We start from the raw sequence: 285,577 nt of genomic DNA, 5'->3' as shown, positions 1-285,577 counted from the left end.
ATTGTTCATATTTGGGATATTTTTTCCTAGGTTGTCCCTTTAGTCGCTCAGATCTTCGAATGGGCGGTGAGGAAGATTCGCTTCTGGCTCGTTTTCTACTCGGTTTTGGTTGAAGTTTTACTTTATCTGATATTTCCTTTTCTTCTTCATATTTTGTTGTTTGCGGTTGGGCCAAGATTATTGGGTCGTAATTAGAATTCTTTTTCAATTGGTTGATGTGTACCATTCTAATATTTCCATTAATGTTTACCAAATATCGTAAAATAATAAGTTTTTTGCTTTGTTTTTTGTTTTTTGTAATAGTAACCGGAATCCATCAAAATAATTCCTTAAAATGAATTATATATAGGGCTTTTTCTCCTTCTTTAAATTCTACCGCCTTTGTCATGTACGACGTTTTAAATACGTTAGGTTTACTTAATTGCTTTTTCATTGGTGGTTTTTTAAGAGGTGTCGCTTCCGTTTTGGGTTTCTTTGAATTCATTATAGTGGTGGGTACATAACTAAATATTCGTGAGGCTGGTGTGACTTTTGTTACAGTACACGGTGTTTTCCTATAATTTGTTAAAAATCTATTGATTTTCCTAGTTAGGGATACATGTTTTACTTTCTCATCAATCATAAATTTTTTGATGACTTCCTTTACTGTTCTAACAGCTCTTTCAGCTAACCCATTTGATTGTGGGTGGTATGGGGTTGATTTCGATACCTTTATACCTCTCACGTTTAGAACATTTTCAAAAGCAACCGAATTAAAGGGTGGACCATTATCGGTCACGATTTCCTGAGGCAATCGAAAACATGTAAAAGAGTTTTCTTGGTTTTCAATGATATCAGACGCCCGCGAAAGATTTAATAGTCGAACGTCTATATATTTTGAAAAAGCATCTACTATTATGAGTAAGGTACGGCTTTCTATTTAAAAGGGATCCAAATATACCCTTTAGAAAGACCTTTCTACGCTTGGCCATTTAGTTGCTACCACTTCTTTTGGCACTATTTGACGTAACTAGTATACTTTGCACGATTTTACAAATTCTGTTAAATCCTTGTCCATGGTTTTCCACCACACGTGCTGTCGTGCGTTCATTTTCATTTTCACTATACCCTCATGATTTTGGTGTAAATTTGTTAGCGTCAGACTTTTTAGGCTTTCCGGTACTACTATCCTATCGTTAAAACATAGAATGCCGTCTTCTAATCCTAAATGCGTTTTGAGTTTAAAGAATGGTTTTAAACTATAGTTCGGTTCATGCGTCCAGCCGCCTTTTACTCTTTCATATAATGTTTTAATCAAAGGCTCTTCCTGCTGATTGTAACGTATTCTAACATCATGTAATAGCCCATTTTCTTGAACTGCCTTTATTCCTAACTGAATATTTTCAACACTTGGTTCTTCCATTAACGGAAGCCTTGACATAGCATCTGCGTTGCTCAGCATTGTACCTGGTCTTCGTTCAATATTTTTTTATTTCTTTTTGTCAGATAACACAGAAGATTTTGTATTTTTCATACACACCACCACCACCATCACATCGACAGACAGCAATAGAACCGGACCAAAATATCGAACATCCTCCAAAAGCAATTCAATACAACCATCACAATACACCTGGACTACCTCGCCGCAATAGCCACACATCCACAGCCGAGTATGCCCGGGATAAGGCAAAAAACAGGGAGGAAATTCCTTGTTAACTGTTGTACTTTGTTATATTTTATAACTTTTGTTATATTTGTGAAATTGTAATTCGTCAACACACGCGGTGATGACTATACGGCGTCTAGCCGTCACACTTTAAATAAATAAAGTAAATATTGCTTAAATGCATCAGTTGTGCGGTCTAGGCTGTTTGACGTAGGAATCCAATCTAATTAAGCTTATTTGGCTACTATTAAAACTGCTTATGCGACTGTTAAATAAATTTTTTCAGCTTAGAAAAAGAGAGATTTTACTTACAAAATAATTAACAAAAATTAGTGCATCGAACTTGTACCATTGCTCTACCACATAGAATGCAATAGCACAAGTTAGTATCAACAGACGATAGCGTCACCACAGCCCAGGCAAAAACGCAACGCTGCAATGAGTCACGACTCAGCGTTTACTTGAAGGGTAAAAAGTGTCGTTCGATTGTTCATGTTCACCAGATACTGTTTGTTAGTCACACAATTTTGCGAAGATTTAAAAGAAGACGAAAATAGACAGGGACTGATGCAGACGTTTGAGTTTTAAGGTTTGTTGGGCACAATTCAGGCTACAGTGGTTATAATCCCAAGGGTGGCTGGCTGTGTCTCCAGACAAAGCGCTTGAGGGCTGACTAACTTTCACACTCCTTGGCCGTGTTCAGATGTGACTGCTCTGCAATCCAAGATCATAAAATCGTCACAGTCCGCACAGGGGCACGCCGCCGAGCCTATATCGGAAAAAGCAAAGAGGCATTGATCTGCAGTTTTCTCGTTCGATTCGCAAAGGCGAACCGTGCAACGCGAAGACGAACGCAATCCCAGCAGCAGACGTTATGATTTACAACGCCTGAACTTCTAACCCAACGCTGGAGATCCATCGATCGGCTCACTTTTACGACTCTTGCGTCTTTCTCCGTTTCCACGTTCGTTCCGTGTGTATGGGTGGTTGGATCGGGAGTTGAGAAGATGCCGACTGTCGGGAGTCTCGTCTTATCACGGATGTTTTGTTGGGGACCATGAAGGTGGGGTTAATTTCCATAAAGGACATTAAAATTGACCTAGTTGGACCGCACTTCGTTCAAGCTGAGATTGAAATGTCCGTGGACTTCAAGAATTTCAGTTCAAGGACCGATGAACAAGATTTGCGTAGATTTGCGCGGATTGCGCAAGAATGCATGTGAGGCGAGAAGGGCATTAGATGCATTACCACTTCGCACGATTAGTCTTGGTATGAACAATCATCACATTCTTGTGCGGATTAGTTAAGCTACAGCCATGAAATATTTTGGGGTCTTATGATGGGGGGGGGGGCACATTTCCGTGTGAAATGGCTGTAAAGTTCTCCAATTTCGACAGCTTTTTATGGCCTACAACTTTCTAGCCGTCACCTTTGCTTAGGTTCGTAATTTTTTTGAAATACTCGCGTTTTCAGTAAACTGCCAAGTGTTTCATGTTACACCGAATGCGAATCGGAGCACGACTAGGACTATGTTCTAGCCCTAATTTTATTTTCACCCATAATTGAGATTACCTTTTGATTTTATAATCGACCCTCGTGCAAGTAGATCAGTGCTTGTACGGTTCTTTGCGAAATCGGACCTCTTAGATTCTGGTACATAAAAAAGCCAAGAGTTATAAGGATCGATCCCTCAGTAAGCTGCCTCTAGGCTAATTGTATTCTTCATTCTACCCTCGGGCATTTGCTGATGCTAATTGGTTTGGAGTTGTAGCTCGATTTTTACAGCACAGAATTATACAAGAAACTCAGTCTACAGCCAAAGTTGTAATTGATCATGGACAAATATTCAATACCAACAATACGCCTAGGTCGTATTCTACACGAGTAAAAACACCTATGCCGGGGCATAGGAATGTTTTAGATGAAGAGGCCAATTAGATAATCAAATCAATCAATGTGAGTGTGACATTATGGTCACCTCTGAACTGTTGATTCGGTTTTATTACATTTTGAAGTTTGTCGAAATGTGAACGATTTCTAGTTTTCAGCTAGAGTTTGGAACCTTATTCGATCGGCGTAAAAAGTTCAATATTGCCGGCAGTTCACTATAGCTAGATGTTTTGGATTTTGAGAAGGGATTTTTGTTAGAACAAATCCTTCCTTTGGACTCATTAACGTAAACAACACATCTGCCAGCATATCATCTAAATACTTCTAATGATTGATGGGTTGTAGGGATTGCTTCTCCAGGTTGGGTCTGATCTCCCATGATTAGCTTGGGAAGGAAACTTATAAAAAAATGATTTTACCGACAGTCTGAATGTAAGCAGGAAAATATATTTGGAGTACCAACTAGTTACCAGTAGCTGGCCGTCTGATGAACACTTCAGACAATGAATCATCACATCACAATGAAGTTTGGCACTGGATTCGAAGAGTGGATCTGGACGCGGCTGCTAGTAGGTCTATCTGATCATAAACCGATGATAATGGAAAATTTCGATACAGTACCATTAAAACGAAACGGAGCAGCATTTGCTGTACAGAAGAAACCCTGATTTCCATTGAAGCAGATTAGAAGATCAAATTCTCCTAATTGACAGAAATGTAGTAAATGATTGAAAAATGGTCATATAGTAAATGTTGTTAGCATAATTTAGGAGATTTTGGGTCTTATATAAAGGGTCTTATATAAAGATTTTGGGTCTTATATATAATGCAACGGTACAGAAGCCACCAGAATGGCAAGCACTGCTAGAGAGTACAATCAGAGTCTTATGTGTTTTACAACGAAAAGCGGTTGTACACCAAAGGCGAAGCATATAAATATAAGATATTATTTTATAAGTGATGCTTTCAATCGATATGACAGCAAATCTTGGTTATGTCGATACTGAGGATCAAATAGCTGGTAAATTAGCTAAACTTGTGCAAAAAACCAAGATGGAACGGAATTTTCGATCAATGAGAATCTTATTAGTATCGGCTTAAGGAAGAGTATTGTGAATTTTAATCAAAGTAAGCCGCGAGTGTTCACCGAAGAGTTTCGTGTGAATCCAAGTTGACTGTTGAATGGAGTAGTTTGATGTTCTCAACTCATAGACATAGATACTTTTTCTGTTTGTAACTTCCAATTCCAAGAATGCATGGAGGACCCCTTTGGAGGATAGGTGATAGGAAATCGAAGCGTATAGGCCTGCAAATTAAAGATTCCTTTGTGTTGGATCACATTTCACAATTGAATTAACCTATGAGATCAGAGTTTGTGAGCTCCAGTGAAAAACAAGGAATGCAAGTCAACAGTTTAATTGAATGAAACATCTCAAATAGAATAAAAGTCTGGTTTTTCGATATCAAAACATTGACGAAGAGGATATTGTGAACATTTAAACTAGAAGAAAACAGTGTGCATATGAATGATATGAATATTGAATTAGAAATTCTGGGAGCTCTGTAGAAGTTATAATGTTTGTTTGTGGATAAATTGGACACTCCTAGGCAGATATGCGAGCTAGACTATTCTTTCGTATGAATGGCGAAACGTCTGATACACGAACGTCTGATGGCATTCCTGCCTCAGTGTTGAAAATGTGTCGTGGGTCACTTGCTCCAATTCTTCCTAAGCTCTTCACTTTACCGCTTTCTACTGATTGTTTCCCTTCATTCTGGAAATCATGTTTGATTTTTCCAGTTCATAAAAAAGGCTGCAGAACATCTATAACAAATTATCGCCAGAATAACAAAGGCATGTGCTACGACTAAAGCTCTTGAATTAGCTATTTAGCCTAGCCTTTTTCACAGCTCTATGTCGGTTATTAGTGTTCAACAACACGGTTTTATGCCGGGTCGTTCTACATCAACCAGCCTTATGTGTTTTGTTTCTTTTATTTTCCGTAACTTTGAAGCTATCAAGTAGATTCCATTTACACTGATTTTCGGTAAGCTTTTGTCTCCTCTTGGTGTGCTGATTTCTGATTGAAGTCTATTTTCTGATTTGTCAGAAAATATTATCAGACGGATCAATGATGATGTATCATTACCTCCCTACGAAACTCGGAATCGACTTCTTGGACTAGATTCCTTAAATCTGAGACGCCACATTGCTCAGGCTTGTTTCGTTGGCGCCATGCTTTGAGGGTCTACAGATCCTCCGGATCTGCTTTCCCTTGTCTGTTTATATGCTCCTTCTCGCTCCCTTCGTCCTAGCGATCCTTTATCTTTAGAAACGCGTCATTCTTTGTATTGTTTTAATGACCCACTCCTCTCTTGATGGTTTATGATGGTTTTTCAGATGGTTTAATCGATTCTATGTCCATTTCGATTGTAATACCTCCTTAAACTCCTTCCGGTCTCGTATATTATCTTCTCTTCATGTCTCGTAGTGTTTTTTTTTCTGTTCGCTCTTTCTCTCCTTCTATCCTTTATTCCTCTCCAGCTTTGAGCTTTCGGTAGTGTTTTTTTTCTGTTTTTTTGTAATATTCTGAAATTTATTAGCTGTTAGGTTAGGTTCACTCATCTTTGTTAAGCCAGATAGCAGACAAATTTAAATGAATAAATAAATAAATAAAATGCTACGTAGATTTTGGTTGACGAATACCGACGGCTAGTTAGTTTGAATGTGGATGCCTCCATCGTTGAGAAGCAATCCAGCTCAACTTCACCGCTAAACACATTGAATGAGAGAAGGAAACCTCGTCAAATATATTTTATTGTGATGTCTTCAGATAATATTGTCATAGTAGCCGTTGATATTGCGAGCACTTACCCGAGAGCTGAAAGGACGTGTATAATATCAACGGCTACTATGACAATATCATCTGAGAACATTACAATAAAAGGTATTTGATTTCCCTGTCATGTGAAGCCGTTTCAACCATTTCAACTAGCTTTGTTTGCCATTTCATCGAAGGAGCGTACAATAAAAATGGATGCTGTAGCCTTATCAACTGAAACACCCTGTATTCTGATTTAATACCAGGCCCTGCTGTGTGAAGGCCGGCGCAGCTATTGCCTAGACGATCGTACCATTCATTGCTCAATCATACAATTGTTGATTATTGAAATCTTTTTTTCGTATACAATAATAAATCATAGTTCTATACATTAAAGTAGTCCTGAAAACAGCACTAGGTAACACAGCGTCAGCCCATAGCATAATTTGAAGGAAGTTTTCACATCCAAGCAGTCGAGGCAACACTTGCATTTTTGATATATGTCGATTGAATGCTCAAGGAGACAATGATTTTTTCATTTTGTTTTTGGAATGAATGACGTAACACGATTGACTGCATTCAATGGATAACCAAATGAGAACATAAGACTTACCTTATATAATCCATCTAACTATGGACCGTCCAGGCTTCTTATTCTTCACAATGTCTTTCAAGCCTTCCCGCATCAGCAAGGGTCTCATCATATCAAGCCGAAATTTTCAGAATTCAGAATTGCTCAAACAATTCAGCTTCTCCAACAAAATATTCGAGTCCGCCACTATCGCTTTCTCTAGCGTGTGTAGACAAAATACTCTGAAGAATAGTGATAGTTCGTGTGATTGTTTACGATTAATCACACGAACTATCACTATTCTTCAGAGCACTTTGTCTACACACGCGATCCTAAGCCCATAACGTACTGGAGTATATTTTATGACCAATGCACGAGGCAACATGTAATCGATTTTTATACGAAAAATATGCCAGCCTACTATGAACTATGTTTTGCACGTTCACACCGAACCAATATCCCATGTTACTAGATTGGATCATATGATGGCCAAAAATGACACCTCAACGCATTCTGATGCCCAACCGGATGCTAAGAAAGAAAGAATACAATCCCAACTTACTTCTTTTTTCGCATCCTTCCCAACTTACTTCTTTTTTCGCGTAAACAACTTCGCGTTAACAAAGGAACCCAAACAGTATCAAAACACTTACTCACTCTTATTGAGTGAGGTTGAAACCAAAAGGAGCTATTAAAAGATGAGTTTAGAGTCATATTTTTTCATTATTTCAATCAATTAATTTTTTATCTACTGACAATACGGCTTCAAAGCGTCATTAATAAAAACGCGTTTGTCGTACGCGGTTTTCCCAGAGCGATCCATGGATGCGCGCGTTACTAGCATTCAATTCGGTTGGTGATCTGTTTGACCACAATATCTCCATTAATTGTTTCCGCTCCCGTCTTTTGTCTTCTTTATCCTAAAATCTGTTTTTCTTTTCCTCACTAGCCATCTCTGTCTGCTCCCTATATCCTCCTTGTGTGTCATGTATGTTTAGTTATAAGATAAATTGACTTTGTAAAGCCCTTGAGGCAAACAATTTGAATAAAGAATAATAATAATAATAATAATAAAACAAATAAAATAATTATTTGTCTGTCCAAAATAGTAACGACAGCCGGTGCAAAAACGTTTTCAACCGGAAAAAATTATTCTCAGGTCAATCACCGTGACCGGGCTCTATATTAACGCAGCTTATTTTGCTTATAACGCAAGCTTATCTCTTTCACACTTACTTTACATTATCTAATCTATCTTGCTTTCCAACTCTACAAATCACATCGCAAAAAAGCTGTTTGTTTACTTTTGGACTTGTCACAAAATTCTCAAACATTTTTCACCCTGTTTTCGTATACCTTCTCAATTTCCTAAAAAACATTTGTCGGCACACACACCATGAAAAGTGAGTGCCGAAAACGTTTCTCATCTATCGAGGCCGGGAGGCTACACATTTGCTCCCTCGGTGGATACGCTAAGTTTAACCAACAACCAATCGCGAGAACTTCGCGACATCAAGAGAGACTTCAGCTCAGCGTAAGAAAACGTGTGAGAGAAACGAGTTGCTCACTCTATAGTGTAACAGCGCCCAATCAAAGCCAAGAGCGCGGTGCAACACCAACGATCGTTGCTTCGTTGCATCACAGGGATTTCTATGCTTTTCCCCCTCCACACTCACGCAACATACATGCTGCATTTTTGCCGAACGGAAACGAGCAAAATGTGAGTGCTCTCACCTTCTTAAGCCGGCTGCTCTCTCGCCGATCATCGTTCGTAGCCCTTTCTCACCGATCACCACGATCGCAAGCGTCGAGCAGTGCAAGAAGAGTGCAATCCGCCCAAGACGCATTCAGTGTTGTGCTTTCTTGAGCTGTGCATGTGGTGCTTGGTGTCGTGTGGCATATCGATCAATTCTGTGAGATATTTCGCTATCATTCGTGGACGGAACAGTGTGTCGTGTAACGTTGTGTGTGTGTGTCCGCTTACGAATTTCGATTTCCATCAAAATGGACGGCGAAGGCCCTCCCGAGCTCGTAACATCGAACAGCTGCCGTAACGATAAGAAACTGGTGGCGTTCATAATTGAGCAGCGAATGAGACTGATCGAAGTGGTGATGCCAATGGTGATATTTTTTAGCAACGTAAAGGAAAACTTCCGAGCATTGTGGCTTTACAATAACTACGAGAGCAATATTCCTCCGAATGCGTCTAGACCTTTGACCACGGCGTATCGGAAAAGGCGTCACCTGGAGCGACTGAACATGTTAATCGCCTACAGCACTCCCGGCTCCCAGCTCAATGTGGGGGGATACCTGAAGCGAGCTCACATCTCATTCTTCAACAAGGAAGACTTCTACTGCTTGTACAACATATATCATGCAAAGAAGGCCAATCTGATCTTTGTAGAATCCAGTGCTTCCGTACCGCGTTTGTACAATAGCGCGCTAGTTCGAGGATCGGGGTTCGTTAATCCATACCCACTAAAAGAACGCTTAGTCGTGAGCTGCTTTAGTCTTGTGGAGTGTAGAGACTCAACTAACTATGGCCGTCATCTAAATGCTCGTCAGAACCTGGCCAGAGGAGATACGGCACTACGCGAGATGCCATTTGTGAGTTTACTTATACAAGACTTTTGGATGCGATGCCACCATTGCCTGATCTACGCACCGCTCGTACTCATTCCGTGCCAATCTTGCTCGCTGGCGTTGTTTTGTTCGGAGACCTGCCGTAAACGTGCTCACGACGAATACCATTCAATGGAATGCACCATTATGCCAATCCTTCTTGGGCAGTATTCATCCATGGAGATTCTCGCTCTGCGTCTTACTATTCGCATTTTTAACATATTGGATGGAATGATGGATGAGCTAGAACTTTACATTCGATCCTTGGCCAATAATATGGTTGTCGCGGAGTACAATACACCATACGGTTGCCAGCCCAATGCGAAGGTAGATTATGGGAAGGTCTACAGACTGACTACCAACCGGAGTAAATTGTGCAAAAAAAAGATAACCGACAATGGACTGAAAGCCGTCTCGCTGGCTAGGATGCTCGTGCGTGAACATGGACTTCCAAACAGCTTTGTGGAACTGCTAGCCGAACTGACTGTGCGCCATTTGCACATCCTCCGTTCAAACGCTTTGGTCCTGCATTGCTCCGTGGACGAACCATCGAAGAACGAGTACAGCTCGAGTTCGGTGCCATACGCGCTAGTTCTGGTTACGACGGGCAGCATGTTCAATCATTCGTGTGACGCGAACGTGGAGTATTGTCTTTCGCCGGACGGTGCAATTATGTTTGTAGCTAATCGTTCCATTCCAAGAGGCACACAGATGCACATCAACTATCGGTAAGTTACGACGACAATCTTGCTCATACGGGGATGTACTGTTATACGTCTATCGATCTTCTTCACAGCATTGATCCCACGGATACCAGATATGCCTTTGAATGCTACTGCCTGAAGTGTACATGGGGACGTGCGCGTCATGGGTCATCCTCGGAACACGTGGTATAATCATGAAGCATAATACTGATTGTATAGTTGTAGAGAGACTCAGAAACGAGATTTATTTATTTTTACGTGAGTCGAAGCTAGAACTTAAAGATTCAGGAAAGTTATGATCGGATATGTTGATAGTGGGACTGGATTGTATTAAACTAAAATTTGATTGGCATAGTATATTTTGATTCCTTATAACATTTAATTTTAAGAATATTTTGTAAGTTTTTGATGAACCGGAGTGTTTGAAAAATTGCAAAATTGCAAGCAACAATACTTTGTCTTAGCCACAGTATAATTACACAGTCATTTGACTAAAGGTTCCTCTAAAAACGATTACGATGCGTCTTGGCTGTGGTTTTGTATAACAATGAACGTCTTGTTAAGAATCTGTCACTTTTGCCTTTTAACGGGTACTTTTACACTTGTGGTGCGTTTATCGGACGCAGGTTATTCCGCCTCGGAGTTCGAAGACTTATTGACATTCCTTCTTTTTCGTTTCGCATTCTCATGCTCTAAATTGCTAACCTATGTCCTAAGCTTCTAAACTATCACTGCGTCAATTCGCGGATACTTGTTCAACTTCGTGATCTTCGAACCGAGAGCACAGTGAAGGCTACCAAAGAGCATCGAACTCAACATGAACACCACAAATCTCTTTGGTCCCAACATATGGATGATCAGGAAGCGCCTCACCATCTCAAACAACATTCATTAGCTTTCCTGAAAATTCATTTATTTGCAATGCATACTTTATTTCATTATCTTTGAGAGAATGCAGGAGAAATAGAGATATTCACTCTTATTAACTAGATTTCGAAAACATAATACGATGTGAGGAATATAGATAGGTTCTAAGAAATGCATAATGGTAATCCTCGATTCGGACGAAATGTGTTGCAAAATTCTGAAATAAATATATTATTAGCTTTGAAAATACTATTTTATGTTGTGTATTATTGTATTACTGATGAACATATCCATGAGATAGCCAAATTATTCTAAGTATTCCAACGTTGGATTCTACAACACAAGACATGACATCTCTTGAGACTCTTGCGTTTCAAAATTGGTGGATACGATCAGAGCTTTTCATGATCCCACACAAGTGAGATCCCCCTTCACACAAATACTTCATTCTAGATCCCCCTTCAGAGTCCGTGCATCCGATGCGGTCAACGCAAAGGCATAAAATACCAAAGTTCGCACAGAGACAAGCGCAACTCGTCGGCATTGCATCTGAAGTTTTCTTGTTCGACGGACGAAGGCGAACAAAGAACTGCATCGAGGGCAATCCAACGGCAGACAATATGATTTACAACGCGAGTTAAAACTTTTCTTTCTGAATAGATAGAAAGAGTCTTTTACAGTTCGGTGTCTTGAAATTAACTATTTTATTGAATTCAGCCGATTCCGTTATCGGCCCATAAACGGCCCAGCAGCGATCGCCGCATCAGCATAACTCGTCGCGTTGGATACAACACGACACTCCCAATGCTGATTTAGCGATTACCGACGCTCGTTGCTAACTCGCCCCCCCTCAGATGTGAACGTCCACGATTCACTGTGTTTGTTTAGGAAATGTGACGTAGTCGGGTGTCTGATTTGGTGACGAATTATGTACTGTGACTACCGTTTGCGTGTTTTTGCACCTCTTTGTAAACCAGTAAAGCAATGCTACTCCCAGTATAATGAGAGGAAAGATGATACCTCCGAAAATGTTTATCGTTGGCCAGGTTATTTGAAAAGAGTTGTTTTGTAAGCGAATGTGCTCCAATTCTTTACGTGTCTCGATGTGCAGATTATGTAAATCTTCCAGACTTATGTTCGAAATTTCCAGCTGTCTTTTAATAAACACTCCGTCGAGTGGATATAAGTTCAACGTTCCAACTAGATCGGTGAGTTTGGATGAGTATCTCACGTCGTTTATGTAAATATCGCATGTGTTGAAGCTTATTACGAACGATCCCTGAAGTGTTCTGTTGCTTATACCACAGTTGGAGACGAGTGTAAATTTCTCTACAGAGTTAATCAATATGGCGTGATTATTAATCTGTAATATTTCAGTTTTGGCTGGACTCTTCGTAAAGTTACATTCTGCTTCTCGACCTTCCATTAATCTTGGAATGCAATCTGATTCATCCAACTCTATTTCATTGATTTTATAGATTTTCGGGGTTAGAGTGCTAACACGGTATCTGATTGCTTCGTGAGTTATGAATCTGTCATACTGGAGGTGAATCTTGCCGTCGTGGTACAGGATTGGATAAATTTTTATCTTACGGAACGTTCTTGGGTCGAGTTTGGGTGTTTTTATGAGCAGCATTATTTCTTGGCGGTTGGTGGCGATAGAGGCGTCGGCGTAGGAAAGCGCTTCTAGAGTTGTGTCGAACGGAATGTTTTCTGCTGCCAGGTTTTTTTCCAAACAATTGATTTCATATTTTGACAATATTTTTTCGTTTAAAATATTCGCTTTCGTCATAACTATACTATCAACTATTTCCTGCAGTGTGTCTATCATCTTTTTTAGGTGGAGATAAATATTGATGGAATGAATTTCTAATGATTCTGATCTGAATTGAGTTATTACGTTACGAGTTTTTTCTGTTATTTCTTTAATCTGGTTGTTAATATTCCTATTGATTGTAACTTGTGCATTATTGTCATCGATGAGATTATTAATTGTTTTGTTAATAACACGAAGATCGTTTGCATCTGGTGTTCCTGCAATAAACTTCCAAATTGTTCCTATGGAATCCCAACGTTTGAATCTTTTAGTGGGAAGCATTCTTTTCAATATGGTATTCAGTTCTTCGAATTGGTTTTGGATAATACTGGAAAATTGATTATTGCTCATTTTTTCGAAATCGTCCTTAATTGCTTGAATATAACCCTTATACGCAGTTAAATTGTAATGGTGTATGTAAATATGGCTATCTATCCTTATTCTTGCCCAACCTTCGTCCATTGCAACTATAGGTTGGTTGTCTACCTTCAGAATAGAGATCCTCGGCTCAGCTAGGGTACATACTACAAATAGAAAACTGTAAGAAGAGAACAATGATGTTAGAATGACGGTATTGTTAGCTATCTTATTTTTATATCGTTTTTATGAATTTTTCGTGAATCATTTGTGTTTATAGTGCTTTTGTTTACTTTGTTAATCTTGATTTTCTTGTATCTCGGCTTGTGTTTTAATCTGGCTCTGGTTTTTTCATAAACTGTCATATCCTCTTTTATATTTATTTCCTTTTTTCTCTTATTGTAATATGAAATATCTTTCTCCTGTTTCTTTGTTAAATTTTTGTAAACATTTTCACAAATATCTGATGAACGGACAGACGGTAAAATTATCTCATAAGGAGTATATTTAGTAGTCGAATGAATGGATGAATTATATTTGTGAAGTGAAAGCTCGATTAGATCAGAAATAGTTAAATTGTTGTTCTCAAATTTCGTTATTCGATAAATTTCTAATATGGTAGAATGGAACCTTTCTATTACTCCATTCATTTCACTTCGACCTGTAGCTGTTAAATATATTTGGATTTGGTGAGTTTTATAAAAATCTATTAGATCTTGTGTACCAAAAGATTTTTCGCCGTCCATTACTAATATTTTAGGAGGATGGTATTTTGTAATTATTTCTTTAACTGCCGGAACAATATCTAAGGCGGCTCGCGATTGAATTTCTTTAATTTGAGCGAATTTTGAAAATTTATCGATGTAAGTTAAAAAATAATGTTTTTCGAGAAACATTATATCAATGTGTGCAATTTGGAAAGGGTGTACGGGGATTGGAGTTTGTTGTTGAGGATACCGGATAGGGTTTCGGTCATATTTGTTTTCATTGCAGATACAGCAATTGGAAACAATTTTTTTTATCTTGGCTAGCAGCTTTGGAAAATAGTATTTACGTAAAATTTGCGACTTATTTTCCTGGGCTCCACGATGTGCCCTATTGTGCTCTGCCGTGATTATTTCTCGTTGTTGATCTTCGTCTGTAATGTCTTCCAGAAGATTTTGAGTAAATCGAATCTTAAGGAGCTTCTGACTTCCAAAATACTTCCTATAAACCTCTTGAAATTTTCCCATTATGTCTTCACTCGTGAAAAGTCCGTTTACTTTTGATATTGTGAAATGATCCTTTAGAATCTGTAAAAGAGATGATTCGGTTATTATTTCGGAGTAAATTGTTGTACGTTTAAAATTTTGGAATGGATATTCAATTACTGTGTTTGGTTTCCCTTTTTTCAACACGATCTGGTTGTGAAAAGCATTAAGTGGTGCTTCTGTAGAGATAATGTAAAAATCGTCACTAGTTTGTGATGAATGTTGCGTACCAGTCATAGAGAAAACTATTCTGCTGAGGGCATTTGCTACAACATTGCCTTTGCCTGGTTTATACAAAATCTCGTGGTCATGCTCCTCTAAATATGCTTTCCAACGTTTTAATTTTGCGTTAGTATTTTTTTGGGAGAGGGCAAAAGTAAGTGGTTGATGATCAGTTAATATTTTGAGTTTAGCTCCATACAAATAATTGCGGAAAGTTTGTAGTGACCAGAAAATTGCAAGCATTTCTTTCTCAGGGGTGGAATATTTCTCTTCAGTTTTAGATAGTGTTCTTGATGCGAAGTGAATTGGTTTATCTTTGCCTAATTCACCTTGAGAAAGAACGGATCCAATTGCATAATCTGAAGCATCGGTTGTCAAAATAAATGGTTTGTTAAAATCTGGATAGATGAGAATATCGCTCGATGATAGTATTTGCTTCATTTTATTGAAACATTCGATTTCTTGTTGATTTAATGTAATTTTCTTTTTGGATGTGTCAGATCCCTTTCCCCTTAAAATGTTTGTCAAAGGTTTAGCAATTTTGGCAAAGTCTTTGACAAATCGTCGATAGTAGCCCATTAATCCTAGGAAGGCACGCAAATCTTTAATGGTTTTGGGCACAGGGTATTTATTTATAACTTCTATTTTTTTATGGTTGGGTTTTATTCCCTCTGTGCAAATAATGAAACCAAGAAATTCAACTTCTTGGCGAAGGAATTCTGATTTGTCTAATTGAATTTTTAGTCCTGCATTATTTAATGTTGTCAAAATTGTGTCCAAATTTTTCAAATGATTTTCTAAATCATCGCCAAAAACTATTACGTCGTCTATATAAACGTAACATATTTTTCCAATAAAATTTCGAAGTACATCATCGATAGCCCTTTGAAATATAGCCGGTGCGTTTTTTAAACCAAACGGCATCCTAGTAAATTCGTATTTACCGTTATTAATAGCAAAAGCCGTTTTTTCAATATCTGATGCTTTCATCTTAATTTGATGGAATCCCGAAGCTAAATCTAAAGTCGAGAAATATTTTTTTCCTTTTAATTGGTCTATCACATAATTTATCTCGGGCATTGGATATTTTTCGGAGATGGTTTTAGCATTTAACATTCGATAATCGATAACCATTCTAAATTTCTTTTGTCCTGATGCATCCGGTTTTTTTGGCACAATCCATACCGGTGAAGTCCAAGCTGAGCGAGACGGTCTGATTATTCCATCCGCTAATAGCTTGTCAACTTGCTTATTTACTTCGTCAGCATATGCTGCAGGATATGGATACACTCTTTGATGGATAGGTGTATCGTCTGAAGTGTGTATTGCACATTCCACTTTGGTTGTACATGTTAGTTTACTGTCTGGTTTGTAAAATGCATCTCTGTTTTTATCTAAAACCTGGTTTAGTTTTTCTAGCTCTAATTTGGATAGATGAGATGTTCGGATCAAATTGTGGGATGACCGATTATGTGGAGAATAGTATGAGATTGGGATGACGAATCTTTTAGAGTTTCTACTCAATGTGATTTGGTCATTTTCTAGATCAATTTTAGCTTTCAATGTTTTCAACATGCTATTTCCAATGATTCCATAAAAAAAATTGTGAAATTTGTGTAACAAAAAGCGATCTTCAAAATCAATTTTGGGATGGAAAAAATTTATATTAATTGCACTAGTAGGAGCAAATGTACTATTTGCACAACTTATTTGACCTACTGAAAATTCGTACGGTTTACTGATTTCATATGCACGTGCCAATTGTGGATGTATTAAATTAATATTAGCACCTGTGTCTATTAAAAACGGAAAGTTTCCAATGGTAGTTTTAAGATAAATAAAAGGAAGGCTGGGAACTACCAACTCATCTTCCACTCTAAAAAATGGTTCTGACCATCGCGACTTGATCCCTCCAACGGATCATGCTCGTGTTGCAAATTTATGTTTTGTAATTTGTCAACAAGATTGTTTTGCTCTGTGAGCTCAAATTCATTTATTGTTTGTCCGTGACAATACCTTGCGTCGTTGGCATTTTTATTCATTTGATGAGCATATAATGGGTGAGCTTGCCTCTTTACCCACGCTTCTTGACTTGATGGTGGTCTTGGTCTTTTTTCGCCATATGTGGGTCTGTTACCATAGTCAATATGACGTGAATTTATACTTCTATCTACCTCCATTGGCTCGGGCTGTTGCCTCTGTGGGGTATATTGCTGATTAGGCAGGTAATGGGAATTGTATCGTGGAGCTGGACGAGGCGCTGCTCTAGGAGGGGGTACTGGTTGATAAACAATTTTTCTGGGTGCTACCCTAGGGGGTTGAGGCTCGAAGCCTAAATCTCTTGGCTTGGGAATATTAAGAGAATTTTGATTTCCATATTGATTTTTAAAAGGTGCTGATCGAACGTCCATATTAAAGTAATCAATGCAAAATTGATATGCTTTGCTAAGGGTCTTCGGGTCAGCAGTTTTTAATAAAGTGGATAATGGTTTTTCTAAACCTCTAATAAACGAATCCAAAGCTTTCTCTCTGAAATAGTTTATGTGGACATTTGCATGCAGAGAGTACTTACTGTCAGTTTGAACTTGTGCTATTATAGCGGCTAACAATTGGTTAACCCTGCTATAATATCCGGCGAGGCTTTCCGAATTACCCTTACGAATACACGTCAATTCATAATCCAGGGTCTTCACGTCACGCTTATCTTTATAGTAAAGCATTAGGATAGATTTTATCTGATGCCAACTACATGTTGCATTATTTGCATTTAACACATCGGAAGCTTCTCCACGGACTTTCCTTCTGATTGTTCGTTCGATCAGATGGAACTGCACAGAGTCGTCAGGAAGATCTCTATACATGATAAAAACATCTTCCACATCCGAAATCCAATTCATCAACTCATTTGGGTTTCCATCAAAAATAGGAACATCCCTCAAAAAGTCAGGGGTTTTTCCCATCTCCACGAAAGATCGTAGAACCATTTCAGTGTTGGGATTGGTCATTTTTGTGTTTTAAATGCTCACTTCACTTAACACTTGTCACGATCACGATTCACCACTAACAAATTACAGCAGAAGCTATTTAATTAAACACCAAAATTTCACTGATTTCGGATTTTTTAGGTTTTTACTTACAGTATGGTTGAGTTAATTTCCATGGGCATCTGACTTCTTTTTCTTCGGGGGAAAATTGGGCAGCTACAGCAAGATGTTCCTTTTTATCCTTCTGATGACTGGGGGCTCGCTGGCAGCAATCGGGAATTAACCACGGTGTCCCAAAGTTCGCTTCGTTATTATGATGGCTCCTTCAACCACGAGATTAGCCACAATTTTTAAATGGCTAACTTTATAGGATTTTTTTTTTAATTTATACACTTCCCGCTGATTTTTTGTCAGGTCCCTATTCGGGCGCCAGTTAAAACTTTTCTTTCTGAATAGATAGAAAGAGTCTTTTACAGTTCGGTGTCTTGAAATTAACTATTTTATTGAATTCAGCCGATTCCGTTATCGGCCCATAAACGGCCCAGCAGCGATCGCCGCATCAGCATAACTCGTCGCGTTGGATACAACACGACACTCCCAATGCTGATTTAGCGATTACCGACGCTCGTTGCTAACTCGCGCAAGTGACGAGCCCAACGTTGGCGATCCATCGTGCCTCTCACTTTTACAACTCCACATTCGTTCCGTGTTAATGGGTGGTGAGTTGGGTGTTTGGGTGGGGTGGATACGTATTTGTGCGCAAGTCTATAGTCAGAGTCTCATCATGTGATCGTTGTTATCTTAATGACCACAAAGCTACGCTCAATTATCAGAAGGGATATAAAAATTTGCATTTTTCCAATTTATAACTGACCCTGTTTGACCGCGGAGGGCTGTACTGATTGAAAAGCTTCATTCATAAGAAAAGATCGATTAACGGTTGTTCCGTTCAAATGCTACTCTTTCAATGAAAAAAAATCAATAAACTTCAGAAAATCGCTAGTACACTCGTTTTCAACGTCATCAAGAAGTAAGGAAAGTTGCGATTTGAATACTTTGAACAGGATGTGTCGGTGTGATGACTAACAAAATTGATCAAACCGGATATTGCTAAGATCGACATGAAGAATGAAGAACGGAAAGGTGATGAGTGTATTGTAAATTTAAAATTAGAAGGCGAACATGATAGAAGTGCGTATTCAACCGCACCCACACTAACCACACCGGAAGAATGTGCTTCCGGAAAACTCCAGTACCGAGCAGTAGCGGGTAAAGGTATTGGGACACGAAATGGCAGTTACGACCCATCTCATTTGATATAAGAGGGAAACAACAGGACTTCCTTCGCAAATGAAGCCCTCCTTTCCGACCAGGCCCCGAGCGGCCGCTCCTTCCGGTTGATCCGCCACTGCTACCGAGGCGATGTCCCTCAATAACCATGCAGCAAATCATCAGCCGCATAACCCAACAAATAAGTTTTCCAGAGGAAGTTATAGAATGATGATTAGTTTCCATCATGCGGAATACCTGCACCCTTCGACTAGAGAAGCATGAAAACATTTCAAGAAGCGCACGCAATGAAACTGACAGATTTATTTAAGAAATTCAATACTATTGGTGTAGAGTGAATCACAGAGTACATACAATGCCTCAAACGGAAATCCGGACACCTTAAAGTCGATCAATTTCTGGTCTTTGAGGACGATTTCGTAGCCCTAGGCTGGACAATCATTATTCACTTTTCACCTCACTTTCACTCTTTTTAAACAACTTTCAATTACCAACGGACAAAAAACTGATTGAAAATCAGTTGTGAAATGGCTAAAACAGAGAAAATAGTGCAGAAAGTGCTTTTTTGCAAACCAAACAGCCGCTTTTATATAAAAATTGATGGATTTTACTCTTTTTCTTTCAAATAAATCTGTATGGCCATTCTATTGACCATGCTCAAGTATGATGGTCCATTTGGATGACTAATGGCTCCAACGGCTACTATCATACAGTGGAACTGTAGGAGTTTACTTGGCAAGCTAAACTCCTTTAAAGCATTAGTTGGCGAACACAACTGCGATGTGTTTGCCCTCTGTAAAACTTGACTATCCGATGACATTAAACTAACCTTCCCGGGATATAATTTAATCTGTAAAGATCGCATTACCAGGGATGTGAGGGTTCTGATTGGTGTTCGCCAAAGTCACACTTTCACCTGGGTATCTACCCCTAGACAAGAAAGAATAGAAACTGTCACAATAAAGGTGAAACTGGGCAATCTAACCGTGACAATTGCGTCCATGTATGTATGTATGTCCATGTCCATGTGTCGATAATGAAAAAGAAAAAACTGAAGTTCAAAGAGGATCTTGGAAATTTAGCAGCGGTCTTGCCTGGACCGCTTTTGATCCTGGGAGACTTTAACTCCCATGGAATTGACTGGGGGTGCGATAAGGATGTAATTCGAGCGCCCATCATCCGAGATATTTGGTTTTTCCTCTGGTTGGCGACAGATTTGGTTTTTCGATTCTAAACTAATGAGAGGCAACTAGGATGCAGACACCTCAAAGTAGGGCGAGTGCACTGGACCTGTCTCTATGTCCATCAGTCCTGGATTTTAGTTGGAAGGTGATCCAGCACCCTATTGGCAGTGACCACTTGCCGATAAAGATTTCATACATCAAGGGAGGATCTCCAGTGGAAGAATTTCCCCTTAAATGTGACTTAACCAGAAATATCGACTAGACGAGATACGGCGAATTAGTAGCCGCTTCGCTTTTTCTGGACTTGGAAGATCTCCTGTAAAGGCGCTCCCACCAAACAGGGACATTTAAAATACCTCCAATTGCCAAGCGGCTTTTACCAAGAAGTGGGTACCACCGGATAATCAACATCGTTACACCAACATCATAAACAAGACCACAGAAAGAATGCACAAAAACCTCTTTCTTCTCTTTTCCCCATCCAAAGGTATGTCCATCAAGCCGAACCACTCTCCATGCACCTATTTACACCCTTCCACTCATCCTTAAGTTAGAAAGAGTGTGCTGTGATGAGGATGATCTGGCCATCGCACATCTGACGTCACTTAGTTATGTTCACAATCGATCTACGCTTCGTGTCTCTTTCAAACATTTAACACGTTCTGTTACACAATTCGTTTACGGGTTTTTCAGCAATACGTATTAATATCTCTCCAGCTGTGTAACAAAGTTCATTCAATCATTTCCGTTGAACTTTCTTGTAAAAACAACAACATTTATTCACGCTGCACCAACGTCATCGCCGCTCCTGACCTCCATCAGAGTGCACTGACTTCAACGATCAAGGACGCTTACCTTCACAGCTGTGACCACCTTACACCCTTTTTTGAACCCATGGCCCGTGTTTGTAATGCTTGTACTGCTGATATCACGGAGGCTTTCATTAGTTGCTGTCTTTGCAATTCACCATTCCATCGGATCTGCCTATCAATTCCTGAAGATTTACTCGCCATCGCATCTCTGATTTCAAACAACGTCATTGAAGCTGTATTGGTTGCAACAAAATACTTATAAACCCGCGCACCAAGTTGTTAAAGAACGTTGCAATGCATTCCGGTTTCCAGGCGGCGATCACCGCCGTAGCTGAGAGCTTCAAAGCCGCCATCGAACCTCTTGCCATAGAAACGAGAGTTGACTTTTCGCTTATGCACCAATTCAGTTCCAAAACACCACGTGGTAGCCAGCAAAAGTTCGTCGCTTAAACCCAGCCAAAAGATTGTTTTCCGAGGTAGCAAGTGACACTCACACATCAGCGCCAATTGCTCATTCCTGATCCATTACTTCCACCAATACATTACTTTCCAAAACAACTCCCATAGGCCAAAGGACAGTAAGAGGATATTCTATGCTCCCCATCCGCCCTCGTTGATCGCTGGCACAAATAAGGATAATTCTTGTTCCTTCGCGGTACAAATAGTTCCTGCCCCACCAACAGTACAAAGATATGTCCTATACATCACTCGACTTTCACCAGACACCACCGAGGATCAAATAGTGCAAAGGGTTAATCAACAGATGGCCTCTCAGCATATTGCCTAGAACGCAAGGATACGAATATATCGGCTCTATCCTTTATATCCTTTAAAGTCGTATAAAGCCGTGTGCTCTCTGAGATAAGGCCCTCGCGCCTGACACCTATCCGCTTGATTTATCTGGGCGCGTATTTATCGACCATCGATCTCGCAAATCTGGTGCAAATTTTCGTATTCAATCTCCGGCGCCACCCTCATCACACGCATCACCTCACTCTTGTTAAACAAAACAATTTGTCCTGCGATGTCACCACGAACTACGCCAAACCCGTAACTATGGCCACTGATAGTGCATCAATTACACACTAAGAGACTGACAACACAACAAACTCGGACTCCGAACCATATATTGAAACCAGCGCTTCCACTACGTTTACCACCAGCGCATCAAACGTGACACAAGCTTCCGATAGCAGATTGACATGCATTTACGCAGTTAATAACACGAACATCGCTCATGCTCACGCAGTACATTATCCTATTGTACTTGATCGTTTTGCACCTGTACATGATCCTATTGACACTGCCACTAGAATGCCGCAGGATACCCACGTGTTCCTGGATGCTACTTACGTACCTCACAACAATGCAGTGGCCGACGCCGTCTCTCCATCGCTTCTATGTTATTTTCAGAATGTTTGCGGCCTGCGCACAAAGTGCCTCGACCTACGCTATGCAGCTGCTGAATCGGCCTATGACATAATAATATTCACCGAAACATGGCTAGATGAAGAGATTATCCGTGTGACCTCCTGCTCGACGGAGCTTCCTTTAACGTGACGGTGGTTTACTCATCACTTGTTATTCTCAGCTTCTCTCACGAGATATAGCAACTTACTAGTCCACACTGGAGATAATTTGTGTGTGTGTTAGTGCGGGTGTCTCTCACATCTTTATCGGTGCGATCTACATTCATCCGTATCTCAGCCAAAACAGCTCTACACTCCGTGCACTGTCAGACTGTGTTAGTGACGTCGTGGATCGCATGTCTCGTGGGGATAGTATGCTGTGATGCGGTGATTTTAACCAGTCACTGATACCATGACTGACAGGCTGCATGCGTTAAAGACGAGAAAAGAACCCTTTTCTGCGTCTTTATCGACGCTCTATCTCGCCTTTGCCTTTACGTCGGTAGACTCCAACTCAAATTCTACTCCAACCCCCGATCCTTTTGGCGTTATGTTAATGATTACCGTGGAAGCAGCTCCTTGCCTTCGCACATGACACTGCATTCATTCACAGCTTTTTCTACTTCGCAGATTTGCTCTCTATTTGCCAAACATTTATCGAGTACTTTTGCTGATACTATATGCAATCGCGATCTAATTCTGTTTCAGCAACTTTGGGTTGCATGGATCGCGGTCTACAGGTCGACGTAGTTTACACAAATATTTTGGCGGCTTTTGATACGGTAAAACATCATTTATTGTTAGAAAAACTAAGAAAACTTGGGTTCGCCACCAATATTTGGAAATGGATTGAATCTTTTCTTGTGGGACGTATTTATAAGGTTAAAATTGATTCATGTACGTCTTTCCCCTTCCTCAGTACGTCGGGTCGGTCGTCGGTCCCCCAAGGTAATGTCCTTGGCCCTTTCCTATTCCTACTCTTTATAAACGACGTTTCCTACATCCTTCCCCCTTCCGGTCACTCTATGTAAGCAGACGATTTGAAGAAGTTTCTACCGGTTGCTGGTCTAAACGACTGCTTGTCGTTTAATCATACCTCGATTCCTTCTCTCACTGTTGTTTCGTCAATTTCTTAGATCTTTGTCCCCATAAAGTTCTGTTATTTCCTACACCCGTGCCTGTCAATCCATCCGTTGTAACTTTTTTCTAAACTCCGTCCAGTTAAACCACGTCCATGTTATCCGTGTCCTGGGTGTGATCCTCGACTCAAAATTATTCTTTATTCCCCATATCTAAGCCATTGTCGCAAGGTCGTTAAAAGGTTTGGGCCTAATCTGTAGACCAACATCTGAAATTCACTACCCAATGTGCCTTAAAGCGTTTTTTTGTAGTTTGGTACGCACTCACCTCGAATTTGCTGCTACTGCAGATTTTCCTAGACGCACTTGTTATAGAGCCAACGACCCTTTTCTTGCCTTTCTTTATCGCCTCGACAGCCTGTTCCATCTCTATGACTTCCATTGCTCCCTAGTCTCCTTCTGCTCCCGCTCACTAATCTGATTGCTAATCAAGCACCTTCCTCTCCCTTCCACAGGATAAGTTAAGTAAGATTAGGTTTTCAGACTTGAGGTAACTTTGACCAATAAGACCAATTAATAAAAAATAACAAATATGCGGACTTTATCTCGGTGGTACCTTCCTACCCATTCAAACTGGAAGACTAAGACTTGGGACTTGGGTTATGTGATATTTGATTTGATTACGAACTGAGAAACGGCTGTGAATTCTCTGAACATTATTTTCAAATGACGTGCGTTAAGTAATACAGGAAAACTAAAAGCTGGTGATTTAAAACTTTATAAATGTGTTTAGCTTGCATCTTACGAGAACACATTCTAGCTGTTGAAGCTTTTTAGTGTTATTATTTTCGTTACTAATACTATGATATGTAGCATTATAGCATATGAGTATTGGTGGACCAAATATTTAATTGTCCAATCTGACACCAGACGCGGTGAAACGCCTTAGACAGTCCTAACACTGCACAATCGATATGCGACCATCTCTGCAAGCATACTGTTACCATAACACTCGCTTCATCGTGAGTTTCTCTTCCGCTTCCTTTAGATTACACATCTGCTGTACTTCACGCGCAGTGGCGGATTTAGCACCGAGATCCTAAGCGGTAAAGAAGTTAGACTGACCAGAGGAAGTTATTTGTCAGTTCGGCACCCCCCGTTCAAGCATCCCCACGGCCGCTCAGTCTGCTTACCGATAAACCCGTCACTGTTACCACGGTTAACATGATGAAGTTGGTCAGTTTTATTGGTCGAAGGGGAAGAGCACAAAAGAGAAAGGGAAGATAATCACATGTTTACAACAGTGGCAGGGTTAGCCTATTAGTGGAGTGGGTGCTCGCTTGAGGTGTCGGTTTGGGCCTCCGACCAAGAAACCAGGCACATCCTAGTTCTGAGCAGTGTTATCATTGACTCGAGCAGCGCTTAGAAAGGTGCCTCGATCCCCATGCATCATGACCTTCGACAAACTTCCCTCACAGCCCAACACATTCTCATCCTTCCCCCATGGTCTTCCAGAGTTTTGCACGTTGCAGATTTATCCGTGCCACGGTTTATGAGCTTCCAATCGATTACGTATTCCACCAACCATTCACACGGAACGAACGAGGAAACGGAGAGAGATGAAAAAGTCGTAAAAATGTACAGAACCATGGACCGCAAGTGTTGAGCTCAACGTTCCGTCCTGGAAAGCATAGCCACTGAATGCGCGATGATCATTACAATATTAATTCTCCCTCGCACATTTGAAGGCTGTGCTCCAAATTCTCTTTGCTTACCGACAAGTTTCAAGTGTGCCGCTTTTGCTGATTGGTGTGCAACCAATACTTTAGTTACTCTAACTTCAAGCGCTTTGTCTCAAGGTCACAACCACCCCTAACACCACATCCAAGCCACACACTACCACACTTCAGCGAATCAGACTTATGCACTACAATACTTAAAACTCTTCTTCTTCTTTGGCTTTACAACAGCATAACGTCTCGGTCTGCCTTTTCTGGCTTTCTGTGACTTGATTTCATTCGTAGCTTAATAGTCAGTCCTGCGTACGGGTAGACTGTCTATATGCGTTTTGAACCCCGATTCTGCCGTGTGAAGATCAGCACCACTATCGCCTGGGATGTAGCTCACACCAGAACACATGACCTCAGTAGGCAGCGATAAGTTTCGTACTCATTTTTCCACATGGACATTTCGATCGAGAACTAAGCGTGACAATCGCTCTTCAGAAAAAAAAATCGCTGAAGGTCTTGCTGAGCGCTGGTAAGATCATTTTCATTCACACAGCTTAATTGCTCCATTACAGTGACGTGTTTGTGTGTCTTCGATGTGGGTGTCGGCGAATGCACAAAGACACTGTAAATAGTGCGTTTCTAATCATCAAAACATTGAGATGCGAATAATAGAATAATCGGTTGTAATGACAAAGGTCAAGAGGAGAAATTCTGCTACTTGTATGAGCGCCTAGATCAAGATCTTATGGGCATTTTCCTTTTAATCCTGCAAAAGAAAGCTGACCCGACACGACGCATAGTTGTAGCCGAGGACGTTTGACAGGTCAACATTTATTTTATTCTTGCGTCCCCGCTCTTACTCGGTTACAAGATAAATGAAAGCTTAAAACGAAGGAAATCGGTGATTTTCAAACGTCCTCAGCTGCAACTGTGCATCGTCTCGGGTTAGCTTAAGACGATTGTAATGCAATGTGGAGCAAATATTTATATCATACACGAGAATGCTAGATTTCGTTCGTTCCCCGGAATTTCCGCTCATTTGACATGACGTGGATGTGTAACAAAGGCTTTGATCGCACTGGCCCGTTTTTATAAATCACCAAGTTTGGTATACATCAACACGCTGTCGGTGGTGGTGTTCTGATTGTGGTACTGTGATTATATCGTGGTCTATGTGCCAATTCTCTTCAAATTATCAAGACTTTAAACACTTCAACTGTCATCTTTCACTCAATGCATTGATGGGAAGAACGAAAACCAGTTCTTATTAGTTATATGAACCTGTATTAGCTTGATGAAAACACACGCTCTAGAGTTATCTACTGAAGCAACTAGAAACCGAGTTGTGCAGACCAGTTCTTCACACAAAATGATTCGTACCTTAGTTTTGTGCTGTGCTGTTGTGTTGGTTGGTGCGCATGATTTAACAAATTTATTTGTTATGGTTTTGGTACTTACGATCCAAGGGGTGGCTGTGACTCCAGACGTAACGTTTGAGGAACTGTCAGGAGGTTGAGCATTTGCAAACGTTAACCCTGTTGGAATCAGCCGGGGAACGCGCTGCTAATGCCGCGAAAATGGATCATAAAATCGTCACAGCCGGCATACAGATACGAGGACCATGTCGGAGAAGCAGAAACGAATTGATCTGCAATGATTGTGAAATTCTACTGAGCGAACATCCAGCAGCGGACAACATGATTTACAGCGTCCGAGAGTCAAGCTCAACGTTGGAAATTCATCGTTCTGCTGATTTTTACGACTCTTGCGTCCTTCTCCGTTGGCAAGTTCGTTCCGTCCGAGTGGATGTTGGGTGAGATACGGATTTCAATGGTAGCCGACAAACGACTATGGTCTCATCATGTTGTTGGATGTTTTCGTGATGACCATTGAGGTTAGCTCACTTTTCATGGTACGCTCCGATTCGGTGCAGTAATCAAAGGAACGACATACGAATGCTTCCGTGTATCAACTGCCATGAGCTTCCTTCTTAAGAGCACTTTTTTTCTTGGGAGCTCAAAGTCAGGCTCCATCTCTTTTATGCTTTTTTTCCAATTCTTACATGATAGATCATATTTAGAAGTAAAAGTTGGGTGCATGCGTTAACTCTTAAATAACCAGCGAAGCAGTTCGACCAATCAAATCGATACAGCGATAATTGGTTCTATAGCCATAACTGGACTATAAAACCGATTATCGCTGCATCGATTTGTTTGGTCGAATGGCTTCGCTGGTAATTTAAGAGTTGCTATTGATGAGCTCAAACAGAATTATTGCTTGGAAGACACAATAACCATAAGGGTCGGGTGTTATTATTATTATTTATTAAAATTGGTGTGCCTCGAGGGCTTTACAAAGTGAAATGTAATTAAAACCTAATATACAAAACGTTTGCTACGTTTGCTTTGGTAATGGGGTAGCCCTTAGGTAGGGGGCTTGAGCGCAGGGCCAGTCACCCTGCCTCAAGTAACCTATCTACAACAGAAATCAGAGAAAATTATGCGATACCCGAACTTCACGATAATAGACCCCCGCACCGTCTACAAAATAATTTAGACGACGGCGCTAAGCCGTGAGCGGTATCGAGGATTGTTGCAGCAGGTCGAGACCGCAAAACGGTTGAAGCGCCTGATAAGTAAGTAAGAATACAAAACATACAATAAGCAATACAAGGAACACGCAGAAGTGGGAATGTGCGAATGCACAATAGAACTTTAGGATGCGGTTGACAAGAGACGGGAAAAGAAACAATGGTGATCAAACAGATCAGCTACCGAATTAAATGCCAATTACGCGTGAGTCCATGGTTCGCTCAAAGAAAACCGCGTACGACGCAAAGGGATAAACAAGTGTTGACGTTTGTCCTCCAGCAACACCTCAGGGTCCATAACCAAGGAAACCCGTGGAAGTGTTGAGTCATAGAGCTAATAATAAACAACAAAGGACTCAGGACGCTCCCTTGAGGAACTCCAGATTTGCTGATGAACGGGTCTGAGAGAACCCCCTCAACCCTTACCCTGAATGAACGGTCATCCAGATAGAAACAGAGCCAGAGGAGGAGGAATCCACCAAAACCCAAACGCTCGAGCTATATCATTCCTCGACAAATTATTTGTAGGGGACGTCCGACAACCCTTCTTAAACACAGGGATCATCCAAGCTGATCTCCAAAGTGAGGGAAAGACTCCTGCAACAAACGACCCAGTTAATAGGCGAATCAGTACAGGAGCAATCGCCTCCTTGTCATCAAAAAGTGTATGTTGACAAAATACAACGTCAACGTCAAGTGCGATGACAGCCGACCGCGGAAGTACGCAGCCACTTAAGGATGAGCCACGAGCGCAGCCGAAGAGAAAAAAAAACCTAGCCAGAGAGAGTCGGAGAAAGAGAGCGAAGGGAAAGGGCGAATGACCGCGTTACACACGGCAGTAACAACCATAAAGCGAGAGAAGGAAGACGTTTAGTTTTTTATCTGCTAAAAGTGTAACTAAAAATTACAAAAAGAATACACTTATTCACGGATGTAGAAAAGGCGTCTAGTTCATTTTATTCTCGCGGATTGTTGCCTGTTGCATTTGCAACATTATAAAAAACTAAACATTCACGAGTGAAAGATTTTCATCGCGCGGAGAAAGTGCCTGAGTTCTGCAAGACGAGACGCTTCGCCACGAGCAACATAAAAATTCCTGAGGAAATTCGGAAGTTGCTGAAAGCTGTGTTGCCAGGCTTAGTCCCAACAACTATCACGGTCGGAAGAGTGAGATTCCTGAGGAAATTCGGAACGTCTTACCGCCAGTTGTAGCCTCGAGAAGCACGACAAAATGGAGTCTTCCGCGTTGGAAAACCAACAGACCTGCACGGTGTGCAGCGCTGTTACGGACGAGAAAATGTTTAAGTGTGATGCGTGTGACGACTGGTTTCATTTGGGGTGTGTGAACGAGGATGAAACAGTCTATGATCGCGAATGGCTCTGCCAAGTTTGCCAACCGAAACCAAGGGAGCCGCATGCTTCATCTCCCATAGATCGAAGCCAGGTTGAGGGAAATCACCCGTCGCTGAAAGAAATCAGCCGTATGTTCGAAGAGATGAGGGTTTTCATGAATCAACGTGTGTGGAATACCGATTACAAGACCCTCGAAACGTGTTTCAAATGCCACCAGGCAAGCAAGGGCATCATGGTAAAATGGGAGCAGTGTGAGCGTAAATTACATGTGACGTGTATTGTCGACAATGAAACCACCTTAGGAAGCGGATGGAAGTGTCCAGAATGTACGACCTCGACAGCCCCGATGAAGCCCAACATGTTCGATATCATAGTGAATAGGCTAACGGACGTGGAACGCAAGATAGAGATGCAGCAGAATGGTACAAATCAGCGCGGAGCGTCCAAACTTCCGCATCCTTCATCGACGGTAATCGACAATGCTCATTTCACCAGCGTAGGAGAGTTAACCCAGAGCCAGGTCTCAGCAAGACATGTCGTTAGCGGAAAGCTACCCATTTTCTCCGGTAATCCCGACGAGTGGGATATGTTTTTCTCCTCGTTCGAAGAGTCGACGCGTCTTTGCGGGTACAGCGATGGGGAAAATATGCAACGTCTAAGAGAATGCCTCAGAGGTCACGCGCTGAAGTCTGTGAAGCGACGGCTTTTCTATGGAAATAATCTTGCTGAGGTTATTGAGACGTTGAAAACGATGTATGGGCGCCCAGAGCTCGTGATTGGAACGCTACTCGACAATATCCGTCGCATGCCAGCACCTAAAGTCGAAAAGTTAGAAACGTTAGTTGATTACGGAATTGAGGTAGAGGAAATCTGTTCAACGGTTCGGTCAAGCGGCGTTGAAAGAGCCTATGATGGTCCCCTTCTCGAAGAGTTAGTAGAGCGCCTCCCTGCGGTTCACAGGTAAAAAACGGTGCGCTAAGAGTGTGTCCAAGATCGGCTCTACGAGAGGACAGACGGAATGTGAAGTACGTCAACGTGCACGGAACGAACCAAACCGCAACGCAGTTGCGTCGAAAAACCGTAGCGCCTAATCCAAACACCGTTAACTCGAACGATGCACTTGTGATGATCACTGCAACCGGCTGACGGAATGTGATGAATTTCTACGGATGAGTGCCGAAAACCGATGGAAATACGTCACCGACAACAACCTATGCAGAAGCTGCCTGCGGCGACATCAAGCCTACTGCCGATTACAACAGGCTTGTAGCAAAGCAGGCTGCGGGAAAAACCACCACACACTTCTTCATAGCTACCACACCGAAGAACGCCACGGCAGGTACGAAGTTAACAACTCTCATTCTACAGATGCTCATCGCGACGTGCTGCTTCGTTATGTTCCGGTAACACTACACGCTAAGGGACGACAAGTAAACGTGATTGCACTACTAGATGAAGGCTCATCGGTGAGCCTCATGGAACACGCCCTAATTAAGGAACTCGGAATAAGTGGAATTCCGAAACCGCTCTGTCTTAGCTGGACTGGGGGTCAACACCGCGACGAGGCGCAGTCAGTGGAAGTCAGTGTCAACATTTCCGGTATTCGAGAAAATGATCGCCGTTACGAGGTACCTGCAATCCGTACGGTTCGTTGCTTAGGGTTGCCCAGTCAACGTTTGTCGATGGATCAGTTTGCGGCCAAATATCAGCATCTATCATCGCTGCCCATACCGTCGTTCGAAGCTACAGCTCCCCGGATCTTACTAGGTATGGATAATTACCATTTAACACGTCCTCTTAAAACCGTAGAAGGATATCTTAACGAACCGGTTGCTACAAAAACGCGTCTTGGATGGGTGGTGTCTGGACGATGTGACGCAAATGGCCAACGATATGCTGGATGCGAATCGGTAACATCACACGGCGTACAGCTTTGCGAATGCCGAGACATCGAGGTAAGAATAGATAGAGCCCTGAAAGGATGTTTTGCATTAGAAGAGCCTCGATGCATGCTTAGTGACGTTACTAGGTCGAAAGAAGATGAACGGGCCTTTGAATCGTTGCGCGCTACTACGCAATACGTCGGTGACAGGTATACCACTGGATTATTGTGGCGGTATAAAGACATGGTACTGCCCAAGAACTGGACCTTAGCGCTGAGACGAATGGAGTGCCTCGAGCGGAGGATGGGTCGTGACGAGCAACTCAGAGTGGTCATGAACAACAAGCTGACGGAGTACTTGGCGAAGGGCTACATTCGACTACTCACTGCTGAAGAAAAACAGTCGAATCATCCGAGGGCGTGGTATCTGCCTATATTCCCTGTATTCAACCCGAAAAAACCCAACAAAGTCCGAATTGTTTGGGATGCCGCCGCTTCATTTCGTGGACATTCCTTAAACTCAGCACTGTCGACTGGGCCGGACCTGCTCTCCCCGTTGTCCAGTGTCCTGCAACGGTTTCGAGAAGGAAAGGTAGCTGTTGCAGCAGACATATCGGAAATGTATCACCAGGTTCGCATTCTAGAAGAAGATCAACAGAGTCAACGTTTTCTGTGGAAGTGGAAGCGCGATCAAGAGGAACCGGAGGAATATGTCATGTTACGAATGACGTTTGGAGCCTCCTGTTCACCCAGTTGTGCTCAGTTCGTTAAGAACATCAACGCAGATCGGTTCCGAGATCAATACCCACAAGCCGTAACGTGCATAAAGGAGGACCACTATGTTGATGACATGTTGGCAAGCGTTGAAGACGTTGGAGATGCTATAAAACTAGCCCAAGAAGTCAAATTCATCCACCTTCAAGGAGGATTCCCTTTGCACAACTGGATGTCTAATTCGGTTGAGGTACTACAGGCGGTTGAAGGTAGTCAACGACACCAAAAGGAGTTTACGTTAGAAGCCGATTTAACCACAAACAAGGTGCTGGGCATGTGGTGGGACTCACAGAGTGACGCCTTCTGCTTCAAAATACCAGCAACACTTCACCATTTCCTAGATAGCAACGCGATGCCTACCAAACGTCAGTTGTTAAGCCTTCTCATGTCGATCTACGATCCGCTGGGACTAATTTCCGGATTCCTGTTTTTCCTCAAAATAATATTACAAGAAGTATGGCGAGCGGGAGTAGATTGGGATCAAGAGATTCCGCAGGCGCAGCACGAAAAGTGGAGAAGATGGATAAAGTGTCTACCTGAACTAGAGAATATTTCAATCCCAAGATGCTACCGGCGAAAGATTGATTTAAAACAATGTAACCTCCAGCTTCATGTCTTTGTAGATGCCGGAACCGATGGGTTCGCTGCAGTTGCTTACTTCCGCTACGAACACGAGGGGAGCATTGAAGTCAGCCTCGTAGGAGGGAAAACGAGAGTGGCTCCGCTCAAATACACGTCTGTCCCTCGATTAGAACTCCAAGCGGCTGTACTGGGAACTCGCTTGGCGCGCGCGGTAAAGAAAGCACATCGACAGACAGTGCACAGTACTCGGATCTGGACTGACTCAAAGGACGTAATCTGTTGGCTGCGATCTGATCATAGACGGTACAGCACCTTCGTGGCACATCGGGTAGGAGAGATTTTAGAAGAGACCGACGTGAACGAGTGGCATTGGATATCGACACACTTAAACGTAGCGGATGAAGCCACTAAATGGTCTAACTTCAACACGCATCTCACAGCAAGCCAGTGGTTTACCGGACCAGGGTTTCTGTCGTCACCAGAAGATAGCTGGATTAACGAGCCTTTGCCGGAAATGAGCACCCAAGAAGAAATCCGTAAGAGCCTCAATACGCATGTCACCAGCTGCGAACTCATCGACTTTGAGAGGTTTTCGAGGTGGAATCGGTTGTTAAGGTCGGTTGGGTATGTATGCCGTTTCATTCATAACACCCGGCGGCCTTTGATCCGTCAAACCGGTCCATTAGCCGCTTGGGAAAAGCAACAAGCTGAACGAATCATCATCAGACAAGTGCAACGACACGCATACCCCGAAGAATACTGTCTGTTGGCAGGTCAACCTACGGATGCCAGTCATAAAACACAATTGCCCCGTAACAGCCAGATTGTAAAGCGTAGCCCATATATGGATCCAGAAGGGATACTGCGAGTACAGGGTAGGATCGATGCCTGCAGCTATGTGAGCCTCGACACCAAGAGGCCAATCATCCTACTAAAGGCTGGAAAAGTGACTGATTTAATAGTGGATGACTACCACCGACGGTACAGACACCAAAACTTCCAAACAGTAATGAATGAAGTCCGTCAAAAATACGATATACCAGCTCTACGGAGTGCGTGTCATAGGGTGCGAGCCAGCTGCCAATTCTGCAGAGTAAGGAAGGCGACTGTAAGTGAACCCATGATGGGAGACCTTCCTGAGGCGCGACTATCTCCTTTCACGCGAGCCTTCAGCTACACTGGGATAGACTACTTTGGACCATTTGTGGTAGTCGATGGACGAAAGACGCAAAAGCGATGGGGCGTCTTATTTACCTGCATGACTGTGCGTGCGATCCACATCGAAACAGTTCCATCTCTATCCACCAGCGCTTGCATAATCGCAATACGAAACTTTATAGGGCGCCGCGGAACGCCGGTGGAAATCTTCTCGGACCGAGGTACAAATTTCATTGGAGCGAGTCGGGAACTTCGGGAAGCGCTAAAAGAAGTAAACACCGATGAGATGATCGACGCAATGAACTTACCAGATACGCGATGGAGCTTTAACCCGCCAGCGGCACCGCACTTTGGAGGAGCATGGGAACGCTTGATCCGCACAGTCAAACAAACCCTCCAAAATATCCAGTTTACGAGACACCCTACAGACGCTGTATTGAATAGTTGGCTGATAGAGGTCGAGCAAATAGTAAACGCTCGTCCGTTGACAGATGTTCCAGTTGATAGCGAGGAAGATGCACCACTAACTCCGAATCACTTCCTTCTAGGTTCCTCATCAGGAGTGAAACCATTCGTACCACCTGACGACACAACGGCCACGCTACGAAACAACTGGAAGACATCGTAGGTTTATGCCAACCTGTTTTGGAAAAAATGGGTAGCTTCCTACCTTCCCACTCTGACCCGACGGACGAAATGGTTTCAGCCCTGCAAACCGCTACAGGAGGGAGACGTAGTTGTAATCGTCGACGAAAATCTTCCGCGGGGATGCTGGCCCAAGGGACGTGTAATTCGCGCGATTCAATCCAAGGACGGTGCGGTAAGACGAGTTCACGTTCGTTTAGCTACTGGAAAAACATGCGAGCGACCGGCAGTCAAGGTAGCAACTATCGACGTTGAACCACGAGGTAGTGTTTTGAGAGGCCAAAACACTGGGGCCCAGTGTTGACAAAATACAACGTCAACGTCAAGTGCGATGACAGCCGACCGCGGAAGTACGCAGCCACTTAAGGATGAGCCACGAGCGCAGCCGAAGAGAAAAAAAACCTAGTCAGAGAGAGCCGGAGAAAGAGAGCGAAGGGAAAGGGCGAATGACCGCGTTACACACGGCAGTAACAACCATAAAGCGAGAGAAGGAAGACGTTTAGTTTTTTATCTGCTAAAAGTGTAACTAAAAATTACAAAAAGCATACACTTATTCACGGATGTAGAAAAGGCGTCTAGTTCATTTTATTCTCGCGGATTGTTGCCTGTTGCATTTGCAACAGTGTAAGAAGACCGAAATATTGTAGAGGAAAAGAAAGAACGCTCAGGTGAAAGCTGGGAAAAAGTCAGTTCAAACTGAAAGCTTAAACAGTCTCAATCAAAGATACAATGTAGGAAACGATTTGTATCAAAAATGGGAAGGCTAAAAAAGAAACGTGACTCGCATAAAGTCGTTTAGCAGTTATCGCGAAACACGGACTTAACTTTTCATCTCAAAACCAAATATATATTATTCTTATGGTGTGAAAACATGTTTTTTTATTAACTATCAACAAAAGACAACAAAGACACTTCGGATCCATAAGTTCGATACTGCCACGTTAAAAATGTAAAATATATCTGGTTTAAAAATACCGAACCTTAGAAACTGGCAACTCTAACTATTTTGCTAAGAGCAACGCCAATGGATTTTGGTTTGTTTAATAGTTATTATGACAGTTTCTGATGATAAAATTCACTAAGAACGCACATAATAACTTTGTATTCGAATTTATAGTAAAATATTGCACTTTTCCATCGTAAAAGTGCATTTATCCGTACAGCCATAATTGGTACAACATCAAAGTACCAATTCTCGCCCCATGCGACAGATGCTCACCGTATGAAAGTCACTTTTGGTCAAAGTGAATGTGTTGAATATAAATTTATAGTAGCCACCAAGATCCGGTCGAGCTACCACCAAAACGGATGTGATGTGCTGGTCTATTCAATTTCAATTTCCAATTTCCATACTGCCGTAAAAAAGAGGCAGGTTTTATCGTCTTTAACAGTGTGCTCCAATTCAAATCGGCCATGATACGACGGAGGAACAACAATATCAAGGAGGAAATGCCTTGTTATATTTCATAAACTGTTATTTTTGTGAATTTATGATTCGCAGTTATCACGTGCGATGGTGACAGTTCGGCGTCTGACCGTAGTAATCAATAAATAAATAAAATAATACCTCCTCCAGCTCTAGTCCAAGCAGGCCTTTTAGTATGATGACCAGCCAGAGCTGAACAATGCCATGAGAGCGAGGAAGAGGACTGGGAGGACAGAGCAAGTATTTTCGTTCTATTTGCCAAAAGTTCGTGTCGGAAGCTTCTGGTAATGCCTCCAATCAATGCAAATTTTGACTTCGATACATGTCCTTTTCGAAACATTTTCGAATCAAAAATAGAATTGCAAGATTCAGAACCGATAATGGTGGAGCATAAATACTCTATCAATTTTTATAAGTGACTCAGAATCTCAGTTATTGAGACCCAGTACACGTCAGCAGAAAGTTCCGGAAAGCTATAAGGATTACGTGATTGACAGTAGAAAGGCATCAAGTGTAGCATCGTCGAATGAAAGCAGTGATGTCAGGTATGCTACTCCGGAAGACGAACCAGATAAGGTTGGTGCTTGTCAACGAGAATAATCCAACGAGCAACAGAAGAGTTATGCAGACGCGATGGCTTCAGTGGATGCTAGCTATGGCTCGGGTCGATCGATGCTAATGAAACATGGACGTTAGTGGATTTGCCACCACAACGCAAGGTGATTGGGTGCAAATGAGTGTACAAAAACAAAACGGATGCAGAAGGGATGCTGTGTGAGTACAAAGCCCGATTGGTTGCGCCAGAGTTAATCCAGCAGTATGGAACGCGAAGTATTTGCGCCAATAGTTAAGCAAACAACCTTTCGCTCTTTAATGCTAGCAGCTGCCAATAGGAGCATGGCAGAGCAGCAGTGCGACGTCAAAACCGCATTCTTGTATGCTGAGCTGGATGAGGTGATTTACATGCAACCTCCCTGTGGTGTGAAAGCTGATCAAAAAGTCTGTAAACTGAACAAGGGACTTTACAGACTGAAGCAGCCGGCAAGATCGTGGAATCAGAAAATGGATACCGAGATGGAACGTCAAGGTTTTCACAGCTTCTTGGCGAACACCTGTTTGTATCGAAGGTACCCTCAAGGATATTGGTTTTACGTGCTTGTCTATGTTGATGACCTGATCATGGCAGCTAGAAGATCCTGGAATGATCTCATCTTTACTCACTCAAACACTCCGGCTCCCACCGCCCGTAGAGACGCCCCCGCACGTGATTTTTCATCACTAGCCCACACACTCGCAGCAGTATAATTAAATGATACAATTAAATGGACCTTGCTCGACACTCGTTAGCGGCCCGATACAAAATCATCGAACGTCTAATCCGACCTTACACCAGACCACACTTGACTCCTTTCTTCACGGATAGACGGAGCTTCCCTGCGCAAAAACCTACCTGTTTTTTTCCTGCTGCCAAGAATTGTAGTGCTGCTCGTTCATCTGCCACTGTGTATTACCAAAACGTGCGGGGACTGCGCACGAAGGCCGATGACTTCCGGCTTTCTTTGTTGGACTCCGATTTCGATATAGTTGTCCTAACGGAAACTTGGCTCGATCCTGGCTTGTCCTCGTCCTTGTTTTTTGACGACAGCTTCCGTGTATATTGCTGTGATCGAAATATTGACAACAGTACATGTTCTCGTGGTGGCGGTGTGCTGATTGCCTGCTCTCACTCTCTAACGTCACAGGAGCACAGATAGGCTCATTCATCTCTAGAGTTTGTATGCGTAGCCGTTCTACTAGGCAACACGCGGCTCTCTATCTCCCGCCCAGGCTTGCCGCAAATGCTTGCACGCTCCGCAACTTCGAAGACTTCATCTCCTTGCTGTGCTCGGTTATGCGCCCTGATGACGGTATCCTATTGCTAGGGGATTTTCCAGCTTAATGGGCACCTCAGCAACAACGGGCAGCTTTTAGACTTGGTATTCGCGAATGGGATCGTTGCCTCAACCACTTTATCGCCAATAGTGTGCTACGCGCCGCTGTTAGCTATTGATGCACATCATCCTGCGCTTGAGATGGACCTCTCGGTACCCTGTTTGGACTCAACTGCTCCTGCGCCAACACCTCGGCTCGACTACGCGCAGATTGATTAAAACAGGCTTTTAGCGATGATTTCCTCTTTTGCTGCTGACCTCGAGTGTTCAAGTTTCGGTTCTCTTGTCCTCGCTGTTGACGAATTCACACGGTTTTTGTTACATGCACTAAACGAATGTACGCCGCTTAAGCGCCCTAAACGAGGTCCTCCCAGGAGCGACGGTACACTGCGAAGGCTTAAAACGGCCGATAGGCTGCTGCCTATCGTAAATATCGTGCGCGTAGATGTAGCGTTTCGAGAAGCAATTACAATGTAGCACACTCTCTCTATCGACGCTATATTAAGAACCGCTATTTAGCCTACGTAAAACGCATAGGTTCGAACTCACGCAGTAACCACGTAATAGTGTCCCGCATTCCTTGCTACTCCAGATGTTGGGTACGCCCGTCCAATTGCTGATTTGGATGCGTTCGTATCTCGCCGGCCGATCGTACCGCGTGAAAATGGGACCTCATTTGTCGCGCTGTATTCCTGCTTCTTTAGAGGTGCCTCAAGGGAGCAACCTCGGATCGCTGCTGTTCGTCATTTTCATCAATGACGTAACTAGGGCGCTCCCCGCTGGAAGCCACCTACTGTCTGCTAATGATGCGAAGCTATTCCTGTCGATCCAAGACCAGTCCGACCAACTCCGTCTTCAAGCTACACTCTGTTCATTCCAATCCTGGTGTTCAGAGAAAGGTCTTGAATTGTTTGTTGAGAAGTGTGTTTGTCATGACGTTCACGAGAAAGCGCTGTCCTCTGGTGTACGACTACACATTATGTTAGAGTGCGCAACCTCTTCTATTGCCACTGTCACTTTGACAGTTTCTTTTACGTCACATGTCACATTACGTTTTTCTCTGTTGGCAATCGTGCCTGGTATTATCTTGTATCCTTTCTCTTTTTTCCGTTTTCTTTGTAGCGACAAGTCGCACAATTTTTGCTTTTAATAAAAATACAATTTTAGGTTATGGGCCCAGCACGTTGCTGATCTATTGGGAAGTGAAATAATTGTAGTGTTATGATGGAGCAGGAAAAGAGCGATCGCCATTTTCTCCCGTTGTTTGATGGCACCAATTATTCTGCATGGAAGTATTGGATGACGATACTCCTGGAGGAGCATGAGCTCCTGGAGTGCATCTTTACTTATGCGGAGGATGTGAAGGATGAGGAAGGAGATAACGAGGCGATAACCCGGGAAAAGCAGCGGAACCGCGAGGCGCGGGCAAAACAAGATCGGCGTTGCAAATCATTGCTTGTGTCCAGAATTCATGATTCGCAGTTGGAGTATATTCACGAAAAGAAAACACCAAAGGATGTGTGGGACACGCTCCAGCGTGTGTTCGAGCGACGAAGCATTGCAAGCCGGATGCATTTGAAGCGGCAAATGCTTACACTTCGTTTTGAGGATGGAACGCTTCAGCAACATTTTCTGACCTTCGATCGACTGGTGCGGGAATATCGAGCTACTGGTGCTGTGCTAGAAGAGCTTGATGTGATTTGCCATTTGCTAGTGACGCTTGGATCATCATTTTCGACCGTGGTGACAGCATTAGAAACGATGCCCGAGGAGAATCTTTCCATCGAGTTCGTCAAGTGTAGGTTGCTTGACGAGGAAACGAAGAGGAAGGGTGTTGATCTGAGTGCACCGAAAAATGAAGCTGCGTTTTCAGGCACGAGGCATCATCGGCAGTCCAAAAGTAAGGTTAAGTGTTTTGGATGCAAGGTGGTTGGTCACAAGATATCTGAATGCCCGAACAAGCGGAAAAGTGACACTAATACATCGAAAGCACACTTAGGCATATCAAGCGTTAGTTTTGTCGGTGTTAATGCAGGATGCGTGAACAAAATGAAGTGTTACATCGATTCAGGTTGTTCCGACCATTTAGTAAACAACAAGGCGTTTTTCGACGAATTATGGCAGCTGGAGCATCCAATTGAAATCGCGATTGCAAAAGATGAGGTTACGATTCGTGCGGAATACTCGGGAAATGTGAAGATTATAAGCAATGTGCGCGGTAAGCAAATCGAGTGCGTAGTGCGAAACGTTTTGTATGTGCCGGATTTGCGTTGTAATCTTTTCTCGGTAATGCGTGTCGATGCTGCTGGCATGAAAGTAATTTACGAAAATGGAGAAGTGCTAATTCGACGTGGTGCCGAAATTGTCGCGTGTGGTTCACGAATCGGAAAGCTGTACCAACTTGATTTTTCGTGTGTAAAGCGTGACGGAAATGCGATGTTAACGACGGGTCGAGTGTCCAAGGAGCTGGAATTGTGGCATGCGTGGCGTAGGCCAGGCATGTGGCCTGGAATGTGCGCGGTATCGAACAATTGATTCGGGAACAGATGGTTTCTGGATTAAACGTGAAATGCACCGATAAAAGTGTCGTGATTTGCGAGTCTTGTTTGGCCGGGAAACAAACAAGGAATCCGTTTCCGTCGCGAAGTGAAAAACGATCGTCGCGAGTGTTAGAACTCATCCATTCGGATGTATGCGACGGTTCAACATGGAGAAATGCCAACCTTGTTCGACATCGATTGAGAATCGGTTGAAGCTGCTGAAAGGTGAAGAGGAGAAGCGCACAACTAAGCCTTACCGTGAGTTGGTAGGCTGTCTTATGTATGCAGCTCAGACAACCAGACCTGATTTGGCTGCGGCAGTCAATTACTTCAGCCAATATCAATGTTGCCCAACGGATGAACATTGGACGCATCTCAAAAGAATCCTTCGCTACATAAAAGGATCTTTAGATGTGGTCCTCGTGTATCGCAAAGGTGAAGGAAGGGCGCTGGAGGTATATTCCGACGCGGATTGGGCCAATGACCCCAACGACAGGCGATCAGTTAGTGGAAGTATTTTCAAATCGTTTGGGTCTACTGTGGCCTGGATTACGCGGAAGCAGCAAACTGTAGCACTATCTTCAACGGAAGCTGAACTGACGGCTTTGTGTGTTGCTGTTCGTCATGGAGTGTGGATGTTGCGTCTGCTTGGTGACCTTGGATGTAAGGTGGATCATCCTGTAACTTATTTCGAGGATAACCAGTCAACAATAAGCATCGTGGAAGACTCCAAAGGGCTCGGACGACTGAAGCATGTTGATGTTAAGCTGTTCTTTCTGAAGGATTTGGTAAAGGAAAAGCAGATCATTCTCGAGTATATCCCTACGGCAAATCAACAGGCGGATATGCTGACTAAAGGGCTACTTATCGCAGCGTTCAAGCGGAATTGCTCGGCCATCGGATTGGCAAGTTGCAGCGGTTGAGTGGGGGTGTTAGAGTGCGCAACCTCTTCTATTGCCACTGTCACTTTGACAGTTTGTATTACGTCACATGTCACATTACGTTTTTCTCTGTTGGCAATCGTGCCTGGTATTATCTTGAACCCTTCCTTTTTTTCCGATTTCTTTGTAACGACAAGTCGCAAAATTTTTGCTCTTAATAAAAATAAAATTTTACATTAAACTGTTCTGCTATTGTCCGCAAAAGCTGTGTTCGGGATTTAGGAGTACTCCTCGATGAGAAGCTGAGCTTCCACGAACAGCTCGAACACGTCGTCACCAAGGGCAACCAGGCTGATAGGCTTGTTTGAGCAACTTACTCGTGACTTCACGGACCCGGTCTCCATCAAGACGCTCTACTGCTCCTTGGTTCGATCGGTGCTGGAGTATGCATCCATTGTATGGTGGCCATCTGCTGCTCGGCCCCTAGCCCGTTTGGAATCCGTCCAGCGCAAATTCACCCGGTTCGCATTGCGCTTCTGGAGGGTCCAAGTGGACTACGACGCTCGCTGTGCGCTTTTGGGTATCGAGGCGCTGAACCAGCGACTGAATTAGCCGAATAGGTACCCGTTTTGGTACCTTTGGTCCCTTTCTCCGTATGTGCCGTGAATATAATTGTATCAGTAATCGTCACCGACCGGACATGTCGCGCGCTGCGCTTTTAAATTGTATTCGAACCGTCCGTTCTTATAACTGTTAAGCGTTTTAGCAATTAGGCATCAAGAGGGCCCTGCGTGGTCCGTTGAATTATAATGAAAATAAACAATAAACAATCTTTACTCGCTGGACTACCGTGCTTTGTTGAGGTAAATTATGTCGAGGATGTTTGTTTCTGTTTAGGAATCGGAATAGAAGAGGACAAACGTGGACATTTTTTCCTGAGCCAGAGGAAGTACATAAGCGATGTGATGAAGACTACTGGTTTGGTCGATGCGAAGCTGTCCCTCATTCCTCTTGACCCTGGATAAGTGAAACGTGAAGCAGAGGTGCTCCCGAGCAAATACGACTGCCAGAAGATGATAGGTAAACTATTATAGACAGTGATTAATACGAGACAAGAAATAGCAGCAGCCATTTCGATCTAAAGCCGGAAAAGGATTTGTCCCACACAGAGAGATTGCAACGAGGTGAAGAGGGTTGGTACCTAAATGGAACAATTGAGTTTCGTTTGCGACTAAGTAAGATAGCGACATGCGACGGAATGATCAGAAATTGCGACTCTGATTGGGCGGAAAAACAAGCAATGTTACGTTCGCAAGGTGACTCGTGGCACAGTGAGTAAAATGTAGAACTGTGTGCCACATCAATCACAGAAGCAAAACTTATAGCAATATCAGAAGCAATTTAGGAAGAGATTTGTCTTAGATTACTTGTTAAAAAGTTAAAACGCTAAACGAACAGGAAGTGTTAATGTATGAAGATAATCAGCGTAGTCTCAAATTGTTAGCCCGAAAAAGATTGAGCACATTTGCACAATATACCACACTTTACGAAAGATCAGATCATACATGCTGAAGTGAGTTGCGATTAATATCCGTCAAAAGAAATGGTAGCTGCCCTCTTAAAAACCGATCGAATCAAGAGGAACATGAACATTCAGTTGTTCTTCGACATGCGAGACTACAGGTTAGAGCTGACGAGTGATGGATTTTCTGATGAGATCCAGAGCATTGTGCGTAGCAATATGAGAGCTACTAGAAGTAACGTCACTCAGAGAACGGCGTAACACGAACGATCGTTGCTTCAAATCGGCTTGCGACAGTTCGTCTACGCTTCTTGGACTGCAAAGCTCACGCAACATGCATGTTGCACTTTTGCTGAATGGAATGTTGGTTTCGCCTTCTTAAGACAACTACACTCTCGTCGATCATCGTTCTCACTCTCTCGCCGATCGCGACGTTCGCAAGTATCGAGTAGCGCACGAAGAATGCAATCCGCGTCAGGCGCACTATTCAGTCTTCAACTTTCTAGCGCTGCACAAGTGTTGTTTGGTGTCGTGTTTGAAATCCATCCGTTTTGTGATCATTAGTGCATTTTACGCGATCATTAGTGCATTTGTGATTCATCGACGGGAAAGTGGTTCGTCAAAGTGCTGCCGTTTGAGTGTGTCTCAGTCGAAATGGAAGTCGAAGGCCCACCCGAGATAGTAGCATCGAGAAGTTGCCGGAACGATAAAAAGCTGGTGGCGTTCATTATCGAGCAGAATATGAGATTGAACCACTCGAATGCGCCAATCGTCACGTTTTGGAGCAACGAGAAGGATAACTACCATGCGCTGTGGCTCTACGAATTGCTGAATACTCTCTATTCGTCGCAATGTTTAAACACCCCCAAACTGCAAATGTATCAACTTAAGCAGTTGAACATCATGATCGCCTACAGCACACCCGGCTCTAAGCAACTCACGGAGGCATACCTGAAGCGAGCTCGCATCGCATACGCCCGCGAGGAAGACTTCTATTGCTTGTACAACATTTCTCATGCAGAGGAGGTCAGCACAACTCATTTCACATCCGACGACTCCGTACAGGCCATGTACTACAGAGCGCGTGTTCGAAGAAATGGATCCATTGATCCGACCCCGCATAATGGCCGCACGTTCGAGAACTGTTTAAATGAAGTGGATTGCAAAGATTCAGTTAACTATGGACGTCATCTAGTTGGTCGACAGACTTTCGGCAGCGGAAACACGGTTCTAAGCGAAGTACCGTTTGTGAGTTTACTTATAAAGGACTTGTGGATGCGATGCCACCATTGCCTGATCTACGCACCGCTCGTTCTCATTCCGTGTCAATACTGCTCATTGGCGCTGTTTTGTTCAGATACCTGCCGTAACCGTGCCCACGAAGAATACCATTCGATGGAGTGTGCCATTATGCCGATCCTTCTTGCCCAGTGTACACCCATCCAGTTTCTCGCCCTGCGTCTTACAATCCGTGTTTATAAAATGTTCCCCGGTACGTCGGATGCACTCGATGCGTACATTCGAAAACTATCTGAAGACATCAAGGCAAATGAGTATAGCACGCCTAGTGCGAAGCCAGATTATCGGAAGATCTACAGACTTGCTACCAACCGGAAGCATTTGTCCAGAAAAACACTGACCTCCGATGGACTGAAAGCAGTCTCGCTGGCTAGGATGCTCGTGCGTGAACATGGTCTTCCAAACAGCTTTGTGAAACTGCTTGCCGAGCTGACTGTGCGCCATTTGCACATCCACCGTGTCAACGCTCTGGTCCTGCATTGCTCCATGGACGATCCATCGAAGGACGAGTACAGCTCGAGTTCGGTGCCATACGCACTAGTTCTGGTTACGACGGGCAGCATGTTCAATCATTCGTGCGACGCGAACGTGGAGTATTAGCTGTCACCTGACGGTGCAATTATGTTTGTAGCTAATCGTTACATTCCAAGAGGCACACAGATGCTCATCAACTATCGGTAAGTTATGACGACAATCTTGCTCATGCGGGGAGGTACTGTTATACGTCTATCGATCTTCTTCACAGTATCGATCCCACGGATACCAGATATGCCTTTGAATGCTACTGCCAGAAGTGTACAACGAAACGTATACTCGATCAACCATCAACACTAATGGAAGTTCCGGAAAGATTGTAAAGTGTTCGATCACCTGTCATCTACTTTGGAAAACAGGGAATGATTTAAAAGGTATTACAATCCTTATAACTCATCTTCATCGAGAATGTTAACAGCTCCGGTGAGATAAATCTCTAACAGTGACTTATTGGCATGCCTCTTACAGGGTGTTTATTGATAATTAGTTCCAATTATAAGAAGAATTGTACCAATTTTTGAATCATTTCAAGATACATCGAACATTGCAAACCTTTGTAGAGGTCACCTCTGACCCATCATCTTTATCAATGTTTCGCATACAATGTAAGACAGATACTGTGTTTTAGTAATTCAATCAATAAGGCACACACATCAATATCTGTTTTTTCTTTATTGGCCAGGGTTAAATCGAATTATCATAAAAACATTAATTTAATGCTTTTAAAATACTTTTGTACGCATTTCTTATACGTTTGGTTGACTAATACTCATAATTCAACGTATTCGGAATTGAAGAAGCTTCAAGCTAATGGCCAGATTATGAGAAAGACACGGCTCTCAAGCCTCATCGCCTCTAAAACATAAAATCCATTTGTGATCTTTCTCTATGATGCTGGCTGGCTGTTAAAGTAATGAAAGACGTGGTCTTCAGTGTGGAATATCTGTGAGAACAGGGCTGTTTGGTAAATTAAGCGTATTGTAACTAAATAAGTAAATAAAAAGCATACACGACAAGACTAAACTCAAGATAGATCAACTTAAATAATATCTAAGCTATTACATGCCTTAGCTCCAAAACCTATCGAATTCTCCATCGCTTTTAAATCTGTCTAGGTCTGAAAAATTAACCAATTAAAGTAAATATTGTTTAAATGCATCAGTTGTGAAGTCCAGGCTGTTTGACGTAGGAATCCCATCTAATTAAGCTTATAAGGCTACTATCAAAACTATTTATGCGACTGTTACTTATACACATATTTTTCAGCTTAGAAAAAGAGAGATTTTACTTACAAAAATACTTTACAAAAAATTGGAGCATCGAGCACCGACAAATTAGTATCAACAGACGATAGCGTCACCACAGCTCAAACAAAAACGCAACACTGCGATGAGTCACGACTCAGCGTTTACTTGAAGGGTAAAAAGTGTCGTTCGATTGTTCATGTTCACCAGATACTGTTTGTTAGTCACACAATTTTGCGAAGATTTAATAGAAGACGAAAATAAATGGGGACAGATGCAGACGTTTGAGTTTTAAGGTTTGTTGTTTACAATCAGGGCCACAGTGCTTATAATCCCAAGGGTGGCTGGCTGCGACTCCAGACAAAGCGCTTGAGGGTTGACTAACTTTCACACTCCTTGGCCGTGTTCAGATGTGACTGCTCTGCAATCCAAGATCATACAATCGTCACAGTCCGCACAGAGGCACGCCACCGTGCCGATATCGAAAAAGCAAAGAGGCATTGATCTGCAGTTTTCTCGTTCGATTCGCAAAGCCGAACCAAGCAATGCAAAGCCGAGCGCAATCCCAGCAGCAGACGTTATGATTTACAACGCCTGAACTTCAAGCCCAACGCTGGAGATCCATCGATCGGCTCACTTTTACGACTCTTGCGTCTCTCTCCGTTTCCACGTTCGTTCCGTGTGTATGGGTGGTTGGATCGGGAGTTGAGAAGATGCCAACTGTCGGGAGCCTCGTTTTATCATGGATGTTTTGTTGGGGACCATGAAGGTGGGGTTAATTTCCATAAGGGACATTAAAAGTGACCTCGTTGGACCGCACTTCGTTCAAGCTGAGATTGAAATGTCCGTGGACTTCAAGCATTGCGGTTCAATGACCGATGAACAATAGTAGATTTGCGCGGATTTCGCAAGAATGCATGTGAGGCGAGAAGGGCATTAGATGCATTACCACTTCGCACGATTAGTCTTGGTATGAACAATCATCACATTCTTGTGCGGATTAGTTAAGCCACAGCCATGAAATATTGTGGGGTCTTATGATGGGGGGGGGGGAGGGTCGGGGGAGGGGCACATTTCCGTGCGTAATGGCTGTAAAGTTCTCCAATTTCGAAAGCTCCTTATGGCCTACACATTTTTAGCTGTCACCTTTGCTTAGGTTCGTTATTTTTTTTGAAAACCACGCGTTTTCAGTGAACTGCCAAGGGTGTATTACACCGAAAGCGAATCGGAGCACGACATAGGACTATGTTCTAGCCCGAATTTTATTTTCACCCATATTTGAGCATATCTTTTGGTTTTCCTGTCGACCGTCGTGCAAGTAGATCAGTGCTTGTACGGTTCTTTGCGAAATCTGAACTCTGAGATTCTGGTACATAAAAAAGCCAAGAGTTATAAGGATCGATCCTTCAGTAAGCTGCCTCTAGGCTAATTGTATTCTTTTTTCTACCCTCAGGTACTTGCTGATGCTAATTGTTTTGGAGTTGTAGCTCGATTTGTTACAGCGCCTGAGTGATCTCTCGCGTTTTGAAAGAGACGGTAAGACTGACGTAGGCTGTTTATGGTTATCTACGGAAAGTACATATCATACTTCGGATTAACCACAACATTGCACTATTCTGCGCTATAAAAAAGGCCGTGTGTTTATGTATTGAGATAAGAGGAAAAGTAAATTTCGGGAAATAGGAAAATATTTGGAAATAATAAAACAGGAAATATTTTTAACCGAAAAGAGTATGACAGAGACAGGAGAGCTAATAATAAAGAATAGTATCATCAAAAACCGGGGCTGTCCGGTGGCCGAGGCAACAGTGGCGCCGGTCTTACGTAGGGCGCCGTACGTAGGGCTGACTACTTTACTACGGGTAATTTGAAGTCCCAGAAAGCTAGAAATGGCAGGCTGAGACCTCTCGAGGTAGCAGTGCCACCGAAGAAGAAGATTATTAAAAGCCAAAAATAGAAATTGCAATATTCAAAATCAAACATGCATGACGAAAACAGAGTGTAAATCGCAAAAATTTATATTAAAAAAAATGCGAGATAGAAAGGAGTTAACAAATGTCATTTACGGGAGTTAGGGCAAAGGTGAACGGAAATGCGTGAGAGAGAAAGGAGGAGATAAAATATTATTATGAGACTGAAACTAACACAAAACTAGTATTTGGAATTGTTGGTCCTCTTTTTTACCAAAGCAAAATACGCAAAATATAGAAAACATAGGTGCTGATCACGACATTGTCAACGTTCTTTCCTTCGGATCGTTCTTTTCGGAAGAATTTGGAAAAAATTCATTTTGTTTAATCCTGAATCATATTATAAAATATTATTCTATTCGATAAAATAAAATTATTAAGTTCATACAATCGAAAACATCGAAAAAGGTCCAGCATGTCAACAACAACATTTGGATCCAAAAGCGTTTATAACTCTCTTAAAATGCTTTTTGGAAAATGCACGGTAAAGGTGACAAATTTTAGGTAACAAAGGTAAGTTATCTTTAAATATCATACTTTTGAGAGATATTTAGTAATTGAGACTTGATTGATACATTTAATATGGAAATAAATACTTCCCAAAATGTTCCCAGTTTGTACTCTAAACTTTGTATCATTTCTTTTGTAACCAACAGCATTTTGAGGAAGTGTAGCTTTTTAGTAAAACTTTGTTGTAGCATCTGAAAACAGTGCATGTACGACTACATGTCGTTACATCCGAAATAGAACAAACCTTACACTTGTTTTAGTGATGGCTAGTCAATAGTACAACATCTTGAAATTTCTACCTCCTTAGTTAGAAAGCTTGGACAATCATATTCGTACGCAGCACTGTCAACGTCGCTTGATGTACAATCAAATCAAGGAAGCCAGAAATGCAGATAAAGACCTCTCTTAAAGAGATAAAGACAGTCGCACTGCTTCTCTGTTCCAATAAAGACAAAGAATTACTGGATTACTGAACTGAAAGCTCAGCCTACCTGGCGAACAATGCTCGTTAACTGGGCTGACGTTTCCAGGGTGGCAATCATCCAAATCAAACCACGGATTACATAGATATCACTTTAATTTGTGTATTTCAGTAGTGAATTTTATGTTTAGATCTAGGATAATCTCTTTCAGTTCAATTTGGGGGAGTATATTCTAATAATTGATGACTTCCCAAAGGAAGGTGGATCACACGATTTACTTGCCTAAAAGTAAGGCGTAGAATGTACCACTGTAGCTCATTTTCATAAATACTACAAAAAGATTTACTTGCTAAACCCGACCACTTTAAGAAACATGGAGTCGAAAACAGGAAGACTATGAGGGTCTAGATGATGAAATGATTTTAAGCAGGGTGGAATGTATTTGTTCAATTCTTAATCTTACTATAAAAGTCTGACCGCATCGGCTCGGGAAATTCCACCATTTATATGATCTAACTCATGTATCACATGTGCTTTTCTTGAAGTCTTCCTGTAGATTTCCTAATACTATCGTGTTCGAGTGGTAGCTGACCAGTTTCGCACAGAACTGCGATATTGAGACTCGTGATAAAAGTTCGTGTTTTTTCATAGCGCAAAATTATGCAACCAACCCAGTCATTAGAGCCGAAGTTGTAATAAATCATGGACAAAAATTCAATACTAACAATACGCCTAGGCCGTTCTACATGAGGAAATACACGGACCAGAGCCAATTGGCGAATAGGCCAATTAGACAAAGTCAAAATCAATCAATGTGAGTGTGACCTCTGAACCGTTGATTCGGTTTTATTAGATTTTGGAGTTTGTCGATCTGTGAACGATTTCTAGTTTTCAGCAAGAGTTTGGAACCTTATTCGATCGGCGTAAAAAGTTCAATATGGCCGGCAGTTCACTATAGCTAAATGTTTTGGATTATGAGAAGGGATTTTTGTTTGAACAAATCCTTCCTTTGGACTCATTGACGCAAACAACACATCTGCCAGCATATCATCTAAATAATTCTAATGATTGATGGGGTGTTAATTCGAAGAGTGGATCTGGACGCGGCTGCTAGTAGGTCTATCTGATCATAAACCGATGATAATGGAAAATTTCGATACAGTACCATTAAAACGAAACGGAGCAGCATTTGCTGTAAAGAAGAAACCCTGATTTCCATTGAAGCAGATTAGAAGATCAAATTCTCCTAATTAACAGAAATGTAGTAAATGATTGAAGAATGGTCATATAGTAAATGTTGTTAGCATAATTTAAGAGATTTTGGGTCTTATATAAAGGGTCTTATATAAAGATTTTGGGTCTTATATATAATGCAACGGTACAGAAGCCACCAGAATGGCAAGCACTGCTAGAGAGTACAATCAGAGTCTTATGTGTGAAACGACTATTCTACAAATTAAAAACTATTTATTATTTGATTTATAACGGTTAACTTTATTCCACACAATCTACACTTCTTTTCTCCTTGAGAGCCAACACCAGAATTCCCGCGTCGTTTTTCGCCATCCTCTTTTTTGCATCCTTTCGTCGATTCTCTTATTTTACTCTCTTTCTCTCTCAGCCGTCTGTTTAATGAGCCGCCTAACCTTTAGCCGCCCTAATTTAGCCGCCTCTATGGGCATCTGTATCATATGCCTAGGAGCTAAATCGAAGCGGCCAAGGTCGCTACATCTGTTTTACAACGAAAAGCGGTTGTACACCAAAGGCGAAGCATATTGAATGAAACATCTCAAATAGAATAAAAGTCTGGTTTTTCGATATCAAAACATTGACGAAGAGGATATTGTGAACATTTAAACTAGAAGAAAACAGTGTGCCTATGAATGATATGAACATTGTGTAGGGGTATGGCCTACTCCGGGAATTCGGTTGGGACAGGAAAGGGAAGATGATAAAATCCGAGGTGGTGGTAGTGGGTTAATATCGAGAAGAGGACAACAGAGACCGTTGGACTATGCCGAACTGGTCAACTATCGGGGGGAGGGATTGGTCCGAGCTGTTGGTCACGCCGAACTAGCTACGTCCCAGGGCTGGAAGGGAATGGTGCGGATCGTCGGTCAATGCCAACTGATCTCGTACCAGATGGGAAGGAAAGGGGGGAAGTCAAGGGAGAGTAAGAAAGGAAGGCAACGGAAAGCTAGGCCAACTGGAGAACACTGCAGAGTGTCGGAATGTCGCTACCCGCCAAGGACTCCAAACCGATTCTGAAGCTGAGTTGTCTAGGAAGATGGAAATGATTCGTTCTTCAAGGTCCGTTACAGCTCTTTAACCTTTCTTGCCTTTATTGGTCTTTTTCGGGGGGGTACAGCCAAGCACACGATGTGTCGTTGTAGCGATGTGTAGTAGTTTACAATTATAATCGTTTCTCCGTGCATCTGTTTGCATACCCCCCAGGCGCAAATATGTTCAATCAGTCAGACATACTAAACACATTGAATTAGAAATTCTGGGAGCTCTGTAGAAGTTATAATGTTTGTTTGTGGATAAATGGGCGTCTGATACACGAACGTCCGATGGCATTCCTGCCTACCAGGCCCTGCTGTGTGAAGGCCGGCGCAGCTATTGCCTAGATGATCGTACCATTCATTGCTCAATCATACAATTGTTGATTGTAGAATCATAGTTCTATACATTAAAGCAGTCCTAAAAAAAGCAGCACTAGGTAACACAGCGTCAGCCCATAGCATAATTTGAAGGAAGTTTTCACATCCAAGCAGTCGAGGCAACCCTTGCATTTTTATATACGTCGAATGAATGCTCAAGGAGACAATGATTTTTTCATTTTGTTTTTGGAATGAATGACGTAACATGATTGATTGCATTCAATGGATAACCAAATGAGAACACAAGACTTACCTTACATAACCCATCTAACTATGGACTGTCCAGGCTTCTTATTCTTCACAATGTCTTTCAAGCCTTCCCGCATCCGCAAGGGTCTCATCATATCAAGCCGAAATTTTCAGAATTCAGAATAGCTCAAACAATTCAGCTTCTCCAACGAAATATTTGGGTCCACCTCTATCACTTTCTCTAGCGTGTGTAGACAAAATACTCTGAAGAATAGTGATAGTTCGTGTGATTGTTTACGATTAATCACACGAACTATCGCTATTCTTCAGAGCACTTTGTCTACACACGCGATCCTAAGCCCATAACGTACTGGAGTATATTTTATGACCAATGCACGAGGCAACATGTAATCGATTTTTATACGAAAAATGTGATAGCCTACTATGAACTATGTTTTGCACGTTCACACCGAACCAATATCCAATGTTACTAGATTGGATCATATGATGGCCAAAACTGACACCTCAACGCATTCTGATGCCCAACCGGATGCTAAGAAAGAAAGAATACAAAACGCATCCTTCCCAACTTACTTCTTTTTTCGCGTAAACAACTTCACGTTAACAAAGGAACCCAAACAGTATCAAAACACTTACTCACTCTTATTGAGTGAGGTTGAAACCAAAAGGAGCTATTAAAAGATGAGTTTAGAGTCATATTTTTTCATTATTTCTAAAGAGAGAGTCAAACATTCAAATCCTTAAAGCCACTCTTGCACTCTGTTTCAACTCTTTGAAACGAATGACTATTCCCATCTCTATTGCGCAATTTCCTTACCAGTAATCAAAAACACTGCCCTCAAAAGTATGTCGATCACTACAATGAACGAAAGGCGCTTGTTAAAGGTGACATTTTATGATTAGCTGAGAATGATGAGGCCGGGCTCTATATTAACGCACATAATTGGCTGACTAAAGCTTGTCTCTTTCACACTTACTTTACATTATCTAATCTATCTTGCTTTCCAACTCTACAAATCACGTCGCAAAAAAGCTGTTTGATTACTTTTGGACTTGTCACAAAATTCTCAAACATTTTTCACCCTGTTTTCGTATACCTTCTAAATTTCCTAAAAAACATTTGTCGGCACACACACCCTGAAAAGTGAGTGCCGAAAACGTTTCTCAGCTATCGAGGCCGGGAAGCTACACATTTGCTCCCTCGGTGGAGACGCTAAGTTTAACCAACGACCAACCGCTAGATCTTCGCGACGTCAAAAGAGACTTCAGCTCAGTGTTTGAAAGCGAGTGAAAGAAATGAGTTGCTCACTCAATAGTGCAACAGCGACCAATCAAAGCCAAGAGCGCGGTGCAACACCAACGATCGTTGCTTCGTTGCATCACAGGGATTTCTATGCTTTTCCCCCTCCACACTCACGCAACATACATGCTGCATTTTTGCCGAACGGAAACGAGTAAAATGTGAGTGCTCTAACTTTCTTAAGCCGGCTGCTCTCTCGCCGATCATCGTTCGTAGCCCTTTCTCACCGATCGTCACGATCGCAAGTGTCGAGCAGTGCAAGAAAAGTGCAATCCGCGCAATCCGCATTCAGTGTTGGGCTTTCTTGTGCTGTGCATGTGGTGCTTGGTGTCGTGTGGCATATCGATCAATTCTGTGAGATATTTCGCTATCATTCGTGGACGGAACAGTGTGTCGTGTAACGTTGTGTGTGTGTTCGCTTACGAATTTCGATTTTCATCAAAATGGACGGCGAAGGCCCTCCCGAGCTTGTAACATCGAACAGCTGCCGTAACGATAAGAAGCTGGTGGCGTTCATAATTGAGCGCCGAATGAGACTAATCGAAGTGGTGATGCCAATGGTGATGTTTTTTAGCAACGTGAAGGAAAACTTTCGTGCATTGTGGTTTTACAATAACCACGAGAGCAATATTCCTCCGAATTCGTCTAGACCTATGACCATGGCGTATCGGAAAAGGCGTCACCAGGAGCGACTGAACATGTTAATCGCCTACAGCACTCCCGGCTCCCAGCTCAATGTGGGGGGATACCTGAAGCGAGCTCACATCTCATTCTTCAACAAGGAAGACTTCTACTGCTTGTACAACATATATCATGCAAAGAAGGCCAATCTGATCTTTGTAGAATCCAGTGCTTCCGTACCGCGTTTGTACAATAGCGCGCTAGTTCGAGGATCGGGGTTCGTTAATCCATACCCACTAAAAGAACGCTTAGTCGTGAGCTGCTTTAGTCTTGTGGAGTGTAGAGACTCAACTAACTATGGCCGTCATCTAAATGCTCGTCAGAACCTGGCCAGAGGAGATACGGCACTACGCGAGATGCCATTTGTGAGTTTACTTATAAAGGACTTGTGGATGCGATGCCACCATTGCCTGATCTACGCACCGCTCGTTCTCATCCCGTGTCAATACTGCTCACTGGCGCTGTTTTGTTCAGATACCTGTCGTAACCGTGCCCACGAAGAATACCATTCGATGGAGTGTGCCATTATGCCGATCCTTCTTGCCCAGTGTACACCCATCCAGTTTCTCGCCCTGCGTCTTACAATCCGTGTTTATAAAATGTTCCCCGGTACGTCGGATGCACTCGATGCGTACATTCGAAAACTATCTGAAGACATCAAGGCAAATGAGTACAGCACGCCTAGTGCGAAGCCAGATTATCGGAAGATTTACAGACTTGCTACCAACCGGAAGCATTTGTCCAGAAAAACACTGACCTCCGATGGACTGAGAGCAGTCTCGCTGGCTAGGATGCTCGTGCGTGAACATGGACTCCCAAACAGCTTTGTGGAATTGCTTGCCGAACTGACTGTGCGCCATTTGCACATCCTCCGTTCAAACGCTTTGGTCCTGCATTGCTCCGTGGACGAACCATCGAAGGACGAGTACAGCTCGAGTTCGGTGCCATACGCGCTAGTTCTGGTTACGACGGGCAGCATGTTCAACCATTCGTGCGACGCGAACGTGGAGTATTCGCTGTCACCTGACGGTGCAATTATGTTTGTGGCTAATCGTTACATTCCAAGAGGCACACAGATGCTCATCAACTATCGGTAAGTTACGACGACAATCTTGCTCATGCGGGGAGGTACTGTTATACGTCTATCGATCTTCTTCACAGTATCGATCCCACGGATACCAGATATGCCTTTGAATGCTACTGCGAGAAGTGTACAACGAAACGTATACTGGATCAACCATCAACACTCACGGAAGTTCGGGAAAGATTGTAAAGTGTTCGATCACCTATCATCTACTTCGGAAAACAAAGAATGATTTCAAAGGTTTTAAAGACCTCACAACTCATCTTCGCGAAGGATGTTAACAGCTCCGGTGAGATAAATCTCTAACAGTGACTTATTGGCATGCCTTTTACAGGTTGTTTATTGATAATTAGTACCAATTACAAGAATAATTGTACTAATTTTTGAATCTTTTCAAGATACATCGAACATTTCAAGCTTCAACATCATTTACGAACAATTTCAACATGATTTACGTATCCTGCGATTCACATAAATCGTCTGATTTGCCTACAATGTGAGACAGATACTGTGTTTTACTAATTCAATCAATAAGGCACAAACATCAATATCTGTTTTTTCTTCATCGGCCAGGGTTAAATTGAAAAATCATAAAAAACATTAATTTAATGCTGTTCAAAATACTTCTGTACGCATTTCTTATACGTCAGTTTGACTAATATTCATAATTCAACGTATTCGGAATTAAATAAGCTTCAAGCTAATGGCCAGATTATGAGAAAGACACGGCTCTCAAGCCTCATCGCCTCTAAAACATACAATCCATTTGTGATCTTTCTCTATGATGCTGGCTGGCTGTGAAAGTGATGAAAGACGTGGTCTTCAGTGTGGAATATCTGTGAGAACAGGGCTGTTTGGTAAATTAAGCGTATTGTAACCAAATAAGTAAATAAAAAGCATACACGACAAGACTAAACTCAAGTTAGATCAACTTAAATAATATCTAAGCTATTACATGCCTTAGCTCCAAAACCTATCGAATTCTCCATCACTTTTAAATCTGTCTAGGTCTGAAAAATTAACCAATTAAAGTAAATATCGTTTAAATGCATCAGTTGTGCGGTCTAGGCTGTTTGACGTAGGAATCCAATCTAATTAAGCTTATTAGGCTACTATCAAAACTATTTGTGCGACTGTTACTTATACACATATTTTTCAGCTTAGAAAAGGAGAGATTTTACTTACAAAAAAATGAATAAAAAATTAGAGCATTGAGCATCGACAAATTAGTATCAACAGACGATAGCATCGCTACAACTCAGACAAAAACGCAACGCTACTTGAACTACCGTTTACTTGAAGGGTAAAAAGTGTCGTTCGATTGTTCATGTTCACCAGATACTGTTTGTTAGTCACACAATTTAGCGAAGATTTAATAAAAGTCGAGAATAGACGGGGGCAGATGCAGACGTTTGAGTTTTAAGGTTTGTTGTTTACAATTCAGGCTACAGTGCTCATAATCCCAAGGGTGGCTGGCTGTGACTCCAGACAAAGCGCTTGAGGGCTGACTAACTTTCACACTCCTTGGCCGCGTTCAGATGTGACTGCACTGCAATCCAAGATCATAAAATCACCACAGTCCGCACAGAGACACGCCACCGTGCCGATATCGAAAAAGCAAAGAGGCAATATCTGCAGTTTTCTCGTTCGATTCGCAAAGCCGAACCAAGCAATGCAAAGCCGAGCGCAATCCCAGCAGCAGACGTTATGATTTACAACGCCTGAACTTCAAGCCCAACGCTGGAGATCCATCGATCGGCTCACTTTTACGACTCTTGCGTCTTTCTCCGTTTCCACGTTCGTTCCGTGTAAATGGGTGGCTGGATCGGGAGTTGAGAAGATGCCGACTGTCGGGAGTCTCGTTTTATCACGGATGTTTTGTTGGGGACCATGAAGGTGGGGTTAATTTCCATAAGGGACATTAAAAGTGACCTCGTTGGACCGCACTTCGTTCAAGCTGAGATTGAAATGTCCGTGGACTTCAAGCATTGCGGTTCAATGACCGATGAACAATAGTAGAGTTGCGCGGATTTCGCAAGAATGCATGTGGAGCGAGAAGGGCATTAGATGCATTACCACTTCGCACGATTAGTCTTGGTATGAACAATCATCACATTCTTGTGCGGATTAGTTAAGCCACAGCCATGAAATATTGTGGGTCTTATGATGGGGGAGGGGGGAGCACATTTCCGTGTGAAATGGCTGTAAAGTTCTCCAATTTCGACAGCTTCTTATAGCCTACAACTTTGTAGCCGTCACCTTTGCTGTGGTTCGTTTTTTTTTTGAAATCCACGCGTTTTCAGTGAACTGCCAAGGGTGTGTTACACCGAAAGCGAATCGGAGCACGGCCTAGGACTATGTTCTAGCCCTAATTTTATGTTCACCCATTATTGAGCATACCTTTTGATTTTCCTATCGACCGTCGTGCAAGTAGCTCAGTGCTTATACAGTTCTTTGCGAAATCGGACCTCTGAGATTCTGGTACATTAAAAACCAAGAGTTATAAGGATCGATCCCTCAGTAAGCTGCCTCTAGGCTAATTGTATTCTTCATTCTACCCTCGGGTACTTGCTGGTGCTAATTGGTTTGGAGTTGTAGCTCGATTTGTTACAGCGCATGAGTGATATCTCGCGTTTGGAAAGATACGATAAGACTGACCTAGGCTCTTTATGGTTATCTACGGAAAATACATATCGGATCGATACTTATCATACTTCGGATTAACCATAACATTGCACTATTCTGCGCTATAAAAAAAGGCCAAATTTCATTCTATGTGTGTTTATGGATTGAGATAAGAGGAAAAGTTAATTTTAGTAAACAGGAAAATATTTGGAAATAATAAAACAGGAAATATTTTTAACCGAAAAGAGTATGACAGAGACAGGAGAGCTAATAATAAAGAACAGTATCACCAAAAACCGGGGCTGTCCGGTGGCCGAGGCAACAGCGGCGCCGGTGTTACGTAGGGCCCCGTACATAGGGCTGACTACTTTACTACGGGTAATTTGAAGTCCCAGAAAGCTAGAAATGGCAGGCTGAGACCTCTCGAGGTTGCAGTGCCACCGAAGAAGAAGGTTATTAAAAGCCAAAAATAGAAATTGCAATATTCAAAATCAAACATGCATGACGAAAACAGAGTGTAAATCGCAAAAATTTATATTAAAAAAATGCGAGTTAGAAAGGGGATAACAAATGTCATGTACGGGAGTTGGGGCGAAGGGGAACGGAAATGCGTGAGAGAGAAAGGAGGAGATAAAATGTTATTCTGAGGCTGAAACTAACACAAAACTAGTATTTGGAATTGTTGAAGTCCTCTTTTTTACTTAAGCAAAATACGCAAAATATAGAAAGCATAGGTGCTGATCACGACATTGTCAACGTTCTTTCCTTCGGATCGTTCTTTTCGGAAGAATTTGGAAAATAATTGCATTTTGTTTAATTCTGGATCATATTATAAAACATTATTCTATTCGATAAAATAAAATTAATATAAAAATAACTTCATATAATCGAGAATATAATAAAAAGGTACAGCGTGTCTACAGGAAAAGTTGGATCCAATAGCGTTTATAACTCTTTGCAAATGCTGTTTGGAAAATGCACGGTAAAGGTGACAAATTTTAGGTTATAAAGGTAAGTTATCTTTAAATGTCATACTGTTTGAGAAATATTTAGTAATTGAGACTTAATTGGTACATTTAGTATGGAAATAAATATTTCAAAATGTTCCCAGTTTGTACACTAAACTTTAAATCGTTTCTATTGCAACCAACAGCATTTTGAGGAAGTGTAGCTTTTTAGTAAAACTTTGTTGTAGCATCTGAAAACAGTGCATGTAACATCCGAAATAGAACAAACCTTACCCTGGTTTTAGTGATGGCTAGCCAATAGTACAACATCTTGAAATTTCTACCTCCTAAGTTAGAAAGCTTGGACAATCATATTCGTACGAAACACCGTCAACGTCGCTAGGTGTACAATCAAGTGAAGAAAGCCAGAAATGCAGATAAAGACCTCTCTTGAGACAGTCGCATCGCTAGCTTCCTTCTCTGTTCCAATAAAGACAAAGAATTACTGGATTACTGAACTGAAAGCTCAGCCTACCTGGCGAACAATGCTCGTTAACTGGGCAGACGTTTCCAGGGTGGCAATCATCCAAATCAAACCACGGATTACATAGATATCACTTTAATTGATGTATTTCAGTAGTGAAAGTAATTTTATGTTTAGATCTAGGATAATTTCTTTCAGTTCAATTTGGGGGAAAATATTCGAATAATTGATGACTTCCCAAAGGAAGGTGGATCACACGATTTACTTGCCTAAAAGTAAGGCGTAGAATGTACCACTGTGGCTCATTTTCATAAATACCACAAAAAGATTTACTTGCTAAACCCGGCCACTTTAAGGACCATGGAGTTGAAAACAGGAAGACTATGAGGGAACAGTCGTTTCCCTTAGCAGAGGAAGCCTATTACAAAATAATCCAACATCCTGGAGAAAATGCCATTGTCACGTTGAATGTTTTGCGTGTTAAAGGAGGATCTCCCAATAGGTTATGAGCCCAAAACCATAAGTTTGTTTACTGGTAGTAGCTTAGGCTCATAAAGACTGTTTTTTCAAGGTTAAAGAGTCTAACTAGTCTAACAAACTTATGAAAAATGAATTATCATCTAGCGAATCTATAAAATGTCTAAATTTATTAATGATGAAATGACTTTAAGGAGTACATAGAATGCCAGAGTGCTTTCACCGCTGATAGCGAACGGACGTATATCAGATAGCTCCAGTGAAACAAGAAATATTAACAGAGTGATTACAGTCAAACAAAGCCAAAGCTTTTGCTCGGACTACCATGGGCCGGGCCAAAGGATCTTCAACCAAGAGGCTTGCTTCCATGCCCCTTAGTTCGTTCCATAAATCTGTGGTTAGCCATCCCTCAAAATCGGTTAAAACAGCGGATACAAATCCGTTTGGTATTCTGGAATCCATCGCCGATGATGAAATTGAGGTGAACACGCATACGCAACACGTTAAAACGGTTAAATCAACGAAACAACCACCAACAATAACCGTGGCGAGCACCAACGTTGCAGATGTGCACAAAAAAATAATTCCGTCAGGTGTTGTGAGATATACCACCAACGTTACATTCAAAGGAATAGTAGTGCGAACGGATTCCATCGACAATCACAAAAAACTACTGAGCCACTTTAAAAAGATAGGTCTCAGTTTCCACTCTTATCAGCTCGAAGAAGATAAGACAACGAAAATATTCCTGCTCGGGCTGCTAGACATGCCCATCAAGAATTTACAAAAAATTCTGTTAGAAGAGAAATTAACTCCGGTGGCAATAAAGAAGTTGGCCATGAAGCAGAAGCGTTACGATGAGCAAGCTGCGTACTTGCTACACTTCAGTAAAGGGACGGTGGAACTCAAAGTGCTCCGTACGATTACTGCACTTGACCACCAGAAAGTGAGCTGGAAATATTACTCAAATAAAAACGGCGTAATGCAATGCAAAAATTGCCAGAACTTCGGTCACGGCGGTGACAATTGTTTTAGACAGCCTAAGTGCATCAAATGCGGTGAAACACATACATCTTCGACATGCCCGTTAGCGAAAGAATGTGAGGACGGTATAATACCGACGCACAAGTTAAAGTGTGCGAACTGTGGCGGTAACCACACAGCCAACTACACGGGCTGCCCTAACAGAAAAAAGTTCGAAGCTACGCAGACAAGCCGACGCACTACCACATCTCAAACAAGGCAGGTAACGCTCTCGCATAATAACTTTCCTCTCCTGAATAACCCAAACTCTTCCCAGTCCCAGTACCAAAGAACAGAAAAAACATATAATCCAAACACACGCATTCCCCAGTCGGCATCATACGCAGATGTTACCAATACTGGTCAAAAAGATCTCTTCGGACCAGATGAGCTGGCGCTAATAATTACAGAAACGTTTTCTAATCTTCGAAATTGTTCCTCCAAAGAAGACCAAATCATGGTTGTATTTAAAATAGTTCAAAAATTCTGTTTCCCATGAAATGGCTAATACAACCAATATGAAAATTTCATACTGGAATGCAAATAGCATTTCAACTAAAAAACTAGACCTATTTAATTTTCTTGACGTTCACTCAATAGATGTTATGGCAATCACAGAAACATTTCTAAAACCTGGTCAGCGTTTTAGCATGCCAAACTACCTAGTTTATAGGTTGGATCGTTTGGACGGCGCCCAAAAGTCGGAGCACTATTACTAGTAAAAAGTAGCATAAATAATGAGCTGTTGCCTGGTTTTAACCTGGATATAATTGAAGCCATTGGAGTAAAAATATTTGTGAATAGCACTCCTATAACTATAATTTCCGCATACCATCCTGGAGGAAATACTAATATAGATAGCTTCAAAAAAGACATTAAAAAGCTAACTAGTAGAGCCAATAATTATTTCATTTGTGGAGATCTTAACGCAAGGCACAGAATGTGGAACTGTGCATCTGCTAACAAAGCTGGAAAATCCCTATTTGAGGAAATTCAAAAAGGTCAATTTTCTATATGCTTTCCTAATTCTCCTACTTATATTCCATCAAACTCTAACTTCATGCCGTCTACATTAGATGTAGTTTTAACAAACAACAATTTAAACATTTCTGATCCGATCACTCTCTCGGAACTAACTTCCGATCATTTACCGGTTTATTTTCAAATCGAAAACACATCCCCTGCTTAATAAACCGGATAAACAAATATATGACTATTCCAAAGCCAATTGGCATTTGTACAAAACAGTTTTGAAAAATAGTATTAACACAAATGAATTGGATCAAAGTATAATGGATCAAACTTCGCAAATTGACGAGTTAATAACTAAAGTTACAGATGCGATTCACGCAGCCCATAATATTGCTGTCCCACGCACAACACCGGGAAAATATAATATTATAATATCTGATAATGTTTTGTCACTCATCAAAATTCGCAATAAACTCAGGAAAAAATGGCAACGACATAGGCATAATTCAACGTTCAAATTGACTTATCTCTGGCTTAAAGCGACCATTCAATCCAAATTGAACATAGTTCGAAACGATGCTTGGTCAAACAATCTTGAAGCAATTAATAACGCACCAAATAATAATAACAATAATAGCAGAATGTGGCAATTAGTTAAAACATTGAAAAATGAACCCAATACTATCCAACCACTTAAAAAGGATGGGCATCTTCTTTTGACCTCAAAAGAGAAATGCGAGGCCATTAAATTACACTTTGAAAATGCACATAAAATAACCAGCCGATTTGTAAGTCCATTAGAAAATAAAGTAAGGACAGCAATGGACAATTTTCTTCGTACTCACCCAATTCCAGAATTCAACCCTACAGATTTCATAAAACCTAGCGATATTATCAAAACAATCAAAAACTTGAAAAGTAAAAAATCAACCGGACTAGACCAAATAAATAACAAAATGCTAAAACATCTTCCCAAAAACATAGTCGTTACCATAAATTTTATAATGAACAGTTCACTTAAGCTGGGGTATTTCCCGAACAGTTGGAAAACGGCAAAAGTAGTTCCCATACCTAAAATAGGAAAAGATCTCAGTATTGCCTTAAATTATCGACCAATAAGTTTATTTAGCTGCCTAGGAAAACTATGTGAAAAAATCATTTCTACGAAACTACGAACACATGTCGAAAGACTTAACATAATACCAAAAGCTCAATACGGATTTCAACCTGCTTTATCTACAACCCATCAACTAGATAGACTGAAAACTAACATAGTAAATAATAGAAGTTTAAAAAAATCTACAGGTCTCGTACTGCTCGACACTGAAAAGGCTTTTGATACCATTTGGTTCAACGGATTGACTGCCAAACTTATAAAACTCCAGTTTCCCAACTATTTAATCCACATAATAAGAAGTTTCATTACAAATAGGAAAAATAAAGTATTCATTCACTCCGCCAGTTCACAATCATACACCCCCTGTGCCGGGGTTCCACAGGGAAGCGTTATTTCTCCACTTTTATTTAATATATACATTTCGGATATTCCAAAAATGAAAAATTGTCAGCAATATCTCTATGCCGACGACGTCGCCATAGCAGCATCCGGAAAAAGATCCAATACAATAATTAACACTTTGAATTCCGCTCTTAAAGCATACACTATTTACTGTCAAAAATGGAAAATAAAAATCAACAATAGTAAAACTGAAGCCATCTTTTTCACTCGATTTACGTGTACAAAAAAATACCCAACAGACAAGTACAGGTATCAAATACAAACATCCCCTGGAAACAATCTGTGAGATATCTTGGAATGACTTTTGACAAAAGAATAACTTTCAAAGCACATATTGATTCCACAATTATAAAATGCACAAAAGTTTTTCGTAGCTTGTATAGCTTACTAAACAGAAAATCCAGGTTAAATCTAGACAATAAGCTCCTGTTATATGCTACGGTAACACGGCCTAATATTACCTATGCTTCTCCAGTATGGGATTCCTGCGCCAAAACACACAAACTTAGACTACAAAGAATTCAAAACAAGTGTCTGAAAAATATTTTAAATGTGCCACCTTGGTTCAGAACTAAAACACTGCATAGAATTTGTCAAATTCCTACCATTGCTGAATTTAACAGTAAATTAGTTTATAATTACAAAGTAAGATGTCGAAACAACAATCTAAATATACATCATGCGTAATTTTTTTTTCCTCTTCCAATCCTATTCATGATTCCAGAACTTCCATGAACCACTAACAATCCCAATTTTCTTAATCCCAAAACTTCCCTTTAGTTATTAAGAGCGTTAAAGCGATTTGAATGTTTAATGAATCATTATTTTGAAGTAAGAATTAGTCTGTAAAATTATTTAATAAGTAGGATTAAGTTTAAAAAATTTTTTTTCTTTCGTATTATGAAGTAGGTTTTATCGAAATTTTTCCTACTCCCAAATTTAAATCTGCACTTTGATCAAATAGCATTTAAACTGGCAAATCCAAACTATGTTTTAAAATTAGTGAGGAAAAATTTAAATTATTGAACCCACTATCAACAATATCTCAACAACTATTGTAAACAAATTTAAATTGAAATACATGAAGAATATACTACTACTACTACTAGTACATAGAATGATGTACTGAATGAAATGATAATGTGTACATAGAAAGCATTCACTCCTCATCAACTACAACATTACTCAATAACTTGATACAGCCAATATTCGTTAACTGGATTGCTTTTTAACCCCTTTTAACCAATTTTTTAAACAATTAAATGCTGCTAATATGCCCGGGATATGGCAAATGACTAGGAGGAAATGCCTTGTTAATTTTCTTTCATTGTTTGTTTTTCATGAATTTAATTCACAGTCACCACATGCGGTGGTGACAATACGGCATCAGACCGTAATAATTAATTAATAAATTAAAATAAAAATAAATGCTGCTAATATTTTCAGCGAAAAAATGCTCCAGCCAATTAAATGTATCTAGGCAACCCATGCATTTTTCTGTGTCTCGATTAAATGTTCACTCGTCGAGGCTGCAAAATGATTTTTTTCATTTTGTTTTTGGAATGGATGACGTAACACGATTGATTGCATTCAATGGATAACCAAATGAGAACACAAGACTTACCTTACATAACCCATCTTACTATAGACTGTCCAGGCTTCTTATTCTTCACAATGTCTTTCAAGCCTTCCCGCATCCGCAAGGGTCTCATCATACCAAGCCGAAATTTTCAGAATTTATAGCTCAAACAATTGAGCTTCTCCAACGAAATATTCGAGTCCGCCTCTATCACTTTCTCTAACAATCGTAAACAATCACACGAACTACCACTTTTCTTCAGAGCACTTTGTCTACACACGGGATCTTGAGCCCATAACGTACTGGAGTATATTTTATGACCAATGCACGAGGCAACATGTAATCGGTTTTTATACGAAAAATGTGATAGCCTACTATGAACTATGTTTTGCACGTTCACACCGAACCAATATCCCATGTTACTAGATTGGATCATATGATGGCCAAAAATGACACCTCAATGCATTCTGATACCCAACCGGATGCTAAGAAAGAAAGAATACAAAAAGCATCCTTCCCAACTTACTTCTTTTTTCGCGTAAACAACTTCGCATTAACAAAAGGAACCCAAACAGTATCAAAACACTTATTGAGTGAGGTTGAAACCAAAAGGAGCAATTTAAAGATGAGTTTAGAGTCATATTTTTTCATTATTTCAATCAATTATTTTTTTATCTACTAACAATACGGCTTCAAGGCGTCATTAATAAAAACAAATAAAATAATTATTTTTCTGTCCAAAAAAGTGACGACAGCCGGTGCAAGAAAGTATTCAGTCGGAAAAAAATTATTCTCAGGTCAATCACCGTGACCGGGCTCTATATTAACGCAGCTTAGTTTGCTTATAACGCAAGCTTATCTCTTTCACACTTACTTTACATTATCTAATCTATCTTGCTTTCCAACTCTACAAATCACATCGCAAAAAAGCTGTTTGTTTACTTTTTGACCTGTCTAAAAATTGTCACTCATTTTTCACCCTGTTTTCAGTTTCCTGAAAAATATTTGTCGGCACACACACCATGAAAAGTGAGTGCCGAAAACGTTTCTCATCTATCGAGGCCGGGAAGCTACACATTTGCTCCCTCGGTGGAGACGCTAAGTTTAACCAACGACCAACCGCTAGATCTTCGCGGCACGAGAGACTTAAGCTCAGCGTAAGAAAACGAGTGAGAGAAACGAGTTGCTCTCTCAATAGTGCAACAGCGACCAATCAAAGCCAAGAGCGCGATGCAACACCAACGATCGTTGCTTCGTTGCATCACAGGGATTTCTATGCTTTTCTCCCTCCACACTCACGCAACATACATGCTGCATTTTTGCCGAACGGAAACGAGTAAAATGTGAGTGCTCTAACTTTCTTAAGCCGGCTGCTCTCTCGCCGATCATCGTTCGTAGCCCTTTCTCACCGATCGCCACGATCGCAAGTGTCGAGCAGTGCAAGAAAAGTGCAATCCGCATTCAGTGTTGGGCTTTCTTGTGCTGTGTATGTGGTGCTTGGTGTCGTGTGGCATATCGATCAATTCTGTGCGATATTTCGCTATCATTCGGGGACGGAACAGTGTGTCGTGTAACGTTGTGTGTGTGTCCGCTTACTAATTTCGATTTCCATCAAAATGGACGGCGAAGGCCCTCCCGAGCTCGTAACATCGAACAGCTGCCGTAACGATAAGAAGCTGGTGGCGTTCATAATTGAGCGCCGAATGAGACTAATCGAAGTGGTGATGCCAATGGTGATGTTTTTAAGCAACGTGAAGGAAAACTTTCGTGCATTGTGGTTTTACAATAACTACGAGTGCAATATTCCTCCGAATGCGTCTAGACCTTTGACCACGGCGTATCGGAAAAGGCGACACCAGGAGCGACTGAACATGTTAATCGCCTACAGCACTCCCGGCTCCCAGCTCAACGTGGGGGGATACCTGAAGCGAGCTCACATCTCATTCTTCAACAAGGAAGACTTCTACTGCTTGTACAACATATATCATGCAAAGAAGGCCAATCTGACCTTTGTAGAATCCAGTTCTTCCGTACCACGTTTGTACAATAGCGCGCTAGTTCGAGGATCGGGGTCCATTTATCCATCCCCACTAAAAGAACGCTTAGTCGTGAGCTGCTTTAGTCTTGTGGAGTGTAGAGACTCAACTAACTATGGCCGTCATCTAAATGCTCGTCAGAACCTGGCCAGAGGAGATACGGCACTACGCGAGATGCCATTTGTGAGTTTACTTATAAAGGACTTGTGGATGCGATGCCACCATTGCCTGATCTACGCACCGCTCGTGCTCATCCCGTGCCAATCTTGCTCGCTGGCGTTGTTTTGTTCAGAGACCTGTCGTGATCTTGCCCACGAAGAATACCATTCAATGGAGTGTGCCATTATGCCGATCCTTCTTGGGCAGTATACACCCATCCAGTTTCTCGCTCTGCGTCTTACAATCCGTGTTTATAAAATGTTCCTCGGTACGTCGGATGCACTCGATGCGTACATTCGTAACCTATCCGATGACGTCAACGCAAATGAGTATAGCACGCCTAGTGCGAAGCCAGATTATCGGAAGATCTACGGACTGACAACCAACCGGAAGCATTTGTCCAGAAAAACACTGACCAACGATGGACTGAGAGCAGTCTCGCTGGCTAGGATGCTCGTGCGAAAACATTGTCTTCCAAACAGCTTTGTGAAACTGCTTGCCGAACTGACTGTGCGCCATTTGCACATCCTCCGTTCAAACGCTTTGGTCCTGCATTGCTCCGTGGACGAACCATCGAAGGACGAGTACAGCTCGAGTTCGGTGCCATACGCGCTAGTTCTGGTTACGACGGGCAGCATGTTCAACCATTCGTGCGACGCGAACGTGGAGTATTCGCTGTCACCTGACGGTGCAATTATGTTTGTAGCTAAACGTTGCATTCCAAGAGGCACACAGATGCACATCAACTATCGGTAAGTTACGACGACAATTTACGGGATGCGGAGAAGCATCACTTTACTTTATTATTTCTTCTTCACAGTATCGATCCCACGGATACCAGATATGCCTTTGAATGCTACTGCCTGAAGTGTACATGGGGACGTGCGCGTCATGGGTCAACCTCGGAACATATGGTGTAATCATGAAGCATAACAATGAATGCATAAATGTAGAGAGATTCAGAAATGTATCTATTTATTTTTACGTGAGTCGAAGTTGGAACTTAAAGATTTATCAAATTTATAATCTGATATGTTTATTACGCGATCGCGATTGTCATAGAATATTTTGATTCCTTATAACATCAAATTTTAGAATATCTTGTATGTTTTGGGTGAAGCGGAGTGTTTTGAAAAATCGCTAAATTGGTTAAGTAACATTTTTTTGTCTTCAAACAGTTTAGTTACACAGTCATTTAACTAAAGGTTCCTCTAAAATTGATTACGATGCGTCTTTGCTGTGGTTTCGTTTAACAATGAACGTCTTTTTAAGAATCTCTTTGGTCCTAACATATGGATGATCAGGAAGTGACACGCCATCTCACATTGCTTCGTTCAAGTAGAGGAAAACGTAAGAAAAAAATGTTAAAGCGTTCCCACAAGCGTTTTGGCCATATCTGGTTCAAATTTACAGATAACAGAAAATATCATTAACTTTCCAGAAAATTCACTTATTTTTCAATACATACGCCATTCCATGATCTTTGAGAGAATGCAGGAGAAATTGAGATATTCATTCTTATTAACTAGACTAACTAAAACATAATACGATGTGAGGAATAGAGATCGGTTCTAAGAAATGCATAATGGTAATCCTCGATTCGGACGAAATGTATTGCAAAATTCTGAAATAAATATATTATTAGCTTTGAAAATAATATTTTATGTTGGGTATTATTGTATTACTGATGAACATATCCATGAGATATCCAAATTATTCTAAGTATTCCAACGTTGGATTCTATAGCACAAGACATGACATCTCTTGAGACTCTTGCGTTTCAAAATTGGTGGATACGATCAGAGCTTTTCATGATCCTATGAGCCCACACAAGTGAGATCTCCCTTCACACAAATACCCCATTCCAGATCCCCCTTCGGAGCCCGTGCATCCGATGCGGTCAAAGCAAAGGCATAAAATACCAAAGTTCGCACAGAGACACGCGCAACTCGTCGGCATTGCATCTGAAGTTTTCTTGTTCGACGGACGAAGGCGAACAAAGAACTGCATCGAGGGCAATCCAGCGGAAGACAATATGATTTACAACGCGCAAGTGACGGGCCGAACGTTGGCGATCCATCGTGCCTCTCACTTTTACAACTCCACATTCGTTCCGTGTGAATGGGTGGTGAGTTGGGAGTTTGGGTGGGGGGATACGTATTTGTGCGCCAGTCGATAGTCGAAGTCTCATTCCACCAAGCTCGTCTCGGGGTCTCGGACTACAAAGCTATGCCTAATTATGAGAAGGGATATAAAAATTTGCATTTTTCCAATTTATAACTGACCCTGTTTGACCGCTAAGGGCTGTACTGATTAAAAAGCTTCATTGCGAGTATTACCGCCTGTAAGCATGTAAGAAAGGAAGGGCATTAAAAGAGAGAGATGGTTGTAGATACGTGTTGATCGCAAATAATTCGTGGGTTGTGGTAATCTGTTGATGCGCCGATGATTCGCTTCCTGCTTGCCTCATATCCTACTGGTCGCATCTTACGTCTTCATCCTGTTCTGTGTTCTGTAGTAGCAGTCTTGTTTTAGCAATTCGTTCACCCAGGGTCTTTAATATTGTTCTTCTCCTTGGTTTTGGAGCATATTTTAGCTAACGATTTCGACATCTATGTTCCAATCTGGACGAATATAAGATAATGAGAGCATGGAACAAATGCGTACTAACAGGACTGCTAGGAACGACCGCAAGAATCCGATAGCGGATTTTTAATTTATCCGATATAGATAAGAAAGGCCTTTAGCATACGCGCATATTCTCTACTATTTAGCATATTTCTCTACTCAACAACGACTGTTAGGGGAGCCGTTTAGGATGCGCTACGTCTCGTAAGAATCCGTACAAATGCCTGAGTAAACTTTTCCACTCAATTTGCCTGCAGCAAAGAATGAAACTGGGACTGTAATTGCACTTACACATTACGCACACACCTTTGTACGCACTGTGGTTGTTCGTGTTAGACTAAGTAGTATTTTAAGAGAAATATAGAATTAGTCTAAGTTGACCGCTAGAGCCGGATAGACGTTATCCACCGCTAATCGTAACTTACATACGCCTCTACTCTATTCTAAACTGACGAAACCATCCTAGCCACGTTCGAAGGCGTTCCTATGCTCAGAGGGATTGTTGGTCCAGTATGCGTGGAAGAACGATAACAGAGCCGTTACAATGACTAACTTTTCGAACTGAGCGGTAATCTCACTACCGTGCAGAGAATAAGACTCGCCAGGCACCGGTGGAGTAATCATGTCATGAGAATAGCGTCGAACGATCCGTAAAGTCCTTTTTGGAACGGACAGAACACACGGACAGAAGTGGCATTGTAGACTCAAACTGAGATGAGGGGGCCTTGATGCGTCCGACACAACGACCGAGCTAATGGATTGACTGATGACAGCACTAAACCGTGAACAGTATCGAAGATTGTTGCAGATGTCCATTAATTTCTAAACTTGGACACTTCTGTTTGATAATTGTTTGAACTGCTTTATCTTCTACACATTTTTCCATGTTTGCATTGCAAACAAGGGTTTCAAGTAGTAGTGGTCAGAACAAAAGGTCGCCACAGAACTGGTTCAAATTTCAAAAGGAACGGACCGCGAACCTTAAATACAAGAGAACCCTTCTTCAAAATGTTGATCCACTTTTTTAACCCAACCCCTGTGTAATCGAGTTTGAAGCAGTGAATGGTGCAATGGTTTATAATTTTCATTTCATGGTAAAGGTTTAGGTATTACACATTTTTCGCTGTGATTTCTTGCGATAGTGTACTTGCACTTCAACATGTAGATGTTTGGCCGGAATTCGAACAATTCGAACAATTCTTGTTGTTGTGTCGAACAACAACAAGATTCCAGAATATCTGTACATCTGAATTATTTCGAAGCCCGCTTTTAAGTCAATGAACAGGTGGTCCGTGAGGATCTGATGCTCCCGACATTTCTGAAGGATCTGCCGTTAAGTGAAGATTTGGTCGGTAGTAGATTCCCCTACAACAGATCCAACTTAGCAGCGTTCGGGACAGGATCTTGAAGGCCGCCTGTCGCCCGCTTCCACTCGTGCGGTAGTTCTGCCTAGTCCCAAATCCTTGCTATCGGCCGATGCATGATAGCGGTAAGCCTCTCCGGCCCCATCTTAAATATTTCTGTTGCCAGCCTATCGCTGCTAGCTGACTTGTTTCATTTCAGCAGCCATGCCATCTGGTTACGTGTCAAGCGGCCAATTGTTTGCTAGGCGTTGCTGATGACGGCTTGCTCCACTATACGCCAGCAGTCCTTGATGGGCAGTCGCGTTGGTAGTGTTGCTTTCTGGCAGGGTTTCCCACAGCGCGATCGCAAAGTCCTTCGCCACATCAGCCTGCCGCAGCCGATCTGTGTTGAGCCTTGGGGTTGGACGATAGCACACCATATCATAATATTGATCATAATATATATAGTTATATTATATTATTATTACAACCTAACTAAACCATAACCAGGCTACGGTTTGTGCAGTTTCGTAGGATGATGGTCCCCAAGCGCCAAATCATTCGACTTCATTCGTCTCTTCTATTGTCGTTAGTGTATTTTGATTATAAAAGCTAAGCCGAAAATGTAATAATGTAGTGTCTGTAGTTTTGTGTTTGTGCACTGGTACTTATTTTAATTTCACTTAAAACACAATTAAAACGAACATTAAAACAAACGTAAAATACGAGGCCGCGCGCGAGCCACGTCTGTCCCGGAACCGTGATGAGCAGAGAGTCTTCCAGGATCCGCATGATCCTTACTCACGAACTTCTACGCTCTTAAAGCGCATCCCCGATCGTTGCTAGAGCGAGACAGCCATATCCGCTACACATCGGATGCTGTCAGTTCCCAGACGGCATAGAGCGCACGGTTAGGCTACGTTCTAATCAGGATGCAACATGTAGTTTTAAGAGAGCGTTGTTGTTGAATTGTTGTGCTTGAGTGTTTTTGGACCAAGTAGAGTCGATGTTATGGTCAAGCTGTAGAACAGATCGTTGTTTGGTGTTGGGATTCTGGTTGAGATCTGGGATGATGAAGACATGCGTTGCTGGAACACGATGTTGACACTACATACACTGCAAAATAGAGAGAGTATTTCTTCATTAGGCATCGATATGTCCGGTCCGAAGGCTCGATAGGACAATTAGCTCCCGATTAGAGTTAGATATCTGTCCATAGATCGTTCGAGAGTTTTAAAAGTCGAAGAAAGCAGTTCTGGGACGGCAACTAGCAACATTTTCTTGTCCAGATATACAGGAGAAGGTATTTTTTGTCCTAAGGAGAAGTTTGTTTTCATATGTTGGTCTTGGAACCCAGCGGTAGGTAAGGTCTGGGAGCAGGGAGGGGTCTTCGAAGTGTTGGAATATGTGGATTGTTGGAAGATTATGTGTCGAGTGCACTAAGGAAACATGCGCTGGTGAAGAAGATAACGATAGGGTTGTCGGAACTCTATTTTAAGGATATGTACGACTATTGTTGATTTTGAAGAAAATTCGGTTAATGTGTTTTTAAAGTTTTCGGATGCATATGGATTGGGTTACCAAGGTATGGACTATGCACATGGATAATATTCGTAACGTTAGTGATGACCAATATCGTATAAAGATATTATAAAAAAACGGATGTGCTATAAATTCACATAAAACATTCTTTATTTATAATAATATCTCAGTTCATAAAAATCAATTCTTCAAATTCAACAAATGACTTCTGTCACTAGAGGAGCTACAAACTGCAGATTTAACAGTTGTACTACCGATGGAAGCGTAACGATGTTTAAAACTTAAATTCCGTACAACAAATTTCATTTAACAGTCTTTCTGAGATTCGTCATTAAATGTTTTCATTAAGATATGTAATGAGATTGTTCAAAGTAATAATCGTGAGCAATAGAAATAAGAAGTACATCCTTACAGCAACGGCAATAATAATAAGGGGCTGGGGGGACTAGGGGTTACAATACTTCCAGTACTGTGCACTTTCCGACGTGGGTTTGTGCAGTATTTGAAAGCTGCGCAGAAACAGCTCCTGGCAGGAGCATATCTCCTTGCCGGGGTACTGTTGCCCAATATCGTTCAAGTAACGTCGCAGCTTTGGCAACAGTTCCGCCGCCTTCTGTGCGTCATGGAGCGCCAGTTCCGCGTGTATCGCTTGCGCATCAATCATGCCGTGTCGACTACAATCGATGCTAGGAAGCTCGGGATACAGAGGATAATCGTTAACGCATGCTTCACATCGACAGTGGAATCTGTACTGACTTTCCAGGCTGTACTGCCGTTCCTTGCGAGGCATCAGACTGTGATGCATGCTGGAAAATAGTGTGGGAAATCAATATGTTAATCTGTTATTGCAATCAACCTGCACCACCGCTGCTGTTCGCTGCTTACCCATAATTATCGTACAGTTGGCCACCTTTAGGAATGGGACGATTCACTACCACGGCGCACTGTCCGTCGTGTAAGGTGACGCGAGTCACATTAGGTGCACAGGAATGGTTCAGCATGCTCAACAGCGGAAAGCATGCCGATGCATGGTTCTCCAACTCGTACAGCTCCTGCGCCGGCTGATACTCCATGTAATGCAGCGAGTGCATATTTACGGGGGACGTTTGCAGGTGGCGCAGAAACAGATAATCCAGCAGTTCTGCCATTTCAAAATCGGGTCCACAAACTTTGCCCAGCTCGGTGCGCTCGATCAAGAGTTTGTGAATGATGGTGGTGAAAAATACGCGTGCCATTCGATCCTTCGGACCGCGCATATTGGCGTTGGTTTCCAGCACATGCACCGTGTCGTAGATGTCGCGCGGCGTTGCTTGCGTCCAATCCATGGTAAATGCATTTATCTCCTTCTCGTTCAGCGCACGCAGATGCTCGCCCATCGCTTGCAGATTGTGGTCAAAGGCGGCAATCGCTGTCGTCACGACTCGCAGCGATAGGACGGGAAGCTTCGTAAAGATTCGCCACATGTCGCGTATTACCGGACACTCGTATCGATGGTATTGCCGGTACGCTTTGGTCATGCACTCGTTCGAACAATACATTGCGACGGTGCAACTTTCGCACGGTATAAGCGTAAAGATGCTTTCCTTGAGGCAGAAATCACACCGAATGCAGCGGTACACGTCACGAAGCAAACAGCAAAACGGTTGCTCTATGATCACCACATCTCCGGCGTTCAAGTTGCGATTAGTTACCACGTACCGGCCAAACTTTTCACTTTCAAACAGCTCTAAACATTCGGCCACCTGAGGTGCCGTCTCGTGGGCTCGGTAGCTTAGTTGCGGTGCAGCAACGTTCGGTTTGGCATCGTCCTTACACGGCCGGGCTTTCGCTGCCATTAAAGCTTTTTTGGCATCTTCCTCCCGCTTTACCAGCTTGTTTGCCAATCGTTCGGGGTAGTTGGATTCACGAGCCAGACGGATGTTTTCCAAACATTCCTCGTATCGGTGCAGCTCGTAACAGATCGTCGAACGGTTCGCATACGCGATCGCCCTATCCTCTGTTCCCTTTTGCGAGAAGGCAATGCTTTCGTTGTAGCATTTTAGCGCCTCGATATAGCGCTTCACCTTCGGGTGAAACATTTCATTGCCCCTGGCACGTAAGCTACGTGCCTTGGCGTTATCCTTTCGGTCGGCGCGCAAATTCAGCCGATCGTGAAAGGGGCTGTCTTTGAGAAACAGATCCACCTTGTCCGTCATGCTCACCCCATCATCCGCCAGTTCCTTTTGCCATATATCTTCGAACAGCTCCCAGGCACCGAATTTTTCTTCCAGCGATTCGCACATCACGCACAACGGAACAGAACTGTGTCGAAAGTTTTGGTGCATTAGGAATGGGAACCGTATTTCAAACGTATATCTTACCTGTGGAACGACGCAGAACGAAGCCGCTTAAGTTTTACGAACGCAACGTAACGAGGACAAGGTTTTGGCTAAATATATTTGACCATTTATGGAAGAGAATCAACTCTTCTTCTTCTTCTGTCGAGGTGTTTCACGATTCGGCACAAAAGTCCAGCTTCCTGGGCCCTCCTGCGCTACTTCGTGAATTTGTGTACACAAAAACCTCTAAATATGTGGACCGACTGCTAAAGTCATATGTCCCTTTTTTACTGCTTCCTGCGTTATTTCTATAGTGTGTTTTGAGATTTTAACGTTGGTGTTGATTGCTCTTATTTTTGTGCTTGACATTTCGTGTGTTCGAGTTTGTTATAGGTCTGTTTATAATTGCTACTGCTGTTCTTTACGCGTTTTACGTTTCTTCCTTCCCGGTGCGCATAATCAGTCACATCGTGGTCCGAAGGCGGTTGTTTTTACCGTCAGAACGACTGCCTTCGGGGGTCAAAACACAAACATCTTGTGGGGTTATTAGACGACGGATTTTTCATCGGTGATTTTCTGTCAAAACGCGTTTGACAGATAAATGCCGGTCTGAAAAAATGAATTCGACGTGCTCAATTCAGATTTCGATCGCGTTGGTTTTTTTTCTGTCAAAGTGAGGATTGTTAACATTTTGGAAACGTTGTTTTGCCTTGCAATTTTTATTGAATATTTTTGTCCAGTTTAGTTCATGTGATTTAAAATGAATATTGAAGACGATGTTTTGCTAATGCTAGGAGCGTTAGTTGCTACACAAAGCGAAAGAAAGCCGCGATCGAAATGGGTAAAAACCATGTATTCGAAATGAAAATCCCTATCGCATACCAACATGATGGAAGAGCTGAGGCTGGCGCAGACGGATTGCCTAAATTACGCCAGAATGGATGAGTAATCATATATGTGGCTTTTGGAGAAGATCACACCGCTGATAGTGAAGGAAGACACGATTATGAGACCAGCTGTGTCACCACATGAGCGGTTCAGTGCTACACTGAGATTTATCATCAGCGGCAGCTCCTACCAGTGCCTCCGTTTTCAAACAGCAATTTCGCTTTCCTTTCGGCCCGCAATTCCATAACCAACGGAACAGCGCGCGGTGACTGAAGAGAATAGAACAAGCACGAAAACAACGCCAGACTGTATTGTTCTGTATATTTTCTTTAAAACATTTGAACAATCATGCTTAGAAAGTGATGTTGGACCAGTTTGAACCGAAAAATCTCTAACCGAATGTTCGTCTGACCAAAGCTCTGTCGGTCACGAAAAAGTATCCCTACCTGTTATGGTCCAACCTGGCTCGGTAGATCTGTCACGGGAACTCACCGGTGACATGCAACGGTCACCGGTTGATGTGTTAGTGCGATCTACCGAGAGGTCAGCGAACGAGCGTGAGCGTCCACTCAGAGATCAGATTCGTCCTAGCGTCCGAGCGGTGATCTCTCCCCGATTGACTGTATGTGCTGTGTCGGTGCGTTTGATGCAAAAGTGGCGTGAATTGTATCCGTGTAAAAATACGATGTATAAATATAAGTTCTGTTAAAAACAAAACATAAAACTATCAAAATGGCATCGTCTGTCGGTGCCCGGCATGGTACGATACGTGTAAATGATAAATATTTCATTTCAGAATAACGTACAATTTAAATGTAAAATAATTCGGATGGTGGGAATAAAAATCTGTGCAGCATATTGTGTTATTACACGGACATGGGGTTTTTTTTCTGTCAAACGCCCTATTTGACAGAAAATCACCAACCAAAAAATCCGCCGTCTAATAACCCTATTAGGGCCAATTTTATGTCGTTTAAAAAAAATGCTTGAAAAAAAGCCAAATTGTGTGGACTTTCTTTCTTGGCTTCATCATCATCATTTTTTTTCATGTATGTATTTTCCTCGGTTTTTGGCTGGTTTCGATCATTCTCTGGAGTTGGTATGAAGGCACTGTTTTAACTATGGCACTATCCCAAGCACCTCAAATTGCTTAAACGACTGCTAAACGGGGTCATTTAGACTAAAACTTAAGTCTAAACGGAATGTAAATTGACCACGTTTAGCAGGGGTTAAAAGTCTGAGCTTTTAGGTTTGGGAAAAAGATAAGAGCTTACAAGCTCATCACAGAAGCAAAAAGCTACTCAACAATGCTTTCGTCATTTTTACGCTTTCGACACCCCTCGCATGCTTGCTCTCTATTCTCTTAACTTTGGACTTTGCTCAAGAACCTTTAAAGTGTGTGGAAGGGGTGAGATACTTTTTTGCTCTATCTATGGCTTTAATTGTGAATTTGTTCCAGAGACACCCGTCCGCTAACTCGAAGCGATACAACTAGGTCTGTGATGCCGTGTGATACGTCCAATGACAGGAGCGTACAAAATAGTGCGAAACAAAACGTTTGAGAGTGTTCAGAACTCTATTCGTACCGTTAAAAGAGATTTGTGCATATTTTAGATCTCTTCCTCAAAACCTCCGTTCTTATGGGAATTGTGAAAAAGTTGTTTTTTCATGCGTTTGGGATCGGAAACTATTCTGCTATTTCATTGCCCTTTCCCCCCATTGGCAGATACACCTGTTTACAGCTTCAGTCGAACTGGAACCGTTTGCTTCGACTCACGAGCTGCCTGCTTCGATTTGCGTGCCATTACCATCGAAAGAGCGACACTATGGTCGAATCGCATGCCGTTACTATGGAATCACGTGCCGGTAGCTATGGTTTTGGAAATATTAGCACATTGTAAAGTTGCTGTTTTTTTCTTCGAAAAAATGACTATGACCTATTGCTACAATTCAAGGATACTTTTAAATACTAAAGGAATAGAAAGCAATATTTTAAACTATTTTACACGTGTTTTACATAATGTTTCATAGCAAAAATTAACGATTAATACCAACTATTTCCAGGAACTCAACGAAAAATTCACACATTGAAAAAGAAAAATGGAAACAAATAGCTTCAAGATTATTCAAAGTTTTCTTCGCCATTCGAACCGCTAGTTCATTTCCGCTAGTTTAATGTATAGATCACCAATGAACTCTGAAAAGCTACTCCTGTTTATCGCTACTTTTTGATGTTGGTATTGTACGACACGATTCCATACTTCCACAGGTTAATGCCCTTTTTACTTGTATGGCCTTTTCAGGATCTATATGATTTCTAAAATTGCAAATTGTTTTGATGGCGTTGAACCTTTTTGTTGCTTTACTTTTTTGATTCTACAAATGTTGATGAAATTTTAATTGGTTGTCAATTGTGACTCACAAGAACCTGTGTTCTTTGGTTTTCTGTATATTACGTCCTGCTGTTTGTATGTTCACATAGAAATTGTTTTTTGGGAAAGTCATGTATGTACATTTTCGAGGGTTGATTTCAAGATTCAGTTCTGTTGTTATGCGTGTAGCGGATAAAACACGTCCAGTCTCGATGAGTGCAGTAACAGAAGAGAGTATATATTCTCAAATTGTAGTTCGTATCGTACAATCATATCTTCGTGCTTTGCTATAAAACAAGTGTTAAATCCTTAATTCAGTTCTTGACTTGCGTTGGCTATTCTCAATACTCCTCCTCAACGCAAGTTTATCAACCCTATCATGTTTATAAGCTTTTGCATTCTAATCCTAGCCAATGGTTTAGTTAAAAGACTCGCGATCATTTCTTCCGATGTGCAATACACGCACCTTATTTCTCATTTCTTAATTTGATCTTTTGTGAAATAATAACGAGTAGCAATATGCTTTGTTCTATTACTCAACCTTTCACCCGCCAGCAATTTTAAACAGCTCTGATTATCTTCGTTAATTACAACTGACTGTTCATCATTTAAATCCTTCAGAAGTAGTTTCTACCATATTGCTTCTTGTATTCCTTCTGATAATGCTACAAATTCTGCCTCAGCTGTTGATAACGTCACGCATGATTGTTTTCACTCAATCGCAAACGATAGGCCAATGTTCCCCTTAAGTATCTGACTACTCGCTTTAGCTCACACCAATCACTCTGTGGCAAGGTGTATGTATTTAGAAGGTGAATTTTTATCGATTTGACAGGGCGACATTTTAGTCGAGTTATGTCAGAGTTTGTTTACAAAAACATATGGTATGGGGCTACCAACATGAACAAACAGCCTCGATTCTCAGTCCCTTGAGCAATTTCGCTAATTTATGGGTCATCTTTGCATATTAAGAGTTGTCCCACAGAAGATTGACGATATTTGGTTGCATTTTTCGTCAAAAAATCGCAAGCGATACCACCACCGGCGCCTCCTCCGATGCTGCTCTCACTCTTCTCAATACCCTTCCCCTTGATCACCACGGAACTGTTATGTCAGGTCGAGAAATGTCAATTTGCTCTAAACAACTCTACCTTCTATATCTACATACCTTGTCCCAAACAAAGATTTGACAGTTCGAAAATGGTCAGGGCTATTGCACACGCAATGCGTGTTTTGTCAATCGTAGGGGGGATGTTTGTTTACATTTTGCATTTGGATTGTTATCGTGCAGGGAAGTGATCGTTTATTTTCCTCAACGTTTTTATGATTTTTGACTAATGAAGCGCCTATATTGGTTGCTGTTTTAAATTATTTCAGTTATATTCTACGATACGTCAATGATACGTCGCATACATTTAGTGAAAACGTGTTTGGGCTGCGCGTAGATACTTTGCTGCTTTGCTGCGGACCGGTTCAACTCCCGGTCGGATGTTTGTTACCGGAGGATGCAGAGGTGGCTGTTTATAGCAACAGTGGCCGCACCGTAACCAGCGCTAGCATCTATGACGATGCGCCTTAACAGCCGGCAATTCTATCAGTATGCGTTTCATACTGGTGTTCTTGTGGTACAATGTGCAATTGATTTTTTTTCCGCCGCCGGAAGTAGCAGCATCCCGTTAAATGTTTGCTGCCGGATTATGGAGCAGAATATGTTACCTCCTGGATGTTGCTAACCTTTGGCTAAACCGGAGAAGAGCCCCTGTTCTTGTATGATTGTGTACACCATTGTATGATTGTGCACTTGCACGCAGACAATATTTTTGTTGATAAATCCCGTGATAAATTATGTGTGATTAATCAGTAATAAAAGATGTGATCGTACACCTAACGCGGTCGTGTTTTAAACATCTTTTAATGTGAGACATCCGAAACCGTTTTGGTAATTAGGCTCTAGTGGATCCGGGTGTGTTGTATTCTTTAACTTTTTAACGGATGTAACGTTATGCAATCACCGGAAAGGATCGGCGGAAGGCTATCATACAGAAAATTACGTACGATATTCATATATCTGTCCTGCTTTACAAGCCGTCTACCATGCTGATCGATTTCCTTGCAAGCTGGGCAGGTCATTCTATTTTAACATTACAGGATCGCAGTCTAACACATGGCGGTAGGTACCGGCTGCGTTAAGGTAAAAGGTTCGTGCCCTCGTCTCTGATTCTACTGGAATTTCGAACCGTTTAGCAGTTCGTACGTTAATTAAACGGACCGGCTAGCTTACTGGCTCAACAACTGGCGCCTAACAGTGGACCTTGTGCTTGCTGATCATTATTTCAAAGTTGAATAAGACGGACAGCCTGTCTTTATTCAACAGACTCCTAATAATTTCTTTCCATCCATCCGAAGAAAAAGTAAAAATTTTATCAAAAATTGAATATACAAGTCGTTTCTGAATTCTGAAAAATATTTTTTTCATGCTCACCTTCCTTATCGAGTTACCAAATTCCGTACCTAGGCACGACCTCTTGGAATAAAGACAAACGATGCCACTTCATACATTTATCAGATTTTTTTCAATATCCACCAATGCAGTGTAGTCATGAAAACTGATGAGACTCTATAATGAAATGAAATGATAAAATAAGGTTTTATTCGAACACAAAAGTGTTACCAAACTGAAATGAAACTTTGGATTGGTCTATTGAATTGAACTTTGTTTTTTCTAGTTCTCGGATTAAATTGAAAGTCTATCTATTTACCACGGTTTAATGTAATGGTTGCTTGTTTAAAAAAGAAGCAAACAATTGAACTTCAATTGAATGCAGACGTATAACATTAAATAGAAGCGCATAAATGATCCCTGCTGTATTTCTTTAATTTTTCGAACCTCACTAGCATTTATTCCCAATCTGCTCGTTAAAGGATCTTGCTACACGTGCCGGCTTCTATTAAATTCCGGCACTATGTTAAATCGTTCAATGCTTTTTTTTGGTTTATTGCACAAAAAACTACTCGAGTGCTCAATACATTAACATTATTCCAATGCGTTGATGATCTACATTCATATGCCAACTGTTGTTCATAGAGTCAAAAATATCACCCAGTATGTAAAATAAATTGTAAGATATTTAAGTAACAAAACTTGTTTTTATATTCATGTACAACGGCCCCGCCGTAATGCTACAAAACGATAATCTTATCTAGTAAAAATAAAATTAGCAATACTTCACTGGCAACTCATGGTTTCATAATATAGCAGAGGTTAATTATGTCAAACCCGATGTTGGTTTAATTTTCATTTTACAGATACAATTTCTTTATTACTTAATTAATCCTGATTTAGATACCGAATCACAATACAGGGCTCATGCTGTTCCTAAGTTACATCAACGCTCTCACCATCATCCCATCCCTCCAATGGGATGTACAGCCGAAAGTGACGCCAGTTGTGTCCGACCAAATACCAAGTTATAAATTTTTATTAAAGCATGAAACATCGGCCTGAATAACTAAATCATTTACATTTTATGAAACATTACGTTTCATAAATGTTTAAAGCAAAAGAAAAACTATTCCAAGTAATTTTTGTTCCAATTTTTGTGAAACCAAATCTACACATATGTACGCTCCAAAAAGTGGAATGCGAATGGTCTGATGTTTCTAACATATGAAATGTCATGAAAGATTTTTATCCAAAGCCTTCTCAGTCGTGTTTATTCGTCGCGTATCATTCAGCCACGTGTTTACTGAGAATTTTCTGAAAGTATTTTCATACTAAATGTTAATGGCTAATCCAACCTTTTCTTCTTGCGGCAAAAGGCGCTTCCGGGTGATGTGAAACATATTCATTAACAAATTCTACTTTTTCAAACATTTACTCTTAGTTGTGTTATTATAAATCCGACTCTATGGTTGGCTCCTATAGGTTGGTGGCATTTCGTGATGGGAATCGAGGTTGTTCATTAAAGACTATGTTTTCAGCAAGTATTAAGGAATTCAGTCAGTAATTTAAAATTTATACTGTCGAAGTGTCTATTTCAAAATTGCACGATAATAGTTCTACCGATTTTAATTTAATTTTTAGTACACCTATGGTAAGAATGAGAATAATGTTTGCTGTAGTTATTATGCCGCTAAATGTTCCATATGTTTGCTTTGCTTCTCTATGTACCACGTTACCAGACGAGATACTGGGGAACTTTTTTTTGCATTCTATACATGATTCTCAGGGCAAGAACGAGTGTCCTGAATACAGCAGAAACATTGATATTCTTCCTGTCTATGTATTTGAGACTTTTCTGTATTGTCTCTTATTTTTTGAGAAATGCATTCAACCCTCTCCATTAGTATATACAAATGCTAGTTATAATTACTTGGACGCAGAAAGGCAATGGAGTGGTTAATACTACCATGCAAATACCAAAAACCCTCTAGTTCATTATTATTTCGGCATTCGGCCAGGTTGTAGTATCCATCTCTAAATATTTAAATATTATTTACATGAACTGGTAAGCGGTTGAATACATGGTTTCAACATTGAACATATGCCTTGAAAATGCAATATAACGTATATTTCGGAACAAAGAAGTATGTTGATGTAAGTTATGCTTCGTTCAAATGTCAACTGTTTATTTACTGACTGGTTTTTCACAGAATCATTCACAAAATGTCGTACCATGCACGCGAAGCTTGTCTTTACGGGTTGTTGTAATTATAAATATTGAATTCTATCCTGATTTAGTTATTCTTAATATAAATTAATTTTTAAATAGAGCTCATGTCTACGATACGTTTCATCTGACTAATCAAACTAAACAAGCATCTGTTTTTGGGAATAAAACAAAAGCTTGATGTTTTAGCTAAATGTGATAGTGACGTATCGTGCTTTTTTGGCATGCTATTATGCTATTGGTGCGGTCCGGGGGTGTGCAAGACTGACTATCATCCAGTTACCGGTAAAACAAATCATAGAAAGCTATAGAAGGCCAAATAGACGAGTTAGAAATTATGAATTTGGGTTTAAGTTTTTACGATCGACGATTTTGTTTTCATTTTTTTAAATTTATAATATTACATTCATTTTTATTCAACATTCATTCCAGTTTTTTATAAGGCCTTCCTTATATATTTTCAAAATTGGATTTCGCATGGAAGATGCTCAAAAAGTTGGAAAAATATGGAATAATTTATAAAATTATCTTATCAATATACTTCGGGGGAGAGCCGTGGAGAAATCTAAGAATAATGTCTTAAGAGGTGTTGTAAGAAACGTGTGCACTGCTTGATTGTTCTTTTTTGAGGGATCTTTATTCATATTCTAGACCCATAGCATGCATTATATTAATTCATTCGATCGTGACCGCCTTCGGGAATGGCATGCGGGTTGCCTATAAGGCGCAAATAATCGGTTTACATGAATAGCTCAAATCAAGATTCTATTGTGAAAATAACACAATACACTTTTATAGTCTTCTTCTTTGGCACTACAACCTCGAGAGGTCTCGGCCTACCATTTCTGGCTTTCTGTGACTTAATTTTACCCGTAGAAAAGATTTAAAAATGTCAAATGATCTCTACGCTTATGTATTCATCCAAAAAAAATCTTTGGTCTCCATCAATTTTATTTTTGATACATTTTAATAGTGCAAAAAAGGAATAATTAAACTGTGTGTAGAATTGTGACGTAAGTATAACAGGTGTATTTAAAAATAAAATATTTTATGATTTTTCAAAACTTTTTATTGATTTATTTTAGAACAAACAGGTGTTAGTATAACTCTGGTGAGGCCATATCTGAACCACTTATCTGTCCCTTGTAAATAATATTTACATGTTTGGAGATGGATACTACAACCGAAATAATAACCTAACACATAATTGTGTATTTGCATGGTAATTTAACCACCCCATTGTCTTTCTCATCTCAAGCGTGTATAACTTATATTTGTACACAGGCAAATAAATAAAAGCTTCTCATGCATAAAAAAATAAATAATAGCTTATGAAGATGGTTGAAAGCGTTTCTCAAAAAAAAAAAAAAAATGAGACAAATTCAAAACTGGTGCACACAGATATGCTTGATGAATATCAACTTTTCTGCTGCATTCACGAAATTTTTGTCTCCTTGATGTCCTGAAGTACATGATTACCAAATGAAAAAAATGCATTTTAATTTTTCAAAATTGTATCGATTCAACTTAAATTGTTAGTAAAATAAATATTTCAAATAACCTTACGTGTGTGTTTTATTTATTTATTTTTTCATTTGATTGTAATATAGTCTTCAATAGCGGAGCATAAGGTAGCACAGTATGATCCGACTTATAGATCACCTATCGGCATAAAAACTACTATAAATCTTATTCTCATACCTACCATATACGCAGAAAAAATTAAATTCAAATGGTTTTGGCAAAGTGTAGCAATAAACAATGCGAGATTATTGATTTTGAATTAAATTTATTGTTTCTTTAACAAGATTTACATTTTATAGAGACTCATTTAAAAAATTCGTCTCATAGCCATAATGAATTGCAACCAAGCTATACCCAAGAATTAAGTTTTGTGTTTGTACACTGGTACTTATTTCTTTTATTTCACTTAAAACACAATTAAAACGAACATTAAAACAAACGTAAAATACGAGGCCGCGCGCGAGCCACGTCTGTCCCGGAACCGTGATGAGCAGAGAGTCCCCCAGGATCCGCATGATCCTTACTCACGAACTTCTACGCTCTTAAAGCGCATCCCCGATCGTTGCTAGAGCGAGACAGCCATATCCGCTACACATCGAATGCTGTCAGTTCCCAGACGGCATAGAGCGCACGGTTAGGCTACGTTCTAATCAGGATGCAACATTAAGAATAACAGAGCTACAACACACCTAGCAGTAAATGTTTGAAAAAGTAGAATTTGTTAATGAATATGTTTCACATCACCCGGAAGCGCCTTTTGACGCAAGAAGAAAAGGTTGGATTAGCCATTAACATTTAGTATGAAAATACTTTCAGAAAATTCTCAGTAAACACGTGGCTGAATGATACGCGACGAATAAACACGACTGAGAAGGCTTTGGATAAAAATCTTTCATGACATTTCATATGTTAGAAACATCAGACCATTCGCATTCCACTTTTTGGAGCGTACATATGTGTAGATTTGGTTTCACAAAAATTGGAACAAAAATTACTTGGAATAGTTTTTCTTTTGCTTTAAACATTTATGAAACGTAATGTTTCATAAAATGTAAATGATTTAGTTATTCAGGCCGATGTTTCATGCTTTAATAAAAATTTATAACTTGGTATTTGGTCGGACACAACTGGCGTCACTTTCGGCTGTACATCCCATTGGAGGGATGGGATGATGGTGAGAGCGTTGATGTAACTTAGGAACAGCATGAGCCCTGTATTGTGATTCGGTATCTAAATCAGGATTAATTAAGTAATAAAGAAATTGTATCTGTAAAATGAAAATTAAACCAACATCGGGTTTGACATAATTAACCTCTGCTATATTATGAAACCATGAGTTGCCAGTGAAGTATTGCTAATTTTATTTTTACTAGATAAGATTATCGTTTTGTAGCATTACGGCGGGGCCGTTGTACATGAATATAAAAACAAGTTTTGTTACTTAAATATCTTACAATTTATTTTACATACTGGGTGATATTTTTGACTCTATGAACAACAGTTGGCATATGAATGTAGATCATCAACGCATTGGAATAATGTTAATGTATTGAGCACTCGAGTAGTTTTTTGTGCAATAAACCAAAAAAAAGCATTGAACGATTTAACATAGTGCCGGAATTTAATAGAAGCCGGCACGTGTAGCAAGATCCTTTAACGAGCAGATTGGGAATAAATGCTAGTGAGGTTCGAAAAATTAAAGAAATACAGCAGGGATCATTTATGCGCTTCTATTTAATGTTATACGTCTGCATTCAATTGAAGTTCAATTGTTTGCTTCTTTTTTAAACAAGCAACCATTACATTAAACCGTGGTAAATAGATAGACTTTCAATTTAATCCGAGAACTAGAAAAAACAAAGTTCAATTCAATAGACCAATCCAAAGTTTCATTTCAGTTTGGTAACACTTTTGTGTTCGAATAAAACCTTATTTTATCATTTCATTTCATTATAGAGTCTCATCAGTTTTCATGACTACACTGCATTGGTGGATATTGAAAAAAATCTGATAAATGTATGAAGTGGCATCGTTTGTCTTTATTCCAAGAGGTCGTGCCTAGGTACGGAATTTGGTAACTCGATAAGGAAGGTGAGCATGAAAAAAATATTTTTCAGAATTCAGAAACGACTTGTATATTCAATTTTTGATAAAATTTTTACTTTTTCTTCGGATGGATGGAAAGAAATTATTAGGAGTCTGTTGAATAAAGACAGGCTGTCCGTCTTATTCAACTTTGAAATAATGATCAGCAAGCACAAGGTCCACTGTTAGGCGCCAGTTGTTGAGCCAGTAAGCTAGCCGGTCCGTTTAATTAACGTACGAACTGCTAAACGGTTCGAAATTCCAGTAGAATCAGAGACGAGGGCACGAACCTTTTACCTTAACGCAGCCGGTACCTACCGCCATGTGTTAGACTGCGATCCTGTAATGTTAAAATAGAATGACCTGCCCAGCTTGCAAGGAAATCGATCAGCATGGTAGACGGCTTGTAAAGCAGGACAGATATATGAATATCGTACGTAATTTTCTGTATGATAGCCTTCCGCCGATCCTTTCCGGTGATTGCATAACGTTACATCCGTTAAAAAGTTAAAGAATACAACACACCCGGATCCACTAGAGCCTAATTACCAAAACGGTTTCGGATGTCTCACATTAAAAGATGTTTAAAACACGACCGCGTTAGGTGTACGATCACATCTTTTATTACTGATTAATCACACATAATTTATCACGGGATTTATCAACAAAAATATTGTCTGCGTGCAAGTGCACAATCATACAATGGTGTACACAATCATACAAGAACAGGGGCTCTTCTCCGGTTTAGCCAAAGGTTAGCAACATCCAGGAGGTAACATATTCTGCTCCATAATCCGGCAGCAAACATTTAACGGGATGCTGCTACTTCCGGCGGCGGAAAAAAAATCAATTGCACATTGTACCACAAGAACACCAGTATGAAACGCATACTGATAGAATTGCCGGCTGTTAAGGCGCATCGTCATAGATGCTAGCGCTGGTTACGGTGCGGCCACTGTTGCTATAAACAGCCACCTCTGCATCCTCCGGTAACAAACATCCGACCGGGAGTTGAACCGGTCCGCAGCAAAGCAGCAAAGTGTCCACGCGCAGCCCAAACTCGTTTTCACCAAATGTATGCGACGTATCATTAACGTATCGTAGAATATAACTGAAACAATTTAAAACAGCAACCAATATAGGCTCTTCATTAGTCTTAAATCATAAAAAAGGTCGAGGAAAATAAACGATCACTTCCCTGCACAGTAACAATCCAAATGCAAAATGTAAACAAACATCCCCCCTCCGATTGACAAAACACGCATCGCGTGTGCAATAGCCCTGACCATTTTCGAACTGTCAAATCTTTGTTTGGGACAAGGTATCCCAAGGGGAAATTCTCGAGGATAAATATCCCCCTCTCTTTCTATTTATACACCTCTTCCGTTCGCACTCATGGATGATTTGTCACACACTCGAGTTTGGTTCATGATGACCTTAATGTTTACATTTTGCTCTCCTTTTATTATTATACCCATCTCGTTTACGCCTATAGATTCACCTTGTTTGGGTGAATATGTGTATGGGCATGTGTGCACTCGTACAGGGTTTGTCTCGTTACTTTACGATACGAACGGTATATATTATACCGTCATTATTGTTTTTACAGTTCGTTTGAGTATTTTCATTCAATCCCAGAGTGTTTTTAGTTCTTCAATTTCTTTCACATGGTTTTCGATATGATTTTATTGTCAAGACGGTAGGTTTTGTCGAAAAAATGTATATAACAAATTGAAACACTTTGTACAAAATATGCCGTTCGCATCGCAAAGTGAATAGGCGAGCCCTGTATCTTTGATCGCTGATTTTTGGTCGGGCTGCTCATGGAGAAGGGGTAAGAGTTCATGCGTGATTTGATTAGAAGAGAGGGAGAGGTTAACGAAGCCGATCGTCTTCGTTCTATTCACTGTGTGATTGTTGATCCAAATCTCTTTTCCGCCAATAAATGTTGCGGAAAATTTTATTAGGTTTCAAGTCGTGCGATTTGTTTTGAGCAATTTGTGCAGGAAATGTTTTCGTCAATAAGAAAGGATGCTGCGGATCTTTCGATCGTCATAGGGATCGGCTCAGGATATGCCTTCAAATACCGTTACTACATTAACCTTCACGACGACCATGTCCCGGACAAAAATGGGGACGACACTGGAGCTTTTCTTTGCCTGGTTCAGCTGCGCAATATGTACGTGATGCATTTCGCTCGTTCATGTTTTTGTTAGTAAGTAAAAGCCGTAATTCTATAACCTATATAATCACCTCTTCTGTATTAACATTTAAAGTAACCATTTTATATTTACATCTTGTATTTCTAGCACCTAACACTATCGCACTGAGCGGCCGGGATGGGCCTCCGGCTCGAAGGGAACAATCGACACCAACAGGAGATTGACTACACTGTGTCAACCATCCTGTCCAGTGCAACCAGGCAACACAACATTCCTCTTCAGCAACAGCACCATCATAATCCGTGCTAGAAGCAACCATTGCTGTCGGGAGACTAAAAGATGCAAAATTGATCTTAAATAAAAGCAAACAAATTTGTGTAGAATGATGATTGATTAAACTTACTGTTAATGGAAGGCACTTTATACACAGAAGGACGGTAGGAAGAACTGAACGGAAAAAGAACACCCAATGCTGATTGCTGGCAAGCCGCCGGTAACGTAATGACCAATTTGGAACCCGTGATCGAGCAGAGTCAGTGTTCAAGGCCAAGCACGATTCCGGCATATAGCCGATATGCCATTATATAGCCGATAGCCGATATATAGCACGATATGCATTCTCCGATACCCATGGCCAGGTTCTCCTACGAGGTACAGCGTGTGTTCACCCGCTAACTGTAAATGCACAATCCGTTGATATCCTCCTCACCGCATAGTTGTCGTGAACCTTTTCCCGCTCCGTCTTCCGTGCCAACACCTCCCAACGTTCACCATGGCGCTGCAGAACTAAAAGGCAAAAAAAAACTATAAGCCAGATATCTGGGATAAAAGCATATAATTATATTTACCTGAAAAGATGCACTCATCGACTTTGTAGAGCAAACAGATTTTTTAATCTGAAAAATAAGAAAAGTTCAACCGATACAACCCATTCCAGAGTCTAGTACGACTGTAGCACTGCTTCTTTTTTTCTTCTTAACCACACCATGATCTGCTACGCGCAAGCGTACCACGCTCCAATTTATATTACGTGTATTTCATTCCTGCTCTGAGCAAGTCTGGTGGTTCAGTCTTCAGGCTGAGGTATACATGCACACGGCATTCTGTTTCTAATCTTACTCTTACTCACCCGTTTCAGCACACCGAAAAAGTTTCACACGCACAGATCACAGCTGATAAACAACACACTCGACGCCCACCCCCTCCTCCAACCTTGCAGCGAAAGTTCCGTTGTTACACACAAACATACCACCACACAACGCGAAGAGTCTACGGACATGAAGAGAAGCAAAGCAAAATCAGGAGAGAAAAGAGCAAATACAAGAATAGAGGAACTCCCGAACACACATGACGAGACACAACAAGACACAATACATTGACAAAAACTTATCCTCGAAAATTTGTTTACATTTTGCATGGCTATCCTCGAAAATTTTAACGAAGCATAAAGTTTTCGAGGATAGTGAAGTTTTGTTTGTTTACATTCGATGAACATGGTTCCGGTTCATTTTATGAGCAGAGGGTTCATTCAAAATGTAAACAAACAGAATCAAAACAAAAACAAATTATCCTCGAAATAATTTGGAATCTCGTAAATCGTTTCGAGGATATTTCGTTAACGAATGTATTTACCAAAACATTTACGAAAACAGGGGGAACAGACAACTTGGGATGTAGATCAAGGTATGTAGATATAGAAGGTAGAGTTGTTTAGAGCAAATTGACATTTCTCGACCTGACATAACAGTTCCGAGGTGATCGAGGGGAAGGGTATTGAGAAGAGTGATGGCAGCGTCGGAGGAGGCGCCGGTGGTGGTATCGCTTGCGATTTTTTGACGAAAAATGCAACCAAATATCGTCAATCTTCTGTGGAACAACATTTGATATGCGAAGATGACCCATAAATTAGCGAAATTGCTCAAGGGATTGAGAATCGAGGCTGTTTGTTCATGTTTGTTGCCCATACCATATGTTTTTGTAAACAAACTCTGACATAACTCGACTAAAATGTCGCCCTGTCAAATCGATAAAAATCCACCTTCTAAATACATACACCTTGATGTAGATATAGAAGGTAGAGTTGTTTAGAGCAAATTGACATTTCTCGACCTGACATAACAGTTCCGTGGTGATCAAGGGGAAGGGTATTGAGAAGAGTGACGGCAGCGTCGGAGGAGGCGCCGGTGGTGGTATCGCTTGCGATTTTTTGACGAAAAATGCAACCAAATATCGTCAATCGTCTGTGGGACAACACTTAATATGCGAAGATGACCCATAAATTAGCGAAATTGCTCAAAGGACTGAGAATCGAGGCTGTTTGTTCATGTTGGTAGCCCCATACCATATGTTTTTGTAAACAAACTCTGACATAACTCGACTAAAATGTCGCCCTGTCAAATCGATAAAAATCCACCTTCTAAATACATACACCTTGGTTTGGGACTCTATTTTACCTTTTTACCAAGGTGTATGTATTTAGAAGGTGAATTTTTATCGATTTGACAGGGCGACATTTTAGTCGAGTTATGTCAGAGTTTGTTTACAAAAACATATGGTATGGGCTACAAACATGAACAAACAGCCTCGATTCTCAGACCCTTGAGCAATTTCGCTAATTTATGGGTCATCTTCGCATATTAAGTGTTGTCCCACAGAAGATTGACGATATTTGGTTGCATTTTTCGTCAAAAAATCGCAAGCGATACCACCACCGGCGCTTCCTCCGACGCTGCCATCACTCTTCTCAATACCCTTCCCCTCGATCACCACGGAATTGTTATGTCAGGTGGAGAAATGTCAATTTGCTCTAAACAACTCTACCTTCTATATCCATATACCTTGCTTTTTACCACTCTGTGTGGGTCTAGTTATTTTGTGACTCAGTATAGATACTGCCGCAGATATATCAGGTCTAGTATTTATCGCAATATATAACAATTTGCTTATCAGCTTCTGATACTCCTTATTGTCCGTAAGCTCTTTTCACTCTTCTTCTCTCTTTATGTAACCTGGATCGATCGGTATGCTAGAGGATTTTGCATTGGATAACCCACTTGACTCAATTACTTCTTTAATATAATTGTGTTGATTGATGAAATAATCTCCTCGCTCATCCTTTTCAACTTCAATTCCAGGGAAGAATCTAATATCCCCTAATACGTTAACTTCAAATGATTTCTGCAACCCAGCAAGTAATGATTCGATCATTTCAATATTCTCTCCGGCGACTATCAAATCGTCTACGTATACTAAGACATAGCACCAATCTTTTGAACATCGTTTCTTATACAAACAAGCATCTTGTGTATCCCTGACGCTTTAGTTCCTCATCGAGTTTATGGTTCCACGATCTTGCAGCTTGCTTTAATCCGTACAATCCCTTTTTCAACTTACAGACTTTGTTTTCTTCTACTTTCACACCATGTGGGACTTTCATATAGATTTCCTCATCTAGATTACCGTACAGAAACGCGGTTTTTATATCGAACTGCTTAACCACCATTCCTCTCTTTGCCGCAATCCCCATCAGTACACGGAAAGTTGTCTGTTTCACTACTGGAGCAAACACCTCATCATAATCAGTGCCAAACTGCTGACTGTATCCTTGCGCAACAACACGAGCTTTGTATCGCAACAAATTTCCGTCCGCATATTTCTTCGTCTTGAAGATCCATTTGCTGCCTATCGCCTTTCGCCCGTGAGGCAGGTCTACCAACGACCATGTATCGTTTGCTTCGATCGACTTCAGCTCCTCATCCATCGCATGCTTCCAGACTTCTGCATTTTCTGACGACATTGCTTCGGCATAGTTCTTCGGATCGTTCCCAGAAGTTTGGTGCGAGGAAACTGTCAGCGCCCCGTCAGATTCGCTTTCTGGTGTCGTATACTCCGAATCACTGGAAACATTCTCTGCTTCATTTGCCAATCTGGATGATGGAACAAACTTGCGATTAATTACATAATCATTGTACCTGCTTGGAAGCTTAAGCTTCCTTCCGCTGCGCCGTGGGGTATCGTTACTCTGATCACACTCACTCGGGATATCTTCCGCTGTACTATGGGATGCGTCGTCTGGTGGTGAAAGATCAATCGGATTATTACATGCGTTATTTGGCTCCTTCTGTCCTTCAACAAAAACTATTTCAAGAAACTCAACTGGTTTTGTTGCTTTCTTTCCGAACCCTTCACATCGGCCTTCTTCAACGACAATAGCATCACGACTTATTATTACTTCGTTGGTAACAGTGTTGAATACTCTAAATCCTTTCGTGTTCTGTGCATATCCGAGAAAAATGCATCGATGAGATCGGATCGAGTTTTGTTCGTTTTTGCTTTGGCTTATGAACCATTACTGTTGAGCCAAATATCTTAAGATGTCCCAAATATGGTCTCTTACCTGACCATGCTTCTTCTGGAGTGATATTTTCCAGTGTTCTTGTAGGCCTCCGATTAATCAAATAAACAGCAGTGTTAACTGCTTCCGCCCAAAATCTCTTTGGTAACTTTGCATCGTTAAGCATGCTTCTCACCTTTTCAACGATGGTCCGGTTCATCCGCTCGGCGATTCCATTTTTTTCTGGAGTATATGTACATGTCGTTTGATGACATATTCCATCACGTTCAAAACTCGCTTTCATACTAGCGTTTACATATTCACGGCCGTTGTCACTCCTGAGTATTTTTATCTTTAGACCGGTCTGGCGCTGTACCATCGCTTTAAACTTCTCATATATTTCCTTTGCTTCATCTTTAAACTTGAGCATGTACACAAATACTTTACGTGTTGCGTCGTCTATAAAAGTCATGAAGTATCTGGAACCACCAATTGACACAGCTTCAAATGGACCGCATAGATCTGAGTGAATCAACTCTAATCTCGTTTTGGCCCTTTCCTTACTTGTAGGAAACGAATCTCGTGCATGTTTGCCTTCGATGCACGCTACACAGGTATACATTTGACTATGCTTATTTTGAATTCCATCTCCCATGCCTTTTAATCTCTGAATGCTTTGGAAATTCAAATGTCCCAATCGTCTGTGCCATATTTCGTTGCTTAGAAAGGTTCTGGATTTTTTAACATTTAAACGGTATAATCCATTTTCAGCAACACCCGATGCGAAAACTTCTCCATTTTCGTCAAGCACGTCACATTTACGATCTGTAAACATAACCTTAAAGCCATTTTCGCAAATCTTACTTATGGACAGTAAATTTGTGGCTATGTCTGGCACTTCTAAGACGTTCAGTAGGTCAACATGTACTGGTACAGGGTACAGGTTCTTGGCAATTTAAATTAACCGTGCCCTTCGCAGTAGCTTTCATACTGGAATTGTTTGCCGTGCAAATCTCATGGTTTATGGTTTACTTCTCCAAGAATTCAACACTCGACTTTGCCATGTGGAAACTTGCGCCTGAGTCGAAATACCATTCACTTTCATGCACATCACCCATAGCTAATACAGAAATCATCGCACGTCCTTTACGGGTTTTACTGTGCTTCTGTTTGTCAGGACAATTAATCGCAAAATGACCTAGCTTTTGCCACTTGTAGCAGGTAACCTCTGTTGTGCTTTTCTTTGATGCAGCTCCCTTTCTACGCAGGTTAGGGTTACCTCTACTAAAGAAAGCTTCTTCATCATTGTTGCACGTGGTTTTCACTTCTTGCAAAATTTTCATTTTTATCGCATCTGCCTTCATGGCCATACCGGATGCTTCCAATCCCATTACCATAGGTGCATAGTACTTGGGTAATCCCATCAGCAGGATTGACGAAACCCAAATATTACTCACTTTAAAGCTAATTTCTTTAAGCTTATGACACGTGGACATAATTGCATCAACATATGCTTCGGTCGAAGAAAACTGGTCTAATTTGAACGAAACAAGCTCTTGCAATAAAGAGATACGTCTGAACACTCCATCATCGGTAAATGCAGCTTTAAGCTTTTCCCAAGCCTCCTTAGCTGTAGTGGCATCCATCACAAGGCTGTAGTTGTGCTTTTCTAAGCTAAGCGCGATGGTGGGCAATGCCCGCATGTCCATATCTTTCTCTGCCGGTTTATCGGTTGTAGCCGCCACAGCGTCCCAACATCGATCTCTACACAACATCATCTTCATCGCGAAGGCCCATGAAACGTAGTTCTCTCGTCCCTTTAGCTTTTCAATACCTACGTTCATTGTAGCGATGTTGTTGGTCCCGAACGCGTGGCCGCTTGGCACCGTTGCTCCTGCACTCCTCTCTCCGCTCGATCGTCCGGAATTCACTTCCTCTGTGCTCATCTCTCTCGGTAGCTCGCCATCCCCCTGGGGGAGCCCGTTCGACACTGTTCTCTTATTTGTTTCGCCATCAACGGATATTTCTAAGCTTCTGGTTTTTGAGAAAGCTGCTAATCCAAGCAATAACATCGTTAGGTATCGTCAGAGAATGCATTATTGCTGTAAGCTCATTCGACAATACACTATTGTACGCGTTTTTAACGTCTATAAAAACCACACCAGTGTATTTTTTTTTCCAATTATTTTTTGTTATGGTGTTGATTAGCAATCTATTTTTGCGAAAACCAAAACTGTACTCCGGAAGAAGTAAATGTTTTTCCAGGTAGTCTGGTAGGACTAAAATTTGTAACTTCGTTTAAATTTTTCCGATTTTTCCGATTGCGATTATTTTGATTCTTTTTAATCTTTGAGGTACCTTTCCCTCTCGGTACATTGCGTTGATTTCTTCTATGATTTTCAAGGCCATCTCATCATTTAGGATTTTGAGCCATCAACCCCTGGTGTAGTATTATTTTTTGATTTTAGAATTTTGTGCCATTTGCCAGGATTCCAAAACGTAAAATCAACCACTGGCCAGATCTTCACGATGCGGCAATTCTTGGAGAAGATGGCGGAGCAGCCATCAACATCGAGCTTGTTGAACGTCAGAACGTATCGAGGGGCCAACATCGATTCCGATAACCTTTTTATTGGCTTAGTGATTCGTTGCAGAATCGCCCGTCCCCGCGTCAATGGGGGCGAAGTTAACACGCAGGCTCGACTCAACACGGACTCCCTAAAGGACAGTCACGTCCAACAGGCATTCAAATCCGCTTTGGGTGAGGCTCTACTACCAGAAAACGAATATGAAACTACGAGCGAACGGTGGAACGCCCCAAAAACAAAAATAATAAGCTGTGCCAATTCCACACTCCCACCACGTCGGGGCAACACCAGATCTGGCTGGTTCGACGAAGCATGTAGACAAGTGACAGAACGTAAAAACTGCGCACACCGAGTAATGCAGCAGCGGCATAGAACGCGGGCATGCGCAGAGGAATACTTACGGCTCAGGAGAGAAGAGAAAAGAGTTCACCGCACCAAAAAACAACTTTGGGAAGAGCAGCTGGTGCGGGAACTTCAAGAAATCAGAGTGCGTTACGGACCAGGAAGAAAGTTTTACCAGGAGATAGCAGGTCGCTGAAATAACTGTAGACCTAAGGTGACCTGCTGTCGGAATAAGGATGGGGATCTGGTCAGTTACCAGCCAGAGGTCCTCTCGCGATGAATTGCTTTGATGACTTGCTAAATGATCAGTTGAACGAACAGCTAGAGGCTCCACTAGCAGATGATATCATGCTACTGCCACCTAGCATAGATGAAACACGAATGGCCATCCATCGGCTCAAGAACAACAAGGCACCAGGCACCGACGGAATAGTAGCCGAACTGATCAAAAACGGTGGTGTAGCACTCGAACAGGAAATTCATCAAATTATTACTAAGGTATGGGATAGCGAATCGATGCCTTGTGATTGGAATCTTGCTATCATCTATCCCATATACAAGAAGGGATATAGGCTAGAGTGCAGCAACTACAGGGGTATTACGGTGTTGAATACCGCCTACAAGATTTTCTCCCTTATCTTACAAGATCGACTAGACCCATTCGTCGAAGAGATAGTCGGAATCTATCAGAGAGGATTCCGAAACGGAAAATCAACCACTGACCAGATCTTCACGATGCGGCAAATCTTGGAGAAGATGGCGGAGCAACAGCTCCACTCCTACCATCTCTTCATTGATTTCAAAGCCGCCTATGACAGCATAGCCAGGGTAAAACTGTACGACGCAATGAGCTCTTTTGGAATCCCGGACAAGCTTACCAGGCTTGTACGAATGACAATGGCCAACATCACATGCCAGGTGAAGGTGGATGGAAAACTCTCAGGGCCCTTTGCTACCACCAAGGGCCTGCGCCAGGGAGATGGAAACTTCTGGGAAACATCTTCTATAAGTCAATCCAGATCCTGGCATACGCTGATGACATAGACATCAAAAGTCAAAAGTCAGCACCGACAACAACATTGATGTTGAGTTACGCGCACGGGTGCTGGCTGCCAACCGGTCATACTACAGCCTGAGGAAACATCTCCACTCTAAATACCTGTCGCGACGGACGACGCTGGGACTGTACAGAACATTTAAAGTCCCAGTACTCACACACGTCTCTGAGACATGGACTCTGTCCAAAACTGACGAAGCCCTCTTTGTCGCATTCGAGGGGAAGATGCTCTGAAGGATTTTTGGCCCCGTATGTGTGGAAGGACAATGGAGGAGCCGCTACAATGTCGAGCTCTACGAGCGGTACGATGATCTTACCATCGTTACCAGCTCCGTTGGGCTGGTCAGGTCATGCGAATGACACCGGACGACTCAGCCCGTAAAGTCCTTTTAGGTCGTCCACACGGACAGAGGAGGCGTGGTAGGCCCAAATTGAGATGGAGTGATGGCGTTGATGCGTCCGCCAGAATGGCCGGGATAACGGATTGGCAGACGACGGCGCTGAACCGTGAGCGGTATCGAGGATTGTTGCAGCAGGCAAAGACCGCAACGCGGTTGTAGCGCCTGATAAGTAAGTAAGTAAGTAAATGCTTTTTAAATTCGATATGATTTTCTAGGGTTTAGTTCGTGTTGAATTTTTTCCAACTTTCGTTTTTCTTTTCCCACCCTATTTTAAGTTCCTCCTTCCACCACGATTTTGGGGCTAAGTTGCAAATTCTTGTGTTAATTTTAATTATCTTTTGATGTCTTTAGCAATACTGGCCGTGGTGGTGTGTTCTGTGACTTTTAATTGACGGATTTGTTCCTCTACTAGAGCTTGTTGTTAAGTATTTTGTTGTTGGTCGGGATTATGGGTTCTTGGATAAAGGTGTAAATTAATATATGCCCACTGTTACCTATGTGTTGATCACAAACTATTCTACGCGTTTCTGGTACTATGTCTGGTAACACAATTGTTAGGTCGATTGCGGTATCCCTTTTGTTTGGATCACTGCTTATAAAAGTTGATTCTTCGTTGAGTTAATGATCATGTCTGAGGAGTTTATTTCATTCGTTGTTTTGGAACCTTTTGTTTGGAACCGTTATCATTGAAATGATTACCCCATATTCTGTGGCAGGCATTGAAGTCTCCTACTGAAATGATTTAATGATGTCTTATTGCTAGATCTATTTATTTTTTGTTGTTGTTTTTTCTTCAATTTTTTTTTATTTACGATGGTTTTTGCTCGTCGGTTTTTTTTTAGAGTGAAAGATGGTCCTTTCATCTATTGAGAGCGATCTTGATGTGACTGTAGTCCCGTCCTGTGTTTTGATTATCTTTTGATAATTTTTTATAATTGGTTTTAATGTGTCGTTTGTTTTGGATGTTGTTGGTTCTTCTGTTTCCATTACTGTCTGTTGGAGTGTTGTGTTCTGTATTGTTATTTGTTCTATTTTGTCTGTTCTTGTTTTTTTCTGTGTTGTTGTCTGTGTGTTTTGTTCGTTGTTTGTTGCGTTATTTTGTGTTGTCTTTGCTTATGTCATCTCCGATGAAGTGATTTTTTTAGGTGGCGTAGGACACTGTCTACGTCTGATGGCTCTTGCTTCTTTATATGTGAATCAGTTAATCGTCTTTATCTTCTGTATCTCCGTCTCTTCTATGTATATAGGGCAGTCCTTGTTCAATGTATTGTGATTGTCACCACACAATACGCACTTAGTGATAACACATACCTCCTCGTGCGCCGGTAAACTGCAGTTGGCACATGTACGTTCACCTTCACACCATTTTTTTTTGTGTGACCGATTTTTAAGCACGTGGCACAGCGCATTGGTTTGCGGATGTAAAGATTGACGAGCAGGGGGTAGAAACCCAAAACCACTGATCGTGGCACTCTTGTTGTGTTGAACGTAAGTATCGCCGTTTTGGTGTTTCTTAGCACATTTTTCACTTTTCTTTTCATTATGTTCACTTCCGTCACTTTTTGATCTTTAAGTCCCGAAAGGATTTCCTCTTCCGACATAAATTCGATGTCTGGGCAACGAATTACACCTTTTGTGGTATTCAGTGTTGGGTGTTCGTACACTTTCACTTCGATGTTTCCGTTAGTGTCTTGGATTTTTTAAATTCTTTCCGCTCTTTCTGCTAGATATACGTTTTTCACTTTAATTAACAATTTTCCACCTCGTACTCGGCTCACTTGCTCTGGTTTGCATCCGAGAGCGTTTTCAAAAAATTTTAGCAATAAGAAAGGGTTCCATTTTTTAGGTCCTTGCCCTCTGTTACAGACTCCATTATGAGTACATTCTCTTCTTCAACCACATGGTTTCTAAGGCTGGCGGTCATGTTTGCTGATTTTCACCTAAGTCGGTCAGAATGTCGAAATGGTTTTCAACGGGCATACCCCCGCCAGGGTCTTTGACCCTCATCTTACTTAAAAACACTTCTCCCTTTTGCGTCCTATTTTTTCACTAGTATCAAATGAAGAACTTTCTCGCTTAGTAACAAGGATATGGAACGTGTTCACTTTCGGTTGCGATATATGCGTCAGCGTTTCTAACGGTGCAATTGAAAAAAAAAACCGTGATAACTCTTCAGTGTCCAACTGTCGAATCGTGCGACGGTTTGTTATTGTTTATCTCAAAATGTCAACCGAAGGTGCGAGGGATTCAAAATGTCGGTTACGGTGCAAATGGTTACTTATGCTAAATATTGTATTGGCAGGGATTTATTGCAGATAACTACATTTAACGTTACTCAGAGCGGGGCTACATCTTATTCTATTGAAATGAGAATAAGCTCAATAGGGTATGTCTAAAATGAATAAATACTCCACACAACCATTCACAATTATGTAGTTACATGTATAGCACAAAAAAAAACATGTTCGTAAATAACATAAAACTAGCGTGATGCAGTCCGGTGTTCATTGCAGAGCATATTGAACTGTGTCATTTTCTGCAAACGCACAGCAAAGCAACCAGAGACCCAAAATATACCGCCGTTGCCATGGCGTTCTGGTCGTCAACAAACAACATCGGTACAGCAACCGCCGAATTGTGCTGGTTTCAAAATAAGAATTCCCCCCAGTCGTGCGGTACGCGTATTGCTAAAGTTTTGGTGTCAGTGCCTTACTGACCTGCCGAAGTTCGTCCGGTGCTAAGAGTCGCGAGTATCTAGGTTACAACGGTTCCCGGTGCATCGTTTGGTGTGGTAGTCTTTCTGGCAAAGAAAATGACCGTGACAAACATTTTAATCATACTTAATCTTGGGTGTGAAATGTTGTACGTGATCGATCAGCGTCTGAAAGCACAATCCATACCGTTGGATAAATCTGCACAAGGTAAGGAGCACAATTTGGTCACCGATGGTTCGTTCTTTCCGTGGTCGATAGGCTCGGGAGAGTGTTTTAATCAATAATTCAGATAAAAGCTATCCTCAAAGTCAGAACAATCGATGGCATGTTGTTAAGGACTTATTATAACTTTATTTCACACCATAAGTAGCTCACTTAATTGAAGTGATTTATTTTTCTGCAGTTTCGTGCTGCAAAGGTACAATTATACCTTTTTCTTCTTAACATTACATTTTGCATTCCTAGTGTTATACATAGTCTAACAATCAATCGATTTGGTTGGAACACGCTGCATTACCAAAGATGAGACGCATGCCCCGGGCGGGTCAGGTGCCTAGTGCACTACCGGTTCCAATGGCATGCCGCGTATGGCGGTAAAGTCTAGCTTGCTGTCGACACTCTCATCCAGCTGACCGATGATGGCAATATTGTCGCCACGGATAATGTGTAACCCCAATACGACTTGCTCGATACCGGCGGTCATCGAATATACACGCTCGTGTGATTCGTCCAGGATTACGTTTACGGTCTGGTCGAAGCCCTTCAGCGTGCCGACAAAGTTGCGCCCATCGGCGGTAATTATCGATACCGTATTGTTGACGTACGATTCCAGCCCCGACATCGTGTAATCTCTACAACGCGGAAGCGTGATTTTAACCACTGTTAGAAGCGCTTTGATCACCGAAAAGGCATACACTTACCGATAATACAGCAAAAGATGGGATTTTGTTGATGCGTAAGATTGTAAACAAAAGTACAGTTTGTGTTTGATTTCACGGGCTGCTACAACATCAGCTGTCAGCTTGTCATAAGTGTCAAAGCATTTGTCGATGAAATATTTCAGTCAGAAAACGTTTCAATTCGCTATTTGAATACCCATGTAACAAAATTCACAGAACGATCAAACAGAATAGCTAAAATAAATCGGCTTTAAACATTTTATCACTCTGACCTGCGATGATTACTTCAGCTGAATAAAAAATAAAGAACGGCTTTAATGAATAAAAAAAACCACACTTACTCTACACACACTTTCAAGAAAAATATATTACGTAATTTCAATTCCTAACTTCTATTTTACAGTACTGCGTGAGATTACCGAGGTACTTTTAGACCCCAAGTTTCTACATTACATAGCCACGGCATACCAACAAAGCATGCTGACTGTTCAACAGTGTCGTGTTCTGCTCACCGATATTGCATGCTGCTCACTGATGCGATTGGACATTAGCTCCATGGACAAACTGTGGGATCTGATGGTTATGATATTCAAATGGCAAATGTTCATCACCAACAAGAACGCTCAAATGTTGTTGGATCTCACTTTTCGCCATTTAGACGGGATAGGTCGTTTGATTCCCGAAATGCGCAAGCAAATACTGATTGACAATGTGAAGAAATCGCTCCTGGAGCTGTGGGAACCGCTGTGCGAAGACGAGCAGACTATCGTGCATCGGAAAGTGTACAAATGGCTGAAGCCCTACAATACCAAAATATCCATCCTCATACGTATGGGATTGCAGAAGTCTAACGGGGAGTTTGAGGCAGATCCAAAAAATAATTTATTTTATAATTACTATATCAACAACATCGGAGAAAACATATACTCCCGGACAGCGAATCTGGCCGCACTAAAGGCACAAAATGATGCTGTTGGTAGTAGCTCAAACTCGGATATGATAACGGCAGGCCACGAAATCGATACACTGGTACAGCAATTGAATATTCAACATGAGCCAATGGACGAGGTTACGGGCAAGGAAACGACAAACACTCTACCAGTGCCTCACACGAGCTCGGTACACGGTGGGTTGAGCGAGATAGTAATTGCAGAAGATGTCAACCATGGTGATACTAGCAATCATGCATCGACCAATGCCAATGGAAAAGAAACAAATCCTGAAAAAGAAGCCACATCTGATGAACTCGGTTCAACCAACAACACAAAGGAAAGCAATCTTGAGAAGCTAATGAAGAAAATAAAGCTTGAAAAGGAAGATTTCGCAGTGCCGGAAAGCGTTCCAATAGATGCAAATGAAGAGTTGCTGAAAATGTTTGACGAAAATTTGCAATTGTGAAGCCAGCTAGGTTTAGTTTTGTAGTTTGTAGAAGTAACACAGTTTGTTTCATCAACCTTACTCAATGATCTAGTCCTTTCATGTGATGGTTTTTTTATGTAGCGATAGAATATCTTAAATATTACTGTACACCGTTTGATTAACAAATAAAATATAACGTTCGCAAAAATATAATACATAGAGTAACTGTACCAGTTTTCGGCACGTTAGTGCAGCTGATAAGAAAAAAATACAAATACAATTATTAAACTCAATAATTTTGATTGAAGGTATTATTATTTTGGTTGTAAAACTATCAAAGAATGTTTCAGCATACATGATTTATTGATATAAATCAGTTTTTAATAAATATTAGCAAAAATGCAAACATTGGTTTTGCTCCTATTTTGGGCAGAATGCTCCTATTTTGGGCAGGCTGTGTTCCTATTTTGGGCATCGCGAATACACGATTTGAAACACTAGAAAAGGTGTAATTAGTTAAAGAAAAATATTTTAAACAATTTTCTACTCTTACTTTGCTAAAATTCTTGATAGAAAGTAGTTAAATAATTAGTTTTATGTTGCCCATTTTGGATATGCAACTTGACGTCTCTCGAAAATCGCTCTGAAATTGCACTGGATTGAGCTGTCAAAAATCAACATTTTTCATGTACCTATTTTGGGCAGCCTTTAAAGTGAAAAAATAATCATTTATTGGATTTTTAAATTCTCAATGCGCATTGAATAAATTTTAAACTAATTTTATTGTTCAGAAAAATCGAAACCCCAATTTTTTCAAGCTCTAGTTTGCTAAATCTCAGAACTGCCGAACTATCGGCACAAAGCCAAATTGACGAAATGTTTTGAGCTCGGCACAAATAATTCGAAATTTCGGAAAATATTGATCTAAATGCGTCAAAACTTCGTATTTAAAGAATAAACAATGATTTATTCCTTTAAAAGTAGTTGAAAGACCATTTCTTTTGCGATTTTTCTATTAATTTTGCTATTTTTGCCGACCTGCCGAAAATAGGTACACTGCCGAAAACTGGAGCACTTACCCTATTTGTTTCATTTTTTCTATTGATTTTGTCATGACGTGCAAAAGAACTTATTTATATACGACGGACAAGCGATCATCTGGACGCAATATAATTTCAACTTGAGATCGCAGATACGTACATTCGCTCGATGTGAATACGTTTTCTAGCAATATCCATCGATATTAAGTTTCTATTTTCTAGAACCTACGAGATTGTGTGTACTGAAATATTTCAAACATATTTGTGAAACAGTTCGGCACAGGAGACGCTGCATAAGCGTTTGATTGGTTTTGTTGCCTGGGCTTTCATTGCACGAAGAACCGCCAACTTCGATTTACGACAGTTTGACAATCGTTGACGGTGTAGTAGTGGTGAGGAAGAATCTTCGCGAACACAGGCTATAGTTGTGTTGGTGCTGCGAAATCCAATATGGCTTCCCTGAAAACACAGAAGTAAATACATCTTTTACGACGTCGACGGAAAAGCAAGTTGAAAAACGCGTGTGCACTGTTCCTAGAAATAAATCTGAAGCTCTCGAGTGGAAATAAACGTACGTTCATAAAAGAAGAGCACATAACAAAATGTCTCTCTTCGGTATGATGGGCGATTTGGAGGAGGATCCTATTTTTGGGTAAGCATCTGTTGGAGACCTTTGTTACCTGCCCCCGTTTTGAGGGCCATGAATGCAACAACTGCAAAGGCTCACTGGTTGAGCATTCTATCATTTGAGGCGGCTTTTAACCCACGCATTCCATTTCCCCTTTCCGAACAGCCATCATATGCGCTCGATGCGCCAGATGAGCAGCATGCTGAACTCACTGTTTTCCGACCCTTTCGGTGGCATGATGGGCGGAGGTGGAATGGAAGCGATTACAGGTGGTCCCGCGTTCGGGATGCGCCACAACGCAATGATGCCCTTCATGCCACCGACGATGAACAGGCTGTTGAGTGTAGGCGGGCCAGCCGATGGTGCTTCATTCAGCAGCAGCAGCGTAATCTCGATGACATCCGGACCGAACGGGCCGCAAGTGTACCAAGCCACCTCCAGCACACGCACCGGACCGGGCGGCATTAAGGAGACGCGCAAAACGGTACAGGATAGCCGCACCGGCACGAAGAAGATGGCAATCGGGCATCACATCGGTGATCGGGCGCACATCATCGAGCGGGAACAGAACGTTTCCACTGGCGTGCAGGAAGAGCGCCAGGACTTTATCAATCTGGATGACGAAGAGGCCGAGGATTTCGATCGCGAGTTCCAGACGAAGGCACGCAGCGTCATGGGCGGCATGCACGGTGGTGGACGTGGACGTTCGGCACAGTTGGCTCTACCGTCGACCCAACCAGCGTAAGTATGAAACGGTGTGCACCGATGTTGTCGTTAGTGCCAGATGATCCACTCCTTAAAATGCTCGCATTCGATGTACAGCGCCTACGAAGCATATGACGATAGCATGCAAATACGCGCTCCCATGGTTCTCTGCACGCGTGTATCATAGTGCTCTGCTCGAGTCTTGCATCATCTGCCTCTGCGAGCTCGAAACTGTGTACAGCATAGCATACGTTAATTGATTAGGAATTGATTGCGCCGTCCGGGAAACATCGATAAGAATCGTACTTTCTGCGAAACACTTTGATGTTTTCTGCCGTGTTACATGCTGATCCACCTGTTCACTTGTAATCATCGCGTTTTTCGATACTTAAAATGAGATAAGGAGCTAGCTAACTCGTGCATATCAAATACGTTCATGTGGTTCAGCGGTAGATCTATTCCCTTCGAAATTCCCTTTCGATGATTATCAAATGGCTATTCATATTTTAAGTTCGAAACATCTAGCAACCCAAGAACTTCGAGATGTTTCGGTGAAGCAAGAATGGGAAAGATGTATCGATTTTTATGTTCCGTCTTGGTGAAGAACATGTTCATTACAATGTGTAGAAGCCTTGTGTGGTGTTTCGTGTGGTCATCACCCTACTTGGCAGGCCAACTAATTCGTTGGAAAGTCTGCTGACTTCCTTTTTCTTAACGTGGACATCTTACGGTAGACCCCATCGTGTGCCCTCTCGTAGTGTGTAGTGTTCCGTATGTTTAGAACGATAGTAACACTGTAACACGCTGCCCATTTCGCGTGCCTCGCGATGGTTTCTCACCTTCAACCCACAGTCAATCACAGCGCATACTGTCGATTACCGAAGTGCCGGACAATGGGTGTGAATCGTGCGGCAATCCCAGCGATACACCGCTCTGTGCCGCCTGCACCAATAATCGGGATCACAGCAACCAGGACAATCACGAACGGCAACAGCCGCACCACCAGCAGGCGCATCGCCGTCGTCACCAACAGCAACAGGAAACGGCAGCCACAAAGCCGGCACGCAACAATAGACACGGCCAGTCTTCTTTGGCTAACGGTGGCCCAATCTCGTCCCGGCGAGCGATCCGATCGCCGGCCTCATCACCGCTGAGCGTGTCCGCTTCGTCGGTCAGTGGCACCAATCATCACATTTCTACAAGGTATTGCAAGAAGATGAGGGAGCAAGGATCATCTCAAACCGAACTAACCCCTCCCATCTATGTGTGTGTGCGCGTGTGCATATTTCGGCTATGGCTACTAACAATCTTTTCCACACATCATCACGATGCGCTAATAATGCACTTTGTGTGTAGTGTTTGTGTGCTTAAGCAGTATCCGTTGTGTTTAGTAGTCCATACGCTCGTTCGGCTACCAATAGAACAGTAGAAATGCTTTACCGACAATGGCCACTCCTCTGCAGAAAAGGTCTCCTCCAGGGGCCAGAGTAGAGAGGACGAATCGTAGTAGTGGTGGAATATTTACATTTAGATTAACACTTAAAAAATCTCATTTATGTTACCGTTTCGTATTAACTGCCCTTTCATTGAACTCGTTGCAGCGTACATCCACATCCGTACAATACGTCCGGCAGAAAATCACGACCGCTGAAGGGACCTTCTTCCTCAACTCACAACCAGCACTACCAGTAATGGCGTAATTCTATACCGTGGTTCGTTCACTATATTCAGCACAGCACACAGAGAGAGAGAGACGGAGAGAGGGAAGGTTTCGAGCAGGTTGGCCATTTGGCTTTCATGTACGGTCAACCTTTACGAAGGTGCGCGTATGTAAGGTAGTAGTGTTGCCGTACGAGGGTGTCTGAACGTGCTTTACCTTTGTTTTTGTGTTGTTTAAAAGACTCTTGAAACCTAAATTAACAGCATTATGCAAAAAAAAAAGGAAACCCATTTCAAGAGCACAATATTTGACATGAGATATGAAATAAGGGTAGTTTGAATTTTGGACAGGGAAACAGGATTGGATGAAGCACACGACAGCAAGCGTTGAAATCGTAAATGAATGTATCCCCCTTTGGTAGAGTACCGCTAGGTTTTTTTTATTATCTTTAAAATCAATCTTTAAGTGAAAATATTAGCAATGCCTTAATTATTCAACATGAAGGTTGCTAAAAACTGGGTATAAAACTATGAGTTGTGTTGATTTGCTAGAACGCTAGCAAACGCACCAGTGCGTGTATTGCCAGATGTGCAAATGCAAACAGGCGAACCACGGCAACATCAACCGAGGAGTCACGGGTACTAAGAAAGTGCTGGCGATATTCATGTAAGGGAAGAGTGAGTTGGATTATCTACCCCGGTGCGTTAACGACGATCCAAGTTTTGTTTTGTTCTGTTAGGAAATAGTTTTGTTTTCTTTTTGTGTTGTCCACTTATTCCGCCTTAATAATAAACCAAATTTCAATCTTGTTTAAGTCAATCAAAGAATTCCGCTATCCTTTGCGGGGCAGAGGCTTAGCTGCGAAGGAGTGGTGTAGTAAAGGAGTGTGTGGTGGTGTGGTTGGAAAGATCCATGGATCACGATCGATCACGACTGTGGCCCGGCGAGATGCTCCTTACCATTCTCACTTGACATAGAGAGTAAGACATATTTGTGCTTAAAAACTAAATATAAAGAAAGTTTTATGTGTGTGTGCGTGTGTGTGGGAAGCAAGAACAACGCTCTGGTCATTTATGATTTGCCGGAAAACAAAGCACACATACACATACCATATTACCACTATTTAAGATCAGTTTGTTCTCTTGCTTCCAATTTTCGCCCAACCACACGCGGGGCAGGGCAACAAACTACTGTTTGCGAGAGGTGGAAGATGCTCTTGATAAGTAAGATAAGAAATATATAAAATAATGAACAACTTCAAATCGAAAAAAACACACACACTAATTTGAAAAATAAATATTTGCCAACGATGTGTAATTTGTTGTGTTGAAGCGTTTTGCTTTTAACGATAATCGACAAGAGATCCGGTTGGATCGGCGAGAACGGTACCGGCCATTAGGGTTGTCAAAAGGCAACGGATTCGATGCAGCTACCGGTACAGTTCACACTAGTGATGGGCAAAATGTTGGTTGGGTCGGAATCGATTCCGGAGAGCAATTCCGGAACTGGATCCGGAATCGAAACCAGGTAGGACAATTTTCCTACCGACAGCTATCCAGACTTAAATCTTAAATACTTTTAGTCGAAGAAATAAAGAGGTTTAAAACAATGAATCGGTCCGAGATGGTAGTGCTCACAAAACGGGAGAGGCATTGAGTAATAGAAGAAAGTTTGTGAAAAACCCCTTATCGGTTAATCTTCATTTATTTCATGAACAACAATTTGTTGCAGCGCGCGCGCGCGCACTATAACGTTACGGTAACCGAATCGAGTCTCCGAACTAAACACTGTTCCCTCTGTTCTGTTACAACAAATGCAAACAACGTACCACACGTTACAAACAGCGATAACACATGCAGCAGCAGGAGGGGAGGGGTGGGGTGGGTTTTTTTTACTGACAGGATAAATGCTCATCTCTCTTTACATCAGCCATTCAAAAGATTCGCGTTCCGATGGGAAAAGAAGGGAGTGGAAGTGTAACTTCTGCTTAAGGCTTGTCTCCCAAAACTTGAGCCACTATCGCCAAAAATGCATGTGTTTCACACGTGCGTTCACCTAACATTTAACATTTCGTTTTCGTTACCGAGAGACAGTACCCCCCCAAAATGCATACCGCGCTGGCCTTCCATTGTCCTTCCGATAGAAAATGCAATAAGTGTAGTTATACTTTGGTTCTGGGACGAAAAGCAAGAAAGCGTCGTAATAAGGTGTATCGCCTATCTTCATCCTCCCACCAGCAGGCTGGCGAACCGGAACTGAAGGTCTCTTTGGCGTTCGTTTCAGTAGAACTGTTTCAGCTGTTCGTAGGTGATGAAGAAGATAATGTTCCACGGGCCCATACGCACCCAGGTCGGGATGAAACCTTTGTACAGCGCCCGGAAGCCTTCGTTTCGCACCGTCTGTACCGCACAGTCCAGACTGCCGGTGTAGTAGAGCCGTGGTGCGGCGCTTGCTGCGGCTGCAGTGGTGGTGGCGGTAGTGGTGGCGGCAGTGGTTGCCGCCGGAGACATGCTATGCTGAAGCTGGTGCACCCGCCGTTGATTCATGAGACGAGTCTGGAAAGGGCAGAGAGAGAAAGAGATAGAGAGTCTGCTGTTAGAAGGGGAATCGTTTGTTACACGCTGTCAACCGATACTTACCCTTATCACATCGATTGGAGTTGAAGCAATCGCACTTCCTAAGCTCGCTATAAAACTAGATCTACGGGAGTGGGTGTGAATGAAAACGAATGCGTGAAAGGTTTAAAACTGCACCGAACTACTCCCTGAACTGTATGCGCATACTTACATGAAATGATTTGCAACCTGATCACCGAACGTTTCCATCAGATGTAGCTTGCAGAAGTCGTACACTGGTAGCTCGACGGCCGCGATCACCGCGGCCCGCTGTGCCGTTGGACCTACGCCCCGCCACAGGCCCCGCACCCCTTCGTGCACGTAAATTTCGCGGAAGCATCGCAATAGGCCCACATCGCTGGTACCTCGACCGTGCACCTGCATCCGCACCTTCAGTACGTCCGTCGGATTCGCTATCGCACTCGAAATGGCACCGGCCATCGTGGCGCAGGCGGCATTGCACCAGAGATTTTCGTTGCCTGCTTTATCGTGCAGCAGGCCCCGATCGGTCGCTACCTTCTTGAGTGTGTAGTACGTACCGAACTTGATGGTGCCGTATGTTGCCTGCCGTAGTACTGCGGGCCATATGCTGGAAAGGTGGGAGAAGCAAGGTGGAAGAGCGGTCAGCTACTACGCTGCTTTTGGGCACAGCCTTGGTGGATTCAGCCGCCCGATACAGGTTTGTCCATGACTGTGTCAGACCGTTGTAAATAAATGGCGGTGGTCATAATTGAGCCTTTTATGTGTAAAACCCTGTGTCCTTTAACCTCGTACAGTCCTTGTATTCTGACTTTCTTAGTTCTGTTCGTGGCTGTCCTCGTCGATTTACGCCTCTGCTTCAATGCTTCAAGCTCTAATAAAATCTAATATTACTTTGTCTTCTTTTGTTTCTCTTTCTTACACTCCTTTTCTATCTCTTTCTTTAACGTCTTCCTTATTCGGAGGCCTGAGAATGTCGTTTTAATTTTAAGTACATGTTTAAGGGTATCTGATTTATCTTTAAGGCTGTAGTATAATATGTTTCGTATCCTTGTTCGTTCGATAATTCATTTTTTACCTTAGAGAAAACTCATAGTGCAAACAAATCTCCAATCTATGTTTTTTGACTATTTTGACCGTTCGTTGATACTGTAAATCAATTTTTAAATTTGTCCTTTTCCTTTTTGTAGCATAGCAAAGTTTTAGTATTTTTTAAACTGTAATATGAGTTCTTCAGATGCCAGTATGATTCTTACATACCGGTATGATTCTTACACTCTACATCTCCTATGCAACAGTTTACCGATGACCGTTTATGAACTCCATATTTCCATCTATTTTCTGATTCAAGGAGCGCTGATTAGCCCTGACCTTTAAGCTCGCACAAATATTACTATTAAATAATGCTACTACACGTTAAGAAAACCAAAACACTTAATTCCATTAAAATAACACAGAAAACCTGCAACCACAAATTCTTACCCGGAGTAAAGCGCTTTCACACCTTCTTGGCGGGAAATTTTCACGAACGCATCCGTCATACCGCGGTACCGCATCTCGCTGTGTGATCGATCAGTCTTTTGGCCTTGAATTTGTAAACGAGTTTTAGTTGTGTCGATGGGAAACGTTCCTGAAACACGGATGGGAAGAAAACGGATGAAACACGGCACATGCGGCGGCGCTAAGGTAATGGGGGGGTAAGGGACCCCAAAGGGGGTAGGCGGTAGGGTCAATGTTTTCTGTTCATTCCAGTGACGCACGGACCCGGTGGTTGGTTATATAATGCAAAACGTGCAGTGCCCTCCCTTCCGACCCTTAATTTTATCAAGATCAACCCATCCGATCGATCGGGTGGTTCATCTCAACCGGACTACTTACCAAATTCGGCCATTATCGATGCCATGCCGCCGTACACGAACGGTCTCCAGTCGCGTATATCACTCATCTTCGGGCCCGGATCCTTGTTTGCCGCCGTTCTTCACTTTCCGCGTTCCGCGGCTGTGCGCGGGGAACCTTCGCTCCACTGCCGAACGCAGCAACCTTTGTAAACACCAGTAGCCTCCTGAAGGGCACGTAGTATAGCTGCTTTTTTGTACGTCACGGTGAAAAACAGATCTTGCCCGGTGACCGCCGGTGAAGTGTGCGTATTGCGTGTGCTTGTGTGTGGAGCACAACAGATCGCCGTAGCAGAGATTGAATCACACGACCAAGACGCTGGAACTGCCGCTGCTGCTGCTGCTGCTGCTACACTCTAGTCTTGATGCTGCGGAACGACTTTCCGGCGAATTTTACGAACGTACAGTGCGCGAAACATTATGAAAAGTTCAGGTTGCCGGGGCAGACGAAGGTAAGGGCTCGCTTTTTATCCTTGCAGGGCGAAGGACATTTTGCACAAACACACCGAGTGGAAGCCGCAACGAAAATTGCACACACTGGCACCGATTTGCACAGGTTGGTCAATGTTGTTCGAAGTGTCAAACCGAGGCAAACGTTGATCGTTTTTATACATTCCTATTTGCTTATTTTTTTTTGAAAAGGGCCAGAAAAAAGTAAAGTGGGAGTTTTCAACTACAATAATTATCTAATGAAGCTCCAAATTAAACCATCCAAGTATTTTTACTTGCTTGCATTCAAAACAAAAATTAAATGGTGACCAGTAGACATGGACTGACCTGCGCTACGCGTGTGCACGTGTTTGTCAAACGTCAAATTTTAAATTGCATGCCGAATAGCCGTTGGAAATAGCGTTTGTGAAATAGCGCGCATAGCAGCTGCTAACAGTAAATCAAATGTTATTAATTTATAAACCAGCACAACCACTCTTTTTCGTCTCAAAAGTAATTTGGACACCTGTGCAAGCAAAACCAACCTTTATTTTTTAATTCCAAATATTACTATGTTTGTTTGAAAGTATGTTTAAATCATCAATATCCACCATGTCTTTGGTAGGGGTTTTCGGCATTTTCGGCTTCCAAAATATACAAACAATTTTGTTTATGTATTTAGTAACTTTATTTCAGTAAGCAACGCTCCAGCGGTAGTGTATGATATATATTGAGGATGTGTTGTAGTACAGTACTCGGGTGTGCTCGTAAGGGTAGCGACAGGGCGTGAAGTTTACAGACACGTTTTAAGTGAAAACGACCAAATATACATAGAGGTGAGTAAATTTGAGATTTTCCTGCTGTCTGTATGCTCAGTTCAGCATCAGCTACATTTTGCACCTATTCATAATCATCATGCACCCAGTAGATACGCTTAACAGTTACGTTATATTTGGCTATTGCAATTAGACACACTCTCGCACACCGTTGTTCAATGACTTCTTAGCCGTTTCATCGACTGAAGGCAGCTGTTTTACAAAACAACATTTTCCAACAACTTTGTTTTTTTTTTTATTTACGATACACTGGGGCCGGCGACGTGGGCACCGTCGGTGTAAGTACACACATCCCTGACTACGGCGTGTTCCTAATTTCCTATCACAGTACATATGTTGGATTAAAAACTTAAGGTTACGCTGCATAACCATGGACTCTACATATGACAAAACAATAAACGCTATCCCTATCTTTCCCTTAACTCCGGACAATGGTCAGACTATTAGGACCAAGTAAGTTTTTGGCCAACGTGAGCTCTTCTTGCGCATCAGTTTCCTCCTGAGGCGCAAGCGATCGATCGTCGGGAGGTGTTTGTGCAAACTACAAAAATCTAATACAGCAGACCAGTTTTCTTACAAACACAGGACAGACAAGGCGCCAAAGGAACTTGAACTAATTACTAGGAACCAAAAACAAAAAAACAATCTCTAAACTTACTAAAACTATGTACAATGACTATCAACAACGTGCCCGTTGTTGTGCATGCTTTCGTCCTTTTTTCGACCGCTCTCTCCCTACTAAATGAGCATTATGACAGATCGTTTTTTATAAGTAAATCCTGCAGCCATTTCGAACTGTGCAGAATTCTTGTTCAATCTTTGACCGCCGATCCCTTCGCATAAGTACCACACAAACGCATAATATTGGCTAGTTTAGAAATCTTCAAACAGTTGCATCTCGATTTTGTCCAACGATCTGACCGATTTCCAGTCCGTCTCGGGATAATCATCGAAGTTGCTGGTGTCGTCCTCCTTCGAGCTAAACACGTACGTCGGAACGATTGGTGGCTGCAAACGAGAGCAACGCGAGAAGGATTAAGAATTAGAGAGATCATTACATTGACAACAACTAAACAGTGCTTACCTTCAGCTGCTTTCGTATCACGACATTCCAGTCCAAATGCTTAAACCACCGGTGTCTTTTAACGTCTTCTGCTCCGTTCTAAAATGTATAGGAAAAACAAAAATCAAATTCAGCAAATTTTTCCACTGCCCGAGACATCCACCATACCCACCTTCATGTTGCCCAAGCGTTTGGTACGATCCAGCACCAACAGCTTCTTGACGAGATCCTTGGCGATTGGATCGACGTGGCGCGACCATTCAATTTTGCCGCTGAGAATTTTCTCATAAATACCGAACGGATTGTCGTCGTAGAATGGAGGATATCCCACGATCATCTCATAGATAAGTACACCTGCAAAACCAAATGAGAGAAATAGTTGTAAAGGAGCATTGCAGTTTTCGAATGGAAGCCCCGACTTCTCCGTAAACATCTGTCTATCATCGTCTCCTCGACGTCGACGTCGGAATTGTTTATCGTACAAGTATTCTTTCCCATGTTTTACGAGCGATCGTCTCACGGTCGATTCGCTTCACTCACCTAACGCCCACCAGTCGACGGCTTTGTTGTGGCCCTTGGATTGAATGATTTCCGGCGCAAGGTACTCGGGCGTACCGCAAAGCGTCCAGGTGCGATCCTTCAACTTTTTCGCGAACCCAAAGTCGGTAATCTTCATGTGGCCTTCCCGGTCGAGCAGCAAATTTTCCGGCTTCAGATCCCGGTACACGATCGACAGCGAGTGAAGATACTCGAGCGCGAGCACAATCTCGCAGGCGTAAAAGTTGGCGGTACCACTGTCGAAACGTCCTGCGTTCCGCAGGTAGGAAAACAGCTCACCACCGCTCACGAACTCGAACAGCATGTACAGGCAGCAGTCGTCCTTGGAGTTCCATCGCCTGGCGGGAAGCGAAGAAAAGAAACGCTGTTAGTATTGTTTTCTTTTTGGAGATAGCGGGTACCCAACAGCAAGCACACTTACATGTTCACAATGAAAGGATGGTCGATTTCCTGCAGAATGTTCTTCTCATTTTTCACATGCTCTATTTGCTTCAATCGTATGACGTCCGCCATGGCCAGTATCTTCATGGCCCAGTACTTGTTGGTGATCTTGTCCCGACATAGGCACACTCGACCGAAAGTGCCCGTTCCTATAGGGGATAAAAATGAAAGAAAATGGAAAGAATTTAGTTGCTTTCTTTGCAGTTGCTAAACAAAAAGAATTGCCCCAAAGAATCGAAGCATAGAAAATCGTTATTAGTTATTCGAGCTCTGACTCAGTCATTTCCACGTATTCAGTATAAGTAGTTCAATTTTAGCAAGATTGTTTTGACAATCGTTGGTGCGTTTGTGGAAACAGGGCACTTTGAAAAGGATTTTATCAAGATCATTGTTATCAAAGAAATAACTGCCAATTTAAAAAAGACAACGTGTCATGTTTAATTGCCGCGAGGTGACGCTTCTGACGTTTAATCATTTAAGGTACAAGTTGACACTACCTGGCGACGCTACCTGAGCCCTAAGCGACTAAGCTTAGGCGTAGAACTATAATTATTATCAAAACTTATTCCTACGATTCCGACCAATTAACAATTTCTGCTTATACAGCAAAAACTGTCTAAAGTATGACTCACTGAGACAGCAGCAAAGTTGATATCCATTAAGTAGACGTGTACCTAGCCTGTAAGATCACGCATCCACGCGATCTTAGCGCACGCAAATGTGAACTCTACAAATTCTATCATAACGCCAGTCCAGGTTGTTCTATAGGAATAACTTAACTGTGTTTCTCTATGTATCTATCAGTATGGTTTTTTTTTCTTTTTATACATAAAGAACGGCCTGGCCGTATTGCTATCTATCAGCATGGTAATATTAAAAAAAATAATAATTTAAAATTTACATAAAAACTAGAGCGATATAAGTCTCAGGTCTTATGTCGTATCTTCTAGACAAATGGACGATTTTGGATCATATTTCTTTTCTCTTGGTGAAAATTTGTTTAATTTTCGGATTTTTCCTTTACGATGTGAGTCTCAATTGAAGGATTAGAAAAAAAATCACTAATGTAAAAAGGGTTCAATTAAATCTTTTTTAAATTATTTTCAATATTTTTGAAGTAGACTTATATAGCAATAAAGTCAGGCCGTTTTAACCGAAAAACAAGAAGGATAGCAGACTAACAAACCTTAGATAAATAATTTAAGATAGGTAAAGAATATATAACTAAAGAATTATAAGTTATTTGTTTCGGGGTCTTCACACGACAGAACCGGGGTTCAAATCCTATCCAGAGCCCGCCTCCCTTCACGCAGGACTATCCAGCTAAAGGTGAAATCAAGTCACGAAAAGCCAGAAATGGCAGTTCCAAACCTCTCAAGGTTGTAGTTCCAAACAAGAAGATATTTGTTCTAAAAGAAAAGATTAGGAATGAGTATTGATACATCAAACGTATTTCATTCCATGATCAGTTCCAAATGTTTAGCTAACAGAAAAAAGTCAATGCAGATTCATCCAGATCCGTCCAGGCCCAGGCTCCACAATAAAAATCCTTGACAATCCGGGAAGGGACATACAAACAACTGTAGGGAAAGCATAGTCGTTTCTCTTATCAAACGGACCTTCTGTACAAAGTGTACCCGAAGGGAAAGAAACTTGGTGCGTTCCTAGACAATATTGACATAATGCTTGTAAAAAAAAACTCAACAAAAACCCCACCGGTAGTCCACGTGTGAGTAAAGCAAATGAATCTTTAAAGTACACAAGATGACGCAAAGCTTGGCACACTCGTGAAAGTGAATCCTTGTGTTGGAAAAGTTCCTGCTGGTGGATGAGAAATGTTCCGGTTTCCGTGTCTGGGAATGGATCGAACGCATCATCATCATAATTTAAGAGTTCAAAGATCGAAGCACCTTCAATCGGTTCGTTGGCCACAGACTCGCTCCCGGCCAGACGACCAGCTCCCGCTTTCGCTTCCCGCCGCTAGTGCACCATCCTAACAAACTCAGCCGCGAGTGATTGACAGATGGATTGATGGATTAATGGGTTATTGGTGTGTTTGACCACGATGCCCTGCTACGATTCCTGCCCGTCTGGCCTACCCGTGTCAGAATTAGGTGTGTGGTAGGACGGTGTTGTGCACCGGCTTCGTTCTGATTTCCGATTTGCCTTTACCGTATCCATTTACCGACTAGACCCGGTGTACCCGAGCCGGTGTCGGTGATCTTCCATTTCGGAACCTTGAAAAAATGTCCCGTGCCAAAACACGGTTTTCCACGCTCGGCGGCTATCGACAGAGGGTAAAAAAGCGGCAATGGCGGAAAGGTCGTCGGAGGGAGAAGATTTAAAATTTCTAATTAGGTTCTAATTAAAACACACCACGACTCAACCCACACGCCATCACATTACGTGGCGTTGTTGGAGGGCAAACGGATCGATGTTGATTTTATTGGCCGTACGTTACGCGGGGGAAGGGCGAACCCGGGGATGGTTGTAAACATGACCTTCAAAAATGCATTCCCGCCAGTTCGGACATTTTTCTTGGTGTACAAAAAAGGCAAAGACCTTCATTCCTGTGGCCTTTAGACAGTGGGCTAGAGGTTCTGGAGAGGTTTTGCGACGTCCGACGTTGCTTTGTCATCAAGCGATAGAAAACACCGAAAAACGTGCCTATTAGTGGACACGGTCCCCATTGTCCAAAGGCATTCCATAGATAGTGCCCATGCTATTTTTGGCCCCTTTTTCGCTATACTCGAGTTCCTGCATGCAATCGCAGGCAGTCGTGGCGCAATAAGGAAAAAAAAGCAGACACACACTCACACAATTCGCAGTCAATTTCGCAGCATGATGATGCAAACGGGGGATCACTTTTTTCCGGCAACAAGCTTCAGGCCGAGACAGTGTGGCGGCTAATTGGTGAAGCTGGTGCACGCATAGCGCGAAAGGCACGCAGAAGGCTCCCCGATGTGGTGGCGCAAGCAATATAAACTGGTTTGGTTCTACCGACAGGAGAAACAGACCGGTTGTCGGAAACAACCGATTTTGGGGAATCGTTTCGGGAACGCGGGATGCGCGTACATGCCCGTCAGGTGTCCGTAATGTCCGGACACATGGTCTTTTTTACACCTCGCGGGCAACTTTCGCTTTCGCTCAGAAGGGAGTGCTGTCGTACTGTTGTCGGGTATTTGGTCGACCGTTGCTTTTGTTTTGATTTTGTTTGCCCTCCGTGCCGGAACCCCACACGGACCCGGATGATTAATGATACGAGGGAAGACATCTTACTTCCCGGTTCCCAGTTTCGGCGTTCTTTTGATGCGTTATCTACACCGATGCCGTTGGCCGTGTTTTGGGAGAGTGCCCTTCGCTGTTAACATCAGGATGGAATTTAAGCAATTTCTAGCGCGTGGAAAGATTGCTTCCGTTTGACGTCGGGTAATGAATTGTGCGACTTAATCGCATCTGCAGTCTAATATTGTGATTAGAGGCTTAAAAAGAGTGTGCTCGTGGGGACATGTGATGTTCATTTTGTAGTTAAACTTGGCTAAACCTGACATTAATTTTCAGAAAACTGAGATTAGAAATCGAACCAAATACAAGGCAAAAAATTTATCTATGTAGTAAACTCAAAATTACTTTTACACACATGGAAAATATTACCACATTTTCTTCTTCTTCTTCCTTGACACTGCATCCCCGAGAGGTGTCTCGGCCTGCCTTTTCTGACCTTCTGTGACTTGATTTTACGCTTAGGAAAGTAGTCAAGCCCAGCGTACAGCGAGGCGGTCTGGATGGGATTTGAACCCCGATCCTGTCGTGTGAAGGTCGGTGCCGTTATGGCTTCAGCCACCGGAACGTCCCAACCAGATCTTATTCCAGAATTCTTGAGGATCATTGTCGATGTGTTAAGTTTGAATCTACTCTAAGGATTTTTAATGGTTTCAGGCAAATTTTTGAACCTATTCAATGTTTTCCATATTCTGAGTAAAGAAAGTTAAACCTAATTTTGAAATACTGAGGTCGCCGTTGATACAAAAAAGGGACCGGTAATATTTGGAGACAAATTTGGAGTACACACGTTGCAAGAGCTACTCTTTCACTTTACGATAATGATATGTGATAGAGTGATTCTTGGAAACTTTTACTCAAAATGTACTTATGTCACCAGTTGTCACCGTTACTTACTAGCAAAGAAATAAAGTGGCACTTCATTTGTAGATGAAACATTTTAGAAGGAAGTGACTTTATTAAAATAACCACGAACTTTCCACCGAAATTGTTTCGTTGTTGCTTGAAACTAAATTAATAGTGGATCATGGACGGTATAGTCTAGTCATTTGACAAACAAGTTGCAACAGACGGTAATAAACATAGGGCATTGTTTATTCAGAATATAAAGCCAATTTATGGGTAGAAACTCAATGACTTTCTCAGACTTACTCAATCTCTTGCGTACGCTAACCACATATTTTATAAAAACATATCCAAACTCCAGCTTTTACTGACAAATTTTTCCAGAAGAAAAACCAGAGAGCTTTAACTGACAAATTTTTCGAAATTATTTGAAGTTTCAGTATCATTGTTACTCGCACAAGGGAGCACAAAATTAACACACAACATGTCCCTGTAAGTGATGAGTCTGGTGCAGATTGCGCTCAAGCTTCATTTTTTAATGCTGTCGTTTCGCCTTTTAGTCCATTCAATTCCCTTAATAAAAGAACCTGAAAAAGCGCTTCTTGCGACAAGTTCTAAGAGCAAAATCGAACAGATTCACGAAGATTTAGTTGCCCTACAAGTGCATGCTAATGCTCCATAGGCATTAAATTCCCTGAGACCTACAACATGTTAAGTTCCATTTAAACAACAGATTATTATTATTATTATACCGAATGATCCTGGCCTGATGGTAGTTCCCGTCATTTTCAGGAATAATTTTGACCATTTCGAACCAATAATCCAAGGGTCCGTCTGTGGGGTCCGTTTTTGGTGTTCTTAACGAGCCCACTGAACAGACGAGCAGCCATTGATCTGTTTGACTCAACGTTCGATTAGGCGTTCAGGATTTTGCTATTTTGGGTCCCTTCTCATTATGCAATCCTCCACAATATGAATTGCCTTCTTACTGGTCAAAATAAACTTGCTGGCTCTTCGTAGACCGGGCACTGAATGCTCCTCTACAGTGTATACGTAACACTGGCTCAGACGAAAGTGTGTGACGGATCTGACGATGTGGATTACTTTTTGTGCGTGGACTTTAAAGCCACTGGACCCATGCATTCATCTTGTGATTTGTCAGAGTTATACGGGTATGTAGTAGTCAAATCCCATCCAAATCTTGCTCTAGAACTCGGGGCTGACTATAGTAGCCACTAGTAAAATTAAGTTACAAAAACCTGCAATTATAGGAGCTTAAGCGGTTGTAATACTAAAGTAGAAGTAAAATAAGCAGTTAAATCATATCTGAAAGACTCTATAAGCTTCAAATAATGTGCAAATAACACTCCCACAAAGCACCTTCACTGCTGCTTTAGTCACCAGCAGCCCCTTCTTCTACAGCTTTACAAAATTGAATTTGAAGCAAAACTGATGGGAAAATACAAAATTAGGTCACTAGGTAAGCGCTTGCAGAAACACCACCACCAGCGGGCAACCAGGAAAAACATTGCATGAATTGCAAATGCATATTTAATATTCCTTCTGCGGTGAAGGTCATCATCATTTCGGCCTCGAACGAAACCGTTCATCCTTTCTCCTTTCCAATCTCAGCTCACCAAACACCGACCAGGCAAACGTTTCTAAACGATCGAATCTACTCGATCGCTCGACTTCTTCTTTCGCCAGTTAACGCGAGACCGCAATTTAGCCAAGCATTCCCAACAGCACACGTTGGCACACGATAATGGCGTACAATCAACACCGATGGGCTTCATCTTCATCATCATAATCATCGCAAGCGAGTGATTGCGGGCGATTTTTTTGAATGATTGTTGATTGTTGTGGGTAAGAAGATATCGTTGCAACACTGCCAAACGATCGGCAGCGGCAATGTTGTTGTGAAATGTGATCTTAGAAGCGGGATGGTTTTACCTTATTCCCAGTGTAAATGGGGATCGGGAATGTTTCCTGTACTGATAACTCACGATCCCCTCTAACCGGACCGACTCGTATCGAACCGGTATGAAATTGCAATGATTGAATACTCTCCACTGATGGATGGATTGCCCATCTTTCCCTACCATTGTAATGCTCCTCGTGGAGGCAATCTCCTTCCCACAAGATTGGTGACAACTATTACTCATCTATCAGCATGATCGTTTTGTCCAGCGATCCCACATCCCACAGCAAATGAGGTGCATACGTAAGCCCGTGGTTAATGTGTTGCCTATCACGTTAGTAATGGACCTGCCATACAATGCCGCCGGGTTAAGCGAGAAGAAGTTGTTTACACGCGAGAAAGTGAGAAGAGGAACGACCGGAGACGATGCCCCGGGGGAAACCAATGCAACGGACGATGAAACTGATGACGGTAAACAGTTGTGAGGTTGCATGTATCTTCGGCACAACAAAAAGCGTTTTCCATTTCCCATTCGTTTCCAGGTAGGTAGCGGAGCAAAGGGTCAAGAAAAACGGGGAGCTGTGTCTACGACCACCATGGCCATGGTCACTGGAAGTAAACGGCGTGTACCTCCGGCCATCTATCGAAAGGGGTTTTTCGTGTTTTCTCCTACTGGTTTGTGTTCATTTTGTTTTTCTCTCACTCTCTACTGACTCGCCTCAGCGATTGACGATCGATGTCGCCGTCTTTCACGGCTGATGGAACGGAAGAACCTCCCCACCACCTCCTATTTTTCTATCCCTTTATTTTTGTTTTGCTTCTTGTTCCGACCGGATAGGGTAAGTTTTTCCACTTCCCAATCGTAATGCTGTTATCGTGCTCGTGGTCCGTTTGTAGCGTGCAGGCCCCCGGTATCGCATAATAATAATAATAATATGCTACAGGAGCAATTTAATTAGAAGCATGATAATATTGACATCGAGCTGACGAGAGGGTGGGGGGCAATGGGGTCTGCGGAGGAGGAGAAGGGGCAGGAAGAAAAGTTACGCGCATAAAACGCGTAATGTGGTTCGTTTGAAAGAGACGTTAGGAAAGACACCTGTTGCATCTACCCATTTCCAGGGATGAACAACCCCATGACAACTAATAATCTTAATACCCTTCATTTCCTCCACTCTTTCATATATTCCTAACAATAAACCTGTGTATTTAATTAAGATGGCACAGTCGAATGAGCTTGTATCTTAAAAATGAATTATTTACTTAATTTTCCATCAGCATGTTTTTCCTAACATAATTTTGTTTATTAGTGTTATATTAACTTTCAATAGAAATAATGATTTCTAAAACTTAACAAAATTAACTTATTGCATATTTATGTTTGTATCACAAAACAAAAATAAGATTTTAACTATTTTTTTTATTCATGAAGGACGGCCTGGTCATATTGCTTTATGGACTTTATTGATAGCGAGTGAAAGATGAAATTAATTTTTATTCATTAGTAGCGTCCTGACCGAATTGCTTAAAATTAAGTTACAAAATAGAGTACAATTCATGTTGGATTGGCTTGGCCAAACCGTAAGATAAATATTTCAAATTATTCATCTTTAAAAAGAGTTCTTTAAGCACTTGTTCTAGGCTCTCTTCTTGGCATAAGGTCTTGTCGGCTATATAATAGCTTATAAGGGCTACATTTTGCGATATCACGTAGCTGGATAGATAGTACTTGCTATGTGCAATTCTATGGAGGAATGACCCAGAAGGGATTCGCCTACCGTACGAAGACATTCGTCGCTATCGCCTAGGGATCCGGACCACCTCTTGAGTTATGTCTGGTAATAATCCCTAACACTTTTTCCAATAAGCAGTAGAAGTACTTATTCATGATAGTAGAAGTAGTACGATTGTGAATAATTTTGAATTCACATAGCAAACAGATTGAATGCTTAAGAGAAGGTTTTGTCTAAATGATCTCTGATTGTACAGGGATTTTTAATTATGAAGGATCTCGTCTTAATGCTTGATGCAAAAAATTAATATCAAATCACTTCAAATTAACTTATTAGTCTTAAGGCAAATCACTATAAAGTGATCATTTACCAATCGGCTTTTAAAAAAGCCGTTTTCTTGATTGTTAAACTAATCGTATTTAAAATTAAATACATCCACTAACACACAAAACAGACACATGCTCACCCGTTTAAGATTGCCGATCACTGCATCTTCCAACAGGTGCGTGAGTGGCAACGGAGTGGTAAACGTTTTGCTAATTAACAAGTCACTCACGAATGTGAAAATCAGACGTTTTATGATTCATTTTCCCACCACACCCCTGTGCGAGGTAGGCAACTGTTAACATAATAAGATGCTTAATGTGATCGTACCTTGCGCAATACTGCAAACCAAAACGTGTGATAGCGATCATTTTACGATGCTTTAAAGCGATCACGTTTTGTTCGATACCCAGCCGGTCGGTAGTCGGGTGCTGCATCGGGTGCCGTGTCTATTCAATTGCAGATTTCCGACTGGTACACATCGCACCCGACCACCGTTTACCAGCAATTAGTGAGATAAGCGATAAGTGGTGGATGGAGGGGAGAAAAATACATATTCCCTACTATTTTGTACACAGCTTCTTCGCAAAAAAACCAGTCGCTTCCAGCTGGTGTTTCCCAGGTGGAGTGTGGACTTCATTTAACCTCTAGTGAAACCTCTCTTACTCCTTAGCGGAATGGCTTGCGAAAAGTGAAGTTCAAAGATGGCTCATGAATCATGCAAACCGACGATGGTTTCCCAGGTTCCGGAAGATTCGCCAGTGTGTGTGTGTGTGTGTGTGTGTGTGTGTGTGAACATGTTTGACCGTGAGGCAATCGATGACCACGGCACGATTTGGATGGACCAACTCTCCTTAAAGTTGACTTTTTCTTCATTGTCCGCGCGGGACGACACACACCGACCATTGGACAGTGCAAATCCACGCCAATGGAAGAGCAAAAGTAAAAGCTCATTTTTCAACGCATGCAATTGTTGGCGATGCATCTGGCGTCCGGTCCGAGCGATCATCGCTGCACACTCTTCACTTTCTTCGGTGACTTTCGTTCCGATGGCCAAACAGGGAAAGAAGACTCCAGGCAGGCAGCGGCATTTGACTTCGAATGTCGTCGATTAAACTGTTGAAGAAGATGACGTTTTCCTTTGCTTTTACACGTTTCGTTTCGTTCGCGATTACGGTCCTCTTTAGTGATGCTTTGCGGCTTTTTCGGGTTGCCATTTACAGCGTGTTTCGATAGCGAGAGTAGCAAATAAAAGTGCCCACTTCTTTACCTTCCTGCAACTCACCACAAACGCCCCAAAAACTATAATAGGCTTACTCGAGCGACTGGCTAAAAATGAACCACTTTATCTTCCTGTTTGCCGATTTCCGACCGAACAAGCGAATAAGGATATGATCGATAAGCGGTTTGCCATCCGGGCCGCCGGCATGCAATCAAAATCGGTCCATCTTTTTAGTGCAATTATCGGCCATCGCTGTCTGCATCGGATGATTACAACATGCCGAAATAATAAGCCCGGCCGTTGGTCAATCCTGTTGTAGCACACGGCACAAGATATAAAAGGAGAGAAGGTAAAGGCGCAGTGATTTACAGTTGCATCAGTTCGAAATGTGGTGTGTTGCAAATGAATTTATGTCCAAGTGCTGTTGTTCGGTAGTGTCTGTGTTTTGTGTCGCTAAGATTAAGCCGTTATTGTCGTGTTTTTTTTTTCTGCCAACGCTTTCCGCCTCCCCAGGGCGTAATAATTGTACGATACGGTTGATGTGCTTTCAGCACGGTGGCGAACTAGTGGCATAATGGAGTACGCGAGCGTTAATAAGTCGGTTCCGAGTGAACCAAGTCACGTACGAAATCAATAAACAAAAAGTTGAAAAATAAACGTCTTTGAGCTTAACAGCAAGAGGGTTAATAACAGCGTTTGAAATTGGTTTAGCTAAAACAAAGAGCGAGCCGTAATTGGCCACTCGCAATGTTGGTGTTTTATTAAATTTTGCAATCATTTTAAAAGTTGGTCGATGGCTTCTAATGACTATATTTATCCATGTGCGGTCATTCTTTAGAATATGCTTTATATCGCTCTCTAGCGAAGTGGGAGCTTACTGAGTTGGCTTCTAAGAAAATCTGCAGTCAAAGGAAGGAATAAAGAAAATCATACTAATGACTTACTCTACCATCATCTGTCTAGATTATGCATAACTTAAATAGCCCTTAGCCGAATATTCCGATTCTGGGAGTTCCATGATCAAGGGTCTATCTAGACTGAAGCCCAAACGTTAATTAGTTGCGTTATATCAAAAATCTACTATCTTCCAAGAGTGTTTGCCCTACTAGCACTCCTAGAACTTATCGGAGAACAAACATCAGGCATCAGACATCGACGGAGTAATGTTAAGTAACGTCGTAAAGTTTAAGTAAGTGAATTCTCTAACTTATTCAGCGAAAATTAGGGCAAGTGTGCAAATGAAATAAATAATCCATTTTGTAACTTACTTAAAAGTGTTTTTAAAAGAGGGATTATTAAATATGTGTTAATAGTGCCCTCCAGTACGGAGCAAGACAGCTACCAAGATGAAATAGAAAAAAGTAATGAAAAATGGAGAATCTGATCGTTCGTGTCACTAGTACTGATGAATTACAGGTAAATGTGGTTTACCATTTCCTTTTATTTATGTCCATAAAAATTTGTTCCCTTACGAGCATAAACGACGCAAAAAAATTTGAGCTGAAAACTGGCGATAGGAATTGACTCCTCGAGCTTCAAGTATTTGGCGACTTCGTGTTCTTGACCTTATTTTTCTGGTTGCCATTTCTGGCTTTCGGTGAATTGATTTTAGCCGTAGCTGGATAGTCAGTGCTACATTTGAGGAAGCGATCTGGATGGGATTATAACCACGTTCTGTCGTGTATAGACCGGTATCGCTATTGCCTCGTCCACCGGACCGCGTCAAGCTTAGGTCTAAGAAGCCAGAACTGGCAGACATGACCTAAGAGAACCTAGGTGTAGCATTATAAGATTATATTCAATGTTGCTGCTCAGCATAAAATAGAAGGGTCATAACAATAAGAATAATGGAATAGTATACATGAGATTCAGCACACTGCATCTAGTCACAGGTACGAACAATTATGTGAACTCACTTGGCCCTAATTGAACTTAAACTGCAAAAAATGCTGGGTGACTCTCTCATATAAAGGGTGGAGTTATTAAACTACTCGAACATTATTTTTGTCTTTGCCACTACGTCCTTGAGAGGTATTGCTGTTTTTTCGAAAAAAAAAACCGAACGAATCTGTTGTCCCTTATCGATTCAATTGTCCTTCATATCATTTTTTACGGTCTGTTAAAAAGTTATAATAAACAACTACAAATCCATAATCAGGTTTACGAGGTTCTTTGGAGTACATAATACCATGGTGCATGAAAAAACCCTTAAAAGTCATTACCCTTTTACTGCATGAATCATGTGCAAACGAACCCCTATCACCCTATCAAAGGCCAAACTGAAAAAAGGATACTTCATTTTCATTTAACGAGTTCGGAAGTCGGAAAACGTACGATGCAGGAAGGAAGCGGACGATCATCGTAGTAACACGGACCGCCTATCGCCGTAAACTGATATGTAGCAACACATCGCTCCGTGTCACCAAATCACGATCGGAACGTGCCCGGCTCGGTTGACGACAGGGACAAGGACCTGTCCGTTGACCGGACCGTGATTGACACGTTGTATTCTGTACGAACCGGCATAATGTACCAGAATGGACGGCATAGTAGGTGCCCGCACGAGATAAAGTGTGGTAAGGAGGGCAAACGCTCTACGCTGGTTCTGGTCCTACTTTTCACATTGAATTTCACAGCTTTCGTGTTTTGCTGGGCGTATGAAATTAATAGGAAGTGAGCGAGTGAAGGAACGAACACATATACCTGCTGTCAACGTGAAATGTCTTCATCGTTACAAAGAACGAGTACGATAGCGTGTCTTGGATGGGAAGGCGGACGATGTATGTTATTATTCATGAAGGGTTAAGTTAGCAGCCGATGTAAACATTAAGGCAAAAGACGGCGTTTTTTTCGCTGAGGCATCACATCTCCAAAGACTGTTTTGTATCTTTTATGTTAATTTTAAACTCACTTTAAAGTAGTAACGTAACGTCTGGCCCTTGGAAGCTATTCACTCAATTGGCAAGTACTGAAATAGCACTTTTATTTATCGATTAAAGAAAAGTCACCGGAATGAGTCGCTTGTTTTTGGGGTCTGTGCTGAAGTATATGCACAATAAGCTGCTAAAAATATAGATAGAAAATGACATCGTTGCATGGTTCGGGGCGGACGTGATGAAGATTAGTGCCACGATCGAAATCGAGATGTACCGAATCCCACACAAAAATCGCAGACAGCACCAGCAGCCAAAAGAGACAAGCACAACGCTACGATATCCCACTAAAAACACAACGAAAACTGTTTGCGAAGAGCATTCGGTTGGACACGCGGATTGAATTGAAATCTCAGCTGCAGCTGACACGGAAGGAGGAAGCGAAGCGCGAGGGTGTGTTTGTGGGTGTGGTGGGACGAAAGGTGTTTGTTGGTGAGAGGACATATTCCGAAAACCCGGTCGGCTTGGATGAAAATGCGGAACAGAGTGGATTTGGAAAAGTGGGAAACTTATTTTTGGAACCAAACTGAGATGAGGATGCAAATTGGGCTAAGCTCACTGTTGAATGATGAATGCGAATGCGGAGAGAGAGACTGAGTGTATACATCCCGAGAAGATTTTTTTTTGTTTTAAATCTTGTTTATAAAACTGTTACAGTAAATCTTGTTCTGAGATGTCTTAGCATTATTTGACATAGCTTTGCAGCAGCAAATGCTCTTCAAAGTGCAGCTGATAATCATGTCATCACGCACTAAAAATGAACTTCCCAGCGAGCAGAGTCACAGACCACGTTTCTCACTTTCAAAATGCACATGAGTCCGTAGGATAGGATGGCCGCCAGGTAACCCAGAAGAAGGAAGGCAAACTTTGCTTTCTTCGAGTGTGCTTTATTTTGTTTTTAATGATGTGTGCCCACAGGCCATCGTAATTATCTACGGTGAGCGCTTCATCAGACGCGACGCTGCCGCTGCTGCTTCCGTGGCCTAAGGCCGTATCTGGGAGGTGTGCGAGTTCCTGGCTTAAAAAAGGAACCTGATCCCCACCAAAAACCAAACCAAGCCCATCTGTCAATGCATTTGATGTGCCGTTCGGAGAGAAGATTTTCTAGCTTTTTTCCTAAACAGTGTAAGGTGTGTTTGCTTAGCCATTAAAAAGGGTCATCAGACTTTTTTAGCTCGCTAACCGCTTGCGGATGAGGACCGGTGTTACCGGGATGATGGATTGAGGTGGGTTTTGGTGGGAAGTGCTGGGGGTGTTTTTCACTTTAAGGTGCTAGGATGCTAGGAACTATCCAAGCAAAAAAACTGGTCAGGGTTATTTTTTCCACAGAAACTGTTTACTAAGCTCCAAAAATGGATTATTTCAACTTGTACCAAAATATTTTTTAAATAGTTTTAAATAAACCGTTGAAATTGTTGAATTTCATCCTTTGACTCTAAGTTAAACTTCCTCTCTAAGTTAAACTTCTCTTGCTTAACTCTATGATTGCATATTGGGCATTCGGCGAGATGAAACCTAAAAAATCCAAATAGACTAAGGACGGAACTTTGACATAATAATTTTACGAATTTAGAGGTTAAAAATAAGAAAATTATAGGTTTTTGTTTTTTTTTACTTTTTTGTTGAAAATATGTTAGATGTAGCAGTTGATACAATCAAGTCATTTTTGATAAAAAAGTGATAAAATGTCACAATTCCAGTCAAAAATTCTTAATTGTCTAATAGTTTAATTTTCAACCAATACATTGTATGAGCTACTGTTTGTCTCACTAGTTAGATCAAGAAATTGTACCAAAATGGAAAAAATAAAACTTCAATGCTTTTCAGAGCTGGAATTAAATTAATTTTTAAGCTTCTGGACGAAATGTGTTTGCAATTGTTCTCAACATGAGTTTTTTTATAATGTGACTATTTTGCTACAAGACGCTCAATTGCCCCTCGTTGTAAGGACTGACTATTCAACTACATTACAACTACATCTAAGCGATCGTTACACCGAAGAGAGAAACAGAGATGCTTAATCTTATGAAATAAAAGTTCATAGCAGTTCAAATTGCATTGATCAAACATTCTTTAAACTCTCGTCCGATATGCATCAGTACAAGATTAAAAGCTCATCAAAGCCTCTACAGAGCGAGAGTCCGAAGCAAGCAAGTAAGTAACACACCCAAAAACATACATTCATTCGTTCGTTTTACCAATTCGTTTTCCATTTCTTCCTTCTGAACCTTTAATCAACTCTTGCTGCTGTGTGCCCGAAATAAAAACAAAACACTGATACACAATTCGTCGCACAAGGCGATGATGAAAAGCAGTGGTAACGATCGGCCCCATCACACTCGTCGACGACATAATCGCCTACGGTCGATTGAATTTCACTTGCCCGCAGGCAAACCGTGCCGGATAAACCCTGAAAACCGTGAAACCGTGATTGGTGGCAGACAGAAGGGAAGGAAGGAAGGAAGGAAACAAAGAAGGCAATCACTTTCGGTTTCTTTGATTACCGTCTCCCTGCCAATGTCCACACCGGCTCGTCCTTAACTCACCGAACCCAGCCACCATATGTCAGGTCGTGTATTTAAACGGAATCGTAACCGTCAAACCAAAAAAAAAACAACCCCCGGCCGTTCAGCGGAGGCTCGTCCATCAAACCGGGGCATGTTTGTGTTGCGAGAGCCGCGAAAAGCCGGTTCCCTGGGCACTGAGAGAGTGCGTGTGAAATATCTCCCTCTGCCGTTTGGTTCCATCCCTTGCTGCCTCGCTGCAAGATGCGCCGCCGCGTGAACACGACCTCCAGTGGAGCTGGCGAGTGACGAGACGTACACGCACGCACGGACACGATTTATGGCACAGGTTCCGTCGCCGGGTTTGAACCCGTTTTCGCGATGCAGTTCAGTTCAGCCGGCATCCTCCTCCCCTCCCCATTTCCCATCCTGCTCTTATCTGTCATTGGCGCAAGTGCGTGAGGTAAGTCGCTTAACGGTCACCATTCGCCAACGGTTTGCACATCACTTGCCCATGATTTTTGCTCTGTTTCGTTTTTAACCTTCATCGCGTACGGGGGCCGTACTTTTTTTACGATTGTGAAAGTATCGGCCCCATGTACAACGTGTACGCGTACACACACGCACAGAAAATGCAATGCTGTGCTTATATCTCATTACGATAGCATTTTATTGAGCATTTTCGGCCGAGAGACCGCTGGGAATGCCGATGCCTGCCGAGTGAGCGTAAGAAAAGGGGCCAAATTTTCGAGCGGAAGCTTTCGGTTGGAGCTTGCCTAAAATCAATCTAAAAGCCGCGTGGCACGGATTTTAAGAGAAGGTGAGTGAGCGAGTGTGAGTTTTAGGCTTTTGTTTGTTTATCTTTCTGCTTTCGCGATTTCTATTGTAAAAGCGGACCAGGGGAAGTGTTGTTCGGGAAGGCTGGCGGGAATCGAAGTGTTGGCAGATTTGATACAATTAAGTAGCTTGCCAGTGAATGGAAAGCATTTCGAAGCACAATGCTTAGAGTTTAAGAGTACATTTTTAAATGAAATACGAAATTATTTACTTTGCATATGGGATTGAAAAAATAGATTAACTTTGGAATGCAATCAAAAATGAAAATGCCACAGATAACTCAATTCCACTCGTCATTCTACGTTCAATGTAATTCATTCATATACTTCATTCTAAAAAAATACTGTTACCAAGTTCCGAGTAGCCTTCTTTAGAAACTGCTTTCGATAAAGAGGAGGTTATCCCCTATTGAGGTTTCCCAGAATAAATTAATAAGTAACTGCTGAGGTCAGTTGGAAGTGTTTATAATCGGCTACAAGTCCATCGACACTTTTCATAATAATTGTTTGGCAAGGGCCTTCTGTTCTTCATATTTAGTTAATGTCTCATGGATGGCCCTCATACATGGGCGGCAAAATTTGAACAGAAATTACCATCTTGTTTGGGTATTTCATAGTTTTTTATAGTTTTGGCAGATGCCTTGAAAGCCAGAAACCAAATCTCATTACTGTAGGTCGCGAATAGAAAAAGGCTAACATTTTGTCATTAATTACTGATGTGTTCTACGGCTATAGAAAACTGAAGGGTTTCTGGAATCAATTTTCTAAGGCGATTTCGTCTCCGCCAGCCGTACAACAATTAATAGGATAATTGGGTTGATCGAAATAGCATAGGGTAATTGAATTAAAAATCATAGAAAGTAGGACTTTTATTCCTTCATTTCTAATCTGGTGGAAAGACTTCACGATTTTGGCCTGCCAAAGAAGGCCTGCACAATATCCAAATAATAATACATCTCATAGAGCTCATCGACAACACCTTTCTTGTCCTTCCACAATTATGGGACAAAAATCCAAAATATGAGAGTCTTCCTATTTATCGTGACAAACAAGCTTTAAACATTTCTGGCCAGAGTCCATGTCTCAGAGGCTTATGTCAGTCCGATATCCGGGTCTAGTTTTGTCTTTTACTACAGGTATTATAAGTTTCCAAGCTTCATGCTATACCCGTTTGTAAGCCAGCCCCGTAGTACGTATCTCAATTCTATATAATAATCCCCAAAATAGTTGAACTTATGGACGATTTCAAATCAAACTCAACATAAACTTCAAAGCATTTTAAATAATTACCAAGGCTTTCAGAACGCTCTCACTACCTCAACACCCAACATTAAGCTACCATCTTCAGCACAACATCAACACCTATTGGAAGCAACCTGAGACGCACCTGATCGGCCAATGACACTTCCCATTTCCAGTTTTAAATCATACGGCCCCTTTTGTAATTCTCGTTATGTACTTACGAATCGGCGCACGGTGACTTACTCGCTATGGCAAAACAGCATCGCAGAGCCCCCGAGCCGTCCCTACAGATTCCTACCGGTAAACTGGGCCCATCATCCAGCGTCACGCGCGCCACCATTCCAATCCAAAGCAGACTCAAAACTTTTGCCTGCCTTTGTGAAACGCTGCGTGCGTGTTGTGTGGTGCAAAAATAGCTTTTATCAATTATCAATAATTATCCGTAAATGATGTCTAGCTCGGCGTGTGTCACTGGGCCGAGGAGCTACTCGCTAGGGCCGCGGCGTTCGATGCCCATATTAACCGGTCCGAAAAGCATCCTTCCAAGTGTTGATGCACCGGTGCCTTACGGAAAGTGTGTTACTTGCTAATGGCGCGATGTGTTGGTATGAAAGCAATGTTTGTCACCCGATACAGCCAACAGAAAGGTGTTTGGAAACTTTTTGCCAATTTTAGTAGTACGGCCACCGTACTCGCACCAGCACCGGGAATGTATCGTGTGAATTATGAAATATTTTTTGAAGTACGGATAATACACTTGATCTCAGTTTTCTCTTAACCTTTGACCGCTAGCTTAACATCTTCATTTTAATAACAAACATTTCAACGCCATCTTAAACCCTTATCACGCAGATTCATCTGACAGATCATCATAAAAAACATGATTTTTTTTACCATCGGATAGACTTTTCCATAAAACTCCAGGGAAAGAAATGAGTAGCATGACCCTCGGGTCAGCTTGGTTCGTTTCCCACCCAGTGCTGGAACAAAACACCGAAAAAACAACAACGAAGTTAAAACAATCTTCCATATCTAATTAACCCCCGGATCGGAAGCGCATCAACGGTGCGAGTGGAAGAAAATGAAGCTCGTTCGCTCGGTCTCATTTACAAGGGTGGTCTGTAGGCGTCCGCAAACTAAACATAGGAACCTTTCGCTTACGCCCCGGTTATCGTTTTCATCGGTGTGTCTTGATCGATCGCATCCGATCTTTCCGAAACTCGGCCCCGGGAACCCTTAACCGGAAGACCGGGAAGTAAGTCGAAAAATAAACGGAAAGATGTATTGAATGAGTGTGAGTGTGTGTGTGTGAATGTTTCCCCGTTTTTTTGAGGTCACTTTGGGAAATTTGTTCAACCTTTGCAGCCAGAGTGTTGGAGTTTCTCATTTTCTCTTGCGTGATGATGATCTCATATAAACTGAGATTTGCTTACATACACAATAAATGGTTGCACGCTTCTAAACGTCCACCGTGAGCCGGTGGTATTGTTGCCATTTTTGCATCGTTTCCAGCGTACCTTTTCTATTTGCAGAAAGCATCCCAGCGTTCGCGAGAAGATTGGAAGCGCGCAATCATCTTGCCCCGTGTGGCCCGTGACTTACCTGAAAGAAGAAGACGAAGCCGAAAGAACGGACGCAAGAGATTAATGTTAATGGTTCATTGAAATTTTTATTTAATTAAATCGCTACGAATCGCGAGCAGCGTTAATCACTCTCCTTCTCTATCACGCCCGACCAGCTCGCCGATTATCTCTTCTAGCGTACATTCTTTGCCAGTATGGATGGCAAATAAGCGTTTTCAGTTGGCAATCAATTGCTTGTACGCTTCTTTCTATCCATCACACAAAATTTCTTACATTTCCAAACGAAAGATACAGGAAAAACGCGAGCAATCTTTGTTGTGGTCGAATGTGACTCTCATTTCGCAAATGACGCCGCAAGCGGACGTCGGAAATCTGCGCACAATGGCACGAATCGTTGGAAGCTGGTCCCTTTGCCAGCTTTTATTGTCTGTTAAAGTAACACATTAATTGGAGCATAACCGATCGGGAATGGTACACAAACATAACGACCACCAACCAACCTACCAGCCCACCAAGCTGGTCTTCGATTTTTGGCCCAAGGAATAGCATGGCCGAGAGGAAGGCAGCAGGGATGCTGACTTCTTAGGGGAATGTTTTCCTGGAAGGATATGCCCGTTCATTGCTCGGTTGTGCTCTTGCTCCGGAAAGGTGTGTCAGAACAATTCGGAGAAATCTCAGCGAGTATTGCGTCGTTCCTTGAGTGCTTTTGAGTGCTTCACCTCTAGTTGGGGCAAGGTTTCGTGTTATCTTGCCTTGCCCACCACACACGTGTTGGGCGCGTGTTGATGCCTGCCAACTCGGTGCCGGGGAGAAAACCTTGGAAAACTGTACAAAAACAATGCTCTCAGGGTTGGCACAGGAATTGCTATTATTTTATCACTTGTAATTAGATATTCGGGATATCGTTTCGGTTTTGCATCTGATCCAGCATTCCACACAAATTGAAGAAGTCCACCAGGGTGGTGCGTCCTTGCGCGGAAAGATGTTGCAGATATTACACACTTTATGTTGAGTGTTGTACGAAACGGAGCGCAAAAAAGGGGCGGGGGGGGATAACATAACGAACCCACGCACGCAAATACCGGCCGATTCAAATATTCTTTTGACACAACAAACCACATACGCTTTTCACACTGCTTTTGATTGTTGTGCAAGCAAACATAGCAACGGCCGTGCGGTTGATATGGAAACCCTATGCCAGGTCATTTGCTGTTTATGCCTGAGATGCTGAGTTTTACCACGAACCGCACCACCACCCAGGATTGATGTGCCCATCCAGCCCAACCCATGTGCGTGTGCGTTTGAGTGTGCATTTGAGAATGCGTCTAAAAATAATATACCACTGAGGTTTTTTTCTCTCATTCATTCCAAACACCACACACCAACGCACGGCCCTCAAGCCCTTGGACCTTTTTTCTTGGACCTAACCCTTGAAGGGGTAGCGAGCTAAGCGGATGGAGGGGTGAGGGCCTTGACCCGATATCGTTTTTCCGAAAATTGCTTTGATTGCCACCTCGCTTTTGAGAACCACTATTTTAAACGGGGTCGAATTTTAGAAAACTCAAATCGACACGAAATCGCCACACTGTGCAGGTATGTGAATTCAAAATTCCATTATGCATATCAAATGAAGCAAAATGGATATCCAGCTCGTAGTAATGCTCTAACCTCTAACAACAAGTGTTTCGGGGGAATCATGCACTTGAACGTAAACATTGTAATGACCTACGGGTAGTACAGGGGGGTTCGATTCTTCCTGCGGAGGCATCATATTACATTCGATCGGAAAATTTATACATCCCACTAATTTCTACCATCATTTGTGTGTATTGATTGAACTGTGTTATTTGGTGTAATAAATAACGGTCGATTTTTTTATGTTCCAGTTCATCGGTCCAACGCAAACCAGTTCGGACATGAACCATTACATAAACGTAACTGATTTAACCTTACTAATACGTAATAAAACGTAATAAAAATTGGAAAACGCCTGGCAACTCTATTTTAGTCAAGAATATTTGTTAGCATAACTAAGAGGCCATTTGTAAGCTCAACATTTTATGTCAGACATGAAGATTCTTTTAAACTCGTTATCAGACTAGAAATAATGTTGTAGCGATCAAGCAGTCCTTATCATTGCTATCATGCCAGACAGAGTATAAAGTGAACCATAACTTCACGAGGACTACATTAGGTCCTGGTGCATGAACAAAAAATGCACCAGAAATTAGGCTAGGGATGGTTGTCGTTCCAGCAGCTAGTTTCATACGATACTTGTGCTCCTTAGAATTTTACAAGGTAATCCACAGTTTTTTGACAATGCTTGACAATTTTTTGGTTTTGTCCCGAATTTTTTTGAAGGTTTCTAAGAGCATCCCATTTTTTGTTGAAATTAAAATACTTTTTGTGTCAATACGGCGTCAAGCCGTCTAACTAGAAATATAAATAAATAAATAAATAATAAAATATTTTTTACACAACTGTTTTATAATTAGAGAACATTATTTTAACCTTTTTATTCTAATATAAGCAAATTCTACCAATATATTCGTTCTAAGTTATTTTACATTCCATTCGGGCTGGTCCCTCGCGATGAGGACTGACGATCCAGCCACATGGTATTGGGAAGTCTAGTAAGCATTTGCATTGTCGACTTGCCTAAGCATTTCGTTTAGCCAATAAGAAGAAGAAGCATTAGATATTTACAAAAAAGAAATTTAAAAAAATATATAAATATATTTGTGTTTGTGTTTCAAAATATTCAAAAGTAATAAACAGGCGTCTGATTCGATTCTTGTCAAATTACTAGAACGCGATAGTTATCTTGTTCCTCAAGTATAAAATTGTAAGTGTAGTGAAGAATATTAAGAAGAATTATAAAATAATTGGGAAACGGTCAACAAACTGTGAGACAAAAACACAAATAGATGGGAAACTGTAAAAAAAACTCCGTAATACCCTGTGTCCTAAACAACAAATCCTTTCCTTATTCACGAGGATATTGGTAGAGCATTAGCAATAACTATATCTCTCATCAAATCCACACTAATTGCTGCTGGGGAATAGACATCTAGTAACTAAAGCCACCTTGGCGTTACTGACTAAAAACTGACCAAAGAAGAAGACATAAATAGGAAACACATCACACTCAAGCGGAAGGCGCCTTGCAAGATTCTTCCTCTCTGCAAGATCTTCCATTTAGGATACTTTAAAATTGGAAAGGATGTCCTTAAATATTTTTCGCAAAACATGTACAAATATCTCACAAATTCTCTAACAAGTTTAAAAATTCTTAATAAATATATTATTTATGAAATGACGTTGTGCCACTTTTAATCAATTGCACTTAACGCATTATCCAGAATGGCTCATTAAAATTGGTGTGTCGTCGTTGTCATTTTATCTTCATTGAAACATCTGATGATGCCTTGCAAAGGCTGTGAGTGAGTCAAGAATTACCATAGATAAAGGAATTCTCTCCTGAGGACACTAGCTCTCAAGTCAGCTACAATCTATCCGTCGTTGGTCGTTGGAACCAAGCTGTCGAATGGTGTAAATTGATTGGTGGTTTGCGTTTATGCTATCCTCAGCCACGCAGTGCCAAACACACCCTTTTTCTAGTGGAAATTTCAACCTACCACAATGGAGCGCCAGTACCCTTTGGAAACTTGTCACTAGTAGGATGGGTACAGCTCATCCCACCCCAACAACCGCACGGGCTCCATCGACAATCAATCTTAATTTGACAACGGTTCACCATTCGTTCACCTGTCAGCGACGACCGTTCGTCCGCCGGATGTGGCATTAACCTCACACCCATCATGTGTTACGGATTGCCGACCACTGGGAAGTGGAGGGCCTGTGTATCATGGTGATGGGGAGGATTAAAAAAAAGGATACCGTACCTTTCCGTGTTAAATGGTACCGGCGTTGACTAATGCACTCAGTAGGCCCCCTCAGTGTTTTTATCCGTGCGAGGACCAATTCATTTAGCAAAAAGGCTCATTGATTGCAATCGATAAAACCGATCAGCAGTGTGTGTGTCGACAAAACGACCAACTCGACAAAACGTGAACAAACGTTTACAATCTGCATTCGAAAAACTTTTTTTCTTCCTCAACCTCATTAAGATCCACATTCAGAGTGTATCCGTCGAACGCGTAAATTGAATCGACAGCGCAAATGGAAAATTACATTTTCCCCAGTTCCAATCCCGTATTACTACCCATCAGTCAGTCCATCCCGGCCATATTACCTTTTCGCGGGGAAGGTATTGTGAAGAATATCAGTCTTGGTTCGTATTGCTTCCCCAATGAATAAATCCAGCCAGCCAGCAAGGCGAAGTATCGCATTACTTTGCCAACACGAAGCGCGAAGACGTTGTGCTCACTTTTGCCCGTGTCGTTGGTGCTGGGCAATGAAGCGCTACCAATCCTCGGCGGCGTATCAGATAAATCCGTTTTCCGTGGAATTTCTGCATTTACCGTGTAGCCGTAATAACATTCCCGAAGCATTACTCTCTGCCTCGCCATTTCGTCCGCCTACAGCCAGCTGGCGATAGTTGTCGTTCTGAGAACTATTCCCTGCCGTAGCTCGAACCGGTGTTATAGCACGACGAGAAGCACATTATGCTGTGGTACGGTTTTCAATCGTTGATTAATTAGTAAAGATGTACTTCTCTACTTCAAGTAGTTGCTCTGCGAGCTACCGTCTTCGCCAAGGTGCATTTGCACCAGTAATTAGTAAATGCAATTAGTGTCTTGCAACACCACGGAATCGCTTAAAAATAGTTCGGTTTTGTTTGTTTGTAATCATTTTAAACTCCTCACTAATCCGTAAGTAATCGGCGATGGGTGCAGACAATCGCTACTGAATTGTCCGCAAAGTGCGTCCGTTTTATTTATCAGTTTTTCATCTTCATACGAGATGTGTCATAATTTAACCCGCGATAATGAGTACGTGACTGAGAATCGGCCTCATTAGTGCCGGTTGGCAATGTGTTCCAACACACCGCCGTTTCTGCAACCCATTCTTTCAAACTTGCCCGTTTGCAAACACACACGGTAAGGTATGTTTGCGCTGACGATAAAAGCATACCGAATACCGGTGGGGCGAGCTTTCGAAAGCCGAAAAGAATGGTAGCAACTTTGGAACGTGAGAATTGGAACGGTTCGAGGTTTACTGGTGTGATCCCATTGGAAAGTTGTTTGATAGACGATGAAGCTGTTGCTGCTGTGGAATTCTTATCTTTGCTTCCATATCAAACTGAAAGCCGAAAGCTAGAGGGAGCGAGAGATGGACCAGTTATCAAGCATTTGTGTTGTCCATAGAACTCTCAAGGGTAGATCGATACGTGACGGAAATAAAGCAACACCTTGGTTTGAATATATCTTGGAACTGTCTTGTAAACTAGCTACAAGGCACCGTGCACGAGAAGCTTTCGGATCGAAGGATCACATGGCCATCGAACTGGAAAATGATTTCTCAGGCACGCTTCGTTGCATCGAAGGGAACTGCGTGCTACTTGAGACGGTAGGGCGAACCTTGGAGGCTGTCAAAAAACATCCGCCAGGTAAACAGAAACCCGGTAATGCGCTTAGTGTGGATGAGTTACACTGATTTTTTTGCACATTTCACACGATAACTTTTTTAAACGCAAAGTGTTGCGTGCGTGAAATGTTTGTCTTCCACCGGGTGTGAAGTGAAAATATTGACAATTTTGCTTTCCCATTTTTTTTCTTTATGTTTGTATAACAGGTTTGTCCATTTACAGGAAGGGTGAATATTTGCTATGAAAAAGTCAATGTTTATGTTCATTTTTTTATGTAGTTCAATGAAATCGAGTTGAAAGTAAAATATCATGTACACCAAGTTGTCACAGCCAAAGTCATCAAACCCAGTCCGATGGCTCAAAGATATTTTTGGAGCTCTTTAAAAAAACGATGGGAAAAAAACAAAAAAAAAAACTTCGGAATATCCTGTATAAAATATGGAATAACTGTAGCTAAACAGACTATAAGTGATCCTGCAGATATGTCCTTATTATGTAGCAGAAGCCTACCAAAGTATCGAGCAAGTGGTACTAAACCTCGTACTTGAGATTAACGAACGGTTATACAAAATTATGGTGACACAACAAATACTGATTTACGCAACAGGTAGGTTCAAATAGGTGATTGCAACTTTTAAATCGTCTAAAACTTCACCTATCTGGAACCAAAAGTCAGCACCGATAATAACGTTGATATTAAATTACGAGTAAGAGTCCTGGCTGTGACTTTATAGAACCTTTACAGCCTCAGTGCTCACATTTGCCTCTGAGTCATGAATGTAAGAGGCGTGTGAGGTCTCAGACATCCAAAGCCTCTATAAATAAACGGACTGCACTGGTGGACTGGTCATGTCGTGTGAAAGACATTGGACGACCTAGCTCAGCAAAGTCTTTTTATACCGTCCACTTGGACTCAGGGGGCGTGGTAGGACCAAATTGCGATGGTGTGGTGATGTCGATGCGTCCTCCAGAACGGGGACCTATCGGGACCTTCTCCTTTCCGGACGCAGTACCCTAAGTCAACCTCTAGAGGCAGTTGTAAAGCCAAAGAAGATAAAATATACGATATGGGACGGCCAATATGGTGGCCAAACCGCAGAAATTCTAATGGCAGGACCAGGTATTTAATTCGACCCAAGACCGTCTCTACAAACGCAGGACTGGCTATTCCAGCACCTTTCAAAGATGTAATTAAGAGAGAAGCAGTAGGATATTTAAAACTCAGTAATTAGAAGCAAATGAGGATTGCGGAGTTCTGGTGTGAGTGTATGATCTTTTAAACCAAGTAACGGCATTCAAAGCTAATAAACTAACGGAGCAGTATCATCAGATATTAATCAACAAACCCTTGTGCAGTTACAAGAATAGGATACGCATCATCTGGGCAATATGGTATAGCTAGCCACGATCACACAGAAGAGTTTTAACGATCCCGAGTTCGACCTGAGAACAGTCGGTGGTACTAGCCTCTTATACTAGTAACATCCTTATCAAACACACATTGCACCGAACTGTCATCTCCTCATATAATCTGCACTCCAGTCGCACCTGTATTTATGCTCGTTTTCCGATTGGAATCAAATTATAACTTTCAACAACAGTCACACCGAATCGAAATTAAACGAACCATTCGAAGCAACAACTTTCCCCCGACAAATCGGCATCAACTACCGGTACCGAAAGCGCTGTAGCCGTGGTCTGCGGTTTTACGTCACATGGCGAATCCTTGCGTCACACACTATAAACGCAAGTGTTCGAACAGTTCCGGACGGAAGTAGGAGATGGTAGAATAGTTTTAAACGACAGTTGTGCTAATAATGACTACGGATGACGAAGTTACGAACGGAAACTCGAAACCACCGACCGGCAGCAGCTCTCGTAAACAAACACCGGCAAAGTTCAGCGTGCTCTAGCCATCTCATCGCTTCTGTGTCGCTCAACTGCTGGCTCCATTTAATTAGCTACACGTCTGCTGTTACCACGGATGAAATTTGATTTGCAAACACACGTGCATAATTTGGCGAAAAGCCTAAATATGGTCTTTGGGTGAAAAATCGTTAATAATAACGAATTTTTATACTCGATCGCGGCTGGTCTCTAACAAGCTCATCAAACGTGATAGCAAACACGTTAAGTACATCACATTCAATGCATTCCCGTGTTCCTTACACTTGATTTCGCCCTTTCTTGACACATAAAGCAACGTCACGTTCGCCAGTTTATCGCTCCATCGATCAGCTGCATTAGCGCACGAAACGCAACAAAAAACCTAACGGCCACTTCAAGGGGGGGCCTGCTAAACGGGCGCCAAGAAACGGCAGACAGGGCAGAGATGGAAATGCAATGAAGGAAATGCTAAATGCAGAATGCAGTCCGAGAGTGCATCGGCGCGCCAAGTGCGAAACATGACATTAACTTTCATCGCTCATTGCCACACTGCCACATTGGTCGTGTTGTTGGCCGACCACGTCTCTTCGCGGGGGTGGTGGGGGATAGGACAGTAGGCAGTAGGGATGTCGTCGGTCTGTCCGTGAAAGAGTGTTTCTAATTTTAGATCTTTCACTTAATTCCTGCCACACCCCCTTACCCACTGCATCCCTCACTAAGGGGGGGATATTCTCGGCCGGTGGATCAGCGTGGGAGCCGCCCAAGAAAATTGGTCGAAATAAACTCCCACGCATGCATGTTCACAGACACAGCAGCACGACCACTTATATTCACAGTCAGTGGCACACTTGCATGCAGATCGAGGCACAGGTGCATATACATCACAAGTGGTCACACACACCGGCCGTCAGTCACTGCCACCGACGACGAGTGCCGCCACTCTAAATAAGGCCGATGTGGCAGCTGTTGCAAGCGTCTGTCGCGTCACAATCGTCGCGTCGCGGTAGCCCTTGCCAGTGCGACACTTTGTAATCAGAAACAAATGTTCGGGCTACAGCAAACGAAACTGTAGAAGATGATGATGCTGATGCAGTTGAGCTACAGCAAAACGGTACGCGCCCGGCAATGGTTGTCGTCTTCATGCACCATTGCGTCCGGTGACATCCTCCGCACCCGACACAATTCCACCAAGTCGGTTCCTTCTCACCCTTAGGGACCTAATTTTCTTCCGAAAGCTTACGATAACACGCCTAGGCCTAAGCCGCGGAAGGTGCGCAAGGTGCGATCGTTCCGGAGTGTGCTGCACGAGCGAACGTCAATGTTTTTCATCGTTTGCACTGATCCGGATAGTGCGGAACCGTTCCGCCACTCGAGCCAAACCAATTAACACTGTACTCTCGAAGGCGCACATACAGTACATCTAACCGACCCGCATCAAACGGGTTCTTTCTTCTGACCACGACTGACACGAAGCAAACTAGAACCTCCCAGGAACTCACCGAAAGTTCTCGGCTTCAACTGTTTATCCAAATCGCACGTTGTATTACATTATATTTATCCGCTAATTAGCCCTCAACCTGCGCCTTTCGGTAACGGTGACGTTCATACAAAATGCTGCCGAATAAAAAGCAAGATTGTCCAATTTCCAACCTAATTTACAACATTTTCCAACCATATCGTGAACAGGCGGAACAACCCCGCTCGCACCACACCCCACTCGGACCGCTGCTTCCCATGACGACCAACCGGAAAAAAGCGGTATGCGTGCAAAAGAAATCAATGATTTCATTCGAACTAATTTAAATATTAATGAGAGGCATCGCATATGCGAGTGAAGAAGGAGTTTCGTACGTAAAATATCGTTTCACAGCGTTTTGGCAGGGACTCAAACAAAACAAATTTTCTGCAACATTTACACACATCCCCAGATGAACTGGGGGGATTCCGTGGAGGGATGGGTTGGTCGACTATTTGGAGACGCTTGAATGTGGTATGATTAAATGATTATTGCATTTTAATTCTGTTCATCCTGTTCAGATGGTTACCGAGGGTGAGAGATTCCGAAAAGTAGGTCAAGGGAATGTGGTACGGAGTCTCAGTATAGAGCAGCCAATGGACATGGGTGACAGTTTTTTAAACAGCAAAGATAAATATAAATTCTATAAATATGAGATACATGTGTTAGACTATAATATTCTACTTCCGGCTACTACTCGCCAAGATAAGATAAAATTGAAGAAACAGCTGACCTCCAAGAATCATAACTTCAACTTTTTTGGGGCGATGCTTCCAACCGCAAGCAGTATCTTATCGTTTGGCACTACGCTGATCGTGACAGCACCATTTTCACCACCGAATGGCCAGGCCCTCGCTTTATAGTTCTCATTCCCACATTCCCACTTACCATCGGAAGCACTGACGTCAATCGGTGCTGGAGCAAAACTGCACGTACCGCGATCGAAAACAAGCTGATGAAGTGATCGATCGGACCGATCGGTGGCCCGACAATGACACTCTAATTGGGGAGCCGTACCATCGCATCGCTCTAAACAAGGTGCACAAATATTGTACCACACCGTGACCACAGTAAACAATTCGCGGGTGACACTACGCACTAGATCTAATGCGAGCGATGCGTTAGTGGACTCTTACCCTTAGCGTTCTCGCGTGTGAATTTAGCGTACACTTGCGTGGTCGTAGATGCAAATTGACCTACGGACGCGTAGGACACACCCTCCAAACACCATAAACAACTGTCGCCTAGAGTAATGCTAAAAAGGACGTGGACGTGCGACCGAATCGAGATTGAAAGCAACGTGCTATCAAAGTCAAAGTTCGCTCGTCTCCTCCTACCGGGAGGACCGGGACGAAAACTGTGGCTCCAGGCCACAGGCCTCCTACTCCAGCTGTTCCTGGTGGAGTGATTTCGAAATCGCGCGCACGTCGACGCGGTCCACGGTCGTGGCCAGTTTGACATGTGTTTACCACCGACGAGTGCGCGCGCGATTCGTCGTGCGTCAGTTTGCGCTATTTTCGCACCGAAATACTCGCCGCAGCTCCTCCGGTAGGTCCTCGCCGGTTTCCACAATCCAGGCTGACCTGACCACCAGTTAGGGGAAGCAAACCATTAACAGTTGATGATGTCGTATCCTCCCATTCGCTCCCTCTCGATCCGCTCCGCTTCCCGATCGTCACCCGGCGTGGGTATTGATACGTGTTGAAGTGTACCTCACACAACAACGGGGTAACAACAATCGGAATCAATATTTTGCCGCTTTGCGATCGAAAATTGCTTTCAATAGCACAACAGAATAGAGAGAAACTGAGAATGGGAATGAAGGGGGGGGGGGGGGTATTTTTTATTCCCTTATTGCTCTTCTGTGGCCAACCGGGTCTTTCATCTCTTTCGTTGCCCAAGTTTCCCGATTTTTCCTCCCCGATCGTACGTCTCTCAACGTGGTCCAGGGTGGCGTCAGCGTCAAAGTGCGCAACCATTTGCGACATGTGATTTCCACTATGCATGGCACACGGACGCAGGGGAGCGGGAGGCCAAACCCATTCCGGATACCGATACCTCCCATTGGGGTCATTGCTGTTCGATTACGGGCTAAATTTAGAACTGCACGGAACACGTGTATGCGTGTGTTGGGCCTCGAGAACGAGCGCATATTAAACACTATCAATTCCCGCTGATGGTCTGCGAATTTGCCCTCGAGAGAAACGAGTCAGATCGGACACACACGAGATTCTGCATCTCAGGACACAGAGTCATGCTACCGGTGCTGCCAACCAAGGAGGAGGATATTTCTTTTCTCGCCACATGCATAACACAACTAGCAATAATGTTTTGCCATCCGGGCAAAAAAATGCTTTTGTGCTGTAATCAAAGGAGTAAACACTTTGGCCTTTGATTGTCCGTTTAAGCAATGGAAATGGGCAGAGCAATGGGTGTAATAATATCTTGATAAACACATTTGAATGATCGCGTATTTTGTGATCTGAAATCCGTTTGATCGCCGTTTCTTTATCGATCGTCTGTGATCAAAAGAGATCTTGTTTGAAAACTTGCTTTGAATGGAAGTGTTTTATTGTTGTTGAGTACTAGCTTTAGTACTTCTGAGACACTTAAAACTAATTTATCTAAACTCTGCTTATCCAACTGCCAAGCAACAAGTTCCTCTCTATTTATCAGGAAAACTTTAGCTAATTTATAACTCAACCTTGTAGCTCCATTTTGAATCCTCATTTTTAATGAAGTTGGCAGATGAAGACTTCATGCTTTTATCTACCAGCGAGATAAGAAGAGTACCCGTCCTTGCCGTGAAAGTATCATGCCCACGATGAATGAATGGAATGGTGGATGGGTAGGGAGGAAGGTACAAAAACAAAATAAATCTTAACGCTGGCGACCGGAATCGCTTTTAATCTGCTGCCAGAGGATTAGGGTCTCGCCACCTTCCTTCTCGTCTGTTATCAGTTGAGGAGAAGAGAGCGCAACAACAACAAAAAAAGGCTGCTTCACCTAAGTCGGGTAGATTAATGTGTCTCTGTACGATTTATGTTGGAGGTAAACACACATTCAAGCTTCGCGCCGAAAATCAGATTTCATTTAAAGCATAATCCTAGACGAAGCCTAACGAAGCCAGGCGCAGAATTTGTACCCGTAACAATTGGTGCAAATTTACCTTTCCTTAACTCAGAAAACTTTCATCCGCAACATCTTATAGCGTTCAGTGAAAGAAAAAAAAATGTTTAGAGAAAACTTTATCAACGCGCCCTCTTGCCAACGCCCGGCATCGGCAAAGGACAATAACCCTTTTCTCACAAGTCACAAACCCTTTGCGAAAGCGATTCAAAATCAAATTTTGCTATTATATTTCGCAACAGAACCCACTTTTAATTAGTTTTCCATTCCGAGTTCCGAGTTTCGGTCGCTCGCTCTTCCTGCTACAGGGCCTCGAGAACGCCAGGATTCATACGCTCGATGCTAATGGTGGTCGACGCCGATGAGCCTTGGAGCTCGCACAGCTTTAAAATAAAGTCTCCCCATTTGTCCCATCCAACTTCCTTTTACGGTGCCTTGATGCCTGCTGTGCCCGTGTAGCACTCGTGTGGTTCTGTTAATTTTGCAACCTTTATCACACGGCAGAATAAATAACTTTCGATCGGTTTGGACGATTTATGCGGCAGGAGGTGATGATGCCCTGGGAAAAACTTTTGAAGGTTAATTACATTCAATAGCAGATGTTTCGAGTTCTTTTTCTGGGTACTCTCTGAGCTATTGCACACAAATTTAAGGCGCTTAACAGATGCTTTTAAAATCGGCTTTCAACCGGAAAACTTTAGGCTGTGTTGAAGGTGTAAAGTGTTGTAAACACAGTTTGCTATTTTAACTTGCCTTTTTGTGATGGGGTTTACTGTTTCGTTGGCTCCGTTTTTTGGTTTGGGTTGGGTAGGGTAAGTTTGGAGCAAGTATAGAAAAATATTAAACAAAATTAAAGAGGGAAAATCCTCTCAAAAAATATAAACCGAAAACCCAACTTACACTAAACAAATTGTTCACATTTAACTCAATTCTATTTGTAGCAACAAAACGTTGGCGGCAATGGCAATCATTTGCCAAATCTCGTCAACAACCAGTGCAATCACCGTTTTCGGTGCCCCAAAGGAACAAGACCGCTGTGTTGAGCCCGTTCCGTGCGGCGTGTTGTCGGAAGACCTGTTTGAAATGTGAACAATTCCGAAGACAGCTATTAATCCTACTTAAATCGCTGAGTCCATCGTTCGTTGCCCCCTTTTCGCAAAACGGCCGAACCAAGTCCACCCTTATCCACACGTTGTCCACACGGGACCATACTTTTTGCGGTCGGTCGCGGTTGAATGTCAGAGCAACAAAAGCAACAAAACCCACCACTGACTTGGCATGATCACGAGTGCCAATCGTGGCAAATCATAACACCTCCTGCTCTCTCGCTCTCTCCATCCTATCAAGAATCGCCACTGCGCCAGGTTGGACAATGTTGGGGAAAGAAAATCCGGCACGAAAACAGCTTGCCAGACACCCCAGTCGCCCTTGCCATCACCACACCGTCGGATCGGGTGTTTGGATCACTTCAAAGCGCTTCACAATTACACTACGCACGATCAACAAATAAACGGCTAGATTTTTAAAGGTTTGTTGGCCTCCCACAAGACAAAAGCCACTACACACACTGGCCATTGATTGTGCCAACAACAACAGCACCAAAAAAAAAGCGCGTTGTTTGGTTAAGGTTCCTGGTGAAGACGGGCAAGCAAAAACCAAAAAAAAAAAGAGAAGAAAAACACCCGCAAGAGGAAACATTTTTCCGCCTCCGGGATACATTCAGCTGTTAAATCGTTTATTGTCGTCGTCGGTCGGGTCTGGTTGGGTCCGTTTGCCAGGCGAGTTTGCGTGTGCCGTTTAAGACGTGACCTTACGCAGCCAATCTCGGCCAACAGCAGAAAGATGAACTCGCCGAACTGCGGCCCGAAAGCCAAAAGGAAGTAGATTGTTCTTTATCGACTCCAATATATCATGGTCTTTGTTGGTAACGTCGACAGTGCGTTCTGCCGGTCTTACGCCAACCGAAGGGTCAAGGTGGTAAAACAGAATACCGGGTAGGAGACTTTATAAATTAGACGATAGCAGTATGCAAATGGCCCATGTTTAGGTAGTTGCCGGCTAATCTTTCTTAAACGCTAGACACCCTGCCGCTTTTAATTACAGCCAAAATAATCGTCTTTGGAAATGAGGCAAGCAAGATCAAAAGGGGAGAGAAAAGATTTAACCTTCTTTCGAATCGAGAGCTTTTGATGTGGCAAAGCGCGATTACATTACTTCCTGGAAAGGAATCCAATTTCTAGAACGTGATCTTGGTAAGCCTTTTAATGAAGGCTCATTTCACGTTCTCGTGGGAAGGATAAAAAAGGGAACCCAATCATTCGTGAGATTGATTTAATTCTTAAGTCGCTGATAGAAAATGACGATTGTCAAACATCTTTTAATGTTGCTTTTTTAAATCATAAATATAGTTCATACACGCAGATCAGCATAATTAATGCTAATAAACAAAGAATAAGCAATTTCAATCAACATAATGTTCGTCTGATACACCCAAAACGTCAAATAGCGTCGTCATTTAGCGGGCTTTAAATCAAATGTCGCACCAACGTACATAAAACAATGTCGTCCGGCGTCCTATCTAAATCCGTCACTGGCCAGCTGGCACGCAAAGTACTATGGCTCGTGCTCGTTGTGCTAAACCACAGCAACCCAACTTCCGTACACACATAATTCAATCACCATCCCCGGTTGCGGTTGCTGTCTTCATGATTTGTTTCGACCGGACACCGACGGGTGTGTATTAAAATGAATTAAATTTTTTACGCCCAACCATAACGGTTGCTTGTCCTGCGAACCCTCCACCAGGACCAGATGCGAAATATTCGCACGATGTCAAGAATGTTTCGTTTGTTTTGATTTTGGGCGCTGCCCGCCGTAAGCTTGACCGTGAAATCGCAAAGTACGATCCTGATGGAGACGCCTAGTGGCGCTTAACGCTGAACGCTGAATGTGCGAGAGTAGAATATTTTTCCGGGCCTAAGGTCCGATGGTGGTAGCGGTGGTATGACTCGGCGCGCAAATGAAGCGTATGTGTCAACTCTTTCTCTTCCTAATGCACTGGCACGATCCGTAAATGTATCATCACTTGCCAAACGCGGCACCAGGCGTAACCGCCGGGTTGCTGCATCGGGATTGTTTACAAACCTGTACAGGGGGGGGGATTACTAGCAAGTATTATTATTATTATTCTTCGTATTATTATGATTGCTACCAGTGCAGATGCTACTATTATTATTTTAAACCAAGCTGAACAGTGGTCGGTTTGGTCTGCGAGCGTAAATGTTTATCGAGCGAGCGGACCCCGAGCCAGTGGAGTGCTGTGGGGATGTTGTGCAGTTTAGGATAGAACCGGTTCGATGGTCAGTGAAAGTAAATAACCGTTTCCCACCGCGAGTATTTTTTGGAACAACAAACACCAGCAACTGCTTGCCAGTGTGTCCAGCAGTGACGCTGACGACTTGATGACAACGATTAAAAATAGAGAGAGCCTAGGTTAAGGCTAACCTGGCAAAAGTGTACCAGTGTATTCCTAGCATTCCTGGTAGGAAAAGTCCCAAAGGGAAATTGTGCGAAAGAAAAAGGAATAATTTGACGCTAAAACAGTTTCGTGTTGCCAGTGTGCACCCATCACAATATGCGTCGTCCGTCAGTGATTTGGTAAGCATTAATAGGACGCTAAGCCTGTGTCGATAAAATGTTTGCCGCAAGAAACAACTGTTAACCTGTTCGTGTGTTAAGGTAAAGCGCCATAAAGTGTAACAATACTGTCGGTTGTTGCTCAACAAAACTCATCATACTCGTCACAAAAGTAAAACCCCTCGTACGTGGCTTGTAAAACACACCCAACACCCATAACCAACACCCGCGTGGCAATTAAAACGGTTGTCCCTACGGTTTGGTGGGGCTTTGATATCTTTATGCCCTGTCTTACATCCGGTGAAATAATCAGTGAAACATGTCACGCGAATAAAGTTAATCTCGTGAAATAGGTTAACGCGAAACGCGGGATTAGAGTCATCCTTGGGACATCTGCAATCCTTGTGACATACGGCCGGGACATCTCGGGGTGGCCGGGTGACATTTACTACGAATCACACGCGTTGCGCGATCACTCTCGATCGTTTCGTGCCTGTCTCAACCAACACAACCCGTGGGGGTAGTGTTTCTCTGTGCCTTCCCGCGCTTCTCACGCCTCAACAGATTGAGTGACAAAATGTCTATTAATATTGGTGAAGTCTGCAAAACACTATTCCCCGCGCTAGCCTCCATCATCATCACGGGGGCAGAAAACGGGGAGGAATACTACGTATGTTTTCACCGTCTGACCGGGTTGGGAATGATGAATATGCTCCAACTGCATACGCATGAATGCACACGGATCGCTCGCAGATCGCGCGCGAAATGGATGGATTTGGCTGGACTTTGGCCAACACTTTGGCCCAACAACCGTCACCGTTTGTGAGGAAGACAAATGTGTTTGTTAACACAGGCGCACCTTCAAATGTGTCGGCAATTGTGGTGCAAACAAGTAACAGTTATCCTTGGGGGTAGGAAAGTGGCTAAGATATTATAAATGTGATCATAAAAACAATTAAAACTAAAACAAGATAAAAAAATTGGTTTGAGTAAATGAGTTATCTACACATTTATAACTATAAACTGTTTTAAGAATTTTTCATATGCTAATTCCGACAACCGATCCCGATGATTTGGAGCAACTTTGTCTAATTGAACACGTATTCGTGCTAGGATTATTAGCTCTAATTTTTGGTTTATAGCTGCTTCAAATATTAAAAAATCCTCTCATTACTAGCGAAATGTGCATACGTCTAATAGAGGACTAATTCTACCCAGTCTGTCCTGAAAACAGTGTTGTCCGACATTTAAATTAGGCAGCTTAAATTATCGCTGTGAAGCTTTTACCTTAGTGTTTCAGCATCCGACTAAAAGGGGATAAAAATTCTACTCTAAATATATAATATATTGAACAAAAACTCGCCATCAATGTACGAAATGTCAAAGCTGCTCATGATCACTTAGGATTCCAAAAAGTCTTCTTGACGATAAACGCCAAGAGCCTGATCAGGCCCAACGGAAGCTGACGAGCCCAACTGGCCTGAGCAGTTACAATTAGACTGGCATAACATCTATCGGAGGACCTTACCAAATTCATTTTCTGGTAAAGACAGAGAAGCAAATAATTGCCAAGGCCTAGAAAGTATAGTGTTTTGAAGACAGTCAGACAGAAGGTACCATCTAGTTGCGAAAGGTCAACTGGGGACCAGAAGATAATATTTTTACAATTTTTATACATCTTTGCACTGCTAGAGAAAGATACAAACGTCTTAGAGAGGACAGATTTCAGCCAATCAACAGTTTTGTACTACTCTTGCCCTTGATAAATGCAGCAGAAACTGATGAGGACATTCGGTCGTGACTTTATCGACTTAAATCTATGACGTTAGTGTCCAAGTATCCGTCCAAAAGGTGATAAATATCCTACACAATATAGATATGATATTGAGCATAATTCTCCGTCAATGTCCGAATTGTCAATGCTGCTCATGACCACTCAGAATGTCAAAACGTCTGACGATAAGCACGAAGAGACCGCCAACTGGCATGAGCAGCCACCAGTAGAATGTTCTGGAACAACATCTATCGAAGGAAAGATTTATTTCTTTAAATACATGCGTTACAGAAAATTGGTCAAACTATTACATTCCATCCTGCTGTAAAAAGCTGATTGTCGTTTTCGATCAACTTTCTCTGCAGTGTCCGTTACCCATATAACCACCCCATATACCTTGGGAAGAACTGTTTGATTGATTTGTTTACCTTCAATCAAACCTCTCATATAAAAAAGGAAACCGAAATAACACTAATTGACAGGGTTGATTGTAGTAGTGCGGTAGTGCCTTTTAAAAAATAGAAGCCTAGATACGGACGTACTATTTGCCAACGTGTCAATGTTTAGTGGAAGCAATCAAATAAATTTACTTCGCTTCACATGCGCCCACCAATAGGATGCAGGTCAATGTCACAAATCGTTTGTGAGTGGGGTTGGATGATTGATGGAACTGGAATGATGAACTAGAGTATGGAGAGAAATGGTTCGTTCGCATGCAATCATGAGCAAAGTTTGCACAGGTTTTCAATAAACATGCACACATAATTTACCTGTATTTTGTAAAGAAAAATGATACGAATAGTGGTCAACAGTACTGTTCCCATGTTTTATATGACATGTTTGAACAGTTTTATCTAATATCTACATAAGTAAACATAACATTGCTTTCGCAGGGATGATGATGATGATGAATGATGGCATACCCAGGACATCATTACACCAAAAACCTTCACTCTATCCTTAATTGCACTACTTTTGCTACCGGAAACAGGTTAAAATATACCTTTTCCACTACCTCAAATGCTTGCGATTTCATGATAATCGGGGCCTCTAATGATCGCCAAGCAAAAAAAAAAGCACAACCTACAATAATCCTGCCAGGCTGTAATGGTCAGTAGCGTGACGGAAATCGAGGGTGGAAGGGGGGTCAAAAAGACCCGTAAGCAATCAGCCACCCGTCATGATGTCCCCAATTTTGAGGTTCGACCGAAGGAAGCCATCAGGAAGTGCGCATTACGACGGCAGGATCATTGTGGGGTAAAGCAGACAGGCAGTGGGTGCCATAATTGCTCAGCACAATTACAACCTAACGAATCGAGCCAAGAAAATCTATCCGATAAACCAACCCGAAAAAAACGTTTTGCAGCAAAATCTGAGACCAGATTGATTGCCCCTCCAGTGCGTCAACAGCACATTACAAGCAGTATTTACACAACAGCCCTGCTGTCCCTGTTTGCTCTAGTAACGAACTGGGAAAAGGCTCAAGGCGGAGCTACCTTTTTTCCTGCAACTGTTGTTTCAATTAGTCCTTTTTCTAATTGACCTTTGATAAAAATGTATCCCCGAGCAACGAATATTGTTCCCTAATTAGAAGGATTCACTTCACCTTGACGTTCATTTTCACTGTCCATTGCTTCCCGTTCTTTATAATCATTGGACACAAATAATGCACCACTGCAGCTGCTCTCATTAAGAGTATGCGCTCCAGTCCCGCTCCGGTTCTTGGCGCCATAACCTCAACCGGCACAGCACTAAAACTGAATGAACTTTGCAACTTGCGTGCCGTGGTCATATTCTGTGCTCAAGTGTCATCAATCTAAATGCACTCTAATAGCGTAACCTGCAATGGATGCAATAAAGCTTCATTTGTGACCGACCATCAGGCAAACCCGGGCGACACTGGGGACGGTCCCCATGAAGGAATGGGTATCCTGCTCCTTTTGTCGAACGTCATCATCAGCCGAGTGTGAGAGCTGGGGGAGTTAAGTCACAACGTCATTGGAGAGCGCCCATCGGTATTGGTGGACATGTAAGGTGGAAAATAATTTTAAACAAGACTTAACCATTTAGAAAAGAATAACACTTTCCGCCTTTCCCGGCTACGTCAATGACCGGCCACGATGGACGACGCATGTGTGTCTGGGTTCCATTGTGCCTCACCAATCCTCAGGACCCTTGTACCTTCCCCTCATCGTATGCCATCGCTCCTATGCAAAGTACGTATTAGGACTGTGCATTTTGTAACACGCTGCCGGACCGCTTTTTCCACACGCCGACGAAGAGACGGCCCACTGGTAGGTGCAGTGAAATTAGAAATAAATCAAACAGCCGGTCGCCAGCGACAGCGACTAAATCTAAAGCAAACAAAACGCCGCAAACCACAACCTCGGCTGGGATTGGGTCCTTGGGTCGGCACGCAATGGAAGCCGGTTGTGTTTCCCTGCCGAAAAAGGGACGGACGGCAACTTAAAAACAATAACCGCATATAAATGACAGCTTGAATTAGCATAACGGACGGAGACGGAGACGGCGAGTGGCCAGTATCCGGCGCCGGAAGTGGACGTAAATAGTCGGGAGTTGAGTTTCCACGTCGCACGCACGCCCAAGACATTGCGACGTCTCCCGATTCCTGTTCCGATGTTTCGGTGACGACATTTCGCGATGCCAATTGCATCGATGTGTCCACCGGTTGGTCAAGTGGATAGAAAGTAAAACCTCCACTGCCGTCATCGGCGCGATGGTATAGAATTGTTCCTCGGTATTGATGCCACTTTTAGAAGAACAGTTAATTTAGATCAGCACATTCTAATTGTACTTTTGCGAAAATAGTTTGCGTATTTCGGAACAAACCAAAGCGACACTGGCACAATGAAAGTCACGCTCGTATTAGACTTTTTCACCAATTCTCGACCTGAAATAGCAATAGGTAACTACAAACAGTACCACTCGAAAAAGATACTTTTCTTCCCATTTTTCGCATTCACAATTGTACACCCTTCAGGAAGACTTCCTCCATGATCGTTACAAATGAAGAGCGAATATCGGATAATGACCGCACATCGGATCATTAGTTCGATGTTCATCTTCGCCGCTTCTCACATCTCGAAAGCACTCCAGATCGCCGGCCCAATCCCAACGATCGTTCGATCGATCGATGACTAAGCGTTGACGAAACAAACGAGTAGCAGACGCCAAGTACCGGCAAACCGGCCGGCCATTCCTACAGTGAACCACTCCCGCGTTACATAACCGTTTGCCCCACCGGGGAATGGGTGGTGGTGGTTTTCCCGGATCGTTCTAGTTACGCGCGAACGGTTCCACGATTCGCCACCTCCGTGCCGTTCATTTCGTTCTGCTGGAGTGCTCTTGAATTTCAAGTGTGCCGTCGAATTGCTACGGCCAAAGTGCGAATATGGCGGACACAGTGAGAAGCGAGGTGAGTGTGTGTATTGTTTATTTATACTATCGCATCAAGACGATTAGCAACCGTTTTCGGTGCTGGCGGCTTGGGCAGTCAGTATTGGCCGCGCGTCGCTACACATCCTCTTCGCCTGGGCCACTTTACAGCACTTGCACTACTGAGGTACAGGGAAAAACAGAGAACGACAATTATCGAGCGACTAGTCCGCGAAAGTATCATTAAAATATAATTAAACACTTCGCGACGTATATGCCCATCGGGAACCGCGGTGCCATCCTCTCCGTAATGCAACGGAAGTATGTAAGCACTAGCACATATGGTAAAACACACTCATGATCCTACTTTTGTGCCGATGATTGATCACGTACGATCGATCGATCGAGGCCGGTTAACGAGAGCTCTACACGGACGTCAGAACCTAACCGATCTACCGAGTCAGTCAGTCAATCACAGGCGCTGACATTTTCAATCCTACCGCCTGCCCGTAGCTAGAAAAGCGGAAGGAAGAACGTCATGTACGCGCCGAGGCATGGAACACAGCACACCGCCACCGGCACCAGGGTTTAAGGAATATATTTTTGGTGCACTTTGATGGTTGGTGGTGGTTCGAATCAAAACACATAAAACCACACATCTAATGCGTTCCAGCTGCGCACGATGAGTGAAAGTATGCCATCATCGCCGCCGGTTCAAGTGTTCCGGCGGCCGCGCTTAACCTGCCCCCAGTGTGAATAATGTGCAATGAGAGGAATCGCGCTACTGAGTCAGGCTCGCAGATTACGGTGAGTGGACAGTCGTCCCATCGTTCATCACGGTTATGCCGGTCGGTTCAAAACATGGAACCACCCCACCGAAACGTATGCCAACAGGTGTTTTCTGGTGATGCGAACCCTCTCCACTATGTGCCATGTGTCGCACATAAACACGAAACTCTGAACACGGCGAGCAGTGGACAAACGGTGAAAGAGGAAGTTTATTTTCAATCTGTCCACCACGAGAATGTAACATCAACGGTCCGTGACCGTACGGAAGGACAGCTTCTGCACGGGAGAACACACAGACGGCGACAAATTCAACTCCAGGATGGAGGACGAAAATGGGACCCAAGATTCAACCCACCCATGCAAGTGGGGTGCTTTTCGGGGATGAAGGGCATTTTTTCTCTCCCTTTCTCTCTCTTTCTCTTTCTCTCTCTCTCTCTCGTTGTTGTTAGTTTGTCAACAACATAAGAATCGTATAATCCACAATTTTTTTGTAGAAGCGTATCTGTTGCGAGTGTTTATTTTGTCCACCGAGTGTGGTAGGCAAGGACACGGCACAGCTCTGATTTGTGACGCTGCTCATGTTTGCCACCCTTTGGGGATGAAGAGAGCGGATCGAGATGAGGTTGTGTGCAGATGGTGGCAGATGGTTTTGTAATTGCTTTTTTTTGTTCGCCCAAAGAAGTATCATTCTTTTTATATTTCAAAAAGTTCAGAAAGAATACTTCTTAAGTCCGTTATATATTGTTTATGATACAATGGAGACAGTTCTTTTTCTTCTTGGCCTAACGACCCCTTAGGTCATGCCTGCCATATTTGGCTTACTATAGACTTATTGATACCGCATAGTTGGATAGGCAAGTCCTCACAACGGGGAGATGGTCCGGATGGGATTTGAACTCCGGTTCTGCCGGGTCGGCTCCTAAAGCCATGATGAAGACTCCCGTGTCCATATTAGCAGGTAACTAGCAAACAATTAATGACCTGTTCTCAATAAAATGGATCGCATTATGAAACTTCGCCGTAATTACCATTTCGAAAACAAGCGTTTCATTCAAGGTTTTGTCCCTCGCTGTGTGGACAGGAGATTGAACTTGTTCTGATACGATTTACCAGGAAACGCTCTAGCCGTTCATTGATTTGTATTCTAAGAACACCATACCCACCACGAACAGTGTTTGCCGCTTTCTTTGCGTGGGCACGGGGAAGGAATCCGTTTTTCTCATTAGCGTCCGAATTAATTGGATATCATTGTCAACGGCGTTACCGTGTCGTTGGGCCGTTGTTACGGAAGGTGCTGAGTAGCCGACTGTTCCGGACCGGGGAGCGCCACGCGTTTGATGGACACCACTAACAGCAAGTGTCACGAGACAATGTGATAGCGTGTGCAAGTGGAACATTACATGACAATCTCGCGCAGACAGGGACTCCCGAAACAGATGTCCCTAGTGGGACACCAGCAGAGTGAAAGTGAACTCACATTGACGTGGTGGATGTATCATGCTACAAACTACACCGTTGGCGTTGTCTTGCCGTTTGTCAGATTGGTTCTCATCAAACGCCCGCCAAACAGTGGTTGACACCTACCATGATGGATGGTGATGGACGTGAGAGCACAGTGCGGCCGGCCCTATCGCCATCGGTTAAAAGCATTTTAAAGTGATGAACCTCGGAAAACTAGCAACGTACGGGGCGATTGCATCGGCATTAGTGATCTTTTGGCAGTGGTTCCGAAACCTTGTTAGCCGGAACGGGCTACAAAGTAATTTTTGCCTGGGTGGTCCCTTGACGCAATGGTCGCTAGAAATCAAAAATGCCCTCCTTTTGGACTAATTTCTGGAGATTCGGTCGATCGGTTGGCTAGGTGCCCAGATTCGTTCGCTGTTTTTGTTAAGCTCAGAAGCTGCTGCTATCCATCATGACCCGTTTGGAAGTTTATGCCAACGTTATCGTAACGCTAACTATAGAGCAGAGTTTATGAGTTGATCGGTTTCGATCGGTACACCGCAGCGTCTTGTAAATAATGTCTGTACGGTAGTTGCTGTACGCTCCAGGGAATTCCGAATTCTGACCGTCTGTTTAAATTAACTATTTGATCGTTCCGGAATTCCACACAGACAAAGTGTCCTTGCTGATCTTTACCACAGAACCGCTCGGAACCTTGGCCCGATCGTGGAAAATCGAAAAAAAAATGGAAAACCATGCAATCCTACTGGGCATTCTCATCGGCAAACAGCACGTCATACGAACACCTTGTAACAAGCCGGTCGTCCGAGCGTGTTCCCCGGTGAAGGTTTCCAACCTCCCGGTGGGAAATTTACGCAGGGACACGGGTTGGCCTGAAATCCCGCAGACTGATCAGCGTCACAATAAATAAAAATGTTTTACGATCATGTCTCCCACCGTCCTCGCTGGGGTGCTGGGCTGGCACGTATGAGCTATAGTGTCCGCTCTGGTGGACATTGCCGTAGTACTGCGTGATTTTCCCGATTCATTCTGAGCTTGATTGTTGGAAGATCGGAAGAGATAGAGTGTGAGCGAGAGAGTGAGACGAGCATTCCAACATCATCGCTCCAACAACCCAATGTTCGATCCGGTGGCCGTGTGTCTACTGCCACCACGCCGCCACACCAGCACCCTGCTACCCAGGTTTTGATATTTTGTTATTATGACAGCGTTCCTTCTCGTTCGCACGGAAATGAAAACAATTTTCTCGCCCGTTGTACGAGGCAAAGGCAAAAAAACGACCCCCACACGAACATGATACAATAACAGCTTCTTTGCGTATTGGAGAATTTTTCCGAGCAAAAGAGATGTGCCGTATGAGTGCATACGAGAGCGCTGAATTATGGTTTAGAAATTGATGGTCGGGGCCGTGTCGGGTCCGGCTGATCTGAGAGGAACCGAACGAAGAATCATCACGATTTATTTTTACGATCATTCCCATTTGTTCCCGAGGGGGCTGGATTAAAGCCAACCACCACGCCACTTGATGCAGCAGCGGTTATCTTAAGGAGATTGGTGATTCAAAATGGAGTCATCTGACTACGACCACTTGCCGACTCTCGCATGGTGGTCGATGATGATGAAGGAAGTCGTGGCTACTGCTCAAAACAAATCGATGGGCTACCCATCCATTACCGGCATGAAGCATTCCAGGCTGTACAAACAGGCAAGACATTCCACTGCTTAATCAATCAGGACTTACCTATCGTTTTCAGTATTTGAAAATCATCCAAAGCATAGTCCTCCGGTTGTTTGCGGCGAACAGCTGCGCCGATATTATTATTCTTATCAGATAGATCGCCACCATCATCATCGCTATCGCCGCCGCACCGATTATCATCACCATCGTCAGCGTCAGCAGCAGGACCTCTGGCTGGCTGCTGCCGGTTGCCGGAACCATTCTGACGATGCTGCTGTGGCTGTTTTGTCACCGAACTTAGCTCGTCCGGATCGTCCTCGTCTCCGTCGGCGGAGGAGGTGGACGCTTGTTTGCGGGTGTTTCTTGGCGGACTGTGGCGTAACGCTTGCTCACTATCGGAGTTCTCGTCTTCCTCCTCTTCCTCGTCCTCCTCGTCGTCGTCGTCCTCGACAGATTTTCCTTTCTCGCCAACGGCTAGCCTGTAAGCAGAAGTAAACATCAATATCCTGCTGAGCTAAAGCTCTTAAGAGTGGATTTAAATCATTCACGAAAACGTACCTCAACCGAACACTCTCTCCCTGGCGGCGTTCTCCCCGGACGCTGTCCTCCTCTTGCTCGTCGTTCTCGTCCTCCTCCTTATCCTCCTCTAGATCACGCTCTTCCTCCTCCTCCTCCTCCTCCTCCTCCTCCTCCTCCTCCTCGTCCTCTTCGCCGCTGAAATCGGACTCGAGGGGATCGGTCGATTCGCCACCGGAATTGGCACTTCCCGTCGATTTGACGCTGTCATTAATGCTAAGCTTTTTAATGCCCGTACCGCAGCTGTTGAGCGTTACCGACACCGTGGTCGATGTCTCCGAGGGGCGCAGCGTGTACCCGGTGAGTCGGGGCGAGGAGGACATTTTTCCTTCACTGATCTACTTTTAGACGGGGCTTTTATCGGTAATGCAACACGTGTGAGGAAAAACGGACCGCAACAAACTACGTCAGCCAAAAAATCCCGGGAATTTCCTGAGCGTGCGAATTTCTCCGAAAGAGTGGGAAAAACCTTTTTCAATTCTAACAGAACTCACTTCTTCAGGTCTCGTGTGTGTTAAAGGACACAGATGGAGCGAGGAAAAGAAACGACTGAAATGAGAGAAAGAAAATATATAAAGATCGTCAACAGATTGCCGAAACATGATCGTTCTATCACCCCTGATAAAGATCACCTAGATGATGCTTGAACGAGAGATGCAAACGCAAACGAACAACAAGTTCGATAAATCACCTAAATGAAGACGGTAATTACCGTTTCGTGCGGGTCTGCAAATAGTCGCGTCTTTCTATAAAAAGAGCAGCGTAGCCAAATTGTCACATTTTGCGCATTTAGAACAAAAGGTGAAGATTACGGTCTAATTCTATTTATAGAACCCAAGTCAGCTTTTTTTGATTCCATATCAAATTTAAACCATCACCACAAGTGATCTACTGATCCAGCATTCATGATGCCGTGCCGCGACGCTTTTGTTCGCCTTATCGCCTTACCACAATCGAGTGGCGCTAGATTGGTGACTTGCAACAGACATGAAAGATGAGAACTGAGCCTTCTTCACTCTTCACGACGGCGCACTGATTTATAGCTGTCAGTGAAAATATTCAGATAAAACCAACCACCCTCAGATATCAGCTGGCCAGCCAGCAGTGCATGTGATGATCGTGCAAAACAAATATTCATGCTATTTCAGTGTGCCGAGAGTTGTCATCGTCAAACAGGTCACCGGCATTCGCTTTCACTGGGGTGTGGGGCAGTACACGAAGAAAGTCGAGTAGAGGAAGATCACCCTTTACGGAGGGGGGAATTGATTAAGCGAGTCCTGTAAGCGTAAAATTCTTACATTGACCGCTGTCCGTCGTAAATTAGCGGACAATTATTGGACCTGTACGTAGCGGACAAAGTTCAACCCCTATATGCTACATTAAATTACAACTGATTACAAGCGGAATGGACACCCGGCATTAGGTACCGGGTTGGTTTAATGATGCACTAAATTTATAATCTATTTTGATGAGCCAACAAACACGGTGCTTGGGACTTGAGCTATAATAGAGTGAAAATATGTAATACCGCTGCTTTGCGAAATTATTAGCGCACTTAATCAAAGCTGCTGTAAAACAATCTCAACTTCAACTGTATGCTTTCTGATGCTTGTCTTGTTCGTGATACAGCTATTCACCTCAAAAAGAACATGTTGGTGAAGTAATTACTAAAGCCAGCAAGATTTGTGGGGCATTTTGGGACTTCATTCGTGTATGGGCAATGATGGATGTCTAACATTGGGATTGGATCGCTAGGCCAAAGAAGTTATATGAGCGGCTGGCTGTTGGGGTCTACGGAAGATCCAGACTTGCTTTCCTTTGTATATCTCTATATGTTTTTCAGGATATCCTGTAGTTGCTCTAACATTGGAAACGCTCGATACCCTATATTATCATAATGAACCCTGTATATCTTATTACTCATGGTTTAACCAGTGTTATGATCTCATTGATTTTATTTCTTCTTCATCTTCCAAATGCTTTTTAAAAGTTTATTTAGTTTTTCCTAATTTTGTATATACTAGCCTTAAGCTACCGGATATTACGAAGTTTTTGTTTACACTTTCCCATGGTTTCCAAAGATTTAGAGTTTCCTCCTGAAGATTCCCCAGTTATTTTTGTATTTTTCCCACAGTTTTTTGATTATACAAATATTTTTTGTTTTATTTTTTCATGTATTTTTGCAACACCTATTGTTGCCAAAAAGTGTGCTAATTAAAAATATTTAAAACATGTTTTAAAATATTGAAAGGACGTCTCATTTCATATATGTCAACTAAACAAAATTTCAACCTTTTAACAATTTTTCTTATATATGTTGAGAAGAAATGTGTGTTGAAATTTATGTATAAATTTATTATGAATTCAATGATATTTGGAAAATTATCAGGAATCTGTGGGACGAAATCACCAATATCTAAGGGAAGCGTCGACAAACCGCGAATCAAAGCCAAAAATATCTGAGAAAGCGTAAAATAATGACAAAACGAAACTTAAATAATCGTATAAGTCGTCTAAAAAGTTCGCGACAAAAACAAAAATTAAAAGGATTTTGTCTAAAAATCTCGGGACAAAACCGAAAATACTTGCGAGCAAGTAAAAAAAATCTAGAAGGTACCATGCATCATTACTCTTCCAGATAGTCGTAAAGGACAATGTTCATTGACCATTAATTAATTGATGGCACTTTCATTCATTCAATCAACAAAAAGCGTTAGCAACCAACCATCATTCATCAGCACAGCCAAAGAGGCCGCCAAGTATTCCACCAAAGCATTCTTCACACCTGATAAGAAGCATCGTAAATCCTTACCACTGGTCGTAATCTTACCTCCCGCTTGTTGAAGTACTAAAGAACGTTGATGATACCAGGGAGCGGGAAGTCCCTAGCACTGGTTTTTTTTTCTCACGCCGTTGAGTGGAAAATTTATTTCCCTTCTCAAATCTGAAGAAGCTGTTTAACGACGCCACGCACTGGCTTTTCCCAAATTTTCAACCTGATTAGGCTACGCTTCGATTTCACTTCACAAAAACACTCTATAGCACAGACAGCCACACTCACACACACACAAATTCGTCGTTTTCCGTCACTAAGCAACGGGCACGCACAGGGCACAGAAACACACACACACACTCACACTACTCTTCTCTAGTCACCGCGCACGTGGATGGCTGATGATTGCTTTGTAAAGATGCAAAAATATGTTCACATTTTCACTTTATCTGTTCACTTTCCACATGTCATTTGCCAAAATTGTATGCACTGTATTTTCCGTTCGATTCGGTTCGGGCCCTATCGTCGATGTGGCGAGCCCGTGCCTAACCTATAGCTACCAGGTGGGTTTTTGGGGGGCTGTTTTTTGTTTTGTTTTCTGGAACCTTGCAATTACTGGTACGCAACAGACCGGCGGTAGAAAGTAAGCCAAGCCGAAAGAAGAGCAAAACAAACGCCTCGAAACAAACGGCAGAGACGCGTGCTCAAAGGCACATGCCAAAGGAGACACAAGTTTCCAATGCAGACAGGGGAGAGAGGGAAAAAAATCACTGCACTTCCGTCGTACGATTTTCCGAACTTCCGAACAAATAATTCCCCTGGAAACTGGAGGATGAGGATTTTGGCGATTTGATTTGAATTTTGGGTGTTTACCCACTTAGACGTTGTTTACTTTCTCTGGCGAAAATTTTCGATTCGTATCTCGCTTAATCGAAACTGAAGGGAATCACTACTATACGCTATCAATCGCGCAACGGATCAGTACTTTCGCACACAAATCTGTGTCTCGTTAATCAGTTTATGTTTTAATGCGTTGCGAACGTTGAGCAATTATTTTTCAGTTGTCACTAGTTGGCACACTTTTTGATCTTGTTTTTTTGTTGAGTTTTAGAACGGTCAGCTTAATTAACCGTTGGCCATTAATGTCGTTCGATTTTAACATCACACCATTCGCCGTTAAAAATGCGACCGGCGTGTATTGCTGCTACTGCCGTCGATACCGAACTCCGAGGTGCGTGTTCACTTCACGACCGTTCACGATAAGCTCTCTCTTTCGACTGAAGCATTCGAATCGCTCGCACTGGTTTTGCGCGCGCGGAGCAACGATTTAAAAACACTTGCTGCTGGTACAGGGTTTTCCTAGTTCGAAAGCAAACGCGAGAGCAATGTAGCAGTATTTGTTTGATTTTTTTCTCTTTGGTCAAACATTACCGACCACTGCTTTGAAGAATGGCAACATAAAATAACTTCGTACCGTTGAGGCCACGACAAATGGATGACGATGTCAATGCGTAAATTAAAAAATCTTCCAAATTAAATTAATTATTCCAAAAAGATTCTAGCACCAGGTTCCTCTACTCGCGTTGTTTCGAACACATCACGTTTTCACTCGCCCTTCAACCGCAAACTTCCATGGAAACACATAGCAACTAACAACCAGACGAATACTTACCGGGATTTCGACTCGAGAAGCTGAAATATTTTTAACGTTAAGTTTTCCACAATCATCCCTCTTTTAAACGAAAGCTTTTTAACATAGCGCATCATGTAGCGTGGACTTTCGACCAGTTTGCACTTAAATAAAAACGACAAGCTAGTTTACTACTGCAGTAACTAATACCTACTAAACTAATAATATCGCTGTGCGACGTCTTAAACTGAAAATAATCAAAATTAATACTGATACCCGACATAACTGTTTGCCACAGTTTGCATGAAAAAAGTTGCGCAGTTCGCATGGATTTAGTATCGATTTTGATTTGCTCTTTCTATCACTCTCGTGCTCTCTCTCTCTCTCTCTCTCTCTCTCTCTCTCTCTCTTTCTCGCTCTCTCATGCTCTCAACAAAAATGCATTGCATTTTTGGCTAAAGTCTGAATAGATGCCCCCCCCCCCCCTCACGGCACTCATTTTTCGCTACTGACTTACCTTAAATTTAGGTAAAAGTTAAGCAAAAATGTTAGAAATCGTTGTAATAATTATTTATAATAATTAAAAACAATAAATAAATAATAAATAAATAAATACATACAGTAAAAACTCTGAAAAATATACCTTTTTGGATAACTCAGTAGCGAAAAATGAGTGCCGTGAGTGGGAGGGGCATCTATCAGACTTTAGCCGCATTTTTTAGATAACACGCTTACACCTATTTTGTTGCTTGGGTAATGCATTAAGCGATCTGAATGTCAAATTCATCTGTCAAGCACGAAAGCGTCATCAACTCCTTGGCAACACTGCACGGAGCATAATCGAAAACAGAAGAATCCACTGCCGGCTACATTATCTCCTGTTTGTGCATTTGCCACGATCCTTATCCAGTTCCACTACTAATCTCACTAACCTGCTTCGATATGTCCAACAAGAACAAGAAGCAATCAGAAAATGCTCCAGCCAAGGAGGAAGAGGTAAGGTAACGGCGAGCCACGGACATGTTGCTCTCGGGAAAACGGGACACGTCACAGATTTCTGAGATGCAAAACTAACCATCTGTTTACTGTGTTGAAATGCATCCCACAATTTGCACAGGTCGTTCAGATCAACAAATGGGACGGAACTGCGGTAAAGCACGCGCTGGACGATTCGGTTAAAAATGCACTGATGGAGCACAGCAACATGAAGGAGCATTTCGCTATCATTGACGGGCGACTGTTTATCTGTGCGCAGGCGGTTGCGATCGCCCTGGTGGCACTCGGCTATGACTATCAGTATTCGTTTCCCGCTTCGAAGCCGGTGCTGATCGTGTGCGTGTGCTGCTACTTTTTCCTGATGGGTGTGCTGACCATCTACACGACCTATGTGGAGAAGGGCATCTTTGTGGTAGGCAACCAGAAGGACGGCAATGGCAACGTCAAACGATGGCAAGCCAGCTCGGACATGAAGAAGTATGACGATAAGTATGAGCTGACGGTGCAGCTGCGGGATTCGCGCGGAGTTCGGGAGGCTACGGTCACCAAGTCCGTGGCCAACTTTATCGACGTAAACGGCGTCGTGCTGGATGATCTGGTGGCCAGTGAGGTTAACCGTATTGTGAATTCTTTGAACGCAGATCGCAAGGATAAGTAAGCGGGCAGACGTATGTGCGCCAAGAGAAGGGAATGATTATATGATTAAAAAGTAATAAAATACGAGCCGTTAAACATTCGGTTTAATACATTATTTAATTCAGTTGAGTGAAGTGTCGCGAGCTCATGAAAATCGTAGAAAGCAATAATATCTATAGTAAAGGGACTAAGGGCAATAAAGAAAGGGAACTCACAAATTCTTCTTCCTTCGCGCACGTCCATGACCGTCCGTATCTACATTTTCCTGCGCAAAAAAATAAGTTATAAAAAATGTTAGTTGTAATTTTCAGATCAATCAACTTTGAAGCTGATTTTTACTTTTTGGCGACGGTTATCTGCTGTCCCTCGGCGACCGGACACTTCAGCACCACCACCGACTGCAGGTTCTGTAGTAATTGTTCCGCATTTGGACTATCCGAGCTCTGCAGCAAGCTGGCGAAAGGGAAAAAGCACGTCGCATATTTCACATCTTCATTGGCCAGACTACCCATGTTCTGAATCAATCGGTACAGCAAATCCAACAGCTTCTTTTTGCCCGCTTTTCCCTCTAGTCGTGACGAAAGCGATGTGTTTTCCTCTACCGCGAGGACGTACATCAGTACGGCCATTACTTGCGCTACGCACTTTCCCGTCTGGGCTTGCTCTTCATTCGGTTTCCACGTTTCCACACAAGTGGCGTTCAAGTGTAGCACATAGTCGGACGGTTCCAGTGTGAATGGGTCGCGATACTTTTCCAACTCGGACGGTGTTTCGATTCGCTTCAGGAAACCGTCGGTGTCCTCGAGGAAAAGTAGCACGGCGTGCCAGAACAGTCGCAAAATTACGTGAAACATTCGTGTAACCTTCGGACCGCGGAAAAGCAACTGCAAATCGTCTACGATTTCGCACTCGAACTGGTGGTAGCGCTGAAGCGACTGTTCCCGGCATTCCTCGCTACAGTACATCACAGCGGTACAGTCGCGGCAAGGTAGCAGGTTGTGTGCGTTGCTCTCGCCACAGTAATCACACCGTTCGTAGGCGAATTCTGACTCTAGCACCAGCACGTACGGCTTTTCCACAAGTACCTTTTCGCCCACATCCAACCCACGGTTTGTGCAAATTCCTTTCCCGTCCTTGCAAAGCTCTAGACATGATTTAATCGCACAATGCCGTGTCGTGCTCTGATCCACCGTGGCACTTTCACCGCCATCGGCTTCCATCATCAGTTGCTTGCAGCGTTCTTCTCGTTGCAGCAGCTTTGGCATCATATCCGCCGGGTAGTTATGACGCCGGGCCAGTGCAATATTTTGCAAACACTCACGGTACTGCTTGCTGTTGAAGTAAACGGCGGACCGGTTCGCGTAACCTAGCCCCAAATCTTTGGATCCATCCGGGGCCATGCAGATGCTCTGATTGTACAGCTGCAGCGCTTTTCCCGGGTCGTTCGGATCCTTCTTGTACGCCGCATTTCCTTGCTCGCGGAGACCGGCCGCCTTGCTGTTGCTCTTCGCAATCTTCCCTTTGGGGAAGGGCCAATATTTGCGCTCGAAAAGCGTTCTCGCTGCTTCCAGATTATCGAATGCCAGATTGCGCCGCGATATAGTCCAGGATGTAGCCAGTCCAACGGACGGACAGTCCAGTTTTTCTATCACTTCTGGCCGAAGCATTTCGATTCCTGTTTTCGGCGCCGTTGTAAACACACACAGCCGGTTTGACAGCGCTGCTACGATCGAGCATGCCGCAAACGTCTGGTCGGAAACAACCACAAACAAAGCAAACGTCTGAATCGCGTGCGCTCCAAGGGTTAGCGGCTTTTGACAGCTGACACTGTTCGGGAGTTTGTTTGTAAACAAGCAAGTTCCAGCACATCGCAGGAGCAACGCATCCGAAAACAGCAACGGGAGATGGCTGATCTGCGCCTATTCTCACGCACGTTCATTACCGAATTTATTGAGCTGTACAAAAGCTATCCCTGTCTGTGGCAGGTGAATGCGAAGGAATACACGGACCGCACGAAAAGGAAGGCCGCTTATGATGCGCTGGTCACGAAGTACCGTGAGGTCGACAAAGCGGCAAGCAAGGATGAGGTGAAGCGGAAAATATATGGTCTGCGATCGAGCTACCGGCGCGAGTTGATCAAACTGAAGAAGTCCATCCGATCGGGAGCCACCCTGGACGATGTGTACAAGCCGTCGCTGTGGTACTTTTATTTGTTCGACTTTTTAAACGAGCAGGACACCATCATGAAGGAGCCCACGAGTACAACGGACGAGTGCCAGGATGTGTTGAAGGAAGAAGTAATAGTGCGTATATTGACATGGCGGATTACGTGCTGGGAACTCGATCTCACCATACCATTCGCTTGATTCGTTTTAGGAATACGACGAAGAATTTGATCTTATCGAGCATTATGATGATGGGCTCGATGTCGATGAGGATCATCATGAGCTGGACGATGTTAGTTCCGACACTGATAATGACGACGACACGATCGATCCCACTAACTGTGACACATTGTCCGAGTATACGTCTGTTTCACGCCGGTCATCCACTGCACCCAGCACGTCACAAACATACTTTACGTCTAAAAAACGAAAGCTAACACCAGCGAGACCTGATGCAAACCAGAAAGAAGATCAAGCTCGGATCGAAATTGCTGCAGTGCACACCAAGGAGCAGCCCAATGCTACTGCCACGACGATAAACAGCAGCCATCAGGAAGATCAATTCGATGTGTATGGCAAACTCATAGCGCATAAGCTGCGTTCATTCGACAAGCTACAGGTTACCTTCTCGCAGCGGCTCATCAATGAGATTCTGTACGAAGCCGAAATGGGTTTCCTGACTCGAAACTGTAAGGTGGTCGATATGGGCAGCCATGGGCAGGACGAGTAGAGCTTTTTTTTTACTATATTACGATATTACGTCGGGGAAATTACGAAAAGGATGTAATCGCAATTAGCACAACAGTGTTCTGCGATGAGCGGTATTAGTATCAGTCGCATTTTCTTTTACTTTGAATAGGGTTAGACATAAATATGATTTATTATCCGTTTATGTAAGGAATTCTCACAATAACCGGACAGACACTATTCCGTTACACTTACAAATGGAGAAATTTAAAATAAACCGCCAGAGAGCTTAGAGTTTCGTGCAGTTTAATATGGTACACAATTAAATTGATACAAGTTTCTGCTTCTTTACACAAGTTTGATGGCAATGGCTTGCCGGATCCAAAAGAATAAAATCCGTTAAGTGCTAAAATCATACGTCCCTGCCGCTGCGTTAAATAACGTCGTGTTAATCTGTAAGTCATGGAAAAGATGCTGTTAAACCTTCAACTAATTACGAGAATATTTTAACCTTTTTAAGTGGAAACACATTGCGTTCGCTTGTAGGGTGGAATGTAGTGTTCCCCGTCCCTAACACGAAACCTTTCAAAATTGCGGGAATGTGACTTAAGTCTGTAATTGTAATCAATATTTGCTTTCGATCGCGCTTCTTCCAACCTCAATCAAACCCCTTCTTTCTGAGTAACATTTAAAAAACGCTTATCACTAGAATAACACTTTCCAGCTCGGTTCGTTGCTTGCGATAAACACAATGCACTCTAATACTCCTGGCTTTGTCCGGTGGTTCCAGCGGTCCCGGCCGATTTGGACCCGGTTTTGCGTGGCAGCAGCACCGAATGGATGTTCGGCATGACGCCTCCTTGGGAAATGGTGGTTCCCTGCAACAGTTTGCTCAGCTCCTCATCATTCCGGACGGCCAGCTGAATGTGGCGCGGGGTGAGCCGAGATTTGTGGTTGTCCCGTGCTGCATTTCCGGCCAGTTCAAGCACTTCCGCTGCCAAATACTCGAGCACCGCCGTCATATAGACCGAGGAGCCGACACCGATGCGGGTCGCGTACTGCCCCTTTCGCAGCGAGGACGCTACGCGGGCGACACTGAACGTAAGCCCGGCACGGGATGATTTGGATGCTGTCGAAATGGACACAGAAGAAACCACGATTCAGGGCAAAACCGAAGAAAGGCGTCTTTCGCTATAACCACAAACTTACTTTTCTTCATGTTGGATGGATTCACGGTTAAATTGCACGAGATTAGGACTGGACGAATTAAGGACACGGTAGTAATGCTGAACCGATTCAAGCGGCAACAATGGCGAACTGCAGCGTCTCCTTCGATTGACTGAAATGCGCGCCGTTTTCCAAACGTCTGCTGTCACCCATACATTCACACAGGCAACACGCATGTTAAGCACCCAGTACAGGGATGCAATCTTCAGATGAAAGATATTGCGTAATATCGGCCGGAGGTTAGTTCGAGTTTTAGCAAACGTTGTTAGTGGAATGTAATAGTTATCGGTCATCTATTTTTTTTTCGATTGGCAACCGATTGTTCGGACCTGTCGAAATTGACCGATTAAGAAATTGGCTATCTATCGAACACTCCAAAGTGAGCGATTTGAATCCCGCGCCGTCTCGCGAATACTCGCAAGATAAGAAGGAAATCATTGTGCAAACAAATTATTTGCTTAATCCACGCTCGGTCTGAAGCCACTTGAGCGATAATGAGCTGCCAATTGGCCACAGAAACGATGCAGTCCGATCATTCCGTGTTGCAGTGTCCGAGACGCTAGGCTTTACTTGTGAACAGGTGTACCGTCCATCGATCGAGGGTTCGAAAGTGATGGGAAAAGACGGTACAGAATCTCGTACTGCCGTTCCGTACGATCGGCTGGCAGAAGATGCAGGCTCAACAGGTAGTACGGCGCGATCTTACGGCTTCCAGCACACTGGCCGGAAAGAACTCGAGCAGTAAATGTAAACAACCGGTCGGAATTGTTTTTACCCCGTTCGTTTCACCTCTTTCGCACGACAGCTGATTTTGTGGAAACGCAGCAAAACAACAACGACGCAGGTAGAATTGGAAGGGGCCGCGTCGAGATAAGGCGAAATCTTGCCGTGAACGGTTCCTCCTATCAGCACAACAGCATGGGTGGGGAAGAGCCGGAAGCAACCAGCGCAGAACACGAACAACTGTTTGCTGACTATCGGGACGAAGAGCGTAAAGATTCTGTCCAGGAGGAGACACCTGCCACGGACGAAGGAATGGATCGGAGCAGGAGAAACGGTAATCGAAATGTGAATAATCGTGCGATCGACCGAGGTGTCTCGTTTAGCCGGAAGTTAATACTGGCTAACGTACTGATCAATGGGCTAATGTTTGGCGTGGCAGGATACATAACGTACCACTGTTTCAATAAGGCAATGGTGCTGTTTTCCTGGCATCCAACGTTCATGTCAATCGGGGTAAGTCTGTCAGCATGATGATATGTCCGTCCGGTATGTTTTAATCACCTCATTACCGTACCTTTCTAGTACCTGATCCTGATGTCCCAAGCGGTGCTAACGATGTCTGGAGCGAACTATTTCACACACCGGTGTCACCATCGGACGAAAGTTTTCCTTCACTGGCTGCTACAGGCGGTGGCCGGCATACTGATAACGATCGCGTCCGTGTGCATATTTCTTAACAAAGTGCGGCTCGGAAAGCCACACTTTCAGACGCTGCACGGTATCTTCGGACTTGTTACGGTGTGCTTTACGCTGGCGTCGATTGGCGGCGGTGTTACTACGAAGTACGCTTTCCAGCTGCGCCACTACATCCGTCCGATGTATAGCAAGCTGGCACACGGTATCGCGGGAACCGCTGCGTACTTGCTGGGCATAACGACAATTTCGTTGGGTGTGTATTCGCGCTGGTTTCAGGAGGATAACGATGCAAACGTGCGTCTAACGCTGGTGATTGCGATTGGTACGGTCGCACTGTACGTAATCGTCGCACCGATCTCCAATTTGGTGCAACGAATTAAAACTACTATCCGGACTACGCTTTAACACGACTAATAGTCACATAGAAGTTAGCAAATCAAGGATTTTCTTTCATTCGTTGAACACAGAGCGTAATAAAATAAAAAAAGCCCTTATTTACATTTTATTCATTTTTTTGGTGCGTTTGTGTTGACTGTGACGTTACAATTTCCTCGTCCGAACCACCGATGATCAGCAGTAATCCTGCCAAAACGAGCAAAGTCCCGAGCCACCACAGCAATGTGCTCTGCTCGTTGAAAAGCAGCATGCCCAGAACGGCCTGTAACAATAGGAAATCGTTCAACATACTGATGGGTCCCTATGCATCTACGCATCTCACCGAAGCAACATAATTCGTGGCAGCGCTGGCCAATGAAGCGCGAAGCGTCGATCCGGACCCTGCGTGCAGGGCTTTGACGAAGAATCTCCAAACGCAACCGTTGAGCAGTATCATAATTAGGACACATAAAGCCTGCACAAAGAGTTCACCTCCCGGCCACTAAGAATGGAAAGACAGGTTTTGTGAAATTAGTAACTAACTAGCACAGCAAGCAAATACAACTACGATTAATCGTTAGGTACATCGTTTTGAACTTTTATTCTATTATCGAGTGTGATCAGATAAAATTATCCTTAGAATAAATTAAGCTTTGTTACACGTTTTACAATGGACACACAATTAATTACGTCGATGAAGGATGTGGGACGAGAGAAGATGAGGGGGGTAGGTTAAAATTTTTCCTAAATCTAAAAATTATTTTTATCTTAAAATCTCTCTCGTTATCCTTCTACTAGCTTTCTTCCATTACACACTACATATCTTATACGATACATTGATTCATCTTTCGCTTGCCGTCTGCTTACATTACAATTTATCGTACTTTTAAGATCTATTGCACAACACTGAATGATCCAGTGCGGGTACTGTCTGGTAGTTCATTTGGGCTAGAGCTTAGTGTTTGTGGTGGTTTTGCCTTTGCCTTTTGACAAATTGTTCATATAAAATTTCATAATTTTCTAAAAAATGCCACTGCGGTTCGGACACTTGCGGTGGCTCCGTGTTTTGGTATTTACGTTTTGAGAATATCGTCTATTAGCTGCAGGATGCCAATTTTAAACTTTCGCTTCTGTTCCATCGTCATCGCCTGAATGTCGGGTACGAGACTTTGGAAAAAGTTATGATCCGCTTCGCTCGCTATAACCGGTGTGTTCGGGATGATGGTGAATTGCGGTGGTACTTGCGTTTGTAGCTGTGGTTGGGACATCGTTTGCTGCTGATGCTGTTGCTGCTGCTGATGATGGGGAATGGTTTGGGACGTTAGCGGTGTTGAGTAGCAGGGCATGGGGATGTTTGCTGTTTGAATCGTAAAAAACTGGCGCTGGGCAAGCAGGTCGCGCTTCGCATCCGTTCCTGAAGTTTGTAACGGACTTCCGCCGGTCGGACTCATGGAACCAACGCTGGTTTGTGTGTTAGACAGGCGGGCTTGTTTGAGCGGAGGTGCCGCTATGATTTCATACTCCGTCGTGCTGGCTGGATTTGTGTCGTGCTGCTCGAGCATTTCCTGCTCCTGATGCTGCTGCTGGTGGTGGTCTGTAACCGACCGTTGTTCTTGCCCGATCGGTACGATCTTTATGGAACTCAGAATACTGTCCTTAATTTGCTGGCTATGTTCCTCCTCCGGTACGTCGATCGTTTCAATTTCGTTCGGTTCGTTGTCATCGTCTTCCTCCTCCTCGTCGTGCTTGCTCAACGATTCGCTCTCTGCTTTCGCCCACAACGTTTCATCCGGTTCGTAGGTACTGCTTTCCTCTCGTGCCTTCAAATGGGGCAGTACGAACTGCATGTGGCTGTACAGGTAGTACGGTTTGCGTCGTGCGTTCGCTGTTTGATCGCTGCTGTCACGGACCGATTTCTGGTAGCGGGTCATGCAACATCGTAAGTTGCGCCAGCGCTTCTTGCAGGTGTCTGTACTCTCGCCGACGCTATTTGATACTTCCAGCCAGGCCCTGTCCTGCAGTGACTGCTGCTTGTAGTCCGGGTTCCCGCTATCGAACAAGCACGGATGTTTTTTCACTTCTCCCACAAACACGATATTGAACGCCTGATCTTCGGGGGTGATTTTGGTCGGACCCATCGTGCACGTACGCTGTGGCACCACACTTCAAGCTTCTTGTTCCCGAATAGGCTTGTTGGCCACCGCCGTATGTTTATTGTGGTTGTCTTTTAGCACCAGGAATAGCTGCGCTTCCCAATCCCGGAATGCCAAACAACGGAGGCGTCCTTTCTAGCCAGCAAGCCTCTGTGTTTTTTTTTTCGCCACCCCTCACCCACTTGTGTTTGGTCACCTTAGCATCTGTCAAAACAGATCCAGCATAAACAAGCGATTTGACAGCAGCGGACTAGGCGCTAGAAAGCTTCGCTCTGGTGTTTTTCATCATAGCCGATTGAAATATGCAATTATGAGGGCAAAATTATAACTTTAATGTTCGCTTAAACCTTTTCATACACAGAGCAACAGAATCGAAAAGACATTAATCGCGATTGTTTGTTTACTTACGTTGGAAAGTCCAGCCCAACCCACGAGTCGGCCACTGTTTGAGGTCAACTTTCCGAACAAGCTCGCAAACGACGCACATAATCCAGCTATTACGGCAAAATAGGGTTTTTCATGCTCCATACCGTTCCAGTTTTGCACAGCACCATCGAATGAAAATTTGTAGAAAAACAAACAATTATGCGACTGTTTTGATCAACCGAACACGGAGTACTGAAGAGTGATTGACATTTGTTGAGTTTACTTTGTCACCCCGGCTGGATTATTGTTGTGTTAAAATGATTTCCTTTACTTTACATACGAAATTAAGTTTCGATTGCAAATAAATTAAGAATTCTTTACTTGTTTTCGGAAATCACGACGAAAACGCATTTTGTACCCATAATTTTCGTGAATTTTATAGCAAAGAAAATTTCACATATGGTATTCTTGCTCAAGCAAGCAAGTTGACAGTTGAAAAATTCGGTTGAATATTTCGAATTTCTATGTGTGCGTGTTGCTGTTAATCATCCGTTACAAAGAACAGCGTACGCGTTGGCAAAGCAAATTAGCTGTGGCTAGAAAGAGATGTACGATAAAGCGTAAGTGCATGTGTGCGTGAGGATTGACCAAAGCACACACACACACACTCCACGCAGCACACTTGCCCCGTATTCGTCAGCAGCAGCGCCATCATCAGCGTTTTTCCGAACAGAGCGAGTTACAGAAAAGAAGTATCGCGAAAAGACGTCGTCGTCGTCGTCGTCGCTTTCGCTAGACAGATTTTCCTCCTTTTTCCCGGACGCATCGCGGGTGCGTGACCAGCGAACGTGTTCGTGTACGCGACCCTCAAAGTTGGAACGCCTAATTTCGGCAGTGCAGTGCGCAGTGTGGCAGTTGCTTTGCAGAAAAGTTTCGATCCGTGATCAGCAGCAGCAGAACGGGGCGTGTGTGAGTGTGTAGTGTGGCGTTGTTATGTGCAACACATCGTCGCCTACATTGCCCAGTTATCCTTTTGTTTCGCAAAGGGGCTGACCATCTCACTATTATCGTCATCACCAGCATCATCGTCAGCTAGCTAGCTGTCGTCGTCGTTGTGTGTGTGTGTGCTGATTATTGTGCTCTGGAGCATCTTCTCGTTGGGTGAGAGTTTTATTCGCACCCCCAAAGCGAGACCACCACCCCCGTGTGTGCGCGACGATTTGTGAGTCAAGGTGAAATTTGTGTGTGTGTGAGTGTTTGTGAGAAAGAAAAAGAAAAGAATCCTTAGTGCAAACTACCTACCAACCCTCAGCTTCGCAAGCTCGTGCATTTAATGTGGTGAGGTGTATTTAATCCTCTTTGTGTGCAGTGCGAAAATTGTGCAAAAGCAGTGTCTAGAGGGTTTTGGTCGTGTGCGTGCTTTTGTACACACTTACACTCGCACAGTCACGTACCCATACACACACGCAACGCTCGTACGCTGCATCCGAAAGGAACAACGGTACGGAGGAGCTCGCGAGAAAGGACCCCGGAGAGGACACACAGAGTCATCGCACCCATCTTTAGGGAAAATCTATCTCTGATTGTTGAACCATCATCCCGTGACTTCTTCTTCGCGAGGAAAGCAACACATTTTCTGGACGAACTCATTGTGTAAGTATTTCGCTTTTTCGTTACGACAAAACGCAACATTTCCAACTGTCCCACCCGCGTCACCAAAACATCTTTAGCAACGAAAATAATCGATCAGTGACCGAGGCAAGCCGTGAAATGAAAATGAAGCTGATTTGTTACCCCCCCCCCTCCCCCTCTCATCGTCAAAATGAATGCCGTCGCAGCCGCCGTTTTGACGAAATGAAGCCTCCCAACGTACGCATTTACGGCCGAAAAAAAAGTATTACCGTAGCAACGAACAAAGATGGCAGGCAAGCAAGGTGGCTGGCTACCTGTCTGTGGTCAGCTATGCTGTGCTATGAGTGCTGTGCTGTGTCCTTTGATGTTTAGAATCTACGAAACTTTCTTGCCCCCTTTTTTAGAACTACTTTGTGTGTTTGATGAGAAAAACAATAGTACGATTGTGAAAGAAGTTAATCGTTCCGTTTTTGCTACCACTTCAACCACTCTTATCAATGAAGCGAATAGATGCTATCACCATATTCTAATCAGGGAGTTTAGATCCATTTACGTTGGTAAATTCCTCACATTATGTGCAAGTGTGTGAGTGCGCGTGGCATTGTGTGCGATTTTTTTTCGTTCGCTATGTGTTTTTTTTTCCTTCCTCTTGGGCGAACTATCAATCAGGGGCAAATGGTTGACGGATAACGACACCTGTGTGTATGAGTGCGTGTACGATAGTGTGGGTGATTACGGTGTGTTTGCAGTGTTTTCGTTTTACGCGCACGGTACACACCAAAACGGGGTATCCCTACCATTTCTACTATTGTTTCGCTTATGCCTACAAGCACACACATACACGGCCACAAAAACACTCACCGGACGTGAACGCGTAAACTAGTCGTGTGTGTGTGTAACTGTAGTTAGACTGTCAAAGTTTAGCCCTCTATTGTGTGTTGGAAGGAAAGGGAGGAAAAAGTGAATCGATTTTTCTCGACTGGACTGACCAAATCCACCAAATGATGTGTTGTATGAGCTTGTCCTTGGGGGAGGACACTCGAAAAAGGTGCCGTACGCAGCACCATCGTACCACGGCTATATTAACACAGAAATTATCGTAAATTGCGTTGCATAATTCAAAACGGCTTTAATCGATGCATGCACATACGCGTTCCTTTATGCAATATTAAGTAGCCTCTGGTTGGGACGATCGCCATGGGAGATATGAACGATGAAGCGACGACAGTGTACCAAACCTATTAACAGCTGTTGATCGATGGTATGACGTTGATGCTAGTCGACAAGCGCAAGACGGTGGCGACTTGTACGTGTAAGGGCGAGGGTGCAAAAAGTGGCTAGCCAGTTGGTCAAGTGCATGCGGTTTGTTGTTTTATGCATTGCAGTTTTTGTGGTGTAAGAAGGTTAAAAATATACGCGCAAAGTAATGGGGTAGAAGAAGATGGCAGCAGGTCTCTCGTGATGACACATCGATGCGAGTAGGAACTACCCGGTCACGGTGGTGACCGAATGCTCCAAATGGCACATGACTATGACGTGTACATGCGATTTTTTCTAGTTTTTTTTGTTAAATTTTCTTTTCATTTTAGAACACCTTTTAAGAAGGTTAAACACGAATGCACAGGTTATGCTGACACTGTGAATTTTCAGATTTTCATTCATGGTGATGATGGCAAACTCCAGCCTTTGGGAGTACAAACACCCTTGTTTCTCACGGGAGCAGTTCTTTGAGAGACTCCACACTTGAGCGTGAGCAACAGTACCAGGAAAAGGAGCATGCGTATCCCTGCATTCCCATTATACATACGGAAAGCTTTTTTGTTGCTATGACGCAATTGCATGAGAAGCAAAGACTGTACACGGCTTGAAGAAGGAATGGTCATCCTCATCAACGCAGACATGTTAGGAAACCGGAAAAGGCAACCAAATTCCAATGAGAACTGTCCGTTTTTGAGATGCGTGTGCTTTGAACGAGACTGGTTTGGGGCTGTAGTAGTATAGGTGGTAGTAGAAGTAGCTGCTGATAGTACGAATTTACTCCCCTTGAAAGTTTGAATCCTCGATGCTTGTGTTTGACCTTGCCGCAGGCGTAGCCAAGTGTGCGGTGGCTGTTCGGACAGATAAAGCCGCGCTGACATCATTCGCTTTGTCGATTTGGAAGGCATCCATTCGATCGAGTTCTTCGTGGTTGCGTCCCACGCACTGTCGAACTGTCGAACGAACGCTTCATGGGCGCGTGGGTGATGGCAGTGGCGCTTGCGGGGTGGTACGGACGTATATGGTGTTGTTGGGGCTTTTAATGAAGTCATTTTTGTGTGCCTTGCGGGAGAGCTCTCCTAAACGGAGCAGGTGTTTTATTCATTAGCAAAAGCGATGGGTAGAGAACTAATACATAATGGCTGATGTTGGTGTAAGGTGCACGATGAGAAAATGAATCTAGGTTTAGGTGTACGGAAGAGAGATTACTTGTCAAATATCAGGAAAGTCTGATCTACCGTATCTGACTCCTTGGAGTTTATCTATCCGTAGTCCTGCGTATTGGCCGATTCGTGATTCAAACAATCACTCCTTACGTAGAATTTACTTTCCAGTTGAGAGTACAATCAAGTAAAGGAACCCAACAAAAGGCTAGCCATTACCTCTTTGAAGGTTGATCTAAACGTAAAAGATGTAGATTAATGCTATCAAACTTTGGTGAAGAAAGTTCAATCATCGAACACATGGCGATTTCTTTAATGGTTAAGCTTGAGCTGCTGGGTCAACTGGATCCTGTATCGATATGTCATGAAGTTTCTTTTGATAAACATTTGTACGGTCTCTTATAATGACGTATCGTCATCACATGATATGCAGATTAAAATTTTCCGATTCCTTCCAACAGTTGTTAATGTTGTTAAGATTAACTCTGCATACTAAAACAATCACCACCTCAGCTTGAAGTGTACTAATCAGTAGGAAAATTTACATCGGCATCAGTTCATTTGCAGTGATAGCTGTGTAAAGAATTGTTTCCCAATCATTATAAAATGCCACCGGTACTGTGGTAAAATGCAGTGCCGGAGATGCTAATATCATTGTTTTGCCACTAATACACACACACACACACACACACACACACACACACACACACACACACACACACACACACACACACACACACACACACACACACACACACACACACACACACACACACACACACACACACACACACACACACACACACACACACACACACACACACACACACCTGGTGTTTTCCGCGGTGACCTTTTGTCGCTACTCGCCGTCAATTTTTTCTCGCATTTTCCACGTTCAAACGAGCTCTCGTTGCTGGCAGCAAAATGAAGAGCAAACGAACAATTCCATGCTTGCATGTACAAAAAAAGAGCCATTTGATGTTGTTTACCACTTACGAGTAAGATTTTGTTTCCCATGTGTCTGCGGGAGGATTAAACATTTAGAATATGTGTGTTTCTGTTGTTTTGGGGAATGTAGGAGTTGCGTATGTAGAAAACAAGTGATATTGTACGGTTTCCATTTCTTTCTGGACAAACGAGAGACAGAAACAGAGAGCTTCTATCGTGAAATCACGAGAAGAATGTGTCTCGAATTATGGTAGGTGAGAAAACCCGAAGCTGGAAGGTGAGCGTGAGCAAACCACACTGGAAGAAAGGTGAGCACATGATGTGCGTACTGGCCGCGGTTGAGAAAGCGCGAGCTTTCCTTTGCACCTAGGCTCCATTTCTCATTACGTTTTCACACGTTGCCGAGTGCAGTACGAAGGAATAGCCTTCCCCGGCTTGAACGGTGGACAACAAACCGACGACAACGACGACGACAACGACTACGACAAACGACCCACACTGAAAAAGAAGGAGGAAACCCCAACAACCAAACCAAAGTAAAGAAGAGTAGTTAAAAAGAGCTAGCAGACAGTCGTTGGCGTTGTTACGTACCCGGTGCGCGGATCCGCTTGCCAATACTATCGGCCGACCTTCTCGTAACCAAAATCAGCCCAAGTCCGGCCGCCCATCCAGTGCTTCACCCTGCTTCACCTCCCTAAGCCCCCTTTTTAGTGGGGGACCGAATACCCGGTTTTAGCGAATCGTATGCGAAGTTGAAAGTTTTCCGGCACGTTGCGTTTTTTCGGTGTTTTCGAAGTTCGACGGGTGCGTGTGTGTGTGTTTTTTTTTTACCAACTGTGGGGCTAATTTTTCCTTCGTCGCCGATGCGCGTGCGATTCGGTTCAACCCTGGTGGATTGTGTCATTTGGTGGTGTTCTGAATTGTTTCCAATTCCAATCAATAAAGTAGGCTCTGGTGGAAAATTGGTTCGGGCCGCGGTTGACAACCGAATTTCAGCCGCTTTCCTTCGTTACTGGTGGAAAAGCTTAGTGCAAAAGTAGGCAGAAAAGGTGACAGTGGTGGTGTGTGGTGCAATCATCAGCTTCAGCAGAGTTGTGGCAGTGTTGGAGGGTTGCAACAGAAGCATTCAAGGGGGTGTACAGAGGAAGTGTCCGCTGAAGAGAAGTTTTGTGCTTTGTAAAGGTAGGAGAGATTGCACACGTCCAAGTATGTCTTGCTAACCTAATAGTGCTGTGCAGAAGTGGATAAAAAGATGCAGATTTTAAATGGGGTAGCATCCATAGCCCAGTGTTTTTTGCAACATCATTCTTTTTCTATGCAATTCCCAAATGGATGTACTGTGTCTGGTTGGTCGGCGCTGGAGTTTGAGTCCAAAGACGCAAATCATTGATTTTATTTTTCGCTCAGCCTGTAACGTGTAGCTTCCAGCTGTGTGTTCCATATGCAACGTTCATCCCCTTCGGTCGTACGTAGTGCGCATGTGTATGGTGTGTGAGAAACATTGTTATGTTGTGTTTGTGTGTGTGTGTGTGTTTGTGCGCTTGCCAATTGCGCTATCGCCTATGACTCATGGAGAATTCTGAAGTGCACTACTCAATGTGAGGAGGAGGATGTCGAATATACTAAGAGGGATGCGGAGTAAGGGTGGCTTATTTGAGGAAGCATGGAAAGACTTAAAAGCGTATGTCTATTGCAGCATTGACAATGTTTACTGTAATATGAAATAAGTTTATTTGATTCCTAGAGCCTTGTCCGAAAGACGTTTGTGACAATCATAAGACTGTGAGAAAAAAGACTCATTATGATGAGACACTGTCGGAGAGATTTTTGTGTCTTTTTCAGAATTGTTACGTAATTTTGTTAAGGTGATAAAAAATGTTATTTTAATATTATTTTAAATATCCTATAACCTTGAATTGTAAAGCAAAGAGAACCTTCCTAACTACACTGCTTTGCATTCAAAGAACACATAAAAGGATGTTTATCCGGAACCGGCCGGTGTTGTTTTTCCTTCGTGAGGTGCATTTCTCCTAGAAGAAATTTTCGCTCACCTTTCTCAAGCTATGCTCTTTTATGTCGCGTTGCCGAAGAGCGAAAATTAACGAACCATGAGCGGAGCCGCTAACTGAAAACGAATTGGAATGGAAAATCTATCCAAATTTTCCTACATACTGTGAATAACAACAGAAATCAGACGCCAGAGGATTTCTTTCGTCACCGAGCGAATATTTTACCAATCTTAGCGAAAAAAGGCCGTAAAGAAACTTTGAAACCAAGTCACTAAACACAGCGGAACAACAAACCTGTGAACAAGCAGTTCCGTTGCCGTCTGCTGGTTACATTGATTTGGTTCTTGTACTATGCATCCGGCCGCGTATCTGTTTTAGAAGAGGAGCAAGTCTAGAACAATGTGGCAGACCGGGAGCCCCTCCAGTTCGATTCTTTGCAGGTTTTCCTCTTTATATGGATTCGCGGCGAAAAACGGTGGATAAGAGAGAAAAATGTTAGAAGAAAAACCATACACGCCGTACATTTGAATCCTAAACATTAAACGGGGCCAGGTGGAAAACGGTGAACGGTGTGCCCGCTTTGCGTAGGTTAATGACCGCTCGGTTAGCAGGCGTGGTGTAGAGATCAACCACGGTACCGTGTGGGGGGAGGGGAAGAAGAGGGAGCATGGGGCGGAATGGTAGCATTAATGTTGCGCCTTGGGGCCCGTAGGTCTTCCTATTGTAGACACAGCCACAAAGCCAGCCAGACTTAATGGTTTGCGTAATGGTCTCCACGCACAAAGCCACACACCAACCCAATAACGTGCGCACGTGGTTGTGCCGTTTTGGCGTCGTTTTCCAGCAGCTGTCAACGCGGATGGTTTAGGTTTGTTGGGTTGATCTATGGTTTAAGTGTGTCCAGTCTTTGCCAGCAGTTTCTCTGCTTCCTATTTTTGCTACATGCTTATTTATGGAAAGGTACGTTATATGCAAATCCTTTTTTAGTTTGGACTTTGCTACAGAATAAATTCTGCGAAATCACTGCAGTTAAATGGTCATGGTCATAAATTTACTTTAAAAGAGTGTAGTAGTTTAGGAATGTTTATTCAATTTAAGATATTTTTTACAGAGACAAAGTAAAATTTAACAAAGTACTTAGGGTAGTCCGACATTCCATCTGGTACTTCTTCCCATACGCGGAACTTACCATCCAGCTACAGGTGTAAAATCCAGTCAAGGAACACTAAAATAACCCTATGGCTGTTGTTCGAAAGAAAACGTTAGGTAGCATTAGCAATTAAAGTTGTAGATAGCCAATAGATTTTTCAACACAACACGAAGAAGCAACATTTACCTTTTACCTGTTGACATAAATTTTCAACGTTTCATTTTCAGGGGTCATCGTCTTGTTTGGTTTCTTAATTATTCAAAATACACCCAACAGATGTCCAAGCGAAGGTAACAAGTCAAATTTATGTCAGCCTAATTACTTGCACCAGTTTCGGACTTTCGCCAATCTGCGCACAAACGGTGATCAGCATGGGGTCGCTTGTTGGGGCTTTGCTGTCTTTTCATGGCCTAAAAATGTCTTTCCCCCTTCAGTGACCCCACAAAAATGTGGTCAACGAAACATAGGTTGGGCGATTTTTGTCCCTCTCGCTCCCTGCTTTCTTTCACCTGATCTATCCTTTTCTGGAGTATGCTTGTGCTTCCAGTTGCCCTAGCTATTTTTCTAAAGACGACTATGCGCTAGTGGATGTCAGAATAATCGGAATCGTGACCAATTGATGCGGGGGCTTTGTGGTCTGCAAACGTCTTTCTGGAGCGCACCTCTGGAGCGACGATGTTGACCTCCCAATTTAGGTCGAGACACATATAAACCACCAGCGCCTCGGTAGCCTCGGGGAGAGATGAATGAGTCGCACATTTTTGTATTATTTATTCCAAGCAAACGCAAACGCCCCGCCAAGGGAGTTTTTGTTGGTAGGGGTAGGTTCAGCGAATCAAGATCATAATCATCATCGCGAAACATCACCACGCTTTCCAAACCCGATACCACACGAGGCGTCAGTTCTTTCACCTCCTCTTTGTTGCGTGTGATGCCGAGGGAAGTTTGTTTTAGTCCGCAGCATTCCTTCGCGGTCCCGCGACCGATGACTGTCATTATTTTATCATTCTCGCCCGACATGGCTGGGCGCTGGGTTGCTGCCAGCATCTGCCAAAGCATGATAGCAAAAACGCACACCCGGTATGCCAAGGGCGCTATGATCGCAACACGCGGCGTCATACATCCAAAACGTGCACTCACTCGCGCACCCTTTCTGTGTCTGGTGTGGTGACCTTTTTGTTTACTAATAATAATTGTACCCACGCGGAGATGATAAGGGAGGGAGCCAGTGAGCAAGAATCAAAATGGTCGTCGGCGCACGGGGGAAACCTTTATGTTTATGTCGCTGGGCGTAAAATCTCCTTTTTCAAAACCGACAGTAGGCCAACAATTGAGAGAAACATACGCCTCAATTGTTTCGCTTCCCATCATCATCATCGTCGTCGAGCACATTTGGGGGCTGGTTGGCAATACAAAATTAAACAGTGTTCTTGGTGGCGTTTGTTGCCGGCTGACGAGAGGTGGCAGAAAATTGAGTTGTATTTTTAGTTTTCACGTTCACATCTCTCCCTCCCGTGTGAGGTCAACCTAATGAACGTGTTTTTGTTTTGGGGTGTCCGAAAGCTAGATTAGACTACTGTTTGCGTGGTGGAAAAGCCAGATGCACTTTGCCAAAATTGTAATCAAGGTTTCGTCGGAAATAGACGAAGAAATAGGTTGTGAGGAGTTTTTTTTTTGTAGAAAGGGTGGAAGAATCATAATGACCGGTAAAATTGTTGGTAATTTTTCACCTCAGAATGTGATGTCTGGTTTCTTTGACTATTACGTTTCTTAACTGAACATTCAAGTTCCAATCGATTCCATCGTTCAATTTAATTTAAAAGTCTATACTGAAACACCTGTACAAATTTGCTTTATTACCAATAGTTTCCTTGCTTTCTTCTTTGGCACTACAAACTCTCGAAAGTTTTCTGTGCCTTAATTTTACCCGTAGCAAGGTATTCAGCCCTGCATACAAGGAGACAGTCTGGATGGTAATTGAATCTCGTTCTCGACCAATATTTTTAGAATTTTTTTGTAGAAATTGCAGGATGCAGGGTCATTTCGGAAATAGAGTTTTGCACCTTTTCAACTTCTGCCTCCAATCACCCTGGAGGTCCAATACTCCTCACTCTCGGTGTTTTATTTTTTCTCCACGAGGATCGATGGTTGGCTCATGCCGTGGCGGGATGATTGCACTTTGATCGCACACTGGTTGAACTTGAACTAAGAATTGCTCAGATTGTAGGCACGCATTCCCGTCTTGCCCACCCCGGTTTCATTTGCAAATCCCAAACTAAAGCAACAAGTAGGAGAGAGAAAGAAACAAAGTAAAAAGGCTGATAAGACCTCTATCGCACAATGTCTGTAGCATTGCCTTTAGCCGTAGGGGAGAGGAGGGATTAAATTGCAATAGTGAAACATTCTCGTGCCACGCCATCAGTGAGTGAGTGTTGTGTTGTGTGCCGTTACGTTCCGATTCTGTCCGCCGCTTGATAAGAAAAGCGAACCCGAGACACGGTGCTCTAGTGCCGAAGAATACGTTCTTTCGAGAATGGAACAAACTGAGCGTGATCATTGTGACGGTTGCTTGGCGCAAGATTTAAATTCCCATCCGTGGGGTCGGGTGGTTGGAATGCGTTGAACAAAAAGCTGAGTCGCGTGCGCAGGCTGGCCCTGGGTAGGCTCGCAATACAGCGCGCGCTTTTGTATTGCTCTGGTGGTACGTTTACGCACGCAAAGGGGATTGTCTGGACGATTGTGTTGTCGTCAACGTCGCGGTGAGATATTAATCATTGGAAAGGTAACAAGCGCTTGGAATGTCTGATCTATCGTTTTCCATTGGGGTGCGCCTTCCGTCGCTTTCGGTGCATTGATTGGGAAGGTAGATCGCTATAGGATTAACTATTTCAGTTTCAGAGCATGGATGCGTTTGCACACACACACCCCTTTCTACTACGTCCAATAGTTGGATCAAAATAAGGGCCTGGTTATCGGATGCCTTTGTGCAAAGGAATGTTAAGCTGGGATAGAAATAGCTGGAAGCATCACGAAAGAAGTATCAACACTAAACGATTGATTTTTCAAACATGGACGCCATATTAAAGAAAGAAACTTTGAAAAGTTTTCCATTCGCATAGATGTGTCCCACAGGAGAAGGTGGCCTCCATAAGTGCGGGTCGTGAGTCGTTTTGTACAATTATCACCTTTCCGCGATCGAATTCATTGCATCGCGAATTTCTGATGTGCATGGTGCGGTTTTTTCTAAGCTTTTCACCATAACGCCACGCGGCGGTAAAAATATGCTAGAGGCATCGCTAACTACAAGTGAGACGGGAGAACCTTATACGCCAATTTACATGCCGCGAGGAAACGATCGTCCGATAATAGGAAGCAATTCACTTGATTTACCTCGCTCGTGATCATCGGCATGATCGCGTCGTAGTTTGTAACGAGGTTCGGGTCTCCATGTTTCTTGTTGGTAGTATCAATATCTGATACGCGGCACTTTCTCTATTTGTCGTTGAGGGTCTTGAAGAGACAGAAAGAAGATAGTTGGTGTTTGGAGGGTTTAATGAACAAGAAATTAAATTTGCTTATGTAAAAAGTACAGAATTGTATTTGTTGAAATATTTTATCGTTATATGTTTGTGAAGTTGCCCAATCGTTCGTATTACACAAATTCCATGCATGTAACATAATGTCTCTTGTTACATCGTTTGTGTATTTTAAGGCTTCCGATGCATTTTCTATGAGGCCGATTCATTACAGTTTACAATTCGAATCGAGGTAAAACAAAGAACGTTTACTACACTCATCCCTAGATGCCCTAATATGGATATGGCTTCTCTCACCTGTACGTTCATTTAGTTGGGCATAGATTTTGACATGTTACGCTGGAAATGTCTCCGAGCGTTTCCAGCACTGTTGCCGCTGGTTTGCGAAACACCATGCGTGCATTTTATAATCGATTTCCCTTACGCGTAACCTTTATGAGCGTGTACGATGTGTTCATGAAGTGTGCGGTAGCGTTACTATTATTTCAAACTTGAACCTTCCCTGCTGTACAGGGCTCCAAGAGGGTTCCTGATTTATGCAAAATACACATGATGGCCATGGGGACCGGTTCTGTTCCTCCTCATATGGCCTCTCGTCTCCTGCGTTAAGCTTACGATGAACTTTCCCGTAGATGCATGTAGATTGGATACGTTTTGTAGCGTTTGCACACGGAACTTCTTCGTATGTGTGTGCCAGAGGTTCGTCCGCTAAGAGCTAAGGGCTTGAGAACTTACTGGCTGCACGGTTATGAAATGCATAACGCTTGAAGCCTACTCGGTTCCGTCAGCGACCAGGTTCTTCTACACGCTGGAACTACTGGAGCATGTAGTGCACAGTTCTTGCCTGACTGACTAGGTAGTCGGGCGATGATGTTGTATGCATCGGTTACTGGATTTTCCTAACCTTCCCCCCCAGGGAAAGAGGAAAAGAATGGTAATGGCATGAAGGTACACAATACAACGTTATAAAGAATTACTTGATCATCTCGTGAAAGCCCCGTTCATAATTCTATTAGGGGGATACCTGTTTTCCATGCCATCTACAAAACCGCGGTGGCGTTACGGAAACATGAAACCTATGCACGATGGAATGGTTGGCGCGTTTTTAGTAAAGGCTCTTGATCAATGGAGCATTAAAAAGGGGACACAATGTGCACGCAGTCCTCCGCAGTGTGGTCCCCCCAGCAAGACGCTCTGAAGGGATTTGGAATCCGACCAATGTTCATGTGGTCTTAACTACATGACAACAGCTTTCGATGTTTTGAACTACTGCTAACAACACATAAAATTCCGGTCACATGTTTACGCAACTTATGTTGGTTTCGTTCTCAACACCATCCCAGGAGCCTTTCCGGATGCGTGTGTAATGCAAATATGTCCATGTTGGGTATTTAATTTATGGCAGTTAGAAGCGATAGCGGTGTGTTCTAACGAGGTAGGGAATTTGCGTGTTAATCGTTTCGAGACAAAGAAACGATAAAGCTATGCGTCATACTGTCGTTTGCTGCCCAGGAACATGTCATGACATTATTTTACTTTTAATTTCCTTCCAAGAAGTTTACACCGGAGACCTGGAACAGTGAACGTCCTATTAAAAATAATGTCAATTTTCTACGAGAATCGTTTTTTTCGGGGTGGGAAAAACTATGTGAAGCAATGGGTACGTTTGTGCTGGCGGGTTTTCCATTTGGTGGAACTGGTGCTTCCCCAGGTCACCGGCAAGGAGGGAGAAATCTTGGGAACTGAGTTCGTCCGTCCGGATGCGCACTCGGTGGTGACATTTTGTCGAGCAATTAGTTGTTGCACTTTCCCACGGTCTAGGAATGCTTTACGAAGGAGCCAGAGATAGAAAGAGAGAGAGAGAGAGAGAGAGAGAGAGAGAGAGAGAGAGAGAGATTTAGCTTTACACGAAAGAAGGTGGTTCATTTACATGAATATTTATGGAAAACACTTGTAAATCAACACAAGCATCCTATGTCTCCAATCAATTATTATAACAAAAGGTTCATGATATGATTGCATTGGAGTCGAGATTAAGTTCAATTTGATCACGAGTCATGTTACTCTCTTTTTAACTTTTCACCCTGTTGAGGGTCCAATTTTCCTTCTTCAACTCGACACAGACACGGATTGATCAACTGCATCTCGGTGCATGGTTCCACCTGAAGGAGTGGTTTGGTGGTAGCAAAAATACGACGCAAATCCAATTTAAAATCTTCTGATATGTTTCTCGTGATCTTTCCCAGTAATTTGCTCTGGCCTTAGCGGAATGCGTTTTCGATGTGCAAAAGGAAAAAGGAAAGGTTTTCACCGGCAAAAGTTGTAGCAGCCAGCAGCAGCAAGTAGAAGGAGGGCGGATTGAGTTGATGTTATTTTAAAATACCTTGCGCCCGGTGCTCGTTAATCGCTGGGGTAGGTTGCAAAATTGACGACTTCATCTTCATTAACAACATCATCATTGGTGGCGGCGTGCTGTTTAGTGTTTAATCTTGCTCATCTGGTTTACCGATCCGCACTGGAGCGTTACAGACGTCATCGCATTTCCTTGTGTTACAGTGGCACGTTTCCCGTGCACTGTTGATGCAATACGGTCAAGACGAGATGTTAATTAATCTTGTTGGGCTTAGGGGAAAAAATGTCTCAGATTCACTGCATTTTTGAATGGAAAGACTGGTGGGTATTAAATTTTGAATTTACATTGCGCCCAGACACTGCCCCTGTTATCATTTTAATTGTGCTGCAGTTGCTATGCAATACGTGAATTATCATCGACATGAGACCTCTTCGGGGTGCTTTCGTATTAATCGTATTAATTGTTTGCGGCGCCTGTTTGCTTGATGTGTGTGTGTGCCCCAAGAGGTCAGCTTTTCAACGCAATCTTAAGGTACGTGTTATGCACGTTTTCGAATGGTTGAAATTCCTAGACGACAGGCATGTCAAACGTCTTAAAATTGGAGGTTTATTTTGGCAAACCAAATAAATAAACCAAAGTTTAATAAACTTATCTTAATCAGTTTTAATGTCGCTCGTATTTATTCCGGTGACCCCCAGCATTAATCCTGGAAATTACTTGTTTATAATCCTGATCGTAACCACAATTTCGTTTATCTGTGTTGCGAAAATAGCACACCAGTACCACTAACTCATGCTTTATCGCTGCAGAAACATTGCGGTACAAGATTGAGTTTGAATAATTTCAACTTTATGACAGTGTTTCTCCAATCCGTATCCCACCTGAGAGCTTCAAAATACACACACATACTTTGTGGGGAAGCCGCCACAGGGCACATTCCTTTCAACGTCCGTATCGTGTTCAATGTGTTAATGGCATTGCGCATGCATTTGCGGGAAAATGGGATTGTGCCGGGTCGGTCGTTATGTTGCTCCCACAGTTGTTCGCGTAATCATGATTGACTGTCACACAGCTCATGTACTTCGCGTGCATATTTCGCGCTCACATACGCTCCACCTTATCCCCGATATGCTTGATGAAGTCCCGAAGTGAAGGGCAGCCTCCCATGCCCATCTGGGGGAGAGCAATTTTCAAGAAATGAATTAATTATGTTATCCGATGGCCGTCCCTGCACTAGCCCGGCGGCTTTTAGGGACTGAAATGAGTGCCAATCTCCAACTACCAACACCGTCGGTAGCAATGATTCAGTCGTTCACTGGTATTGGAACGTATCATTACATTACCACCCATCGTGCGCGGTAGTGGTTCTTCCCGGTAGGCCGTATGAATGTTTGGGTTGCTTTTTATGGAAATGATCGCATCTCCGTGGGTCTTAGTGCAGCGTGCAGGCTGCCGGTGGATTGGTAGTTCATTAGGAGGCTTTCCCGCCTGCCCTGCAGTCGTCGTTTCTTATGCAGTGCCGAGTACGAAACTAGATGAATGGTTATTTAGCCATTGCACTGATGGGATATTGCATTGCCCTGTCTAGCGGTGATTGTTTTGAGCAGGAAATGGTTGGGAGAAGCGTCTGCAAACGGGCAATTGCCATGCCTCACCATGTTCCTCGTATCCACCAACGATCGCGCCCTTCTTTTCGCAACTGTTTTGGTACTGCGTTTGATTAATGATGCCTAATTGGAAGGGACGGATTGAGTGGGGTATGGTGGCAAATTCGTACTTTGTTTCCGCTCTTGCCTCTCGACCCGCACGGCTGTGATGCTGACGTTCGGTTGATCTTCATTCACTTTCGAACCTGGCTTAAGTATGATTTGATGTAGTTATTACCTCATGCATTTTTTTTTGTGTGCTGTTGCTGTTGGTGCTATTTTCTTTCCATTCATAAACGATTTAGCGAAATTTTGCATGCCGTGAAATAATTGACCTCAGTACCAGAAATGAATGTATTTTGCGATTGGCAAAAGTAGTATAGGAAAGGGTAGTTCAACTCCGTGTCGTGTATGATTTTAAATTTCTTTAAATTCCAGCTGGTTCAAAATAGGTTTCTGGAAATTATATGTTTTTGATGAAGTAAAAGTTTTCCTGTCTGCATGTCTCTTGATAAAACGGAAATAATAATACGACCAAAGAGTATTATTTAAGTGAAACACTCATAAACAAAATAAGCACTCACTCGTGTGGCCCACTCGTCCAATGAAATTATCGACCATTTATTGGACAAGCACGCTTGCAACCTGCCAGACAAAATCGTTGAAACTGCCATCGGTAAGACGTTCATTTAAGTCCAGTTAGAGTCAAATAAACGACTTCATTGGAGTGTGAACGCATGAAGCTAAATTATCATCCGCGCTCGGTACGCTCGGTAGGAGGCAACACTCTCTTATGATAAATTTACATCATTATCGGTAGACATTATGGGAGAGGAAACGAAATTCCATCACCATCTGTCCACGGTCCCTGGAGCCGTCAGATAGTAGTAATCCCTTACCATAAGTCTAAGCCCTATCCCCGCAACAAGTCGTGTGTCAGCCATTCCTCCTGAGCCACACGTTCGCGTGTCTTTCTTGTTTGACACTTTCACGCACGCCGATAGAGGGAGAAAGGTGGGCAATTTTGCGGCGACTTGAAGCGGTAAAGAGATTTCTGTAGGCGCATGATGGACGACGGTTGGAGGTGGTATTTTTACCGTTGGTAAGTGAGTACTTACGCCAACAGTGTACGCGGCCTGCCGGGGAGTGTTTAACCGGTGTGACGGCGCATTCAGCGACATCATTTGTCTTTTGCTAATCGTGAAAATTTATCACAAATTTCCCCAATGCTCTTCCGGTCAACCAACCTCCGAGCTCGTTCCCTTTCGAGCGCACTCTACTCCACGGTTTCGATCTATGATCTTCGTGCGATCGTGCGATTGCAACGGTGCACCAGAGCTTTATGAACGACGACGGTAACATGACATTTGTGTATGGTGTGTGCGGTTACTTCACGACGACAAGTTTTTACTTGGAGCGCCACCTGGCGGACCACTCCGGCAAAAGATTACATCTTTTTGTTTACCAGTAACCGTGGGGGAAACAATGGTCACGACGATCGTTTCACTTGTTGGTTTTCGTTCGGCGCATATCTTCTAAAGTTGGCACCGGTGTGGAAATGGATCTTGCAAACGTGCAGATTTGCTGAGGACGAAAGTGAAAATACCCATCGAAAGGACAAGTATTGACAGAAAAGCTCGCCAAAGCGAGCCTTCCCTCTAATGGGGCAATCGTGAGCAATGTATTAATATTTTTGAATGGAAAGGTTGACTCGGCCTACCGCATTGTGAGCTAAATCTCAGTTTTATCCTTTGTGTGTGTGTGTGGAAACAAAATGATGAACTGCTATCACAATAGTCACCCGCTGTGTGGAGAAAGGAGACCCTTTTGCTGCTTCTTCCATTCGATCACACATCCCTTGTACGCAGTAAGAAGAAGTTTGACATTGTGCAGAAATATGATATTTTTGCTTTCCTTTGTTATTAAGTGATGGTTACGCGTTGGATGCAGGATAGAAATAGCGGGATATCTTAAAAAAGCTCAGATTTGTTTATTTTGTTTCTCCAAGAAGATGAAGGAAAATTATTTTCTTCTGCAAGATGCAACTTTCACCAGTGCAAAAAGGTGCCGGAAACATATCGTTTATAAGATGAATCGGATGGAAATCAAACAACTATTATGAGGAAGGGAATCACGATAAAGGTGGATATGATGATCAGATAGGTGAACGCATAATCTTCAATCATACGTCATTTTTGTGTCATCGAAAAAGTGGTTTCGATTTAACAATGTATGGGGATTAACCCTTTCCTTGGACTGGTTTGTGACGTTCGTTTTTTATGCTAACATCCTCCGTATCCCTAAGTTGTTATGTTAATCGTATGTACCTTTTGCAGATATAACCTCATTCCAGTTATGGTAACGAGGGTTGTTGGAAAGCATCGTCGCAGTATTCATAGTTGTGCGGACACAAGAAAGTATACTTTTGGCGTTATCAATTCGACAGGATTTCAATCAACATGTCAAATAGTTTCAATCTCTGCCATTAGGGACCGAAACCTGATTAGTATCCGCTATTTCTATTGACACCGAATTTCTTCGTTATTTGGAAATGTAAGTCCCGCGACCCAGCTTTATTAGGAACCGAAGTTTCGTCCACAGTGTTCGATCGATGGTTGTGTTAGGGTTTTGAAGACTCGTTGGATTATTTAACAATTCCACCCAGCATATATGCTCTGCCTATACCGTTGCCAGTGTGTTAAATGTGTTGTACGTAGTTGTGTGCTTACTCTAGGGTGTTGTTAGGGTAGCGGCACCTCCGTATGGTCAGTGTAAAGTCACCCTCCAAACGTCTATAGACTAGACGGAACTCGCCAGCCGCCGGAGTGGGGTGCAAATATTGATTTTTTTGGCATAGGCAAAAATAAACACTAAAAAGGCACTAACATTGCGTTTGGGGCTTTCGTGCGCGGTACGGTAACTTGATCGACCTGTCGTAGGTGTTGGGTGGTACATAGTTATGTACGATGTTGTTAGCAAAGTTGGCGTCACCGCCCGCAACGGGTTCCAGCCGAGCTCAAGGAACAGTACCTACCGTAGACTTGCTCATGCTGGTCTTCGTGATGCTCGAATGGGTTTTGTTGAAGTTCCCATGTAAATGGACTCCACCGTCAACATACACATCGAACTCCCTGATACCAGCTCTGGGTCTTGCTAAAGCACCCCGTGAAGTCTCCGACGAATAATTCCCGATGATTGATGAGGTCATTGTTGGATAATTTCTTTTTCCAATTGTGCTATGGCAAACGAGGAGGATTGGCCCTAAGACGACGGGCCAATGTGATGGGAGATGTTTTTTTTTGCATAGCATGGAACCATCCCCGATCTCCCGGTCCGACGGGTAAAGGTCATAACCTCGTCCGTCAAGTTCGAGACATTCGGGGAGGCTACGCTAGTCTTCACATGCTCTTTCTCCTTGCGATTATGCTTGGGAGTCGCTCCGATCAAGAAGTTATGTAAGTTCTTCGCTGAATTAAAGTTTCTTTTTCATATTCAACACCCTTCTTTACAAAGTAGTAAACTGATGGCACTATTGGTGGACGTTTTGAATTAAGTTGCGCCATCGAAGGGAAACAGATTTTAATGTCGTGGGAAACTAAAAGCTGTTGATGATGGTTTCCAAAATATATCTATATCTATCGATCGATTGATCGATTGAACGGATTACATTCCTTTGGGATGGTTTAGTACTACGCTCTGGTGTGGCGAAGCGATATCATACCGCGAACCATGTGTACTGTAATTGTAATATGTATTTCTGCCTAATGGTTTTGCGGCTACAACACGCAATTTTGTCTTTAAGCTATAAATTTACTCCAGCCTGGCTGATGTATAATTAAACTAAAGGAAAACCTCTTTGTTCATGTGACAACGGAACAAAACTCGTTCCCTCTTCGTATGCACTCGCAAACCACAAACGGAATCAGTAGCCTAAGTAACTCAAGAAGCGGCCGCGGTTCTAGACAAGAACATCTTTTGTACATTATTCAAACCACCGCAAAGGAGGCGGAAAGGGAAGAAGGGGGATGAGGTGTGATAGAACACATTTCTAGGTCTTCTCTATGGAAGCCATCGTCGTGAGTCAAGAAATGGATACCCACCTATACTTTCAACTATCCGATAGGGGATGCGTTCGGGAGGCTTTGCTGACCCGCCGATTAAATCGATAAATCTTGTTCCGTTCGACGTGTTACAGCTGCAGCATTGTTGTGACTGTTTGGAATTGTGTATCGTAATGGCGTTGGTACGATTTCCTCTCGATTGACAAGCCGTTCGGTCGGTATGTTCATCTCCAGGCGGACATTCCTGGTGACAACTTGTTTTTGTGCGTCGTCTTCGTTCAACGCGGCTCTTAAGTTTATTGGCCCAAAGAAACATGCAGCGTTTCATTATTAATGCTTCATCGGTAAACGTGTCTTCTTTTTGCCGCAGTGTAGCTAATTTGTGCTGGAAGTGTGCTGTGGTCCTGGGGACCACTGGGGACGTTACTCCAGTTTTTTTCTTGCTTAAATTAGTGTGGTATTTCTTGGGAAACTACCTTCTGTTCGTAAGTAGTATTTATGATTATCTGTTTCAACGTGAAAGCAACGCGGCAGATGAATGGACATTGATAATGTCACCGAAGAATTTGCGGTCAGATGAAAAGGGAAGAAGTGGATAGAGCAAAGCACTTTCCAATAAATGTTAAGAATAGCGCACATATGTATCGGAGGACGGTGATCTGAAATTTCTTCACCTTTTTGCTTAACAAGACTTTCCTTCAGTTCAGCGACATAAGCTGGTAGTTACGCAACTGGAGTTTTAATTTACACAAAAAAGATATCAAAAAGATCACAAAATCGCTCTCAGTGTCATTGAGGCGCTTTTTTCTTTTGATTTAAGCTCATTCGTCGGAAGTGAATTTCTGCAAATGTGATCACAAGAAAAGAGCTTTATTTTTTGCTCGCTGTAATGAGATGTTCCCCATTGGTTCCAAGTGATGGTCGGTAGTTTTCTTTTTCCCTGCCTCGTAAAGACTGGGAAAAGTAGCAAAGATTCGTAATTGATGTGTTGGAAAACAGAGAAAGAGCTAACGATTCTTGATCGAATTTTTCGTTACGCTTGTACACGCCGTGGGGGCCGGTGTAGTGGTGTCCAGCGATTTTTGTTCCGGGAGACAATTTGTCTGCATCATTGGCCATTTTAACGTATCATCGATCTTTCTCGCGCTCGGACCACAAGGCATTAACCGTCATCACATTTGAAACCTGCCCGGCAGCACTTTGTAAGGCAGGTGGTGCAGCAACGACATATGACCATGGTTGGGTAAATGTTTTCTGTGAAGTGAGGTCGATTAGAAATGGAACAAGTGGAACGTTGTTTTGGGCTTTCAAATGTAACGTGATGGTGAGGCATTTTTCGTGCAATAGTTTTGACGGAGGAATGATTTGTTGTCAGGGTGTTAGACACTTCCGTAAGTAGTAGTGATTTGGGATCAAGGGAAAGCTAGACAAAAACAATTATATTGGATTGTCAGTAAATGCATCAATTTATATGTGAGATGTTTACCTAAGTCGAGGCGTAATCGAATATAAATCATTCGAAGTGCAGATGTCACACCTTCCTCCTACCTTTGACAAATCGTCTGACAGATTGGGCTGAAGTTCCTTTACTTTGCTTCCTCATATCCTCTGATCGCAAGATCTACTCAGCCAGTTTAATCGTGACTCAATTAATATTAATTGTCTATCCCGGAATCGTGAGAAAGCGCGTTTTCGGGAGAAGGCGGTCGGGCATTAGATGAATGAATCCGAGCAGTAGGATTTATGCAACCGAACGGTAGTAGACGACCGTCTATTGCACCTCGGAGCTGGTGCACTCCGTTAAACGATGCAACTCCGTACTTTGTATTCTCTGTTTCGATGTTCATTTCGTGACGTGCTGTTTGGGAGGACGACGTAATGGTTCTTTTTCATTAACCTGCCGCGCGGATTCCGTGATCCATTATTAAACCGTCCCATATCTTTCGCTGTGGTGTTTGATTCCACCGGAACTACCTTTCTTTAGGAGTGGCGTGGCTGCATGACCGGATCCATATTTATGTGGTTCTTATGGGATGTCTGTGCCTGGGTTGAAAAAGCTCACGATGCTTCATCGAGGGAGAACTGCATCAGCTCACGAATTTCTACAGTGTGCTAGACATGCAATTGCGGGCCATATTGTGTGTTGCTTTAGGTGTGGGCTACGTATTCTTTTTTTTTTCGTTTGGATTTGTAGTGTTTCACTCTCAGCAATAATGGGAGTTTGGTTGAGTCGGTGATGGAAGTGAAAGTAAAAGATCGCGTGGAAGCCATTGTTATGAACCAGCTACCAAGTGTAAAGTAATTTACTACGACGTGTTTGGTATAGCGATGGGACATCGCTATCTATATTTATTAGTGCTGTCTGCTAAAAGTGTCAGGATGTGCACGACCATAATAAATCAAGACTTTTTCAGTAAGAACGGTGGCTTATTGAAATTGAAGCATTAAGGCAATTTAGGATATACTTGGAGTTGATCTGGTGAACGTGATAAATTTTTAATAATTATTTTACAAAAACTTCACCAGCCATGTTTAATTACAAGAAAATCTATCGTAACTAGTGTTTCTGGGTCCTCCGTTTCGTTAGGCCATATTGCTCAACTGCCATTAGTGCCACGCTTCCTCTGCTAAACCGAAATCGTGAGGCGGAAAGTGCCGCTTGCTTGTTACCGTGTACCGGCCGGGAGAAAATCATAGTTCGTGGCGAATGAAGCGAAAAGCGTTGTGCCATCTTCGATTAACTCAATCCTCGAGCTCGAGAGCGGCCATCGAGCGCTGCTCCATTCGAGTGGATGCAGAAGGTAGAGTACTCACTCACTTTGGTGCAGTGTACCAGACTCCACCAGCGAGGAAGAGACTGTTGGAAGCTAGTGAACCAAATCCGAAAGAAAATGAACGCCATATTGACGCCACACAGCTCGGCTCTCGCTATGATGATGTAAGGAGGATTCGATTTTCAGAAGTGCGGATTTGGTCGAAAATTGCCGCACAGATGCCGTCCGTAGTTTACCAGTTGTGGAGTTCTGTCTAACGAACGAAAAATAGACTTGACACTATAAGGTAGGGAGGCTGACCGCCTCGTACATTTGAAACCACTCCGTAAAATGGAGCAAGCTGGTGTGTGTGTGAGTGCGTCCTCCAACAGTCTTCTCGTCCGCCATCGGGACGGTGAAATACTCATTTTTATCGACATTTTGTCGCCATCCTATGCGTTTTGTGCATCTCGCAGTGCAGTTGCCTTTTGTGCAACGGAACGCATGACGTCGAACGGGGCATGCGCACCGACTGTCTCTGAACCGAAACCCACCTTCTGTTTCTGTCCGGATCTTGTACGGGTGAGCGCAGAGGTGGTTTGACGTGGACAAAAAAATCAAGCAGAGTATTTATAAAAAAAAACTTCCGAGGGATGGATATAAAATGAAATTTCCATGTTAGTATCTGTTTATGTATTGTTGGTGGGCGAATAAGGTCATTTCCGTCATCGGTTTCGATTGATTGTGAGGGTGCATCATGCACATGTCACAAAACAAGAATTTATATCTTTTTAAAACATAACATTTACTACTGCAAATATTAAATAATTTTGTGAAGAGCAAAAGGTACATTTGTGCTGTGTATGTTTGAAAACTCAATCCTCACCAAAATTCGAGCAAGGTTGCCATATAGTAGCGACCACCAAGCAGCGCCAGTTATTGATCTAAGCACCGTCTAGACCTTGCTCTACAAAAATGGTATCTCCAGACATTCGGCAGTATGCCTTTCTGCGTCGTTAATGCGGGTCTGAGCTTATATACAGGCCAGTTCTTTTGTTCAAGAATTTGGTAATTTATACACCGGATCTGGGTATCGTGATTCTAGGGGTCGAAAACAAAAACGTGTAAAGATTGTGTCGCGACAGGAAAAGGCCCTTATCCGGAAGAGAAAATGGAATGTGTGCATGAAAATAAACTTGGTTTTAGAACCAAGACAAAGAACGAGTAAACCAACCTTTGCTAGCATTATAAGCTTAGAATCTTCATGTGGATTTAATTCAGTAATAAGCAAACGCGAACGCAAACCCCCAGAACATCACCAACTTCCGAATGAGCAGCGCTCGATAAAGGTGTTGCATAAATTAACCATTCGTGACATTGACGGTCACCTTCTTTGTTTGTACTGCCGCCCGCCCGCACAAGGAAGTTATAATCAGTGGATTTAACTTCAAAATTATTCAATCGGTTTAGGTGTGCTAAGCGATGTTGCCGTACTAATTTATTGAACAGAAAATTGTTTTTGCCTTGTTTTAGCAGCGATCATGCGTGATGAGGAGACTGTAAACAAATTTATAAGGCGTATTAAAATTAATCATAATTATCGAAAGACGCGTGAGCGTTGATGTAACTAACGCTTGTACTACACCTGGAAAACCTGAATCCGATTCTCGGGTGACATCTTGCTCTGAGGGTACCATAGGAATGGTAGGATGTTAAATAGAGAATGTTGCTTAAAAAATAACAGAAAAAAGAAACGTGACTTAGCGGTTGAAAGTGTAACACTAGCCGGTGCAGAGGGTGTATCATTCTCAATATCCCACTTTCCCGGTGTAGGTGCATAAAAACCGTTGCTCACGTGTACGCGTGGAAAATAAAACCCACTACCAGCGGTGTTGAATGGTTCAGCGGATTTATTGAAACGAGTTAGCTCAGTGGAAACATTGCATATGTTTGGTTCAGGTGACATTGTGACGAACGTTTCTTCACCGTGAAACTTTACAGTGTTTATTCGTCCGTTTTTTTGTGCCATTTTTTATTGTTTTGTTTTGATCGGCTACTGCACGAAAGCTACTTACTTGGTGGATGTTTTTATGTCTGACATTGATTGCCATGGTTGATATCCAATGTCAGGCCATTTTCTTTGTAGGGATTCTTTGCTCTGTTTGCGAAAAAAAGCACGATTGATGTTATTTTTGGTACAAATCCGTTGTAATTAAGAAAATGCTAACAATTATCTCTTATCTCTCGTTTTAGATGATACAACAGCGGTGCAACATATGCTGCTAGTGAAACGACGACGATAGCGTAACACCTTCTAGTTCCAGCTGAGTGTAAAGTCACGAAGGCTTACATACGTCCACTCAGAACCATTAGGCAAGACGTCACAATCGAAACGTCGGTGCCATACCAGAGGAATCTGAGCGTTTGACAGCGTTCTCTGGTGCGATACTGTCTGGAACGGAAGCTATCACATCTGTAAATCGACTAACGACAAATCGACGACCAAAAAAAGCAAAACAGTAAAAAAAGTGAAAAAAAGAGATTACAATACGTATATAAGTCAGAAAAATATTTACGACCCTTGTGCAATTTTACGAAGCGGCAGCTTAAAAAGGCCGCCGCCAGCCTCGTAATAAGGTGTAAACTAACCGTGCAAAAGGTGCAAAGAAAGGAAGCGAAATTTTGAGCGAAATTGATCGAGTTATACCCTCTAGTGAAAGTGCAGAAAAAAAGCAGTGATCGAAAGCGAAAAGTTAATTGAATTTAACGAATAAAATCGGCATCTTTCCGGTTCGGCTGTGTCGTAATCGACTAGTGCTAGTTAGTGTGTGAAAGTAACAAAAAAAAGAAGAAAAAGATCGTGTCCTTCGCGTAGGGGCAATTTCAATTGAACCGTTTCGGACCACCGCGACGGATCATCAATCGACGGCGGAAGGAGCAATCCGTCGAACCAACCGTAAAAGGATACAGTTTCGTCAGCAGGAAACCAACGGCGCCAGCACGGAACAGCAGGAGGAGGACGTTTTTTACAAACATTCACCAGCAGATCAAAACATGAAAATGGTGTTGTCACAACGGCAGCGCGAGGAGCTGTAAGTGCCACTTTTCTTTATTTCGAATGGGAATGGAAAATATTTGGTTATGACCTTAAGAAAAGAATGAAAGTAAAGCAGCCAATCTTGCCGATGTTACCGGAGCAAAGTCAGTCAGAGTGGTCGATTGTTGGAGGACGTGATTTTTGTTCTGCTGGAAACAAGCGTTCTTAAAATAGTACCGCTGTCCTCAAAAAACGTACCGCTTCACGGCGTTTACTGGGTGCGAGAAGCGAGAACACTGCTTAATGACTCCTCAAATCAAGCTTCCCGCGCTCGAAATCGAACTGCTTTTTACTCCATCCTGTGCGGATCTAATGGTGCGATGGAGAAGTGTGTCATGAAAATAATGGTCTCACGGGGCGATTGATGGGGGAGTTATTTATATGTTGTGTTGTGTATGTGCTTCACTTTCACCTATATTTTGGAGCAGCGGGTACCAGTACGGCCAGAGGCCCACTTTTAGTTCGTTGAAGGGAAGTGTTAGAGATTGGTGGTGCGTAGTCGAGCAGTAGCAGCAGCAGCAGGCACTCAGGAAGGAAGTATTAATTTTCTGATGGACTTAATAGACTTCTTTTAGCCAATAAGTTGCTCTTTTTACTCCCGTTACTTTTGGGACGGTCCATCAGTATGGTTTTGATTTATTAAAATGCAATTTAAGAAAATATCGATATGATTTATTTTTATCGCTACACTAACCGGCTTCTGTTTTAAAATCAATTAGCCGATGTTTATTTCAGTTTTATTTAGCACTTCTTTATTTCCCAAAATCAATAACAACTTATCTTTTTAACTCATTTATTTGAATTTTGGATCGATTTATTCGATTTATTTCGGATTTATTTGAAGTGGAAAATTGAATTGCAATTATGTGGCAAATCTATTCAAAAAGGTGAACTGCAAATAGGTGTTTGGTTGAAACAAAGCAATATGCATCCATTTTCTATGAGTGCAGAGAGACACACTCGTCCGTGCTTATTACTCGACCGACCAATCGTTCGATTATCGTATGCTTTTCACACCAGCACATTGTCACAAACCCATGCAACCACTTTTTCTTCGGCAATCGTGTAATTTATTTATGTTCGCGCTGGGTGTAAAAATACACGTTGGAACCAGAAAAATAACACCGACGGCGGAAGTAGAAGCTTAGTGGACATAATGCCGTTAGTGTCGTTCGTCTTCCCGAGCCAGCGATCTTCAACACATTCACATCTCACCTTTGCGATGCAACTCGAATCAAATGGCAATAGGAATGAGCTCTACTCATTCGGAACGCGTGGCCCCATGGAAGTGGTGAAGTTTTTTTTGTTTGTTTGGAAGCGACCCTTGTCGATTTTCTTTAAATCTCCCTCCCCTTTCGAATAGAAATGGGCGCGATATACGTCGTCGACTTCCTTCCCACCCGGTGGCAGTGTCTTTTTATGGCTACTACTGCTCGGTTTGTGTTGGCAGCTCTACAACAGACCTGCTTATTGCGTGTTACGAAATGTTGGAATTTTTCGGTGTGTGTCTATAATGCGCCCGCCACGTGCATGTTGTAGGAGCCGATTTTGTTTTTTTTTTGGTCGGTGTGAAACCCCTTATAAACCAACCGGGTTGAGCGGGGCGGATAAGACACGGAGCAAACGATTTTCCCTGATCCAACAAATAAATCGATTGGACTGATAGAAGCGGGTAGACCCTGACAGAGAGATGGGTGCATGGTTGCCATCATCGACTTCGCATCTGTTCGTTAGGAGAAAAGTGTCATCCGGTGATCGGTGTCGAGGAAAGGTCTTTGATAGACCGCTAGAGAGGTGATTCGAATTTTGATTTTAAGATTTGGCGTCACAATTGCCAACAGATGGATAGTAACGCCTTTCATTTGTTAAGCCCAATTTTGTTTTAGCAAATACAGTTTGTTAATCTGAGTGTCTTATTGTTAATCTATTTTTTCTTGGCAAGATGTGTCAAAAGCAAATCTTTAAGGTACATATTGATAGTCGTTTTAAGAAGCTATAAACTACTTGTACATTTATTTTCTTAGCTTCTGTGTTATCGTTAAAAGCAAATTTCATGAAGTCAGACTAATTTGCGAAGGTCCATTCGTCAAACGCAATGCAAGACAAATATAGCAATATACAACAATCACACTAAAGAGCGCTTTAACATAAGGCGTTAGTGTCGTTTCTACCTTGTGTCTCTTCCTTCCTGCACGTATGAATCGTGTGTGCGTTCGACCGATAGGAGGTTTACTATTCACCCCACCGATGACGACAGACAAACTATCGGCTACTTCCTTCGGCGTGACTAATCTCGGGTTTTTGTGTTGCTTTTGTCTAGCGCAAGCACGCCAATACCACACGACAGGAGTAGTAGTAATGGTATGAAAGCGTCGGTTTGTGCGATAGTGATAATGGATTTCAAAATATTTGGACACTATCAACCTATCACGCACGCTCCATTCAACTTTGTGCATGATGAAATATAAAAAAGTTTGCGCGGAAAAAAACTCTGTGTAAAATGCTTGGTGCTTTGATAGAATTTACAAAAATTCAAATATGAATGGAGTACGAACAAAAAGCGTGCAAAAAAGACCAACACGTACTCGTTCGAACGGTATCTCTTTGACATGCAATTTGCAAAACAACCTTCTTTCACTTCGATCGATGGAATGCAGCTAGCGCCATCTAGTTGTGAGGTTATGAGTTACTAGAAGCGTTACGTTGGTTAGTTAGGTGTAACGTTTCGTTTTAAAAATGCAGTTTAATAGCTTCTTTTTAAAAATCGTTATGTTTCCTCATTAATCGTCTTGTTAGTGATGTATTATTATATTTACCTCTATTTTTTCCAATGTCGTTCACTAATTTCAGCCAGTTTTCACTGGAAAGGCTGAAGACCAGTAGACCGTTAAAGAAGCGTTACAACCTTTTTGAAGTTAAATTTGCATTTCAAATTTTCAAATCGTCTATCAGCATTTAGTAGAGTAGAGTCTATTAATACTGTTTGGGGTGCTCAACAAAAAACATTTCTTGTTTAAAATTTGTCAAACAAATATTGTAATTATTATTTAGAAAAAATGTTTAGGATTAGACGTCATTACCATCATTGTGAGTTTAATCAAGGTCATCGGAGGTAGTGATGAGAAAAATCTAATGATAAAAAATGTTCAACTCTCTAGCGTGATATCAAATACGGAAGACAATCTAAAGGGAAAGTCGTTTCACTTCAGAATCGTTTGAATTAATCTCTGTCTGTTTTTCACTCACAATAAATGGAGCCATCAAATCAGCCGCTTAGTATTTTTACTCGTTTAAGTGTTAAATTAGACAGATTTATGGAATCATTGTCAGCTATTACTTCGGAGCTATTACTGCGTAGTTTTTATTATTTTTATTTTTATTTGACGTACAACGAGTTGATTCCTATTTCTATGTTGCTTTCCAAAAGTGAATATCAGCTTCAATAATCATGTTTAATTTGGTTAAACAGAATTTTGAAACTATTTACATTTGATTGATTCAACCGTTTCATTTAGGAATGGTTTTGGATGATATATTTTTGGTAGAATCATTCATTGTTAGTAGAGAAGAAAGAACTATGAATCTACTATATTGGTAACTGGTTATGTTTTCTTTCATCCATCCCTTAGAATTTCGTATCACAATAATCACTCAACAGATAGGTAGTGCTATGTACAAAAATCACTTGATATCCGTATTCAGTCTTTCGAATAGGGAAAGTCATTGTTGCTTCTTGGGCGTCTCGGTTGATACCGTTTGTTGGTGCTGTCCGGAGGCTGTTATAGAGGCCGCTTCTTGCACCGCCTTCACAGTGGCCTTTTTTCGGTAATTTTCTAGATAGAAATTCATGAACAGCACGAAGAATATGCTTGCGTTGCAGAGCAGCAAGAAGGTGATAAACTTTGGGTAGGCACAATCCGTAAACAGGGCGTTAATTGCATGCCCGATGCAGATGATGAATTGGGCCTAAAAAAAGCGAGAACATCAACAAACAAACATTAGGGTAATATTGGTACAACATCAGCATAAGGCTAGCAGGCAGCATACTCACAATCTGTATCTCGGTCAAAAACTGTTTCCAGAAAAGATATTTTTGATAGCGTGGACCCATCGACGACAGCATGTAGTACAGATACATCAGCGTGTGGACAAAGTTGTTGATAATGTTGGGAAGCGTTGTATTACCACCTGTACAGCAACAAGATCAAGATGACGCATTAGTAGAGGTTGACATTGGCGCTTGGAAATGTTTCTTGTCGTGCACCAACAACGATACACATTGAGGAGAGGGGCATACCTGCGAGGAACTTGGTTAGAATCCAAGCCTCGATCGGAGTGAGCGAGTGATGGTAAAGATGGAGGTATGAAATTTGTGACTTCTTCTTGCGCAGCACAAAGAACACCGTATCGGCAAATTCCGACAGCTTCGAGAGGTAGTAGATGTAGCAGAGGTTAAACATCTGTGGAGTGAGATAATACAATGAAGCAGTAAAATATGCAGATTCGTTCTTGTTTGTATGGAAATGCAAAGTTTTAATTGCTGTGCTCACCCGACGCGACAGATGATCATCACTGTAGTCGACCGGTTGGCATATTAAGCTGTATCCTCGGGCCCATCCCGCCATCAGGTGCTGCGGGAAAGCGAGCGTCATTAAAATGAGTGATGAAATTCTTGTTTTGGAGCAATAAATTTGGCTAATAATCGAAGGCAGGACTCACCTCGTAGAACATGTATGCGCTCAGCAGGACCTGTCCGAGGTTGTAGTAGAAGAGTGTGTTTGTTAGCTGCATCGGTTTCCGGTCGCGCATGTAGGTCGGTCCAATGATCAACACCCAGGCGAGGTAGGTCAGCACCATCCCAAGCGTCGGCAGTGGGTTGTCCATGAATGGGAGATGCTTCGCACGCGGATCTGTTGGAATGAAAAAAAACATTGGTAGCTTTATGATGTGGAACCAATTTTTTTTAGTAAAGCATTGGTACGATGAAATGTTACTCAATCGAGAGATCTAGCATTGATGATTTCGCTCGCTCACGCTCTCTGGCATTCATTTTTTTGTTGTGAAAGTCAATGTCTTCTGGAACATAAAAAAACCGAATGATAGGCAGACACCAGATGGAGACGCATTGTACCGATGCAGTCCCGATGCAAATGTTTGAATGAATGATTAATGCAGAATGCGGTCGACTTCGGTAGCTATTGATATTAGGGGTAGGATATTATGTTTTTTGTTCATCAAACATCATCACTTTTTCTTGCTCGAGACGAAGGTTACAATTCGTCGCAGACGACTAATAAAGTTCTTCGCATAATTGATCAGGTTGATTAGAAAAGCAACGGCTGTTTTTGGGTAGGTTAACTTGAGAGTAAATAACTGTTTATTCATAATGTTGATCAAACCGGACTGTGCATAACATAATAATGTATTTTAGAAGAATTTTACTAACAGATAGTTTTATCCAAACAATTTACACTGATTTTTAATTAAAGTGGATCGTTTAGTTAAGCTAGCCTTGATTGATTGTTCCTTTTTCGATGCTAATTGATTTCCTGAACGTCTATCCAATATTTTTTATTCATCAGTACCATCATCTCTTTTTAAAAGACGTATTAGAACAACGAAAAAACATGTCCACCAATTAATTACACTGATCTTCAACGTGTCAGTGATTTCGGTTTGAAATGACCTTGCCTTCATGGGTTCAGATGAAATGCTGCAATCTGTTTTACCATGGCGAATGGATGTACAGCACTATTTCCTGATAAAATAAGCAAACCAGTAAATTTACTGACCCCGAGCTGAAGACCTATTGCGAAAGTTGGGTAATGCCAAACGTCTGTAAATGGCAAAGTAAACAAAAAATTCGGTGACAGAACTATGAAAGGCCTTCGTGTACCCATCGCGCACTGCGCTTGTTGTGAGCGGCATGTTGACTGATGTCATTTGACTCAGACACATGACTTTGAATATTAACATCAATCTCTTGCAAAGAATGAAAGCCCAACGGTGGTCAAGTTTATCGCCCTGAAGAAAAATGATACCAAGATCAGACGCACTTTCGCAATCGCCTGACATGACAAATACACTGGCCTTCTCTCACTGTTCATATGTACATTGCGCAACGGTCGGCTTTGCGGTGACGAAGCGGCAATCAAGATGCACGAGCTTCAGCTAGATCACGCACAATGACAAAGAAGGGCAATTAGTTATTATCCTCGTCGAGCTACATAACTCTTGCTAGGTTGCATGCAGATCTGCATTCATGTTGGCCGTTTATCATGGTTTTCAGTAGAAGGGTTAGTGTAAATTATTTTCTTAATTAGGTCAAGCTCACGGTGACAGCATGCGGTTTTTGGTGGGACCGCTATGCTATGTAAATGACCGCGTACCACCGCACACACACTTGAACTTGAGAAAGCTTTGTCGTTTGATGCGGCCTTTGCCCATGATTTTGAACCGATTGCCTCGGAGCAAACTCGGGTGGTGGTTATCGTTTTACGCCGTAGGAGGACAATATGAGCATAAACGATGTCCAACATCCCTAACTTCTTTTGCCGGCAGCGATCATTAAAAACGGAATGAACATAATGCATTAAGCGCTACTAGCGCCGCTTTGCTAAAGAGGTGAGGCCCTTGAATGCTTACAGAAGGTAACACATGTGCTCCCTGTGTGGCATTGATTGAGTTCATTGGTTAAGGTTAATATTTTGTACGATTAAAGGTACGGCAAGCTTGTCCATGAGTGACTAACATTTTTCCGTCTAAAAAAAATGACTTCAAATTTAAATTAGAATTTGGGTTTGACCTTAATGGGAGACCATATTGAAAAATATACTGGGTTTATGTTTCAGGAGGATTTTATCAATTTCTGATATGACTGCCACCTTAGCCAAAACTCAATTTTTCGTCAATAATGTGTACAAAGAGTGTTTGGACCGAGGTCCGGCGAAATAGCGGCTCCAACCTTGTACACGATAGACATGGTATCAATTTCCATCCAGACCATTTCAAGGTTTGAAAATTCGGTTACTTAATATAATTAAATATAATATTATTTTATATATCCAGCCTGATTAAACAGGTGTTTAACTCAAAAACAGTAATAAGAAATATAACATTTAGATGTTGACATATTACAAGTGTTGCAGGTGTGCATAATTACCTCCTAGCAGGTCTTCAACAAGATTCCAATATCTGTCGATCAGTCGCGTCCAATTGCGATCCGCCTGATATTCATCGATCGCTAACTGCATGATGTAGTTGGACGCCAGCGTAAAGTCGGTGAAGTTATCCCTTACATCCATTTTGTGTTGAGAATAGTCTTACTGCTCTCGTTTGAATTGGTTAGTACAACTTCCACTGCACTTAAATTTCTCGTTCTTAACTTTTCCGTAAAGAATGTCTAAGCAATCAGTCGTTAAGGTTAAATTGAAAGCTTCACCGCAAAGCTGTTCTCAATCGCGAACAACAAAATGCTTCTTAATGAAGAATTTCGTCTCACTATGTCACCAGTGCCGCATCTGGGTCAGAAGCATCGTTAGTCAATTCTAGCTTGACACGGTTTTCCGTATGCGATTACACGTCTTTTTCTTTGAGACTTTGAGCACACACAACACACATATATTCAAATGTACACACACATACTCATTCGCATAACCTTTTCGAGTCTGTTCTAAGACCGATTCTATCAAAACGGGATCGCCCGACACACAAAACAATTATCACTGGTTAGATATTAAATGTAGGTCAAAGCTATTACAGTATTTAGAAAGCTTAAGCTTCACACGGTAGTTCTGTTGAGGTGTGGCAGATTTTTACTACTCCAACGCAACAGAAGGATCCAGTTGAACGGAATTAACCTGCCCGTGTCGTCGAGATGCTGTCGCAGGACTGCCACCGTCTGGACATTTTCCGAATGGAGTGAGCTCGATCGTATCGGAAAAAACTGATCGACGCGTATGGCGCGGATCTATTTCCCACCCCTACGGCCATTAACTACACGTCTGTGTGTGTGCGTGGTGATTCTAAGCGCTTTTTGCAAAAATCATTGCAGAAATATTTCGGTAAACTGCGAACGAGCGAAAGAGAAGACCGAGCGAGCACGTTGGTGTTGATATTCTTTTTTCCTTCTAAGCGTCCAAGGACGATCGCTTTTGCCGCCGAACGTATGGCACGGTTTTTCCCACTCCAAAACGGCTAGCTCCGAGTTTCCTCGGCAGAGCGTGGTTTGGTGGTGTGGTGCGTTTGATCTGACGAACGGTCGATCGGTTGTTATCCTCTGCAGCGAAAATCCAAGAGGGAAAACGAGAGAGAGAGAGAGAGAGACCGCGAGAGAGATTGTTCACTTAGTAGTGTGCCACGTGCGTGTAGATTGGTCACGGAATGATGGAAGCATCATTTTGTGCAAGTTTAATTTTTACTATTTTAAAGATATGTTTCAAAGAGTCACATCCTCCCTTCCTACCTTCAATGTACAGTTTAGGATCCCCCACTTTACGCTATCAAACGATTCCTTCATTCAAATGACGTACTCCTTCCGATTGCAATGGAAGGGATTTGGTAGAACTTGGTCTTGGTTCGGTAGCAGTGACGGATATAGTAAACAACGACCGAGCACGATGGTACATCTGCACGGTCTCGTACTAAGGAGAGCGAGGCTCACGCGAGCTGCAAGCAGTGCCCTTGAACACGCGCCAGCGGTTCCAACAGTAGCGGTGCGAAAAAGACATTAGACGTAGTTTGTCTCCCGCGTCGAACTGGCTAATGTCTGGATTTGGATGCTGTTTGGAGTCGGAGTGCAATTGCACTCGCCAGCGGAGTGCAACGAGTAGAACGATCTCGATTTGGTGGTTCGTCGTGTGGTGCACGTTGACTTAGGAGGTATGGGAGAAGAAGAACCAAGACTCTGCGTTTGGCAGTGGTTTAACCTGTTCCTTTTCGCGATTGCCACCGCATGTTAGAAGCCCAGCGTGGCGTGGCGTTGGAGTGCAGTAATGGCTTTGTGGGCTTTCAAGATCGTCCGCTTGAAATTGCGCGTGTTTACCTAGGCCCACTTTTAGGCGTGAGTATGGGATGGAATAGGCTGTTGCAATCCGCAACAGAGACGACGATATAAGATGTCACTGCGTGTGCAAAGTCCATGAATTGGAAAAGCGGCCTATGGGTTTGGTAGCTTACTCCAATCCACAGCCAATTCAGAAGGGTAGCAAATGTCAAGCCTTCGGACAGAGGGTTCGTCGCTTGAAATCTTTCGTTTGAATTCTTATAACTTTTATACGCGGATTGATTAGCGATTTATTAAGGATGGAAAGGAATTAAATTCTACCGTTTAAATTACTTTACATGTTGGTATAATAAATCATTGTGGTGAGCTTGTACATTTTTTTTTATTAATTAACATCAATAAGACAATGCGAGGTATCTGTTACTATTTTTTTCTTTCTGTCTTATTTTTATTTTCATGAGAAAAGTTTTTTTTAACGATGTCCCAAAACAATCATTGCACTTTGCATAATTCATACTGAGCCGTTATGCCAATTTGAATTTAAATTAGTATTGTAACGCGAAATTAAGAAATAGTTTTATTTGGCTAATGAACTCGGTAACGTCGTTGTTTGGCGCCGAGAGTGGCCCGCCTTCCTCCAACACGGTAATCGCGCTGGGGGGATTCGTTTCAAGAACGATTGCTTCACCGAATGACATCGCAAAATTCCTACCCTAGTTGTACGTGTGGCCAGTCCATGGATTGCAACACACCTGCTCGCCTGGCAAAGCATTGAGAATGGAGGGTGCATGAAGAGAATTCCCACTCCCAATGGATTCAGGTTCTATGTGGGTACTTCCTCACCACCCGCTTTTGGAGTGTCAGTAGGTAAAGGCTAAAATTTATCTCTTGAGAAGCTCAACCTCCCTACTACTACTACTACTAGTACTATTACTACCACTACCACTTCTAGTGCTATGTTCTACCAGCTGTCCAAACCCTTTTCTTGACACTAAGAAGGCTTCATATTGCAACAACAAACAAGTCGTTTGGTAAAGTTGGTGCATTTTTTTTGCTTTCCTAAAGTTCAACGACATATGTTTAGCGTAAATTATCCGCGTTTGACTGAGTGGTTTTCCCTTATCTCGTGAGCGCGTTTAGTTTCGCAAACGCTTCCAAGCACGCTGCACATAGGAAGGAAACGACCATTTAGGATGAATAATGAGCCAATCATTTAGTGCAGCAGCAATCACTATATCGAAGTTTACAGCCCGAGTTGTAGTCTCTTTTCTGACGATAAATTGCTATCCAAAAGAATCTGTGACAGAATCTGTTATGGTTCGGTGAAGGTCTGCATCGGGGAAAAAAAAAGCATGCGATTCTCAATTATGTTGCGTGTGTGCATTTGCCACCAACAGTTCTTGGAGTATCTGCACTATGCTACCACGTACGTGGATGGCGTAAAACGACGGCGCTGCTGGTGCCGTCGCCGCAGCATTTTTGTCGGTCAACGGTGAAAAACTTGTTTGTTTTTCGCGAACTCTCAAGTTCTCTTTCTGACGCCGTGGGTTTCGACGGACCAGAAGTTCACCAGGGTTCGGTATAGCTCAATTCTGATGCGGGGTTTTCGTGACCGGTTCTTGTTTTCGCATTCCCGTGCCTCTCGAAGGTTGGTGAGCGGTGCCTGTGTACGCTCCCTAATCGGTTCGTGCGAGCGCAGAGACAGGTACGGGCCATGGTACACATGTTCAAGCGTACAAACCGCGGAAAAGTTTTGCAATCTGCATGCAACTGTGCACCTTCTTGGTGGTCACTGATGGTGGGTCGCGTGTGGATACTAGCCTTAAAGAAACATTCACTTACAAAAAAAAACATCAGGGTTGTCCAAAGCGTTTGGATTGAAGTTGGATTTGCAGGTCGCCAGTGGAAATGATGCATTATTAATAAAAGTAATGGAGAAAATTTTAAAGGCAACGAGTAACCATAAGTCAATAAAATAAATCAACCAGTCAATTGATTTGGAAGCTTCATGCTTTGATGATCTCTGAAAAAAAAGAACGATGCAATTTTGAGTAGTTTCTATAAATTGTTTTTTTTTTGAATTAATGCATTTTGTGTTTGGTAAAAAAACCTTTATAATGTCTTTGAGTTGGTAGTATAAATGAAATGATTTGGCTACAACGTTTATAGTAATAAAGCATTATTAATAAAACCAAAGACTAGTCGAAATCGCACGTGGTGCTTAATTTGCCACACCTGCCAAAGAGTCATTTGGGGTTTGTTGGTTCGACATACGCGCGTAATTCTACCGCTACTCTCATGTCAACTGATCGCAGTGAACCTGCTGGTTAGTCGTAGGGTTTACTGGAAGAGAGGACTGCTTCGAGTGGAATCTTACCCCGCCAAGGTCGACCTGATGCCAACCCAGTGGCGGTTCAATGATCTGTGATAATTCTGGCGAATTTACCGTAACGGTGTGTGATTATGTCGCGATCGGACCCAATGATCTACAGCTTTTGCCGTGGCTCTGTGGCACGGCTCTACGCAACGCAGTTCGATATGAATGTTCCCCTACCAGGCTAGGCCCTGCGTTGGTCCCAGCTGATGACTTAAGGTTTACGACTACGCGGCCGCCCTTCATGCGGCGCGTGAAATGGTGGGCGTTTTCGTGTGAGCTCACTTTCGAAAGGTCTCGCAACGGCCGTACACCATTAACGATCAACCGGCATCAGATAGATGATCGCAGACTGCCCTACGAACGACGACGATTATGATGCTGTTTTAAATAATTTATCCGTCTTGGGGAGGCTTTCGGGCCAGTTTTTCGAGACGCCACCATGGCTGAGGGTTTATCAACGGACCTGTTGGATTCATTGCAGTTCAGTGAGTGCACATTCGTAATGTTACACTACCGTCCGTGGTTTACCAATTTGCGCTCTATTCATGTAATAAGGGCTGGGCTGCTCTCAGAGATGCAGGTGTCTGTACGACGCAGTTAGGATGGATCTCCGCGGCCAATTGTCGATCGAGTTAGATTGAAATTCGTTCCGTTCTGTTCAGATTGCGATCGCAACATCTAGTTGGAAGCGAAATCTGAAACGGGTGTTAGATGGCAGACATTCAAATCGTGAGTAAGGCTTTAGTGGTGGAGTAGTTTTAGCCGGCAATGATGATCGATTTTGAAGTTGTTGTGAATTTCAATCTACGTCTCGCGATCCAATCGAAGGGCGCAATACTTCAAACCATTTTTTACGGTCATTTATTATTTGGTCGCTCGACCTGTGGGTACCTTACGACCGTGGCAATAGGTTGTGCCGCGAGAACCGACACCTTAACGGTGGTCTACCGGCAGATCGGAAATTCGCCAACAGAAGGACGACGGTGCTTATAATTTGCCTGTGGGTGCAATGAGGCATGAACCAAAAAACAGGCGCTTATATCTGCTGTCTTTTGCGAACCACCAGCACACGGAGTGTCGATGGCGTCGCCAATCTAGCATGTCCTGAGGCCGGAATCGATCCGTAAAGCGACCGCTCTCGCTGTGCACCGTTAGACAGCCGGCCTCCGGGCGACTTTGGCGCTTTGGTTCGATGAGTGACTAATGTGCCATTATGTTCGGTAGCTCCTCTGTACAGCTTACCCGTGTAAGCATTAGCTCTTCAAACCGTTTCCGTTCCCCTTTGGCCGGTGGTGCATCAGCCTAGTGCCCAGCAAGAGATGGCTTTCAAAACGAGAGGGCGTTGGTGGTTGATGAAAACTCGTCGTAATGATGATGTACGGTTAACGGAAATTGATGCACAATTGGTGGTGTGCAATACAGCTTCACCAAGAGATCTGTAGCAGATTAGACCACCTTGCGCGATCGCTAGCGTTCTACGGCGGTGCAACAGATAGTGATAGAATGGTTCTGGTAAATGGATGCAGCGAAACAAATGGTTAAAGAACCATGATGCAAACCTCGAAACAATCAATCAAAATGCGATTGCAGCAAAGATAAACGAATAGTAGAACATTTTCATCATCAGTCCGCCAGCGATCGTTAATCAACGATGACCACAACAACGGCCACTTTGACTTCCGAAGGGACATTGAATATTGAAAACCGTTGTTTGTGTTTCTATTTAAAAAAATTCCACTCACTTTTTCATTATCTAGACCTTCGGATCACCGCCAGGGGAGTTAACGAAATGTAAACATTGGCAAAATAGGATCGCTTTAGTTTCGGAGATTGACTTCAGGGTAGTTCATTGTTTCCGTGGACCTGGCAGTGGACCGCGAAACTCTTGGAAGGAAAACTAAGGTCACTGAGAGGACTTCTATAGAAGTACGACCTTCAGCAAGCTTTGTATCTATTTAGAATAGGGAGACCTCTGCGGGTTGGTTTAAGTGTGTTAATTATGGAATGAAAATTCATCTAGGAGATGCTGAAATTGCATTCAAATTAGAGCAGAGTGAGCTGTTTTAGCGACGTCCTACAGATCGCTGGTTTTTGTTTATGAGTGTCGATCTCTTTGGGGGTTGAGATTGGAAGGAGTTGAATAGTGTTAAATTAGGAAGCGCCCCCCCAAGCGCGCGGAAGTGATTGACCTTCACAACTGATCAGTGTCGAAAGCAGCTTCTCGTTTGTGGTTTGTGATTAAAATTATTGTATTAGGCGCGAGACGCGAGCGACCTGGCTGATCGAAACCCATCGTTCAAAAGGTAACGAAGCATGACTTGTATTAAGTCCGTGCTATGATTAAACCTTCTAGTAGGATCCGTCGAAGAGAACAAGCGAACGGGTGAATATGAATAGCCGAATAGAGGCTTGTGCTGTCAGACGTTCGGTGCCGGGTGCATCGGTAGGATGATGCGCGATCATGGCGATCACCTTCCTTTCGTGTCATGTTTTGCAGAACCGAATGAGAAAATGATTAATCGTGGTTCATATGGGGGTTTTTTCCCCTCTACAACTGCCTCCATTACAGATTCGTCGTTTAATTTACAGTTAGTGTGAAGGAAACCGATGTTCGAGGCAATGATCATCCATTTGGGCTTCCGCTTAAGATGTATCGTGTGATGGGCGTTGTCTGAAACACGTCGGAGAGCATCTTTGAAGAAGTATCATAGTTTAAGGTTACTTAAAAAGGCTGAATTTAAATGCTAATCGCGTGCTTAAGCTACAGAAGATTCTTTTGTTCGATTTGTAAAGGTCGCAAAGAGCTTCACCATAAGCACGCAAAGGGACTCTGGTTAGGCATAGAAAAATAAGGAATAGTGTTGTATTTTTCAATTGTTGGATGATATCATGCATTGTATATAGTAGGATAAAAATTCATCCGGTATTTCATGGGTGCACTAATCGATTCTCTTCTCCTGTTGCCATTCACAGTAACCAAGCGATTGCCGATTACCTGGGAAGCAATGGATACACAGACGCCTTGGAAGCCTTCCGGAAGGAGGCGGACATGCCGAACGAGATAGAGCGCAAGTACGGTGGGCTGCTGGAGAAAAAGTGGACCTCCGTTATCCGGCTGCAAAAGAAAGTGATGGAGCTGGAAGCGAAATTGTCCGAGGCGGAGAAGGAAGTGATCGAGGGCGCTCCGACCAAGGCCAAACGCACACCAAGCGATTGGATACCGCGCCCGCCGGAAAAGTTCGCTCTCGCCGGACATAGAGCCACGGTCACGCGGGTTGTGTTCCATCCCGTCTTTAGCATGATGGTATCGGCATCGGAGGACGCCACGATTAAGGTGTGGGACTTCGAAACGGGTGAATATGAACGTACGCTCAAGGGTCATACGGACTCGGTACAGGATTTGGCATTCGATTCACAAGGGAAGCTGCTCGGTAAGTGGCGATATCTTAGCCGCTGGCGCTCTGCAATACAGACGGACAGTACAGCACTTTGTTTCTGTCATTTTCTTGTAATGCTCCATTTTAGCCTCCTGTAGCTCGGATCTGTCTATCAAACTGTGGGATTTCCAGCAGACATATGAGTGCGTCAAGACAATGCACGGTCATGACCACAATGTGTCATCGGTTTCGTTCGTGCCAGCGGGTGATTTTCTACTCTCTGCGTCCCGTGACAAAACGATCAAGATGTGGGAAGTGGCCAGTGGCTACTGCGTCAAGACGTTCACAGGCCACCGAGAGTGGGTACGCATGGTGCGGGTGAATGTCGATGGATCGCTGATGGCCTCCTGCTCGAATGATCACTCCGTTCGAGTTTGGCAGACAAACTCCAAGGAATGCAAGGTATGGAGAAATAACAAAGTTTGGCCCAAGATCGATGCTTTATTGAACCTTTGCTTTCCCTTGCCAGGCTGAGCTGCGAGAGCACGAGAATACAGTAGAATGCATTGCCTGGGCACCGGAATCGGCCGCAGCGGCTATAAACGAGGCAGCCGGAGCAGACAACAAGAAAGGTGCACATCAAGGCCCATTCCTGGCATCGGGATCACGAGACAAAACGATCAGGGTAGGTTCATAGGGTTTTGCAGCGCTGCTTTAGCTTCGTGTCTGATATGTCTGATAATGTCTGTTGCAGATTTGGGACGTCAGCTCCGGGCTGTGCCTGTTTACGCTGGCCGGCCACGACAATTGGGTGCGTGGTATCGTGTTTCATCCCGGTGGCAAGTATATGATTTCTGCTAGCGACGACAAAACGCTACGCATTTGGGATCTACGCAACAAGCGTTGCATGAAAACGCTCTACGCTCACTCACATTTCTGTACATCTTTGGGTAAGTGGTTTCTCTTTCAGCGACGTTTACAGTTGTTGTAAAAACCCGTTCTTTTCTATCGCAGATATGCATAAGTCCCATCCTTACGTCATATCCGGCAGCGTGGACACGACGGTTAAAGTTTGGGAGTGTCGCTAAGTCAAATCCTGTCTACTCTCCCACCCCACTCTCCTGTACACGCCACCACACACCAACCAATCATCCAACAACCGATGTTGGCAGCTTGTTTGGGTCCTAGCGACTCATTGGCGCTTTCTTTTTATGTTCGCTCTTCGACAAAGCAAAGCAAATTAGCACCACGGCAGTGGATTATAGGATGTCTTCATACAAGGAAGACACCGTTGATATTTTGATCGAGCGGGTTACGGCGGATCCCTGTGAATGGTTTGTATTTCATACTTGTCCTCCGATGCAGCTGGTGTAAACATTAATGTGATGATTAACAGGAAACAGGATTTGCGGAGAGATTGTGAGCTGAGATATCGGTGGGCAAGTGAAAGGTTTTTTTTAGTTGAATGTTAGTTTATGTTTTGTTCCATTTTACTCATATCGATCCAATGAATAATGCCAGGCGGGTACGATAATAGTGACGCTCGTTAGCTAAAACCTGAGCACTGTGAGGCAAAATGTGCATCCTCCTAGAGTCACTGTTTTATCAGAAGAACAAATAGTAAGCTTTTCTCTCATTCTGTTATAGATTTTGCGCAGAATTCATACAAAAATGCAAAAGTAATATTGAAAATGCTAAAACAAATGATACACACCTGTAGAAGATACCGAACACCACCACATCCAAAAATAAACATAAACTCACAATTCATTACAATACAATTATTAGAAGCAAAAAAGTACACATTCTAGCAATGGCAGTCATTATCGAACGAAAACGAAGAGAGTGAACAAACAATGAAGGATTATCCCAGCAGCAACCAGTAGATGCGAATAGGAGACAGGAAGAGGCCCTCGATTGCAAACCAACAGAAGTATAATTATCGAGCCTTCGATGTTTGTCAACTTACTCATCTAGGGTGGTAGCAAGTGGCACCGGAGCAGCAGGAGAAAAAAAAACGAGAGGAAATGATTGGCAACAATTGGCAAAAGTGCAAGGAATAACATGTGTGAAGGGAAATATTATTATTAACAATATACTTACAATTTAAAGGTCTGGTTGGAGAGAACATTCGAATGCAGCATTGAGACATTTGTAAGCGCAGAAAAACGGATTCGAGTATGGTAGTAAGATGCGTTGGTGTAATGCGCAACAGCAGCAACACACGCTAAGTCAAATGGAATCAGTGCCACCTCACACAAAAACGGAAGACCCGTTCGACCAGCATATGCCACCGAAGCACCGAATCATAAGCCGAAAAGCCGACCCCGCGCATCCTTGCTTCCTTGTCAATTCTTCTTCGACTGCTCCAGGCCGGCGTAAGGGCCGGAAAGTGTTGGCGCGTAGCGTTACAAATGGAACTGTTGTTGGGATGTATGTACCGGACTACCGGCGTTCGAGGAGGGTTAAGAGCTTGCTGAACTTTAAATCTTTTTCTCCCAACTGTTGGTATAATATGCATCGGATCCTCTTGGTTGACTTTCCAACCAACGATCACTTTCTCTGAGGTGAAGCTTGCCTTAATGGTTGAAGCCATTTCTAAATTTTGCAAATGAAAAGCATATTGGCTAAATTTTTAACATTGCAGGCTCATTATACTGAATGTGATTGACCAAGAAAAAGACTCTTTTCCAACTTAGTTCTTTTCAGTTTTGGTCTCATTTTTTTGATATTTTGCATTCTACCATTTATATGGTTAACTCTAACGTTCAGTGTGACTGCCATCCGAACTGATTGACGCGTTTTGAAGAAAGTAAAGAGTTTGAATTCGGGTATCAGAACGAAAAGTGGAACAAATTGTCCTAGTGACAAGCGGAATCGCCCTGATAAATATATGAATACCACAAAGCATTCAAGATCCAGTTTTGGTACGGTCCTCTATGACCTAGTAAAATTGGCTTTGCTTTGTCGAAAGCTGTTTGTACATAGTGCGAATAGGAAACGTTTGATAAGATTGTTTTAGATCGAGCAGAATAGATCACGCTCCAGTCGGGGGTTAGGTTTAGGATCAAGTTTTACACTCTCTGTCCCCACACCGCATGGAAATTTATTGACCCGAACGGGGGAGGGTTTCCAAACTTTAGTTTCGGCTGGTGGGAAATTGCTGCCCGATTGCTATTTTATATGCACCACAGTCCATATTGTAAATATTGTTACAGCACACGCACGCGTAATGCCGCAGAAAACCTTTCTTGTGCATCAGCTCCGAAACATGTAGCCATTTTAGCCAGAAAAAAGGTACATGGAGCGTCATTCAAGCCTGATAAACGTTGTGCGGCTGTTTGTGAAAAAAAAACCACGGTGATCAACAACTTGAGCAGAGAAACCGGAGTAAGAAAAGACGGAAGTCAACATGAGTGTGGCGTGTGTTGGTGATGATGATGGTAGAAGCGTTAATGAGGAAACGTGGGCTGTTGTAGTCCACTATCATCATGCCGCTTCTACCATCAGCAAAACGGCAAACGACTTTGCTCCGAGCGGTTAGAAAATCATCGGCGCGCTGAAAACAAACGGAAGGTAAATGCGAAAATGCGTGAGAGTGTGTGTCTTGTTTCATACTATTTAAATTATTAAATCTATTTCTAATGCCCTCAATATTGCAAAACGAACCACACTACAACAGCAAGAAATGTGCGTTTCTGTGAGCTACGAGAAACAGATAGATGAGAGAGAGAGAGAGAGAGATGAACGCTGCAAAACCGAAACATAATTGCAACTGCTAACTATTACTATTATTATGATTACCTATTATAATTGCTACCGAATATGGCTACCGTTGCATGCTACTTCTAGGTTGTGCAACGACAACAATATAGTGTTAAACGCGTTCTAAAACAAACAAAAAAGCGGAAGCCTTGACGGCGGACCGTTGGTTGACCGGTGGTTACTGAAGAGCATTAGCATGGCCACCGGAGCAGAATAGCTGTGCCCACGCTCAACATCAGCATCAGCAAAAGAGACCATAAAACCGTTTGAGAAACGAGCAATGTCCCCATGTACGTCGGAGTGAAAGCAAAAGATGTGAGAGATTTAGACAGAAGTACGTGTGAAATGAATGTGTTCCATCAAATAAAAAAAAAACAACAGGAAGCATGCATGCATGATAATGAAAAAAGATCAGACGTCGGGTGCACAGTGGCCCCCGGGCGCCCCAAGCGGGCAGTGGGGCAACATGAGCATGATTTGATTTTATTTCCTTCATGGTAAATAAAATTTAAATCTACAACGACGAAGCTAAAGCGGGACGAAGCTAGAGCGGGGTTTAGTTAGGCCGGAATTGTGGCAGATACTGTTAAACGGTCACGTGCTCGCAAGGCAAGCCGCAAGGGCTAAGCAGTTCTGTAGTAATATTCTTAAAGAAAAGGCAACACAACAGCAAAATGCTAAACCTATGCGTTACGAAAGTGAATGAAACGGGATTATAATTTTCAAGAAACAAAAATATATATTATGGAAAACATTGACAGTGAATATGAGCAGTGAGACCGAGAGAGAGAGAGAGTGCAAATATATTTAAAGTTTTATTATTCCCTCCCTCCTTATTTTATACCGTTCGGTGGTCAACTGTTGGGCTAGAAGAAGAGTCTAATGGGAATTTGTTTTGGGAAGCTTTTTCGTGAAAATTATTTCTTTTTCTCATATGATTCACTCTATTACTTCGGATTTTCTATTTAAACAATCATTTTTTTAATTGGTCATTGATTTGTACCTTTATTTTCTTGTCTCTGGCTAGTTTGCGGTGTTTCCTTCAGTGTCATTTGGTCGATCATTCGAATCTTTCCCAGACTCGAGCGGTTGATCTTCGGTGTTAGCTTCGGATGGTGATTCTGAGTTTTCAGTGCCTTGGTTCGGAAGCTGCGTTGTTTCATCTTCTTTCCCAGTGGTATCATCCGATTTGTCTGTTTCGTGTTGTTCCTTGTCGCAGTCAGTATCCTTCTGCGTTTCATCCTTATTGGCGTTCGCATCTTGAGTTAGCTTCCCAACGGGTTCCTCCTCCTCCTGCTCCTCAGACGAATCTTCCGACATGTCATTCCCACTTTCGGTGAGTTTCGGTTTCTTTCCTCGCTGTTGCGCCTTTTGTTTGGACTTTTTCTTCAAACGTTTAGCGCGCTTCTTGGCTGTGCGTTCCTCGGCAGCTTTCCGATTGTTTTCTAGCTTCTGCTGGAACGCATCGTCCAGCTGTTCGGCGTGACTTTTCTCTTGAATTTGCTTCTGTCGAGCGTATTCCTTCCGGCGCAGATGGCGGTACACGTGGAACTCGCCTGACCCGGCGCCCGCACTCGAACCCATAACGTTCCGCACGAACGATGGAATGGCAGTGGAAAAGTCCCGATTCTTGCTCGGTGCTGGAATCATGACTGGTTTGTCCTGCGGAAAAAGAGGAAAACGGATATGTGTGTGGTAAGTCAAATGCTCTGGTACGTCGACATGTAAATGCTATTTTTCTCTTACCGGATTCTTCATGAGCTTCTCCAGTTTGGCTCTCTGTATATCTGCAGCATTGCGCACGACAAACTTTTTCTTTTCCACCTCCTGGTCCTTCTGCTTAACTTCGTTGCGTATTTCCATTTCAATTGCAGTTTTCTATTTACTAGAGTTTGGAGAAAATTGTACGCACCGAACGGGGTTTGTTTACATTCACGATGCTTTTGTTTTGTTGACTAGTTTTCTTCGCAAGCCCTTAACAGTGGTCGACTGTGCAGCAACATTTGGCCATTTGATATGTTTGCTTTACTTTATGCTTGTATTTGATGCAGTTGGAAGTGCATTTAATAGTAATATAAAACAAATTTGCCAACCAGGTGAGAAACATTTTTAAAATGCATTATTCAGCTATTTTTCTCGTTTTCTTTGGTTGAAATTGATTTTTTTTCCAAATCACAAACGTCAACATTGTTTTCGCTTCAGTGTGCAAGAGAAAATGGCCTAACCGTTCGTTGAAGACATTTTGTTTTGACAGCTCTGGTCTGACAGCTGTCTAGCCGTGTGCGCGTGCACCGTGGTGTGTGTGCCTTGCGATTTCGGATAACGGACGGAAAATTTGGACGAGGAAAAGCCGGATTCGTTCTTTTCAGTGAAAATTGAAAAACTTCCGGACATTTCGCTTTGCCACCTTATCCGTCAACGGGAACCGTGTTCGTGCTCGCGTTGGTGTGTGTGTGTGTGTGTGCAAACGATTTCCATCGCCGTAACCCGTGCACCGGACTCGAAAGAGTTCAGGAAGAAGAGTGACTTTCAACTGAAACGTGCGAGCCCAGTCGACGACGATCCAGGAAGCAGGAACCTGGTTGTGAAATATGGCTCTGGAGACGGAAAGTGTAAAATCGCCGGAAGCCGCTGCCGAAACGGTGTCCTCGCCCGTTTCGGATGGGATTGTAGTCGGCGATTCTGGCGGAAAAAAGAAAGGTTAGCTTTTCTCTAAGGTTGCGAAACATGCGTTGAGTTTTCGCTATCGACATCCGATGCTAGAATGATGCAATCCCACATCCGAGAGCCATATCCTTAACAGCGACTATAGGTGATAATCGAATGTGTTGCCATCGATGCCGGTATCGGATTAGTAGTTGGTGACCGCGTGGTGAATCGAAGAAAAAACCCGTGCGCCCGCATCGCCCTAGTCATATAATCAGTTACGTAATTACAAGTTCGTTTGACGGATGCACGTTGAGCATCGGGTGGACATAAGTTGGTGGAGAATTGTTTGTTTCTGGAATAAACACATATGGCGTTCCATGTGTGGCATAGTTTACTAACTTAAATACAGAAAAATGCACTTACAATTTGGCTAAAGTTTGTCAAAGTGGTGTAACACGTGAAAACGGTGTTGTAATGCATTTCATTGTGCATGGTTTTGCCTTTGAGATGTAATGGACAAATAGCACGATACATTAGCCCATAATCCGCCGGTAGAAATATGGCACATTAACCACATTTGAACGTTTGTAGCCAAAAAACTTTGCCTTTTTAGTGAAAGTACTGGTAATTGTTTTAAATTAATCGTATAACGATTAGCCTCTTGCTTACCTTCACCCAATCTACGCTTACTACTAATGGGCCTACTGTGATTGCTTGGTTACTAAAATCAGGTTTGTTCTGTGTTGTTGGTCAACCATATCAATGAGATCTATTAAAGAATCTGTCCAAATGCCCAAAAAGAGAAGCTTGATGTTTTTACTGGGCTAATCAAACATTTGCAAATGAAAAAAAAAAATCGATGAAATCTCAAATTTCATAAACAATATGTCCTTATTTAAATAGATGGCTAAGCATTAAGTTATCCTACTACCATTATTCAGGCGCGCGCCCGATAAGAAGACGCAGTCTGGCTACACGGTTTCTACTACCGACGAGTAGCAAGATAAAGATTTGTGTCGCTCTGTGTGTCGCGTTTGTAACCCTCCCGAGAGAGGTACCTATTTTCGAAAGGCATGCAGATGAGCATTGCCTTGGTCCTCACGATAAGCACATGTGCGAGACGCGGCCACAGACCCGGACCGCATTGGCAGCAAACCTTCCATCCAAATTGACATGTTTGAGGTGAAGTGCACAGTGAAGAAGACAGTTTTTATCTGTGTGCTCTATTCTCGGGGTTTTGCTTTCGGATCGTTTCCATTCCAGGAAGGGGTCTTACGTTGGCGATGTCCCCTAAGAAGATTGGGTGCGTTTCGATGAAGAAGATGTGTTTGCGCTGCTTGTGCCGGAGCATGCCTTTCTTATCTTTCGGGGCTTGGTGATCCCTCGTAGAGGGCAGAGAGTGCGTAAGCGCCAAGTACACATGCAGAGATGATGAACGAACACAAATTGACAACAGGAAAGAGCAGAAGGGGGTTTGTTCGCGTAGTTGACAGGCCCTGTGGCAACAGACTTAACAGGGACAACTTGCAACCATCTCACTATCGTTCCGGCGCTACCGGAATTACAGCTGTACTGCGGAGAGCGCTAGGATGGCGAGAGTTGGACACGGGAGACGTCCGCTGATGCGTGTCCACCCTTCTGCCGGACAAGATGTTCAAGTGGTGAAGTCCACGATGATGAAATCCGCGTCCACCCTATCAGTCGGATTGATAGTTTGCTCTTCGTTCGATTGATTGCAAATCGACACGGCGGTCCGTCGATTGCGGCGTAGCGAAGAAAAAGAAGAGTCGTCCCTAATACGGAAGGCGCGATAGGAGCACAGCAAAATAAATAACGTTTCATGCATCTTAAGTAAAGTGCTGCGGTCTGTGTGTTTGAACTTGGCAACACATCCGCGTAAAAGTGCACACACTAACCGGTTGATCGGCTGCCGCTGCTATTGCCATCGATCCGGCAGACAGCAAGAGAAACAAATCGTTTGCATTAGGAGCAGACAACACATCAGCATATGCAGCGAATGCATTTTGTCGGGATCGTTTCCTGCCTGCACATTGGCACATTTTGCGGACCGCAAGATGCGATCGTATTGCATTCTCCTCGTATTGTTTGTCTACCGGCGGCCGCGATTTGTCGTTTAATCTTTGTCCGGAAGCACGTGTTTGTGTGGCGCACATGTCGGGTGTCTGATGTCCGAGACTAATGTTAACATTAAAAGAAAGTGTCTGGATGAAACGAACGAACACAGGCAGTACACGAAAGTAGACCTGAGTATGACCATAATATTCATTCATAAACGTCTGCCTTGAATGTTGGGTAAATAGTGCAGACGGTTATGCATTATTGAACAAAATGCCCTTCCAGGGTGTAAATTTCACCCCGCGCAAATCGTTGCTTGTATGCCGCGTTTTGCCCCAGCAAAAAGAAAAAAGAATACTGTTAATTCATTCATTCTCAAAACGGACACTACGCCCAGTCCATTAATATTGCTACCATTTCGGATCTACTTACATGTGCGCTAAACCTTTAAACCTAGTCTGCCGGCAGCCATCTCCTAAAGCAGTCTATTTTGGGGTGTACGATGCGCCAAGAAGTGTCATACCATGCCAGTGTGTAAAGTCTTGTTCGCTCGACGACTTCGAACGGTATGGAAGAATGAAAAAGACACAACCAAACCGATCACTTCCCCCTGAAATGGACAGAGGGAGAGATGGATAGGTTCAAAAATAAACAGTCCCTGTCGCCGTGCGTCTCTCCGGTTGTGAAACGGGCAGCGACGGATTCTACTACACCAACGTCTGATGGGTTTGATTTAAAATTCGAACCATCATCGGTGGTCATCACGTGGCACAGGTATTCCCCCGGACGGTGCAGTGTTAAAGCAGACACTGCTGGCCGAAGGAAACATCGAACCATGAGGAACCGATTGCAATGGGATCCTCGGTTCCCCATTTAGCACCTTTTTATATGCATGTGAAAGCAATAGTATCAGGGTTGAATAGTGTTGTTTGATCGAGTTTCTCTTTTGCTATTCTTCGGTACTGATTTGTTGATTTTGTCGTACTTCAGATCTGTATCTAATTGAAAGATCAAACAGCTTCCGGGGAAAATTGTAATACAAAGAAAAAAGGGTTGACGGTTGGTGATTTTTGGTTAATATTCATAACGCAATTGATGAATGTTTTAACCATTCATGGCTCTTGTTTCTGTTTGTACCGTACTTTTGCGTCGATTTATGCTCTGGTGCTCACCTTAATTATTCATGCAATTAATGAGAAGCTACTAATTGAAAAATAAACATAGCAAAAACATCTCGTCTTGTCTTGTCTTAAAGTTCAAGGTCTATGCTCGCAATCTTGCACCAACTAAAAGCACATAAAAAGCCACAGATACGCACGATTGCAGAGAAGCAATGTTTGAAATGCTTACACGCTTAAGCCAATCAAAATGTTCTCGGGCGGCAGAAGGGTAGCGCATTTGGACGGGAAACGAATTAAAGGTCAAGCCGCGGTTGTGGCTGTTCCCCGCCGTCCGTTGTTTGTACACCGCCAATGGTCCTATTTTTATATCCACAGTTACACAGGGAAGAAAGTGAATCTATTTCTTCCTGCGCTGTTGTGTTGTTACCCTCGGATGCATTAGCGGCAAACGATCTTGTACGTTTTGTTGGTGCGAGAGTGAGAACGTGATCGAGTTCGGGAGTTCCGTGAAGACCAATGATTTACGTAATAGTTTCGCTCCTGATCGTGCTGGCTTGAAGTATTACGAAAAGAAGATTGCTATGTTTCCAATATGTATTTGAATTATATACAAGATAGGATAAGATAGTGTTCGGATTAACCGATAGCGGCTACCGGTCACGCGGCAGGACCGGAGTTAGAATCTCTTCCGGACGGTTTCCCCCGTAGTGCCGATGCAGCTCACGGCCTTTAGGGAAACATGCGACCAATCCAACGGATCCATATAGTTACTCTTTCATTGTCTTTCTGCACACGCGAGTTACAAAATCCTATCGCGCCGCCTCCTTTTAGATACACTTCACCCCTAGTGTGGTGCAGAATCCATGTCTCAGAGGCATACTTGAATAATGCAAATAAATTTGATCCAGGGGCCATTTCTGGCTTACTAGACTTATTGATACCGCATAGTTGGATAGTCAGTCCTCACTAGGGGGGAACTGTACGAATGAGATTTGAACCCCGGTCCTATTGTATGAAGACCGATGCCGCTGTCCCCTCTACCACCGAGCCGTCCCCGATCAGTATGAATCATCAGCTCCCGGATGGTGCCATCAGAATATGACAAGATTTGGATTGATCTGTAGATAATGGTCTTCAAACATTCCACGTCCAAGTTTCGAATGGCCCACTTTAGTGGCAGGTTGAAGAGATCGCTCTCAAGAGTCTCCAGCCCTTAAAAGGTAACAAAATGACCCAGAAAGCCTTCAACTGACATGTAATGTTGGTCATTGTCATTCATATAAGCATGTCAAATATGCGACAAAATGTTCCGATTTGTTACTTGCTTACCCTATCACATGGCGAGAACAGTGAAAGAACTTTATACTCTGGTATGTTCCTACCGCCTGCTCAATCTGGGCCTAAATTGACTATCATGTTAGCACACTTCGTGTCGGATCGTTACGATCAGGCAAATGTCTATAGGGAAAAAGGAAAGCCCATCCTAGCCCCCCATTTCAAGCGATCGGAGGATTTAGCAAATACAAATGCTTCCATGACATAACCATGAATTAATTGATATAAAGGGGATCCTGGAAATTTAGAAAATGCCAGCTTACTTTTATTTTGCGAGCTATGGATATTTTTGGCCAACTATAGCAAGGTAGCGCGTCCGGTAGTAAAAAATTTAATTGTGAAATTATAAATTATTTTACTTTCAATTGATTTCTAACGGTATGTTTTTTATATATACTTTATATTCCTCCGCTTTTTAATGCATAAGTTATTGGCAAATGCCCTGGCTATGGTGCCGTATGCGGGTTAAAAAATAATGAAGATATGAGCTGGCAAGAGTGTAGCAGCTGCGAACTTCTTCAAGACTGCTGCATGACGAATATCGGATCAGTGATTTCCTTGGCGTTTCAGCTGAGTGCTCTCCAATGGATTCAGACTATCTCCTTAACTAAGGAGTGATCTCGATCTTGTCAAGGAGATTTTTTTAATTTTATCGGCTTATCGTAAGATTAACTATGCATTGCGCTCATCAATTGATTGGTTATGTTTCCGAATTAAACTTCTTAAGGAACTTTTTTTTGAACACTCAGACATGAATTAACTTTTGTTTTTTTGTATTTTGTAGGTTTTGCTAAAAACAAAAAACAGAATGTCAAATCAAAAACACCTCCGGTGGGAGGAGAGAACAAGGAAACGATCGGTAACGGCCACGTGGAACAGAATGGGCTGAATGGACATCTTAGCTCGGAAGAGTCGGAACCGGCGACGGCTACGGTCAACGATGGAAGTGCAGATGAGAAAACCGATGCTGGTGTTGCCGGTGGCGGAGGAGCGTCGGAAACAACGGGCGACGATGATGTGATGAAGCTCATGCAGGAGACCGGTTTCACGGTGCAGGTGCTTTCGCCGGGTGTAGAACCATTGTCGATACAGGTGTCGAGCATGGAGCTGGCGCAGGAGATACACCAACTGTTGATGGACCGCGAAGATACCTGCCACCGGACGTGCTTTTCGCTGCAGCTCGACGGTCGCACGTTGGATAATTTTGCCGAGCTTAAAAACATCGAAGGACTACAGGAAGGATCGGTGATTCGAGTGGTCGAAGAGCCGTACACAATGCGCGAGGCGCGCATCCACGTCCGTCACGTGCGCGATCTGCTGAAATCGCTCGACCCGGCCGATGCTTACAACGGTGTCGACTGCAGTTCGCTTACCTTCCTGCACACGATTACGATGGGCGATATTATGGAGAAGAAAAAGACACGCCAAGAGAGTGTGGACTGCACCCCGCCCGACTTTATCATGCCCGGTGCGAAGGAACGTCCGCTGCTCCCGCTGCAACCGGGATCGGGCAAAAAGGGCAATCCACAACCGCTGAAGGTGCTGACGACGTCGGCGTGGAATCCACCTCCCGGGCCCCGTAAGCTGCACGGTGACTTGATGTACCTGTACGTGGTGACGATGGAGGACAAGCGGCTGCACATTTCGGCCTGTTCGCGTGGATTCTACGTCAACCAGTCGACGGACGACACATTCAATCCGCAACCGGCCAACCCGAGCTACCTCTCACACTCGTTGATAGATCTGTTGTCGCAGATATCGGCCACCTTCCGACGATGCTTCACGCAGATGCAAAAGAAACGCACCCAGCGGCATCCGTTCGAGCGCGTGGCAACGCCGTACCAGGTGTACACGTGGACGGCTCCCGCCTTGGAGCACACGATCGATGCTATCCGCGCGGAAGACACGTTCTCGTCGAAGCTGGGCTACGAAGAGCATATCCCAGGGCAGACGCGCGACTGGAACGAAGAGCTCCAGACGACACGGGAACTGCCGAGGGCAACGCTACCCGAGCGATTGCTTCGCGAGCGGGCCATTTTCAAAGTGCACAGCGATTTCGTTACGGCAGCAACGCGTGGCGCCATGGCCGTCATCGATGGCAACGTAATGCCGATCAACCCGGGCGAGGACGCAAAGACGCAGATGTTCATTTGGAATAACATATTCTTCTCGCTTGGGTTTGATGTGCGGGATCACTACAAGGAGCTGGGTGGAGATGCGGCTGCCTTCGTCGCACCACGGAACGATCTGCACGGTGTCCGTGTGTACAGTGCGGTGGATGTCGAAGGTCTCTACACGCTCGGTACGGTAGTGATCGATTACCGTGGCTATCGCGTTACGGCACAGTCCATTATTCCGGGCATTCTGGAGCGCGATCAGGACCAATCGGTCGTGTACGGATCGATCGATTTCGGGAAGACAGTTCTTTCGCACCCGAAGTATCTGGAGCTGTTGAATGCTGCCGGCAAGCATCTGAGAATTCAGCCACACAGCGTGTACAATGACAAGCAGGAAGCGATCGAGCTGTGCTCGTCGGTGGAATGTAAGGGCATCATCGGTAACGATGGACGGCACTACATTCTCGATTTGCTCCGTACGTTCCCACCGGACGTGAACTTCCTTGTGCTGCCGGCCGAGGAGGAAGCAGTTGGCAGCGATAGTCAAGCGATGGGCTTCCCGATCGAACACCGACACAAGCTCTGCTGTCTCCGGCAGGAGTTGCTGGAAGCGTTCGTAGAGAATCGCTATCTTATGTTCATGAAGCTGGCCGCCGTACAGCTGCAGCAGTGTGTTAAAAAGAAGCAGGTACAAAAGGCAGGTGGTGCGGCACTCAAGACGTCGTCTTCCGATGAAACAAAATCGGCAGCAATTGAAGGAGCGGGCGAGAACGAAAAACCGGAATCCAACGATTCGAAGGACAACGCAGCAAAGGAGGTGAAGGAAACGGGCAAGGAAGCGGCAGCGTCGGCGACGACGACGCCAGCTTCGCGTCCAATACCAAAAGCGGACACAGAAGATGCGAAGAAGCTGGTGGAATCGTTAATTTCAAGCGACCAGATGAACGAAAGCAAGGAAGTGGTGAAGCGCGTGTGCGAGGCAGTTGGCTCGCTGAAGGAGTACGAATTTGACATTCGCTTCAATCCGGACGTTTATTCGCCCGGCATCCGGCACGTGGACGATGACCCGAATGCGGCCTGTTCGTTGCGCCGACAGAAGCAGCTGGTGAAGGATGCGGCCGTGTTTTTGGTGAAGCACCAGATTCCGAGCTTCGTGCACGAATGTCTCGACCATTCGTCGGCACCGATGGATGGCGTTACGCTAACCGAGCTGCTGCACAATCGTGGCATTAACGTGCGCTACCTCGGCAAGGTGGTGGATCAGCTGGCCAAGATAAAGCAGCTCGAGTACCTGCACACGATCGCCGTGTCGGAGCTGATTGTACGTGCTGCGAAGCATATTTTCACTGCGTACCTGCAGCAAACGGACGTTATGAGCATGGCGGCCGCAATCAGCCATTTCCTGAACTGCTTCCTAACGGTGTCGACCGGTGGTTACCAGCCCGTCTCGAACGGTAACGGTGGTGATGTCGATGGGCAGCTGGCCGATGAGTTCGGCCCGAAATCGTCCTTCTCGGGTGGTGGTAAGAAGCAAAGCAAACAGAGCAAACGTGGTGGAAAAGGCAGTGGCGGTGGAAATGGTGGTGGTGGTGGTGGTGGCAGTCGGAAAACGACATTTTCGTCACCTTCGGCCGATAATAGTGAATGGCAGTCGCTGACGTCAAAGTCACTGTGGTCACAGATTCGACAAGAGCTGAAAGCCTACTGGGATTTCGAGTTGACCGTTGAGCCTTCGAAGGAGGGCAAAACGGCCACTCAAATTGACTCTATTGAACCGCTGATTGGCGCGTTCAAATTACAGAAGATTAGTGTGCTGCGTGCTTTCTGCCTGAAGACGGGCGTGCAGATTATGTTGCAGGAGTACGCCTTCGATCAGCGCAATCGACCAACGTTTACCGATGCCGACATTGTGAACGTGTTCCCGGTGGTGAAGCACATCAATCCACGTGCCTCAGATGCGTACAACTTCTACACGACTGGCCAGACAAAGATTCAGCAGGGTTACCTGCAGGACGGATACGGACTGATTAGCGAGGCACTCAACCTGCTGAACAATGTGTACGGTGCGATGCATCCCGAGAATGCTCAGTGCTTGCGCATGCTGGCCCGGTTGAGCTACATCATGGGTGATCCACAGGAAGCGCTTGCCATCCAGCAGCGTGCTGTACTGATGAGCGAGCGTGTGAATGGAGTTGATCATCCGTATACTATTTCGGAATATGTAAGTGTGGCTGTGGCTGCGAGGAAGCAAGTCACATTTTAAATGTATTTACGATCATATTCTTTCGCTTGCTCCCTTTTTTAGGCCCATCTTGCATTGTACTGCTTTGCAAACAGTCAAATCAGCACCGCACTGAAGCTGCTGTACCGTGCCCGGTATCTGGCCACAATCGTGTGTGGTGAAAACCATCCTGATATTGCTCTCATGGATGTAAGTGCCATCAAAGGCTTTACTAACTCATCTTCCCCAGGCTTGCCGTTTACTGACTCGAATGTTCCAAACAATTGCAGAGCAACATCAGTCTGATCCTGCATGCCGTCGGAGAGTACGAACTATCGCTTCGCTTTTTGGAGCACGCACTGGCACTGAACATTCGGTACTATGGCGAAAAGTCTCTTAAGGTGGCCGTCAGCTACCACCTAGTGGCGCGAACGCAAAGCTGCATGGGTGATTTCCGATCGGCACTGATCAACGAGAAGGAAACGTACGCCATTTACAAGCAACAGGTAAAAAAGGGTCGCGGTGCGATTGATTGTGCTCTCGTCTGACCTAAAATGTGTGAAACGATTTCGTTACAGCTCGGCGAAACCCACGAAAAGACTCAAGAATCTTCCGAATGTCTACGCCACCTGACGCAGCAAGCGGTTGTGCTGCAGAAGAAGATGAACTTTGCCAACGGAAAACTACTGAGCACTGGCTTACCGCCGATCCACATTCAGCCACCGTCGATGGGCTCGGTGCTGGACATGCTAAACGCAATCAATGGTATCATTTTTGTACAAATTAGGTAAGAGCAGTGAGGTGGCATCAGTTGTGTGCCTCCCACATGGAATAACATTCTTTAAATTCTCCCCCCAGCTCCAAAGAAATTGCCAACTTCAAGAATGAAATTGAAAAGCGCCAAAAGGAGGCCGGCCAAAGCCAACCGCAGCAGTCGGCGCCGGTGCAGGCCAACCAGGAGGAGGTCGATCGTATGCTTATGGAAACGATGCAAAAAACGGCCGCCGGTATTCCGTTCGAGGAGCAGGATGGTGAAAAGCAGGAAAGCGCGACAGCGCCCGAGGAGTCTACCAAGTCGGTTGATGTGGCCTCGAGTTGAAGCCATCAGGAGGGTGCGTTAACGCTCGCTGCCACTACACATGCGGTTTGCGTTGAATCCTAAGCGATCGTAAGCATTAACCCTTGGGTTTTGGGTTGGATTGTCAGATATCACTGCGATATGTGCTTAATGCACAGGGCCGTAATACCCGCGCGGGATGATCTGTAAGGAATGGACCGTTTTTCCCCCCAACAACAGTGGATGGTTGTCAGTACACCAACGGAGAAGAATTAGTGGAGTAGAGTAGTTTCGAGATTTGAATACTTTTACTGATGTTTTTTCTTTTGCGGCCAGGAACACGCGTTTGATTGAACGTGTGTGTATCAGATACTGTGCCTTTTTAATGGTAATACTACTACATCGAATAGGAACACAAGCAGCCACAAACCCTTTCCATCTCTTCATTCTCTCGCCCGGCCTGTAGTTTGTAGAGCAAATTAGAGTAACTGTTTTTTTTCTCTTCTCTGAGCAGTAGAAGCAGTCCAATCCGGATAAAAAAACGCCAATGGTGTGGAGTTGGACGGTGGTTTGTTTTGCTCTTTTGCGTAGATTGTAGGTAAAAGCGTTGAGTTTCTTCAACCATTGTTGTTTAAGTTCGTTTTTCTTTTCTATTACGCATAACTCTTAAAAGGCCCTTCAGGAGGAGGAGTTCCGGCTCTTGTTATGCGGGCAGTGCTAGATGAACTAGGTTTCTGAGCGCATAATTATCGTAATTGCTAAAGGGCGTTATCCGCTAATTGCTATCCGAATGAATCAACAATTGCAATATTTGTGTAAAGTTTTTTAGCAGGGAAAGGATTGGTCTGATTCCGAGTCGAACAACTACTTGCCACGGAACAAACCAATAGTCTAGTTGAAACGTTGTGTTGAAACCCTACACTACAAACCTCAGTTCCTTGAAATATGCTGCACCCTGTGAGTGATGAAGTGCATTAAAACAAATCAGTGCAATATGACGCCTTTAACGGTTTTTTGTTTTTGTTTTGAAGTTATGCAGCACAGTTTCGCGACAGGAGTTCATACTAAATTGGTGATAAAATGAAAAGCCCGCCATCAGAAAGTAGTAGTTGATTAGAAAGAACGTTTTCACACAGCAAGCCAGGCAACGATGTGTTCCGCTCTAGTCAGCGCCCACTATGACCAAAAATAATATTCTACGGTTCTACGTTCGGTAGGCCCACGGCATACCTCTGTGAACCATTAGAACTTACCAACTGCTGACCTAAAGCAACACAGGCTCTTGTGATTTGCCCATTTTCTTTATGTCTTGCGCTGGCGATTGTACTCGGTCAGAGAGTGGTCAACCGAAAACCACCCACACACAATTGTCGCCCTTTAGCCAGCTTAGATTTGAAGTGCTGCTTGAGTTAAGGTGCTTATTTTCACCACAAATATCCTCATCATTAAAATACGCACACAATAGTAGCAATCATGGTACTTTCTCACTAGCACACATGGTATTTGGTTTGCTCTATGGATTATGTTCCGTCTTGTGGCGAGGAGCAGAAATGGCAGCTGAAAAACACCTCAATACACATCACCTAAAGGTAGAAGAAACTTAATGAATCACATCGTATAAATTCTCCAATCAAGCGACTCGTGCACCATCGTCATGAGTCAGCGACAAACCAAGCAACCCCCCGACGCATATTGTCTGGTAGTCTGGTGCTCTGGTCGTCGATGTGCAGAGATGCGCAGAAAAGAGCAAACAATAGCAATAAGCATCATGTGATCGTCCTTGTCGCGTGAAACAACATGAACTTTTAAGCTAGGCTTTTCGTTGCCGAGATCAAAATGTAGTAGTACACAATTTTCTGTTATTAAAGATCGAGTGCGGTGGTTTGCAGACCACCCCGCACCCATTATTGCCCAAAACGGAAGCCACGTGTATTAATAACAAGCTTTGAAATGAAATATCGTAAAAAGACAATAGAAAATGCGAAAAGCGTACACGAAAAGTCAGCGTGCAGAGACCCTGAACAAATGATGGGGTGCTATGTTGTGTATGTACAACGCTTAGCGACAAGCACACACGCCGTGCGGACGACATATGCTGCCAATGAAAGCAAGAAATTGAAATGAACAGTCGAAGTAAAATGTAGCATTCGTAGCTTAGATAAGCCTATTGAACTATTGCTTGTTTTAGACTCGGAAGAAATGCCTCGAAATACTATACTCGCGTACTTGCGGCTCCAGCAGATGGGATGCCGTGAGCCAAAGGGTCAGTTAGCGAATATCATCAAAGGAGGCGATGGGGTGGTGTCGGAGAGGAGAATCGAACAAAAAACAATAAACTTATCAAAGTAGAGTTCAAGAAGCGTCATGAGTTTGTTTTATAATAAATTAGCTAACCGGCACTTGTCGAGCAGTGTCGTAATTGCGTGTTTTCTGGCAGGACCCGGTACCGAATACCTTCCGGGACCGTCCACAGCCTCATCCTCTCCAGAAGATGCGCAGAAACAAAAAGAAGAACCTAATTATCAAATTATAAAATTTAATTGAGTTGTTGGTTTGGCAATGTGTGTTTGCTTTGAATACCCTGGGCAAAAGGTGCACATCTCATATGTATAAACCTTTGGCACAACACCGTTTGACAGCTGAGAATCGTCCAATTTATAAACAAAAACATAAAGCACAACCCAAGGGGAAATTTTAGAGGATAAATATCTCCCTCTCTTTCTATTTATACACCTCTTCCGCTCGCACTCATGGATGATTTGTCACACACTCGAGTTTGGTTCATGATAACCTAAATGTTTACATTTAGCTCTCCTTTTATTATTATACCCATCTCGCTTACGCCTATAGATTCACCTTGTTTGGGTGAATATGTGTATGGGCATGTGTGCACTCGTACAGGGTTTGTCTCGTTACTTTACGATATGAACGGCATATATTATACCGTCATTATTGTTTTTTCAATTCGTTCGAGTATTTTCATTCAATCCCGAAGTGTTTTTAGTTCTTCAAATTCTTTCACATGGTTTTCGATATGATTTTATTGTCAAGACGGTAGTTTTTGTCGAAAAAATGCATATAACAAATTGAAACACTTTGTACAAAATATGCCGTTCGCATCGCAAAGTGAATAGGCGAGCCCTGTATCGCTGATATTTGGTCTGGCTGCTCATGGAGAAGGGGTAAGAGTTCATGCGTGATTTGATTAGAAGAGAGGGAGAGGTTGACGAAGCCGATCGTCTTCGTTCTATCTTCTCCGCCAATAAATGTTGCGGAAAATTTTATTAGGTTGCGATTTGTTTTGAGCAATTTGTGCAGGCAATGATTTCGTCAATAAGAAAGGATACTGCGGATCTTTCGATCGTCATAGGGATCGGCTCAGGATATGCCTTCAAATACCGTTACTACATTCACCTTCACGACGACCATGTTCCGGACATAAATGGGGACGACACTGGAGCATTTCTTTGCCTGGTTCAGCTGGGCAATATGTACGTGATGCATTGCGCTCGTTCATGTTTTTATTGGTAAGTAAAAGCCGTAATTCTATAACCTATATAATCGCCTCTTCTGTATTAACATGTAAAGTAACCATTTTGTATTTACATCTTCTATTTCTAGCACCTAACACTATCGCACTGAGCGGCCGGGATGGGCCTCCGGCTCGAAGGGAACAATCGACACCAACAGGAGATTGACTACACTGTGTGAACCATCCTGTCCAGTGCAACCAGGCAACACAACATTCCTCTTCAGCAACAGCACCATCATAATCCGTGCTAGAAGCAACCATTGCTGTCGGGAGACTAAAAGATGCAAAATTGATCTTAAATAAAAGCAAACAAATTTGTGTAGAATGATGATTGATCAAACGTACTGTTAATGGAAGGCACTTTATACACAGAAGGACGGTAGGAAGAACTGACAGAAAAAGAACACCCAATGCTGGTTGCTGGCAAGCCGCCGGTAACGTAATGACCAATTTGGAACCCGTGATCGAGCAGAGTCAGTGTTCAAGGCCAAGCACGATTCCGGCATACGATTTACATTCTCCGATACCCATGGCCAGGTTCTCCTACGAGGTACAGCGTGTGCTCACCCGCTAACTGTAAATGCACAATCCGTTGATATCCTCCTCACCGCATAGTTGCCGTGAACCTTTTCCCGCTCCGTCTTCCGTGCAAACACCTCCCAACGTTCACCATGGCGCTGCAGAACTAAAAGGCAAAAAAACTATAAGCCAGATATCTGGGATAAAAGCATATAATTATATTTACCTGATTAGATGCACTCATCGACTTTGTAGAGCAAACAGATTTTTGAATCTGAAAAATAAGAAAAGTTCAACCGATACAAGCCATTCCAGCGTCTAGTACAACTATAGCACTGCTTCTTTTTTTCTTCTTAACCACACCATGATCTGCTACGCGCAAGCGTACCACGCTCCAATTTATATTACGTGTATTTCATTCCTGCTCTGAGCAAGTCTGGTGGTTCAGTCTTCAGGCTGAGGTATACATGCACACGGCATTCAGTTTCTAATCTTACTCTTACTCACCCGTTTCAGCACACCGAAAAAGTTTCACACGCACAGATCACAGCTGATAAACAACACACTCGACGCCCGCGCCCCCTCCAACCTTGCAGCGAAAGTACCGTTGTTACACACAAACATACCACCACACAACGCGGAAGAGTCTACGGACATGAATAGAAGCAAAGCAAAATCAGGAGAGAAAAGAGCAAATACAAGAATAGAAGAACTCCCAAACACACATGACGAGACACGACAAGACACAATACATTGACAAAAACTTATCCTCGAATATTTGTTTACATTATGCATGGCTATCCTCGAAAAATTTATCGAAACATAGATGTTTCGAGGATAGTGAACTTTTGTTTATTTACATTCGATGAACATGGTTCCGGTTCATTTTATGACAGGGTTCATTCAAAATGTAAACAAACAGAATCAAAACAAAAACAAATTATCCTCGAAATAATTTGGAATCTCGTAAATCTTTTCGAGGATATTTCGTTAACGAATGTATTTACCAAAACATTTACGAAAACAAGGGGTATAGATAACTTGGGAATCAAGTTGGGATTGCATTATTTGGTCGGCATTTTTCACTTTCTTTCCTGCAAATGCCTCAGCTGTTTATAATTTGAGTTCCGTTACGTGAAAAACGAAAGAAACAACCAAGAGTGCAGCGATGCCGGTCGATATAAACCGGCTGACGGACGGTTGGCTGGAGCTGGAAAGTGATCCAGGTCTGTTCACGCTGCTGATGGAAGACTTTGGTGTGAAGGGCGTGCAGGTGGAGGAAATTTACGATCTGCAGAAGAATCTCGAGGGCCAAGTGTACGGGTTTATCTTTCTGTTTCGCTGGATCGAGGAACGCAGGGCGCGCCGAAAGATCGTCGAAACGACGGACATCTACGTGAAGGATGAGGATGCAGTGAACAACATATTCTTCGCCCAGCAGGTGGTCCCGAACAGCTGCGCCACGCACGCCCTGCTGTCGGTGCTGCTGAATTGTTCCGACATTGAGCTCGGTCTAACGCTTAGCCGGCTAAAGATGCACACGAAGGGCATGAGCCCGGAAAACAAGGGCTGGGCGATCGGAAACACGCCGGAGCTGGCCTGTGCACATAACTCGCACGCGATGCCCCAAGCCCGACGCAGGATGGATCGAAATTCGGGCGTGAGCACTGGCCGGTTTACTGGCGAAGCGTTTCACTTCGTTTCGTTCGTTCCGATCGATGGCCGGCTGTTCGAGTTGGACGGGTTGAAACCGTTCCCGATGGACCACGGACCGTGGGGAGAGAAGGAAGCGTGGACGGACAAGTTTCGTCGCGTGATGTCTGACCGGCTGGGAATCACTACCGGTGAACAGGATATTCGGTTCAATCTGATGGCGGTGGTTCCGGATCGACGTATTGCCATCACACACAAGCTGAAAATGCTTCGTACGAACCAAACGATTGTATCGGCCGCGCTGGAGAAGTTGCTGAAATCGGAAAAGAAAGAGACATCATCGTCTTCGGCGTCAGCCATCGGATCATCTCGCCCGTTGGGAGTTAGTTTGAAGAAGGAACCGGACGATTCGACTCCGGTAAAACTGTCCGATGAGTACTCGGAACTGTTGGCCATCAAGGAGGAAAAGCAACCCGATCAACCCTCTTCCTCATCATCCGTATCGGTCTCGAAGGAGCTGGAATCGTTCGTATCGATGAACAATTCTTCCGATTCGGTAGAAATAATTGGTGAAACGGAAGTCAAGCAGGAACGGGAAGACCCTACCCCACCATCCCCTCCATCATCATTTATCGGTGCCGGTACATTCTCGCCCAAGGATTTGCTGTCTCTGCTGAAAAACCTTGAGTCAGAAATCACCATCACGGAACAGCATCTGTGCGACGAAAATGAAAAACGTGAACGGTTCAAGCTGGACGATTGCCGGCGGACGCACAATTACGACGAGTTCATCTGCACGTTTCTGTCGATGTTGGCCCATCAGGGTGTGTTGGCTGAGCTGGTCTCGCAGGATCTCATTGCATCGCGGAAGCCGAGTATGGGTGGCATCCAAACCAGCGCAAGCCGAGCGATCTCACGAAGCTACAAGAAAGCGGCCGCCACGAATGGGACGTCCCCGAAGGCGCCAGGGTCCAAGCGGCGTCGGGGTAGAGCAAAGTGTCGCAAGCGAAAGTAGGGAGAGGGGGGTGAATTTGGAAAACACTGAGCGGGAGATTTATTTTGTATTTTAAATATCATTTCCATTTCATCGTTTGATACACACTTCATTCAATAAACTAAACATGTTAATTATAAAAAAGGAGTATTTGAGTTTCCGGTTAGTTATATTTTCTTTTTAGTAATGGAATTCGATACCTGTACGCAGAAGATTGTGATTTTATTTCAGAAAAAATCAATTATCCCCAGCGATGCACCATCGGGGGATGTAATTTTTAAATATTCGGTCTGATGTATAGTTTTTTCACTGGGAAGCATACACGAACTGCCGAAGTTTGACAACCTCATCAAAGCCAAGGTTGCTGTAGATAGGTATGAAATTAATCTCCATGCATACCTTGGGCAATAATAACACACCAAATTGTCTCTTTTCTCGGTGATTTGTTTTGATATCAAGGCAAGAGTTTTGGGGAACAGCAGAGAAGGAACCATCGAACGCCGCGCACCATCGCTTCCCACTTTGTCATCCAACTCTAACTTCCGGCAGTTACTACGCGCCATGGTAATGTTGCGCTCGGTGCTTTCCACCGCTCGACGTGTTCCACTCATCAAGTTCCGCAAGGGTGGCCCTTTCCTGGAGGCGGCCAGTCATACGGCGGGCGGTGCAACCGGTTCTGCCGCTGCCACAGCAGCTCCAGCGGTAAGATTACTTTGATGAACGGCTTAACGCAACACTTCCGTAAGGCACTCTCCATGGGACTCTGGTAGAAGCCGAGATTCTGTGCCGTAGGACACCGTGTGGGAGAAGATTCACATTTTCTCTCAGTAGCAAAACGTTGTTGCACATTTTCCCAATCTCGGTTACATAATTGTTTACAGTGTTCGGGACACGGTTTCCATTGTGTACTGTGTGTACACCGTGTGCGTTAATGAGGTTTATTGTGGTGGTTTATGGGCAGAATCATGATTCGCACCGGTTTTTGGTTTTATTTTTAGCACGCACGATCCGTGTCATCGGGGGAAGCGATTGAAGAATGGCAGCTGCCGGCACGGTACCGCAGGAAACCGATTGATGACGTCGAGATGGAGTGGATCAACCGTGGTGGACCGCCAGCTTAGACCTTGGGACGATGGTTTCGACGTGCGTAATCTCTCCACCATCTTCACGTGCGTTCCCCTAGTCAGTAATGGATGGCAAGCAGGCAGGCAGGCAGGCAGGCGCAGGCCAGCAATGGAACAACATTGTATGCGTAAGTATACAGCGAGTAGTGTCCAATAGGAAAAGGGCTAATAATTTATATTCTCCTTCTTGCACGTTTAAGGGCCGTTTTGTAGTTTCTTAAAAGCGATGTATGTTATGGCAAACTAATTGCTCTAAATGGAGCTGCTATCGAAATTGGAAAGCACGTTACACCAACGACAACAAGCGGGCGTGATCCTCCTTGGTAGCGAGTGCATTGGGCTGTGGTGACCACCAGCTTTTCATCCAAGCGCAGAGCTGTTGATGCAAGCTTTCGTGAAACAATAAATATTCTATCGATATCAAGAATGGTGCTAATATTAACGAACCTACCCTAGCAATGTGTGTGCGTGACGCTTGAATCGATTTGACGACATCCGATAATGCAGAAGGTATGTCCATTCCGGCAATAATCACACTTGCAGTGCAGTGTCACACAATTGCTTAACGTTAAATTTTTAAGCCTCCATAATACTCTCAGCTCAATCCTTCATGCGGTGCAGCGCATCAGAAATGATTAAATCGATGGCACTCGCACTCGTTGCGGTTAATTAACGATAGCATTCAATTAAATTAACTATTCATTTAATGACGTCATAATGGCAGCCGGCTGTGATGTGGGAAAGCTGGCGATGCGATACGTTTGGCGCGCTCGCTTTCCATATGAATAAGAAGTGCGACATGTAGGAACGCACAAGGAATACTCAATGCCGAGTTAAAGCGAACGAGCTTTAATTAGGAGTTAAGGAGGTGATAAAAAAGCACCCAGCTCGAATACCTGCGCGATGGTGATCACCTTCTCATCCCGATCTTCTTCAAAGGGGAAGAGCATAATCAAGGGACATGTTTGTTCAAAGCAACATAGCAATCGCTGATAAATAGCTTCCACAGCCTACTAGCTACAGCTCAGAAAGGATAAAACGTACGCTGTTGAGCGAAATAAAAACTTGTTTGCCAACAACCCACAGAGGTCGCCACCGGTTCGAGTGGCACTCGCGCTCACCCCAAACCCGACCGAATTATGAAATTATGTGCGTTCGGCAAAACATTCCACACGTTCCGTTCCGGTGGCCCATCAGCGGACCGCTTGCCTGCCTTGGGTAGTGGTACTACGAGAAACCAGAATGCGTGTGATAAAGGTATTTTATTAAATTTTACCTACCGGACTTTTCGGCAGGGCACATTTTAACAGTCCACCGTGTCCAGACTACCCTACCCATCGCTTCATTTTGTCCGGCTTGTTTCTGTGCGTGCGCTGTACGCTACGGTGGAGGCTCGTTGACCATGTTTCCGATAATGACTTTTTGGCTTTCAAATTTGCTGTGGCGTTCGTCGCCCTTTATCCCCTTTTCCTGACCTGCTCTTTGCTTTACCACTGAGTATCATCGAGTGGAGGACCGGGTTTGTTCGGGAGTTTATGCATAAATCGGCAGATAGTTTTAACACATTCGTTTAATTTTTATCGTTATTTATCGCTCTTAATACCAGCGTGTACAATATGTGCCGAGGTTGGTTTGCAAAACCAACGGAGGTTGCCCGGGCGCTTAAATTAGTTTACTAGCATTACGAGGATAGGGATATGGGTTTAAAGCGTCCAGTAGTAATAGGATTGATCTTATTTATTTAAAAGGATTTCAATACAATCCTCGGCTCGGCTGCCGGAATTTGTGTATAAGCTTGTTTTTGGCTCGAGAAAGTAATTGCTTCATTACAAAAGTAATTATAATGTGGTAACAGGATTGCAGACAGGCCTTAAGTTAGATGGAAAATTATGTCCACCAGAAGTGCTGCGAGAAGGTTACAGCCCTTGATGTGTAACGCAGCTAAGAATGACATAAATTAATGGCACATGTGATGATGCTGATATTTGCTGAAGTTTTATGGTAACTTTTTAGTATTTGATGAGATCTAGGGAAGGCAATGGCGTATATCAATATGGATATTACTCGCTTATGGCAGACCACAGATATGTCTGGTTTGGATGAGTAATTTAACATTTTCGCTTTAGGACCTGTAATTTCTAGTCTTATGGAATAGGAGTAATCGTTCAGGATTATGATGATTGAATTCTATGAAATAGCTCTAATATGTAAAAAAAAACTTATAACGTTAGAGGCAAAATTCTAATGAAACCAGAAACTGAAGATGTTTAATGCGACTTCGTGACTGAAGGATTCTACTAACTAAATCAATGCAAAAATATTACAATAATTTCAGAGTCTGTATCGATGCCATATCGATACACCTTGTAGTTCTTATTGAGTTGGCGGGCTTTAGGGAACAATATTATATAAAAAATCTACATCATAGCAAAGAAATTTTGTTAACATCACTGGAAAGAAGAAGACGACGATAAAATTGATTATCTCTGTTGAATCGCCAGTATTGCTCAGGTTTGAACTGCCCAGTTCAAGTAGTATTGAGTATTTTGTTTTGTTTTTTAAACTATTATTTATTAGTTGTTTTGGTTTGTTTTCATACTTAGAATAATTATAAATTTTCCTTTACTTTACTTTACTACAATAAGATTCCATTTGGCTTTATTTATAAAATTTTCATCGTAGAGTTGTGAAGTACTGGGCGCCTCCATTATCCACTCCTTTAGCGCTAAAGTTTCGGGAGGTGTTTTGGCCCATCCAATTCATTGACTTTATCAACTCAAAGCTTAATAAATATTCCGACGTACGGTAGCAATGTCCGGACAGGATTTGATAACGGCCGATTGATGATAGCGACCGGCATCGCTATGCTAGCGGGCGCCTCCATCAATAAATGAACTTGAAATAGTAGTGCTAGGTCTCGTTTTGAAAACATTGATCGATTTTTATATTCCCGCCTATTGAAAAAAAGTTATTGAGGTAAGAGTGATGGTCTCATACTATACTAATAGCGAACTAGCAATTGAAGATGTATGAGTAAATAAAGTCAAGGAAGTAAAGACATGATAATGTTTCGATATCTTCTTAAAATTTGAGTTCTTCATGTCGAAATTTCTTTCGAATTCAAGTCTCTAATTTTGTTGTCTGCTCTTCAAGCTCTTTTTATTCCCAATTACTTTCTATATGACCCAGCTTTACTTCTAAACACAATCCTTCACTATTAGGATGGTGAGAAGGTTTAGAGGTTATGGCAGCAGAAGGTTCTTTACAAGCAATACACAAGAGCAGTGTTAACTGGGCTAGCTTGTGTTGTCAGCCCTTTACAGCTAACAGTGTGAATCTTAACGATCACTTGATCACTTCGCTTGCTTACAAATAAGTTGGAAAAGGGCGTTAGGTTTAGAGTTCCTATACAACGTTTTATTGATTGCGGTTTAAGATAGTTGGGAGTTTTGGACAATGAGCGTCTCAAATCAAGCGTTGAATGTATGTGTATTAACAGCTTCTACTGGGGATTATGTTATGCCGATCTTGTTTAGGATCTTCTACAACATATGGATGGATGACTGACCGGTAACGCCAAGGAGCGAACTGTTTATTAAAGCCATCAGACCTTGGCGTATTGTACGCTTCTGTCGGGTGACTCCTGCACGGTCCTCAAATTCTTTATTGGAGCATAGAGCCAAAGGGTTAACAAATAAAGGGTTTCAACTGAAGCTTGTTTATCGCAAATAGATGTTTCAATGCATAATACAATCAGTGACGAACAATGGAATAAGACCACCGAATATTCCAAAATCGTAAAATTGAGGTCGGTTTTGTTTTTGTAAAATTTAGTTTTAGATGTTGGGAAGAATGGTCCTATAATTGGCAGATCAATCGCGAAATCAATTCTGAGTATCTTGTTTTTATTCTCACGAAAAAAGGGTCCAAATAATATTATAAAATAAAGTTCTAATAGAAAAATAAAACTTTTCTTATAAACAAGTTGAACATTCTAAATTTGGCAATAGTCTTCTGCTTCTTCTTTGGCTTAACGACCTCTTAGGTCATGCCTACCCTTTCTGGCTTACTAGACTAAATGATACCACGCAGTTGGATAGTCAGTACTCACAACTACGGGGGAACGGTCCGGATGGGAGTTGAACTCCAGTTCTGCCGTATGAAGACCGGTGTGCTTGTCGTCTCCATCACCGGACCGACGACTCTATCAAACTATTAAGTTGCAAAATGTCTTGTGGACATTTTTTTGCATCACAACGCCGTGTTAGTTTCATTATTATGAAGATAATGCAAAAAATTATTAAAAATGTCATAGAAATTACTATTTTCTCACAACGCAGCTGTCTGCAAAGTTCCCGAATCGCTCAAAGACTCCATTAAATGCTTCCAAATCGGGCATTCAATATATTCCATTTTTTATTTGACACATTTCGTCCAAGATTCAACAATTTCATTAAGCAGATCGAACATGCATTTTAATTTTTTAATGGTGAAACAATCCGGCCTGATCCGAAGTGTTCCAAAGACACATCAGATCGCGGCTAAGTTACTTATCAAATACACTCACGAATTGCCCAAACATCTGCATGCGTACTCTTAAGCGCAACATTTCGACATCCGTTTTGAAGTCCGTTTTAACTGCTCGCCTCAATTTGTCGCCGAACGCCATCCATTTATGCATGACGCAGCCGACTGCATACGGTGCGTTTTGGGGCGTACGGGCCGTTGCGTGGTGATGGTGGTGCAAATTATTAATCGTTATTATCGTATTGCCATTTGTTGTCGCCGTGCGGAATGTTTCGCCCCTTTGCCTTCACTGTGTTCCAATATTCAAAAGAGGTCCCCACCAGTTGAGCCCCCTCAGACTGGTGGACCGTTTCTCTGTCGACTTTTCACCCGAGCAACGAGTTCTCTTCCAATTTCCCTTTTGTGTGTTATAATTATATGACCTTATCTGCTGTTTTATACCATTAAAGCGGTGCACGTATTGGCCCCCTCGATTTTCCTCCCTTTTTCTCGGTGGGGGGAGAGACACCGAAACAACTCGGAAACAGACACAACCAAAAGTGCAACTCATTCGCGTGATCCTTTTAAACGAGGGTGGCGGGGGTAACGTTATTAATAATAATAATGCCAATAATGATAATTTTGACAACACATCCGCAACTGTCCGCGTTCCATCCTACTCTGCGCATCAACAACCATCGGTTCAACTTGCCGTTAAATCGTAAATTCTCAACCCGAAATATTCATCATAGGGTGCAAGCCCAAAAACTTGGCCGCAGAAGAGTTAAGGAGGGAATTTCGTTGTTTTTTTGTTGGGCCCTTACCCCGAAATAGTGTTTCGACAATTTACCCCCCCCCCCCCCCAAAAAAAAAGCGAACCCCACGAGAGTAGGTGAAACGAGTGGCAAATTTTACGCTTTATTTCTACCCATTTCGGTACAGCCGAACAGGTGGTGCGGTGTGATGAGGGGGGAAGGCGGTTTGTAGTGGCTGGAAAAGCCGGGGTAAGGCGAACGACGCCACGGATCGTACAGGGCCATGTTTATAAATAGTTAATTAATTAATGATATTCGGATAAATGTTGATAATTAAGTAGCATTCTTAATGAAGCGATAATCACACGTGTCACACGTGCTTTGCATGCCGTCTGGAGCTGGTTTGGTTGGATGGATGGGTGGAGAGAGAGCGAGAGAGTGAGATGGTTGGAGGTGTACGGTCTTGTGGAGGAGGGCATGATGGATATGTATAAATCATAATAGTAGCCGACAGTATAAAAATATAAAGCACAGTGCCGGAAATAAGTTCAAAATTGATGTTTGTTTTTTATCGCTTTGTGATAAGGTTATGTTAATTGTTTTGATTAATTAATTTTTTCTTTTTTGTTTTAGAAAAGTTGTTAACTAATGATGTACGTACGTCATTCTGCCTCCAGCTTCCGTGGCGATAAGACGTGTTTCGCTGTGGAGCGTCAAACGGGTCATTTGCGTACGGCAGATAGTGGTCATTGTCCTCGTGTGCGATAGCGTAATCAACGTGATTACCCGTATCGCACTAATCGGTGTCTCCGCCTTTCTCCGGCTTTCGCTCGGAGTTTGTGTTTATCGATCGAGTGGCGCCTAGCCCCGATCAACGTGTGTTCTTAGTGTTGTGAGTGTGTGTATCTGTTGATCGTTGCGATAAGCAAGCGTATCCACGCTGCATCGTCGCATCGATCGTGATCAGTCCAGTGTGTGTGAGTTTGTGTGTGTACCTTTGCGCGCGTGCTGTCTATCGTGTGTGACGGTAAGTTTTGTCCTGACCCACCTCTCCCGTTGTCTTCGGTCCTGGCATGGGGTCAGATAATTCTGACTCGGAAAGGGAGATTGAGCCCAATGTAAAGCGTAAACCAGGTCGCCCTAAGGCCGCTCCTGCCACTAAAAAGGTGGCATTGGAAGAGAGACCGTCTTCCTCGAAGGCGTCGAGTGCCCCACCGGCAAATAGTTTTTGTGCCCCGATGACAAAAACTAATCAGCCATCTGAACATCGAGCTCGTGCTTACCCGGTGTCGTGGGAGGGTAAGCCATTAGTTTATTTTATGCCACGTACCAAGCAGCTCGATGTAAGGACGATCGCGGCTGTTTTGTTTAAAAAATACCCGGGTGTTGCCGATGTGTTTCGGATGCGCCCAAACAAGATCAGGGTCACCGCAAAGGACCGGGCTCAAGCCAACGTCATTGCGGCTGATCCAGATTTTACGGAGCACTACCGGGTTTATATTCCCGGTAGTCTGGTGGAAGTTACCGGCGTGATCGAAGACTTCGATTATCCGGAGGAGGAGGTGATTAAATTCGGCGTAGGTGCATTTCATGCACCAGACACGCCGAAGGTAAAAGTCCTTGAGGCAAAAAAGCTTTTTAAGCTTGATGCCTCATCGAAAAATGAAAAAAAATATATCCCGACCACCTCCCTCCGGATCACGTTTGAGGGAACGGTACTTCCGCAGGCCCTCATTTTAGAAGGCCTCCGGATACCCATCGACCGGCCATACGTGCCAAGGGTGGCCACCTGTTCGAAGTGCAGCCGGATTGGACATGCCGATCCGTTCTGCACTCGCAAGATTTGCTGCGGAAAATGCAGAGGGGCTCACGCTACCGAGGAGTGCAAAGCCCCATCCCAAAAATGTTCGCATTGTCGGGAGGAGTGGCATGAGGTTGCATTGTGCCCTGTGTACCGGAAACTGCAAAAGGAGCAGACCAAAACGGTAGCCGAGCGGGCACGCGGCTCGTACAGCGATGCTCTCAAGGGAGCAAACGCATCGAACCCTTTTGCAGTTTTGGGTACAACTGCAAATGGCGAGCCTAGTCCGACTGCACCCGAACAGGTGCCACTGAGATCGGTAAAGATCATGAGAGTGCCCTACAAAAAGGTACAGCGGAAGGTTTTAAAGACGAAAAGTAAACCTTTGGCACCACAGCGCCACGCTAAAGTTTCTTCCCCCGGTCCAAAACGTGACGCTGATCCCAAAACTCCAGCCCCCTAAATTGCCAGGAAGCAGCCCAAGAAGAAGCGATCTTCTCGGACCGAAGCTCCGGTGGAAAGCCTGGCTTTTCCGACGGAGCCCACGAGCTTCCCGAGAACTCCCACCCCGTCCCTTTCCGAGATCCTTGAGTCCCTCCTAATGACCCTTAACCTCCCGCAGCATCTGCACATGATCGCTACTTGGGCCCTTCCTTTCCTGAAGGGGATGATCAAACAGTGGCTGGCTCAATGGCCATGCTTAAGTATGATGGTCCGTTTGGATGATTAATGGCTCCTACGGCTACTATCATACAGTGGAACTGTAGGAGTTTACTTGGCAAGCTAAACTCCTTTAAAGCATTAGTGGGCGAACACAACTGCGATGTGTTTGCCCTCTGTGAAACTTGGCTATCGGATGAAATTAAATTAACCTTCCCGGGATATAATATAATCCGTGAAGATCGCGTTACTAGGGGTGGGGGGGTACTGATTGGTGTTCGAAAGAGTCACACTTTCACCAGAATACCCACCCCTAGACAAGAAATGATAGAAACTGTCGCAGTTAAGGCAAAACTGGGCGTTCTTCACGTGACAATTGCATCCATCTATATCCCCCCGATAGCCAATAATGAAAAGGAAAAAATTGAAAAGTTCAAAGAGGATCTTGGAAATTTAGCAGCGGTCTTGCCTGGACCGCTTTTGATCCTGGGAGACTTTAACTCCCATGGAATCGACTGGGGGTGCGAAAAGGATGACATTCGCACTCCTATCATCCGAGATTTCTGCGACAGATTTGGGTTTTCGATTCTCAACTCAGGAGAGGCAACTAGGATGCAGACACCTCTAAATAGGGCGAGTGCACTGGACCTGTCTCTATGTCCATCAGCAATGGCCCTGGATTTTAGTTGGAAGGTGATCCAGGACCCTATCGGCAGTGACCACTTGCCGATAGAAATTTCCTACATCAAGGGAGGATGTCCAGTAGAAGGAATCCCCGTTAAATGTGACTTAACGAGGAACATCGACTGGACGAGATACGGCGAATTAATAGCCGCTTCGCTTTCACTTGACTTGGAAGATTTGTCTCCTGTCAAGGAGTACGAAAAACTTGTTTCAATTATAAACAAGTGCGCCCTTGAGGCCCAAACAAGGCGCTCCCACCAAGCAAGGACATTTAAAAAACCTCCCACTCCTTGGTGGGACAAGGATTGCCAAGCGGCTTTCACCAAGAAGCGTGAGGCATTTAAAGCCTTCCGGGACACGGGCTCGAGGTCCTTATATGAAAAATATAAAGGACTAGAGAGAACGTGCAAAAACCTGTTGAAGGCGAAGAAAAAGGGTTATTGGCGTAGATAAGTCAATAATCTAGACCCTGCCACTTCACTTAATTCGCTTTGGAGAATGGCTAGAAGGATGCGAAACAGCAACAACATCAATGAGAGCGAAAGCTTTTCTGGCGAGTGGCTGTATGAATTTGCCCACAAGCTTTGCCCCGATTTCGTTCCTGCGCAAAGCTTTACACAACATGCGCCTGGTAGTGACCCTAGGATGGATTCACCGTTCACAATGGTAGAGCTATCACTTGCTCTCCTATCAAGCAAAAATTCCTCCCCGGGTCTGGATCAGATTGGTAGCAAATTGCTTCAAAATCTGCCCGACATAGGGAGGAAACGTCTGTTAAGCATCTTCAACAATATGTTGGATGTCAACAGCGTTCCGCAAGAGTGGAGAGAAGTGAAAGTTGTCACTATCTTGAAGCCTGGCAAACCGCCATCAAGACACGATTCGTATCGGCCAATATCGTTACTGTCGTGTCTGAGGAAACTCCTTGAAAGGATGATTCTTTTTCGGTTAGAAGAATGGTTGGAATCAAACAACCTTCTCTCGAATACCCAGTTTGGTTTTCGTAAAGCCAGGGGTACTAATGACTGCTTAGCCCTTCTGGTTACAGAAATTGAGCTTGCTCGTGCACGCAAGCAGAACATGGGATCTATTTTCCTGGATATACAGGGGGCATTTGACTCAGTATCACCATACAAGCTGAGTCAAAAATTAGAAAATGTGGGGCTGGGTCCAAAGTTGAACAACTTTCTGTTCAACCTTTTGTCGGAAAAAGCTATGAGTTTCAACAATGGTCATGTGCAACTAAAGCGGACCAGTTTCCATGGACTAGCACAAGGGTCCTGCTTGAGCCCCCTGCTATATAACTTCTATGTCAGTGAAATAGATTCTTGCCTAGCTCCGAACTGCAGCATTAGACAATTAGCAGACGACGGCGTCATATCTTTTGCAAGCAGGGACGCCGCCGAAATCCAACTGGCTTTACAAACCACTTTGGACAACCTTGCCGAGTGGTCTGAAAACCTTGGTATCAAGTTCTCTGCAAAGAAAACTGAGATGGTAGTCTTTTCTCCCTTCAGCGACACGACAAAAAACAGGGAGAAAAGACTATTTGACCCGAAAATTGATGTCTTTTTGTACGGTGAAAAGATATCAACTACCGACAATTTTCGATACCTTGGTGTTTGGTTCAACTCAAGGCTAAACTGGAGTACACACATCACCCATCTGGTGCAAAAATGCAGCAAAAGAATCAACTTTCTAAGGACAGTCACTGGATTCTGGTGGGGCGCACATCCAACAGACGTCCTGCGACTGTATAAGACAACGGTACTATCCGTGTTGGAATATGGCAGCATATGTTTCCATTGGGCATCCAACACGCATATCCTCAAACTAGAGAGGCTACAGTATCGTTGTCTTAGACTCGCACTAGGGAGCATGAAATCCACACATAACATGTCCCTAGAAGTGATGATCGGAGTGATGCCGCTAAAACTACGTTTTGAAATGCTGTCGCTTCGCCTTCTAGTCCGTTCTTCAGTATCAAATCCCTTGATCGAAGAAAATTTTAAAGCGCTTCTAGAGACAGGTTCTAAGAGCAAGATCTTGAAAATCTACGAAGATTTTGTTGCCCTACAAGTGCATCCTAGCGCTCCACAGGCATTAAACCGTGCTGCCCTTCCTGAGACCTACAGTTCCCTTTTAACAACAGATTCCTCGTTGCACGAGGAAATCAAGACCATACCGAATGATCTTCGCCCGATGGTAGTTCCGGGCATTTTCAGGGATAAGTATGGCCATTTAGACCAAAGTAGCCAGTATTACACTGACGGATCATCCTCTAAGGAAGGCACCGGCTTCGGCGTTTTTAGTGAGTCCGCTGAAGCATTTTTCAAATTGCGGGAGCCGTGTAGTGTCTACACCGCAGAACTAGCCGCAATCTTGTACGCACTATTGATTATAGCAGCGAGACCTTCGGATCAGTACTTCATTTTTACAGATAGCCTTAGCGCTATTGAAGCACTAAGATCCCCGAAGGCTGTTAAGAGCCAAGATTTCCCTGTCATTAAAATCATAGAATTGCTTGGCTCCATGTTCGACAAGGCGTTCAGGATTTCGCTAATTTGGGTACCTGCTCATTGTGGAATTCCCGGCAACGAGAAGGCAGACTCACTGGCCAAAACAGGCGTCCAACAAGGCGCATTTTACGACCGTCCGATCTCGGCCCGAGAGTTTCTTTGCCTACCACAGCAACTTTTCCTGTCTCGCTGGCAGAGCATGTGGGAGGCGGATGATCTCGGGCGATTCCTTTTCTCGATCTCTCCGCAAGTGTCCCTGCGGCCTTGGTTCGGTGGGCTCTCTGCAGACCGGGCATTCATACGCATGATGTCTCGACTTATGTCGAATCATTTCGCGTTGAATGCTCATCTGCAGCGTATAACTCTGGCTCAGACGAAGGTGTGTGGCTGTGGTGACGGATTTCACGATGTGGATCACCTTCTGTGGTCCTGCGTGGAGTTTGAAACTGCAAGACCCTCCTTGTTAAGCGCAGTCGAGAGCATCGGCAGACGACCGGGTATAGAAATAAGGGAAATGTTGGCGACTAGAGACCTCGCCTACATGAGGCTCATCTACCGATTCGCCAGAGACAACGGTCTCATCCTTTGATTCCGCATCCCTATTATCCTTCCAATCCACATCCGCCACTCCTTTTTTGTTATGTGTTGTGTTGTCTTTGTCTTAAGTGTTAAGTTTTTTGTTGTTGTAGTGCCACGGGTGATCCGCTGACGAAGCAACAGCATACGGGGTCAAAGACGTCACTGTCGTAAGAAGAGAGGCAGAATTTTCTGTAACAGTGTCCATCATCTCTGTCTAGCCTTGATGGAGCGAGTGCGGCCTTGCTGGCGTTGGGTTCGGAGGTGGTCGGCGGGTTCAACCTCGTAATTAGCAGAGACCCTGCTGTTACGGGATGGAACTCGCCGACAGCTTCTGAATTCGGTGCTGGCTTGATCGAGCTCGGGCTATCACTGCTGGGCAGATTGAGGTCCACTGTTCACAGGCAAATGTTTGTGCTGTCACAATTGTTGTTTTCCTTCTGTTTTGTTTCAGTCCAGATCCGTTACATGGAAGGATGGAGTCCCGTGTGTACACATCTTAACCACCAACACACTCTACACAGCAATAGACCCAACCAACCAACAATAGAACTGGACAAACTCACCACAACCTCCACACATCTACAACCGAGCACGCCCGGGATAAGGCGAAATATCAGGGAGGAAATGCCTTGGTAATTTTTTGTGTCTTTGAATTTTGTACTTCGTCAGCACATGCGGTACTGACCATACGGCGTCAAGCCGTCATAATCGAAAATAAATAAAATAATAAATAATGATGTACGTGATGCTCCTGTACGATTTCCACTTTTTGATCCCCCAGAATGACTGGGGCGGTCCAGTGATCTTAGGCGATAGCGGCGGCGGTCTTCATATGATAGGACTGCGGAAGTCACAGAAAGCCAGAATTGGCAGGCGAGACCTTTCCAGGCTCGCAGTGTCAAGGAAGAAGAAGAATCAGATGAGATTTGAACCCCGGTCCAGCCATATGAAGACCCGCGTCGTTATCACCTCTAACACCGGGCCGCCCTTGAAGATATTGTTAGCAATTACTGACCAAGATTCTGAAAGATCTTCTATTGAATTTGATAACAAAATAGTTGATTCTTCTGTCCTCCGTACAAATGTAGTTTGTGTCCTAGGCGTCCTTTTTACCATGACTTTTTTGCAGATCATATGTCTCTCAGGCCTGCCTTTACTGCCTTCCTTTATTCTGGCGTACAGGTAGCCGATCCGGACGGGATTCAAAACGCGGTCCTGCTGCATGAATCTTGACATCACTACTGCCTTGGCATGCGAGCAAACAGTTGTCTCTTATTAGAACTTCCTGAAAATCCGTCCTTTCAAATGTGGGTTGCAAGTTGCTTCAACTTATCCTTGATCATTTACTCTCCTGGTGTGCTTATAATTTCTTTACCTTATGTCCTTAAAAAAAAGAACGTTGCTTCATTTAAACGTTCCCGTGATCTGTTAACATTCTCAGCACGTACCAAGAGACTCTCAGCATGATCGCCAACTAGCGCACCCAACGATGCGCTCTCTCAATCACTGTCAGGATGGTCACAAAATTTGTGTGCGATTAAATACTTAATTTAATTATAATGTTTTAAGTACGCGTCTGTTGCATTATCTGCGTCCATTGCAACACGGTTAAGAAATACAAAACAGTTGTTGCTTCATCTAGTAGAGTCTTTGGATGATTGAAGAGAATGACCTGGGACTTTAACGACCTGTCGGCATCAGGTTCCAACCTGCTCTTCTGCTGGTCAGGTCGACACTGGAATATTGTTCAGAAGTTTAGTCTCCTGCAGTTCATTTCACCAGGTTCATTTTCTGTAAAAACTCTTGTGAAAATTTCATCTTCCACACCCGGTTTTGAATATAGCTGGTGGTTCGCTAGCACTATTATAATTAAGTGCTATCCTCTTGTTGAATTTTCCCTACGCTTCTGATCTTCTGTCTGTGATCGTCCTCGTTCCGTTCGTATTTGTCCTGTTTCAAACATCCTAACATTTGATACTGCTCTTACTAATCGTAGGCTGTAGGTTGCAAGTTGAAGCAATGCTGCCTTAGACAGAGTTTCCTGGAAACGTTATTGGTTATCTGGCCACGTCTCAAAGATATAATCAATAGAATCTCAAAGCCCAAGAATGAAAATCGTAAAAAAACGCATAACCGACTCTCACTTTAGCTGTATTCCCTTAGAGCTGTATTCCTTTAGCTGTGTCCTCTGGTGTACGACTACACATTAAACGGTTCTGCTATTGTCCGCAAAAGCTGTGTTAGGGATTTAGGAGTACTCCTCGATGAGAAGCTGAACTTCCACGAACAGCTCGAACACGTCGTCACCAAGGGCAACCAGCTGATTAGTTTGCTTAAGCAACTTACTTGCGACTTCACGGACCCGGTCTCCATCAAGACGCTCTACTGCTCCTTGGTTCGGTCGGTGCTGGAGTATGCCTCGATTGTATGGTGGCCATCTGCTGCTCGGCCCCTAGCCCGTTTGGAATCCGTCCAGCGCAAATTCACCCGGTTTGCATTGCGCTTCTGGAGGGTCCAAGTGGACTAAGACGCTCGCTGTGCGCTTTTGGACATCGAGTCGCTGAACCAGCGCAACTGCAACGCTTAGAGACTGTTTGTTGCGGGACTTTTGGACTACCGAATACCGGACTCCCCAACGCGACTCTCTGGGCTCATCTTATACGTCCCAACCAGGTCGCTTCGCCCTAGGCCACTGTTCGACGTAGAGGATCGCCGAACCCGTTACGGCGCCTATGATCCCTTTCTCCTTGTGTGCCGTGAATACAACTTTATCAATAATCGTCACCAACCTAACATGCTCCGCGCAGCGCTTTTGAATTGTATTCGAACCGACTATCCTTTTAAGTGTTAAGTGTTTTATCATTTTGGCTTCAAGGGGGCCTTGCGTGGCCCGTTGAATTATAATGACAATAAACAATAAACTTAAGGTGTATTGGCACATAAGTCCAGTAGTACAACATACGTAGAACATACGAGATTGATTATAGAACAAGTATAATGAAATAAACGGGGCAGTCCGGTGGCAGAGGCTACAGCGGCGCCGGTCTTCACACGGCAGGACCGGGGTTCAAATCCCATCCCGACCGCTTCCCCGTACGTAGGGCTGACTACTTTACTACGGGTAAAATTAAGTCACAGTAAGCCAGAAATGGCAGGCCAAGACCTCTCGAGGTGGTAGTGCATAGGAAGAAGAAGATAAAGAAATAAACGAGCTGATCAGTATAACTTGAATTATCATTGAAGCCGACGCATATGAAAAAGTCACTAATTATGCGATACTAGTTGAGACCAACTAAAATTTCACAACAATAATTTCAAAAACTGGTAATGTTCTTTTAAAAGAAACTTTAACAATATATTAACATTAGTTTACTAATTTTTATATTGAGTTAAGAACCACACCCAAACAAATGCCCAATGAGGTCTAGATCGCTTATATCGATTCGGTATCTGAGATGAAATAATGAAAGGCTAACGGTCGCCACCACGCTGCTGTTTCCATGGTTCCATCCATCCTGCATTTTGATCAGTGTGTGCGTATGGGTTGTTACGAATGCATTTGCAGCGCTACAAATCGATTGCTACGAGAGAGAACCGGTAGATACACAATATCCCCTTTCTGGAACGGGTCCATCGTCACAAATCGAATGGTTGTTTGTGTTTTTGTTTGCTCCTTTACCGCTTTTGGCTCTTGTATTGCTTGCCATCCTCTCGATGTGTGTTGTATTTATTGGTGGCGAGTGGCCAACCGTAGACTTAAGCACTATGTTCACAACGATCGATGGGAAGAGTAAAAGCAAGAAAGCTGCAAGCAAGAACGCAAATGAATGCTTTAAGAGTACATGATTTAGGGAATGTGCGTTAAAGAAATCCTAGCAATTCTGTCAGAGATAGTCCCTCTTCGTTGCTTGTATTTTTGCTTTGCTTTTATGTAAAGATATCTATATTATAGACGAAGGGATGCAATTTAGGATAAATTGCATACTTTTAGGCTGAATTGCAAACCTTTAGGCTGAATTTTCCATTGATTTAACCTTAAAAAAACGGTTTCAAAGATCGGTTCAACGTTCTGCTATCATCTTTAATATACCTCATATAATATACCGATGGTTTCTTTTCGTCGAGAGTGTCCTGGTCTCTTTCCAACTGCAACTACACGAAGCACGACCGGACCGTTCTGCAGCGCGCAGAAAGAAAAACATTATGGCCACTGTGGCTCTCATTTGACTGCATGCCCCCCCAATGCCACACAAGATTCCATTCTAAATCGTATTTCTTATTGCTGCTGCTAGCTCAAAAAAAAGTCCAAATCTTTTTGCCTGCTTCTCGGTGCAGCTACATAGATCGCTTTTCACCGGAGCAAATCTGAGACGGCTTGCTGCCCCACCAGGTCAGTGCAGCCCCAAAATGCAGCTTGCGTCCATTGACTCGGTGGCTGTTTTCGTTTCATTTTAAGGAGTGGATGGAGGGATAGCAGCTGCATAAAAACACATCAAGCAAAGCTGTCTGGAGGACGGTGGTATTGGCCCCCTAGCCTCCATGCCTCATTTTTACTCGGCCGGACCCACACAGAAAAAAATGCGCCCAAATTTGGTTCTAACAATAATCAACGATTTCCGGCCCGAGCTTGTTTAGAGAAGCAAGCATGCGAATGTTTTTACCCGTCTTCTTTTGCTTCTCACTGCTCACTGTCGGTTGCAGCTGGGCCTAATGTTTTTGCTGCAATGCACCGTTCGTTTAGGGGCGGGGGGTGAAGATGGCCAAGATTTAAAGATGACACGAAACTCAGGTCGTCCCCGCCACGGCGGAAAGCTTTTTCATTTTTGTTTGTGTCTTTGTGTGGCTTAGAAGGTGACTGTGAGTGGGTATAATGTTCAGCGGGAAAATTATTTATCCTCCCGGCACGGTTTATGGAGCAAAACGACGGAACGGCCTCGAACGGCGCAAAACAAGCGAATAAATTATACGGCATCCTGGTGCAACGGTCGGGCAATATCTGGTGTGGGAAAAATACAGAACCAGTATTGGCAACCGTTGGTTGACAGTTGAGTGATAGGTTTTCTTTGGTGTTTGCAGCGGTTGGAAATGGAAACTCCTAATGTTGTTAATTTCATCCAAATTGGAGTATAGTTTGGATATACTTTACTGTTTTTCGTGAATGATAATTCTGTCAATTATTGTATACAAACAGTTTTTATAATCAAAATATTGTGCTAAGATAGAGATCTGGCCTGAAAAGTTAATTGTAATCATTAGTAGTTTGGTGAGCATCTAGTCTAAAATATTGAAACAAACGAAAATGTGCTGAAGAGTGTAGTTTGTAATGCAAATTGCATATTATGAGGCAAAAAGAATGAATTTGGCAAGGCTACAACTACTTTCGAAACTACTCGTTACCGTTTACTACTGAACGATCAGTTTGATGATCTTTTTTATTACTTCCCCTGACAGAGGCGCGGGCTAAGTATCTACACGGGTTAAGTAGCTGTTAGTTAACTTAGGAACCTCACATTAAAGAATTCGGCAAATAAATCGAGCCCCTGCTCTCTTCAGGTATGATTTAAACGGAAAAATGCTAGCGAGAAAGAACTGCGTTAAAGATTGATGGCATGTTAGGTGTGCGATACTAGGCTGTCTTTCGAAGAACAGCTGGATCATATCGTGATTAGGTGTGACACACATGACGCGGGAGTTTTGTGAATCCCCTTGCGATCGATCGAGCAGGTTCGATCGCAAATGGAATATGCAAACACAGTGTGGTGCCTTTTCTCGATCCCTTCTTTAGCGCGGCTCGAGTCCATTCAGCGGTCAGCTACGCACTTCGCCCTACGCTGCTGGGATCGTAGTCTGGGCTGTAGGACCAGGTGTCTGCTACTCGGAATGCCATAGCTCGAGGAACGGATTCATCGTGCCAGACTTGTCTTCATTGCCGAAATCCTCAACGTCACCATAGATTGTCCAGCGCTCTTCTCGTCGGTGTCAGTTCTATACGTGCCAGCCTCATTTGGTTCGCGTGATCCATTCATCTGTATGTGTCGTCTCCTCAACTCGGTTGGTGAGAAGTGAGAGACACTGATGCGAGTAAACGTTCCGAGATGAAACCTTTCTGTTGTGTGTTAAAAAAAGAAATACCAGTTAAATGTTCCACGGCCATGCCGATAGGTCTAGTCAGTCCGTCGCTTTTAATGTAAATAAACAAATAGATTTCAAAAACATTTTCCATAAATCGAAAACATTCCAATTTTAGACGACAGTCGTTCGAAACCGCTATAATATTAAGGAAATAATACAAGTCAATCGATGTGCAGGAGCTGTGGTGCCGATTAAACTAGGAAACAATAGGAAAATATACCGAATCGAAATATTTCAGAAGTGAAAAGCTCCCATAAATGTGGCTTCGGAGATCCGCTACTTTTTTTGTTCAAATCGTATCGTTATGGTAGAAATAGTAGAGTAACAGTGGAGAACTTTCTTTCCGAATCCTTTAAAGCTATGTCTGTGGGATAAGGGAGTGTTATAAGTCCACATCTCTTTGCCTTGCTTATAAATGACTGTGTTAATATTCTTCCTGCAGGCGGCTGTCTCCTCTATGCCGATGATTTGAAAATGTATATGCATGTGTCCTCGACCGTCGATTGTGTTAATCTTCAATCCTTCCTTAATTCCTTCTATTCCTGTGGTGTTCCAACGGTCTCGTGCTTTGCCTAGATAGATAAAACGCTTGGATTTATTATCCGTCAGTCCTCTGAAATTTGCAATCCTCTATATCTTAAATCACTGTACTGCTGCTGGGTTCGCTCAGTATTGGAATATGCTGCTGTAGTCAGCACACCTCCGCTCTTTATCCCTTCTCGTAGTACATGCCTTAGCCAGGCTTCTTATCATCTATTTGATTTTGGCATCCCGCGCGGTTTCTGATCTCTTCTTCGTGATTTCTCTTCCCTCTTCGATGTTTAGGCTAAGAACACAATTTTTGTTGAACCCATGTGGTAAACGAAACAAGAAAATAAAATAAAATAAAACACATTGCTTGCAACTCCTCTGAACATTCATCTACCTGGGGTTATAAGTTAGCACCAATAACAAAATGGATGTTGAGATACTGCACTGGTTTCTAAGACTGTGTAGGGACTGTGTGAAACATTTATTGACCCACTAGTCACATACGCCTCCGAGACATGAATACCCTATCAAAATCTAACGAAACCTTCTTGGCCGCATTCGAGAGGATGCTATGATGGCTTTTGGGCTTCCCTATTTAATTTCGGTTATTTCGCTAATGAACAGCGAAGTAGACTCGCAAAGCTTCGGTAAACTGGATTAATCATGAGAATGGTACCAGACTACCCAGCTCGTAAAGTATGTTTAGGTCGTTCTCTAGGTCAAAGGAGACTTGATAGACTCAAACTGGAATCAAATTATGGCGTGGAAGCATCCACCAGAATGGTTGGGATACTGACTTTGCAAAGGAAATTGCAATGGCGCTCTACTTGAGTAGTACAGAGTATCGTTGCAGCCAGCAAATGAAGTATCTGCAAATCATTAGAAAAATTATATTTTTTAGTGTTTTGTTGTTATTCAAAGATGGGATTTAATAGGAATTAATTGAAGATACAATTGAAGGTAAACATTAAATGGAGGTATTCTCCAGCACCGATCTTGATGGAGACCGGGTACGTGAAATTGCGAGCAAGTTGCTTAAGAACACCCATCAACTGGTTGTCCTTGGTAACGACGTGTTCAAGCTGTGCTTCTCTTCGAGGAGCATTCCTAAGTCCCTAATACAGCTTTTGCGGACAATGATAGAACCGTTTATTGTGAAGTCGTACACTAGAGGGCAGCGCTTTCTCATAAACGTTACGACAACACACTTCTCAACGCTAGATTCAAGATCATTCTCTGAACACCAGAACTGGAATGAACAGAGAGTAGCTTGAAGGTGGAGTTGGTCAGATCGGACTAGAATTTTTTCATTATTTTAATTTATTTGTGAGGCTTGGGATCCCCAGTACTCTTAATCCGCCACTGCCATCACGTTGTTGCAAAGTCAGTATTCACTACAAGGGACTCATTATAATCTTCCTTATTCTTTATTATTGCCTATCCCATTTCATCTAAACTATTTAATATTAACAATTGATATAATATAAACTTCTCCTAAAAGTATCAACCCACACTCTAAAACCTACTGCTACACACTCGACAGAGGATGTGTGCCAAAGTCTCAAACCATCCCCATTTTTCTCCCTGGTCAGATTGAAGTTTGCAAAAGGGTCGCAACTTGACTGCAAGAAACCAGGACCGTACCGCGGTCATTTAATCGCTCCCGAAAGGACGCACCAGCAATTGAGCAAATTCGACAACATGACAACGTTAAGCCGCACGAAGGAAGCGGCATAAAAGCATCTCAAAACAAAACCAGCGACAAAAAAAAGCTGTACCCCACCAACAACAACAACCACATCGTACAGCATGACCGCAACATGAATAAGTTAGTGGATTTTTATTGAGATTTATTGCGGAGGTAGTTGTTATTGGAGAGCGCTTTTCTTGAGTTACTCGTTGTCGTCGCTGTCGCCGCTGCCACCGCCACCCCGAGGCCATCGAATTTCCTAGCTTCCGGTCACACCTTTCGAGCGGTGGCTTTGCCAAGTGCTTTACTCACTTTGACCAACTCCCGGACGATTGGACGGGCCGGACCGGGAGCGAGCGAAACGGCCGTGATTGTGTCGCATTAAAATGGGCGTGAAAGCTCAACCCCAACGCGGAACTGTGCGGATGAAGCGAAACGGCCCACCGACCATTTCTTGGAACGTGTTGTTCTGCGCGCGCCCTCCCCATCGTATTTTTTACGCGGCGAGGACATTTTTAAAGTTTGTCATAAAAATTGATTCATTCCGGTGGGCGATTGTGCGGGACAATCCATTCCCTGTTCGTTGCGGGTCGTTGCATTCGCTTCGCTCGTACCGTTTCGGGGTGCTGGGTGGGCTTTATTTGCACAACGGGCAGCCGGACGTCGGTGGCCACTGTTAAATTTTCTCTTCTTTTGTACCGCTGCTTTGTTTTGCCGCGCACGTGAAGAATTTGTTTCCTCGCGGATGGTCTTCTTCATTTTGGGGTGGTCTGCTGTCCCTTGCCTTCGTCTGAGATTGAATGAACATTTTCGGACATTTATGACACTTTCACAAAATGGGTGAAAGAGAAAGAGAGGAGAGGCATCGTATAGGGCTTGTGGCAATGTAGGAAAGGTCACCGAAGGGCGAATCATTAAATTTATTGACACTACACAACCGTACACCTTCCGACGTTTAGCTGTGCTATGTCACTGCGACAGTAGCCGTGGCGTGTTTGTTCTGTTGTGTGTGAATGTCTTCCCGCTAAATTCCATCGTCCGCAGCAGCAGTGAGCAAAGTGTTTTGAATTTTTAATTTAATTCCGCACCGTTATTAGGTATCGCCGCTGGTTCGTGTACTTCGGGGCTTGAAGTTCAGACGATGGATAGGTTGATTTCGCTTGCAATAATAGAAGTTATAGGATGGGATGAGACACATCGCAGGATGAATGGAACGAGTTTTGATTGTGACGGTGAATGGTTTGTAATTCCTAATCCGATTAGCATTGATTGGTTTGGTAAATACAGGGAATAATGTGGCAGAGGAAGTATGTCAGTAGCTGAGTCATGTTCAAAAATAGATAGGTAAAGTATTTGGAAAAAAACAAATATTTTAAAAATTTAATTTTTATTGCTCAAGTTGTTGTTCAAGTTGTTTAATGTTACGCCTTGGTTTTGTGCATTGCATTACTAGTTTTGTTCTGCTTTCTAGTTTTTCTTGCATACATGATGCTACTTCATATGCCTTATTTTAATTATCTTTTCTTCTGGTTATTGGTACACTAATCTTTACCTACCCCTACCCTTTTTTTGTTTTTGAACTCGTAACTGGATAGCCTAATTCTCCCTAATCCTTTGCTACCACCTTTGCTTTGCCTTTGCCTTTGCTACCACCAAGGACCTGCGCCAGGGAGATGGGCTTGCCTGTCTGTGTGGAAGGACAATGGAGGAGCCGCTACAACGACAAGCACTACGAGCTGTACGATGATCTCACTATCGTGCAGCGCATTAGACTCGCCAGGCTCCGGTGGGCTGGTCACGTCATGAGAATGACACCGGACGACCCAGCCCGTAAAATTTTTTTAGGCCGTCCACACGGACAGAGGAGGCGTGGTAGGCCCAAATAGAGATGGAGTGAAGGCGTTGATGCATCCGCCAGAACAGCCAGGATAACAGATTGGCAGACGACGGCGCTAAACCGTGTGCGGTATCGAGGATTGTTGCAGCAGGCCAAGACCGCAAAGCGGTTGTAGCACTTGATAAGTAAGTAAGTAAGTAACTGGGCAGCCAGTCTTACGAAAGGGGGCACGAAAATGGATAGGACTCGATACGTGGTCCTGACGTGTGAAAGACTGTGTTTACTAGATGTCGTAAACAGTTTATTCGTTCGATAATTTTTGGTCTCAGTTGCACCCGGGCTTCTGAGGTTCTATCTTATTGTGCGTTGTTTTCAAAATGATATCGAGCAAATGGTGCCGCTTGTCAGCAGTATGCTCACTCTATCTCTTGTTGGCTTAATACCCTCTTTAGGTCAAGTCTACCATTATTGGCTTACTAGATTTATTAATATCACATGGTTAGGAGATCTTTACTATTCCAAATTGCTCTGGAAGGTAGTGGTCATGAAAAGCGCGGGCTTTGAAATCAGGGGCACCAGAGATGAAATTGACGGTGGTGTGCGAAGTTTACACCCGACTGAAACGCGAGACCTATAGGATTGGAATAAGGATCAATGCGACGAAGACGAAGTACCTGCTTGCCGGAGGCTCTGACCGTGATAGAGCTCGACTCAGACCCATAATATTGGTTGACGGCGATGATCTTAAGGTAGTTGATGAGTTTTGCAGCCTTGGCACGATCGTTACTTCAGATAACAAGTTAAGCAGAGAAATTCGAAGGCGCATTGTTTAGAGTCACAGACTCCTGAGATCCAGAATACTTCAACACACGAAATACGTCATATATAGCACACTGATATGGCCGGTAGCCTTCTACGGGCACGCGTCCTGGACTATGCTGGCGGAGGACTTCAATGCACTCGCCATTTTCGAGCATGTGGTCTTTCAGGTCTTCCTCGAAAAGTTGCCAAATAAACTTCTATGCTGCTAGTTAAAATAAACCGAGATCCACTGCCTGTAACCATCATATCTTTTACTTATATTCTTATTCTTATTCTTCTTTATTAAAATTGTTTGCCTCAAGGGCTTTACAAAGTCAATTTATCTTATAACTAAACATACATAACACATAAGGAGGATATAGGGAGCAGGCAGAGATGGCTAGTGAAGAAACGAAAAATAGATTTTAGGATGAAGAAGACAAAAGACGGGAGCGGAAACAATTAACGGAGATATTGTGGTCAAACAGTTCACCAACCGAATTGAATGCTAGTAACGCGCGCATCTATGGATCGCTCTGGGAAAACCGCGTACGACAAAAAGGGATAAGCAGGGGAGGACGTACGCGTAAGCGATGGGAAGGGACATATAAAGGGATAGCTGCCAGAAGGGCGGGGGAGTCAATGCTGGAAAGCAGGATGTTGGCAATAAATAATTTGCGAGCATGACCATGACGATCCTCCAGCTTAACCAAACCCAGCAGCTGGCACCGCTCCGAATAAGAAGGTAAGGTTGTGCTGGTGTCGTTCAGTAAACGCTTAGCGGCTATCCGCGTAAACTTCCTCTGCACCCTTTCCAACCTATTCATAGCGGTGACACCACCGGGGGACCATACAACACTGGCGTACTTCAGGATGGGACGCACGCAGCAACAATACAGCGCTCTCAGGCATAACGGGTCTCGAATCTCAGTGAACATACGAGAGATTAGACCCAACACCCAGCCCGCTCAAGGACCGAGTTGAGATGCGGCTCGAAGGACAATTTGTCGTCCAGCCACACCCCAAGATCCCTGACCAAGGAAACTCGCGGAAGTGTTGAGTCGTAGAGCCGATACTGGTGTAAATGTTTGGAAGAAGAGCGACCAAACGAAATTACACAGCACTTCGAGACACAAAGAACGAGCCCGTTGGATATGCACCAGCCAGCGAAAGCATCTATGTGGGATTGGAGGGAGGGGGAGTCGCGGGACGAAGACACAGGAAGATAAAACTTGACATCGTCGGCATACAACAAACAACCGTTAGGGGGAAGCGATTGAATGCAATCGGCGATGAAGAGTGAAAACAATAAAGGACTCAAGACACTACCCTGAGGAACCCCAGATTTGCTGATGAACGGGTCCGACAGAGCCCCATCGACTCTTACCCTGTACGACCGGTCCTTCAAAAAGGAACAGAGCCAGAGAAGAAGGGCTCCACCGAAACCCATTCGCTCGAGTTTTGCCATAAGCAATTGATGCGACAAACAGTCGAACGCAGCTTTGAAATCTGTGTAGATGACGTCAACCTGCCTACCAGCGGCTGTGTGCGGAAACAGATCGATCATCAACGACATAAGGTTCGACAGGGTAGAGCGTCTCGGCACGAAACCGTGCTGGGAGGATGGGATTAACGGGGAAACAATAGGAAGGATAGAAGAGTAGATCACAGACTCGAGGACTTTGGACGCTGCACAGAGGATGGAGATGCCTCGATAATTTAAGGGGGACGTCCGGCAACCTTTCTTAAAGACTGGGATCAGCCAAGCTGATCTCCAAAGAGAGGGAAAAATTATAATGTGAGCTGACCAAATTTTTATATATATTTTTCTTTAATAGTGCTATCTTCTGGACGGTTGTTTTGCCATTTCGGAATTCCTTAACTTAATTTTTCCTATTTAGCCAAGTACTGGTTAGTCAGTCCAATTTATGGATTTTAGGTTGGGATTCTTATGCATTTATTTATTTATTTTTAACTCTGACGGCTTGTAGTCGTTTTGTCAGCACGGCATGTGGAAATTGTTTTGTGGCTGTTCAGGTCAATTGTTGCATTGATGATTTGGTCCGGGTCTATTGATGTGTTCAAACACACATTTGTCTGTGTACAGTGTTCCTCAAAACTACCCTGCAGTGATATCCCCCGCTCGACTAGGCCAGCACGGAGTCTCTGCTAATAACGAGGTTTTACTCGCAGACCAGCTCCGAACCCAACGCCAGAGAGGCCGAACTCGCCCCATCAAAGCTAGGCAAGGATGAAGAACACTGCTGCTACAGAAAAGTCTGCCTCCCTTTTTACGACAGGATCGATTCTGAACTTGGATGCTGTTGCTCCGTCAACGGAACACCCGTGGCACTACAAAAAACACTTACGGCAGGGACAACACAACGAATTACAAAAAAGGAATGTAGGGGACTGTATTAGGATTGAAAGGATAATGAGGATGCTAGGTCACAGGATAAGACCGTTTTCTCTGATGAATCAGAACGGAATACTTCTCTAATTTCTACACGCGGTCGTCCTCCGATGCTCTCGACTGCACTCAACAAGGGGGGTTTTGCGGTTTCAAACTCCACGCAGGACCACAGAAGGTGATCCACATCGTGAAATCCGTCACCACAGCCACACACTTTCGTCTGAGTCAGAGTTATACGCTGTAGATAAGCATTCAACGCGAAATGATTCGACATAAGTCGAGACATCATGCGTATGCAGGCCCGGTCCATAGAGAGCAACACAACAGTATCTTTTAACAATATCTTTTAAAGGCATTAAAATATTTAGATTTTTTTTTAAGATTTAGATATATCTAAAAAAAAGGAAACTGCATAATTTGTAGTATTTCATCAGTCTTTGTTAATGTGAAAACGTTCCAATTGAGGTTCTACACCCGCTCCTGTCATGTGAAGGACCAATCTCGCTAATATTGAATTTGTAAAACACACTCCAAAGTAGCGGAACAAATTGTACTTTACAATCAGTACAAAGCAAATCAAATGTCTTGCTGACCTGTGACAGGCACGCGCTGTATCGTAATGTCCATCCCGTGGCAGGCGAAACGATGACAGGAAGTAGCAGTTTGTACGGTAAGGTTGATTCCTGTTGGGTCATCTATGCAAGCGAATTATATGATAACTGAGCTTGGAAACGACTATCATACCCATCGCTGGCGAAACGGACAGCCAGAATGGAAACCCGTCACCCAGGCCAGCGGTTGATGCACATTTTAATAAAACTTCAACCGAACGGGCAGCCGAGCAACAGTCGGGCAGGCAGGCAAGCAAGCAATAAAAGAAGACGTTGCACTTACGCCGCGCCGACAATAACGACAAGATTCAATGCAATGGAATGCAGTGCTGGCGACGGTTTCCATGACACACCCGCACGGGGACGGTGCACGAATGGAACGGGAAATTTAATCTGCTGCATTATATCTCCGTCAGCTGCACGCGACCAGGCACACTGCACTGGTGTCGTTGTGATCCGGGTTCCGTGAAGAGCAATCCGCTTAGCACACTGCTGGAGAGTGATAAAAGCGGGCACAATTACGTCAGGTGGACCTGTTAACATGCCGGAACTCACACACACACTCATATGCTTCCGGGTGTGTCTGCAGTAACAACAATGACAAGCCAAACAAAAAAAAAGCTAACCCAAATAAACCCACAAGCAATCAGTAGAAAAGATTGTTCCGAGGTCCGGAAGCAGAGAAATATGAGAGTTAGGACGACATCAGGACAAAAAAAAAATGGCCACCCGATTGTTGACTGTTTTATGATGATGGAAAAAAGTGGAGCAGTTCTCCGTGGATGTCGGTTGTTGGAATGTCGTCCCACGAGTGTCCCGAGAACCGGCCAGAGGGATTGCAAACACAGACACACACACACATACCGCTCACCGTTTCATTACGAGGTAACGTTGGTGTAATGGTGCATAAAGAATGGTTTGTCTCTGGCGAGGGGACATGGTGCCGACGTCATCAGAGGCCGACAAACTGCTGCCATGTTTGCGTATGGTGAGTGCAGGCAGGGTGATCCACAGCCGAACAATACCCAAAATGTCCACCTATCGGGTTGCTGCACACATGGTTCCCGGGGCTCTGTGTGCAGAAAGTGGCGGCCCTTTAATGAAGTATCACCACACACAGTGACGGTTACTATTGCTCATTTCGCGGTGTCCGACCAAGAACCGACCCATCTGCATCATGTCTGCAGGTTAGGTCTTCGTTTAATATTCATTAGATGGCGAGCGGTGTTGGCGGGAGGTGCGGACACTCTTGGGGTGACACTCTGCCCGCGAGGCATAGAAGATTGGTATCTCAAACAAAGCTAACCGGTATCGGGTGTACGATAGGCGTTTGCTTAACAGCGCATCCTTATTGTATACTCACGGTGGCAGAAATCACGATCCACGGCAACCGTCACCGAAGAAGGCGCACCCGTGTGAGTTGTAACGAAGTTGGTACCTTACACCGTAACTCGCAAGGACTCAATCCGACGGCGAGTGCGAGTGAAGTTGCGCTAAAGAAGGTCCAATTCCTGGTCGTCCAACCGTACCCGCGTTCGGTTGAAGTAAGTCCTAAATTGTCCACTGCAGTCCTCAACGTCCTAAACATTTGTCACTTGGCAGCGAAAGACGCGTCGTCACTGGGCCGGAACTTTGCGTTCCACGTTGAACGGCCCCGCCGGTATCTGGTGGTGTCCGGAAGCAGCCACCACGGCCTGGGCCACTGATGCCACACATCCCACACACATGCGGTAAAAAACGCCCCGGAAACAGAATTTCATTATGCATCAAATGTGATACGGCAGCAAGACCAAGAGAGAGAGAGAGAGAGAGAGAGAGACCACTCACACTAACCTAGACTAACTGTTGCCGTTGCACGTTGTGTGACATTTGACCAGCGTTGTGGTGCCGGTGGCCGGATAGTAGGTAGCGCGAACTTTACGCTACATGGAACAATTTCCTGTTTCCTTATGCTGCGAGCCAGGATTGATGGATGAAAAGCACTTATGTATGGGTTGGGTTGTACCGAAAGGTCCACCAGACGGCCGCAAGCGTCTTTTGTACTTCGGGCTTTTGTTTTTTGCTTATTAATTATTGTAGCTCTCTCTCTTGATGGAAAGGATGTGTTTAATGGTTAAAATTAAATGGCTAGATAATTTATTGCCAGCGCTTATTATAGCGCGGCGGTTGTATCGTGTAAACTGTACCGGTTTGGATGGGAAGGTGTAGTTGATTGAAACTTTTCCCCGAGACGGCTTCACCAAACCAAACTTCATCAACTTGTCAGCGAAACGGGGCGTCTTAGGTGCGAGTGAAAGTTAGTTTCACCTGGCACTGAATGGCGCAAAAGTTCAAAGACTTCAGATCAGTTTCTTGTTGGGAGGTTCGGAGAAAATCTCGATAATTTGGATCCCCAACTTACGTGACGTGTACACGTGAAACACACGTGTACATGTAAAAGCGTTAGCTACTGATAGCTTGTGATGAGCTCGAAGATGGGACGGTAGATTGTCCTGTATTGGTTGAATTATTTCACCACGCGCGTGCCCCATACTGTGGGGTGTGTGGTAATGACAGTTGAACTGATCTGTATCCTTACGCTAGGTATCGTATTGCACGGGGATAACAGTAATCGCGGGGAAACACGTGACAGGGTTGTAATGATCGAACTTGTGGTTGAACATTCCTTCGGTATGTTCTATAGGGGAAATAAAAAATTCTTGCTACATTCAATGTTGGCCATTTTTGTTTCCGAATCGTACATTGATTCATTGGCATTGGGGTATTTATTTGGAATTGAACTTCTAACTTCATTTACTGATTGCAAGGATCAAGGATGGAAAGCATTTTGGTTTCAAAAATTACTTCTAGCAATAATAATCATCATCAACTATTCGTCGTTTGAAATACGAAACGGGTATTTGAATTACAAAAGCAAATCGGCTTTAAGGAAATGCAGGGTTGGCACACCTATTCAAAGATATTCATTCATATTCTTGAGAAAGAAATTATAGCTTTTGCTGGTTACACATGTAGAATAAGCTTAAAATAATGTCTGGTATTTCTCAATAGTTTATTAATACTTCTCAGATATTGGAAAAATTAATTACATTTTTAGTGATAATGTTAGTGATAAATTTTGAAAATTGGACAATAATGGAATTTTGGAAATAATGGAAGTTTCATTTAGAGTAGCAGCGCCAAATCATTTTGCTTCTTTCGTTTATCGTATTACTTCTTCCATTTTCTTCTTCTATTGCTCTAGAACCTTGTGAGGTGTTGACCTACCTGGTTTGCCCTTACTTTACTCCTGATTGGATAGTCCGGCGATCCGAAGGTCGAGGCGACAAACGGCAGGACCGGGGTTCAAATCCCAGCCGGACTGCCTCCCCGTACCCAGTGCTGACTATTTTGCTACGGGTAAAACCCATTTCACAATTCCGGAACTTTATTTACAAATCCTTCTTAGTATTAGCTTAGAAAGATTTGGGACTTGTAAGATTCGAAGATCCAATCTCAAGAAAGATTCGAATTTGATTGAATCCTAGATGACGGATTCAAATCTGATTCGGATTCGATAAGGATTCACTAGGGCGACCCGGTGGTAATTGCACAGCAGCGCCGGCCTTCACGCCTGGATTCAAAACTCATCTGGGCCTTTTCCCCATAGTGAGGAGTGACTATTCAACTATGCGGTATCAATCATTCCAGTAAGCCAGAAATGGCAGGCATGACCTTAAGAGATCGTTAGGCCAAGAAAGAAGAAGAAGAATTCGTTAGGGATCCGATTCGATTGGGATTCAATTGAGATCCGAATTGGGATTCGAGTCTTGGTTGAGGTTGATTTGTTCATTCGAGTGCAGTTGAGTGTTGAGTGGTTCACGAAAAGTGAAGGAAAAAAGGAAATAAAAAGTATGATTGAAAGAGTCTTTTTGCATCACTCGTAGTTCTAAATTTGTGAATTTGCGACTCCACTGCAATATCAATCAATGTCAACATCACATTTCTCACAAAATTCATAACTGATTCTTTTGAAGACATCATATGTTGAAAACATTGATTACTTGTAGGAAAAGCACCCCCAAACATTGGAAGCTGAAAGCGATCTCGTACGAACAACAAACCCTGTACGCGATGGGCATCGCGTGAACGACCAGGCGCCTCCATTGATTGGCAAGAACATCCACGATTGTCACACAGACCGCCGGTTTCGTAACGCAAAGTCAAAATAAAAGGAGAAGAGTAAATAGCACGTTTGTATGATTCGCCCCTTCCAATCGGCCAAATGATGAGATGTTATGGAGCCTGTGTTCCCGCTTCTGTGTTACACAAGTTGCTGTTCTAGCGTTCGATCGATAATCAATTTGACCGCCCATCCGCGAGCTCGATTGAGGTTCTTTCACTGTGCACGATACATATTTTGTCCCGTTGCTGTGTGGTTTATTGTGTAGCCAGTATAATGCACGCCACGATTGTCGTGATTGAATATAAAACACATGGTCACATTTGCGATCGATTAAAGTAGTATGTTTAACAGATAATTAAAAACTGAATCCCGGTCCGAAAAAAGGTCCGAAAACATTTCTTCGCGAACCGGTGACGGTTAAAAAGACCAACAGCACCTCTACTATTCGCTCCATTCAGTGCCACCGCCAGGGACAAAAAAAGACGGTCCAACGGGCAACGAACGGACGACGACGACACCAAAAACCGGCTGGTTCAGTCTCGCACCGCTTTTTCGCTTTCAATTACCAACGCTTTTATTGATTTTAATAATTATCCATAATGTATGGATCCAATTATGCCTGCAATCGACCGGGCCAGCATCAACCCAAACGGTCGGATGAGTGTCCGGGCATTGAGCTGCTACCCGCTTCCAATATGACGCTCTCGGATGTCTCGACATCGCCAAGGATGCGCCGGAATTGGAAAATGAAGACCGGCCGCCCAGCGCCATCGACCGTGTCGCCCGCCCGCATCGAGACTGGAACACGAATTGGAACCCGGAGCACATCGAGCGTTTTGACTGCCAATCCCAGGATGGAGAAAGGTTTTCCCAAGGATGGAAATGAGTTTATAAACCTCCACCGTATTCTACCATTGTTTGCTGCACAATGAAAATGAAGTCTAGCCCAACGCCACCAACGTCCGGTAGCGTCCGGGCTCTTGCCGTTGCTCATTTAATAAAAACCAAACCAAGGCATCTGGACACAATCACCTTCTTCTATTGGTCTGGCCTGGGGATGGGGCAAAAACAAAGCAACGGGATGGGGGAGGGAGGGGTTGGGACCTGGGAACCACCCTGACCGTCGTCACCGGTTGGCACAAACAAACGGCAGAAGTCGGTCGGTATGCTGGAATGCTTATCGGCGGCGTTCGATCTGTTTTCCCTACTTAAAATCAACATCGTCCGGAACGTAGGTCTCGTTCTCGGCATCGTAGGTAGCAAATAGAACAATAGAAAGTCAGCTAGCAACAAAAACAAACAACAACAAAAAAACCCTAAACGAGAGGGGTCTTCACCATATCTGGCGGCGAATATGATGGCGTCGAACGCTTAATCGATTAAGGATTATTTTCGAATATTTTAGACCTCTACCTCACAAAACCTTTCTAGCTCTCTCTCTCTCTCTCTCCGGTTATGGTGTCTCTAAAGCACATTCTTAAACTGGCCCTTTATTGGCCAGACACAATCGCAAACGATGTGTGCCTAAAGGACGTGTGGAATAGTCGAAGCCGGGCTCGGCTCGGGTTTGCACTTCATACCGAACTGATGCTCCAGTTGTTACGCTTTAGAGCGTGATAGCTATCGGATTTTATTAATTTCACCGGAGTGCTTTAATGTGGGCACACGGCCATTAAACGCCATTTAATTTAACGTTTTGCAGCAATATAGAGGTTGTATTTTTCGACCTCACCCACCGGCACACCCGGGCGAAGTTGTAGGGCAAAGTTGTACCGACTTTTAAGTACCGCGACGGCTCAATGAGCACTCTATTAGGGCAGCTCCGTGTTCGCCCGAAGATGGTTCATTTGCTTATAATTACCAATTAAATGTAAAATATCTCCCTCTCTCTCTCTCCTCATTAATCCTTGTCCTCGAGACAACCTTATGCCAGCGCCATTCGTAACGATTTTATTCCCGAGCGCTCCAGGAGCAATGTGATTTAAAGTGCATTTAAATGAGTCTAATCTCGTGCCTCGTATGGAAGTTTGCCACTGCTCGTGCCCTGTTCGAAGTTTGCCACTGCAATGATCAATAAGTTCTGCATAATCTGTCGTTTTTCTTGCATCTCCCTCCCCTCCTTCCCCTCTCGCTGGGCCAATCCACTTACGCTGGGAGGTCACGTGAATCTTTTGCCCTCGTTTCGCAAGCAAATGAAGCATATTTTCACGCAAATTGGTTCCCTCATGTCCGAACGTTGCCTACATTTGGGCAGGGTGTTCTTACGTTTTAGGGGCTCTCTGTGTTTTTTTTCTGTTGTTGCCTTCGGTCGTAATTGTTCGTTCGAAATCCGGTTGCAAGGCTTGGTTGCGTGCCATGCCGCCAAGCCGGTGCTTTAGGGCGGTGTGGTTTGCAATTAGTGGATCGAAAACGGGCTGCTACTGCGCTGCGTTTAAAGTTAAATCATAATTAAATAACTTCGGCCAGTGAGCTGACCGCTTACCGGGCCCGGGGTGCTTCCTGTCTCGCACGCTAGCCGTGCGGTATGGGTATCATCGGCAATTCGGGAGGGTGGTTACTTGCCGTTCCTAGTGGCGGCCACCTGCATTAGCATACGGGAGTGCTTTTGGTGGTTGGGTGGTCGGCTGGGTGGGCAGAAAAAAGTGGAACTTGCAACTCGTTTGCGTTTGTCGCTTTCCCGTTCCGAATTTCGCTCTCCCGGACGCTACTTAGCATGGGACGTCACGCAACGACCGGCCGAGGTGAAAGGCCCGCCGGCGCCATACGAGAAAATCAGGGATGAAATCTTTCCCTGGTTAGCTGGCGGGATGTTCCCGCTGTGGCTTATGTTGGCATTAGGTTTATTTGAAAATTTACTCGATTTCGTAAAGGTAGTATAGTAGATAGTAGTGGATCGAGAGTAGGGGTTCTTATGGAGTGGGTTATTGTACGCCAATTTACAGTCGAAAAAATTGAGCATGCGAATTTCGTAAGACCATCCGGAGTGTGTTAAGCATGCGACACACATTTTAATAATAGTCAACATTTTCATAAACCACTCACCACAGCAGCTAGATTGGGTGGAATGAAAATGGTGTGTGATAATGTGGAATGGAGCAAAGAATCGTTGCTCGTTTATTTTCTATGTAAAAACGGGTTCGTGAATTGGGAACAAAATAGCAAAATTCAAAATTTTAAGGGTAATTATGAGACTGTATTTCTACTGTTCACTCCTTCCTATTCCTATTCACTTATCTATTAGGCGGTAGATCCGCGTCTTGGCCGGTCTTGGCCTGCAAAAATCCTCGATATCGTTTCACATTTCTCTAGATCACGATTCAACACCATCACGCTTACTGTGCCCTGAAGATGGCCTAAACTCACTGAAGCCTGACGAATCCAATTCGCTGCACGATAAGAGCTCTGCTGCACGCTGAGCTCGCCGGACAGTTCGTAGAGCTTGTCATTGTAGCGACTCATCCATTGTCCTTTAACAAATATCGGGCCGAACATCCTTCTGAGCATCTTCCTCTCGAAGGTGGCTAAGAGCGTTTCGTCAGTTTTTGCCATAGGCCCACAGCACTGTTTGACCTTGATCAAAAATCTCAATGAAAAGAAATTCAATTTGGTTCCAAGATCAACCCATATCAGCATGAATGGATCATGGCTCCAATTATGTCACTGTCAGATACATAAATTACTCATTCTTCAGTAAAATTGAAGGTACTCCCCCTGACAAAAAACACCCTTATATTTAAACCAACACTAACAAAGTTTAGAATATTGAGGAAAATTAGGAGAGCAGATCAGAAGCGAACGAAGCGAAGAAATCGGACCGTTTCACTTCGCTTACCACTGCACGTCTCAATGGCACATGTCCCGCTTGTGATGACGAATTAAAAGTTCATAAAGAACATCCTGCCCTTTATTTGCCTTATTCCGGGTATGCTCGGCAGTGGATATGAGGTAATTGCAGGGTAGTTGTCCAGGTGGTGATTGTGTTGAATTTGTTTAGGAGGATGTTATTGATGGTGATATTTCGGTCCGGTTCTATTGCTGTCTATTGATGTGATGGCAGTAGGCTTATTCTGTGTGGCAGGTCCTGACTGCATATAGTATTCAACAAGCAATGATAGCATAATCTTGACCAGATCAGTATCGAATTAAAAAACTATACGGTGAGATCTCTCCCGTAAAAGCAAGGGAGACTCCAATAATCTCGAGGTTGGACTCACTGATCACTTTTAAAACCAACGTCAACGAAGCCAAACACGGGTCAATCGCGTATTCGTTAGGCGCGTGCATGCAATGTCGAAGAAAAAGATTCGTCTACGCCATCATTTCTTCTACTGCGTCAATCGTGGTAATTGATATTCTTGGGATTTAAGAGTGAAGACAGTAGCTCAACTGTTCGAGCATAGCAAAAATTGTGCATTTGTAACAACAATTGCATACCTTCAGGCGTTGCAATCGAAAGTATTTTCCCCGTTGAAAAAAAACCCAGTTCTACTAATGTGTCAAACTAGCGAATCATACTAACAAAACTAAGACCCTTAAGATTAGCACCAATTTAACAGCGAAAACCATTTTCACAAGGAAAGTATCCTGCTAAACACCATCAATTCGCCATATATCATGTCGAAACACGTCCGGAGTTTTCCCACCACCCCTAAACCCCTTTTGCCAGATCACGCAAACCCTTCCATTGCGTTTACGGTGAAATTGACCACGAAATGCGTGATTCCTGATTTCTAGCACTAAACGAACACTTGCAGCCCCAAGTCCCCCGCGCAACTTACACGCGTGGTAATGCAATTAATTTAACGGGATCCATCTAGTGCTGCTAAAGCAACCTCACTAATCATACTCAAACTCTGAACGAACACGCCCCAAAAACTGGACAACTGGGCACTCTTCACCGTAAGCTGGCAACACGAACACGGCTAATAAGCTCTTGAATCTGTTGCAAGGGAATGAATGGGTCGAACCGAACTATGGGAAGCAGCGAAGGAAACACGCGAAAAAGGATTGCCACCAGTAGAATGACAAAGTGCAGCAAAAAAACGAAAGAAAACGATGGTATATACAGAGCCCAACCGCCGTGTGAGCTGGTATACGTGCTGAAGTTTTCCGAACGGTGTTTTGTAGTATGACACGTTAGTCGTAGCGCAAAAAAAAACAACAACTCACACATAACACGCTACACCCGTTCCAGCAACGCAAGGACGAGCCCCATTTGGAACATCGTCTGGAAGAGGGTTTTCTGGGATCGCATTGTAGCAAAACGGCACGTCACCATGCACGCACGCACACGTAAGGCAATCCCTTCCATCCGAACCTGTGGAAGACGTGGGACAGCACTCACACGCAAGGCCGGAAAATTAAAAGCCACCCAACAAGCAGCGAGATCTCCATCTCCTGCCGGGGGATGGTAGCTTGGGATATAAACTACACGCACCCATTTCGGTGCTTCTGATCGGTCCCGGCGATAAGTGCGAGCGTAACAAGAAACGAATATTTCGAAAGTAGTCCACCCCACCGTACGCTATTTATTGGCAGTTCGTTCCGGGGTGTGGGGCTAGTTTTTTCTTTCAGCACGTTCAAGTAAGAACACGGCTCGATGAAAGGTATTAAGGATGTTTTGTTTTATTTTTTGGGGATGGTTGGGGTTTTTTTTTGGCCTGACGAACAACAACCTTCTCATCCAACATCGGCCACCTTCGAGCGATGACTTCATGAGGTGTTGACAGGGGACACCGGGTATACCGGGTACCTGTCTCTGGAAAGAGTGTTTTTGTGTCTTTCGCTTGGCTCGTGTCAGTTTGTCACTGAATGCATCCTTAAGTGGCCTTCTCGGGGTAGGCAGCACGTATTACTTACTGTGAAGAGTCATTGATCGTTTCCTAGGTTTTAATATTTTAGGCTTTTATGTGCGGAGTATTCATATGCCCAATAAGGCATACAAATTTATGGATCGCTCAATTTCGTTCCTCATGAATTTTTTTCAAACGAGAGAAAGTTTCTTACTTTTTTATTCTCCCTTCTATCAATTAGGATCGCTTCTATAAACTTTTGAGCCAACCACGTTTCCTGTTTTCTTGCGGACGACCTCAATACAACCCGACAGGATCGTCCAGTGTCATTCTGGATAGTGAGTTCTATGTTTCATTGCCATCATTACTTTGAAAAATGTTTGGATTATAATAATTTTTAAGAATAAAAAAAACACTCCATTGTACAGAACACTCTCACTTTCATGTGTATTTGCCAATATGTTTGAACATATTACAACTATCTCTGAATCCTTTTCCATAGTCTTATTAATCAGTAACAGCCTCGATTTTTCCTCAACCCTGGTGTATTTTACATCTTTCGTTTCCACCCACATTCGATTGCATCTCTTATTCGTTATTTGTTGAGAAATGGTCGCAATTAGCGATCAGTTGCATCATTTTTTCCTGTTTTCAGCCATTTCGCTGTGTGAGACACTTCGCATTGATTTTTTGGTGGTTGAAAGGAATCCACGAAATAACCGGTAGGAGTAACACAACTGTGCTCGTCGTGCCATTCGGTTTACAACTCATCTTGATTCTCATCAATTCTCTGTGATCATATGGATGGTGTTAAATTAAATGTTAATGTCTCGACCTCCTTCTGCTTTGGGCTTGCCGGTGTTCTCCAGGGTAGTGTTTTAAGCCCTTTAGTTTAGATCTCGTCCGGTAGCTGTAGTAATGAACCTTCAAAGCATTATTAACCTTGTTTTCTCTTGATGATCTAGTAACTCCCTCGTTCTTTAGACTGACTGGTGCCGTTTTGTTTATCCGTTCTTCCATTCCTGTGCCCTAAAACAGGCTATTTTTACTGGCGCTGTTGAAAAATATAAAATTCAATCTGACAAGTCGCATTCACCTTAGCGGTCTGATGTGGCTACCTCAGTCATGGAAAACTTACTCTACCGGTGATAACACCTCACGTTCTTCGTTCAGGTTGCTCCTCACAACCGTTGGGACCGATAACGTCTGCGGATTCGTTCACGCTTCCACCTGAGTCTTCGAAGAAATGTCGCTGCTTCCGACGGTGGAGCTCGTCTGCGTCGTCTTCTTGCGAATGGAACTGATGGAAGTGCTCTCTCTCTCTCTGGGAGAAGGTCTTTTTCTGTTTTTTAAGAGTATAGAAGACAGTACCGTCCCAGTCATCTTTATTTATATCCATCGCAGCTACCATTGCCCAAGCCTACCGTTGACCTGGTCAGCCTCCCGTGAACATGCCCGTCGGTACCAATTAGTACAGATCTGTTTCGGTGGCTGCCCCCTTCTCGATGAGTTGTTGCATCTGCTTCAGGGTTCCTTAGGAACTTCAAATCGCAAACCTGGACACTTGGAAAGACCTGTGGGAGTAGAACATTAAAAAACCACCTCATCATGCTTCCGTCCTGTCCACAGAAGCAGTTCGGTTATTTTTTTGACGCCTATCTGACGTATTTGCTGTTCGAAAGATCCCCCGATTGCTGTCTCTCTTGCAATATCATGTTCTTTCCATGGATCATACTTTCGGATGTTCTCCTTCGCCCAAGCGTAGGTGGAGGAATCTGAGAAGTCATGAGCAATACATTAGGAAATCTTAAATGTATTGCTCATGACTTCTCAGATTAACCATGTTTGAAAGCGCTGTACTTTTCGCTGGCCAGATCTTTGCTGGAGTTTGCTGGAGGTTTGCTGTTCACATATTCCTTAACATAAGCTAACCATCGATTCTAAGTGTCAGTTAGCATTCCTTCCTTCTTCCAAGTTTCTTACCGTTCTTTTCATATTAATCATCCTTTTATTACCCTTATTGTGGTGTGTACTACGCTCCTATAACTCAAAATTACTATGGGAAGCAAGTTATGTTACTAATTCCAGATTATTATCTTTACTTTCAGTCCCTAAGTCCATCTTTACGCCTCTCGATCTTGAATATAAATATCTATAGTTAGGATTTGGAACCACGTTTGCTTTGTTGCTTCGATCTTTACTCTTCGAATGCTAAAACCGATCTGATCTTCATGAGACGAGATAAGCGCTGACGGGACGAGGCAAACGATCTCGCTGCCGAACGTTGACGCATTTGATGGTGTTGATGGCACAGCGTTAGGTCAGCCGGACATCACTCTACTTTTATATAACTTTAATGTTGTATTCAAATATCATAATGTTATTAAACAATATTAATATACACAGTTCAAAGAGCTTGTGATGCAACGGCTCGTGCATTGTACTTAGCCCTCAACGAATCAAAATAAACACAGCCGCAGTTCTTTGTGCAGGACAAAAACGAAACATAAACGAACCGAGTTTAATCAGATGAAGAGAGTCGATATAAAGACTGGGGTCTATTAACTTTTCTCGCCATGGCACCATGACACTCTAGGAGCACGACATTCTTCTGCACAATCTTGTTGATTAAAAGCTGCATTCTCATCTAGTTGAACTTTATCGTACATTCATCTCCTACCCCAAGCATGCCACTGAAACAGGGAACACATAAAATACCCCCTTCGACTATCCTTATCCACCCCATCTTAGGGCGTTTCCCCCATCCGACAGAACGAATGAAAACGAACCACGATTTATGCGCCCGTATTCTCGTATGAATTATTGATAATAAGTATTTGAATCGCTAATGAAACACCGGAAAAGTGGAGTTACACATTTGCATGCACCATACTGGCTGTGTCGCTAATTAACATGCCATTCATTTGACCACCCGCGTGTTTTCCCTTCGCCGACCCGGCCCCTTACCCCCACTCGGTACCCAATCTTCCGTGATGTGGTTATAAATCAATTTGTACCATCCGTTTGCGTTCCGGGTTCGTCTCTTCGTTTTGAGCGGCGATTTAGGCCGCTCACCGTCGACAAAGTAAATGCATGGTTTACACGGCACGCGGCCGTGGTTGCGCCGAGGAAAGGCAATGGAGCATGTATCAAGAAATTTCCCATTTGCCATGGTGCATAATGCCATCAACTTCCGGAGTGCACGGTAAACGCCGCTATGAATATAAATCGTAGTCATTGAGTGCAGTGACTGCAGTGAATTGTCCTACATTTGAAAACCGATTGTATCCAGGGTTTTTTTTTGTTGTGTGTGTGCATAATCACGGCCTATGGTTAGGATTGTTGTTCGTTCGCTCATCTTATCGGCAACCGCATGTTGTCCTTGCAGGTTGTTCGCGTTCGATCGATCATGTTCAGCGCGTGCGAGAATGCTTCACAAGTCGTGCAAGTGTTCACGGCCGATTTTCGACATGTTTTTCTACAACAAATGGCACTGTTCTTTTTCTAATTCTACTAACAACCGCGTGTTTTTTGTGTGTGTGTGTACAGTGTCCTCTTACTGAGTTGAATGAAAAGCGGTCGCCATTCCTGACAAATGGGTCGATCACCGGAGGGGCCGGAGAATGAGAATCGTTCGTTCGGAAATCGTTTACTGGGTGCGTTTGACGGGCAACCGGAACCCGTACGGCGTACCGATAGGATCTTGTGATAGTAGAAAATAGTGGCGAAAGATAGAGTCTAGCTTTTGGCGCTCTCATACCCGGTTTTGCCGAGTTGCGAGTTGTTTTGCGAACGTACTACACGCGGAATTGTTTCACAGCCTAAAGGGAAGTCTTCCCGAGACTAGCGGATTATTGATGAGCGCCGATAAATTCCACCGATTGCGAAAGGCGAGACCGGTCGCACATACGGGCGCACCGGATTCGGCGAAAAGGAATCGGGCCACTCGAACTCGTCCCGAACAGCTGCAAAAGGGACCGGTTCCCATGTTTCACCGTTTGTCTTTATATCGCCGCAATGAATCGCGAAAAGCTTTCGAGCTGGCGACCGTTTCGAAATGTTCCGGCGTTCTTGCTGGGGACGTACACAGTTGCCGCCGGAATGCAGCAAGACCATCGGTTGCGTTGCAGTGTTTGGTGCTTTACCGTGCGCCAAAATGCCGGAGATAAACATCGCAGCCAGCACCATCGCGACCGACGTCCAGCAAACGGAACTGGACCCACAAATGAAGCACATACAACACACACGCGGACACACCCGGGGACACACAGACACAGGACGGTTAAAAGGATAAAGTGTTATTTATTCGGTGCCTTCTGTTTATGTTTGCTTAAGATGCATCTCGCATGAAGCCTGCACCAACTGGGTCCGCTTGCCACGTCCTCGCTAGCCGGTACGCTCGCTGGCCGGCATAAAGAGCACATCCGACAACAACCACTCGAGACGCCGGCTGCGAGATATATATGGGGAAGCGCGTGGACGATGTGTCGGAAAATTAATGTCCTGCTCGCCGGGACGCCAGCTCTGGGGCCTGCCCGGGTGGCGTGTCTGAGTGTGTTCGGCCCGACCACGGGGCGAATAAATGAGACGAACAAGACATAAACTTTTCGATGGCTAGCGTCCAACCGTGGCTCCCAAAAACGTCCGGTAAGATCTCACCTCACACTGGTCCACCGGAGCCGGAGCGGTCCATGGCGATGAGTCTTCTTTGCGGAAAACACCCCGAGACTGCAAAACCGTTCCTCGGTCCCACAATCGAGTGAGATTGAAAATCTGCCCAAGGCAAAAGACAAATATCGCGCACTCCAGCGTTTGAGAGTGAGTTTTCCCATGGCAAAGGATGCATCGAAAGTCTGTGGCGGCCCGGACACCAAGAATCTGCTCAAAGACAAATGAAGATCCTGGCCTCGGGGGCGCCGTGTCACATCACGGTCACTTTCACAGTTGGCCTCACCGAGCGAACGGAAAGACGGTTGGAAGCGTCTTAACCGTAGTGCGATGTGCAGACGAGCGCATAATATATTCGTGCCAATTTGCTGAGTGATACTTGCTTGCGTACACACACACACACACACAAACACACGCGCACACCTGGAAGCTGTTTCTGGTACGTTCCGGTAGCGTGTGCGATTAATGAAGTGTTCCGGTGGCGTGTTTCCGGCGGATGATGTCCTCGTCGCCGTCGTCGTCGTTGGTGGGTCGGTAATCTCACGCCACGCTCGGACTGTTTAATCTTCCGAACTCAATAACCGTTGGTGTTGGTGCACAACCAACGGCCAGGTGTATGTGATTGACAAACACCGTCATCATCAACTCGTTATCGGCGGGGCGATGAGTGATCTGTTTAGGGTTATTGGTATCTTTGCGGGTGGTGTCATGTTAGTGCCGCTAGGCTGATGCAGTTTATCCTGTTCTGACAGGCAATCGTGCCGCATGGTTGCTTTCACATAGTTTATCCGAGCTTGTTTTGGGGCCCATGATTAGGAACGTGGCCGCCTGAAAGTATGCAATCGGGTGCTATGTTTATAACCGTTACCTATTATTAGCACATAAAGAAGGAGCCGAAGCATTACTTTATTCATTCAATTGTTTTATTCGTTGAATTTTCCCCCAAACTTGATATTATCTTAACGTGGAGTAAGAATATGTTTTCCACCGTCCACTCGCAGCAAGGTGCCCGTGATGAAGCTAGCCGTCGCATCACAGGCCAAGAAAGCGATCGATGCTGCCACCTCATCGCCAGTTCCAACGCGTCCCAACGGATGTGTTGTCTCGCAGTGCTTCAGGTAAGCGGCATAAGCTTCATCTTCCATACCGATCGCCTTGTGGAAGTTCGTCACAATGACCGCTGAAATGTTTGGCAAAAAAAAGTTTGACAACATGAGAACTCCCCAATGCAGCTCGCTGTCCGCTAAGCCCGACTTACCCGGATTGACGGAGTTTACGCGCACGCCCTTCTCTGCCAGATCAAGCGCAGTACAGCGTGTAAACTGATCGAGCGCCGACTTGGACACACAGTACGACAGTGCATTGTGGAACGAATTGGTACCGGCCACACTCGACACGTTCACGATGTTACCCTTCACGGCAAGCAGATGCGGCAGAGCCAGCTTGGTGAGGGCAAACACCGACCGCAGATTCGTATCCAGTATGTCATCGAACTGTTCCAGATCGGCTTGCTCGATGCTGCCGGCCGCTCCCTTACCAGCATTGTTCACCAACACATCCAACCGTCCGTACTTGGCAATGATCACCCGTACCAGCCGTTCGAGGTCTTCGCGCTTCGTAACGTCCGTCACGACGGTAAGTGGCTCCACCCTTCCCACTGAGACACACTCCTTACGAACTTCGGCAAGCTTCGCTTCATTGCGCGCAGCCAGCACACAGGTAGCGCCCAGGTTCGTGAGATATTTTGCCGTTGAAGCTCCAATTCCAGAGCTGGCTCCGGTGATGAGCACCACCTTACCGGTAAAATCCATTCTCAACCACTGACGACACGGTACTGGCACAGCTGAAATTTAATACGAATGCGGTGCTGTTTTTCGTGTCATGCTTTACACACATTATCTTATCGCCGTTCGCGAACTGATAGGTCAGTTACTGTGTGTTGTATGTGTACAGTTGCAAGATAAAAAAAAAATACAAAAATGGGTGAAGCATTGAATGCGGTGGGAGGCACGCTTAAAGCCTCGTGATAAGTACAGAGGCAGATTGTTTGCAATGTCACTTAGGGTTGGACGCACTCAGTGTCGCTCAAAATGATTTTCCAAAAAGTTTTCTTTACCTTGTGTAAAGTAGAGCTCCATCAAGTGATATTGTTTTAATAAGTCAAATCTCACTGAGTAATATCATGAAATATAATTTAAAGTACTTTTATGTGCCATTTAACTGAATAGTAAGACTGGCTATCTTAAAAATAAACGGTTCTATTAATAGCACCTGAGCTAAATAACTTGTGTCTTTTTTGCGGCGCAGAGAATCGTGACGGATTTGATAGATGTCGTATAAAATACTAGAGATTTGTCACCTAAGAGACTTGGTCGTCCAAAGAATCTCGTCCACAACAAGAGCGCTTTGTTCGAAGAGTCTATGCTAAGCTACAATTTCATAGACCGCTACATGACTTCGATCTCTACCCCGATCCTATTTTCCAATATCTTCGCTCAAGAAGCCTCATCTACCTAGATACCCGGTAGTCGAAGGGGACCTCATTTACTTGTAAGTGTTGTCTACCAAATGAACTCGTACTGAGCGAAACATCGCTGCCGAAGCCTCATTTTTCAAGAGACTTCTTCGTCCAAGAAGTCTCAGGTAACAAAATATTTTAAATTCGAAAGAGCCTCTCCAAAGGGCTCATCATTTCAAGGACCTTCCCGTGAAGAAGTTCGCCGAAGGATTCTCATTTATCAAGGCATTTTATTTTCGAAGGAACAAATCCAAGAGACCCATCGTTTAGAAGACTTTGTCTTGTAAGGGTAATAGTTGTCTTCTCAAAATAGTTTCAAGAGTTAATAATAAACTTTCTCGTCCTTTGGCTTCACGAGGTACACCAGTATGACCCTCATGATTGACTTTGCAAAAAATACTCTAATTGAAGTACACGGTTGACAGTACGGCGTCAAGCCGTCAGACTAAAATTATAAATAAATGAAGTACACGGTTTTGCAATATAAATTTGCCATTTTTTTCCATTTGTATTTGGCTTATCATATCAAAACGAGCCATACTTTATTTGGAAGTTAACAACGTGCAGTAAAATTGAGAATATTATTGGGTGGGTTAAACAAGTGAAACCCGAATCGTTAAAACAAATCACATGTCTAATGAAGATTAGTACCGGACAATCGAATTAGGACATCATGAAGGCTGCGTCATGTTCCTTCATATCCTTGGAACCAAGTCGAAGGGAGATAGAAAACTTAAGCGATTTTTTTGAAGAAAGTTGAAGAATAATGATCAACAGACGATCTTATTGCGTTCGACCGAATTCTGTCGAATTTTCTTGAAATAATTACTGTCAACTCCTCAGATCTGAGCCCTTTGTACTATTTTGTTAATATTGACTAGAGAGACTAGAGTTACTAGAGATTGAAATGGAACATCCAGCAACGTCGAGGGCATTCGCGGATCTTTGTAAAGATCGTGACACGGTCACGGAACACGGTCGTGACAGCCTGCTCCAGGTTCCGGAACCGGATTGAGACTGTAAACGATGTCGAGCGATGCTACCTAGAATAATTCGAATAAGGAGTATGGTAAGCTTATTTTCTGTATTACTTCCTCTCCTCTTGTCCTTCGCCTTTGTCTGTTTTTCTCTAGGGAACTTAAAACTTTAACTTGCATGCCCTGTACATAAAATAGAGCTCTCTAATATTATATATTGTTTCTAAATCAATGTAAAATATTTTTCGTTAATGAAAAATGGTAAATTAAGCAATTATTTGGCCTGGCACTTCATAACTTAAAAAAAGTTTAATAATTGATTGTTTGTTAATTTCAACATTGGACCAACAGGATGAATAGAATTTGACTCGTATATGTCCTCGTGATGTCCTCGTGATGCCTTGCCCGGCAAACTTTTTTTATCAGCCAAAATGCATCATTGGTGAAAAACTTAGATTATTTCTTGTAATTGATTATTATAAACACTGCTTAAAAAACTGGTAAAAGCAGAAGCTTTTATTTGAGGCGGTTCGCTGGCGGAGGTGACAACGGAACCGGGCATCACACGGAAGGACCGGGTTTCAACAACTTTCAGATCGCCTCCCCGTACCCAGGACTGAGTATCCAGCTCCGGTTAAAATCAAGCCACAGAAAGCCAGAAATGGCAGGCCGAGACCACTACAGATTGTAGTGCCAGGGAAGAAGACGAAGAAACTTTTACCGATTTCAATTTGAATTTATTTTACCAAAATCAAATTATCCTGTTAATATTAATGTCGGCTTATTATTAATTAAATCATTAAAAAGCGTTCGAAACATTGCACATAAATTTGTTGAGCAATCTAAAATGATTATAATGTTTCAATAACAGATTATCGTCACCCCAAAAATCATACAACCGGATCGTGCTATTATAGATACAGTTTAAAAAATAATCGCTGTTGATATTTATTTAATACTTCCCTGTCGTTCTCCTTCCACCGTGTGTCTTCTTACTTGCAAACGCATATGTTACAGTAGGGCTTCATGTGCCCAACTCCAAACTGAAAGGCTCGGCTTTCCCACAATACAACTCTTCTAGCTGTGGTTAACTCATTATTTCATGTCATTTGGATTTCGAAATGAAACGAAAAGAATCCCGCTTCTGCCATTCGCCCCCACCCCGGGGTTTCCCGCACCGCTCGAGTGTTAATATCTTTTTAATATTGATAAAATATCAAATGAATCGTCTGCAAAAGCGTAAGCGTGCGAAACAACCGATCACCGTGAACCGGGCACTGTTTCTGGGTCCGTTTTCCGCCGTGCCGGACGTTTGAAATGGAATTTAAAATTTTATCTGTTGCTGACAACGAATTAAAATACCATATTTGCATACCCGAAAAATGGCAAAATAATGATGACGTTCACCAGGGGGGGAGACGGTTAGCGACTAACGGGGGACGGTAAATGCGTGGCCACGAGGATGCGAGTGATGATGATGATGATGATAATATGGTTAAGTGTAATTTGCATACATGAACGCGAACGAGTTTCATCATGCATCATCGTACGGGAGCAACCTTTCCGAGATAATGCAGCGGAGCACCTACGTACATAAGGATACAGAAGGGAACACATTATTGTTGTCGTGCTGGGCCCGGATCGGTTCTCCTACATCGAGCCGACACTAGTGCTGGGCAAACGGAGGTCGTAAAATGGTTCTAAATATTCCTCGGAAACTATGCGTTGTCGTGGTTCAAACGGTCACGTGTAAAGTATAGTTCCTTTCGGTGGCTGTGTCTAGCTGGTAGCAGCTAACACACAGTTTAGCGCGTACGCCTGTGGACGTATAATTCGACCGAACTGGGCGCCGCTAAACACAAAGAGCTTTCGATTGTCTCGGATGGACGGCGCTGCTAGACCGGGGTGAGATAACGCAATTATCAAATTTATACTGCATTATGTAATTTTGGCAAAATGTTTTAACGCTAGTAGCGCGTAGACCGACCGTATGGGCAGCTCTGTGTTGGATGCCTACACAATGGATCAGTTCCGTGCAGCGCGATGACAGCGATCCTTCAGACATAATAGTTTGTTTAGGGTTGAGAGGGCAGATTTCAATAGAAAAGCTAATAGGCTTTTTCATCGCTCATGTAGTACGGGATGAGTTATCAAATTGTCGTTAAGCGTTACAGAATGGATACGCACAGCTACTGGAGTAATATGGATATTACTCCGTACTATAAATGGAAGAAAGTATTATATAATTTGGACTTTAATTTGGCTGTTATTTTTTCCTTCAAGTTCAGAAAATCTAAAGAAAATTTGGTGTTACTATCCCAAATAGTAATAATTTTTTTGTGATTGCTACAAAAAGTTCTTTTAAGCAATACGGCCAGGCCGTTCCTGACGAATAAAAAAAAAGTTCTTTTCGATGGCTCTTTTCGATTTACATCATCGTCGAAGAGAAGGAACCATTTAGACGCTTATTCGGAAAGACTCCATGGAATGAAACGAAGTTCCTGATCTGAGATCTCTTAACTGACCGTTAAACCCACCAATTTTGAGAAGCGGACGTGTATTTTAGAATAATCTAGCCACTCCCTGATCAGACGTACAACCTCTTCCTATTCTACAAACTGCTGTAGAAGTGCTCCATACCGCTCATGGTCTAGTACTGTTTTCTGTAAATCTTTTATCCTGGCTGTTCTAGAGGACGCATCATGGTCACCACTAAATCTCAGATTGGGCTTACCAAATCTTCTCTGTCCAGGTGGGTCGTCCTGTGCCAGCCGACGAAGCTTGGCAAGTCTACTTCGCTCCATAATAGTGCGCTACACAGAAAGCCCGTTGAGAACGTCATTATAGCAGCTCCTTCATTGTACTTATTAAACGCCTAAACGTTCAGGGGTCACAGAATCGCTTAATCTACTTACCTTTAGAACCGCCCGACGCTTATTTGATGGCTAGTAATGATGATGGCTCCAAATACTCAAGATATCAGATCACTTACCTCAAATATTGGGGCCTAGTTACGCCTCCAAATGTGAACTGAACTGCACGTTTTAGCAAGATCGAAGGAGAAAAAAGCCTATCGTGAAACACAAAAATGTACATTTATTAGGTGAAACACAGCGTGTTACTTATTTGGACTTAATTCAGTCATACCGTGTGAAGACCGGCATCTTGGTCCAGCTACAAATTTAAAAAGATCGAATCATGCCTGACATCTACTGGTCTTATATCCACTGCTTTATGCCGAACAAGGAATTTTTAGAATCCAAAAAATATTACTTACTTTCATGGTCTGCTGCATCAATTCTCTTCTGCCAATTGTGTATCCCTTATTTTCTGACGTATTAACTCCATCACTTCAACTTATCCTAGGCCTACCGAGCTGCTTGTATACATTTGAACAGCCTAAAAGACTTTACGAGCTGGGTCGTCCGTGGCAATTCTCCTGACATGATCAGCCAACCACAGCTTGGCTAGTCTAATCCGTTGTTAGAATGTCTTAGTTAAGAGAAACTCGTCAGTTATGGAGAGAGTTAATGTCTAGCTCAAAAAAAAAAAAATGGATAGCAGAAGAGACAACCTTACTTTGAAGATCCCTTGAGATAGTCTTTTGCTCTATGAGCTTCTTTCACATTATGAGATCTTTTTATATGCAGATTGAAAGACTTCAGTTGCAATGTAGTTGATTGAGGACAAGTTCTATATTGTACTGCGATTTCAATTGCTACTTAACTATAACTTTCTCCATAGCCTCCTTTGTTTACACAGCTTTTACGTTCCAGTTAAAAAAAAGTGCGAAGAAGAAGAAACTACGAATTGAATGGATGCCTTCTACAAAATGTTTTGAAGTTCTATAAAAATTATAGTTCATTGATAGATGTGAACAGTTGCATCAGAAAATAATTCATGAACCGATTGAACAGTTCAAGTTCAATTTATTACCATGATTAGATGTCCTATACATTTATTGACTGCAGTACATTTGGACTATCTAGGTTCTACAACCGATTCCTAAAACACATCTTCTTGCTGTCAACTTAAAATTCAACATGTTTACTGAATATGTTAAAGGTTCTCCCGACATTTCGTAATGCGTCCTAACGGGCGCTCTTTCTTCTCAATCCAGGAAGTGTGCCTGAAATGGGTGTGTGTATTGTTCTACACACAGAAAGAACATGGATTGAGCTGTTACATTACCAGTACTGTTGTTAATCGTCCTGTTTTCCACATGACGCAACAAGACTTTCTGTATCCCTAAGGAATGGGGAGTGGACTCAAGTGTGGCTGAGTTTAAAGTTGCTTCCAACGTCAACGAAACCATCAAGAACGGTTGTGCTCTTTAACAATAAAAAGAAGAGTACAGCTCATTGCGTAAATTCTCCGCATGGTTTTATAGAAATTCTTCCGGAGCCGTTCCTCATATTTATCCAACGTGCGCTGCTCACACACACAAGGGGAGGGTTTGGAAATGGATCTGCTTTCGAATGCAGAAACATACATAATATTTGTACATACACTATCCTCATATCCGCACATATCGACCTCCGAACGCCGCTGTTCTAGATATCCCCAAATTCATACCCTTGCCCCTTCTCAAGCTCGCGCGTTGAAAATTTTGACAGCTGTGTCTACCAAAAACGCCTGTCTCCACCGCTGTCTGTTTTGGCACCTCGGGGCTACCTTCCTCAAAGCAGGGAGAAAATTTCACCGTACAACGAATGAGGTTGTTTTAACGTGCCAATACACACACACGCGCACACACACACATACATAAACTGTGTTTGGTTTTCTTCGTGCCAGGCTCACATCCGGGTTTGTGCCCTTTTCAAGACAAATCCGATTTTCGTTTTGGGTGAGAAATGTTTTCACGAATTGTTGTCAACGGTTGTTTTCCCCACTCCGGTCGGAAATGGATGGTGGTTCTAGAATTTGGCGTAGGGTGGCATATCAACTGTGGAACGATGGGAACCAACGATGCAAGTAGGTTGGTTTATATTCCTGGTTTTGAATGTGGAAAATACCGTGCCCGACGGTGCGAGATACAGTTTAAGGTCAAAAGAAACAAAGTGGGCTTAGATTTATTTATAAATCTCAATCTCTTCAAGCACACACATACAGTTTGCCATACTAAATGTATGTATAAGCAGCCATTTTTTCACCTTCTATCTTCACTACTACAGTGCGGCTCGATATTCAACCTCAAAGCGAGGAATTAGAAATCGGCCACCAGGAAGGCCAACTTCAATGGAACTTCCTGCCTGTGATAAAGCGTTTGGTGGAAAGCTTTTGATTTTAAGCACAATTTAAGATGGCGTACGTCTGCGGTCGCTACTAATTCCTGGTGCTGTATAGTGCTTAGAAAAGCTAACATCCGTGTGCGTGTGTGTGTGTATCAAAAGAACAATCATGTGGTCAGTGAGGAAGAGCGAGAGTCACTAAAAGGGCAAAAGGGGGAAAGTGATCCGTGCAGGGAAACGAAACCCATCCCCCCAAAAAAAATGGGGATATAAATTTTATCCTCTAAAAGCTTCCAAAAATAAAGGCATAACTAATGTTGGCCATGAAGGTACACGTACAGGTTACGAGCGCTGGCATCGAGTGTGTGTGAACGCTTTTAGCACAATCTCCAAAAGTGCACCATCGAAGTAGGTGAAGAAGGTGAAGCAACGACAACAACAGGCCGTGGTGCGCCTGCTGCAATTGGTGGGAAAAACGGTGACGATTTAAGCTGCCCTGTACCATAATGCTGTTATGTTCTCTGTCGGTACGTATTATTATTATTATTATTAGTGGTAGTATTATTATTGGCCATTGTT

General features: G+C 43.3%; 23 protein-coding genes and 2 long non-coding RNA genes across 39 annotated transcripts; 13 read left to right on the top strand and 12 right to left on the bottom strand.

Annotated features, from left to right (window-relative positions):
- Window positions 1–8,935: 8,935 nt before the first annotated feature.
- Window positions 8,936–44,697, top strand: LOC118507403 (SET and MYND domain-containing protein 4-like). The gene is made up of 2 exons (XM_036045861.1): window positions 8,936–10,281; window positions 44,586–44,697. Exons 1-2 carry the CDS (start codon window positions 8,936–8,938, stop codon window positions 44,695–44,697), a joined length of 1,458 nt encoding a protein of 485 aa, XP_035901754.1.
- On the top strand, window positions 32,279–34,642 carry LOC118503306. The gene is made up of 2 exons (XM_036036426.1): window positions 32,279–34,053; window positions 34,145–34,642. The coding sequence occupies exons 1-2, from the start codon at window positions 32,953–32,955 to the stop codon at window positions 34,160–34,162; spliced, it is 1,119 nt and encodes a 372-aa protein (XP_035892319.1). The 5' UTR covers window positions 32,279–32,952; the 3' UTR covers window positions 34,163–34,642.
- An 8,014-nt stretch (window positions 44,698–52,711) lies between the features above and the next one.
- Window positions 52,712–54,647, top strand: LOC118507402 (SET and MYND domain-containing protein 4-like). Its single transcript, XM_036045860.1, has 2 exons — window positions 52,712–54,467; window positions 54,536–54,647. The coding sequence occupies exons 1-2, from the start codon at window positions 53,137–53,139 to the stop codon at window positions 54,645–54,647; spliced, it is 1,443 nt and encodes a 480-aa protein (XP_035901753.1). The 5' UTR covers window positions 52,712–53,136.
- A 10,792-nt stretch (window positions 54,648–65,439) lies between these two features.
- LOC118503209 (SET and MYND domain-containing protein 4-like) lies at window positions 65,440–67,436 on the top strand. Its single transcript, XM_036036197.1, has 2 exons — window positions 65,440–67,031; window positions 67,100–67,436. Exons 1-2 carry the CDS (start codon window positions 65,701–65,703, stop codon window positions 67,197–67,199), a joined length of 1,431 nt encoding a protein of 476 aa, XP_035892090.1. The 5' UTR covers window positions 65,440–65,700; the 3' UTR covers window positions 67,200–67,436.
- Window positions 67,437–71,914: 4,478 nt separating this feature from the next.
- On the bottom strand, window positions 71,915–74,515 carry LOC118508387 (SET and MYND domain-containing protein 4-like). Its single transcript, XM_036048130.1, has 3 exons — window positions 74,153–74,515; window positions 72,678–74,093; window positions 71,915–72,598 (listed from the first exon to the last, which is right to left on the bottom strand). Exons 2-3 carry the CDS (start codon window positions 74,072–74,074, stop codon window positions 72,238–72,240), a joined length of 1,758 nt encoding a protein of 585 aa, XP_035904023.1. The 5' UTR covers window positions 74,075–74,093; window positions 74,153–74,515; the 3' UTR covers window positions 71,915–72,237.
- Window positions 74,516–87,881: 13,366 nt separating this feature from the next.
- LOC118508039 lies at window positions 87,882–89,482 on the bottom strand. Of its 3 annotated transcripts, none has more exons than XR_004905732.1 (4): window positions 89,444–89,482; window positions 88,660–89,080; window positions 88,215–88,597; window positions 87,882–88,143 (listed from the first exon to the last, which is right to left on the bottom strand). It is a non-coding gene; the product is annotated as an uncharacterized LOC118508039 (long non-coding RNA). The 3 variants fall into 3 exon arrangements; XR_004905733.1 differs by lacking the exon at window positions 89,444–89,482 and having other exon boundaries at window positions 88,660–88,707; window positions 88,941–89,193; XR_004905731.1 differs by lacking the exon at window positions 89,444–89,482 and having other exon boundaries at window positions 88,660–89,191.
- Window positions 89,483–98,787: 9,305 nt separating this feature from the next.
- Window positions 98,788–101,727, top strand: LOC118508027. Its single transcript, XM_036047426.1, has 2 exons — window positions 98,788–99,453; window positions 100,549–101,727. The coding sequence occupies exons 1-2, from the start codon at window positions 99,345–99,347 to the stop codon at window positions 101,541–101,543; spliced, it is 1,104 nt and encodes a 367-aa protein (XP_035903319.1). The 5' UTR covers window positions 98,788–99,344; the 3' UTR covers window positions 101,544–101,727.
- On the bottom strand, window positions 99,570–100,273 carry LOC118508037 (U6 snRNA-associated Sm-like protein LSm8). 2 transcript variants are annotated; one of them, XM_036047439.1, is made up of 2 exons: window positions 100,167–100,273; window positions 99,570–100,097 (listed from the first exon to the last, which is right to left on the bottom strand). In XM_036047439.1, exon 2 carries the CDS (start codon window positions 100,085–100,087, stop codon window positions 99,800–99,802), a length of 288 nt encoding a protein of 95 aa, XP_035903332.1. In that variant the 5' UTR covers window positions 100,088–100,097; window positions 100,167–100,273; the 3' UTR covers window positions 99,570–99,799. The 2 variants fall into 2 exon arrangements, with proteins under 2 accessions (XP_035903332.1, XP_035903333.1); XM_036047440.1 differs by having other exon boundaries at window positions 99,570–100,116; window positions 100,167–100,234.
- A 1,131-nt stretch (window positions 101,728–102,858) lies between the features above and the next one.
- LOC118508028 (myeloid leukemia factor) lies at window positions 102,859–106,361 on the top strand. The gene is made up of 4 exons (XM_036047427.1): window positions 102,859–103,196; window positions 103,338–103,913; window positions 104,730–105,080; window positions 105,479–106,361. The coding sequence occupies exons 1-4, from the start codon at window positions 103,147–103,149 to the stop codon at window positions 105,567–105,569; spliced, it is 1,068 nt and encodes a 355-aa protein (XP_035903320.1). The 5' UTR covers window positions 102,859–103,146; the 3' UTR covers window positions 105,570–106,361.
- An 846-nt stretch (window positions 106,362–107,207) lies between these two features.
- On the bottom strand, window positions 107,208–110,580 carry LOC118508031 (mitochondrial uncoupling protein Bmcp). The gene is made up of 5 exons (XM_036047432.1): window positions 110,010–110,580; window positions 109,614–109,761; window positions 108,325–108,741; window positions 108,177–108,237; window positions 107,208–108,092 (listed from the first exon to the last, which is right to left on the bottom strand). The coding sequence occupies exons 1-5, from the start codon at window positions 110,074–110,076 to the stop codon at window positions 107,817–107,819; spliced, it is 969 nt and encodes a 322-aa protein (XP_035903325.1). The 5' UTR covers window positions 110,077–110,580; the 3' UTR covers window positions 107,208–107,816.
- A 547-nt stretch (window positions 110,581–111,127) lies between these two features.
- LOC118508023 (cAMP-dependent protein kinase catalytic subunit PRKX) lies at window positions 111,128–161,242 on the bottom strand. 2 transcript variants are annotated; one of them, XM_036047413.1, is made up of 8 exons: window positions 159,988–161,242; window positions 157,158–157,724; window positions 156,663–157,078; window positions 113,334–113,502; window positions 112,895–113,250; window positions 112,527–112,708; window positions 112,376–112,453; window positions 111,128–112,299 (listed from the first exon to the last, which is right to left on the bottom strand). In XM_036047413.1, exons 2-8 carry the CDS (start codon window positions 157,496–157,498, stop codon window positions 112,165–112,167), a joined length of 1,677 nt encoding a protein of 558 aa, XP_035903306.1. In that variant the 5' UTR covers window positions 157,499–157,724; window positions 159,988–161,242; the 3' UTR covers window positions 111,128–112,164. The 2 variants fall into 2 exon arrangements, with proteins under 2 accessions (XP_035903306.1, XP_035903305.1); XM_036047412.1 differs by having other exon boundaries at window positions 160,006–161,242.
- Window positions 161,243–162,362: 1,120 nt separating this feature from the next.
- Window positions 162,363–163,330, top strand: LOC118508035 (signal peptidase complex subunit 2). Its single transcript, XM_036047437.1, has 2 exons — window positions 162,363–162,574; window positions 162,696–163,330. The coding sequence occupies exons 1-2, from the start codon at window positions 162,521–162,523 to the stop codon at window positions 163,230–163,232; spliced, it is 591 nt and encodes a 196-aa protein (XP_035903330.1). The 5' UTR covers window positions 162,363–162,520; the 3' UTR covers window positions 163,233–163,330.
- On the bottom strand, window positions 163,309–164,968 carry LOC118508025. Its single transcript, XM_036047416.1, has 2 exons — window positions 163,550–164,968; window positions 163,309–163,475 (listed from the first exon to the last, which is right to left on the bottom strand). The coding sequence occupies exons 1-2, from the start codon at window positions 164,875–164,877 to the stop codon at window positions 163,466–163,468; spliced, it is 1,338 nt and encodes a 445-aa protein (XP_035903309.1). The 5' UTR covers window positions 164,878–164,968; the 3' UTR covers window positions 163,309–163,465.
- A 63-nt stretch (window positions 164,969–165,031) lies between these two features.
- LOC118508033 lies at window positions 165,032–166,389 on the top strand. Its single transcript, XM_036047435.1, has 2 exons — window positions 165,032–165,513; window positions 165,587–166,389. The coding sequence occupies exons 1-2, from the start codon at window positions 165,115–165,117 to the stop codon at window positions 166,103–166,105; spliced, it is 918 nt and encodes a 305-aa protein (XP_035903328.1). The 5' UTR covers window positions 165,032–165,114; the 3' UTR covers window positions 166,106–166,389.
- LOC118508036 (histone H2A, sperm-like) lies at window positions 166,129–167,432 on the bottom strand. Its single transcript, XM_036047438.1, has 2 exons — window positions 167,272–167,432; window positions 166,129–167,191 (listed from the first exon to the last, which is right to left on the bottom strand). Exons 1-2 carry the CDS (start codon window positions 167,279–167,281, stop codon window positions 166,821–166,823), a joined length of 381 nt encoding a protein of 126 aa, XP_035903331.1. The 5' UTR covers window positions 167,282–167,432; the 3' UTR covers window positions 166,129–166,820.
- A 345-nt stretch (window positions 167,433–167,777) lies between these two features.
- On the top strand, window positions 167,778–169,217 carry LOC118508030. Its single transcript, XM_036047431.1, has 3 exons — window positions 167,778–167,975; window positions 168,095–168,525; window positions 168,595–169,217. Exons 1-3 carry the CDS (start codon window positions 167,903–167,905, stop codon window positions 169,111–169,113), a joined length of 1,023 nt encoding a protein of 340 aa, XP_035903324.1. The 5' UTR covers window positions 167,778–167,902; the 3' UTR covers window positions 169,114–169,217.
- A 439-nt stretch (window positions 169,218–169,656) lies between these two features.
- On the bottom strand, window positions 169,657–172,012 carry LOC118508029. Of its 3 annotated transcripts, none has more exons than XM_036047428.1 (2): window positions 171,645–172,012; window positions 169,657–171,508 (listed from the first exon to the last, which is right to left on the bottom strand). In XM_036047428.1, the coding sequence occupies exon 2, from the start codon at window positions 171,219–171,221 to the stop codon at window positions 170,157–170,159; it is 1,065 nt and encodes a 354-aa protein (XP_035903321.1). In that variant the 5' UTR covers window positions 171,222–171,508; window positions 171,645–172,012; the 3' UTR covers window positions 169,657–170,156. The 3 variants fall into 3 exon arrangements, with proteins under 3 accessions (XP_035903321.1, XP_035903322.1, XP_035903323.1); XM_036047429.1 differs by having other exon boundaries at window positions 169,657–171,564; window positions 171,645–171,785; XM_036047430.1 differs by having other exon boundaries at window positions 169,657–171,440; window positions 171,645–171,780.
- Window positions 172,013–172,144: 132 nt separating this feature from the next.
- On the top strand, window positions 172,145–216,551 carry LOC118508026 (lissencephaly-1 homolog). Of its 7 annotated transcripts, none has more exons than XM_036047417.1 (7): window positions 172,145–173,255; window positions 196,364–197,202; window positions 211,562–212,019; window positions 212,114–212,427; window positions 212,495–212,650; window positions 212,720–212,915; window positions 212,980–216,551. In XM_036047417.1, the coding sequence occupies exons 2-7, from the start codon at window positions 197,165–197,167 to the stop codon at window positions 213,051–213,053; spliced, it is 1,236 nt and encodes a 411-aa protein (XP_035903310.1). In that variant the 5' UTR covers window positions 172,145–173,255; window positions 196,364–197,164; the 3' UTR covers window positions 213,054–216,551. The 7 variants fall into 7 exon arrangements, with proteins under 7 accessions (XP_035903310.1, XP_035903311.1, XP_035903312.1 ...); XM_036047418.1 differs by lacking the exon at window positions 172,145–173,255 and adding an exon at window positions 176,627–177,138; XM_036047419.1 differs by lacking the exon at window positions 172,145–173,255 and adding an exon at window positions 176,627–177,784.
- Window positions 200,545–205,118, bottom strand: LOC118508032 (elongation of very long chain fatty acids protein AAEL008004-like). Its single transcript, XM_036047433.1, has 6 exons — window positions 204,370–205,118; window positions 201,927–202,117; window positions 201,758–201,838; window positions 201,505–201,667; window positions 201,259–201,395; window positions 200,545–201,173 (listed from the first exon to the last, which is right to left on the bottom strand). The coding sequence occupies exons 1-6, from the start codon at window positions 204,509–204,511 to the stop codon at window positions 200,928–200,930; spliced, it is 960 nt and encodes a 319-aa protein (XP_035903326.1). The 5' UTR covers window positions 204,512–205,118; the 3' UTR covers window positions 200,545–200,927.
- Window positions 216,552–216,706: 155 nt separating the features above from the next.
- LOC118508034 (PRKR-interacting protein 1 homolog) lies at window positions 216,707–217,708 on the bottom strand. The gene is made up of 2 exons (XM_036047436.1): window positions 217,477–217,708; window positions 216,707–217,392 (listed from the first exon to the last, which is right to left on the bottom strand). The coding sequence occupies exons 1-2, from the start codon at window positions 217,591–217,593 to the stop codon at window positions 216,754–216,756; spliced, it is 756 nt and encodes a 251-aa protein (XP_035903329.1). The 5' UTR covers window positions 217,594–217,708; the 3' UTR covers window positions 216,707–216,753.
- Window positions 217,709–217,998: 290 nt separating this feature from the next.
- LOC118508022 (clustered mitochondria protein homolog) lies at window positions 217,999–230,658 on the top strand. The gene is made up of 6 exons (XM_036047411.1): window positions 217,999–218,430; window positions 223,696–227,249; window positions 227,334–227,459; window positions 227,540–227,755; window positions 227,828–228,036; window positions 228,108–230,658. Exons 1-6 carry the CDS (start codon window positions 218,322–218,324, stop codon window positions 228,346–228,348), a joined length of 4,455 nt encoding a protein of 1,484 aa, XP_035903304.1. The 5' UTR covers window positions 217,999–218,321; the 3' UTR covers window positions 228,349–230,658.
- Window positions 230,659–230,922: 264 nt separating this feature from the next.
- LOC118508024 (ubiquitin carboxyl-terminal hydrolase calypso) lies at window positions 230,923–235,151 on the top strand. The gene is made up of 2 exons (XM_036047414.1): window positions 230,923–230,984; window positions 233,404–235,151. Exon 2 carries the CDS (start codon window positions 233,526–233,528, stop codon window positions 235,023–235,025), a length of 1,500 nt encoding a protein of 499 aa, XP_035903307.1. The 5' UTR covers window positions 230,923–230,984; window positions 233,404–233,525; the 3' UTR covers window positions 235,026–235,151.
- On the bottom strand, window positions 231,927–233,085 carry LOC118508040. Its single transcript, XR_004905734.1, has 4 exons — window positions 232,865–233,085; window positions 232,584–232,631; window positions 232,184–232,523; window positions 231,927–232,112 (listed from the first exon to the last, which is right to left on the bottom strand). It is a non-coding gene; the product is annotated as an uncharacterized LOC118508040 (long non-coding RNA).
- A 237-nt stretch (window positions 235,152–235,388) lies between the features above and the next one.
- Window positions 235,389–236,583, top strand: LOC118508038 (28S ribosomal protein S36, mitochondrial). Of its 3 annotated transcripts, none has more exons than XM_036047441.1 (3): window positions 235,389–235,706; window positions 236,003–236,256; window positions 236,329–236,583. In XM_036047441.1, the coding sequence occupies exons 1-2, from the start codon at window positions 235,566–235,568 to the stop codon at window positions 236,123–236,125; spliced, it is 264 nt and encodes an 87-aa protein (XP_035903334.1). In that variant the 5' UTR covers window positions 235,389–235,565; the 3' UTR covers window positions 236,126–236,256; window positions 236,329–236,583. The 3 variants fall into 3 exon arrangements, 2 of the variants coding, with proteins under 2 accessions (XP_035903334.1, XP_035903336.1); XM_036047443.1 differs by having other exon boundaries at window positions 235,400–235,706; window positions 236,342–236,583; XR_004905730.1 differs by lacking the exon at window positions 235,389–235,706 and adding an exon at window positions 235,877–235,927.
- Window positions 236,584–277,143: 40,560 nt separating this feature from the next.
- Window positions 277,144–278,347, bottom strand: LOC118508020 (17-beta-hydroxysteroid dehydrogenase 14-like). The gene is made up of 2 exons (XM_036047410.1): window positions 277,531–278,347; window positions 277,144–277,452 (listed from the first exon to the last, which is right to left on the bottom strand). The coding sequence occupies exons 1-2, from the start codon at window positions 278,081–278,083 to the stop codon at window positions 277,232–277,234; spliced, it is 774 nt and encodes a 257-aa protein (XP_035903303.1). The 5' UTR covers window positions 278,084–278,347; the 3' UTR covers window positions 277,144–277,231.
- Between the last annotated feature and the right edge of the window lie 7,230 nt (window positions 278,348–285,577).

The sequence above is a fragment of the Anopheles stephensi genome, chromosome 2, assembly GCF_013141755.1.
Source record: "Anopheles stephensi strain Indian chromosome 2, UCI_ANSTEP_V1.0, whole genome shotgun sequence".
Lineage (NCBI taxonomy): Eukaryota > Metazoa > Arthropoda > Insecta > Diptera > Culicidae > Anopheles > Anopheles stephensi.
Note: the sequence above shows the minus strand (reverse complement) of the source record. Positions and strands in the feature narration are given on the sequence as shown.

Excerpts from the sequence above, each read along its gene's own strand:
- LOC118508032 (XM_036047433.1), bottom strand. The coding sequence starts at position 204,511 with ATGGATGTAAGGGATAACTTCACCGACTTTACGCTGGCGTCCAACTAC. Across the intron at positions 201,839-201,926 it reads GCGCATACATGTTCTACGAG|CACCTGATGGCGGGATGGGC; the intron begins GTGAGTCCTGCC and ends GCTTTCCCGCAG. Across the intron at positions 201,174-201,258 it reads TTTTGACCGAGATACAGATT|GCCCAATTCATCATCTGCAT; the intron begins GTGAGTATGCTG and ends CGCTTTTTTTAG.
- LOC118508024 (XM_036047414.1), top strand. The coding sequence starts at position 233,526 with ATGCCGGTCGATATAAACCGGCTGACGGACGGTTGGCTGGAGCTGGAA.
- LOC118508387 (XM_036048130.1), bottom strand. The coding sequence starts at position 74,074 with ATGTGCGAATCGCTGGAAGAAAAATTCGGTGCCTGGGAGCTGTTCGAA. Across the intron at positions 72,599-72,677 it reads CAACTGTACGATAATTATGG|CATGCATCACAGTCTGATGC; the intron begins GTAAGCAGCGAA and ends ACTATTTTCCAG.
- LOC118503306 (XM_036036426.1), top strand. The coding sequence starts at position 32,953 with ATGAGCACCCAAGAAGAAATCCGTAAGAGCCTCAATACGCATGTCACC.
- LOC118508037 (XM_036047439.1), bottom strand. The coding sequence starts at position 100,087 with ATGTCGGGGCTGGAATCGTACGTCAACAATACGGTATCGATAATTACC.
- LOC118503209 (XM_036036197.1), top strand. The coding sequence starts at position 65,701 with ATGGACGGCGAAGGCCCTCCCGAGCTCGTAACATCGAACAGCTGCCGT. Across the intron at positions 67,032-67,099 it reads CAGATGCACATCAACTATCG|TATCGATCCCACGGATACCA; the intron begins GTAAGTTACGAC and ends TCTTCTTCACAG.
- LOC118508031 (XM_036047432.1), bottom strand. The coding sequence starts at position 110,076 with ATGAGTGATATACGCGACTGGAGACCGTTCGTGTACGGCGGCATGGCA. Across the intron at positions 109,762-110,009 it reads ATCGATAATGGCCGAATTTG|GAACGTTTCCCATCGACACA; the intron begins GTAAGTAGTCCG and ends TCCGTGTTTCAG. Across the intron at positions 108,238-108,324 it reads CAGGTTGCAAATCATTTCAT|ATCTAGTTTTATAGCGAGCT; the intron begins GTAAGTATGCGC and ends CCACTCCCGTAG.
- LOC118508035 (XM_036047437.1), top strand. The coding sequence starts at position 162,521 with ATGTCCAACAAGAACAAGAAGCAATCAGAAAATGCTCCAGCCAAGGAG. Across the intron at positions 162,575-162,695 it reads CTCCAGCCAAGGAGGAAGAG|GTCGTTCAGATCAACAAATG; the intron begins GTAAGGTAACGG and ends CAATTTGCACAG.
- LOC118508033 (XM_036047435.1), top strand. The coding sequence starts at position 165,115 with ATGGCTGATCTGCGCCTATTCTCACGCACGTTCATTACCGAATTTATT. Across the intron at positions 165,514-165,586 it reads TGTTGAAGGAAGAAGTAATA|GAATACGACGAAGAATTTGA; the intron begins GTGCGTATATTG and ends GATTCGTTTTAG.
- LOC118508025 (XM_036047416.1), bottom strand. The coding sequence starts at position 164,877 with ATGCTTCGGCCAGAAGTGATAGAAAAACTGGACTGTCCGTCCGTTGGA.
- LOC118508034 (XM_036047436.1), bottom strand. The coding sequence starts at position 217,593 with ATGGAAATACGCAACGAAGTTAAGCAGAAGGACCAGGAGGTGGAAAAG. Across the intron at positions 217,393-217,476 it reads AGAAGCTCATGAAGAATCCG|GACAAACCAGTCATGATTCC; the intron begins GTAAGAGAAAAA and ends CTTTTTCCGCAG.
- LOC118508038 (XM_036047441.1), top strand. The coding sequence starts at position 235,566 with ATGGTAATGTTGCGCTCGGTGCTTTCCACCGCTCGACGTGTTCCACTC. Across the intron at positions 235,707-236,002 it reads CTGCCACAGCAGCTCCAGCG|CACGCACGATCCGTGTCATC; the intron begins GTAAGATTACTT and ends TTTTATTTTTAG.
- LOC118508020 (XM_036047410.1), bottom strand. The coding sequence starts at position 278,083 with ATGGATTTTACCGGTAAGGTGGTGCTCATCACCGGAGCCAGCTCTGGA. Across the intron at positions 277,453-277,530 it reads CGTAAACTCCGTCAATCCGG|CGGTCATTGTGACGAACTTC; the intron begins GTAAGTCGGGCT and ends CAAACATTTCAG.
- LOC118507402 (XM_036045860.1), top strand. The coding sequence starts at position 53,137 with ATGGACGGCGAAGGCCCTCCCGAGCTTGTAACATCGAACAGCTGCCGT. Across the intron at positions 54,468-54,535 it reads CAGATGCTCATCAACTATCG|TATCGATCCCACGGATACCA; the intron begins GTAAGTTACGAC and ends TCTTCTTCACAG.
- LOC118508022 (XM_036047411.1), top strand. The coding sequence starts at position 218,322 with ATGGCTCTGGAGACGGAAAGTGTAAAATCGCCGGAAGCCGCTGCCGAA. Across the intron at positions 218,431-223,695 it reads TTCTGGCGGAAAAAAGAAAG|GTTTTGCTAAAAACAAAAAA; the intron begins GTTAGCTTTTCT and ends TGTATTTTGTAG. Across the intron at positions 228,037-228,107 it reads ATCATTTTTGTACAAATTAG|CTCCAAAGAAATTGCCAACT; the intron begins GTAAGAGCAGTG and ends TTCTCCCCCCAG.
- LOC118507403 (XM_036045861.1), top strand. The coding sequence starts at position 8,936 with ATGGACGGCGAAGGCCCTCCCGAGCTCGTAACATCGAACAGCTGCCGT. Across the intron at positions 10,282-44,585 it reads CAGATGCACATCAACTATCG|TATCGATCCCACGGATACCA; the intron begins GTAAGTTACGAC and ends TCTTCTTCACAG.
- LOC118508029 (XM_036047428.1), bottom strand. The coding sequence starts at position 171,221 with ATGGGTCCGACCAAAATCACCCCCGAAGATCAGGCGTTCAATATCGTG.
- LOC118508028 (XM_036047427.1), top strand. The coding sequence starts at position 103,147 with ATGTCTCTCTTCGGTATGATGGGCGATTTGGAGGAGGATCCTATTTTT. Across the intron at positions 103,197-103,337 it reads GAGGAGGATCCTATTTTTGG|CCATCATATGCGCTCGATGC; the intron begins GTAAGCATCTGT and ends CTTTCCGAACAG. Across the intron at positions 105,081-105,478 it reads AATCATCACATTTCTACAAG|CGTACATCCACATCCGTACA; the intron begins GTATTGCAAGAA and ends AACTCGTTGCAG.
- LOC118508027 (XM_036047426.1), top strand. The coding sequence starts at position 99,345 with ATGACCGTGACAAACATTTTAATCATACTTAATCTTGGGTGTGAAATG. Across the intron at positions 99,454-100,548 it reads GTTGGATAAATCTGCACAAG|TACTGCGTGAGATTACCGAG; the intron begins GTAAGGAGCACA and ends TCTATTTTACAG.
- LOC118508026 (XM_036047417.1), top strand. The coding sequence starts at position 197,165 with ATGAAAATGGTGTTGTCACAACGGCAGCGCGAGGAGCT. Across the intron at positions 197,203-211,561 it reads CAACGGCAGCGCGAGGAGCT|TAACCAAGCGATTGCCGATT; the intron begins GTAAGTGCCACT and ends TGCCATTCACAG. Across the intron at positions 212,916-212,979 it reads ACATTTCTGTACATCTTTGG|ATATGCATAAGTCCCATCCT; the intron begins GTAAGTGGTTTC and ends TTTCTATCGCAG.
- LOC118508023 (XM_036047413.1), bottom strand. The coding sequence starts at position 157,498 with ATGTCCTCCTCGCCCCGACTCACCGGGTACACGCTGCGCCCCTCGGAG. Across the intron at positions 113,503-156,662 it reads TCAAATACTGAAAACGATAG|GAACGGGCACTTTCGGTCGA; the intron begins GTAAGTCCTGAT and ends TATCCCCTATAG. Across the intron at positions 112,454-112,526 it reads AACGCTTGGGCAACATGAAG|AACGGAGCAGAAGACGTTAA; the intron begins GTGGGTATGGTG and ends TATACATTTTAG.
- LOC118508030 (XM_036047431.1), top strand. The coding sequence starts at position 167,903 with ATGGGAAAAGACGGTACAGAATCTCGTACTGCCGTTCCGTACGATCGG. Across the intron at positions 167,976-168,094 it reads AGAAGATGCAGGCTCAACAG|CTGATTTTGTGGAAACGCAG; the intron begins GTAGTACGGCGC and ends TTCGCACGACAG. Across the intron at positions 168,526-168,594 it reads CAACGTTCATGTCAATCGGG|TACCTGATCCTGATGTCCCA; the intron begins GTAAGTCTGTCA and ends GTACCTTTCTAG.